Source organism: Mchenga conophoros, linkage group LG3 (assembly GCF_057382185.1).
Source record: "Mchenga conophoros isolate Kocher_MC1m ecotype Shallow Benthic linkage group LG3, M_conophoros_male_GT1.1, whole genome shotgun sequence".
NCBI lineage: Eukaryota > Metazoa > Chordata > Actinopteri > Cichliformes > Cichlidae > Mchenga > Mchenga conophoros.
The window spans coordinates 56249941-56513545 of NC_140528.1; the positions used below are offsets into that span (position 1 = coordinate 56249941).

Below are 263605 nucleotides of genomic sequence, written 5' to 3' on the forward strand. Positions count from 1 at the left end.
ATTTGGTAATTGAGTGTTGTGCAGTGAATTGTGCCTACAGTTTTGCAAAGTGTGTGTTACAAAATTGCAAACTGAGTGCAAAGCAGTTTTTGTGCTTTTAGTTTTGCAAACTCAGTGAGTGGTTTTGCTATAAGTCTGAATAGTTTTAGAAATTGTGCTACAGGAATCACAGTTAGGGTTTAAGCATTCGGAAAAAACTGTAACTCCTCACACCTTTGTAAAAATGGTGTTTTCGTATCAAACAGTACACACAAGCCATCATCTACTAAGCACACAATGCGCCAACTGCACACTGATGGTATGAATACAAAACACATCTGGCTTTTGCTTTCTCTGTGTACAGATGTCAATTTGAGGTCACACCTTTGTCATAGTGTCATGTAAACATACAAGGATCCAAACGTCAAGTATTGGTGTTTATTCACACTCATCAAAACCAAGACAAAGTCAGAACACAAAATAGGAATACCACAAATAAAAGGAAAAAAAAGACAATCAGCCTACATCATGTCATCTTTCTGGGTCCGGCCACAAAATTCCGTCCACATCGCATGCGACATCCTCCAGTCCAAGGCACCGGGGAAAATATCTCCTTGAATGCCGTATCCAGGCCTGACATGATGCCTGGTCAATATCTCCACATGCCTCCTCCATTGCCTGTAAAAGGGCTACCTGTTGATGAGGATGACGGTCGTACACTTTCCAGCGCCAGGCAGAGAAGAACTCCTCGATGGGATTCAAGAATGGAGAGTATGGAGGGAGGTTGAGTGCCATGAAGGATGGATGGTCTGTAAACCAGTTGCGGACCAAAGCAGCTCTATGGAAACTAACATTGTCCCATATGATGACATATCGGGTCTGCTCTGGTCTCTGAACAGTGAGCATGTCATGCAAGGTGTCCAGGAATGCAATAATGTGTGCAGTGTTGTATGGGCCTATGGTTGCATGATGGTGAACAACATCATTTTGGCTTATAGCTGCACACATGGTTATGTTACCACCACGTTGTCCTGGGACATTGATGATGGCACGGTGTCCAATAATGTTCCTGCCACGTCTCCTGGTTTTACTGAGGTTAAAACCGGCCTCATCTACAAAAAGTAGCTCATGTCCCATTGCATCTGCTTCTAGTTCCATCACTCTCTGGACAAGACAAAACAAATGCAACACATCAGGCCCGTGCACAGCACTACAGTATGCACTTCCAAATTCAGAACCAATGACACTAGCTTACCTGCACATAGTCATATCGCAGTTGCTTTACACGTTCTGTGTTTCTCTCGAAAGGAACTCTGTAAATTTGCTTCATTCTTATTCTGTGGCGCGCAAGTACACGACTTAGTGTAGAAATGCTTGCACTGTGTATATTTTGAAAGATGGTGTCATCATCCATTATGCGCTGCTGTATTTCACGCAGTCTTATTGCATTATTGGCAATCACCATGTTCACTATATGGGTCTCTTGCTCTGGAGCGAACATGCTTCCTCTGCCCCCAACATCTGGACGTCTAGCAATTCTGTAAAGTAACAATTTCAGTATTTTTGCATGTATGGTACTGTTGTGTTTCTCATTAGAGTATGGCAGTGCTACAAAGTACTTACCGATTCTCATTTCGAAATGTCCTAATGATGCTTGCCACAGTGTAGCGGCTCAGTTTAGGCTGAACACGTTGGCCAGCTTCCCTCAGGGTCATCCCATGGTTGATGACATGGTCCACTATTGTAGCTCTGATGTCATCAGTTATTCTGTTTCTTACTCTTCTTACCCTTCCTCTTTCCCCTCCTCGTCCTCTTCTTGCTCCTCCACGTCCTCTTCCTCCAACTTCTTCACCTCCACGTCCTCTCCCTCGGCCTCCTCTGATTCTCACTCTTCTCGCTCTTACTGCTCCTTCCATTGTACTCCACATGGACAGCTTACCTGTGGCCTGTTTATAGTGCTTAGGCTGATTGCAAAGTGGACTAATTATCTAAAAAAGTTTCCACATGTGAAAGTGTGCCAGACAGTTGGCAAATTAGTGTTAATGATAGCCATACATGTGTATACTTTTGCTAGGAGTGTGTTGGACATTTGGTAATTGAGTGTTGTGCAGTGAATTGTGCCTACAGTTTTGCAAAGTGTGTGTTACAAAATTGCAAACTGAGTGCAAAGCAGTTTTTGTGCTTTTAGTTTTGCAAACTCTGTGAGTGGTTTTGCTATAAGTCTGAATAGTTTTAGAAATTGTGCTACAGGAATCACAGTTAGGGTTTAGGCATTCGGTAAAAACTGTAATTATTATTTTGTAATTATTTTACATGTAGTTGTTTTTTTTCCTGTGTAATAATATTCAACATTGCTATCAATACATTTTTCAAAAAATGCCTCTCTGTGCAAAATGGGTTTAAGAACATAAACAGCTGTAGGATACTGTTTGTCTGTGATTTGAACAGCCCAGCGCGTGCTCCCAACTAAAGGGAAAACCAATTCTGCAGGGGAGACCTACCTCAGCACTTGTGCAGGTGAAACCAAAGGGAAGATTTGCTTCACCATATGTTCTAGTCTTTGGCTTAGAATGAAGTTGGTTTGGAAACATGTTCAGCGATGCGTCATCTCCTGCTTTGCGTTTTTGTGGGCGCCCCGTGCTAGCAGTGTCCAAACGTTGTTTTTTTTCTCCCTTTTCATACAGCGCCCCCCCCCCCCCCCTGCAATGGCTCTGCGCTCTCCCTAGGTGGCGGGCCCCACACTTTGGGAAGCTCTGTGCTAGATAGTGATCATGATTACCGTCCGCGGGAGCGCGCGCAGCTGCTTAAAGCTGTAGCGTCCAGATTACTTACAGCTACTTCCGTGCAACTGATATAAGACGCGGTAAACTGAACACAGCTTCAACCGTCTGTTTGTTGAAAAATAGTAACGGACTGCATTTCCCTGTTAGTAACGTTGTAACAAAAGAAATAGTAATTAGTTAGATTACTCGTTATTGAAAAAAGCAATGCTGTTATTCCCATCACTGATCACACATGCTGCCCCAGAGGTGCCTATAATGCAGACACTGCGGTCGAGCAAATGTAGCCTAGATGGATCATGAGAACCTCTCCTCTTCCTCCTCCTCTTCAGCACATCTGCCAGCAGCTGCGTCTCCTGCACAATGCCAGCTTTTATGAACGTGCTTTAGTGTTTAGTGTGCATTTTAATAATGTCGACGTTTTCATAGTCACAAATGATAACAATGACCATTCACATATGATTTTAGATTAAAACTTCATTTGATCTGTTTCATTGCATCTATGCCTATATTTGTATATATATTTTCTAAATAAACTGTCTACTTCCTGTCTGAGTGAGGACGTTTGATGTTTTCAAAAAAGTGCCTCCAGTCCACATACAGACCTCCTGTTTGATTTGCTGATTGTAGTGTTATATTTTATGAATCCTTTATTTATCCAGGTAAAAATCTCATTGAGATTCAAATCTCAGTTTCAACAGAGACCATCTGTACTATCATGGGCTTCAGTTTATGTTAAAGGTTCATCTTTTCAAACAGAAGCTTTAAAAAAAAAGACAACAGATTTAACTTACACATCATAGATAGATAGCCCTTTCTTTGTCATGTGCAGTGACAAATATGCAGTGAAATTGGACCCCCTTCCGTTCGTACATTCATTTCACAGACATCATATTAGGGCAGGTCGGAGAGAGGTAGGATGGAAACAATGAAATATGTAATTCATGAGGGAAGACAGGGAGAGAAAAAACGAACTCCAGCCAGACTGAGCTTCTAGAGGAGAACAGTTTGAGAACAAAAAAGGAGCAAAGACACTCTACTTCTTTATATTTTGCTACAAAAAGCTTCATTCTCAGGAAGTCAGCCAAAAACCACTAGCAAATGTTTGCTCATTTTCACTGTTCAATGTGGGGAACACATTTTAGCGCATCCATGCTTGTTCTGACTCAGCGTGTCGCTAAACAGGAAACCTCAAAACCAAAGGAGTCAAACACTTTTTCACACCACTGAACAGTAAGACTGACAAAGAAGCAGCTTCAGTAATCGGAATTCTGATCTCTGCATCAGTCTGAGTCTTCCCGTTGTTACTAACCTCTCTTAACTGTTCCTAATAACATCAGCTAGAAATAAAATCTTTATTTGGAATTGCATTCTGCTGTTTTAAATCTGCTAGATGTGCAGTTAGTGTTGCATCTCTTACAAACTCACATCCAACTCCACATGTTTGACTTGGCAGATTTTTGCCAAATCCAAAGGGAAATAATGTCTCCTCCCAGGATCAAACTGAGGATCTTTTGCTCGTTAGGTGACTGTGAAAACCACTACACTTTCCTCTTATCCACACAGATCAAATGTATACATACACTTAAATCTTTTAGTCGGTGCTGTTGAAGGTTCTACAGTGTCTCTTAACTTGCCAAAGCTAAGACCTCCTTAGTGATCAGGATTGACTAGTAAAGTGAAAATTGTTAGATCTCCAAAGTCAGTTCAGCCTATGAGGCTATCAGGTGTCTACAGACATTTTATTAAAAATTCAAATCTTTAAACACAGTGATGTTGATAAACTCCAGCCTAAACTTAACTGACTACACAGTCAGTGCAGATACAAAGTTGTGTTAACCAAATGTTTTCAACCATAAAGCCACTATTAACATCATCAAACCAGACTAAATCAAATCAAAATCAAATCAAATCACTTTTATTGTCACATCGCATGTGCAGGCACACTGGCACAGCACATGCGAGTGAAATTCTTGTGTGCGAGCCCCACAAGCAACAGAGATGTGCAAACACAACAACACAAACCAGCAAATACAAGAATGGCTACATCTGAAACTAATAAATATATGTACAATATATAATAGTGTATGCATTTCTGGATGTGTATACTAAATATTATCCTACGTGTGTGTGTGTGTGTGTGTGTGTGTGTGTGTGTGTGTGTGTGTGTGTGTATACACATTTTACAAATTAAATAGTAAAAAAAAAATTAATAATAATAATAATAAATAAAATATATAAAATATACAGAGTTGAATATGTGCAAAACAAGTGGCATTTATATACAGTGTGGAGTGCATAGTGTTGAAGTTCCCGTAGTGAAGCTGAGGTGTCTATGACGTGTTCAGCAGTCTGATGGCCTGATGGAAAAAGCTGTCTCTCAGTCTGCTGGTACGGGACCGGATGCTGCAGAACCTCCTTCCTGATGGAAGCAGTCTGAACAGTTTATGGCTGGGGTGACTGGAGTCCTTGATGATCCTCCCCGCTTTCCTCAGGCAGCGCTTCCTGTAGATGTCTTGGAGGGAGGGAAGCTCACCTCCAATTATCCGTTCAGAGCACCGCACTACTCTCTGGAGAGCTTTGCAGTTGTAGGCGGTGCTGTTGCCGTACCAGGTGGTGATGCATCCAGTGAGGATGCTCTCAATGGCACAGTGATAGAAGGTCCTGAGGATGCGGGGGCTCATGCCGAATCTTTTCAATCTCCTGAGAAAGAAGAGGCGCTGCTGCGCCTTCTTCACTGTTTTGTTTGTGTGTACTGACCACGTAAGATCCTCAGCCAGATGTACTCCAAGGAAGTGGAAGCTGCTCACTCTCTCCACAGCAGCGCCGTTGATGGTGATGGGGGTGTGTACTTCTCTGCACCTCCGGAAGTCCACTATCAACTCCTTTGTCTTTGCGATGTTGAGGGTGAGATGGTTGTCTTGACACCAGTGGGTCAGGGCGCTGACCTCCTCCCTGTAAGCCGTCTCATCACCGTTGGTGATAAGACCCACCACTGTAGTGTCGTCCGCAAACTTCACAATGATGTTGGAGTTGTTAGTGGCCGTGCAGTCGTAGGTGTAGAGTGAGTACAGGAGAGGGCTCAGTACACACCCCTGTGGAGCACCAGTGTTCAGTGTGATGGGGGATGAGGTGATGCTGCCCAGTCTGACCACTTGGCGTCTGTCAGACAGGAAGCTAAGGATCCAGCTGCAGAGGGAGCTGCTCAGTCCTAGATCCTGCAGTTTCCTGTCCAGCTTCGAGGGAACGATGGTATTGAATGCTGAGCTGTAATCTACAAACAGCATTCTCACATACGTGTCTCTCTTCTCCAGGTGTGACAGGGCAGTGTGTAGTGTCAGGGCTATGGCATCATCAGTGGACCTGTTGTGGCGGTATGCGAACTGTAGAGGGTCTAGTGAGTCGGGTAGTGCAGAGCAGATGAAGTCCCTGACCAGCTTCTCGAAGCATTTGCTCACGATGGGGGTCAGGGCTACAGGTCGCCAGTCGTTCTGTGCCAGACTATTTGTAGTTTCAAGAAAAAGTAATGATACTTTTACTTTTTCAGATTTTATTTTCTTACAAAAGAAAGATATGTCAGGTCTGACACAGTTACGTTACAAACTGGATTTATTTAAACAAACAAAACTGAAGCTAAGATATTTTTTGTGATTGATTATGAAAGCAATGCCGCTCACAACTCATAAAGATGATGTCAATCTACAGAGAATCAGCTAGTCAGCCACTGATGTCACTGTCAGTCGCACAGATGTGGGAGGTTTTACACACAGTTTGAGTCGCTACGCTTTGAACAGGAAGCATCGAAACTCTTTCTGTTTCGTGACCATTTACAGACAGGTCGTTTCCATTGAAGTAAACAAGAACAAAAAATGAAATTAAAAGAAGTTAAGCTTCATAGCATGTGAGTACGTGTGGTGAAGAGACAACTTACAAACAGCACAACTGTGTCTTAGTCATTGCCGGTAAGCTCTCTCTGCTTCACATGAACACGTGATACCAGGGAGAGCACACTGGTGCTGGCCAAAGAGACACTGCAGCAGATGAACAGTTTCAAGTTCTTAATAAAGAGTCCCCTCATGACTATTAATCCATCTTATTTCTGATTTTGTAAACTGTAAAACATGTCTTGAAGCGATGTTTATTTTACTGACACAGTTATAGTCACACACAAACATCCATTTTTTTACGCAGAGCCATATAGGTTTGGATTAATAATAATTGTAATAATAAACTACTGGTGTTATCTTTGTCTAATATTTAAATGTAGTGATCTGAAACAAGTGACAAACATTTAAAGAAAAATCACAAAGGAGTCAAACACTTTTTCGCACAACTGAACAGTAAGACGGACAAAGAAGCAGCTTCAGTAACCAGAAGAACTGAACGGATCAGATCTGATCTCTGCATCAGTCTGAGTCTTCCAGATGTTACTAACCTCTCTTAACTGTTCCTATATACTGTGAAATAAAGGAGGTCAGGATTCAGAGTGAAGCTCCTAAAGCAAAAAAACGTGTAAAAGTAAAGTGTTTTATGGCTTCTTAACCTCCTAACACCCAAACTCCTCCACAGCATGCATTTTTAATTTCTCTTTGATATTTGGGCTGATTGGGACCTGATGAATGTAAAAACAAAGAATCACCAGATTTTTTTTTTTTTTTTTACCTGATTTTTGTTTCTAAGAAAAATGAGAGCCACATATGAGGATATTCATTTAAAATTTTGATAAAACAGAGGCACTATAATGTCCTCGTAAGCAGATATCAGGCACTTTATCAGGCACAACTCAAAATGTGATGTCCACATATGTGGGCAGGAGGGCCTCGGAGGTTAAGGAAGTGTTCTTGGTTTTTGTTAAGTTACTAACACTGACCAATCATTCAGGTAGCTAATTCCTGCATGGGCAGTGAAATGGTTTAAAACTGTTTCACTGGGTACTTTGTTAGCAGCAGCCTGTCAAAAAAACACTAATTGTTCCAAACAGGGGACTGGCAAGAAACCAAACTAGAAACAGGAGGTACAGACTGTGGTGTGCCAAAATTATATAGCAGCCTCATTTCAGCATGACAAGGATCCCAAACACACAGTCAGTGCAGTAAAACCATACCTGGATAGAAAAACACACACACTATCAGTCATGGATTGGCCTCCCCAGATCCTGGGACTCAACATGTGGGATCATCTAAAGGCAGAAACAAAGACTTTGAATGTCCATCAAGAAGCGTGGAGAACTATTACAAGAAATCTTGTCAAAGAGAGTTCAGACTGTGAAGATTTATAAAGGTGGTTGTGGCGGGACGTGGTCTGTGAGGCGGCTGCAAGTGAGGCGGACGCACCTGAGCGCCATCCGCTATCATGCCTCGCCGGCTTAAAAGTCTGTGCTGGGTACCAATCTCACCTCATACACCAACACTAACAGGCCCTTTGAGCACTCACCCACTCTGTGGTTTCCTGTGGTTTCTCTGAGGGCGGTGCATTGGTTGGCACAAGCAGTCATAACCAGACGCCTCGGCAGATAAATAGAGTCAGCTGCTGTGCGGCTCACTTTGCTGCCACACTGACAAGATGACACGTTTTTCGGTCTCTATGCTCATTCCTCTTCTTTTTATCAGCGGCGTTTCTGGGAAACTGATTCAAGCCGCTGCAGGAGACGATGTAATGTTTCCCCTCACAGAGGAGTGCATGAAAGGAAGAGGCACGCTGAAACGTCGCCTGCAGGACAACAGCCTCCATTCGGTCGGGGATCTCGACGGCAGCTGGAAGCCGGCTCCAGGTTATATTAACAGGTTTTTCCAAAGCAGCGACTCTGTGATACTGACCAGTGCAGATATCAGTGATGAAGGCTATTACGAGTTTGACTGCAACAACAAGAAAGAAGAGAGTGCACAGCTGCAGGTATTCATACCTTCTGATGTTTTTGTACGCGAGGGCGAGGATGCCATCCTCCCGTGCCGCTCCATCACAGCAGGTCAGTGGGTGAAGTCTGTGCGCTGGAGGAGAGATGGAAAGGTGGTGCTGGAGCTGGATGTCGGGTCGGGGAAAACCACATATGGAAAAAGCTTTGATGAAAGCCGGGTCTCAATACCATCAGACTGGGACCAACGAGCAAACCTGTCCCTCATCATAAAGCGAGCCGAGGCGAGAGACGGAGGAGTTTATTACTGTGACATCGACAAAGTGGAGAAACACCGCTCCGCTGTCCGCCTGCACGTCTCCACACCACCAACACCACCGAGCACCACATCACAGCCTACAACCACAGAGAGGGTAAGAACACAGACTGCATTAGTTTTAGACTTCACTGTGAACATTAAAGGTCTACTGAGGTATTCTTCCACACAACCACACAGATAACAGAGCCCAGCTCAACAAGAAATGTATTCTGATGATCGGGGGAGGCCTTTATGGCAGTCATGGGCTTTGATAACTCGGTGGAAGCAGCTCTTTCAGAGCCTCATAGTCAGTGTCATAATGGTCGCAGAAGCTCCATAAAAACCAGAAGCCCCTGTTTTTCCTGTTTGACCGAAATTCTACAATTTTCTGCAATTTTAATGTCACCACATCTGCTGTCCAACCTTCAGTCTCACCACTTGTCGCACCACATAAAGATCTCATCCTTACGTTAAGCTTTACGGTGTAAAATGTTTTATTTTCACTTTAACTGAAAGCATTAAAAGTCAGTTAAAACTGCTCACTAACATTTCTGCTCTGTCTTCTTGTCCTCTGCAGCCATCAGAGTGCTCCGACTGGTCATGGAGCACTTTCTCCATAACAGCAGCTGTATTTGTGATCGTTGCCCTGCTTGTTTGGCTCTGCTGGTTTCTGAAGAACAGGAAATTCAATGTGCACACTCAAGGTTTCAGTGGAGGATCCTCAGAGCAGGAAGAAATAAACTTGAAAAATGTTAGCATCAACAACGGTGATGGACACCTCTGCAACGGCAAAGAGGAGGAGGAGGGGCTGAAGAGGGCAGAGAATCAGACTGTGACCAACAACACATGCTAAAGTCAAACGGGAACCCTGACTTTATAAATGATGAGCTGAAAACGAAAAACAACTCAACCCTTAAAGTGGAGAAGAAGAAGAAGTGAACGTCCAGTCGCTTTCTTTCAAAGCTCCTCGGACAACTTTACAAAATTCTTCATTCTTCAGAACTGTTTTGTTTATTCTGCTTACTTATTTAGTCCCCTTTTATATTAAAATGATTCATTTACAGCGAGCACATGTCCTGTTTGGTTTGTTTATAGAGATTTACAGTCTTCACTCTGTTTACTTTGCTCTTTATAAAAATCTCAGGGAAGCTGCTGTTTGCCAATAAAGTTGAGATAATAACAAACTGACACTCTAACCTGATGAAGATTACAGTCATTATGAGATTTTATTCATTTATTGCACATAGCGAGACATTTTTAAACAACAGCTGCAGGTATTTGTGTAAAATAAAGACAACAAGGAAAAAAAAAGTTCATACCAAAAACATTTGAGTAAATAACAAGTGGGGAGAAAACAATGAAAATCAAAGATACAAAACATCAGCAATATAAAGCTTGTAACAGAGCAAACAGGGTTTTTGTTCTACACGAGGATCTTCATTTATTTTACTGCCTCCACCTTGAGAAAGGCAGGACCTCACTGACGTAGTAGACGATGCCCAGGGAGAGGAGGAAGCTCAGGTCCTCCACAAACTCCTGCCAGGTGTTTGTGAAGTTTATATCTGACTGAGGTTTTGTGAGCCAGCTAATGCAAAGAAAGCTAAGCTATGCTGGACTTGGTTTGTAGTTCAGCATTCGGGGTAGTGGAACCAACTCTACATGTGGAGTGAAGATACTCTGTGAACATGAGAAAATAAGAAATTAAAAGCTGTGCTGATATAATAAGGATCTGCCTGCATGAAACACTCAAGAACAGAATCTCTCACAGTTTCATTTCTCTTTGTTTGCTGGTTACACTGATGTCCTGGATGCTTTACCTTATATGGCCATGTTAGATGGCCATATAAGGTAAAGCATGGCCATATATGCCACACACTAGAGCAGTGTGTGGCAGCAAACACTGTCAGATTCAACTGACTCAGCACATAATGCACTGAGAGATCAATACAGACTCAGTCTATTCTCAGAGTCGTCACAGTGGGACAGAAGTTTCACCTGACCAGAGACATTTTGCTTCCAAAGAGTTTTTATGTTTTTCTTTCTTTGCTTTTCTTTTTTTAACTCTGGGTTCATTTACATGAGCATTTTAAGCTTTTTGATTTAACAAATGCCAAGAAATAAAAGGTAAATCCACAGATTTCAGTTAAATAAAGTAACACACAATCACCACCTTTAATTTATCCTGACCAACTGCGTTCACATGTCATCAAAGTTCCATTTTAATCCCGGTCAGTGTTTGTTATCAGACAGCGGACAGAAAATGTCTGTTAGCTTTGATCATATCACAGTGATTCATGCGAACTCTGTGGCATTCATGAAGCTCCATCCTGATATTCAGATCCACGCATACAAGAAAACCTGAAGAGCAGACTGCAGCTCTCCGTTTCTCAGAGAAAGTCTCAGATTTGGAAGGTGTTGGCATTTTTTGAACAATTATTAATAAGCAAAAACTCCACGTAAACCTTCTCTGATCCCACACACGCCACAGACATCATTCACATGACGGTGTGAACGTTTGAGCAGCACAAGCCAACTAAAAATGACCACTAGCTAAAAAGCTGCCCTGTAATTGCTGTGATTGAGACCAGGCTTTTACTGCAGCTGACTCATTCACTGAGAGGCAGCAAATATTTGAGCATTATTGATGTGAACTGAGACGTGATGCACTGACCAGAGCAGCAGTAAAGACGGTGGCTTAATTTAGCAGAATTACAAATGAAGGGCTATGAAGGGTTTGCACTGTGCAAAGCAGCCGATGAGCCACCTTTAACCCCACATCCACAGCCAGCTCAGGATCACCAAGTCATGCAACATGAATGAGTTTCATGCAGGGAGAAAATGCAAAGTCAAAACAGGAAAGCTTATGAAAACACTTCAACGCCAGCCACCAAGCTGAGTGTTTCACAGACATCTATAGACATTTAATTTAATCTTAATCAACTAATTATTCTCCTTCAATCACTCGCTTATGCTCTGTCACACCTACAACAACAATCCTCCCACCACTCCCATCAGCTTCAACATCATCCACATCATTTGTGTCTGCGGCTGAAGCTCAGAGGACTCGTTCAGTGCAGCAGAGACAGAGCTGCTTATCTTCTACTACCTCAGCTTATCAGCAAACCCACTCAGACAGTCCACTACATTAAATTCAACACATTACACAGTCATTACCCTGCATTTAGAAAGATATAAGCAAAGAAATGAACCCTGGTCTTCCTCTCTTGCATGTCAGTAGTAAGTAGTGCTAAAATGAATATCATTGTTACACAGAGCGTCCACATGTCCACACACAGGCCTGTGATAGTCAAAGTGTCAGTGTGCTGGCAGGTACAGGAGAATCTGTAGGTGGCTCAAATCCCCTGAGGTAAAAGTTTTAGAACAGCTGATCAGCCCTGAAACAACTGAATCACCAGAGCGAACACAATCTATTCCACCTTAAACGCATGAACGCTCTCAGTCACTGTCTATTCTTACCTGCACGCATGACTGAACAGTGATTTTACTTCATCGCCTGTTATTTGTGGAAGCTCTACTGAAACACATCAAACTGAGTTCACAAGCTTTTCAGAACACTTGACCTTTGACCTTGACTTTAAGGTTGTGGTCTGTGATATCAATTTAAAAATCCTGGGTTACGATGTTCTCGAGAACGTCAGTGAGGCCCAGCAGTGATAGTCTGGTGATAAAGTCTGAACCACAGCAGGTTAAAGGCTGTTACACACCAGACGTGCTAATGCATCCACACCATCCTCCAGCCTCCACCTCTGCTGCTGCTCCACCCACACAGCTGAAGACGAGCAGCATCATCGTCTCAGCTGAACACAGCACCTGCAGAGAGGGAGCAGCAGAGTTCTGATGAGTCTTAACAAGCCTCCTGACAGCCTTCATATTAACCAAGAGTTTGACCGTCATCATCATCATCATCATCTGGAGTTAGAGCTGGATCCAGTGCACTGAGCTCAAGGAGGACTTTAACTTGGACCGTGTGGTCAGCTGACCTGAGGTTTCTTTCTGATACACCCTGTACAACATATCAGACAGTAAAAGGATAACACTGGTGTTTTTTTACACAACACTTTCATTTAGACGGGGAGACTAGAAAGTGATCTGCTCTGTAACCTCCTGAGCCTCAGCCAACAACACATTAGCACATGTAACAGGAGCTGCTTTAGTTTTGTAACTGCTTTCACACACAAACAGTTCCAGTGTGGATCATGTGCAGTTGTTGACCAGTAATACTGAAGAGAATCACCCTGTGAATTTAAACATAAAGCAGTTTGCTCCAAATTAGCTCCACAGCAGCACTTGTTTACTCAGCGCTCCCACACAGCCCTCAATAAATGTTAAGACTTGAATCGTTTTGATTTCCACTCCTGAGGGGAAGTGAATGGCTGTGGTTTGAATGGCTGTGGTTTACACTGCTGTGAAGTAACGTGCTCTGCTTTGTGCTGAGAATATACTGTTGCTTTTACAAGCCACACAGTCTCAGAGCAGTGAGCATGAACCAACAGATGGGGCCCAGCAGGAGAACAATGAGCTCAAATTAAATTAATCTGAATCACAGTTTTACAAACTCTGTGTTTTAAATCTAAATGCAATGATTTGGAAATCTCATAAAGTCACAACACAGAGACGGACTCATCTTGGACTCTCTGCTCCCGTGCAGTAAGTGCAGTTAATAAATGTCAGGGAGTCTGTCTGCCTGCTGAGTCAATATGATATCAGTCTGTGATTGACTGGGATCAGTTTGCAATCTATTTCTGATAATCCAGCAATGAATGCTGATAAACTGTCAAAGTCAGTGAGACTGAGCCATTAGCTTACCTTAAAGTTGTTGTAAGATAAGATAAGATAAGATAAGATAACCTTTATTAGTCCCACACGTGGGAAATTTGTTTTGTCACAGCAGGAAGTGGACAGTGCAAAAGTTATGAGGCAAAAATTAGAATACAATAAGAATAAATACAGTACACAACTGTACAGAATAGAATAAAATAAAATACTATATACAGTAGAATAAAATAAAATAAATATACAATAAGATAAAAATAGAATACAGATACAAATACTATATACAACTGAGTAAAAATACAACGATGACAGAAAGGATTATTGCACTTAGTATTATTGCATATGTATGGATGTGTGTGCTTGATCAGTTAAAGTCTTTATTATGGAGTCTGACAGCAGTGGGGAGGAAAGACCTGCGAAATCTCTCCGTCCCACACCGTGGGTGCCGCAGTCTCCCACTGAAGGAGCTGCTCAGTGCTGTCACAGTAGGTCTTTACCCTGCAATATAAAGTGCTTTGCCTACCAAAAATTAAAAATACTCAAATGAACTGTTTGGAGTTAATGGCCTGAAAGGCCTCGGGTTGAGCCAAGTAAAATGATTTGTACAGGCCAGCGAGAGGTGCTGTTGTGCTGTTGTGATTAAACAGGGAGCGTTTCTCCAGCTGCTGACGTGTTTTTAATCTCAAATCCTCTTCCTCACTATAGAATCACGGTGTTAGCGTCACATTCTTTTTTTATTTTTTTGGTCAAAATTTTTTCATTTTATTTTTTTTTATTTTTTTTTTTTTGGGGGGGGGGGGGGGGGGGGGGGGGGGGCACATGAGTTTCTGAATTTGAGCCCGTGGGCTCTTTTCTGACTGTTTCCTCGTGGCTGCGTGCAGCGGGGCTAGGGGAGGGTCTGTGCTGACGGACGTGGGTTACTGACCTGGTAGCCTGTCTGCCCCTGGGTGGGTCCGGGATGGGCGTGAGGTTCTGGGGGCGCTCCGTCTCTGGGCTGGGGCCCTGGTCGGGCCTCGGGGCCTTGGGTCCTGGTTTGTGTGTTGCCGGGGTTGTGGGCGGGTGGGTGCATGGGGGCCCATCCCTGGCGCATGATGCCGCCGGTGTGTCGAGCCACCTGGGGGGCTCTTCAACTGGTGGGGGAGATTGTCACACCTTGCAGGAGCTTTCCTCTCCTCAGGAACTCTCTGCAGGAGGGGGAGATACAGGAGAGGTGGAGGAAGATCTCAGCCTGGGCGTCTATCGTCTCATGTAGTCTGGAAGATGAGTGGATGGGGGGGTGGGTGCAGTTTTCTCTGTGGTGGGGTTGGGTGGACTGTCCCGGGCTCTGTGGGGCCGGGGGGTGCTGCTGCGCTGGGCCCCGATCTGGATGGGCCTGGGCCTCCTTTCCCTGGCGGGTCGCGGAGTATGGGAGTGCCTACTGGGGTCAGCAGGGGAGCTGGCCCCAGGGAGGGGTCACTTGCCCCTCCCTTCCTTCCCTCCCCATCTCCAGCTGCCTCCCTCTTCCCGCTCCACCACAACCACCCACACATGCAGGGCCTTGGAGTAGGGGTATGTCACCAGGGTGAAGAGGAGGCTACCCCCCCCTCTGTCCCCTTCTGGCTGCCTCTGCCTCAATTTTATCCCACAACTTAGACATTCACATTACTCACACTCTCATTACACATACATATAGGATCTTGGGGGTGGGCACGATACACGGAGTCCAAAGTACCATCAGGGTGTACACTCCACCCCTGGCGTCGTTGCCCACCTCTCAATTTTAAATACACGTAGACATTGAGGGCTATCAGGAGGGACCATGCGCTTACCTGCTGCTCTCTGGCAGGTAGCTCCATGTCCTCCTGGGTTTTAAATGCACCTTAGAACACACATGCATCAACACTACAATGAGCGGGTGGAGGGAGGTTTGGAGTCTTCTCTCACCCCCGTTCTCTGCGGCCTGCTGGAGCGGGGGGGCTAGGAGGAGTTGGCCGTCCGACTGCGGTCTGGAGTGTGGGGCCTCCCTGCTGCTGCGGAGTCGGGGCGGTCTGCCTCTCCCCACCGCAGGGAAAAGGGTAACACCACCTGGGTCTGGGTGCAGTTCCCCCCTCCAGGGGCAAGGGTACCTAGACCCGGTTTGTAGAGTACGCTTGGGGAGTGTGATCGTGTATACAGCGTCTCTTTATGTCTGTCTCCACGTTGGTTGAGTGTGGAGTAAGTGCATATGAGAGCATGAGGGTGGGAATGGATGTTTGTGTCTGTGTGTGCCTGTATGTCTGTGTCTATATGTCAGGTTTGGTATCAGACGCCACCTCTCTGGGGACATCTCAGGCCCTCCAAGGTTTAGAGGCCTATCTCCACCCACCACCTCTTCCCCTGCCAGTGGCGGACTCCCTCAGACATCGGTGCGTTGGTGGTTCTTTGTGTCTGGGGGTGGGCGTCCGGGTACACACCGGCTTACTCCTTGGCGGCCGCTTATCGGGGCCTGGAGCCTGGGGCTCGCTCGGGCCACTTCGGAGGTGGGGTGCCCCCGGCCTCTCGGCCTGGGGCTCGGTCACTCAGGCACAGCTGGCTGCCGGCGGAGCTCACGAGTGCGTCACTGCAACTCCCCCTGGCTTCTGCTCCGCGGCTGCTGAGTGAGCCCTCATCTGGGACTCTCCTCAGCTCTTACTGGGACAGTGGCGCGGCTGCCCCTCTGTTGGTCTTCCTTGGTCTCTTGTGTTCTGGGGGCCTCTGGATGTCTGGAGTTTTGATCTCCTCCATACCTGCTTCACACCCTGGAGGACAGGGCTGTGGCTCCCCACACTCCCTAGCAGATCGTTACATGGAGAAACCTTTGGAATACAAGCGCGCTGATCCACACAGGTATGCACACGGGTGTTCACAGACGCGGACTACAGCTTTCTTGGCTGCTGCCTCAAAGCACATTGTGCGCTGTCTATCTTGCGTGCTGCACAATATTGTTTATTATTTAGTATCTACTGATATCTACTGCTAGCTAGTTTATTGTGATGGTGCTTTTTTTTCTTACTATGTTGCTCTTTGTTGTTTGCTTTCTCTTCTGTTTTTTTTCTCCATACAGGTGACCCAGGTGTTTTTTTTTTTTTTTGTTTGTTTGTTTTTCTCTCTTCCCCCCCTTCTCACCGTCTCTTCTCCCCTTTGGTTTTCTTTCTCTCCCTCTCTTTCTTTCATTCTTTCTCCCTGTCCTGTCCCACAGTCATGTCTGTCCCGTTTGTAGCAACTGAAAATAAAATAAATTCATAATTATAATAAAGGTCAATCAAATGGACCAATATGGCAAGGCCATGATGATCCACTTGGTAAAATAAATCCGCTTGGCATCTTTCTTGGCCTTAAGACAACAATTCTGATGGCTATAGATCCAAACGGGACACAAAAAATAAAATAAAATAAAATAAAATAAAATAACCTTTCTGTCAGTGTCATTCATTACTAAAAGTATTCCCCTAAACAATGAAATGAATGCTAGACATGTGCGATACACACATTAAAAACTAAAGCATACACTTTCCACTTTTACTGCAGCACAAAAAACATTAAAAATACTCAAATGAACTGTTTGGAGTTAATGGCCTGAAAGGCCTCGGGTTGAGCCAAGTAAAATGATTTGTACAGGCCAGCGAGAGGTGCTGTTGTGCTGTTGTGATTAAACGGGGAGCGTTTCTCCAGCTGCTGACGTGTTTTTAATCTCAAATCCTCTTCCTCACTATAAAATCACGGTGTTAGCATCACATTCTTTTTTTATTTTTTTGGTCAAAATTTTTTTATTTTATTTTATTTTATTTTATTTTTTCATTTTTTTTGGGGGGGGGGGCACATGACTTTCTGAATTTATAGTGTATTTTCACTTTAATAGTTTTCCCCATGTTAAGTAATAGATAAACAAATTAACACTTCAAGCAAAGAAAAGTTTTTTTTTTAAATGCTATATTCTGATTTCTTATTTTTTGACGCTGGAAAAAAAAAGAAACCTAAAATAAAAAGACGTTTTGGGTGAAATAACATGAGTTACTCTCTTGTAATTGTAATCACTACTATAACTTTTTAATTGTTTATACATTAGTACAGACATGTTCTTTCATTACTGCTGCAGTATTCCTCCATCATGTAACTACAGGAGCTGTACTGCGCACACTGACACTTACTTGGAGGTGAACCTGCTGGATGTGGAGGTCCTGGGCTGGTGTGGTTACACGAGGTCTGCGGTTGTGAGGCCGGTTGGATGTGCTGCCATATTCTCTGAAACGCCTGTGGAGACGGCTTATGGTAGAGAAATGAACATTCAATGCACGGGCGACAGATCTGGTTGACATTCCTGCTGTCAGCATGCCAATTGCACGCTCCCTCATTGCTTGTGGCATCTGTGGCATTTTGCTGTGAGACAAAACTGCACATTCCAGGGTGGCCTTTTGTTGTGGGCAGTCTGAGGTACACCTGTGCACTACTCATGATGTCAGATCAGCATCCTGATGTGGCACACCTGTGAGGTGGGATGGATTATCTCAATATAGCAGATGTGCCCACTACCACACATTTGGACTGATTTGTGACCACTGTTTGGGAGGGATGGTTATATTGTGTATCTGGAATGAATTTTAGGTCTCTACGTCCATCCCATGGAGAATGGGAGCAAAAACAAAAGTGTTGCGTTTATATTTTTGTTCAGTGTATATTCATTTACAGCGAGTACTAATCCTGCCTGTTTCTACAGATTTGCAGTCTTTCCTGTTTTCTTTGCGCTTTGTAAAAAGCTCAGGTTAGCTGCTGTGTGCCAATAAAGTTTTGAGTTGGTAACAAAGTGACGCTCTAACCTGATGCAGATTACAGTCATGATTTTATTCATTTTGCACATTAAATGACTTCAAATGTTTGATGGAATAAACACTGAAAACCTTTAACAAAAGCACATTAAGATAAAATGAATATACAACAAAGTAAGAAGCATTAATCTGCTGCCATAATCCCAGTTAAACCTGAAGCTTCATCTAAACTCAGCCCAGGTGTTTCTCTGCAGTCGGCTCTGTTATCCTGACAAAACTGTTTCCAGCTAGAAAGGCTGCAGGTATTTGTGTGAAATAAAGACAGCGAGGGAAAAATTCACACCAAAGACTTTTGAATAAATAACAAGTGAGGAGAAAACAATGAAAAGATACAAAACATCAGCAATATACAGCTTGTAACAGAGCAAACAGGGATGTAAAGGTGACTTTATCAATGAGTGCTTGTAAAGGTGTTAGGCCACACATGAAGCTGTCGGTGTCTCTGAGTCACCGTCCTCTCTTCTTCGTGCTGACAGCATCACACGATGTTGTTCAGATTCCAATAAAATGATCAGATTTGCACAACAAATAAATAACCAGAGTTTTTGTTCAACATAAAGATCTTCATTTATTTTCCTGCCTCCTCTCCACCCTGAGAAAGGCAGGACTCTGCTGACGTAGTAGGCGAGGCCCAGGGAGAGGAGGGCGATGACCACCATCAGCAGCAGCAGCAGGACCCTCCAGAAGCCATCGTCCTCCACAAACTCCTGCCAGTTGGTCCTGATGCTGGACAGGACGCCCTCAGTGCTCTGCAGGGTCGAGTTCAGTAAGGAGCAGCTCTGCATCACACACACACACACACACACACACACACACACACACACACACACACACACACACACACACACACCATTAACATTAAGACTCAGTTAAACAAGCTGAAAAGATAAATCAGCACTAAGATCATTAAACAAACAACAACAGAGATTATTTCAGTCCTAACTTCCTGAAAACTGCTCAAGGGTCTGAAGTTGTTTGCAGCTGTCATTCCCAGTACAAATCTAAGCACCCGTGCAGTAAGTACAGTTAATAAATGTCAGGGAGTCTGTCTGCCTGCTGAGGCTCAGTGCCCTCCTGCAGAATTGAGCTCCTGAGACCGAGGTCAGTCCACATCTCTCCAAGTGTCACTCAGCCTGTCAACAAGGTGCAGCCAGTCCACAGCTCTCAGTGGGAAACGCTGTGCTGATGGACGTTAATGTTGCCGATCAGCAAAGATCAAAGTCTAGAGGCAGGAATCACCAGACAGCACACGACGGGATCCTATCACCTTACTTCACTCATGATAGTATATTGTTGCATTTTTGAAACATTTTGCGATATTCTGAGTATTGCAAAAAAAACACTGTGATTTATCACTTTGTTTCTGCAAATTATGTCCTCAAAGTTAAACTTTGTCAACATCGGTTTCATCCAGTCAGATCAACTATTTTTGCACCAAAATGAGACGATCAAACACACCGACACTGTCAACAAATCCTGACATAATTGCTGCCACGAGACAGTCAATATGATATCAGTCTGTGATTATTGTAGGTCTTTACTCTGCAAGATAAAGTGCCTTGAAGCAGCTGTTGTTGTGATTTGTTATGAATTAGGAGGCAGGTTTATCAAACTGAGTGCGTCCAGTGCTCCATGGCACTTGTGTTGAGATGATTTAATGTGAGTTTACTCGGCTAACGTGCCTCATGATGGAATCATCATCATATGAGAGAAAACAGGAGGAGCATATATATTTCTGACTGTCAGATTATTCATTGGGAGCATACTGTGATTGATTTTTATGTGTGTTTTATTAAGTTTTGTTTGTTTGTTGGTGTGCATTTGTGCTGAACTGTGCTGTTACACAGAGAGAAGTGTGACCATAATATATCAGCTCTTTGGTAAGAGTAACAATAGCATGACTGAAAGTACATCGCCTGCTGCTGCTGCTGCTGCTGCTGCTGCCTGTCAGATGGGGGGGATCACACTTTGGCAGGAAGTCGTTTTATCCTGTTACTGTATGTGTGCTGAAGAAAAAACAAGTAATGATAGGATGGTGCTGTAGTTAAACATTTCACACTGACAGAGTTGCAGTGATTTAACCCACTTGAGACCAAAGTGGGCTGTTTGTGGCCCTCTCTGCTCTACAGTTTCCCCTCAGCAGGCTTTAACAGACCACTAAATAACTGTGTAAACAGCTGGTGCTGTGGTTAATGTGGTACTTAACCATGAATGAAACTACTTAGAGAAATAAAAACACTACTCAATGGCACCACCCTCCTTTCTCTCTCTCACACACACACACTGAAGAATGTGTTTGAGTGGGGTCTCAATTACAGTCAGCTAGAGTTTTGGCAAATGTCACTTTAAACCCCAAAGCGGTGAGCATCACAGGCGCTGTGAAATTGAAACCAGCAGTGGCTTTCTACCTTTTCTAGTTTTTAATCAACCACAATTCGTCCAACTCTAGGTGATGATGTAACATTTCCGCTCTCACAGAAATGCAATCGACACCTGCAAGACAACATCTGGTCACCTGATCGCCTCTCACTGGAAGGCAGGAGCAGATTATCAGGACCAGCTGATTTAATGCAAAGATCAAGGACGTTAAAAGTCTGAGTGTGACAACAAGAAGGAGGAAGAAAGTACACCAGCTGCACTGAAACAGATTCACTCTTCAACATAAACCTTAAAGGTATTCTCCCACATACACAGTAAACAATTCAAAGTAAAATCACACAGTCCAAGGAGCCTGTGCACAACTGGAAACTGTCAACCGCACACATTCAACTACACACAATGAAGAACACAGCCTTGTTCAACAATAAGACAGAAACCACACAGTGATCACAAATGTGACTAAAACAAGTTAAAGTCTCATTTAAATCATCCAGAGATTATTTCCCTGGGTCTGTGTGGTTGCTGTCAAAGCTCCACCTGCTTTATATTGAATCTGACTGTATCGTCTGTCCTCCACCCAACCACACAGGCCATCATCCTTCCAGCTCTGCTCACCTCCCACTGTCCAGCCCCTTCAGCCCTCTCTGAAGGTGAATCCTGGCTGACCTCACGTCTCTCCACCAGCATCAGAGCATCCATCATGGTTGCTGTAACAGAGAACAAACACAAACCACTTTGTCAAATACAGAGAAACACCTGCAGGCCGACCAGCACAGACAACCACACACATTTAAAGCAGGGTGCTTGGGTCTGAGTAGGACTATGGTAAGTCTCACCACAGTGAAACAGACTGACAACTTTCAAGGAGCTCATTATGAAAACTCAAACCACTAACATACCACAGTCACTTTCTATGAAGAGTGAGCGCAAGATCCCTGTGGCTTCCTCGTGACAGCAACATGAGACTGTAGCAGTGAGGCTAACTCTAACATTAGGGGGAAACCAAAGCTTAGACTGTAAGTGTGCCTTTTGTTTCCTCAGCTCAGACAGCTGGCTGCTGGTGACCAGTTGGTGTGAAGGAAGGATACAGGACAAATCTGAGCTGATCTTACTTCTGTCCACATAAATGTCAGAGTTTTAATGGCATTGTGCTAAGTCTCCACGTCTGTGCTATTAATGGCAGCTTCTTAAAGAGCCTGTCAGGAATACCAAAGCACTCAATTGTCAGGGGTGCTTTGCAACTGGTGACTCAGTGGGCACACAGCCAGCCTCCTTGTCATCACTAATGACCCTGCTAGGATTTCCTGCAGCCTCTCAGCCACACAGAGGGAGTGTGGCTCTCAGCCAACTCCCTCAGTGTGGATATGATATCACCAGGTACACCCGCAACATTTTTTAACATTTTGTTTTTCAACAGCATCAAGACTGACGGAGTGTGTTTGAGATAAGCTCACAAGTGTCACAGATGACACATTTGGCGTTTTTTTGCTGGTTTGTCGGTAGCAGCTCCTGAAACGCAAGACTGCCACACATCTGTTCGACCAACGCCAGTAGATCTGGAGCTAAAATGATAATAATAATAATAAAAACAACAAAACAGTTTACCTGAAGTTATGCAGGAGTATCCGGGATGAATAAAAGACTACTGAGTAACGTCCTCATGTCTGTAGCCGGTTTAACGCACATACTGTGCGGACATTTTAACATTTTCCGCTCTTTGCGGCTCCCCTCTTTTCACCGTCCAACATAAAAACTAGCTAACCGGAGCGCAGCACGTCACTTTCCTTTTCCCTTCCTTTTGCCTTTTTTGACCCGTTTCTACTAATAATCTTTATTACAGTGAATAAACACAATAAACTGCATGCATTTAAAGTAAAACGCAGCTGATTGTCACAGTTAAGTCAAAACATTTATTAGCACATTTAAAAACAGCAAGTATTGACTGTTGACCAAAGAGCTGTAGTCTAAAGAATAACATAACAGTACAATAGAGAAAGTCTCTATATTGTTCATGATTAAAGTCACACAGACGTTTTAAAAAGAAGACATGCTATAATATAGTAATATAGACCGTAATACAGTCATTATTATTATTCTCATTGCGTCTGCGTGTGTTGTAATGTTATGATGAGGCTTCTGTTGCAAAGAAATATCATCATTTCCCTGTCCTCTCCTCTACTACACTGATTAGGTGATGGGCCCCGGCAAAACTACGGTATGAGTAACTCAGGGAGTGGTGAAACCATTCGTGATGACAGGAATGCACACTTCAAAACCTGCTTCGCTAGGCGGTGCTGCCTCTGCTTACGCAACATTCTCCTTATTTAAAAGCGCACGACCTAGGCACTTTACCTCCTCTTTCACAGGATGAAGACTCTGAGCTTCTTGTGCATTCTTCTATTTTTATGCAGCGAGGTTTTCGGAAAGTTGATCCAAGCTCCTTTAGGAGATGACGTTGAGTTTCTGCTGTCAGAGGAGTGCCTGAAGGGACGGGGAACACTGAATCTACGAAGGAATGATGCCAGCACGGAGCTGATCGCCTCCCTGGAAAACGTCTGGAAACCCGGACCACAACATTCACACCGCGTGAATCACAGAGGGCTCTCTCTCATCCTGGACAACGCAGATCTGAACGACGAAGGGCTGTACGAGTTTACCTGCAACGGCAAAGACTTGGAAGCGATCAAGCTGGAAGTATTTGTCCCCTCTGAAGTTGATGTAACCGAGGGCGAGGATGCCACACTCCCGTGCCGCTCCGGCATCGCGGGCCAGTCGGTGAAATCTGTGCGCTGGAGGACAAATGGAAACGCGGTGCTTCAGCTGGATGCTAAAACAGGGGGGATCACATACGGGGAAGACGTTGACACAAGCCGGGTGTCGATATCATCAGAGTGGGACCGACAAGCAGACCTGTCCCTCACCATAAAGGGAGTCCAGCAACAAGATGAAGGAGTTTATTACTGTGACATAGACAAGCCAGAGAGACACCGATCTGCTGTCCGCCTGCGAGTCCACCCTCAACTCCCCACAGCAGCCGGTAGCACACCTCTGCCTACAACCACACCGACGGTAAGTACACCGACCACATTTAAATAGCTGCACACTGAACAGCAAGCTTTGATGGCTCGTTATTGGCGCATCTGAATCTGGCGCCACTCTGCCAGATTTGCAGTCAGCGCTTCGGAGCAGTGGGTCAGTGTTTGAGTGGAGGACAGTGGGGTGATGTCACAGCACGCAGGCTTTCCACCAACACCTGAATTTGATGCCTTGCATAGTAGATAACATAACTGCACAGAAACATGTATTGTGTTTTTGGTTTGTTTAAATTTACGCTGGCTGAAACCTTCGTACAAACCACACTCACTAACATGTCTGGTTCCTGTTTTCTTGTCCTCACAGCCATCAGAGTCCTCTGATAGGACAGGGATCACAGTGATCACATTCCTTGTAACAGCAGCTGTAACATCTGGGATCGTTGGTCCTCTGGCTTTCCTCTTGGGCCGGAAACGGAGGAGAGAAACGAGAGATGAGGAGACCGGAGCCCAACTAAACGGGTGCCATACCACCAATCACGACCAGTCATCAGGAGATCAGCACGTCTCTACAAATGGCTTTAAAATGCCACCTGATGCTCCAGAGGAAATTACCCTACTGCCTAATGATAATAACAACAATGATAATGAATAAAAAAATTAAATAAACATCTTTTTTAAATAAAGGAACTGGTTCTTTTACTTGGAGATGCTCATCAGTGTCTCCATGTCTTCCTATCGTGTCTAAATTCACCGTCTGTGTTTACATGTATCAAGTTACACAGTATCTGCACACCAGTAACTTCAGTAACTTGGACCATAAAGAAAAACAAAACACACAAACACATACACGTTTGTGTTTTATTGATTTATTGGTGTTTTCTGCCAAGAGGAAATAATCCGTTTATAAACCTCTTATAAGATTTAATTTTAGATTATAGGTTGTAGGATGAGGTGGTGATGGAAAACTTCAGCGACCCAGAACGATCACAAGAGGGCAAAAAGCCACAGGAAACGAAAGCTCATCGCATCTGTTCTGAAACATTTAGACTTAATGAGAAAACATTTCAAAGAATCAAATATGGACAAGCATAAGTAAAGTTTGGGATTTTCTTTCTGTAGTATGGTTTCTTGGTAAGCTTGTCCTTGCTAAAGCTGTGAATCTCATTCATTCACTTATTCATATTTTAATAAAAATTCCCAGTAGAAGGAGCACATTATGGCAGGTGGGACTTGTGCTTTCCTCAATTTCCAGAGGAAGTAGAAGCGAGTTTGAGCCTCCTTGGGCAGCGATGTGGTGCTGTGAGACAGGGAGGTCCTCGTTCAAGCTACGAACAGGCAGTAATTTAACAGCTATAAATCAGGAGGAGAAACGATCTCAAACATGAGGTTACAGCCAGCATCTCTGATGGATATAAGAGGTTTTATTTGCTGACAAACTGATTAAATTGTCTAAACTGTAGAAATTAGGGACACACACAAGAATGATTCTTTTCCCTTTGAATGCCTCTGTGGAGAGTTTCCCAGTGTAGCCCAACAAAGACAAAGGTTATTGGAGGCAAATGGTTCAGGAAACACCGAGGCTGTTACACACTGGGAGAAAGTGTCTGGACCTGATCCAGGCTGTTCATGAATCAAAAGCAAATGAACAGACACGCTCGTTTTAATCCTCATTTCCTGAATATGCCTTCAGGAAAGACAAAATAATGCTCATGTTGTAAAATGACCAACACTTTCATGACAGCGCAACCAAATGCAGGACACAGAGGCAGACAAAGTCAAATTAAAAGGCGAGACATTTATTCGCTTTAAATAAAAGTGTGAATCTACACAAAGTTCACCAAAACAGGGTGAATTCAATTAATCACCTGATAAGGATTTCAGATACAGCTAAATAATACATCTACTTTATTTCCATAAAACCCTCCCTGTCATATTTATTTTAAAAAAGGGTTTTTTAAGGTACTTTTCATTAAGAAGTCAGAAACTATTTTCAGTCAGCATTAAGGACCCCAACACAGATCACCACTTTACAGACTTTTTATTACCATGTAAATATACAAAAACACAGCTTTGTGATTCATTTTTGACACTGGTGCTTCTTCTGCCCATGACTGTAGTGAACATCAGGCTCTGGCTGTTCAGTCAGGTCCAATAGAGCAGGGGTGTCAAACTCAAGGCACACTTTAGGTCGCGGGCCAAACAAGATAAACATTTATTGAACACTAAAACAATGTTTTTTTAAACATAAATAGGAATAAAAACAGACAGGAATATTATTCCAGATTAAATAAACTTAAAAAAAGAAACTTTAACTTTAAATGTTTTGTTCTTCATAAAAATATATCCTGTCAAAATTATGCAAGTTAGAAATATGAACATGCTGCCAAAACCCCAGAAAAAATAAATGAAAGCAAACACAAGGTTGGAGCCGCATGTAGACGGAGCTGGGCACTGCTTCAGGAGTGGAACTAATAAACTAATAAACTCTTCGGGCCATTCAGTGTCGTACTTTGCCTGAGTGCATCATTACACTGCAGCTCCATCTGAATCTGCACAGGTGTAGTTCAGCAAAGTGCGCTGACTTGGTTCAACATTACTTGGCAACAGAGAAAGTGAGGCAGGTTGCACTGGTGACAGCTTCACTTGAAATGCCTTCACCGCATCATACATGCCATGTCCATGAACTGACAGGTTTCCTTGCTGAGCTCAAAAACTCTATTGAGAACTTTTATCCCAACTCAGCCAGCGGACCTCTGTATGATGAGGAATGTCGGCAAACTCTGAATCTATTTCCCACATAAAAGACTGAAATTGACGGTGATTTAAACCTTTAGTTCGGATAAAATTTACGGTTTGCGTTACGGCGATCATTATATGCTCCATTTTTAGGACTTTACCACCTTGCGTTTCCTGGTGTGTGATGCAGTGATATGCTGTTAACTCACCGGTACATTTCTCCTCCTGCATCTTTACTCGCATCCTGCTGACTAGTCTGCTTTTTTCACCGCACAGCACCGGCGCTCCATCTGTTGTACGTTTCACGTCAGTTACACTTTGACATATGTTTTAAAAAATGTCTTTTCCTGTCGTTGTCCCGTGCATCGATTTAATGTTCAATATTTCCTCTCCACGGATGAAGATGGCCAGCTGTGCAATGTCCATCATGTCTGTACTTTCATCCACAGCAAGAGCGTATGCAATAAAGTTTTTGCTTCTTTCACACAACTGTGTTCTTAAATCAGTGGCCATCTCACAAACCCGATCAGCAATCGTATTTCTCCTCAGGCTCACATTTGCCAAAATCTGCGTTTTGTCTGGACACAAGACGTTGCACACCTCCATCATGCAGCTCTTCAGAGTGGTAGCGGGCTGATGTGGCTTTCTCCTCTGCTACAATAAAACTTGCTTTCACAACAGCTTGACTTTGTGATTTTGCTCTGGTGAAAAATGTCTGCTGAAATGTCAGATTCTTCTTCATTCTTCTACTTTCTTTATTTTCTGCTCTGCATTTAGGTTTTTCAGCTTATCCTGACGTTTTGTCTCGTCTTAAATTAAATTCCTTATACAGCCACATTAGCTCCACTAATAAGACACACGGGTTTACCAGTAATGTCTGTAAACATATATTCAGTCTCCCGCTGGCGCTGAAAGGCTCTGCTTTCAGAATCAACTTTTCTCTCCACCATTGTGAGCGGCTAGCTTCGCAAAAAGTTTGACTTGATTGACGCGGAAATGTTCCCAGTTAGCCTAGCGTTCAGCAAAGAGGCTGCAGCGCTGCATTATGGGATCTGTAGTTTGTACATTATTAGCACCTCATATCGCCGGGCCATGCATAACAATAATAGTACGTCTATATAAAATGATCTCGCGGGCCGGATATAAATGTACACCGGGGTGGATGTGGCCCGCGGGCCTTGACTTTGACACATGTGCAATAAAGGATATGCTGTGTGAGGGAAGCTCTTCACTGATCTTCCATTTGTAAGAGTAGCTCAGGATCAGCAGCTGTTCTGCTTTGCCTCAGTAAATGCTGTCAACTATCCAACCAACCAGGGTTTACATCATTACAACCGCAGCAGCAGCAGCAGCAGGTACAAATGACCTCTGAGTGCATACAGACTAAACCTGACATTAACATTTCCTCTAACACACTCACCTCTTCAACATCAAGTGACCGCAAAGTGGAAAAGGAGACCAGCTGCAGAGCAGAGTGATGGTGAACACTGGAAAAAAGAAAAATACATTTTATCTGTTTAATTTAATCACCATTCATTCATATTTACACAGGATTTTAGATGTGACATAATATGAGATAAACACTAACAGTGACGGCTGACCTCAGAAAGTCAGACGAGGGACTTTCAATAATCCTGCTGGTCGCCACGGTGACCAATTTATGGCCTCATAAGCCACAGAAGCACAAAGAGGAGGTCAGGACTCAGAGCGAAACTCCTGCAACAAACAAACAAACACGTGTGAATCTCAAGTGTTTGATGGTTTTCAAAGTGAAAACTCAACTGAGGAACGACAATCAGGGCTTGATGCTGTGAAACTGCAAGAATGAAACATGTAAAAACAGATTTGGCACTGCAGGGGCAGCTCACACATCCTACTACCTCACCTGCAGTCAGCCTGAAATCCAGAGCCACACCGCTGTACCTGCCTCTCTCTTCACATGTTGCCTCCGATGAGAATCCTGACACCCCTCCCCGCCCCAACACTTTCACTGATGACCAGGTTCAGAGGCAAATGAGGAGACTCATGATAAGTTAGCAGCGATGCAGGTGGATGCTTCTTTGGTGTCCTGGATTGTTGATTACCTGACAGGAAGACCACAATATGTACGTCTCCCACAGTGTGTGTCTGACAAAATGATCAGCAACACAGGGGACTGTCCTCTCCCCCTTCCTCTTCACCCTTCAGCCACTGCACAGAGACCTGCCATCTTCAGAGGTTTTCTGATGACTCTGCGGTGGTTGGATGCATCAGCAGGGATGATGAGTCAGAGTACCGGGCTGTGGTCGACTCCTTTGTCACGTGGTGTGAGCAGAATCATCTGCAGCTCAACGTGGCAAAGACCAAGGAACTGATCGTGGACTTCAGGAAGACCAGGAAACACTTGACCCCTGTTTCAATCCAGGGGGTCAGTGTTGACATTGTGGAGGACTATAAATACCTTGGAGTACACATTGACAATAAACTGGACTGGGCTAAAAACACCACAGCACTTTACAGGAAAGGCCAGAGTCGTCTCTATTTTTTGAGGCGACTGAGGTCCTTCAACATCTCTCGGACAATGCTCAGAAAATGCTGACCACAACGTGTCTGTTGTGGTCAGTGCGATCCTCTATGCTGTTGCATGCTGGGGGAGTAGAGGGTTGCTGATGGACTCTCTTAAGGTGGTGTCGGAGAGGCGAATGTTGTCCAAGATAAAGACAATGTTGGACAACTCCTCCCACCCACCCCGTGATGTACTGGTTAGCCACAGGAACACATTCAGTGAGTGACTGAGATTACCAAAAACCACCACTGAACGACACAGGAAGTCATTCCTGCCTGTGGCAATTTCCCTGTACAACTCCTCCACCTAACACACTGTTTATTGCAATAGCTACACCCTTTTTACACATTCAGCACAGCTTTGATCTTAATGTGACCGAGTGAGTCATTTGTGAGCACAGCTGTTTAGTTATAGAGTGTGAAGAGAAGTCTTGTGCCACTCCTTGTTTCTTCATATTTTGCTTCAGAGCAGCCAGACTTTGTCATTTTCCAAGTGGTCTTGAGTGATTGCAACATTCACGTCACATCTGTATCTGTATTCCTGGAAAACTATTTATACACTGATAAAACTAAGGGTGGATTCTTTTAGAAGATCCTCAACATGAAACTCCAAACGGTCGCAGCAGATGGCCCCGCCCCTCCCTGAGCCTGGTTCTGCCGGAGGTTTCTTCCTGTTAAAAGGGAGTTTTTCCTTCCCACTGTTGCCAAAGTGCTGCTCATAGGGGGTCATATGATTGTTGGGTTTTTCTCTGTATCTATGAAGCGCCTTGAGGCGACTTATGTTGTGATTTGGCGCTATATAAATAAAATTGAATTGAATTGAATGGAAACCTCACACTTCATATACAGAACGAGAATCACAATTTGAGTGTTTTGCCTCTGTTCCTTCAACAATAGTTCTCTCTCTCTTGCTGAAACAAAGGAAACAAATGCATCCTGAAAAGATGTGCATAAATAAAAACTGTCCAGGAAAGCTCTCAGTGAAAGCCAAACTGTAACAAACAGAAACATGTTCATTAAATGTAAGGACCAATACACTTATACACTTATACTTATACACCAACACTAACACACACTGTGAGTCCCTGAAGTTGAACAAATTAACATCTGCATCAATGTTACACTCCAATCTGAGCCACCAAGCAGCAGGAAAAATAAACAATGGTATATAGTGAGCGTGACACAAAGCATATGAACTATGCATGAGTGTAAAATGAGTGGAGTAACTGGTTAAATATATTTGATGTGCCGGTTATGTGCACACTCACACTCCCTGTCTTCGAGGCAGGCTGGAACCTTAACATGGTTTACACTGTTTTGATTACAGGGATGTGGTTACATGGTGACAGCGCAACGTGAATGCTGTCACTGACTGAAGACAACATGTCCTGCTTCACCCTTTTAAATGAACAGCAACAAAATGCACAGATCATTGAATTCTGCACTCATCAGTGCCAGTGCTGCTTTTGCTGCTGTATTTGTTATATTCTTTATTAAGCACTAAAGTAGGTCAAGTCAAAAGTAATCTGAAGTAGATGTGAAAGAAGTTCAAGGGAGAGTGCACAGAGACTAAAAAAAAGAAAAAACAGAATCAAAGATAAAACACAATCAAGAGTTTGCTGAGGTTTCACGTTTTGTTGAGCCATGTAATGCAAACAAGTGGTACACACTTGAGAACTGAATCTCTATAGTTTCATTCCTCATATCTGGGTATTTTGCAAAGTTTGTTTTCACTGCCTGAGGCAAACATACACTGTGGACAACAACCAGACTGTGATGACACGAGTAAAGAGAAACAAGCAGGCAGTGAAGGTGAACCAAGTGTCAACAAATGCACACTTCGACATCCTGGAATGAGTGGGGCATTTATGAGTACAGCTATACAGTTACACAGTGCTGTGCAAAAGTCCTGAACCACCACTTGTTTCTTCATGTTTTGCTTCAGAAGACCCTGCATTTGTCACTCACTCACTGTGACTAATCAAATATCCCCTCTCGAGTACCCGTCCTTTATGATGCTAAGAAGAGGATCATCCTCAGTTGATCCTCAGGATCAAAAACATGATCATCAGGATCAAAACTCAAATGGGGTTTTGTGTTTACTTGTGCATGAATGAACTGATGCTCCTCAGCAGTTTATGCAAATAAAACCACATTTTAACTGTGTGTGAATGCACAGTATGTGCCAGCACACAACAAAGAGGTAATGCATAAATAGACCGAAGTCACTCAGCTGCACAGCACTTAGTGAATGTTCAAAATGTCACTAAATCTGCCCAATTTTATGTTAATGTGATGTTCAAACTGTGAAGGATTCCTATCCATCTATAGTGTGTCTGTAGTATATGCAAATAACTTTCCCTTCAGTATTCACTCCACTGCAATGACAGAATCGAGCCAATCAACCTGTGTTTCACGTTTCAACTGCACGTTTTGGTTAAAAGTGAAACAAAGAAATGTTGAAAGAGGAAACAGAGAAAGGAAGACGAAACTTCTTAAATGTTGCGCTGTTTGAAATTCTGCAGTAAAATTGCAGCTTTCTAAACCTAAAATAATGTTCTTAATTTTCTGAGATGAAAACTCTGAAAATTTCTCTGTAATTAATGACTCCAGACTAACTGGGTGGGATTTACTACAGAACCGGTGAGTGTAACACAAAGCATATGATCTATGCATGAGTGTAAAATGAGTGGAGTAACAAGTTAACTTTAAATATATTTGATGGTGTCAGTCATGTGCACTGACTCACACTCCTCGTCTTCAAGGCAGGCTGGAACCTGAAGCTTAGTCTAAACTTTACACTGATAACACCCAAACTGTGACAGTGCGTGAGTGAAGAGAAACAAGCAGGCAGGAATGTGAACCAAGCATCAACAAATGAGTTCAAACAAAGAAGTGTGTTCTTAATTTTTTTGAATTAACAACACACTTTATTCAGTATTTGTTCCTATATTGTTGTGAATAATATAACAAAATTTGTTGATATATCCTGATAAAAATAGCGCCCTAAATTTAAATCACAGAGCAATCAATCAATAGGCAAAAAGATGTCGCCTGCTTTACTACCTTTATGATCAATGCTGGATTTTGTATTACACATAAAGAAAAGGGCAGTTCATCAAAAGAGAGAAAGCACAAGATTTCTTACCAGATGTTGATCGTCAGCCTGCTGGACACTCTTAAGTCAGTATCAGAAGAATCCAGCGTACCTGCATTAATGAACAAAGAGGTCAAATGTGAAAAGCTTTCCTAAATACTGCAACTAAAGTCCTCTGTCTAAAACAGAAACTGCTGAGTAATCTCAGCATTGGTCATAGGGAATTTCACATTCAAGTGAGTGAACAGAGACTGAAGCAAAAAGAAGAAGAAGAAAAGGGAAGATGTGAACGCTTATTAGGTTACACAGAAATTCACACACACTCCTTCCAGCATTTATCTCAGAACAAATATAAACATCCAGCCAGCTCTGCCTAAACTGGCTGCCCCTAAAAGACTGCATTACCACCACGAAGGGCAAGTATGTATTTCAGCATGTAGAAACAGACCAATAAGACCTACAGTGGAGTAAACTGTGTACTTGCTTGTGTATCATAAAAACTGTCAAAGGAAGTTTCTGTGTAACCAGGCAGGTTTCAGTCCTTCACACAGACATAACTTGACCTGCTGCCAAATTTGCACTAAAATGATCAGCACTGTTCAAGCAGCAGTTTTACAGTCAGGACGTAGATCTCTGAATCTGGGACTTTGCTGGTAAGGGTTACTGGTTCATTCAGCAATAATATGAGTGCTTGAATGTAACTGAAAGTGGAACAAACTGAGGGCATTAGTCGTCTGGAGTCCACTTTTTAAATTCAGGCCATGGGCATTTTGTTCTGACTGTCACAATAACATCAGTGATGGCCCAACAGTGAGGCCTGGTCTCTCCCTCTCTCTACACTCACTTCCACTGCACTCACAACAATACTGTCAGACAACTGACAGGCTGGCCGTCTGCCAGCTGAAGCTCAGTGGACTCATTCAGTAGCTCAGTGACACTAAACTAACGCTAATCTACTATTGAATGACTGAACCACTCAAAGCTACTTCAGTTACATTGTGATTGTAATTTCCTGTTTAAACACCATCAATACTGATAAAAGACGACTCTCTCTCACACACACACACACACACACACACAGGACCATTAGACTGCTGTATACTGTAAGACATCTCTAACGTTTGTGTTTAAAATATGACAGGAACACAAACAGAAAATTAACTAATGTGATCTTTTGTGCTCTCAGTCACTGTTGTGCTGTTTTAACTGATATTAATGGTGATCATCTATCAGTCGTTTAATAGTTTTTCACTCTGTCTTTACATCTGGATGAAAGTCATATCAGCAGCACATTTAAAAAAAATTTCCTTTGGACATTTTACTCGATGGTGCCAGATTAAGTCTTCATTCAACCACACATCTCCTAACCACACATCTAACCACAGTGAAGCAGCAGCATATATTCCCCTTCATCTGTTACTCTTCACTTGTACACATTTGTTCTCACACTTTGATCATTAAGCACCATCTTGAACTTAACAGTACTGTATTTGATGTTATCATAAAATTCTTTATGCACACATGTCAGTTATGAAAAGCAAAGTCATTGTCGTTCTGCAGCAGCCAGTTTGAACCAAGCTTTAGCTGTCAGACAGATGGCCTCACATTTGACTCTAGAATCGAGGGGGGGAAAAGCACGGCTCAACAAATTCACCTCAGTCCACCACATTTCCCCGAACTGAGAGGAAGTCCTCTTGAGTCATTGCCAGCGACATGTGCAGCAAAAATCTGAGAATGTATGCTTGGTCAAGAAATCTTCATTGTACCCAACATCCTAACTGTTATGGTCCTGTGTCGCTGACTCAGCGTTTTGAGTTTATTACTATTATATTCTAGTTTCTTCTGATTTTGTATCAGTCCTTAAAGTTTTTTTGGTTTTTGTGTCTTGTTATACCTGCCTGCGCGCTCTCCCGGCATTTTGTTCATGTCCTTGAGTGTGTGATTGTAAAACTGTACTTCCTGTTTTACTTTGAAGGTCTGTATCTGTTATTTCTGTGTTTAGCTGTCATCATGTGAATTAGGGTCAGCTGTGCTTCAATGCCTGATTGTGTGTGTATTTATAGTGGGTGTCGGACTGTGCTCTTTGTTGGTTCGTCTGCGTTTGACGGTGTTTTGTTCATCGTTCTGCGTCTCGTGTCATGTTTTCAGGTTTGTCTTTAGTTTTCCCAGTATAGGTTTTGGTAGCTTTTCATTCCTCGTTCCCAGTTTCTGCCACTTTGGTCACTTGTAAAAAAAACACTCACTCACATCACAGCCTTTGCATGTTGCATTTTGGGTCCCTTTCTCCACAAATACCCCAGGGCTTGCCTCGGCAGCTGTGACACTAACAACAGAGGGTTTCCATTATCCCCCAAAAACTGTTTGACTAACTCAGCAAGTTGGAACTGAGTACCGCTCTCTGCAGATACTAGATTTCCTGTCAGAGGCCTCAGTCCGTCCAAATTGGCGAAAACCTCTCCAGCACCATCAGGCTGAGCACAGGAGCTCCTCAGGGCTGTGTTCTCAGCCCACTGTTGTTCACTCTCCTGACACATGACTGCACCGCTCTACACAGCTGTAACCACGTTTGCTGATGACAAAACCGTGGTTGGACTCACCAGCAGCAACGATGAGTCAGTGTACAGAGATGAGGTTCAGCAGCTGGCGTTCTTTTTACAAATCAATATTGTTTATATGGACAGCAAATTTCCCCCCCAAAAAAGTGCACATGTAAAACTGCGGTGTTAAGGGATGCGGTTGAAAAATGTGGGCATGCCTAACTTTTGTGCTGGTGAGCCTAAGAAAAAAGTTAGGTGCACCAGTGCAACTGTGGCAAAAAGATAGCTGAATCACTGTGGTTTACACTGGCTGCCTGCTGGGGCTGTGCTGATGGATGTTAATGTTGCAGATCAGCGAATAAATAAAGTGGGCAACTAGAGGCGGGAATTCCCAGACAGCCCACGATAGGCTCCTATTACAATACTTCCCTCATGATAGTAGATTAATGTGATTTATAAACATTTTGCAACATTCTGAGTATTGCAATAAGACAAAGTGATTTATCACGTTTTCACTGCAAATGATGTCCTCAAAGCTAAACTTTGTGAATATCGTTTTGTTTTTTTTTAAGCAAATAAAAATCTAAAAAGTGTGCAGTGCATTTGTGTTCAGCCCCCTGTACTCTGATACCCCTAATTAAAATCCAGTGCAATCAAGATCCTTCAGAGTCACCGAATTAGATAATAGAGTTGACCTGTGTGTCATTTCGTCTCATTATAAATACATCTGCTCTGTGAAGCCTCAGTGATTTGTTAGATAACATTAGCTAATAAACAGGATCATGAAGACCAAGGAGTCACCAGACAGGGATAAAGTTGTAGAAATATCCCAAGAGCATCTCAAGCAGCACTCCATCATCCAAAAATAGAGAAAGCATGCTACAACTGCAAACCTACCAAGACATGGTCATCCTGGTCAGAGAAGCTTCCAGGAGGCCCATGGTCAGTCTGAAGAAGCTGCAGAAATCCACAGCTCAGGTGGGAGAATCTGTCCACAGGACAACTGTAACTGTAAGAGTGACAAGAAGAAAGCCATTGTTGACAGAAAGACATAAAAAGTGCAGTTTACCATGAGCCATGTAGGAGACGCCGCAAACTTGTGGAAGAAGGTGCTCAAGTCAGACGAGACCGAAGTTGAACGTTGTGCTCTAAATGCAAAGAGCTAGTGTGGCAGAAAACGTTAGCTGAAAAACATGACACATCTCAGCTGGTGTGCAGTGTTTCCTCAAAAAGAAAAAAAAACAGAGTAAACTGAAGAAAGTGGAGAACAAAAGAAAAGAAGAAGTTCTACTGTGATAGTTTTAAGCCATGAATTTGTCGATCCTTCTTCCCCATTTTTTAATATAAGAACTGGTTGTTTGGTGCGCTGAGGTTAATGGAAAGTTGTGTAAATCATGTTTGGATTTTTAAACTAATTTTCCACGCCTAATAACAATAACAACATTATAAATGATTACAGTGAATAAGGCTAACAGACCAGAGCAGAAAGATTTACTGCTGCAGAAGCCTCGAGAAAAATGCGTCAAGCCCAAAGGAGACGAGTCAGCATCACACACAAAGATCTCAGCAGGAGCAGACACAAACCTGGCCTTCCTGAAGGAGGACGAGGGCCTGACTGCTGAGAGTAATTCATAAAGAGAGGGGTGTTCACCCACTACCCGCTGGACACAGAAGTCTGTTGAATGCTGATTGGTTGGGAGTTCACGCAGAGTTCACCAGGAACAGAACTACAAACTGCATATGTGACCCACAGCTGTGAGTGTTAACATGCCTGCTGCATCCTGACCCACAGCAAATGTAACATGAACTACTTTCCACAACACAACACAACACAAGCCACACTTTATTATAAACCTCCCTGAACAACAGACAGCACTTCTTTACACAGTGTTGCCTTCATAGTTGAGTGAAGCCAACACTGTGGACTCGTAGAGCCACTCGTCTACAGCATGAGTCAGAACACTAGCTCTCCCTCTCTAGCTTGATCAGTGAGAAAACAAATGTAATCTGAAAACATGTACTTCCACAAAAAGCTATAAATGAACATCTCATGCTGCTGAGCTGTGACTCACAGAAAACTGAAATTAAAAGTAAGTGGGACTATTTCACCTCATACACCAACACTAACAGGCACTTTGAGCGCTCAGTCACTCCATCATTGTTACTCTTCAATATAAACAATGGAAACGCCGGAAAGATAAATGATGGCAGATTTTACTGCAAGATTCTGCATTTGTCAGAAAGAAACTTGACATGCCGACAGAGTTCTACCTCCAAAACAATAAGAAAGACACAGACTGATCTTATGGGCTGAACACTGCTCTTACTGACACCCTGCTGGCAGACTGCACAGACAGTGTGAGCGCCAGATTCATTTTTTCATTAGTTCAAAGTATACAAAGAAGAAAAAGCAAGAAAATTTCTGATCAAACTAACCCACTGATCAGACTTCGATTAAACATCATCATTAAACATCATCCACAGTTCTCAGGGAGAAAATGAGAAACACTACAGATGTTTGTGGTCTAACAAGTTTCATCACAGCACATGTGACTCAGCACAGGAAAAGACGGCTAAAAATCTTGGCTGACCTGTTCAGTAATGACAATCCTTCCTGTGCATTTCTGGCCACTTTTTCCACCACAGCTTTTGACCTTTTTGTCAATAAATAACAATGATCACCTCATTATAATTAAAAAATAATCACCAGTGAAATATCTGGAGAGAGATTGCTGAAATTCAAATAAAGAAAACTACATGACTCAACTACGTGGCACTACATGACACGTAGTTGAGTCATGTAGACTCAACTACGTGGTGCACCACATAGTGCACTATGTGGTGCACCACGTAGTTGAGTCATGTAGACACAAAGAAATCCAGCAATTCTTGATATTTGCATATTGTCACTTTAGTTTGTTATAAGTTATTGAAAGTCACACTAACGGATTCAAACCAGTTTTAGTTAGATAGAATTAAAAGGTGAATAAAATTGGTTGTTCTGTGTCTGTTTTGATCATGTGTGCGTTGCAGTTAGTTTGGCATTTTTAATAACAAGAAATAATTAGAGTAAATAAATAAATAGCCTGGAAAATAAAGGCTAAGCTCCTGGTTGTGGAATTATTGAGTATTAATAAATAGACATGTTCTTCTAAAGTGTTCTTCTACTCTGAGCACTGCTTTCTAGCTAACATTTGCATATGCATCGAAAAGCAACCTGTATCTAGTATCTTGCCCAAGGATATTTTGCGTGCAGACTGGAGCAGATGTTGGGATTAAACCAGTTGAGCAGACAGAAAGAAAGCTGAAGCCTGACCCTGACCTCCAGCAGGCTCCAGGTACTCGCATCATAACCTGGTCCACTCCCTCAGTAGCTTGCCCTGGCACACACATTTGCCCTCCACCATCTTGACCTCCAGCAGGCCCCAGGGACCAACACCCTACCCTGGTCAAGTCCCCCGGTAGCTTGCTATCTTACAACCACATTCCACCACCTACCCACCATAGACCTTGGCCTCCAGCAGGACCCAGGTATCCACATTTAAGCCCCATCCTACTGACAAAAAAAAAAAACCCTCAGGCCCCTGGTATTCAAGAGAACAGGAGTGGCCTGGGTGGGTAAATCGTAGGAAATGTCACAGTGGCAGCAGGGTTTGGTTTGTGGCTCAGCTGCAGGGGAGGGGTGGTCCAGCGGATTAAGGGGCAGTGCTAAGGGGAGAGACTGGTCAACCCAGCTGTGGCCAGTTGGTTAATCGTGTCTCTCTGGTCTTTAAAAACAGTAGTTTTCAGACCAGGGTGGCGACAGTGGAGAACTGAAAGTGACGGCTTGCGCAGCCAGTTGAATAATAAAAACGCTTTAAAATTATATTGCATTAACTTCTTTCTTATACTGGGGTCAGAAAAATTAAGACTAGTTTCAATAAAACCATAAGATACACTAAAAGTGGATTATAAACAGACTTTTGTTGTCGATGTCGTCGTGCTTATTAGCCGTGCTAAGCTAAACATTGTTCTAGTCCTTCCTCTGGTTCAGTTGAAACACTTAACTAGTGTCTCATTAGCTGGGATGTATTTGAGCGGCATCAATAATCATGGGGACGCCTGAACATCTTCACATTTTCTGGATATTTCTCAAAGGTTTTAGCTAGTTAGCCCAAGTTCAGCTAGTAAGATGTTACCTGAAGTCCAGACGTTGTTTCCAAACTGCGGTGTGTACATAAGCCTGGGTATCAACTCTCTAAGGTCGTTATCTCCCTGACCGCACAGACTGTGGGGACAGTTTGTCATTTTCGACTGTTTCTAGCTCACTTTTCTCTCCCAGTCAAATGAACCTGGTAGCTAACGAGAGCAGTGCCTGCTCAGCAGATCACTTCCTGCTGGAGGCGACGTGCCAAGATCAGTGTTTTATTCCGTTTATTACGCATAAAAACAGCATAAATACACGTATCTGAGGTTAAAGTGTAACAACGCCGGCTGTGTCATGTGCAACAACGCATTTACCCATCTATAATAATAATAACAATAACAACAATAATAACAACAACAATAATAACAACAACAACAACAACAACAACAACAATAATAATAATAATAATAATAATAATAATAATAATAATAATAACAGTTGAGTCATAGGAGTCGCTGTTTCAGACAAGTCAATTGGCCAATTGGGCATCGTGCTCTCATGCGGCTCAGACCGGTTTTCGGACGGTGTAAAACACCGGCGCCACCCACCACCGACTATAAAAAGTCAGCTTGCGCGTGAACGGCGCACATTTTTCCCCCGCGCGCAAGATGAGTGCTACATCAGTCCGCCTCACTTACATTGTTCTTCTTCTTCTTTTTATCGGCCGGGTGTCTGGGAAACTGATCCAGGCCGCTGCAGGAGACGATGTTAAGTTTGCCCTGACAGAGAAGTGCAAGACGGGAAAAGTCACACATCAGCTGATGGATGGCACCGATCAGCTGGTTGCCTTTCTTGACGGTGTCTGGAAGCCGGGACCGGGTTACATTAACCGGGTGGTTTACAGCGCCGACTCTCTGATATTAAAGAGAGCAGATTTCAACGATCACGGCTATTACGCGTTTACCTGCAACTCCAAACAGAGGGGGGAACTGGAAGTGTTGCACGTTTTTCTGCCCTATAAACTTGTCGCACCCCGGGATGAAGGTGCCACCCTGCCGTGTCGCTCCGTTACAGTCGGTCAGGCAGTGAAATCTGTGCGCTGGAGGAGAGACGGAGAGCTGGTGCTGGAGCTGAATCCTCTGTCTAAGCAAATCACCTACGGGGACGGCTATAATGAAAGCCGAGTGTCCATACCATCAGACTGGTACCAGCGAGGAGACCTGTCCCTCACCGTGAAGCGAGCTCAGCTCCGAGACGAGGGAGTGTATTACTGTGACGTGGAGAAGATAGAGAAACACCGCTCTGCTGTCCACCTGCACGTCTCCACACCATCACCACCACCACCGGGCAGCACCTCACAGCCTACAACCACACCGACGGTAAGAATTTAAGTGGTTTCACACGTCACTCTATACCTTAATCGTCCACAGTTTAATCACTGCAGACTGACTGAAAGACTTTAAGTAACGTGGCCATAAAGATTAGTAGGACAGGCCAAAGGCAAGCGGTCCTGTCAGCAAAGAACAGTCAAAATTCAGACGCAGCGGGTCAGCAGGAACATGTGCTTACAGATGTGCAAAGATAGAGGGTTGTGGTCTGTCCACCGAGGACTGACACACAGACTGTATAAAAAGATCTCACCTTTATGTTGAGCTTTACAGTGTAAAATGTTTTATTTTCACTTTAACTGAAAGCATTAAAAGTCAGTTAAAACTGCTCACTAACATTTCTGCTCTGTCTTCTTGTCCTCTGCAGCCATCAGAGTGCTCCGACTGGTCGTGGAGAACATTCTTCATAACAGCAGCTGTATTTGTGATCGTTGCCCTGCTTGTTTGGCTCGGCTGGTTTCTGAGGGACAGGAAATTTAATGTGTGCACTCGAGGAGGAGGAGGCACTGAAGAGGGCAGAGAATCAGACTGTGACCAGCACAGCATGCTAAAGTCAAATGGAAACCCTGACTTTACCCACAACTGATGAGTGAAAAAACAACAACAGCTCATCCCTTTAAGTATTTGAACTCGCCACCTTTATGTCGGCACCACTGTGCAACTCCACTGTCTCAGGTTTAGAAATCCTCCGTTTTCCTTCTGCTGAGGCTGACTGCTGTTACAATGTTTGAGATTGTCTCTATTATTTTGTGTTTGTCTTCCAATCAATGAAGTAATGCCTGTAAATCATCTGCTTACATAATCAATGCATAATTTAGCTTCAAGATGGATGAATGAGATCTCTTCAGTAACAGAATCAGAATCGTGTTTATTGGCCAAGTATATGTGCAGACACATACAGGGAATTTGTATATTGTCCTGCCTGTTTGTACAGATTTAGTCTTTACTGTGTTTACTGTAAAAAACTCAGGGAAGCTGCTGTGTGCCAATAAAGTTTTAAGTGGATAATAAAGTGACCTGATGATGATTACAGTCATTCATGATTTTATTCAATTTGCACATTAAATGACGTCAAATGTTTGATGGAATAAACACTGAAAACCTTTGAACAAAGAACATCAAGATATCCTGACAAAACTGTTTCCAGTGAGAAAGGCTGCAGGTATTTATTTCACATAAATACCTGCAGCCAGCGAGGGAAAAATTCACACCAAAGACATTTGAATAAATAACAAGTGAGAGAAAACAATGAAAAGATACAAAACATCAGCAATATACAGCTTGTAACAGAGCAAACAGGGATGTAAAGGTGACTTTATCAATGAGTGCTTGTAAAGGTGTTAGGCCACACATGAAGCTGTCGGTGTCTCTGAGTCACCGTCCTCTCTTCTTCGTGCTGACAGCATCACATGATGTTGTTCAGATTCCAATAAAATGATCAGATTTGCACAAGAAATAAATACCAGAGTTTTTATTCTACATAAAGATCTTCATTTATTTTCCTGCCTCCTCTCCACCCTGAGAAAGGCAGGACTCTGCTGACGTAGTAGGCAAGGCCCAGGGAGAGGAGGGTGATGACCACCATCAGCAGCAGGACCCTCCAGAAGTCCAGGTCCTCCACAAACTCCTGCCAGTTGGTCCTGATGCTGGACAGGACGCCCTCAGTGCTCTGCAGGGTCGAGTTCAGTAAGGAGCAGCTCTGGATTACACTGTGACACACACACACACACACACACACACACACACACACACACACACCATTAACATTAAGACTCAGTTAAACAAGCTGAAAAGATAAATCAGCACTAAGATCATCAAACAAACAACAACCGAGATTATTTCAGTCCTAACTTCCTGAAAACTGCTCAAGGGTCTGAAGTTGTTTGCAGTAAAGTGTTGCTGGTTTGTGCATGTAAATAAAAAACTGACTTTTTCTCATTAACCATATAAGAGGTGGCGGTGGGTCGTTCCTGTTTATGGGTTTGTTTGTAGTCACTGTTCTCAGTGTTTACACATCAGTGTGTTAGTATTTATCATGCAAAACAACTTGTGTGCACAGATTAAACACACAGCAAATACCACAGCTGACATGAAGAGCACCACAGAGTGACTTAACAGGCTGAGAGGTACACGGAGCCCAAAGTCAAGTTTCATTACGAGGAAGGCGTCTCTGTGATATGGTAACATATGGAAACAGATAATCTGAGTGGGTCATGTGTTCAGAGCTGCAGATGAGTCAACAATGATTTAATAACTTTGTTGTGGACTTTCTCTCACTGCTTCCATACTGATCGTCTGCAGCACTGCTTACTCCTCTTCCTCACTTATCAGCACCACTGCTGTGTTTCTATTGTATTTCTTATATATTCTATTGACCTCTATCAACACTTCCTCTGATATTGTTTTGGACTGAAGTAGGTGTGAAAGGAGGCGTGAAATCACTTTCAGTGTGAGAGCAAACAGAGACTGAAGCATGTCTGTTATATCTGAGCTTTTATGAGCCAGCTAATGCAAAGAAAGCTAAGCTATGCTGGACTTGCTTTGTAGTTCAGTTTTTATGGTGGTAGTACTAACTCTACATGTGGAGTCGAGACACTCTGTGAACATCAGGAAATAAATGAAAAGCTGTGCTGACACAATCAGGATCTGCCTCATGAAACACTCAAGAACTGAATCTCTCACAGTTTTATGGCCGTACAACATGTGTACACACCAGAGCAGTGAGTGGCAGCAAACACTGTCAGATTCAACTGAGCACATAATGCACTGACGGATCAGTACAGACTATCCTCTAACAGATGTCACAGTGAGACAGCACTTTCTATTTCGAAGCTGAGTATTTCACAGACATGTGAAGACATTTTATTTCATTTTATTAAACTAATCATTCTCCTTCAATCACTCACTTCTGCTGTCACACCTACCACAGCAATCCTCCCACCACTCCCAGCTCAGTATCAAATTAATATAATCCTCTACAGTCCAAACTAACCAGATATATTTACTCTTATACCTGACAGCTGTCATTCCCAGTGCAAATCTAAGCACCTTTATCACAGCCACCTCCACCTCAGCCTCCCATCAGCAGATACAGCTCATCTCACAGTTACTGTGTGACACCTGTTATCTCTATCTGAGCTTTAAGGTTTTGTCGCAGCAGCTGATGAAAGGATGATCTCTACACCAACATTAGACAGATGGAGCTGCAGCCTCACACAATCAGCCAGCACTTCAACAATAGTTGGTCAGAGAGGCTGGATTAGGTGCTGACAGACCAATAAATAAAATATTCTGCATTTTGTGTCTGCTTTGCTCCCTCAGGTCCTGTAAATGAATCTGACTGGATAAATCTGAGGGTTTGTGTCTGCGGCTGAAGCTCAGAGGACTCGTTCAGAGCAGCAGAGACAGTAAATCTTAGAGCTGCTTATCTACAGGATGTGCTTCTATTGACTCAGCTTATCAGCAGATATGCTCAGACAGTCCACTACATTAAATTCAACACATTACACAGTCATTACCCTGCATTTAGTAAGATATAAGCACAGAAATGGAAACTGACCTTTCTCTCTTGCGTGTCAGTAGTAAGTAGTGCGAAAATGAATATCATTGTTACACAGAGCGTCCACATGTCCACACACAGGCCTGTGATAGTCAAAGTGTCAGTGTGCTGGCAGGTACAGGAGAATCTGTAGGTGGCTCAAATCCCCTGAGGTAAAAGTTGTAGAACAGCTGAGTGCCTGATGTCATTATGTTATTACTTTTTGTGTTTGGTTTTCTATGGAGCCCCGCAAGGGACATGGGAGAAAAAAAATTAAGATGATTGATGGCGGCAGCTACTTAGTTGTAATATTACTCTTTCTGGGTCACAATAATAACTTTTAAGATATTTTGAGGTGTGAATGTAGTTGTGTAAATGTCAAATATCTGCTCAGTTTACAAGACATCACATATTTGCAAAAGTGCTCTGATGTTTTCGGAGACGTCTGACACCCACTATCTTGAAGCTAACGGCAGGTTGAGACCTGCTACAGCCGGGGGGAACACCGCTCTCCCGGCACATCGTGCCTTGACATCCCGGTTGGCTTCGAGCTGGCGGCCTCCGAAGAATGCGGCTAAAACTTTTGCGAGATCTCGCTCCGTACGTTGGCTCCGTAGTTTTCAGAAGTCTGAGGTTATCCTTGAAAGGCATGGATACAAGAGTGTGCACCTAGACGTGCTCCTGTGGTCACAACAGCCTGCCATGTTGTGGTTAGTTGTAGATGTTTGCTGTGTGCCATAGTTGTGAGCTGTTTGTTTGTTTGTTCGCTTTGTTTGTTTTTCAATTTAAAAATGAAAATAAATCTTGTAAAAAAATTAAAAAAAACACACCTGATCATCCACACCATCCTCCAGCCTCCACCTCTGCTGCTGCTCCACCCACACAGCTGAAGACGAGCAGCATCATCGTCTCAGCTGAATACAGCACCTGCAGAGAGGGAGCAGCAGAGTTATGATGAGTCTTAACAAGCCTCCTGACAGCCTTCATATTAACCAAGAGTTTGACCGTCATCATCATCATCATCATCTGGAGTTAGAGCTGGATCCAGTGCACTGAGCTCCAGGAGGACTTTAACTTGGACCGTGTGGTCAGCTGACCTGAGGTTTCTTTCTGATACACCCTGTACAACATATCAGACAGTAAAAGGATAACACTGGTGTTTTTTTACACAACACTTTCATTTAGACGGGGAGACTAGAAAGTGATCTGCTCTGTAACCTCCTGAGCCTCAGCCAACAACACATTAGCACATGTAACAGGAGCTGCTTTAGTTTTGTAACTGCTTTCACACACAAACAGTTACAGTGTGGATCATGTGCAGTTGTTGACCAGTAATACTGAAGAGAATCACCCTGTTAAAGGAAACATAAAGCAGTTTGCTCCAAATTAGCTCCACAGCAGCACTTGTTTACTCAGCGCTCCCACACAGCCTTCAATAAATGTTAAGACTTGAATCACTTTGGTTTCCACTCCTGAGGTTTGCACTGTTTCCACTGGCTGTTAAGTAACGTGCTCTGCTTTGTGCTGAGAATACACTGTTGCTTCTGCAAACTACACAGTCTGAGAGCAGTGAGCATGAACCAACAGATGGGGCCCAGCAGGAGAACAATGAGCTAAAATTAAATTAATCTGAATCACAGTTTTACAAACTCTGTGTTTTAAATCTAAATGCAATGATTTGGAAATCTCATAAAGTCACAACACAGAGACGGACTCATCTTGGACTCTCTGCTCCCGTGCAGTAAGTACAGTTAATAATTAAACTGAAACCACTAAATCTGTGTAATGTAATTTACCGCAGTCACTTTCTATGAAGAGTGAGCGCAGGATCCCTGTGGCATCCATGTGAAAGCAACATGACACCGTAGCAGTGAGGCTAACTCTAACGCTCGTGGGAAACCAAAGCTTAGACTGTAAGTGTGCCTTTTGTTTCCTCAGCTCAGACAGCTGGCTGCTGGAGGCTTGTGTTCACCATCAGACATATCTGATTAAAAGGAGGCTGATAATTAAGTGCTCTTCATTTCAACATGAGACACGTGGGGCGTAGAAACTTTAGTGCTTCAGAGATTTCAGCTGACGTACTGCACCACAATATTGAGTCCATCACTATCTTTAAAGCTAAAAAAAAAAAGCAGAGAAAAAAAGAAAGTATGGATGATATTGATGTGGGCAGTTACAGCATTAAAAATCTAAATAGTGTAGAGGCAATTCAATTAAGGCTACGTCTACACTAATCCGGATACATTTGAAAACAGCGTTTTTGTCTAAAAACGCTCTGAGTCGTTTTCAATCGTTTCCAAAGAGTTGTTCATCCACACTGAAAACGCTCCTGTACGGCGCATGCGTGAAACGTAGGACGATTCGACCCGTGTCATTTCTTAAACCGGTCATATACACAGCACTCATTTTCAATAAGGTAATTATTAAGGGTGAAAATATACATACAGTGGACAAGCTGCTTACTTTCTAACAGAACTAAGAATTTCACCACCACCAGTCTTTGGGATGATCATCGAGATGAAACCTCAAAGAGTCACTCAGATCACGAATCCTGACTGCGGCTGTTCTGATCCATCTGAGCCTGAAGTGTACAAGATGATCAATATCAGGGTGGAAGCTCAGTGGAACAATCTTCCTTCTGCTACCTGTAACTGTGCTTTAGAGCTGTCCCCAGTGCAAGAATCCCTGAATGTCCAAGATCACCAGTGAACTGATTCAGTAAACAATCACTGCATGAAAATAAATCTGCAGCTTATGACTTTAAACAGTCACCTTTGTATACAAATAACTGCCTGTGTAAACCCTGATGATATTTAAGTACGCAGCTGAAACCCAAATATTCATTAATGATGAGCTCTAAACACTCTGAAGGATCTGAGGAGAAAAACATACAACAAACATAAAGTCACTGACAGAGTGAAACAGTCTGCTGGGTTTGTTTCTTAGCAGGTACAGACTCCAAAGTGCTGTGTCATTTTATCAATGATAAATCCTACCAAACTATCCAACCAATCAGGGTTTACATCATTACAACCGCAGCAGCAGCAGCAGCAGGTACAAATGACCTCTGAGTGCATACAGACTAACCCTGACATGAACATTTCCTCTAACTGTCAGGGTCCCTGTGCCTACCCGGTCGGCTCAGCATGGCTACATGTTTTTACTTTCATTTTTGTTCGTGCTCTCTCCCTTCCTCTCTCTCCCTCCTCCCTCTGCCTGGGCGGAGCTCTCCTGTGGGCTCCTGCCCTTGACCCACGCACCTGGTTGCAATCACGCACCTGTGGCTCATCACGAGAGTGTTCCAGCTCCTTTATAAGACGGCAGCTCTGCGTTTCTCGTCGCTGGACCAACCCCTGTGTTTCCTGAGTGATCGAGTGTGCGAGGAGTGGAGTGTGCCATCGTGTTTTCTGTGGAGTGTGAAGAGGAGCGTGAGGAGTGGACGGAGTGCGTGTGGACTTTCAGCGTCTTTCCCATTTGTGTGTGGACCCTTGGAGCCCGGCTTTCCCCTCACCTTTGTAAATAGATCACCTGCTGTGCTGTAATAAAGACTCTTGTGTTTCCTAAACTTAGAGCCTGCACGTGAGTCTGTTCAGTCCCGTTGTGACACTAACACACTCACCTCTTCAACACTGTGTCACTGCACTGTGGAAAAGGAGACCAGCTGCAGAGCAGAGTGATGGTGAACACTGGAAAAAAGAAAAATACATTTTATTTGTTTAATTTAATCACCATTCATTCATATTTACACAGGATTTTAGATGTGACGTAATATGAGATAAACACTAACAGTGGCGGCTGACCTCAGAAAGTCAGACGGGGGACTTTCAATCATCCTGCTGGTCGCCACGGTGACCAATTTATGGTCCCACGAGCCACAGAAGCACAAAGAGGAGGTCAGGATTCAGAGCGAAACTCCTGCAACACACAAACAAACACGTGTGAATCTCAAGTGTTTGATGGTTTGAAAACCAGTGAAAACTCAACTGAAGAATGACAATCAGGATGCTGTGAAACTGCAAGAGTGAAATATCTAAACCAGCTTAAACCACTGGGATTTTATCGTGGTGGAAGCAAAACGGCAAAAGTAATAGTGAATTCATGACAAAGTTTAAGTGAAGCGAAATGTGAAGCATAGTTTGGATCTTCTTTTGCTCCTGGTTCAATCCATTTTGGTTGGAGAGTGACAAAACCTGCAGCATCAGAATCTGTGATATGTCGGCTTTTCAGCCCCGTGTCTGTGGCGTCGGGTGAGAAAGCCGACAGCTCGCTGATCCTGATGCGTTGGGTCCGCGCTTTGTGTTTACGTCTTTGTGCAGAATCCGTTTACCTGCTCTGGTTTGCTGTTTGAGCTGTTTGGTGATTGCTGAAATTGGTTTCTGGCAAAATACATTTATATTTAAAAATCGATTCAGGATTTAACAAATTGCGCTATTCAAGCTAAAATCGATTTCAATTGGAAAATCAATTATCGAAACCCACCCCCATTTATGAGCACAGCTGTACAGTTCTAATGTGCTTAAGAGAAGTCTTGTCTCAGCCCTTGCTTCTTCATATTTTGCTTTAGAACAGCCAGACTTTGTCATTTTCTAAGTAGTATTAAGTGATATTAATCATTAAAGCACACACACACACACACACACACACACACACACACACACACACACACACGTAACACTTTGTTTTCATTTGTGTATCTGAATCTACATGTCAATAATAAGACAATATTAAAATAGCATTTTTGTATGAATAAGGTCATTCCAGAAGAACTATTAGCCGAAAGCTTCCCACTCCACACCACACTAGTTAACCAGCCAACTGTCAGGCGTTTCTTAAAAAAAAAAAAAAAAAAAACAACACATGGTTGCTCAGAGCCCAGACATCAGCATTTTTTATTTTTTCAAAAGTGATAAATAGGCACCGTTTTTTTTTTTCTTCTAACTTCTAGGAAGTTATCAGTGGAAGGAAAAATGAAAGGGAACAGAAAATATTTGTGAAAAAAAGAAGAAGGAAAAAAAAGGAAGCAAATCCTCACAGAATGAGTGCAGCCAACCATTCATGTCATGTTAAAAATTCCTGAATGAATATTTAAACACAGTTAAATACCTCCCCTAACCACACTCCCTGCAGGTGGCTGGTGGCGTCGGTGCATCAGGGCTCAGGTATGTACTGGCTCACTCCCAAGACTGCTTGGCAGGGCTGCCAAGCAGGCAGCCCTGCCAAGTAGGCAGCTTGGCCTGGCCTGGCGCCCGGGCCAAGCTCAAAGTGGAAAAAGAGAGAAGTATATACCTGACTAATCTAACCCACTGATCACAGATTACGCCTCCCCTGTAACATCTCATCTCTCTGGATGCAAAATAAGCAAAACAACAGATGTTCCAGTTTGGAGAAGAGATATATGATTATTTCAATCATACATTCCTTTTCTTTAGAAGAACTTATTTCTTTTTTTTTAAATTCACCATTTTTTTTAAGTTTATAATTTACAGCTGAAGCCAAAGAGTGACCTGAGGAGGACAACATGCCTTGTGTATCTGGTAGATCACAGCCACACTCAGAAACTGTTCTCACTTTAAAACTAAGTTCAGCTTTTACCCACACTTGTGACCAAAACTAGTGCATATAATGATCAAAACTCTATTAACAATATTAAGTTTATACATTTGTAATAACAGTTCATTCTTGTTATTTCTGCTTGGGTGAAAAATCTGAAAGCAAAGTAGAAAACACTGCACTCAGCCAACGACTAACAACAACCTGTACTTATATCAGCAGCGCTTTATTGCAAATGCTGATTTTTCTTCTTGACACGAACAACATGAACAAACAGACTTTCCCATTTCTCCTTCTTAACGTCTCTAACTGCAAACAGTAACATTAAGTATGGCCCATAACAACACTGCTGTGTGTCACAGTGCAGGCAGAAAAAAGATGAAAACAACACTGTGGCACTTGTTTTTTTTTGTTTGTTTGTTTGTTTGTTTGTTTGTTTTTGTTTTAAGGGCAGTTCGGTCATGATGTAAAAGGAAAAGTGAGACTTAAACCTTTGTTACTTGTCTTTGATGACTTGGCAGGTTACGATGTGCTGTCGTTTTTCATTTTTTCAAAGAATAAACCACACAGAGCTCAAAGCAAGCTTAAGTAACAGTACGGTAATCAATAAGTGTAAGCACCAGGGTAAGCACCAGCTGCATGGATGCCAAAAGTGTGCAGGAAAAACAGAAAACTCCCACGCATTTCTTCTTTCTACAAAGATTCAACCAATGTCTACACTCGCTCACACTAACCTAAAAACAGGATATTGAGATAAAAATACAGACAGGATACTCTGAAGAGCGCAAAGAATAATAAGAAGTCATGAAAGTATCACAAATAATCTGATGTTTTAGAAGAATTTTAACCTGAAATTTCTGAATAATTCACTTCATGTGGATGTTCACACTTTTTTTTTTCCCCATTAAAGGTGAACACTCAGCCTTTCAATTATTTATTTTTGGACACGACAAATGAGCACACAGGAAGGTAGCAGAAGAGAGGGGGGATGCATTCATTTTCACATTCTGTCTCTACAATAACAAAATTCATTAAAGACTTGTTGCCATGCTGGAATCAGGCAAACATACATACATATCTTCCATAAAGCTTTAAATTATACTTAAGTATGTGCAATGACACAATAAGTGGAGAATGTGTTGTAAAGGACCATTGGTTAAAAAAAAAAAAAAAGCTATACTATTGCTATACAAGTATAGCAATAGTATAGCAATAATTTGAAGTGGGTTTATTAAACACACTGCAGTGTGGAGAGAAACATCCCAGCCAAAACACCAGGGTGATCTCTGACATTTGGCCACCGCCCTCACATCTTATACACACACACAGACACTCAAACAAAGAACAATCCACAGCACATCAGATATCCCTTCAGTCCAGCTCATCCTTGAACCTCCCACTCTAAGAAAAGTCTCCTCCCTTGACCAGGGTGCCTGGATGTCTTACAATGGGCCCTCTGTGAAGGTGTAATAAAATGTAATAAACACGGGCCCACTTGTGATTACACTCTACATGCAGGCATACAACTGGTGTCAGGAGTCGTCTTCCAATACTAAAGTGAGAAAGTGATATTACTGTTACTAATATGACACGGTTAAAATATCTGATTAATACATCAGAAAGAAATCTGCAACGACAACCTCACATTTAAAAAAACAATTGCCACAACTATCTGCAATGATCAATATTAGTTCAATAATCACACTTAGAATACAAATATAATTTTTTAAAATGCTTATTACGAATTATCTGTGCATTTACTGAGCACTGAATTATTATTAATATCAATTATGTCTACGCCATCATAATGTCTGTTATCAGCAGCACAGAGGAACCAACCCCATCCAACTGGCATGTCTGCATCGCCATTAGTCTATAATAGCAGACTACACCAGAAACATGAATGACAGCAGCTCATCCAGATCTTATCCATCACAGTTCACAGATTACTTTCTGTAAATCCCCAGATGTGAATGTAAATCCTGAGAAGAAGCGAGTGTTGTGAAAGGCATAAGATCATCAGTCCTTTGGCTGCATCACTGAAGTTAGAAACATTTACAAGCGCAGCTAGTTTATTAGTTTAAAATGAGTGTTTAAACTGGGCTTTATGAGCATTGTGTTAGCAATAACTGCAGGTGCCTAACACATCTGTCGTAGAAGCACCACAAACATTGCAGTAGATACATTGATTCATGCGCATCTCTTATGGATGAGTCAGTTTAAGCCGCCAACAATAGTCAATTGCCACAAATATAACATAATAGCTTTAAAGATATTTGAATTGGCAAAGAAGAACTGGATTCATTAAAGTAACACTGAAAAATAAAGTAGCTTTCAACAAGTAAGTAACTTTTAACGGATGTGCACACACGGCGATGTTCACCAACATGGTGTTCCAGCGGAAATCCTGCACCGACGCCGGTAACGGGACTGCTGACGGCCGACACTCTGTATCACCTGACCGGTTCTTACATGGAGACTTTTCCTTAACTCTGCGCAGGCGAAGAAGGAAGATAAGGGGGGTATTTCTGCTACAGCCAAGATGAAGACGGAGAATAAAGAGAGGGGGATCCATTTATCGTTAGGCTGAAGGTCAAGAAGAGAAGCAGGGATCGCCAGCAGCGGTAAGTAGCCCATCATCTCCTTTTACAGCCGGGTTTCACATTAGAGCAGTATGACGACCAATTACAAAATTACAAAATAAAATAAAATCGATGTCCTCTTGTGATTGAACTCGAAATAGTATTTTCGGGGTTACAATTACAGTCGCACTTTCGAGACAAACCACTAACACGCATCGTGATTACGTGATGAAGGAGAATCACTCTCTCGGACAGTAAACTGATTCCAAAGGACGCTTTCGCCGTCTCGTCCACACGAAGTATTTTGCAGAGCAGCCGTGGAAGATTTTCTGGAAACAGAAGTAATTCGAGTTTCTTCCTCTCAAAATATTATTTTGACTTTAATCTCAAAATCATCAATCGTATATATTTTACTCCTACTACTCCTTATCGCGCTGTCTTAGGTATAATAGGATCATTTTATTATATACACATCAATCGTCAATATTATATTTTTTTTTTATTAATGTGGCCCTAGTACTCCCTCGTATAGGATCATTTGATTATATACATGTCGTTTTATAGTCAGCACCGACGCGTGTGTTAATTGCGATCGTGGTTCTTCAGAACTGCGAAGAAATTGGGAAATCGAGCTTGATGCAAATAATGAAATAAAATTAATAAAATTTGCAAATTCGTCCCGTGAAATTATGTGAAAAATATTTTTAATATTCCCAGGAAAGCTGCGGCTGTGGTGTGTAAAGGCCTTTAGACTGCGGAGGCAAAGCAAGAGAAGAACAGGAGGCACGATATGTACACTGAGGATGCAGGAAAGGCGCTTCATACAAGCTGTGGCACTAAATATTCAATCAATGTCTGCGTAATGAATAATTACTTCAGTAATTCACGATAAATATTCTTCAGTCTACCTGCAGTCCTTCTGTTAACACTGTTATGTAGTCCCGCAGTGCTCTATCATGGAGCCTCCGTCCAAATAAGAATTCAACACAAAAAACGAAATCACATCACGCGTGTTTTAAATTTAAAAAAATAATTTGAATTATTTTTTATCTGGGACACATTTGAGTTAATGTAATTATCCAAAGTTTCAAAGATCACAGTGAGCATTAATATCGCTGAATTCATGTTTTAGGTACAAGTTATGTTCGTGCTGCAGCTTCTTGTTTGAGGCCTGCGTGTGGCCCACGGGAGAAACCTCGGCCTCCTTTCCTCTCTGCAGGAAATCCAATCACTGCTGCAGCTTGAAATAAGTTCATGCAATACAAAATTCTACCCTTATGCATGTATTGCTTCAGTTTAAAGTTCAGGTATATGTAATTTACGTCTACTTCCTATGTTCCTTCTGACATTTTCAAAGCAGGCTCCTTACTTTAGGTTTAACACATTTGACGGGAAGTTATTATTTCATGCCACTGCGCCTATTCAGCCACTCGTATAGTACATAATATACAAGTATGAATTTTATTTCAATAAAAAAGCCTATGAATGTGCAGATTGCAGTTGTTGTTTCCAGACAAACTGCTCCTATACTGTAAATCAGAGGTCCCCAAACTTTTTTGAGCCACGGACCAGTTTAATGTCCGACAATATTGTCACTGAGCGGCCTTTAAGGTGTCGCAGATAAATACAACAAAATAAAATCACACGGCCGAGACAAAAACTGTGGTTTTTCATTCATTCATTCATTCATACATACATACAAACAATACACAAATTCACTGTGTAATTGTGTAACTTTATTAGCAACGTCACGCGGAGATGACAATAAAGTTTACTTTGACTTCAGCAGCGAGCAGGTCCACCGAGGACTCTCGCGCTCACCTTTCGCGTGTAGAATTTCCAAAAAAAAACAACAACAAACAAACATCGGTGTAAATTATAAGTAAATTATAAGTCTGTATCATAATGTCTAGTGTTTTCGTGTTTGTTTTTATTTTCTTTTTCTTTTTCTATGGAAACACTTTCCATCACTTTGCTATTAAAACTTTTACGAGATTGGTGAAAGCATGTGCTCTTTTTTTCCCCTTTTTTTACTTCCTCAAGGAAGTAATCAGTGGTAAGAAAAGAGAAAAAAAGGAAACAAATGGAATCTGAAAAGATCTACTTCCCAAAAAAACTGTCTAGGAAAACTCTGAGTGAAAGCCAAATCTTTGACATACAAACATGCTCATTAAGTGGGTTGTTGGTGGTAGGACCAATTTCACCTTATACACCAGCACTAACTTGGACTTTGAGCCCCTGTTAGTGACCAAATTAACATCTGAGCGCTCAGACTCACTGCAACAATGTTACACTCATATCTCAACCACGAGCAGCAGGAAAAATAAATAATGGCTTATATGTATATATAAATAAACATGTAATACTTATTGTTGCAAGACAAAAAGCATCAGGGTTGGTGAACAATGTGCCAAATTTCTTCATTTTCTATCAAAAATGCTATAGTGTAAACTTGCCTTGCAGTCAGACTTTTTTCCATCCATCCATCCATCCATTCGCTTCCGCTTATCCTTTTCAGGGTCGCGGGGGGCGCTGGAGCCTATCCCAGCTGTCGTAGGGCGAGAGGCGGGGTACACCCTGGACAGTTCGCCAGTCTGTCGCAGGGCCAACACACAGGGACAGACAACCATTCACACTCACATTCATTCACACATTCACACCTAGTGACAATTTGGATTATCCAATTAACCTATCCCCACAAGCTGCATGTCTTTGGACGGTGGGAGGAAGCCGGAGTACCCGGAGGGAACCCACGCAAACACGGGGAGAACATGCAAACTCCACACAGAAAGACCCCGGCCTGATGGTGGAATTGAACTCAGGACCTTCTTGCTGTGCGGCAACAGTGCTAACCACCGTGCCACCGTGCTCTAACCGCCGTGCCACCGACTTTTTTCCAACATTATTTTTATCCAGTATCAGATTTTTATGCAGTCGTCATAGTGTGTGCAACACACTACTGTGATGAGCAACATGACTCTGCAATAAACACTTACAGTAACCTAAAAACAAGACACGGAGATAAGATTAGAGACAGACTAAGGAAGGATACACAGCAGAGTAGGAAGAAGAAGAAATAGTAGTAGTCCTCTAGTGTCACTCTCACATAATCTAATGTTTTTAAAGATTTTTAACCTGGAATTCCTGAATGATTCAGTTCAGTACTAAGGGTGGCATATGCTAGGTTTGTTAGCCTATTAGCCTTACAACAGGCAAAGCAAATAATACTTGTATAGCAATAATACAATGTTACCTGAAGTGCAGGTGTTGCTCTCCAAACTGCAGCATGTACACAAGGCTGCACATTAACTGGGTATTAAAGCATGCCATGCCCAGGCAGAGGAGGGTGATGACCACCAGCAGCAGCAGGACCCTCAGAAGCCCAGGTCCTCCACAAACTCCTGCCTTTTAACTCCTCAGTTAATAATCAAACTGCTCAGAGAAAATCAGCACCACCAGGGAGACGCAGGGCACCGAACTCAAACACAAACAGAGCCATCAGTAAAAATACTGGTGACTGCTCGCCTGCTGGGGGGACAACAATACCCCATCAGCCATAACCAGACCTGGGAACATTAGTTGGAGCTTTAATGCATTAAAGGTTTTGGTTTATTAAGGCTTTGTCACTTAACTGACAGCACATTCACCAGGGAGACCAGGTTTCACTCACACTTTCACTGACCATATGCATCATTTTAACTTCTCTCTGAGAATTCAGATTAATCTCTCACTTTTAAACTTTTATACAGAATGTATTTACAAATTTTATGAACATACATTTTTGGAGTTATGACTGTCTCTGTAAAAACTGTTTTGACTTCATAATTTTAATCAAAATATAGATTAAAACTAGATCATATTCACACCCTGTAAAACATCTGGTACAGCGAGTGTCCTTTAGATTTTATCAACTTCCTGTACAAGATGGTTTGCATGATAACTAGTGCATGTGTTGCAGAACTACAGCATCTCTGAAGATGACAGAGATTTGTCACTCACTCACTGTGACTAATCAAATATCCCCTCTCGAGTACCCGTCCTTTATGACACTAAGAAGAGGATCATCCTCAGTTGATCCTCAGGATAAATAAAGTATTATAAATCAGTCCTGAAGTTGATGTCAGGCTGCTGTTAAGAAACTCTCATCAGTTCATGAGGCAGGCAGCATCAGATAAAAACTCAAATGGGGTTTTGTGTTTACTTGTGCATGAATGAACTGATGCTCCTCAGCAGTTTATGCAAATAAAACCACATTTTAACTGTGTGTGAATGCACAGTATGTGCCAGACCACAACAAAGAGGTAATGCATAAATAGACTGAAGTCACTCAGCTGCACAGCACTTAGTGAATGTTCAAAATGTCACTAAATCTGCCCAATTTCATGTTAATGTGATGTTCAAACTGTGAAGGATTCCTATCCATCAATAGTGTGTCTGTAGTATATGCAAATAACTTTCCCTTCAGTATTCACTCCACTGCAATGACAGAATCGAGCCAATCAACCTGTATTTCACGTTTCAACTGCACGTTTTGGTTAAAAGTGAAACAAAGAAATGTTGAAAGAGGAAACTTCTTAAATGGTGCACGGTCTGAAATTCTGCAGTAAAATTGCAGCTTTCTAAGCCTAAAATGATGTTTTTAATTTTCTGAGATGAAAACTGAAAATTCAAGTGGCTGATTGGATTTCTCTAATTAACAACATCAGATAGACACACTTAGACATTCCAGTCTCTAAAGACTAACTGGGTGGGATTTACTACAGAACCGGTGAGCGTGACACAAAGCATATGAACGATGCATGAGTGTAAAATGAGTGGAGTAACTGGTTAAATATATTTGATGGTGTCAGTCACGTGCACTGGCTCACACTCCTTGTCTTCGAGGCAGGCTGCTATTTGAACCTTAACATATTTGAGACTGTTTTGATTACAGGGATGTGGTTACATGGTGACAGAGCAAAGTGAAATGTCACTGACTGCGATGACAACACTTCCATCTGTGTACTTTCCACCCTTAGATGAATAGTCAGAGTGCACAAATCATTGAACTTCTGCAGCACTCCTCACTTATCTTCCTCCAGTGCAGTTGTTTTGCTTTTGTATTTTTTACATCCTTTACTGATCTCTGTCATTGTTTTCGACTGAAGCAGGTGTTAAAGTACTTTCAGTATGAAAGCAAACACAGACTGGGAGAAAGAAGAAAGTAGGAAATCAACATCGAGACCTCGGAGGTGGTTTCAGGTTTTGTTGGGCCAGTTAATGCAAAGAAGGGACACATACTTAAGAACTGAATCTCTTTAACAGTTTCATTTCTCTTTGTAACACTGTTGTTCTAGGGGATGGTATCGCCTTCATGGCCATATGATACGGATGTTTGTGCATTACATGCAGGCAGCGCCACTGTGTGGCTGCAGACACCGTCAGATTCAGCTGAGAGATCAAAGTGGGCTCGATCTGTTGTTATATACAGAGCTTTCCTGCACATTTACATGACCCTATTAAGCTTTTTGATTTAACAGAAATAAAAGGTAAACACACAGATTTCAGTCAAATAAAGCAGCACTCACTCACTGCCTTTACTGTAAACTACCCCAGCATATTCACATAATCATATCACAGCGATTCATGTAAATTCTAGTGAACAGCTGATTAACATCTATATATGCAGAACAACACATTCAGGAGAACGTGAAGAGCAGACTGCAGTTATTTTGGGGTTTTTTTTTAAACAAATTATTACTAAGCATAAACCCCAAGCGAGCGTCGTTTGACTCCACGTGTTATCTTTCAAAGGAAGTCAGAAGAAATTCACAGTGACTCTCTCGCTTTAGTGCTGGACTTGATAGTTTGATTAAGGCTGTGTCATATTATACCACCCAATATAATAGCAATTTCCTAATGTTGTAAACCTGCTCAACATTTGGCAATAAAACCCTTTGATTCTGATAAACTTCTATGTGATTAAAAAAGTGTCACATCACAATATTAATGATATAGTGACACTGTGCCACATGTTCCTTATCCTGCACAACACGACACAAGTACAGACGCGTGTTGGGACGAGAGCAGCGTGTCGATTTTGTAGCCAAGAAGATGCTGCTACAATAGTGTGAAAGTGGTTTGGTGACAAGAGGTCAGACGCCAACAAAAACACAATACTTTACACATCTGAGTATTTTGCAAAATACTGACATAACTTTGACCTGCCAACAAATTTACATTAAAATGATCAGCATCAGTTTTACAGTCGGGATCACCTCAAAGAAAGAAATCAATGGTTTCTGAATTTGGGTCCTTCCTGGAAATGCTCAGTTCATCGAGAGATAATGTGAGTGTTTGAATGTGACTGAAAGTGGAAAATAGTGAGGGCATTAACTGTCTGAGTACAACATTTGAGTTCAGTTCAAAGGCATTTTGTTCTGACTGTCACAATAACATCAGTGGGGCCTGGTGACAAAGTCTGACTCACTGCTAGTGCTACATTTTAAAATTATGGTATCTAAGCTCACTGTTGCAGCTACTTCAGAGCTTTGTGTTCCACTTGGTAATAAAGACACAGCACTGCTGAATATATTTAAGATAACAGCGATAAGAGTAAGAGTGTTGTCAACAGTGAGAAAGTGAGAGCATGGACCACAATCGTCTGTGGTAAATAATGACTAGACTCAGAACTGATCAGTCAAATAAAAATGACTGTAAATAAAGGAGAACTCTGAGGCTGAAATAACAGGAGTGCTGAGTATCATTGCCCGACACACTCACTGAGGCTCAAGTAATAAAAGTGTGGAATCAAAGGTGACATGAGAAGGACCAACAAACAAGAAACAGAAGACGACGGGTGGAAAACAAGGACCGCGTCAGCCCCACATGACAAACACACTTCTTCAGCATCCATGGGATACTGCCAAGAAATGATACTGCGAGTGCCGACATGCAGCAATGATAGAAAAACTTTTCTAATGAAAGCCGAGAACATTTCAGATGACACGAGGGACAATGGAACTAGTTTAAATTAAAGAGGTTAAAGCCGACTTATTACCCAGCAGACAAGGCTGTGTGTGAGATTCTGTCCTTTAGTGAGGTTAACCTCTGCTGTCTTTCAAATCTGTATGACAACTGGACGACAATGAAGTATTTATTTTGAGGCAGCGCATAAACTACAGGGGAAAACCGCTGACACTGTTGACTCAAAGCTAGGCCGCTCTTTGTGAATATCATACAAGGCAAATTACAAAATACAGTCTGACAGAGTAAGCTTTACTTTTTCTACATGCAGTGACTGCTCACGAAAACCGTTAACCAACAGCCTCGTTTTACAGACATGAGTCATGATTTGAGTGTGCTTTATGGGCCTGAATATCTGAATGAATGACTTCAAACACTCAAAGCTACTTCAGTTACACAAATTAGCATGTGAATGACTCCCTGTGTAAACACCATCAACACTGATAAAAGAAAACACACACTATATTTAACAAGTCACTGAGCTTCACAAAACAAAGTAAGTTCTGCAGCAGCCAGTTTGAGCCAAGCTTTAACCGTCAGACTGATGACCTCACATTTGACTCTCGAATAGTTTGTAATACAGAGCAGTTCATGAATCAGTCGATGACTGCAAGAAGTTTCGTAGTTTGTAGGTGTTTGTGCTGATATGGTGTTTGGTTTTCCTCAAATGGTCCCCTGCATCACGACCATACGTCTCCACACCTGTCCAACAGACACTGTTGCACAAGTCTTGTGGTTTGTTCAGATGTAACTTTGCTAATCTAATAAATCAAGATTTCAAAACACAAAAACATATTGAATGTTTAAACTGAGAAAAATAACCACTTCATATGTGAAATGTAAAGCGAACACGAAGGGCAGACAGCAGTTATTGGGTTTCAGAGAAAGTACTGTGGAGACGACAGACTTGTTTTCACTGCCTGAGGCAAACACACCGCTGAGAGCAACCAGACTGTGACGGCGCGTGAGCAAAGAGAAACAAGCAGGCAGTGAATGTGAACCAAGTGCCAACAAATGCACACTTCAAACAAAGAAGTGTGTTGTTCATTTGTTTGACTATTTATTCAGTATTTATTTCCTATATTGTTTTAAATAATATCACAAATTTATTGAAATATCCTGATAAAACCTTCAGGCTATAACGCCCTCTGCTGAATCTAAATCACTGAGAAATCAATCAGTAGCCAAAAAGACGACGCCTGCTTGACGCCCTTTATGATTGATTTTGTATAGAAATTTCACTGACACAGTTCATCAAAAGAGAGACAGATTTCTTACCAGATGTTGACCGTCAGCCTGCTGGACACTCTTAAGTCAGTATCAGAAGAATCCAGCGTACCTGCATTAATGAACAAAGAGGTCAAATGTGAAAAGCTTTCCTAAATACTGCAACTAAAGTCCTCTGTCTAAAACAGAAACTGCTGAGTAATCTCAGTATTGGTCATAACTCTGAAGTGTGCCGAGCAACATAAGTGTTTGCAGGATTTGGATAAGTGGGAAGGTGTGAATGCTTTATTAGGTTAGATGGAAATTCCCACACACTCTTACATAATCTGATTTTCTCTGAGTTTAGAATTGAAACATTTAATCACTCAGTCAGTAATGAGCAAATATTCCTCTCTTTTCTTGGCTGACAGTTTTGCCATCACATTAGCAAATAATCCTTTCACCCTTGTCAGTGTAGTCGTATTGCAATGCCTTATTAAAAACAGAACATCAATCAAGGAAATAATCTGCACATTAATCTGTGAAAAAAAAAATGGCAGCTGCACCTCAAATAACCCTAAAAAGCCACCAGAAGGTTCTCAGTTATAGCTGAGATACGCCCTCTAGTGGCCATGTGCGTGTGTGCTACCACAGCATGTTTATTCAGTGACTAATCCGAGAGGATTACAATATAGTTGTGTGGGATAAGGCTCAATGAATTAGAAACGACTGTAAAATGTTTAGTGCGCTCTGTAACAAGAAAGAGCAGAAATCATTAGATCTGTGAATGACTGCTGGCATGACAGCAGTTTTACAGTCAGGATCACCCCAGTTAGGTCTCTGAATCTGGGTCTTTGCTGGTAAGGGTTACTGGTTCATTCAGCGATAATATGAGTGCTTGAATGCGGGGCTCGCAAAATCGCTAGCCCGACGTCCTGGAGCTAGCGATTTTTCCAGTCGGGCTACCAAAATCTATCTCTGCCCGTCGGGCTGTCATAGGAAGGAAAAATATATGTCAATGCTTTTGCATTCTTTCAGAAATGTAGCTGGGTAATTATGTCATTGGCATCGGTGAGCCACTGTCAATATGTGACATTTGAATTTGCGCTTGTTTTTTGCTTTCACTTTGCAATCGCGCGAACTGTGTATAGAGAGCGACAGGACTGATCTGTGAGTGATGATAATTTGTGCACCAATTCCTCTGACATAGTCTTATCAGTCGTTAGCTCACTATGCAAACATGACAAGTGAAATCTCCCGCAGCTTAAACATGTGAGAGGTTGATCGCGCAGAGAATCGCTGAGCTTATGTGAGTGCGTGTGTAAAAGCAGCAGGATATATATTTTAGTTCTGCTGAGCCAAATAAGACAGGTCAGGGTGAAGAAGTGACAGCCAAAGAAAAGCTTACCACAAAACGGAGAAGTTATGACAAATCAGACTATAAGGCAAAAAGAAAGTGCAGCTTTATGGTTTCATGGACAAAAGAATTTCCGTGGCTGCAATATGATGAGCTAAATAACCAGGGCTGCACATAAGTGGTCCGCAGGTGCGCATTCGCTGTCAAAATAAAAAACACGCACAAGATAAGAAGTTGCAATGCGTGTTTGCGTACATAAGATTTTCTGGAGGAGGACAGACATTTGTTTAGAACTCTTAAAGATGTCGAAGAAGCTCATTTAAGCAATTACTTTGGTGTTCCTCCACCTCCAAAGAAATGTCAGAAGGAGTCCGAACCACAAAAGAAGCGCGTATTCTCGGAAAAGTGGTTGCAGGAGGTGAGCTGGCTTCAAACAAATGATGAACGCACAGAGATGTGGTGCGGAATGTGCCGTGAAAATCCCACTCTAGCGCACAAAAACAGTATGGACGCAAACGCGCGCTGCAACTTCTTATCTGGTGCGCGTCTTTTATGTTGACAGTGAATGCGCACATGCGGACCACTTATGTGCACGCGTGTAAATAACATAATGTTCTGCCGGGTGTGTTGTTGGTTTTCTCTCGATTTCTGAGTCGACAAGCGCCTTTGTTACTGGGACCAGTCATTTGAAGAAAGGCCCCCATTAGAACCCATGAGAAATGCAAGAAATGCATTATTGCTCAGTCTGCAATATCTTTCCCAGAACAAACACCGATTGCAAATAACATACTAAAAATAAACCTGAAAATCTGTTTAGAACAGCGTACTATGTTGCAAAGAGTGAACTACCACTGGCAAAATCTAGCAGTCTTTGCAAACTTCAAAAAGCAAATGTCCTAGATCTTGGTTCCACTTGCCTCTTACCTGTGATTTCAGTGGAAATTTCAAATTCAGGATCTGACACAGACTGATTCATGTCCTACACAGTTCTTACAAGTTCATAGAAATTTCTGTTCAATTAGAATTAGGGCTGCCACGATTTGTCGACTAGTCACGATTACGTCGACTATCAAAATCGTCGACGACTGATTTAATAGTCGACGTGTCGTTTGAAGCTTTGTAAGATCGCAAAAGACGCAGGAATAATAGCAGGATTTAAGAGTGTAATAACGGACTGAAACAGAAGATGGCAGCACTGCATGTACAGGGATGCCAGCTGCCGTTAAACCCCGAAGAAGAAGAAGCAGCTGTGTCCCAGAATTCATAGCGCGGCCCAGCTTAGTTTCCAACAATGGCGGCAGCTAGTTAGTTTTAATATTACTCTTATTATTCTTTCTGGGTCACAAAATAAACGTTTAACATATTTTCAGGCGAGAATGTAGCTGTGTAAACCTCAAATATCGGCTCAGTTTATCAAGACACCACATATTTTCAAAAGCGCTCCGACGTTTTCGGAGATGTCTGTTACCCACTAGCTCGATAGCTAGCCGGGGGCTAGGTCACTAGCGCCGTGGGAACACCGGACTCCCAGCAAATTGTTTTCAAACCCACCGCCGTCTTTCGCGACTCAGGTTAAATATATATGAGTCACTTAGATAAATTAAAAATGTTGTTGTTTGGCTTTTTTTTTTTTAGTATTTTATTTGTTCCTGAGTAAATCGGTTTGGCTGAGATTAAAGTTATAGTTTTTACACAGCTGAATGAACGTCAAGCAGACAGCTGATTATCAGAAGTGTGAGATGCTCCAGAATATACTCCGGTGTCCTGTTATATTTTAGATAGCAAGGAGTTTATTAAACTTTACCGAAACAATCTGCAAATTTCATTAAAATTGAATAAACTATCATCTTGTCTTTATTTTTAGTTAGCACCTTAAAAGCTTAAAGCTGTAAGCTAATGATAGTTATATAAGAGCAGATGCTGCTGGTGCAATAAGCTGTAGTTTTACGTCCAGTGGATGATGATCTGATTAGTCGACTAATCGCAAAAATAATCGGTGACTAGTCGACTATCAAAATAATCGTTTGTGGCAGCCCTAATTAGAACCAAGTATTTGAGTTGATGATTGTAATTTTTATACAATGTTGTCATTTGTGTTTCAACAATTTTTTGATTAATGTTTTGTTTCCGTTACAATATTATACTTTAATGTATAATATTGTAAAGGAAACAAAACAGGAAACAAAACATCCATCAAAAAATTGCTCTTTTTTATTCGGGCTACTTACATTTATTTTCGGCTACCAAAAACTGAAGAGTTCCTGCCCGAAGGGCTACCAGGGACTTTGAAATTTTGCGAGCCCTGGAATGTAACTGAAACTGGTCTCTGCCACTCTCTACACTCACTTCCACTGCATTCACAGCAAAACTGCCAGACAACTGATCAGTACATCAGACAGAATAAATATCAGGCTGGCCGTCTGCCAGCTGAATCTCAATGGACTCATTCAGAGGCTCAATGACACTAAACTAACGCTAATCTACTATTGAATGACTTGAACCACTCAAAGCTACTTCAGTTACATTGTGCGAGTAATTTCCTGTTTAAACACCATCAACACTGATAAAAGACGACTCTCTCACACACACACACACACACACACACACACACACACTCTCTGCATTCAGTGAAGCAAACAAGTCATTCAGCTTCAGTGACCCGTGAAGCCTCAAGCAGTCACTCGAGACTTCTATGCTGGGGCAAGAATTAATGTGATGTTATCTCTGAGTACTAAAATGTTTGTTTCACATTGAGTTTCACAAGTAAACTTATCGAGACAACAGCGCGAACCACAAATGTGTCCTGAACTTGAGGTTTTGCAGTCAGAATGTTTACCAAAGGAAGCCAGAAAAAGAAAAAGTCTTAATGTGACACAATGTGACAGCTTTTGTGATGTAACACTTGAATTCACTCACACATGGAGGAAACAACCCTAAATATTACTTCTGAATAACATTTCGTTTTAATTGCATAAATGCACAATTTCAGTGTAAAATGATGTCAGTTTTACTTGTATACAGCAGATAAACTTTCCTCTCCTGCTGCCAATTCAGCACTTTATTTATGAAAAAAAGCTTTATAAAATAAAGCTTAATAACAACAACAATAGAAAAATAGGGGGATTTATGAGTATTACTAAATCTGCAAGACCATCAGACTGTGTATACTGTAAGACATCTCTAACATTTGTGTTTGTCTCTATCTTTTGTGTGCTCTCAGTCACTGTTGTGCTATTTTTAACTGATCTTAATGGTGATCATCTATCAGCTGTTTAATAGTTTTTCAGCCTCTCTTTATAACGGGATGAGAGCCATATAACCACATTTAAAATAATTTTTTTGGGCATTTTACTCGATGGTGTCAGATTAAGTCTTCATTCAATCACACATCTAACCCCACTGACGCATCATCATATTCCCCTTCACCTGTACAGATTTGTTCTCTCACTTTGATCATTAAGCACCATCGCAATCCTTAACTCTACCAAAAAACACATACTTTCAGTACTGTATTTGATTTTATCATAAAATTCTTTATCAACACATAGCAGTTGTGAAAACAAAGTCATTGTCGTTCTGCAGCAGCCAGTTTGAACCAACATTTAGCTGTCAGATGGCCTCACATCTGACTCTAGAATAGAGGGGGGAAGAGCCCAGCTCAGGAAATTCACCTTAATTCACCACGCTTCACTAGACTGAAATGAGGTGAATTGAAGCAGGCGGATTTGCTGAGCCGTCAGTTCCTGGAAAACTAGCAACTTTGCTCAGTGTCTTCCATTCGTGAAAAATTGCAATTATTGTTGTCAAACTTTTGTTTCTATCAATCTAGTCATTATGATAATTTTATTATTAATGTATTATCATCAGCTCTACAGCACAGACACAGACGTGAATGAATAAATCTTATAAATCAGGATTTTAGAAAAAAAGAATCAATGTTAAATGTTTAAAGTAAGAAAAGTAAACATTATAAGAAAAATAACAGCTCATTTAAAATTTGGTGCCAGCATCATGTCTTCTCCCCGCTAGGCTCTGGGTGGTTATAAACTGACTCCACGGTTCAGTGTTTTACCAAAGGAGATATCAGCATGTTGTCTGGAGGAGATGGGACTGAACCTTGTGATTCGTAGACGACCTGCTTGACCTGAGGCTCTGATCTTTGAGATCTAGTCACATTCCTTACGAGTATTAATGCTACTCTGCACAGACAAAGGGGGTTTCCATGCGCAAGGTGTAATATCTACGCCATGTATTAAGACAGCTGCTGACAGCTTATACAGCAGCTCGGGGAGAGCAGACTGTCTGCCAGCTGAAGCTCAGTGTATTCACCAAGTGGCTCAGTGAGATAACGTCTTCATTAAAAAACTCGTGCGATGGGATGTTACTCAAGTTCACACGTCTGTGAAGGCAGACAAGTGAATACTTTTTAGGCAGTGTGGTGTATGCTCTTCCGCTGCCACACCCTGCCTTGTCTCGTGTCTTTAGACTCATTTGTACAATGTTGGACAAACACCATTTGTGTATTTTCATGGTCAAAACAAACGTAACTTGAGTTCTGGTCGCACACAGGAGAGAAACCCCCAAAGAAAAAGCCATATTTGTACTCGTCGACGTAGTCTGCGCAGGCTACACCAACTTAGCATGCTATAAGGCCAACATGCTAAGCCTAGTCCTTCCTTTAGAGTTGCCTCGTTTTCCATTAGCTGTACCTTGTCTGAGCAGTTACAATAACCCGGGGGACGTGTCAACAACTTCACACTTGCTGGATATCCATGAGAAACCGTGAACATTGTAGCTAGCGTCAGGGAAGCTAACGAGTTACCTGAACGGCTGGAGTCCTCCTAAATCCAGAGTGAAGAAAAAGATCCTTACTAACTTTCCCATGCCTTTAACTAACTTACTTTACAGACCGATTATATAAATAATTTTTCTATTTGTATTTATCTTTTATTCAGCTTCCTCCGTTACCCTTTATCTTAGTGAGTTGTAAGACGAGAAAGAAAAGAAAGCAGGAAATACACGGGGGAAGCGGGTGTTGCGGCGAGCAGTGTGTAGTGACGTAGTCAGTAGACGTAGACGCAGTCGCCACAGCTGAGAGGTTGTAAACAGACTCAGACGCTAACCAATCAGGATGAGCCTTGGGGCACATAAGACCAATAAGGTGGCAGAATGGGTCCGTTCAGCGGACAGCTGGAGGTACGGTAGAGCCTTGATGGGACGAAACGCTAACCACCGTTATAAAGCGGAGAGCAGGGCATGGTTGAGACGTCTGCTCAGGGTAAGTGTTGACCCGGATGATCAATGAGATACGGTCGGTATTTATAAGAAAAGTGACAGCTGCTGTTCCCCTTTACATTAGTTCAGCAACTAAAGAACGACGAAAGGAGGGAAGAGGACGTGTGGGGAGGCTGTCTGCTCGCCGCTGGATTTTTCTTTTCTTTTTTATATTTCATTCTTCTTGCTACTGGCCAGGGTTGCTTTATATTATGTTTCTATAGCAAATACATTATAATTAACTTCGCAAAGTTTTATTCTCTACTACCTTGGCCCGCCCTGCTCTACCCTGCTTAGAAGGAGTTTTCTCTTCCGAAAGGACCCTTTACGCGTTGAGCTGGATTTAAGTCCCTTCACTACCACTCGGACAGGATGATACGGTTACCATTTTCTGCAGCTGTTCTTCTAGTTTTTATCAGCCAGGTCTTTGGAGACTTGATCCAGGCGAGTGTAGGGGATGATGTTAAGTTTGTACTCTCAGATGAGTGCATGAAGGGACACGGGGCACTGAATCTACACCTGAAGGACCGCAGCATTCAGGTGGTGGCGTCTCTTCATGGTCACTGGGAGCCGGGGCGAGCTTACACTGACCGGGTGACTGTAAGCAGCGATTTTTTAAAACTGACAAGTGTAGATTTAAATGACCAGGGCATGTATGACTTTACATGCAAGAAGAAAGGGAAGCTAGAGCTCACTGATCTGCAAGTATTCCTGCCCTCTGAAGTTGTTGCAGATGAGGGTGAGGATGCTGCACTGCCGTGCCGCTCCATCACAGCAGGTCAGAGGGTGAAGTCTGCGCAGTGGAGGCGAGACGGAGAGGTGGTGCTGGAGCTGAATCCTCCCCAGGTTACTGAGGGGAATGGCTTTGAAAGCCGGGTATCAATATCATCAGACTGGTACCAAAGGGCAGACCTGTCCCTCACCATAAAGCGAGTTCACCTGAGGGATCGAGGCGTTTATTTCTGTGACGTGGACAAGACGGAGCGACACAGCTCAGCTGTGCGCCTGCGAGTTCGAGAGATCGTCCCTGAATCCTTGACCAGCACGCTAAAGCCTACACTGATGGTGAGTACATTGACTCTAAATGTGTGTGTTTTATTTATTTTTACACGTGACTCCAAAGTTACAAAACAGCGTGATTGGTGTTGTTTGTTCGTCTTTCTGCTGCGCATTCGGTTTTAATTTCTACTGGTCACACTTTCACGGCGAAGTGGTTAGATATAGCTTTATATACAAAGCCTTACTGCCTTGAACACAAGTGACTTTCAATTCATTTCAAAGGCGCAGCTTACTTTTCTGACCCAGACTGGGAGTGATGAGGTCAGACCACGTCTTCAGTGCTGACTTGGTGGGCCCTTGTGTGGTCAGCCACAGATCTTTCCATGAAGGGATTTTTTATTTTTATTTATTTTTTGGCAGAGATGCTGACTTATTTTAACTCTTATTCGCTTGACAAAGTAAGATTTGGGGGCAGTCCCAAAAGGATCCAGCAGTATACAGTTTTAGTTTTTTATTAGCCACAGACAGATGTGAATGGGATATCCAGTTAAAACTTACAAACTGCAGCGACCAACATTTCTGTCCTGTCTTCTTGTCCTCGCTGGACATGGACCATGTTCATGTTCTTCTTTACAGCAGCCTTTTGGATCCTCTGATATCTGATGCCTGATAAATTCAGACCGTGTACACACAAGTGTTGGTGGGGAACGATCACAATGTGGAGAAGACACAAATTTGAGATCCATCAGCAGTGGTTATGGAGAACTCTGCAACAGCAAAGAGGAGGAGGAGGCACTGACGAGGGCAGATAATCAGATTTTGATCAACAAACAAACTGAAATCAAACTGCTCTTGAGAATGGGATTTTTATCCTGTTCCAACTTCTTGATAATAGTCAAATAAAATTATAAATACTTTAAAAAATATTCTGCTGTTGCTCATATTTTATAATTGTTAAACCAATTTACTTATTTCTGTTATTTAATATATGTTGATTTCAACATATATTAAATGACAGAACACTGTTCGTGAAACACATTCAGCCTGCAACAGGGTGAGACAGACCAACACGTTCTGAGATAGACGAAGAGGAAGTGAAAGGATGGAGTCCCATGCTGACAGTATGAGTCAAACATAATGTAATATTTCTTACAAGTCTGAGTGTGTCAGAAACCAGTGCAACCATGTTACCCACATTATTAGAGGAAGACAAAATTTCTGTTCCTTTATTTATAGAACTACATCTGTCTTTGATTTTCACAGTCCATCCACAACTCCTTGTTTTTCCGAGTAAACACAAAAACACTGATTTTCAACCCTGTTCAATGAAAGACGGGGATTATAAACATGTTAAAACCATGTCAAATATTGTTAAACAGCATTTTCGTGCCTCACAGAGCACCTAATCTTCAGTTAAAACTAATATATCCTTTGAGTGCAGGACGGTGGAGCAGTCCTGAGGTCAATCCCATCAGTCTTACCTATAGGTGCATATTCATTTTCAAATCTGCACACAGTAGCTGAGTGTCTCTTTGTCGGGGGAAAACTCTGTAAAAAACCCAGGAGAAATAAAGACACAATGAGACAAAGTTACTTTCTTTATCAAACGTGTACACGGGTGAGCTGCTAAGAACAACTCACACCATGCACAGTGGCTTGGTAATTTTTATAGGCACAGAGCACAGAGACAGTGAGAACAGGATAACAAATAATAAACAGATAAAATAAAACAACTCCATATATGGTGCTAGTCTCGTCAGCAGAGAGCTAGGGAAGATAAAACAATCTAAAACAATATGTCCCAGAAACAAGATGTGTTTGCTGGGAAAGTCTAAAAAGATAATTCTAAACTAATCTAACCACAGGCAGAGGGCAGACAAAAGGCATCTTTGTACATTTAAAAGAAGGTAAAGAAACATAGAATCATTTTTCCTGTAACATTCCCTCCTGTTTTAACTTATTTTAAATGTATACAACAATTGTCTGTGAAGGTTATTTATTAAGTATCTTAAGCAATTTTTTAATTTTCAAAATGTCAGCATAGCAGAAATGGAAGTCATCTGGTCTAAAGAATAAAACAAAAGAAAATAATAAAAAGAAAAACATAGTAAATGAAAATCATAGTAAATGAAATAACAAGTGGAATAAACAAGAAAAAATAATAAAACTAAAACTACAAAAAATAAAGGATAAAAACTAAAATGAAAACTTTGTATTCAAAAATGATGAAAACCTAATATGTAAAACTTCAAAAAATACAAGGATGAGAACTTCAAAAAATAAAAGGATGAAAACTTTATATTTAAAATGAAAAACTTTATGTTTAAAACTGAAAACTTCAAAAAATAAAAGGATGAAAACCTGCATAACCTACTAATGTTTTAATCAGTGCGTGATCACTGGACAAGTCATTTTTAATCACCACGTCATTCATTAGCAGTTATTACAAGTTCTCCTCTAACAGAATTGCAACGGGATGCTGGTCTTCTTGAGGCACGGCAACATAAGCAGTCATTGTAGTTGTTATCATCTTTGAAATCATTACTCTTAGGCATGGCAACACACACAACACTAATATGAGCAGTGCTATCATGATGAGACCTAAGAAGGAAAAATGGCTTTGCTACAGCAGCCAGCCATGAACCGCTGAACAGCCAGTCCAGCCAGCCTTGTGCTGTAGCTGCTCCAGGTGTGTGGTCAGTGACATATTTTTGCAGAGCGGTCAAATTCTGCAAAGCTTCATAAATGTCCCCTCCAGTTTCGTATCCATCAGGGATAAAAGTGCAACATGTTTCCCCGATCAGCTTGCAAACTCCTCCTTGTGATGCGGTTAGCAGGTCTAGTGTCAGTCTGTTCTGCAGCACCATCGTTCTGATGGCCTGCTGTTCTCCTGCTAAGGCGGTTCCCAGGGTCCTAGTCAAGTTGATGTGTCGTAGCAGAGCATATCGGTTGATTTCCACGTGATCCCGCACCTCGGCAACTCCAATGCCGGGGATCAAGCTCTGTAAGAATTTCACTCCTCCTCAGATGCGAAACTCTGGTTCCTTTACTGCTTGGTGCCGTCCGTGCACATCCTGTCTGGTAATGAGTCTTTGTTTGTAGTATCATTCGGTAGCTGTAGTTGGAGCGACAGTTGAGGCTCATCAGTGTCGCGTTACTGGCACAGGTTTCGTTGAGTGAACAGTCCATACACTTCCTCTCGTTCCTCGGTGGGCAGAAAGTGTATATGTATTTGCATAGCAGTCAGTTTTATTATTCAAGTAAGCTGTAGTGTTCATAAACTGCCACCAGAAATTAGTGGCATAGCCATGGGGAAACTTGGTGTACTTTCCTTTGTCATACAGTGTCTGCCTTTTCTTCATATAGCGTGACTTATTGTCCCTCACGGAAGCAAAGGTGAGGAGCCCGGCCATGGTCAGGGCCGCTGCAGTTGTTAAGAGCCACCACCTCATGACGACGGGACACACCCTCCTGTCGCGAGTAGACCCCCCGGCCAGGAAAGCTGACCCCTCCACCGGGCGAGATCACAACAAGTGGGCAAGCCTGCCGTCAGCTGTGTTTAGATGGCTTCACTTACTGGCTCTGATGGATGCAAGATGGTCGTTCCGCTATTTTGCAAGCAGTCGGTGTAGTGAGGAGGACTTGGTATGGCCCCTCCCACCTGGGTGTGCTCCAGTTTTTCCTTTGGAGCACCTTGATCAGAACCCAGTCACCGGGCTGTGATCTGCAAGACACTTGATAGACATCATTACATTCTTCGTCATTTACAATCATCTCTTTATTTTCCTACAACTTAGACATACATTTTGCTACTGAAATTGTATCTGCCTTTTTCACTGGGTAGATTTCTGGCCACTTTGAGAATACATCTATAACCACTAGGGTGTATTTTTACCCTTGGCATTCATTTAGCTCAATAAAGTCCATATGGATTGTGTGGTCTCAGGTTTCCCTGAGCATTATATTTTTGACACGTCATGCACGTTCTGACAAATTGTTTTGCTGAGGTTTCAAAATTTACAGTGTAGAATTTACAGTGTAGAAATGAGAGTTGACAATACTGGTCAGTCCCCCCGTTGACAAATGCGTACAGCCATGAGTCACTAATGCCGCCATTTTGTGGAGGAAATTTGGCAACACTGGCTTGCCATAACACATCATTAAGTCGTTTGTCAGAACTGCACCGTGTTTTAGCCATTTTGCCTGCTCTGCTGTGCTTGCTGCTTTTGTTCATTTTTCAACACATCCAGTGGAATCTGATGTGTGTTTACTGCCATCAATGTGATGTTTGTCTTTTGTGCCGCCTATTTTGCTGCTCTGTCAGCAAAATTGTTGCCTGTAGTAATGAAAGAGTCAGTAGGCGTTGTAAGAGGTTGGCATGCTGGTTTGCCAGTTGGTGTAATCATTCCTCTGTTATGCCAAATTTTTTGCAAAATGATGCACAGCAGAGAAAACATACTGGTTGTCTGTATGTATGTTTATTAGTTTGTCTTTGTGTATTTAGCTTTCGCGTATCACAGCTATCAGCTCAGCGCTCTGTGCAGGACATGAAGAAGAAAGTGGTTTTGCTTCTATTATTTTACTATCTGTGGTTACTGCGTAACCTACACAGTTTCGGCCTGTGCTGTAAGGTCAAATGCTGTTCTCCTAGCTTCCACACTTGCTGATCATAAGGTGGATCTGGGCCTGGAGTTTGTTTAAATCTCAGAATGTTGTGATACTCGGTCGGTTTCTGGCACTCAGGTGTAATACCAGAAAAGAATGGCATGACTGCTATCTTAAGTTTTGTCAGAGCGTCTCTACCTAGCAAATTTACTGGACACGACGGGTCATATATGCATTTAATAAAGCACCTGCGGCCACTTGCTGTGTGTACTAGTTCTAAAAGGGCAGTTAATTGTTGTACAGTTGTGTGGCCTGAAGCTGACTTTACAACTAATTTGTCCTCTACTCCTACAATCTCGTGGGAAGTGACCTTCCTCTCCACGGTTCTAGCAGGCGTTGTCTCTATGTTATCTGCTGTTTCTGCATGGCTGTCTGCAGCCTTGGTGTTTGTGACTTTGCTCTCCTCTCTGTTCCTGATAGCCACCTGCGGATTAGTGTTTTAGTCTATTGTCAACAGTCAGCCTTATTTTGAAGTTACAGAAAGCTTCTTCTTTTTTGTTTGTCTTGGTTTGGGAGAATAGATGCAACACTACATTTTCACTTAAGGCAGTTTTGAATAATTTCTAGTTTTTCAAACAATTCATGGATCTCACACATTTCAAACTTTCAAGTTAGGGTTGTTTCCCATTTATACACATATATATATATATATATATATATATATATATATATATATATATATATATTTAACTTTGCATTGCTCACAGCTCATAGCTCACAGCTCTAAACCTAGGCATTTTTCAATCATATGCCTAATCACTATGTGTCACTGTGATTCTCAAGTATTGTCACAAGTTCGTTTAAATAAAGCTTAATAACAACAACAATAGAAAAATAGGGGGATTTATGAGTATTACTAAATCTGCAAGACCATCAGACTGTGTATACTGTAAGACATCTCTAACATTTGTGTTTGTCTCTATCTTTTGTGTGCTCTCAGTCACTGTTGTGCTATTTTTAACTGATCTTAATGGTGATCATCTATCAGCTGTTTAATAGTTTTTCAGCCTCTCTTTATAACGGGATGAGAGCCATATAACCACATTTAAAATAATTTTTTTGGGCATTTTACTCGATGGTGTCAGATTAAGTCTTCATTCAATCACACATCTAACCCCACTGACGCATCATCATATTCCCCTTCACCTGTTACTCTTCACTTGTACAGATTTGTTCTCTCACTTTGATCATTAAGCACCATCGCAATCCTTAACTCTACCAAAAAACACATACTTTCAGTACTGTATTTGATTTTATCATAAAATTCTTTATCAACACATAGCAGTTGTGAAAACAAAGTCATTGTCGTTCTGCAGCAGCCAGTTTGAACCAACATTTAGCTGTCAGATGGCCTCACATCTGACTCTAGAATAGAGGGGGGAAGAGCCCAGCTCAGGAAATTCACCTTAATTCACCACGCTTCACTAGACTGAAATGAGGTGAATTGAAGCAGGCGGATTTGCTGAGCCGTCAGTTCCTGGAAAACTAGCAACTTTGCTCAGTGTCTTCCATTCGTGAAAAATTGCAATTATTGTTGTCAAACTTTTGTTTCTATCAATCTAGTCATTATGATAATTTTATTATTAATGTATTATCATCAGCTCTACAGCACAGACACAGACGTGAATGAATAAATCTTATAAATCAGGATTTTAGAAAAAAAGAATCAATGTTAAATGTTTAAAGTAAGAAAAGTAAACATTTTAAGAAAAATAACAGCTCATTTAAAATTTGGTGCCAGCATCATGTCTTCTCCCCGCTAGGCTCTGGGTGGTTATAAACTGACTCCACGGTTCAGTGTTTTACCAAAATTATGTAAAGCCAGGCTCACCTTCTTTATTAGAATCCATTTTATAAACGTCAAACGCGTGATTCTGCCATTAAACAATACACATGAATACATTTTTAGGCCACAGTGCTTCTTGGATTCATTTTAATATTTTTAAACGTATGTTTACATTTATTTTTTGTTAAATAAGAAGCAGAAATTAGTCCACACCTCTCAGAATCTAATGAAGCAAACCCTCTCGCTCTCCACACAAACATTTTCTGAGGCGGATACAAAGAAGACAAATTGTTCGGTAATTTTTACATCAGCATTTATTTATTTATTACTATTTAACACAAATCACTGCATATTTTTTCTCTTTGTATTTTCCGACAGAATTCGGATTAAATGATGTAATGATTGCTCACATCCACCAAAGTGTTTAAGGTCAAATTAATGATTCACTGGTTGAAAACTGACAAAACACCGTATGATCGTTATGTGTGGTATTATCAACACACAGAAAAGACTACATTGATAACATTATGTCCTATTTCATCACTGACTTGATCGGAAAGTCAGCATGATAATAGTATGTAGAGCTATTTAAATCTGTCTTTTTTCTCTCTTTGGAAAAATAAAAAAAGTTTTCTGTCAGTGTCATTCACTAAACGAATTTCCTTAAAGAATGAAATGAATGCTACACATGTGCGATATACATATTAAAAACCTAAAGCCTACACTTCCACTTTGAATGTACCAAAAACGACTTAAAACAGGTTTAAAACGATCAGATGAGCGGCCACATTGGATTTAGTGGCCTAAAGGGCCTCAGGTTGAGCCAAACGATTTGCACAGGCCTGTGTGCAGCGCTGTAGTATTAGGCTCGGCCTCCTGGCTCTGATTATTAATGATGGCCAATTATTGCTCAAACACGAGAGTCTAGACCCAATTTTTATGTCAATAAATCAACAGTAAATCGTTTTTTTTCGATGGTAAAAACGACAGGTTTATGCGGAATACGTGATTTTTCATGACTGTTGCAGCTCTCTGTTGTATACTAATAAGCTGTTGATCAAAATATAATTTCGGTTATTAAATGGAGAGCGATCTTTACGCGTTCGGACGTTTTTATCTCACGCCGAATGATACTGCCCCCTTCACTTCAGAATCACGGTGTTATTAATTTTTGACTTTTTGATCAAAATTTTATTTTTTTTTAATTCATTTAGACATTTAGAAATCGCGCAAAGTTCAAATTCTGTTAAATAACAATCAGCAGCTTCTTTTTCCTTAAGTACTTAGAATATAGTTTATTTGACACTGCAGTTCCTTCACAGCCCACCAGGGGTCTCGTGAATATAATGTCATAGAACAGTGTAGAACACGAGAACACAACATCAGAATAGAATTGTATGTATGTTACAATATAGCGCGGTATATCATAGCGTGATACTGTAACAGTGGTAGTGTATGTATCCATGGATGATGCCTGACTCTCAGGCGGAGCTGATTTCATAGTTTCACTGAACGAACTGCTAAGACAGTTCAACATTATTATGTCATCAACTGTAATTTTACCTAATCTGAAATGTTAGCAGCTGTAAGACAGCGAAAAAAGAAAGATGTTTGGACAGCATGTTCTAGGGCAGGAGTGTCAAACCTATGGCCGGAGGGCCACAATCGGCCCAGCAGAGACTCTAATCTGGCCCACTGGACAACCTTGGAATATGTGATGTTGGACATGAGATTCTGAATTGATAGTGTATTTTCTCTTTTACAGTTTGCATAAAAGAATCCCCCACTGCCATTCATACTACACTAAAACAATTAAGTAATAGATAAACAATAACACTTAAAACATAGAAAATGTAATTTTTTTGTGGGGGATTTTGTTTTTGTTATATATTCTGATTAAAATAAAAAGACTTTTTTTGTGAAATAACGTGAGTTACTTTCTTGAAATTTAATCACTACCATAACCTTTTGTTTTTATACTAGTGAGCACATCTTTGTACATCACTGCGGCAGTATTTCTACATCATGCAGTAAAACTGCATGAGTCATACTGTTCACACTGACACAAAGGGGAGTTTTTCTGGTTCTGCACCCTTGAGATCAAAGTGGGCCGTACGAGGGCTGTTACCATGAGTCTGACAATATGCCATGGCTGATTTTTCTCATCAGATGACTGAACATGATGACGACTTACATGCAAAGGCCTGGTGAAGCTTATTAAAACTGAATATCCTCTTAGGTGTGACACTGCAAGGCAAAGCATTCAAAGAGCAAAGTGTAAATGTAGAGTAATGTGATATTATTCTGTTATTATATGTTACCTTATAGATGTAACCAAAATAGTTGAATTAGAATACTGCTGTAGATCATATTATACCCTTTAAAATAGAGTGTGTGATCTGTATGTAGTTTAGTTCTCATTATACTTTTGAGTTAACAGAACATATTCACATATTAGTCCATTGGATAAATGTGCATCACTCTGTATCCTTGATCTGCTGGGAATGTGTTACACTGTTTTCTTGACATGCTTAATTGTTGAATCATGAAGAGAAGGTTGTAAGCAGGAGACTCTGTGTCTAAAGACAGGGGAGATAGACAGACCACATTCTACACCCCCACCTTACAGAAAGCAGAGAAACAACTGCCGAGGTCATAACTTAGGCGCTGTAACAGAGAAAAAATGTGATGTTTTGGCTTTTACGACTAGCTGGGGGCCACTAGAGACTATAAAAAGCTGAGCAACCCGTCACCATTTTGAGACATGTGCCTGACCCTCTGGTAGCATCTCTCCCGTCCGGACGTTGTAATGCTCTTATTGTTGAATTGTATGGAAATAAATGATTGTTGATTGAGCATTGATACACCGAGTATTGTCCTTCCTTCAGCCCAAAGATTCAAAGAACTGCGTGTTTTCAACAACTTGGTGCCGTGTGACCCGGATCTTTGGTGTGCTGAGGAGGTGCAGATTTGACCTTTGGTGAGATCGTGAGGCGAGGTGAACAGAGGACCGGTCCAAAAATAAAAAGGTAAGCACAGCCTGTTGTATTATAAATACCAAATGTGCATATTGGGCTTTCCAAATTAATCTGTTCACTGAGTTACACGTATTTTCACAGTAAATTTGTCGGTGTCTGGTTTTTGGCGCAAGATACTAACAACATAAGTTGAGGCTGAATTCCAGTGTGTTAAATAAACTGCTTCTACCGAGAAACTAATAAGACACTACGTTGAGCTAGTTGCAGTAAACTGCTTCTACCGAGAAACTAATAAGATACTACGTTGAGCTAGTTGCAGCCACTTTACCTTCCACATTTAATTTTGTCTAATACTGGCTTCTGTAGCAATAATACATTAGAATTTCTTCTGAAGACGCGGCCATAAGTTCAGTACATTGAAGTCGAGGTTTGAAGTTTGTTTATGATGTCGGTTACGTCCTGGCTCTTGCCGGCTGTGAAATAGAAGTTGATTTAAGGAAAAGCAGATGCTGGCTTCACGGTGCAGTTAAACACTGGCAACGCGAGAGCGAAACACGTCCGTAGGTTTGGTTTATGATACGGCGTGTTCCGGTGATATGCGGCCGTGAAGTGCAGTAGTGGTTGGTGCTAATTTTAGTACATTGAACAGAGGTTTGACGGTGGTTTGTGGCGTCAGTCGAGTTTTTTTTTTAAAGGGCTGCGGTCATAAAACAAAGTAAAATTTTACTTGCCAAGAAGTACATAGAGCAAAACCTGGTTTATGATGTCTGGTATAACTTCGGGGATGCAAGCATCACTTTTATGATGCGACTTTGCTCCGTTGTGGCGGTCATAAGCGCAGAGAAAAGGGTATTTTGGTCTATGGTGCAGTGTGCTTTCAGAAGATCTAATAGTTGAGCTCAGAGGTTTCTGTGTAAAATTCCCGCTGAGGAAAAGTGTTGTGTGTGAGTGTCAAAGCGCGCTCTGGGTGAGAGAGAGTGTGAAGCTGCGAGGCGCGCTCTGGGTGCTGTCTTGTGGGTGAAGCGCGCACTGAGGGAGAGTGTAACTGAGGCGCGCTCTGAGTGTGTTTTGTGTGGAGTGTGAAGCGTGAACACAGTGACAGTGACGGTTAATGTGTTTGATTAGGAGGACATTAGAGCAAATACACATTTTAGGATCAAAGGTTGATGCCTAGTGTACCTGTGGAACATTTGCCCTAGGAGTGGCGACCCTCCTGTCCAGGGACGCTTGGCCAGGACCGGCGGCGTCCGGGTGCCGAGGTGGTGACTTGGGGAGGTGAGGGCCCCCGCATAGCTACGGATATAACACTGGAACGGCCGTGTAATCACGGGTTCACATTTATTTCCGGACTAGAACAAGACACATTTTGCGAACAAACGTTGAGTCTAGATTTAGTAAAGAAATATAAAAAGGTTGAATTCCTCGTTTCAGTGGTTGAAATTGTTGTGTGCCTGTCCCCTGACGAGTGTGAAATTAAAATAAAGAGGGAATTCGGAGCCACATAGAGATAGACGGGCATAATTGGGTGTATTACTCTGTGGTGTAATAAAAATAAAAAGGAGAGATAGTAAGAGGTGTGCAGTGGAGAATTATAGAGGAGTAGAGAGAGGAATGTGTTGGGAGACTGGCGTACAGTTTACGCTGTCAAGGTAGGCGTGTTGCCTGCTTATCGGTTTAAAAGTGATGAAAATGAAATTAAATAAATCTCTTAGTGTGTTAATACAGGAAGCTGCGGACCTGGACCAACTGCCCCCACAAGCACAGCGGCCGAAGAAAAATTATAGGTAATGGAAACCACACCCAGCACGAATCAGCAGCTGTAAAAAGACAGCAGCGAGGAGAGAATTAGAGGAGAAATTAAGAGAAGTTTTAACACATAAAATTGGGGCCAACGGACTTGTGGAGGTTGCAATGACTAAAGGGTGGTCTAACCCCGGAGGTCGAAGAAAGAAGCTGAGAATCACCCAACTGGAAGACACTGGTAGCTGCAGCAATAAAAATAAAGGTTAAAAGCTCCTTAGACAGAGGTTCTAGTCTAAGTACATTTGAAAGGTATAAGGGGGCATTAAAAGGGGAGTGGAAAATTGGAGCACCAAAATAAAGCTGTGGGAAAATGGGGAGTGATGGGAGAGTCATCTGTAACTGCTGTTATGGTTGTAAATCTAACGTTGCTTGCATCTGAACTGCGTGAACACAGAGGTCATCCCCCATATGGTCCACCCGTTAAAGGGGGAGGGCCTCAGGATCAAGAAAACCTGGACCTTGCAACGCTGAAGTGCTTGTTATTAGTGATCTCTTTAATGAGAGATCAAAAGAGGGTATTGTGATATTATTCTGTTATTATATGTTACCTTATAGATGTAACCAAAATAGTTGAATTAGAATACTGCTGTAGATCATATTATACCCTTTAAAATAGAGTGTGTGATCTGTATGTAGTTTAGTTCTCATTATACTTTTGAGTTAACAGAACATATTCACATATTAGTCCATTGGATAAATGTGCATCACTCTGTATCCTTGATCTGCTGGGAATGTGTTACACTGTTTTCTTGACATGCTTAATTGTTGAATCATGAAGAGAAGGTTGTAAGCAGGAGACTCTGTGTCTAAAGATAGGGGAGATAGACAGACCACATTCCACACCCCCACCTTACAGAAAGCAGAGAAACAACTGCCGAGGTCATAACTTAGGCGCTGTAACAGAGAAAAAATGTGATGTTTTGGCTTTTACGACTAGCTGGGGGCCACTAGAGACTATAAAAAGCTGAGCAACCCGTCACCATTTTGAGACATGTGCCTGACCCTCTGGTAGCATCTCTCCCGTCCGGACGTTGTAATGCTCTTATTGTTGAATTGTATGGAAATAAATGATTGTTGATTGAGCATTGATACACCGAGTATTGTCCTTCCTTCAGCCCAAAGATTCAAAGAACTGCGTGTTTTCAACAGTAACCTTATGCAGGTTTATCTGAAGCTTTGCCTTGTTTTGGTTTAGCAAGTCTGAATGTGTTTGGGCAGTGCATGGTTCACTGAAACCGTTATGTGGACTAAACATGACTTCAATTAATAATGGATGTCATATTTGCAAGGCCACCTGGGTTGGCTGGAAGACTGTTTCCTTAGCCTGGCAGGGCGAAGGACACTGTCTCAGCTGAACTATGGACACGCACACACATACACTTACACTGATAAGCACTCACTCATCCCCCTCCCCTTCCAATGCCTTCGATGTTTGTTGCCTCCTGGGGAACACGGGCGGGTCTGGGCCTGTGCTGGAGAGTTGGCGCAGTGTGTTGCCTGGGATTACTCCTCATCCCCTACCCACCCCTGTTGCTGGTCACGTGCTCTATAATGTTGTACTGTGGACATTTATGTGCTTTCTGTGCAGAGGAGTTTTTTTGTTTCCTGTTCTCATGCTGTCCTCCTATAGCCCAGCATGAGTAGAGGTCTCTTTTGTTCCTCTTGTACTTTCCCATTGCAGTGTACATTTCAGTGGTTTTTCTGTAATGCAACCGTTCTCTGACTTGTATCCCCATGTGATGTCTGTGTTGTGTGTGTAAGGTCGGGTTCATTCCACTGCAGGGCAACCTGCCACTGCATATGGTGAATAAAATTTGAACTTGCAGGGCTGTGTGCTATATTCACACTCAAACTAAAACCAGAATGTCAAAACAAAACTACTTCCCTTTAAATCATTTTTACCAAACATGTAGCCTACAGCACTTTACCACATTATGTAACGGAAAAAAGCGGTGACACATTTATGTACTGATATTAGTTGAAGTCAAACACATCACAGCCTGGTTTTAACAGTCTTAGCCTTAATTTGACAGGATATTCTCTTTTCTAACAGGGCACATCCAGGGGAGGGTCTATATGTCACTAAAAAACAGGACAATAAACAGCCATGGGTGAGAGTGTGACATTGTCCATCTTTCTTCCTCAGTGAAACTGTTATTGTTCTGTGTGTCTCAAAGCTCTTCAACAGCAGTGGGTACGGGGTAACTGAACATTTGCAAATGAGTGTGAGCAAAAAGGTGGGTACAAATGACTGTACACTCAATGTGTACAATCACTGAATGAAAGTAAGGCTTATACCTGAAAAAGCTTCCAGTAAGGCTTGATTTGCGGTCTTCCAACAATTTACGGTACAAACAAGAATCTCAAGTGTTTGTTTTTCTTTGTAACATCTTTCTTACCGTCACCCAGATCATTAAAATGCTGAATCATCAAAGATCAGTAACAGCTGAAGGTTTTCCCCCCATTGGTGAGAGCAAGTTCTGTATGTATATTCATTTACAGCGAGTACTAATCCTGCCTGTTTCTACAGATTTGCAGTCTTCACTCTGTTTTCTTTGCGCTTTGTAAAAAGCTCAGGTTAGCTGCTGTGTGCCAATAAAGTTTTGAGTTGGTAACAAAGTGACGCTCTAACCTGATGCAGATTACAGTCATGATTTTATTCATTTTGCACATTAAATGACTTCAAATGTTTGATGGAATAAACACTGAAAACCTTTAACAAAAGCACATTAAGATAAAATGAATATACAACAAAGTAAGAAGCATTAATCTGCTGCCATAATCCCAGTTAAACCTGAAGCTTCATCTAAACTCAGCCCAGGTGTTTCTCTGCAGTCGGCTCTGTTATCCTGACAAAACTGTTTCCAGCCAGAAAGGCTGCAGGTATTTGTGTGAAATAAAGACAGCGAGGGAAAAATTCACACCAAAGACATTTGAATAAATAACAAGTGAGAGAAAACAATGAAAAGATACAAAACATCAGCAATATACAGCTTGTAACAGAGCAAACAGAGATGACATGACAAGTGTGAGGAAGAGGAAATGAGTCTATCAATGAGTCGAGGTGTTAGGCCACACATGAAGTCTCTGAGTCACCGTCCTCTCTCGTTAATCACCTAAAAATATTTATAATATTTTTTAAATTGCGTCGCTTTACTAACAGTATCATATGATGTTGTTAAGACCACAATAAAAAAGGATCAAATGTGGGCAACAAAGAAACAAAACTCTGGGTTTTTGTTCTATACACAAAGCTGAACGCAGACCTTCATTCATTTATTTTACTGCCTCTTCCGCACCCTTCTTCCCAGCCTTTACTCAGTGCACCAGCTCCAGCTGGCTGGTGGAGAAAGGCAGGACCCCACTGACGTAGTAGGCAATGCCCAGGGAGAGGAGGGCGATGACCACCAGCAGCAGCAGGACCCTCCAAAAGCCCAGGTCCTCCACAAACTCCTGCCAGGTGGTCCTGAAGCTGGACAGGACGCCCTCGGTGCTCTGCAGGTTCGGGTTCAGTAAGGAGTGGCTCTCCATCGCACTGAGACACACACACACAGAAGTTTGTTATCGCTCACATGTAACTCTGTTCTTGTTCCTTTTTTCTGTGGTAAAGCTAAGAAAACCCACAATCAGTGTAGGAGCTAAAATGAAGATAGACCCTTCCAGAATCTCATTTTAAGTCTAATTTAAAGCAGGCACAGAACAGTTCTCTGGGTCAGTATTATTGCTCTTAAAGCTGTGTGAAGTCTTGCTTGAAACTCTACCTGCTTTGCAGGAGAGAGCCAATCAGGACAGATCATGCTTTGGCTGCATGATCTGTCCCGATTGGCTCTCCACCCTCTCTCCTTCCAGCTCTGCTCACCTCTCACTGTCAGCCATCTGCATGGTCTCCAGTTTGGAGTGGGCTCCTCTGTTGAAGCCTTTCACCTCCTGCTCCTCCAGCCCCTCCAGCAGACGAATAGCATCCTTGTTGACTCCGCGTCTCTTCGCCAGCACCAGAGGAGTCGATCCGTTGTGGTTACTGCAGTAAGAACAAAAGAAATCTATTATTTCTTTTATCCAACACACGAGTTTTGTATTACAGTGGGGCAAAAAAGTATTTAGTCAGCCACCGATTGTGCAAGTTCCCCCACCTAAAATGATGACAGAGGTCAGTAATTTGCACCAGAGGTACACTTCAACTGTGAGAGACAGAATGTGAAGAGAAAATCCATGAATCCACATGGTAGGATTTGTAAAGAATTTATTCGTAAATCAGGGTGGAAAATAAGTATTTGGTCAATAACAAAAATACAACTCAATACTTTGTAACATAACCTTTGTTGGCAATAACAGAGGTCAAACGTTTACTATAGGTCTTTACCAGGTTTGCACACACAGTAGCTGGTATTTTGGCCCATTCCTCCATGCAGATCTTCTCGAGAGCAGTGATGTTTTGGGGCTGTCGCCGAGCAACACGGACTTTCAACTCCCGCCACAGATTTTCTATGGGGTTGAGGTCTGGAGACTGGCTAGGCCACTCCAGGACTTTCAAATGCTTCTTACGGAGCCACTCCTTTGTTGCCCGGGCGGTGTGTTTTGGATCATTGTCATGTTGGAAGACCCAGCCTCGTCTCATCTTCAAAGTTCTCACTGATGGAAGGAGGTTTTGGCTCAAAATCTCACGATACATGGCCCCATTCATTCTGTCCTTAACACGGATCAGTCGTCCTGTCCCCTTGGCAGAAAAACAGCCCCATAGCATGATGTTTCCACCCCCATGCTTCACAGTAGGTATGGTGTTCTTGGGATGCAACTCAGTATTCTTCTTCCTCCAAACACGACGAGTTGAGTTTATACCAAAAAGTTCTACTTTGGTTTCATCTGACCACATGACATTCTCCCAATCCTCTGCTGTATCATCCATGTGCTCTCTGGCAAACTTCAGACGGGCCTGGACATGCACTGGCTTCAGCAGCGGAACACGTCTGGCACTGCGGGATTTGATTCCCTGCCGTTGTAGTGTGTTACTGATGGTGACCTTTGTTACTTTGGTCCCAGCTCTCTGCAGGTCATTCACCAGGTCCCCCCGTGTGGTTCTGGGATCTTTGCTCACCGTTCTCATGATCATTTTGACCCCACGGGATGAGATCTTGCGTGGAGCCCCAGATCGTGGGAGATTATCAGTGGTCTTGTATGTCTTCCATTTTCTGATGATTGCTCCCACAGTTGATTTTTTCACACCAAGCTGCTTGCCTATTGTAGATTCACTCTTCCCAGTCTGGTGCAGATCTACAATACTTTTCACTGATCGTGGACTTCAGGAAGACCAGGAAACACTTGACCCCTGTTTCAATCCAGGGGGTCAGTGTTGACATTGTGGAGGACTATAAATACCTTGGAGTACACATTGACAATAAACTGGACTGGGCTAAAAACACCACAGCACTTTACAGGAAGGGCCAGAGTCGTCTCTATTTTTTGAGGCGACTGAGGTCCTTCAACATCTGCCAGAAAATGCTGAGGATTTTCTATGAGTCTGTTGTGGCCAGTGCGATCCTCTATGCTGATGCATGCTGGGGGAGCAGGCTGAGGGTCGCAGATGCCAACAGACTTAATAAACTGATCCGTAAGGCCAGTAATGTTGTGGGGATGGAGCTGGACTCCCTCAAGGTGGTGTCGGAGAGGCGGATGCTGTCCAAGATAAAGACAATGTTGGATAACACCTCCCACCCACTCCATGACATGTTGGTCAGCCACAGGAGCTCGTTCAGTGAGAGACTGAGATTACCGAAAAGCACCACTGAACGACACAGGAAATCATTCCTGCCTGTGGCCATCTCCCTGTACAACGCATCCACTTAACACACTGTTTGCTGCTACAGCTACACATGTTTCTTTTCCAAATATTTATTTATAAGTGACTTATGTATGTATGTATGTATGTATGTATGTATGTATATATATGTATATATTGTACTATTCTTAGTTAGTGTATTGTCTGTCTTGTCTTAATGTTGGTTTAAAATGGAGCACTGTAACAAAAAATAATTTCCCCCAGGGATCAATAAAGTATTCCGATTCTGATTCTGATTTTCCTGGTGTCCTTCGAAAGCTCTTTGGTCTTGGCCATGGCGGAGTTTGGAGTCTGACTGTTTGAGGCTGTGGACAGGTGTCTTTTATACAGATGATGAGTTCAAACAGGTGCCATTCATACAGGTAACGAGTGGGGGACAGAAAAGCTTCTTATGGAAGACGTTACAGGTCTGTGAGAGCCAGAGATTTTCCTTGTTTGAGGTGACCAAATACTTATTTTCCACCCTGAGTTACGAATAAATTCTTTACAAATCCTACCATGTGGATTCATGGATTTTTTTTTCACATTCTGTCTCTCACAGTTGAAGTGTACCTCTGGTGCAAATTACTGACCTCTGTCATCATTTTAAGTGGGGGAACTTGCACAATCGGTGGCTGACTAAATACTTTTTTGCCCCACTGTAACTTGAACCAGGAAACCTCCATGATGTGAATATGCTGTTCCACAACTGTGCATACATAACTACAGTCACACATGTAGCCTGCAGATAAAAACAATATGATTAGTCTGCACAGTAGAATTAAAAGCTAATGTTTTAGTTAAGTTCAACTGAAAACTGAAAGCACTGAATCCTTTTTAGTAATCCCAGCAAACAATGAGTCAGATGGCCTTGGTACTGGCTTTGTCGCGGGTATGGGTGATTTACGTAACATCAACTCATAGCAGTAAGTGATGACCTCATTTAGTGAATTAAAACAATTTCACAACTCCCAAATATTCCCTGAAAAACCAGAACGTATCTAAGTGTTTGTGTCATATTTCAGCAGCTTCATCAGGGGCATCTTTCAGACAAGTCTAACAGTCTAAAAAGAGGGTAATCAGTACAGCAGCAGCATGAGGTCATCTCTTGTGTTTGCCATGGGGTGACTGAGATCTGTTAGCTTATCCGTATCCATTCATCTTGTAAGCATTTGAACACACACAGCAAAATGTGTACTATGTCTGACACTTTCAGACACTGGTTTAGATTTACATGCATGAAGAGTTCAGAGACTTCCTGTTGTGTTCATGCTCACGTGATCATTTTTGTGTCTGCTGGGGAGCGATATCACAGTACCAGCAAAAACACAAAGTCTGGTTTATTGCACTCTTCAGTTACAGGATTATTTATCAGAGCTTTAAAGTCTCCCAGAGAAACATCAGATATTCAGCTTTAGTTTGTTCACAACTTACTTGATAACCCAAAAGTTGGTAAAGGTGAAATGCTACTCATGGTGCCCAAGATGATAGTAAATGGTTGTGAAGGTTGAAGACGATCCATACAAAAGAAAAATGTGCGTGATCTAAAGGTTTTAACAATTTTCACATCTGGTGCAACCTTGACTCGATTTTCCCTCAAAATGAAATCAGCTCGAACTCTTATTGGTGTTTACCATCACACACGATTTGAACACAATAGTTTGAAAACTGCAAACAAACAGAACCAAATACTCCTCTCGTCTCCTCTGAGGGGAGCAACAGTGCACTCCCCCCGAGGGGACAGGAAGTCATTCGATTTGCTCTGCTGAGAGGTGAAAGGTGAATTCCACCAGTGGGATTTTAGCAGCAGTTACATAGAAAAGACTTATTTTTTAGTTATATTTCTTTCATTCATGAAATTTACGATACTTTGATTCAAATTCCCCAACTAACTTTATATATTTAAGATGCTCAATAAGCAGTTACAAAGAAAAAACAACCCAAATAACATTAAATGAATACTCTGACAGAATTAACACAAACCTCCGACTGAAGATTCAGAGTACTGCTGTCTGCTCAATTTTAAATTTGTTTCTTTTTGCTTCTTTTCTGTTGTCAGTTCTTTGTGGATTCAGATCATCTCTAGAGCAGCTTTGCTCATTGCAGTTTAATTTGAGTTTAGTGCTTTTTTCATTCATTCAGAAATCTCTAAAGGGCAGATTTAAGTTGTTTAGAGAGGGTATTACAACCCAAACAGTCTCAGTACACCACATGGCTTTTAGCTTCTACCATATCAACATGAATCATGCATGACTACATGATTCTGAATAGTTGATATACATGAAATTAAAAGTGGAGTTAAAATGAGAGAACATTAAGTTGCTCAGGGTGGAAACAGCTCACTGTCATCACCTGAACTCTGAATTCTTACCAGATGTCGATCTTCAGCCCGTTGGACACCAGGAACTGTATCGTATCCACGTGGCCGCACAGGTGCAGCGCCGTATTCCCCTGATAATCCGTTGCCAGCAGATCGGCCCCGAACTTGTGCAAGAGGCGGCATATTTCCACGTTCCCTCTGGCGGCGGCTAGGTGGAGGCCGGTGCGGCCCCGGTTGTCACGGATGTTGGGGTCGCATCCGGTCTCTAGCAGCCTCTTGGCGAAGGGCAGGTCTCCATCGATGCACGACTGCAGCAGAGGCACGCTGGTCTGCGACGAGTCGTTGATGAAGACATAGGACATGTTCGAGTGGGTGTCCGAAAATTCCAGCGTACCTGAGACGGTGAACAAAGAGGCAAAATGTGGAGATGTTTTCTAAATGCTGAACTAAGATGCATACTGAGCTCCCTCTGGAAGCACTCCCACCCCACTCCACTCCACCTGCCTGCATCTGTCTCCCCTGTTAGAAAGAAGGGTGGTGTAAATTGAGCAGCAAGTGTTGAAAGAGGCTCAGTTCTTAAACTTGTTTCCTCACTTTCTCTGATTTCTCTGCTTTTTTAAAGAAAAGAAGTCAAGTTTCAGACTGGAAATACTGCTCCCTCTCCTCGGATTTCCATCACAATCCAAATCATCTTTTTTCTTCTTGCCTCATCTGAGAGTTAAAGTCACTGCACCTCATCTTTCTCTCGTCTAACTGGCATGACAGTTATTTAAAGTGAACCTGATTACTCGGCTGGCCTTTTGAAATTAAGCGTCAGGGATCAATGAGGTTGAGTCCATCTCCCAACTCTTAAGCACATTTATCAAACACATTTAAACTCCCTGTTTTCTGTGTTTGCATCTTTCACCACACTTTTTGATGAATCCTCCTCTCCTGCTTTCTCTTCACCATCTCTGAAACCTGCACTCGAGACTTGCTGAGTGATTTCTCATTTCTCCTTTCTTACATTAGCTCTTTCCCCTCTCTCACTTTCAGACAGCGAGTACTGCCACCTAGTGGCAAAGAATCACATAGCTCATAAGTTTTTTCTTTTTTTTCTTTAATTATGAAAGGTTTTATTCTGCATAGTTTTTACTGGAAGTTTAAAAAAAAAAGAAAACAGCAACAACAGTGTCGTCCAAAATTACAAATTTGTGTATTTTCCTCTTTTTAAAAAAAAAAAATTATTCAAATAAATTAAGATATATTGAAGTCAAGGAGTATAACACCAGCAGTATTTATGGGGTACTTATTTAAATTTCAAGTCAAAGTCTGTGTCTAACAACTATTTACACTCACTGGCCACTTCGTTAGGTACACCTTGCTGCGAGTGCCAGATTAGTTATTTTGAATGTGGTTTTTGTAATGAATTTCTGTGTGTTTTCATTTGTACAGTCAGCCAGTAAGATCACTCTGACTTGGCGCAGTAGGAGTGCAGATTAAAGCCTTTCTCATGGGGTCTACCAGGCACTGTGTGTTTTCTGGGGGGCTGGAAAAAGTAGCAGCAAGAAGTGGTGATTTTGGGACCTCAGGTCATACTAAGTCCACATGTAGTGAATCTCACGTTGGACCGATCAACACTGCTCCAGCACCGTAAGTACACTAGCTAGATGATCTAGTTGATTTGGCTTTGCATCGTTTCTGTTGTTGAACTTCTGACTAGGGCTGGGCTGTATCATACCATTCACGGTAATACCGGTGTAATTTTGGGCAACGATAAGAAAATGAAATATCGCGATAGAATATGGGTAAAATGCGCAGTGAGTTTGTTTACATACGCACATGGCGGCGACGCAGAATGAGAAGAGCGAAAGCGGATCGTTGAATGAAACAGATGAACCAGAATTGGTTTGTAAAAATGCAACTTCACTGGTGTGGAACTGGTTTAGCTTTCGTCCGTCAGACACACAACAAAGCACTATTTTTGGTAGAGCATGCTAGCGGGCTGTTGTTATTACCGTGTTTTTTGGAAAATACGGCACACTTAAAATAAATCCTTTGATTTTTCTGAAAATTGACAGTGCCCCTTATAATCCTGTGTGCCTTATGTATGAACTCTGGTTGTGTTTACTGACCTCGAAACGATTTTATGTACACGGCGCTCGAAAATCTGTCAAATGTTTTAGTGCGACTTTGCTAAGCTACGAACCCCCACAGCTTGATGGATTGTCGGAGCATTACGGCTATCGTAGGCAGGAGCCTCGCGGAGTGATACGTATTGTGCTTCAACATAATATTACTGTATTGTGTGTGTATAACCTTTTTTAAGTTTTGTGGATATTATACATGGTTATGCTGAGGATATGTCGGCCAATTTCCACTGGAAATGCCTTTTGGTTAAACTGTCAGCAAGGAATTTGCATTTGCACTGTAAAATTTTTATATAACTTTAATGCACATAAAAAACAGCTGCTTGTTTAAGTGAAAATACATTGATGGGGTTTTTTGCACTAATAAAGTTGTGGAGTTGTAAAGTATTTTGTCTAGTGTCAATTATATCGTCAGTTATATCGTTATCGCAAATGTTCAAATGTATATCGTGATAAATATTTTTGGCCATATCGCCCTGCTCTACTTCTGACTTCTTTGCTTGTTCACCTTCATGGATTAACTGAAAACCCGAAGTTGAGTATTATTCGTCCAATTAACTAGACTGGAATGGACAAGTTATTCCCAAAACATGGAGTGGACTACCTTCTTTTTTTTCCTTTTTGAATGAGCAGAGTCGACTAATTCTTGACAGGCAGACAAAAGAGCATCATCCTTTGAAGCAGATGGGCTACAGCAGCAGAAGACCAGATTGGATGCAACTCCTGAGGGTACAACTCCCACTGGCTCACCAACTGAACATTTTTAACACCTTGCTGACTCTATGTTAAGTAGAGTTAAAGTAGTTCTGATGGCAGCCAGTGTAAAAATCGGTGAGAAATCAAACAGTGGATCTTGTTGCTGTTCACTTCCAACTTTTTAATTTACCTTTTATACTTTTAAGCATTACAGCTACAGACACATGCTTTAACCAGGTATTAACAGATCAAATCATGGTCCCCACCACTGTGGGTGTTTGCTTTTCTTTTTTAAATCCAACCTCCTGAATGAGTCACACTGGCTCTACTCTGCCTGTATGCTGACCTCACACACACTATTTCAACTTCACACACACCTATGGTCACTTATTGTTACTCAGCACTGTTTATTTATACCTGATGTTTGCCTTTATCACTCTGCCATCAAAGCACAAATTCCTTTGTGCTCTTATGCAAGATTATCTCCACTTGGCCTCTGTCAACAGTAATAACAGTTGATTCAAACATTGACTTTTAGCCCAGGTCAAACACAATTGTTTGGACAACGGGCTCGACCTCAGTCAGAGCAGTAAGTTAAAGAATAGAAAAATACAAATGCTGCTTAGAAAAGGCACAGATTTAACAAGATGCTGGAACCATTCTGGTCCACATTTGCATGATCAGCACCCCTAACCCCATCACACTGTATGGGGTGGCTGTTGCTCAGGCGGTAGACTAGATCATCTACTGACTGGAAGGTTGGCCAGTCTGCGTGTATCCTTGGGCAAGATACCAAGCTGTTCTTCGATGCATCCATTTGAGTATGAATGTGTATGAATGTTAGATAGAAAGCATTTCAAAGCATAGAGCAAGTGCTTGTATGAATGAGGCGTGTTGTATAATGGCTTTGAGTGTCAGTCCAGATTTGTCAGCTGCACATTCATAATGAGAATCTGTCGCTCGACCACATCCCAAAGATGCTTGTTGAACTGGGATATGTTGACTGTGGAGCTCACCAACCATTTGAAGGTTGAACCCTTAATAACGAGACAAGTCAGTATGCAATAAACCTCCTCAGATCTTAAAAAAAGACAACTGGTGTAACCGTGGTAAATCTTGCGTGTATCTCTAGGCCTCTGGGGTTCAAGAAATATGAGTTTTAGTAAAGAAACCTGACACACAAAACATCTTGACGTCTAACCTTCTGAGTATCTGGACCCATCCGTGCACACCGCTCGTTACCACAAGTATCAATGACGCCTGTATCCGAGTATACGTTGTAATTAACAGGATACAACGAGCAGAATACAAAAAGCTCTCGAGAAATCAGCTTTCATGAATGTGTAGTCATTTTTTCTGGCTGTCGACTAACTATTTCACCAAGGAGGACAAATCCAACAGCACTGCATCCTCATCATCACACCTTAATCTTCATCCTGTACGAGAACTCTTTGCATGCAGTGACTTTTGCACACAACCACTAAATAAAACGTTAGGAGCTAGCGTTAGCCTGAGAGCTAACGTTGTGCACATAGCTGAAACGGCTCACAAATGTGCGATTCTCCGACCGTACAAGCACACAGGGCAACAGACTGCACATTCACACTCTCTGACGGCCCTCGGTTATTACACTCACCTGTTAATGGGACCCAAATAAGAAGAAAAAAGTCTCCTCGCTTTTTTGCGAGCTAATGCTGCTAACAATGTTGTTGTTGTGCTACGAGTTCCGCTTCTTCTTCTTCTTTTGAAAAGGTGAACTACCGCCACCTACTGGACTGGAGCGAAGGTTCTATCTATCTATCTATCTATCTATCTATCTATCTATCTATCTATCTATCTATCTATCTATCTATCTATCTATCTATCTATCTATCTATCTATCTATCTGTGTTTTATTATTCCAATTTTAAATAGAAACATATAAAAATTATTAATGTGAATAAAAACTAAGAGGCAGAAACAGAATTTGTGATCTATCTCTTCTGCAATTTTCATTTCTGATATTGTTTTGGCCTTTTCCTTTTTGTAATAGTTGTTCTTAATTATTTTTATTTAATCACTTTCGCGCATCTTACATCATCATGGTCACATGGCATGGTAACTTTGGCCTTTTAATAAATTCTTTGAACTGTTTTCTTTCCAGGGTGTAGTGATTGATTAGAGCACACATCTGTAATGACTAAAAAAAAGGTATTCAGATGCACAAGTTTAATTTTAATTTGGATTTTCTCTAATCCACACATGGTCAAAAGTAGATTCCTCCACTAAGCTTTGGGTTAATGTCCTTTGCTAAGATGCTTTTGGTAAACAACATAAACAACCGCATACTTCCAGCTGGATTGGCCACTGTTCTTGGCAGCATGGCAGAGTTAATTAAAGGTTGTTGGTTTTCTGAGATGGACCATGGAGCCATTGGAAAGGCCTATCCCTTCTGTAAATGTCAGCCTGCTTTATCTATTCTAAAAACAGTTTTGATGTGTGTTTGGAGTCGTTGTCCTATCAGAACACCCAAATGTGCTCATGTTTCAACCGTCTGGCTGTATCTTCTATTTCTCTATTACATCCACTTTGTGAAATGAACCAGTACCACTGGCAGCAACATTTGGTTTTACAGATTTTATATTTAAATTCACTTCACTTCCTCATGTTGAGCTAAAAACAAAAAACATGCATTTGTTAAGTAGTTTTGAGACTTTATTTCAAAGTGTGTGAGCACAGAAACACACGTTACAGGAACAGACATGTTACGTTGCCACTTTTGATTTGTTATGGATCCTCTTTGAGGAAAACTGCATTTCTTTTCTGTCACTCAGGGATCTTAAAGCATGTTTCTCCATTTGGCTCTGAACGAGCGGTGAAGTCCAAACTGGCAATAAAGTGTGCTGTTAGCATCCTAAATCATCAGCGGTGAATATATCTCCCATATAAAAACACAGGCATGTTTTCCTTTCCATAAAATTTAATGTACACATCATTACCTTCCCATTCCCTCACTTCTCAGTAAATAAAACCAGGGGCTAGTGTCACGACTCAATAATTACAAATCTAGATTACAAAAAAAACAATACAGACACAAATGTACTATGTGGCACAGCGTTAAAGTCAGGGCTACCAGCAGAGAGAGACGTGCTAGAGGTCGTAGTGGTTACAAGTCATGCTGTAGCTTCCACTGTCCAAGCACAGATGAACCTGTTTGACTCAGAGGAAAACCAAATTTAATGCAAAAACAGATACAATTTCAAATTTTTTGTGTTTTTGTATTTGTTTTTGCAAAATCTATATTTAAAGGCACAGAATTGTCCTTTTGCCATCTTCTTACCTGTCCGAGGACACAAAAACAAAAGAAAAGAACCGAGTAACAACATCATAGACCTTTGCGCTAACATGATTTGCTGAAAAATACAGTAAGCACTATGTACAGCAATAAGTCATCTATCAGAGAGCGTGTGTTTTGTGTCTTTTTGCAAAATGCAAGCGAATGGCAGCCTTAAAAAGTGTGATATAATCAAAAGAAATACTTGTTTGGTCGCAGCATAGAGAAAACCTGTGAGAGTGGAGGTGGAGATATGTATGCCCCTTTGATGTTCTGAACCATCTGTGTCCACATCAGTGCAATAACAACAGCTCTCTATTGTCATTTCAGCTGTTGCACAGAAATCTGACTTGACCTTTAAAGTCATACTAACGGTAACGTAGCAGCAACCTGAGAGTCCCACTGTGAAATGTACACAGGCTTACGTGAAGCTTACGCTGGGACTTTGACATGTTTAGGAATACTTTAGATTGTTTCTAAGTTCCTTCTGTTCCCCAAACAGATGATGCTTCTCACCTTCTATATGAAAACCAGCACTTAAAGAAATGAAACTTGCTTTGTTTATGTTTTTTTGTTGGAGTCCAATAAAAAAAATACTTCTAGTCTTTTTTTGTTTATGCAAAAAATAATTTGCTAATGAGTTATAGTTTTCCACAGATTTTTTAAATCTTTCCATGAAGCTAAAACTCCTTTAATTCACACGTCCGATTGTAAGGCACCAAAAAATAATCCAAATATCACAAAAACTTAAAAACAAAGGATAGCTTCAACGCCATTTTTACCTCAAGCAAGTCACATGTCTTGGCAAGTTGATTTTCAAACCAATAATGAAGTGGCCGACATCAAATATACTGCAGGTATTGATGCAACACATGAAAAAATCCCCAGTGTGTTTACAGTGGGCACCTTCGTGATGCTAAACTGCCGTAGAATAAAAAGTTTATGAAGAAAACAGGTTTCATCTTCCCAAAGATGGGATTTCAGTGAAGCTTTATATCTGCTTTGCTCAGATCAGCCCAATAAGATAATGCAAACTCGCTTTAAAACCTTAAAATCAACCAGCAATCTGTAATTTTACTCTCATCTCACATTAAGCTCTTATGTACCCACTTCGAACGTGATCAGCCCATTGAAAAGCATTTGTAGGCTTGTCTGTCCCATAGATATGACAGTCAGACGTCAGAGTTGGTGTAGAGACTTTCTGCCTGCTGTCAGTATCTATGGGAGCGACAAGAACCAATAACGACCAACTTCCTGAGCTGATAACCTTTAAATTGGGTACTTAACGTGTGTGCGGGGCAGTTGTTTGCTAAATGGGGGTGGGGGCACTCTCCGAGGTAGCCGAGAATGATTCTCGCTGACATCTGTCACAAGAAAGCTGACACGTAATAAACACATACATAAACAATAGCACCATTATCAGTGATAATCTCGAGAAGATCGCTCACACTGGGACTCTTCTCTTTCCTCCTCCTACCTCCAGCTTCTTCTTCTTTTTTTAAAAGCCGTTCATTCCTACAGGGGATTAAAAAACTCTCAAAATGGGGCCGATGTTGCTCGACTCGATTCTGAAACCATCACAGCACAGGAGAAAGGTCCATTCAGTCAGTCACGTGTTCTTTTTTAAATCCATCTCATCCTCCATCATAAATTCTTGAAATGTTAGTGAATCCCCTCCTGATGTTTCCCCGCCTCACTCCTCCATCTTTCACCTTTGCCTACTACAAGATCTTGCTGCACACTTGGCAGCGGCTGACTCTGGAGCGCTCCTGGCCTCCCTTCAGCGTCTCCTTGGCTGGCGAGAAGGTAAACTCATTTTCTGGATCCACGGTTGTCAGCCAGAAGCTGTATTTATTGGCAAAGTAGTGGCAGGTGCCCCTGGCGCCGTTGCACTCGATGAACGGAGTCGCCCGGAAGTCCTCCAGACAGGAACCAGGAGACACCAAGGACTGACCGCCGCCCTCTGCACCAGCTGCTGTGTGCTGTGTCAGAAATGAAAGGACATTTTTTTTAAATATGACATCTCTGAAGACAATTTGGCAGTATGCAGAACCATGGGGAGAAATAACCTCTTCATCTAATTGCTGGTCTAAATCTGTTTGGTAGAAGCTGCCATTAACTACGTACCATTAGGAAGGAGTATCCTATCCAGAGACTCCTCCAGCCGATAGGACAGTTGGGGATTGTCATATCCTGACTGTGGACCGCCACTGCCTGAGATGGAGCCTCACATACTGAACACCTGTGTTATTCATATAATCAGATGAAAGCTTCATTAATTGTATGCACATGTATATGACAGGCAGCTTGACTAAAGTAACACAGTGTACAATACCTGCTGATGTAAGGTCTTATCTCCTCCTTTTCCACGGGCATCATGGGTATGGATGCGGTCGTGGAGAGCCAGTAGGATTTATCATTGCGGCTAGCGTAGTAGCAAATCTCGCTGGGCGAGCAGTAGAGGAAGGGGATCGTGTTGAACCTGGGGAGACACGACCCCGGCTGACCTGAAGAGACAAAGGGAGGTTTTAAACCTTTAATTGTGCCCCACAAAGACTGCTATAACTAGTATTTATGGTTCATAAGAGCCTGACAGTGTTTTCATACCGAGGTCTTGGTTGTGTGCCTTCTCCTGTCCCTCTACATACAGCAGACTGTAGCCCTCCCACAGTTTGGCCATGCCTTGAGGACACATGGGAACCTGGGAGCTCTGGCTGTGCTTAACCAGAGTGTAGCCGATGCTGTGGCTGCGGCCGACGCTGCCGGGAATGCCGCGAGGGCCAATTGTACCAGGAAACCCTGAAGAAGACGGGGGAAAGAATAAGAACATGCTAGAAGTGATAAGCTATTAAAAAGTCGAAGATAAACAAAAATCCTGACCTTGTGCTCCTGGGGATCCAGGGAAACCAGGAGGTCCGGGATCCCCAAGAGGTCCTTGAAAACCAGGAACTCCAGTCCTGCCCAGTCTACCCGATGGACCAGGGTTCCCCACAGTACCTGCAGCAGGAGAATATTTTACACTGCTTATCATTCATTTTTCATCTTCTCACTTTATTATTGTTTTTTCTCTCTCTGTACATTAAAACATGCCAGATTAGCTGCATATTATTTATATTGATGTTGGGGGAAAGTAGATTTTAAAACTCTATGTTAAAAACATTTGCCTTCTTTCACTTTGTTTGCATTTGAATGGAAGCAAACTAGCTTACCCTAAGCTGAACAAACAGCTCCTGTTTCCTGCAGGATATGAAGGATAACGCTCCTCCAATGCTATCTTATTGTGATGGAGGGATTTGTGTGTCGTAGAAGCTATGTTGTTGGTGGCAATTAACCTCTGGTATGTTCTCCCAAAGCAACTTATTCTGGGTGAAAAGGGTAAACTAAGTTTGAATCACGCAAACCATTTGGATCATTGTTCCTTGGCTGGGCTGGAGCTAAAAAGGCCCCATACTTGAGCCAAGCCTAGAGGAGAACATTGTCAGCAAGTGAATGGTGGTCAGGGTTTAGCCCATGAGGCCACCCTTCCTGTGGACACATTACTTGCAGGAGGAGTCTGATGCAGAGTGGATTAGGCAGTGGTTGAAAGTCTGTGGTTGGTGGTCTGATCCCGAGTTGCTAAAACTGACTTTGGGTACATGAAATGTCACTAGCCTGAGCTAGTGCTTAAGGCCAAGAGATACCGGCTTGATATAGTGGAACTTGCCTCAATGCACAGGTTGGGTTCATAAACAGTTTCATGCAGAGTTGTTGTACTTTGCTCCACTCTGCAGCTGCCCTTGGTGAGAGCTGTTGAGTATACTTGCAATCCCTTGGCTGGGTACATGCACATTGGGAGTTTTCTCTAAAGGACGACAGGGTCGGGGACCTGACTGTCGTTTGCGCTTATGTGTCAAATAATAGTTCAGAGTACACAGCCTTCTTGGGTTCCCTGAGTGGGGTGTGGAAAAATACCCCACTTTGTGACTTCATTGTCCTTCTGGGGGACAATGACAGTGTGACCTTGGGTATAGTGTGACTGGGAGAAACAGTCTGTCTGAACCCGAAAGGTATTCTGTCATTGGACATCTGCTCTAACGACAGCTTACCCTTACTGAGCGCCATCTTCGAATATATGGGAGTCCATTAGTGGACCTGGCACTGGGACTTCCTGGGCCGAAGGTCAATGATCAACTTTGTAATTGCATAATCAGATATGTCAGATATGCCGCTGTATGTTCTGGAGACTCGGGTGAAGAGAGGAGTAGAGCTGTCGTTAGAACGAGCTGGACCAGGTGGCAGGTTGGAATTTTAGACAGGACAGGCACACACAAACAGACAGCGAGGGTGTGCTGGAAACATTCGGCAGAGCCCCGGGTCCCCTTCAAATCCCACCTGGGGCAGTTTATGGCAAAAGGAGACATGGAGAGATGAGAATTAACACCTCAAAGTTCAAGGCCATGGTCCTCAGTTGGAAAAGCGTAGAGTGCCTCTTTGGGGTAGGGGACAAGTAACTTCCCTCTTATATCTCTGGGTCTTGTTCACAAGTGAGGGGAGAGAGCAGCAGGTGGCTGACAGATGGATTCAGGCTGCATCTGCAGTGATGTGAATGCTGCATTGGTCCATCATGATAAAGAGAGAGCTGATTTACTGGTCAATCTACATTCCTACTCTTACTCATGAATAAGGCCTGGTCAAGAGCTCTGGGTAGTGACTGAAAGAATCAGATCGCAGATACGAGAGGTGGAAATGAGCTTTCTCTCAAGAGTTGTTGGGTTCAGCTTTAGAGACAGGATGAGGAGCTCAGCCACTTGGAAGACACTTGGAGAAGTCCCTTATTACTCCTTGACATTGAAAGAAGCCAGTTGAGGTAGTTCAGGCATCTGACTAAGGCCCGTCCCAGGTGCTTCGTAGGTGAGGTGTTCTCAGTGAGGGCCCTGAGGCAGATTGAGGACATGCTGGAGAGATTACGTATGTTGGCTGGCTTGGGAAAACCTTGATGGACTCACCCAAAAGAGCTGGAAGAAATGACTGAGGAGAAGGAAGTCTGGATGTCTCTGTTATAATGGTGCCCCCGTAACTCTGTTCAGGTTAAGTGGATGCAGATACACACTTTGTTTGTGCCTTCAACTCACCTTTACGCCCAGGAAAACCAGACTGACCAGGCTCTCCAGGGTTACCAGGGCTTCCTCTTTCACCAGGGAAACCTGGATCACCTTGTGGATATGGCCCATTTGGCAGTGAAGCTGGAAATATGACTCCAGGCAAACCTTTTGGACCTGGAAACCCTGGAAGGGAAAGGGTGGAGAAAAAGAGGGATGGAGGAAAGATAAAGGGTAGAAGAAAATTAAGAAGAAATTGTGGGGAAAAGAGTGGGGGAAACTAAAGACTTATGCTGTCCTACCTCTAATTCCTGCCATTCCTTTGCTTCCAGGAAAACCAGAGTCACCTCTAAAACCCTGGACACCAGGAATTCCAGCAAAACCACCATCACCCTTTTGTCCTGAATGGCAAATACATAATGTTTCAGTTTATCTTTTTTTAAATTGAAAACATATAGGAGCAAACATAGAAAAGAAGAAGCAGCATTTTTAGTTCATGCCATGTATTTTAGCCATACTCCACCTTTTAAACCAGGTCTGCCAGGGAATGCAGGACCTCCAGGTAATCCTGGTTCACCCTTTGTACCAGGGTTCCCTGGGAAGCCTGGCAGACCAGGGTCACCTCTGTCTCCCTGAGCTGTGCCTGGACCAGGTGGGCCGGGAAGACCTGGAGGACCTTGGACACCTGTAAGAAAGAAAAAAGGAGAGGAAGAGAGAAATTCAATTCAAGGAAGGTTGAATAAATTAACGTTAAAGGGAAAAGAAAGAAAAACTAAGCATAGAAAAGTATAGGAGAATATAAAGGGAAAAAATAAAAAAATGTGAAAAAAGAAGAGAATGGAAAACAAAATCATCCAAGTTGATTAAGGAAATGTATTTACCATACTGTCCATCCAGTCCAGGGAGACCTGCATCTCCTGTAGGTCCAGGAAAGCTTTCTATTGATCTGGGTCCAGGAGGTCCAGGGATACCCGGGCTCCCTTTCAATCCAAAAGGACCTGATATACAGAAAGTAAAAAAATCTATTGCTATATATATTATTGCACATTGAATCTGCACATTTTTGATTTCATTGAAGTCTATTTCACCTGGTTCTCCTCTTTGTCCTTTTTGGCCGGGATACCCTGGAACACCGGGTTGGGAAACACCTCTTTCTCCCTTCAACCCTGGACTACCAGAAAGGCCAGGGCTACCTCCCAGAATTGCACCTAGATTAAAAAACATAAAGTTGTTAAATCTTTCATCTTTGCAAGCCTAAAACAATCAGACGTATGTTGACCCTGATGAAGAGGGCGAAAAGGTTGAGCTTTGCCAAAGCAGTATGCCTCACAGCTTTGAATAATGAACTTTTCTGCAGACACACAAAGGGCCAAAATGCAAAACTGCTCATCTTTCCTCTGTTATCGAGGCTTAACTACTTGATACATTCATCTATTCTTACTGGATCATGCTAAGATTAGCTTTAGCTTTGGATTATCTGGCTTATTGTACATCTCATTTTGGTTTACTGAGTACTGAGTGAGTAGTGAGCTGTGAAATAAAGCAAGAAATATAGAATCAGCTGGTGCGTGAAATGTGATTCTTGCCTGGGTTTCCAGGCAGGCCTTTAGGTCCTGCTAGGCCATTAAGGCCATCCAAACCAGGTGGTCCGGGAAAACCTAAAACAGCAAAAATAAAACAAACAAACAAAACATTAAAAACACTGGAAAGACCATTTTTTTAACCTCATTTGGAAAAATCATTGTAAGATTAGTGTATGAATGTAGTGGATTTTCTTTTTTCCTTTCACCTTTAAACCCACGATTTCCAAGGAATCCAGGCCGACCAGGAAGCCCATCAGGCCCCCTTCCTATTCCTGGCAATCCAGGCTGACCTTTTGGTCCAGGGAAACCAGGAGAGCCTGCAGAGAAGAAAAACGACATCTCAACACTTTCTGTAAATACAAATCTCTACGACGTCATGAAGGAATTACTGCAACAGGACTTTGTTTTCTTAGGAGTTACTCACCCATTATTCCATACCGTCCCTGTTCACCAGGAATCCCCTTCTGTCCGAGGAAACCTGGATTTCCTGAAAATCCATTATTGCCAGGTTCACCAACTTTCCCTTGGTCGCCTGTCGACATATTTAAAATGTTATAAAACTTCTGAAGAAATCAGAGATTGGAGACCAACTCTGATCTCCCAAAAAGCTTGTCCCACAGTACTAAGAATTTCTTCACCTGCACTAAATATATTTATTTTACTAAAAATAAAACATAAAGGAAATGTAAATTCTGATCCATGTCAACAAGTTTGTAAAATATGACAACAACAACACTACAAGTGATGTGATGCTGGATGCTTTTCTTTATTTACAGAGATGTGAAAAGGGAAAGACCATCTCTGAATCGAGGAGGGGGCCTAAGGGTACATCTTTCACCATCTTACAATTCTGTGATTGCAGCCGTTCCCCAACTCTCTGTGAATGGTACTCATGGCCATTGATCAGCATGACAAATAAAGTTTCACCGTAACCGAGTAAGGTGAGTCTTACCTGGGATCCCTGAATCTCCTTGTCGGCCTTTAAGTCCTGGTGCTCCAGGATAACCAAAAGTTTCTCCAGGTAGTCCTAAGAGAAAAAAGCATTTAAGTCAATGGATGTTTGATTTGATTATGAACAGATGTAAAGAAGATGTTTATCACTGATGGTAGACTTCATATGTACTAGTGCTGTGCGATATGAACAAAATCTCATATCCTGATATAACACATTTATCGTCCCGACAACGATATAAATCACAAAAATGTAACATTTTCTGTAAATTCTGTGAATCTCGGGCAACCTGCGTGAAGCTGGGTGTCGTGTACCTTATTTGAGGTATTTTCATTAATGCATACTCCAAAATTTGACGTTTGAGAATACTGTATATTATCATCGCGTCAGTTTATTTTGAAAAGTTGGAACAGGATCTTCGGCTTTATTGTGACACTTTTATGTGGAAAATAAACAAGCGGATGGCGGAGCCACATGCTGCAAACAACAATGCATGAAAACAGTCGCTTGCCCATGCATAGTGCGTTTTTTTTAACCTTCCTGCCTTCTTGGGACCTTTTTTTGCCACTGCTATGTGTTAAATGGCTGCCATTTCCACTGTGTTCAGTGGAATATAACCAAACTTGCCACAGGATAGTTTTTACCTGTCAATGTTAATATTCCAGTGTGAATTCCTTAAATCAGCCTAAAATGGCTGAGCAGCAGAAATCCCCACACCCATCACCCTGGGGACCATTTTCTGCCCATTGACTTCCATTATAAACGCTATTTTTCAACCCCAAATTATCATCATATGATTTTATTTTTTCTTCTTTTCTTGGATGTCAATGAAGACTCAGGGCCTTGAAGTTTTAATTTTTAAATTGCAAAAAAAATGCAAAAAAAATAATGGCAGGTCAAAATGTATGTTGGTGCCAATCTTTGGTCCATCTAAAGGCCTACTTATAATGACAATCACATATTACTTCAACTGGTTTTTTGTGGAAATATTTAGTTTCGTTTTTTGTTTTTTGGGGCTTATAACACAGGGCGCTCATGTAATAACACTGGGATTTGAAGGGTTAAAACAACGAAAATATAATTAAAACTTTACATGAATATTTCAGGGAGAAGTAGTTTTACAAGGTTGGCTAATTTAAAGTGGAATAAAATATGGATATATGGTCTTTTTATGGCGTGGCTGAGAATGGTCCCTAGGGTGATGGGTGTGAGTTTTTTAAAGGATGGCAGGAGGGTTAAATAGAAGAGAACGTGAGAACTATTAGAAATTAATATAGCCACTACAATATTGCCGTAAACAGTTTATTTTGGGACACAACAAAACAAATGATAGTGTAATACAGATGTTCTCATATCATCATCCGATGCATATCGTTATATCCAACAGCACTAATATGTACTCTTACCTTTGGCACCAGGCCGACCAACTTCTCCAGGCCTTCCAGATAAACCTGGAAAGCCATTATTGCCCTAAAAACAAACAAACAAACATCCGAATTTTAATCTCTGCCTGGCAAAATTTGCTACATGTATATGCATCTTTTCTTACTTTTGGTCCCACAGTGCCGGGGAATCCCATAATTCCAGATTCTCCTTTTTGTCCAGAGAAGCCTGGAAGTCCTGTTTCCCCAGAAAGGCCAGGTTCTCCCGGCAGCCCTTTACTCAGATCAGGGAAACCAGGAGCTCCAGGTCGTCCTGGACGACCTGGAGCTCCTGGCTGACCCTTGTCACCTGTTAACCCAGAGAAAGATCAGAGTTTGTAACACAAGGTGATGGATGTTCACAGCAGCAAAAAGCAGTTAAATTCTTCATTAGAGAGCCTACATTTTGCAGAAGTGCGAACAGCTGCAGTTCCTCTAGTGGGAACTTGGGGCTGGCTCTGAAGGTCAGTATCTGGAGACTCCCGTATCAAAGTGCTAAACTTTACAGCATGTTTTCAGCATGTAACAAAATGCTGTTTTAGGGGTTTACTGATAATTTCCCCCTTCTTTAACAGCACAGTACAGATATTTTGTTTGTTTGTTAAGCTGAGAGGTATCCCAACACAGGCAACCGTAGATGCTCTCTGTCTGCGAGGCAGTATTTCCACTAATCTGAGTCACTGCCCCGGCCCTCTTTATTGTGTTGGTCCTCTCAGCTTCATCCACCAATTCAGTGTTGAAGTCCTCATCTATGAAAAAACTTTCTTATTTTACAAAATATGTAACAAATATGAATCTCTTCTCTAAACGATTTAAAATTCACCAGAAGATCCTAATAAAGTCTGCAGTTAATTTATGCCCTTCAGATTATCCGGTGACGTTCTGAAAGAAACAAAGCACCATGTTACCTCTGGGTCCAGTAAAGCCAGAAAGGCCGGTTATTCCAGGGTCTCCGATGTCTCCTTTCTCTACAAGCTCAGCTGAAAAAGGTCTACCAGGAAATCCGGGTGGACCAGGTAATCCTCTGTCACCTGCCAAAGTAAAAACAGAGGAATGTTGGTGCAAAGCCAAAGTTCATGCAACTTGATTGATAAATTCTTGGCCCTGAAAGATAACCAAAATGTTGATGACGTGGTTCCAAAACAGGGGTCCCCATCATGAGAGACGGTTGTTGTGGTGGTTCAACCAAACACAGTCTTTGAAAAACTTCTCATGGTGCCCAAAATTTAGGATGAGCATCTAATGGTGTGAGCCCTGCAGAAACCTACCAACCAATGGGAATGCCTTAGGACAAATGGAATTCAAATGTACAAAACTAAATATCTGGGATGCCATTAAAAGTCTAACTTGTTCATGTGAGATTGTTTGCAGCAAGTGCCCTTTAGATGCTGTTGTGACAGAGCCAAGTATTAGGCGGGAACAAAACAAACAGTGGGGGAATTGTAGCCATGCTTAGCCATGTCACACAGTTTGCCTCATGATAACCTCAAGGAGTAGCATTAGCATTGCTAATTCATTCTTTTATTGGCCCAGGATCAGTACACTTATTCCTGTGGGGGATATTTTACCTTTAGTTCCAAAGAATCCAGGCGACCCAGGGCGTCCATTTGCTCCAGGCACTCCAGGCTGTCCTTTCACTCCGGGAAATCCTGAACTGCCAGGAGGTCCTGCAAATCCAGGGAAGCCCATCATTCCTTGGACGCCTCTGTCACCTGTGGAAATTAGCGTAGTTAGTCACTATTATGATATCTGTAACAAAGCAGAATGGCAGTGACAATGTCAGTAATACTGGACAGGTAACTGAAACATATGAAGCAGAGAAAAAAAGTGAAACGTTTGCCCGTCATTGGTTGGCTCTATTGCGCTAATAAGAATTAAAATGAACTGAGAGGTCGTGCTTCCCTTAGGCAGCATCATTCAAGGGTACAGCACACATTTTCTTTGTTATTCAGATGGCACTCAGGTTTATCTATCCTCGAAGCCTGACGACACAAACCTGCAAAAGTGTGCGTTAAACGGCAGGAATGTCTTACAGACATACAGACTTGATGACCTCTAACTTCTGATGAAACTGAGGTCATTGAACTTGGCCCTAAAAATCATGCAAACATATTGTCTAACCTAATTATCTGGGCTTCTACTAACACTGTGAGATATCTTGGAATTGTTTGACCAGAATTTGCAATTCATTGTTATCAGGCTGTCTTAAAAACTCCGTGAACAATCTTAAAAAAGTAATCTTGTTCACCACCACACCATGATCAGTACATTGCAGCACTGACCGTATTACTGATGTTCGTACAATGGTGATATGAATTCCCCAACCATGCCTTTATAATGTGGGAGTCAACCAGTAGGATCACTCTGTCCATCATCATAGTCAGTAAAGTCATGATCAACATCTAACACGACACCACTAAAAATGACAAATGTGGCCTTGGAAAAAAACAAAAAAACTACTTCTGCAGACCCTTTCTTCCTGGCGTTCCTGGAATTCCATCTATAGTCCCTGGTCCTGGTAAACCGGGGCGTCCCCTTGTTCCTGGTAACCCAGTAGCACCAGGTCGTCCGGGAGTTCCTTTCATCCCAGCAGGCCCTGGGAAACCTGGTTCTCCTCTTTCTCCTTTCCGACCAGGGAAACCTGCCAATAATGGAAGGAGAGACAGTGAGAAAAACAAAACACTGACAACAATCTGACATTCATACAGACACATGGAAAAAGGGCTGCTGGCTAATTATCTGGAAAAGCATGCAGTCTTCGGGTGCTTACCAGATTTTAAAATTACACAAATACAACCTCAAATGAATAACAACACATTTCATAATGTAGTCCAAAAGTCAATAGTAGTTAGCATCACCTTTAGCAACAATAACTTGATAATGTTCTGCATGATTTTATCAGTCACATCATTTTCTAATAATCTTGGCTCAGTATTCTTGACAGCGTTACTTCAGTTCATGAAGGTTTACAGAAATTAATTTATGCACAGCTGAACAGAGCATTTAAGTCATTGGTTCTGTTTCCATGTCTCCCCTGTGTCGATGCTCCATCACGCATGCTAAGTTCTGTCTCCATGTTTATTCATCTGTTTCCCAGTCGTGTCTCTCGCTGCCTTGGTTCCCTGTGTTCAGTTAGTCCATGCTTTAGTGTGTGTGTCTCATGTTTCCTGTTTTATTTTGATAGTCTGTTGTCCTGTCAGTTTTGCTTCCTCCCTGTCTGTTATGTCTGATTAGTTCCAGCTGTGTTTCCCATCATCTCGTTATCCTCCGTGTAATTAGTCTGCTGCCTTTTTTTTCGTTACTTAGTAACGCAGTAACACATTGAGCGTACGGTAAAGTAACAGTAATCTAATTACTTTTTTGTAGTAGTAATCCCTGACTTTTCTCTCTACTTGAAAAAGTAATCGGATTACATCACTTTTAACGCATTACTGCCCATCTCTGCTAATGACCTTTAACATTTAACATGACAACTGAGCCCTGTAGAGTCTGAGACGTACCTCTTGCACATTTTCACTGAGCATTGCAGGACTGATTGAAGGCGAATTTGCTGGTAGGACCGCTCCTACACTTTTTACGCAATGCTTCTTCTTTTTGCTTTTGTTTTTGTTTATTAAATACACAATGCAACATGTTTTGTAGTTCATCTGAGGCTGTGTTTGCCTAATTTTAAGACCTGCTAAGGACCAGACTATCTTTATTATGTTCTTATAGGTACAACCTTAGAATTTAAGAGGCTAATCTTTCTTTTTGACCATAACTGTATCATAATATAATAATATGTATTATTATCTTTTGTATGATGAATACACTTACCTCCAACTATCAGGTTTTAAGCTAGTTTTTCTATCTTTTAACACACATATTAAAGCAGCCTTGCAAACAGCAACAACAATGCCATCACACATTTCTTTACAATACTTCATTGCTGCGATTGGTCTGTAATTGCACCCAGATTGCAGATTTTGTTGCAGAGACATGAAAGCTCAGTGTGGCTAATTTTGATACTCACATTACAGGAGAACCAGCCGATTGGTAATCATACTGTTTCTGAGTGCAATTCCAGACTAGCAAGGTTAAGCCATCTAAAGCACACTAACTGCTACTGTTTACATTCTTAAAAAATGAACCCATTTTCAGCACATCTGTGCTGCAAAGTTGCAGCTTATCACTTTTTGATCAATGCAAGGATGCGCTGAAAATAAGAAGTCCCTTCAAGAGTGTAAAATAAAAAGCTTCTAGCTTTGAGTTAAACAGCATTTGCCCCCAAATCTTCAATTTTCACACAAACCTGTTACAGTTAATTCATCAAACACATCTGGAACTGATTAGACAGAAACACTTAGTTCACAATGAGGTTAGTCGTTTCTGCAAGTAAGAACAGCAAACAGTGGTTTTCACATTTCCTGCGGAAATGCTTTGTTTACAGAACTGTTACAAAATATCCATCTGGTTCAGTCTTTCTGTGGGGTGTGATGATGTCATTTCCTCTAGCATCATAGTTTTATGTACTTTAAAATAGTTATTGATGCAAACACAGTCAAATGGCACGATTATGATGAAGCACCTCATCAAACATAGGCAAAAGTCATCGTCTCTTAGATAATGAGGTAACACTATATTTGGAGGAGGTAAGCTGCTCCACCCCCTCCCAAAAGACAAAAATAAATAAAGAACAAAAAAAAAATTACATAAATAAATTAATATGCCATTCAATTAATCAAAAATAATTTGAAAATAATAAATAATATAGGCGTTAATGTTTTACTTTGCCTCTGTATTCATTCACCTTCATATTAATTACTTTCCTTTACCATCTTTTTTTTCCAGAGACGTGGTGTTACACCCCATACGAGACTCCACGACTGCACTGTGGAGATGGACATTTGTGTGCAGCGCAGATGAGAAATGAAGGCAGCAGTTCAAGTGTTTGTTCTAATACACCAACAGCAAGAGGATGGAGGAAATGCAAGCCAAGGGTGGCGCGGCTGGGAGGGAGGAGAGATGGACAATGGGACGAGGGAAAGAGTGTCTCACCTGGGCAGCCTATAACGAGTGACCCAACACCAACAAAAAAAGGATGGAGGGATGAGAGGATGGATGGAGATGATGATGGTGGTGGTGGTGTTGGGAAAAAAGATGAAAGTGACAAGGAGGAAGAACAGAGACATGGAAAAATACAACAATACAAAAACAAAGAGGGAGAAGACATTCTCGTGGGTGATGCAGTGTTTGATAAACAACACGATTCAAACGGGCAACTGTGATGATGGATGACTGTGAAAGAACGATGAGAACAAAAGAGGAATGAACCAGAGCTGGTGCAGGGATGAGAGGTGAAGGATTTCAGTAGAGATCACAACAAAGTCATATTTCACCTTCTTTTGCAATAATTCACACTAAGAATCTCTCAAAGGTACAAATTCGAGTGTAAAATGTGCAAAAAATATAACAAAACCCCCAAATCATTTCTTTCTCTCACCTGGTGGTCCTCTCAGACCCTTACTACCATCAGGGCCAGGTGGACCAGGAATGCGACCATCTGGGTCACCTGGAAGCCCAGGAAGGCCAGGATTACCAGGAAAACCGTTAACTCCGCGTTCTCCTTTCCGACCAGGAGCACCAGGACGTCCATCAAACCCTTCAAGAACAGACTTTGTTTACAAAGTGTTGCTTGCAGAAGCATTTAAATGCTAAGTCAGCTGGCATTTGTTATTTCAGGACACCCATCGAATACTATGTTTTTATTTGTTTTTATTAAAATAAGTAACTGACTTAAATCCTGCTACCCACCAGGCATTCCAGGTCCTCCAGGTGTTCCCGGCTGGCCCTTGTCTCCAGGAATTCCTGGTAAACCGTTCTGACCAGGAAATCCAGGTGTAGCTCCTAGCACCTCTCCAGGCTGGCCCTTGGCTCCAGGACGGCCTGGGAGACCGTCCTTACCCCTGGGCCCATCAAAACTCTGCCCTGGGATACCTGGAATACCAGGGTCCCCTCTGGGTCCAGTGAAACCTGCAGGGAATGACATCCCGAGCAACGCATTAAAATGCACAATAGTGAAGTTGGAAGCACCCTCTCTATCACTCTCTCTGTGACAGGAAGTTGTAACCAACCAAAGTTAAGGACAGGAAACCGCCAAAGATCAAGGTTAAAGATTAAATATCGATAGACTGAATGTGGGGGAAATTCAGAATTTTTGATTTCAGATGAAGTTCTGCGTGCACTCTGAATGTAAGCAGTTTATGTGAACAGATTTTTTGACAATTTGTCCCAGGTAATCAGTCTGCTATCACAAACAGATTGCATGTAATTACCACTTGATCCTATTTAATCACAAAGTGATAGCAGACTGACTGTCTTTTTGCCATTTTAACGCCATCTTGAAACACCAAGGTTGCTTTGAAGACATCACCTGCCCATGCGCATGGTTGTAGACGTGGCCCCTGCAACGCGAACATTTCAAGATCTCCATGTTTATTGACATGTTTTAAACATGTCATTTTGTTTACGGCACAGCCTCCAGTAACTGCCTAATCATAAATGCAGCACTAGAAGCAAAAGAAAAACCTGTCAGGGGCTGGGTCTGTGACCCGGTGTTTTGGGTTTATTTTGTATTTGTGATTTTATTATGTTAAGATTGAGATAATATTAAGTTCTGGTGTTATTATTTAGTTGGGGTTTAGTTGAGTTTTATTCTAGTTTTTGTTCCATCAATGTCTCCTGATTTACGAGTCGTTTCCTGTCCTCTGTGTAGTCGGTCTCGTCCTCTGTGTTTTCACTTTCATTTATGCCAGTGCATTAGTCTCTCCCTTCTGATCCATGTTCTAATTGTCACCCTTGTGCTGTCGTGTCTATGCTCCATTATGTTTCCTGCTTGATTTTGTAAGTCTTGTTTCCATGTTCAGTGTGTTTAGTTTTGCTTCCCCTGTGGCGTCATGTTTATTTGTTTCAGCTGTGTTTCCCCAGCTGTTTCCACTTCCAGCATTACCCTTCGGTGTGTTTAAGTCGCCCATCTTCCTCTGTTGAGTGTCGGGCTGTTTGGTTGTCTTCATGTCAAAGTTTCCAACTGTCCGGGTTCATGTTCATGCTCATACTCATTTTCATGTTTTGATTATTTCACAGTTACATTTTTGCATGTTCGCATTCAGTTTCATGTCCTTGCCTCGTTCTTCTATTTCTTTTGTATCTTGTGTCTGCTTTTGGGTCCAATTCATAAACACACCAGCTATCCCTGCCATGTAATTGCATTATAAGAAGGCCTAAATCAGAGATTAGAGGATAATTAAATTAATTACACAATTCAATTCACATTACAATAAAAAAAACTTTGAGTTTCATTTGTAATTATTTGACTTTTGCATGTTATGTCTTATTGCAGTCTGGTACAGAGAAACCCCACCACGCAATTTTACCTTCAGGTCCACGCACGCCTCCGGTGCCGGGGTCTCCTCTTTCTCCTTTGGGGCCATCAAACCCTGGACGTCCAGAGGGCCCTTGCAGCCCTGGTTTACCTTTAAGACCTGGCAAAGAGGCACAATCATTCTGATGATTTGTTTCCCCAGTTTGTAAGCAATAGTCACAACAACATTACAAGCAGTAATACAGACAAAGTTGTTTCATAAAATTATTAATGAACATATTCATCTTTGTGGCGGAGGCGTGGCCCCGGGCGCAGCTGCAGGGGAGGAGTGGAGCGGAAGGCTCAACGGGGCGGCGCCGCGAGGCTGGTAAGAACAGCTGATATTGTTTATGGACTAATGATGGTCTCCTCCGCTGTGTTTATAGTGAGACGAGGAGGAGCGGCCAAGGGAGATCAGCTGGGCTCGAGCTGTCAGACGGTGCGACTGAGTCAGCTGTCAAAATACAAATATATCAATAAACGAGGAAGTTGGCTATACCTGCCTGTGTGTGCGTGTGTCTGTGCTGGGTGTACTCTACAAGTGGTGCCGAAACCCAGGAAGAGTGCCGGTGGGGACATGTCCGACCCACAGGCCACGCCACCCGCCCAGCCTCTGCAATTCTTGGCGCAGATGCTGGCGGAGATGGCGACGATGAGCCGGGATCAGGCGGCCGACCAGCGTGCCCACCTGGCCGCGCTGCGGGAGCAGACGGACCGACAGACGCAAGTTCTGGAACGGCTGGTCGGGGCCGCTGCCGCGCCGAAGCCCTTGCCGCTGTCGGTGTCGGTGCCCCGGATGGGGGACGGGGACGACCCACAAGTTTTTTTGGAGACCTTCCGGGCCACGGCGGAGGCTTGCCAATGGCCGCGGGAGGAGTGGGCTCCGCGGCTGCTCCCCCTGCTGTCTGGGGAGGCACAAACAGCGGCCCTGAGTCTGCCTCCGGCGTCGAGGAGCAGCTTCCCGGACGTGAGCCGGGCGGTGGTGGACAGGCTGGGGCTCACCGCCGAAGACCATCGCCGGCGGTTCCGGGCCTGTCGGCTGGCCACAACAGACCGACCATTCGCCTGGGCCCGGCAGCTGCGCGACGCGGCGGTTCGCTGGCTGCAACCGGGAACATCGGAGGGCGAGACGAAGCTGGTGGACAAGGTGGTGCTGGAACAGTTCACGGAGGGATTGCCAGCGGAGACGGCGAGATGGGTCCGGTGCCACCGGCCCGCAAGCCTGGAGGTAGCGGTGACGCTAGCGGAAGACCACCTTGCCGCTGGAGCAGGGGAACCCGGGGACGCCGGACGGAGGCCGAACAAACAGGCCCCAGTGCCGGCCCCGAGACGCCGTGTGCCGGCACCAGGGCAGGCAGAGCGGCTGCCGGCGCTGAGCCCCACTAACCCTTTCGCGGCGTTGGTGCCGTCCAGGGCAGCCGGGCCAAGTGTAGCCGCCCCCGAGCCACGGAGAGCAGCACAGACGCCGGGGCCGGAGTGCTGGAAGTGCGGGCAGCCGGGGCACCTGAGGAGGGATTGTCCGCTTATGGAAGTGGGGCAGGTGTTTCGTGTTGCTGGCGCCCCAGCACCCTCCCCCGGTCCAGGAGGGACATACAGTATTCCGGTAAGGACTCGAGGGGGTATACGCCAGGCGTTGGTGGACACGGGCTGCACGCAGACCCTCGTACACCAAAGCTTGGTTCGCCCCGGGGCATTGCTGGAGGCAGAATGGGTGGAGGTGAGGTGTGTGCATGGTGACGTTCACAGGTATCCCATTGTGCCGCTGTTATTAAAGTATAAGGGCAAAACGCATAGAGTAACGGCGGTGGTTAGCCCGCGCCTGTCGCACCCCCTGATTCTGGGTACCAATTGGCCGGGGTTTCATCAGCTACTGGGGCAGTACGCGGGGGTGCGATCACGACCGGAAGCGGGGTGTAGCGTGTGCGCGGCATTCAGCGGTGACGCGGGGTCGTCCGACACCGACTCCGGGGGGGAGGAGCTGGCGGGTCCCTCACGGGACGTCCCGCCGGCCCCGGAAGTGTCCCCCATGGGCGATTTCCCACTGGAGCAGTCTCGTGACGGCACCCTACGCTCAGCCTTTGACCAAGTGATGGCTATTGATGGTCACGTGGTGCGCCCTGAGGCCGCGCAGACCTACCCGCGTTTCGTCGTATTAAACGACCGATTATATCGAGTGAGTCGTGACACTCAGACAGAGGAAACACACACCCAGTTGTTGGTGCCGCAGGGCCGCCGGGAAACGCTTTTCCAGGCGGCCCACTATAACCCCATGGCAGGGCATATGGGCTATGAGAAAACTCTGGAGCGAATAACGGCCCGATTTTATTGGCCGGGCATCCGAGCGGATGTGCGCCGCTGGTGCGCGTCCTGCCCGGACTGCCAACTTGTTAACCAGCCGGCCATACCGAAGGCGCCGCTGCGCCCTCTCCCCCTCATTGAGGTCCCGTTTGAGCGCATCGGCATGGACCTCATCGGGCCGTTTCACCGGAGTGCACGCGGCTACCGCTTTGTGTTAGTCCTGGTGGATTACGCAACGCGGTACCCGGAAGCAGTTCCGCTGCGCACCATCTCTGCAAAGAGTGTGGCGCAGGCACTGTTTCAGGTCATCTCCCGAGTCGGAATCCCGAAAGAGATACTGACTGACCAGGGCACGTCGTTTATGTCTCGTACACTGCGGGAACTGTACGAATTACTGGGCATTAAATCTATTCGGACCAGCGTCTACCACCCGCAGACTGATGGGCTGGTGGAGCGGCTGAATAAGACTTTAAAGTCCATGATTCGGAAGTTCATTAACGAGGATGAACGCAATTGGGATCACTGGCTAGACCCTCTGTTATTCGCAGTGCGGGAGGTGCCCCAGGCCTCCACGGGATTTTCTCCCTTTGAACTGCTGTTCGGCAGGAGGCCACGTGGGGTGCTCGACCTGATTAAAGAAAGCTGGGAGGACGGTCCGAGCCCCGCCAAAAATGAGATTCAGTACGTGTTGGACCTGAGAGCAAAACTCCACACTTTGGGGAGGTTGTCACGGGAGAATTTGCTCCAGGCTCAGCAGCGTCAGCAACGCCTGTATGACAGAGGGGCTAGACTCAGGCAATTTTCACCGGGAGATAAAGTGCTTGTGTTACTCCCTACCTCCAGCTCGAAGTTGCTCGCCAAGTGGCAAGGACCCTTTGTGGTCACACGGCGAGTCGGGGACGTGGACTATGAGGTCGCTCGGTCGGACAGGGGAGGAGCCACGCAGATTTATCACCTCAATCTCCTCAAACTGTGGCGAGAGGTTGAAACCGCTTCTCTGGTGAGCTTGGTGAAGGAGAGAGATGAGTTGGGGCCGGAGGTGCCAAATTCTATCGTTCCCGCCTCCCTCCCTTGTGATGACCATCTCACACAGGCCCAGAGAGCGGATGTTGTCGCGTTGCAACAGCGTTTTGCGGACGTGTTCTCCCCCCTGCCCGGCTGGACGTCCCTCATCGAGCACCATTTCGTGACGCAGCCTGGCGTGACGGTGCGTTCACGGCCCTACAGGCTCCCGGAGCACAAGCGAAAAATCGTGCAGAGGGAATTGGCGGAAATGCTGAGGATGGGAGTAATAGAAGAGTCGCACAGCGCCTGGTGTAGCCCCATCGTTCTGGTGGCGAAGAAGGATGGGTCTATCCGGTTCTGTGTCGACTATCGCAGGGTGAACGAAGTGTCACGCTTTGATGCCTACCCCATGCCTCGGGTCGACGAGCTCCTGGACCGGTTAGGCACGGCCCGCTTTTTCACGACACTGGACTTAACCAAGGGCTATTGGCAGATTCCCTTGTCTGCCGAGGCCAGGGAGAAAACGGCCTTCTCCACTCCGTACGGTTTGTACCAGTTCGTGACACTTCCGTTCGGCCTGTTCGGGGCCCCGGCCACTTTCCAGCGTCTCATGGACCGGGTACTGCGTCCGCACGCAGCGTATGCTGCCGCCTACCTGGATGACGTGATCATCCACAGCGACACCTGGGCGGAGCATGTGCTGCGGGTGGCCGCGGTCCTGGAGTCCCTGAGGGGGGCGGGGCTCACGGCCAATCCGAAGAAGTGCGCGGTTGGACGGAGGGAGGTGCAGTATCTGGGGTACCACCTGGGGGGCGGGCAGGTGCGTCCACAGGTGGAGAAGACGGCGGCTATCGCATCCTGCCCGCGCCCCAGGACGAAAAAGGAGGTGAGACGGTTCTTGGGGTTGGCGGGTTACTATCGTCGCTTTGTGCCGGGGTTTGCGCAGCTAACCAGCCCCCTGACCGATCTCACTCGAAAGGGTGCCCCGGATCTGGTCCAGTGGACGGGGCCGTGCCAGGCGGCGTTTGTGCAGGCGAAAAAGGCTCTCTGTGGGGAGCCGCTGCTTCACACTCCTAACTTTTCCCTCCCTTTTGTTCTGCAGACTGACGCCTCGGACAGAGGGCTGGGAGCCGTTTTGTCCCAGCAGGTAAGGGGGGCCGACCGCCCTGTCCTATACATCAGCCGGAAGCTGGCAGAGCGCGAGCGCCGGTACAGCACCGTGGAGAAGGAGTGCCTGGCCATCCGGTGGGCGGTCGGCTCCCTGCGCTATTACCTCCTGGGACGCTCATTCACCCTCTGTTCGGACCACGCCCCGCTGCAGTGGCTCCACCGCATGAAGGATGCCAACGCCCGGATCACCCGGTGGTATCTGGCGTTGCAGCCCTTTAAGTTCAAGGTGATCCATAGGCCGGGGGCGCAGATGGCAGTGGCCGATTTCCTCTCTCGCTCGCGGGGGGGGGAGTTGGCTCGGCCGGACGGCTCCCCGGCCTCGAACGGGCGGTGGGGGTGTGTGGCGGAGGCGTGGCCCCGGGCGCAGCTGCAGGGGAGGAGTGGAGCGGAAGGCTCAACGGGGCGGCGCCGCGAGGCTGGTAAGAACAGCTGATATTGTTTATGGACTAATGATGGTCTCCTCCGCTGTGTTTATAGTGAGACGAGGAGGAGCGGCCAAGGGAGATCAGCTGGGCTCGAGCTGTCAGACGGTGCGACTGAGTCAGCTGTCAAAATACAAATATATCAATAAACGAGGAAGTTGGCTATACCTGCCTGTGTGTGCGTGTGTCTGTGCTGGGTGTACTCTACAATCTTATTTCTGTAAACACTGATTGAGAATCTTAATAGATCAACTACAAAACCTAGAGCCACAAAGTAAAATCATGCAATTTGCACCTGTATCTACAAATGAACAATGTGAAAGTGCATGCAAAGAGGACCTATTATGCTTTTCACCATTTCCTGTTGTTCCATTGGTAGATTGGTGCATTAAACATGGGCAACATTTGAAATGTTGAGGTCATCTTGTGTAAAATTAAACTACTACAATTTATTCTTGGATCCGTGATGTCATAGAGAGGGATAGGCAGCCAATCAGAGAACATATGGTGTAAAGGTGTGTGTGTGTGTGTGTGTGTGTGTGTGTGTGTGTGTGTGTGTGTGTGTGTGTGTGTGTGTGTTTGTGCCTAACTGTGATCATCATAGAGTTTAAGGCTTTAAGGCTGTAAAATCACCATAAGACATCTGTTAAATCGTACCTGGTTGTCCAAGGAAACCGGAATCGCCTGGGTCTCCTGCCTCACCCGTAAATACGCAAGCCAGAGTTTGTCCTGGTAGCAGTCATACACAGGTTAGCATTCAGACCTCAAGCACTTGAATACACATTTAGAGTGAACACTTGGACACATAATAGCACATCTACAAATGTATACCTATTTATATATATACACAGTTTTAGAGTTGTGTATTCTTTTCAACTAATCAAATCAGGGCAAAGAGTTGAAGTAGCGCAATGTAGCACAGGTCAAAATCACATGTTAAATACAAACAAAGACTTCAGTATAGTGAAACATCAACTTTAACACCATTGTAGACATATGTGATAATGTATTATTATAAATAACTGCAAGATAAACACAGTGACACAGTAAAATGTTGGATAATTATATTCAGTGAATGTTTTGTTGAGGTGCTGATTGTCTATCGCCTCCACTCACGCCAACAGAGACTTTTTGTGCAGGGAGTTAGAAGCAAATTCTTTATATTAAGAAGATAATGGGAATTAGAAATCCAGTGCAGGTTTTGTGTTTCATTTCATTCATTAATTAAAAGCATTTAGCAGAGGTTTGGCTTGAAAACATGCGCAAGATTTCAGCAGCTTTGATTGGAAGCCGAGCGCGTATAAACAGCCCTGAAGCTCGACAGTCAATCATTGACTGACTGGGCCTGAGTGGAAACCCTGAAGATGCAGGGAGCGAGAAGCTTCCATCGGCCTCGTCATGAACAAATGATTGACAGTTAGCCAGTAGTTTCCAGAGTGCACTATGTTTCCCATGATTAAAGGAGGCTGGGGCTTTTTCTGAAAAGACTTCCCTTATGAAACATTTATAAGCTGTAATAAGACCTCAAACAATAGTCTGGGCTCCCAGACTGTGAAAAATATCTTTGACACAATGCTTTTTGACAGAGCTGCAGAAACACTGGAGTTTCTTAGGTGTTTACCAAGGGTCTACTAATATTACAAGGGCAGAATGATAAAAAGGATAAACATGGGCTATTTAGGAAAATGCAGAACCTGGCAACCCAAAGCTAATGAATGGCTTACATCCAGGCTATCACATCATTAACCCTCTGAGATCTAAGTCATCATCTGTGCCAAACCTAAGCTTAACTATAACCCCAAGCAATCAGAATCATTCTTTCTTTTTATGCCCAAATCTTGGCAATTAGGGAACGAAGACAACAACTTTTGTTTAACCAGATTATAGGCTTAGGTTTGGATTATGATCACAAGTTATTTTGTCTCCCTAAATATACTGAGTAATTTTTCCCTTTTCTATCTTCGAGGTCCTACAGGCTTGACTAAAGCAAAACCCATGGTTATATTTTTAATGGTCATCATTGATACCATGTCTTCTTTTCTCTCTGTTTTAGTTTCATGAATTATGACATTTACAGTTCTTTACACACTATTGCAATAACTTTGGACCCAACTGTTTGTGGGAGGTTTACTGGCCTAAAAAGTTTCTCTAGTTTCTGAAAGTCATATAATTGAAGCATCATTCATTGAATGTGGAATGCTCGTTTTTTGAAACCCATCAGACAGACCAAACAGGTTCCTTCCATTGTAAACAGCAGCAGCATAGTCATCCACCAGCTGCTCGTCTGCCTGCAACTAACTCTAGAGGTTCTGTCAAAGGCTCACTAGCCTGGCTGGTGGATAAAAGAATCAGTTACCCACCCTGTCCCTCCTCGGCGTCATTAAGCCCTTCACAGATGCTTTCACCTGGATAGATACACATGCACAAAGGAGGTCAGAGAGACGAGGGGATGGATGGATGGGGGAGATAAAGACAGGTAGAGAGAGAGAGGGAGAGGCAGAAGGTGGCAGCATACAAAGCCACTTAGGTTGATTTGCATGCCCCAATAAAGCCATTGAGTTGGGTTTTCATCACAACAGGTATCAGCAAATCAGCAATAAGTTCATTCAGTTCAGGCAAAAACAGGTTATTGCCGTCAACATGAGAGGAGAGAGAGGAAGGAGGGGCATCTGTGCGCCAGCGATGCATCCAAACACTTCGTTCTCTCTTAACTCCTGCCAGCGACAATAACCTTCATATTAAAAGCAAAAATTAATCAGTCGTCATGGTATGAAAGCACACATTCATACTAAAGATGAGTGGCCAGCTGCTGCCGAAAGGCTTGTGTCATTTAGTCTCAGGAAGATGCGGGCGTCTGCTGCCGCCATCATTTTATATTCATTGTGGCTGTAGCAAAAAACTGAAAAGTGTAGCTAGAAGCTGACTGTTGATAAGCTAAAAAAAAAAAAGATTTGCAAAGGAAAAAACACACATAAACTATGTTTTGGTTTGGTTATGTAAATTTAGTTTAGCAGCAGATTTTTGGGTAAAAAGCCAGACATGGCAAACATCAAACTTCTCACCTGTTCTGAGACTAAACAAGCACAGTCGTTTTAGCTTAATCAGCAAATACATCATCATCATTAAGCATCAATCATTCCATTAAGGAAGCAGTTTATAGATTGTTGGCTGCAGGTGAAGTGTGTAAGTACATTAATGGAGACCGTTAATCATTTCGTTAATCGTTTGCTGCTGCAGCCGAGGAAACACGGAGAGCAGGAAGCTGCTTTGGAAGAGGAAATCTAACAAGAGCCACAAGCTCTGTCCAAGTCCTGGACAGGCTGCCTCACAGAGGTCTTATAATGATCTAGCATGTGAGGACGATAACTGTTGTGTGCTGAGGATGGACAGTGATGGGATGAGGTGGTGTGGATATCGCCCTGTGGAAGAAGACTGTATGACACACATTCACATATTTTCTGTCATTCTCTGTCTCACGGACACACACTCAAAACACCATTATTTACCTTTCTCTCCAGGTGAACCCGGTATACCTGGAGAACCCGGTATACCTGGTTCTCCAGGGTCTCCACGCAAGCCGGGTGCTCCATCATAGCCAATGCCCGGCTCACCAGGGCCTCCAGGACGTCCCTTAGAACCTGGAAACCCTTGAAATCCTTTTTCTCCCCTTGAGCCGATGCCTGCATCACCCTAGAGAGGAGAGGAGAGAAGAGGAAAGGAAAGGAAAGGAAAGAAGGCAAAGGAAAGGAAAGAAAAGAAAAGAAAAGAAAAGAAAGAAAGGTGAGAAATGGAAGAGGGAATGGAAAATAAGGAAACAGGAAAGAGGATAGGCCATTAAAGGAAAGAGAAAACCAAGAAGAAGGAGAAAAGGGAAGTTAGAGGAAATATAAGAAAAAGAAAGTAAAGAAAGCAAAAAAGGGAAAGCAAAGAAGGTGAGTGGTAGAAAATATGAGTAAAACAAAAGAAGGATAATGAAAAGGTGGGAGAGAGAACAGAAGACAAAAGAAAATAAAAGGAAGGAAAAGAGAAAAAGGAAGGAAAGAGATGATAATATACAAAATAAAAGGGGAAGAACAGAAAGGCACAGAAATTATACAGGAGAAGAAATGAAATAAGGGAATGAGATGAAAAGACAGCAAAGAAGCGAGAGACGAAAAACAAAAGAAGAAGAAAGGGGAAAACACGAAATGAAAGGACAGAAAATATATGAGAGGAAAGAGGAAACAATGATCCTCATTTGGACGTCTTTTTAAAAACGTATTAAATGAAAATCTTTCTGAAGATGAACTAATATGTAAACTGTGTTTCGAAGGACTCACTGGGGGTCCAGGAAATCCAGGGAAGCCAGGCAGCCCGTCTCTTCCAGGATTTCCTGTTTCACCTGTAGGTCCTCTGGGTCCAGGATCTCCTATGACTCCCTTCAACCCCAGATTTAGGGTGGGGTAATATGGAGCCCCCTTCTCTCCCTTACGCCCGGGGAAGCCCCGCTGACCAGGAGGACCCTGCAAAGTTACAGAAATGTGAAACTTCAGAAACTGGTATGCATGCATTTAAATTACTTATCATTATGATTAATACGATGATGATGATGATGATGATTATTATTAATAATTCCCATTCAAGTCATATCAAGGGCAGAGTTTTGCTTACACTAGGTCCTGGACGACCACTGAAGCCTAGTGAACCGGGGTCTCCAAGAAAACCCTTCACCCCAGGCAGGCCAGGACTGCCATTGGTTCCTGGACGTCCAGGTGGTCCATCTAACCCCGAGAAGTCTCCTCCAGAACATCTGCAGTCACCAGGGTCGCCTGCAGGACGGCGGGATTAAGAATTGTAGATTGTCGCACTTTTTCTTCCATTTCCAGTTGTGTTTTAGTTTCCTTGGATACCAATGCTTCGTATTTGTATTTTGCTGCTTGCTTTTCATTTATTACTGTGTGGGTAAACTCCTCACTCACCTCTTCACTTCTCGACAACAATTTTGACTCATTTTGAAATACGCGATGATTTAAATATATTTTTTGCGAGAAACAAATCATTTCATTTCATGAAGTCTGCATATCTGCGTGTACCTCTAAACCCTTTGGCACCAATGTTTCCTGGAAATCCTGTGGGACCAGGCGGCCCGGGGCCTCCAGGGGGAGCAGTTGGTAGACCTTCAGAGTCACCTGCACAAACACACACGCAAAGCTACACCCATTAGAGGTTACACTGACCGCAAAGTAGTTTTAAAAGTCACAAATTGTTACTTTAAGATTTTACACAAACACTTTATACTTGTTTAAGTTTCTTGAACTGATTTATTGCTTCTGCTTTTGAAACCAAGCTTTCAATAACCGGAAAAGGAATTACTCAAGCCAGCAGAGCGGAAGTGCGGCTCGAAGCCACAGTTTAAAATCAGGTTAGTTTGCTTTGTTTGGTTTCCAGATTCGACAAAAGATTTAAGCTTCTGTTGCAAGATGAGAGGCTTATTTTTTGTCATCTTAAAATTTAAAACAACATGAACCCCTTCAGTGATTTTACATCGACCGTCATGGTTAAGAGCTACTCACCAGAAGCAGCATGCACAGCCTGTTGCAGTTCGGAGCCTTACCCCGGCAAAGAAAATACCCAAACACAGTCATCTTCCATGCCAGTGAAATCATCTTTTGTTTTTCCAATGATTTCCTTCCAGTATGTTACACAGACTGTTTCTTCCTGTGTTTCCATGTGTGTGTTTTACAAATAAACAGTCATTAAAGAAATCTTTTGCTAGCAAGCGTTAATGTCCACATGAGATCTGTGAATTACGTTCACAGCAGGCGACACCTTGTCACCAGAGATGAGAGAAGCAGCTTGGATCAGTAGAGAGAGCCTCTCATATCCAAGACTGAAGCTGGCTACACTCTATACTAACAACCGCTCCCTCCACAGCACAGAAGTGATCAAATAAAGCATTGTGGCAGCTAGATGCTGGCTGCGAAAGTTGAGTCTGTGGTTTTGAATTTCACTTTGGCAGCGTGATTGTTGCTGGCGAGTTTCAAAGAAATATGGCTGCCTTTGGGATACCTGTAGGACTGACCTGTATCAGGATAGATGTAGCAGGGCTCAGCGTTTGTGCCTTGAAGGACAGCAAAGTCAGTCAGCTGTTATATTTGAAAGTGTTTCTATGTCTTGTCTTTCACTTCTACCGAGTAGTTGAATTTTATTGTGTTTAAAATGTAAAAACCTATTTTTTATATACTGAAAAATATTTTGCTTCAATCCCCGTAACCCCAACAGTAACAGAAACTGAGCACAAGTTACACAACAGTCAAAGCTCAAACATGTATAAGAAAATTTGGAGGAAATAAAAATAAAGCTGTACTTTCAAATATTCTGTTTCTACTTCTGCTTGCCTGAGAGGGAAGGACCACAGAGCTTTATCTGCTGTTTTTGTGTAAATGTACCTGGAGGGCCTTGAGGTCCAGGAAGGCCACTGGGACCTGGGGGCCCAGGGAGTCCTGGGAAACCTTCAAAACCAGTGGGCCGTAAGCCGGGGTCACCCACTTCTCCTTTGACACCTTTGGGCCCAGGAGGACCTCGAAGACCTGTGTGCACAGACAGCTTCTGTTGTCTAAAGATCATTACTGATGGTGGTTAATCCTCCGTGATCAGTGTGAATTTGTGTGTATTACCTGGACCAAAACGATCAGGTCCTGGTTGGCCGGGAGGTCCTGGAAAGCCTTGAGGTCCCTGGTCACCCCGGGGTCCTGGAAAGCCACGTAAACCCGAGTCCCCTGGAGGTCCTGCAACCAATCACAGAAGAGGTGGTTAAAGGGCCGGTGGTTCACAGGAACACATGTGTAAAAAAAACTCAAGGTGTTACCTTGAATAGCATAACCCCCATTAACAAAAGAGCTAGGTCCTGGGGGTCCGGGGTCTCCCTGGTCTCCCTACAAGATGTACCCAAAAAACAGGTTAGAGCAGAAATATTGATGGTATCATCTCTCTAAACCAACATATAGATAAGTAACCATTTTCAGTTAGCTAACCATAAAACCCAGAGGGTGTATCTGAAAATGTGTCATTGTGGCAGAGTGATATTAACATTTTGTGCTTTCAGTGATGCTCGTTTGCTCTTCTGGCTGTAATGAGCGGTTGTTGAGTTACTGCCTTCTTCTCAGCTCAGAGTAGTCAAGCCGCTCTCCTTTGATATTAACAAGGCATCTTCACCCACCTTGCTTCCTCATTCTTTGCTCTGTTTGAACCTCAGCAGGTCATCTTGACCATGTCAACATGTCCAAATACGACTGCTGCCATATTATCAGCTGATTAGATATATGTTACCAAGAAGTCAAAAGGGTTTAATGAAATGTCCTGTAACTGCTAAGCTAGGATAGTGTCTATAAATGAAGATCCGTGATTAGGCAATTTAATTATTGTTAATGTTTTATATTAAAAAATATCCGCTTTTACAAGTCGTCATTACCTCTGTAACAAGAGTAGTATATGTGACAGATAGAGCAATAAAAATTGCTACCATCAGTGTGAGCACAGTAGCCCCATCTGCTGGTGAAATAGCAGAGAAGCTTTATACAAACTTTGCCCTTTCAGCTGCTGCCTTTATGCCTACGGCGTGTGGATCTGATATATTGTGGTGTTATAAATTCACAGGTTCACTACAAATGATATAAAAGTTCTTTTTAGTAAGAAATGTTGATGTCTCTTTATAATTATTAGGATATAGGAAAACACAGCTGTAAGAAAATACCCGACTTGTACCATACATCTGCTTTAGAGGAACAGTGATTCTACCTTGAATCCTGGGTAGCCCGATGAGCCTGGGGTGCCTGGACGTCCTTTGGGTCCCTGGGTGGAAGAAGAAAAATTAATCTAAATTGAACATACTGTACAGGTTTAAAGTCTAATGGCTATCATGCCGTGCAGCAGGGGTGTCTGTGTTGACAATAATATATATATTTTGTCATGAGTTAGGAAATAAGAGGATGCAGTAACTCCTGAGTTTCCTATAGATATTATGAGGTTATCTGAAGTGTACTTCGAAGTATGTATTGTATTTTTTCTTGGTTTTTGTGGGACTTTTTGGTTGTGAATGCACATGAATATGATTCTTAACATGGAGTAAGGGCAACAAATGTGTTGCTCTTTTTTTCTATGATTTAAGACCATCAACTACATTTTTACATGAAACCCCAATTCACTAAATAAAGGTAAAATTATATTTGATCCATATAGTAGATCCATCTACTACAACAGTAGATGGATCTCCTCTTCTATGTAGGAAAGACCATGTGTCTAATATAAGAGGATAACTGTGGGGATGAAGGCAAAGAAACAATTACTTTCACCTGTAAGCCAGCTGAGTATTTTCTGTGGCTCATAATTAATGTGAGAACTATTACTCTGTGCTTACAGTCTTACAAACCCTACCTGCAGTCCTGGAACACCGGGCGGTCCGTTAAACCCTGGAGCCCCCTGCTTGGCAGAAACACAAACAACACCCACCACAGAAGAAGAGGAAATGGTGAGGTTCCCCTCACAAAGGGAAATAAGGAAGGAATTTCAAACAGTAATGTCACTAAATGCACTTTAACTGAAGCCAAAAAGCGCAGAGTCTTACTCTGCTCCCGGGGTATCCAGGAATGCCCTTTTCTCCATATTCTCCAGGATAGCCAAAGGGTCCCTGTGATTAAGCGACAAAAAGGAAGGTCTCCTGAATCACAATTTCTCCTAAAATGCATCTTGCATGGTGGGCATGAAATAAAAAATAAACAAGCAAACTGTTTGAGTACTTACAGGTAGGCCGGGTATTCCAGGGTATCCTTTAGTTCCCTTTGGACCGGGGTCACCCTTTGAGAGAGGCAACGAGAGAGCAAAGTAAACAACAGCAAAAAATCCATCCTTGTTACGCACTCCATCCCCATTTGTTTTTCATCCATTGCCTTTAATAAATCATGGATCCTGTTCACGTGTGGTTTCTTCTTTGCGCGGTAGAGCTTTAACTGGCATTTTGTGGATGAATTTGTGGAAGTGTTCCTGAGCCCATGGAATGATTTCCACGAGTGAATCATTCCTGTTTTTAATGCCGCGCCGTCTGAGCACCCAGAGATCACAGACAACCAATAGGAATCTTTGGATTCCCCCAGATTCTCCAAATCTTTTGATATTATGCGCTGTAGATGACGACATATTTTAAGTATTAATAATTTGATATTGAAGCACATTATTCTGAAATTATTCGACAATTTGCAAATTGTTGAACCTCTGCCCTGCATTACTTCTGAGAGGCTCTTTTTATATCCAGTCATGTGACTCACCTTTGGCCAGTTAACCATTTTTCTTAACATTACGCATTTTCTCAGCTATTCATAAAATATTTGCAAATCATTGCATTCAGTTCTTATCTAGAGCACATTTAAAGCGTCACAATTTGGGGGATAAGTGGGTTTTGTATTTAATTGTGCTAAAATCAGGATCGTCTGCGACAGTCATAGTTTGCTGGACAGTCAAGTAGACGTACTCCTCTTGTTGAAATGCATGCAGCACTGTTGTGCCTCAAGTCTGTTGCATGTAATTTAATAACAGTGACTGTTAGTGCCTCCCTAATTTACAGTTTTGATGAAGTGGAATTAAAGACGTCATTTTTCCACATCTTTTCCTTCCATTTGTCTCTTATTCACGTAGCCTGAGGTTTATTATTTGACCTTCCAGCTGTGAAACCTTTACTGACTCAGGCATGCAAAAGGTCTTATAAAAGTCTGGAGATCACTGAGGTCTCGGAGCAAGAGCTACCAAAAGAAAGGGTTGTCATTATCGTGACGTATGTGGCGTTTTTCCATCGCTGTGCGGCTGATCTGATTTAATCCTGCTTCAGTCTGAGAAAAACAACACCTTGCTAAGAAAACGGTCTCGTGCAGCTCGTCATTTAACAGCTTAATGTGGCTGCTGCTGTCTGCTTAGACCCTAAAGCACTAACATGGGGTGATTTCACCCACGCGGTGAGTAAATATCACTCAGTGGTATTTCCCAGGGGAATTCATATGCTCAAAAGGTATATAGTCAGCTGGTCACCTTCACCCTTCCAATTTTTTGTTGTTGTTGTTCATCTATCCTACTGTTTTCAGTGATGCAGGGAGTCTGTCACCTCCCTGGAAAAGGATCACATTTCCCAGGAAAAAGTTTCCATTTTTCTTTTATTTTTGTAGATTTTTTTCTCTTTGATACCTTTTTTTGTAGAGGGGAAATAAAAGAAGAGTCCTTTTTGCCGTGCATTTTTCTACTTTAATACGTTTTGAGAAGCATGTTTTAACTGATTTATTATATCAGGGGAAATGTTCCCTGACATTAGCGATAGCGTTACAAAACTAGATGTTAGTGTTGTGAATGCGTTCAATATAAAGCTGCAGCATTAGCATAGTGTTGGTTTTTAACTTTCTGAGTGGCCATAGGCTCAGAAACTATTCTGCTCGCCTCTACAAACAGAAGGTAGATGCATTCGCACAAAGTCTTGGTAAAGGACAGGAAGCTTTTTGCTTGTGTTTATATTGATCAGCCACGCTGGAGCGTGCTTTGGTTGCATGAAGCAAAAACAATATGTGTTGGGCAAATAGAGAGCTCGCTTTTCAAGAAATCTGCTAGATGACCATCGCTGTCATGTGGCAATAATTAAAAATCTACTTTTCCCAGTGACACATGGACATAACAGGAAGTCTTGGTTTGGATGTGTCGGTTACACCAAAGAAAAATGTCCGTTTCTCTCATTCATAAAGCAGTGAACCTGGGAGAAAAGTATGTAAGTAAGTGAAGCATACAAGTTTACCAACACATGATGGTGTCGATCACTTTCAGGCTGTTGCCACCATTAAAATGACTTTTTTATGTTTGAAACTGATTTTTTTGTGACAGTGAAATAAAACGCTAATTATGACTCGTGTTTCCCAACAAACCTGCATTCCTTTGTCTCCTTTGGGAAAACCCACAAACTCCACAACGCCAACACTTAAAGACCATGTTTTTGTACGTCAAAGTTTTGGCTTTCACTCAAAGCTTTCCCAGACAGTTTTTATAGAAGTAGATCTTTTCAGAGTCCATTTGTTTCCTTTGTTTTGGCAAGAGAGAAAAAACTATTGTGGAAGGACCAGAGGCAAATCACTCAAATTGTGATTCATCTTCTGCACATGTGGTGAGGTTTCATATTGATGATCTTCCGAAACAATCCAGCCTCATTTTTATATATTTTATAAATATTTTTCTCAGTAATATAGATATTTTTGACATGATGTTGCCTGCACTCTGAATCAGTGAGGACTGGCTTCTTCATTTTTTTTTCTCTTTTCTTACTACCGATTACATCCTTCAGGAAGGTTTTCAGGTTTCATCAATCTCGCAAAAGTTTTAATAGCAAGGTGACGTAAAGTGTTTCCATAGATAAGTGTTTTGTGTGTAGAGAATAAACAGTGATGTATGAATATCAGTCAAGTTTGCATTTACCAACTGATATGTTGTATCATGCAGTTTTCTAAATCCACAAAAAGAAATAAACCCTAGAGCAGCAGCAGCTGCTATAGCACAGGTCAGCTGATCAGACAGTCCAAATTTAAGTATCCTGGACCCTAATGGGTCATTAATTCCCCATAGTAGCTCCACATGAGGACAAAAATCAATGACAGTTCATTGGGAAGCCCGTCAGCAGTCATACTAGCAGTCTGGTTTGCCAGAGGTAATCCACACATGGGCCAGTTGCAGACACACTGGTAGTCCTGTGCTGGCCCATGTGTGGATTACCTCTCGCAAACCTGATCTGGGCCACCAAAGGGTATGTGGGCCATCTGTAGGTGGCGTGCAGCCACGGGCCAGTTGCAGACACACTGCTGGCCCAGAACAGTTTCAGCTCTGGCCCCATATGTCAGCCTAATATGTACCTTAATCAAGCCATGTAATAACAAGATGTGCCAGAACGTGCAAAACAGTGCAAAAGTAACATGACGAAACTGTTCAGACTGTGAATGGCCTGACTCTTATGTAGCACTTTTCTAGTCTCCTGGATTACTGAAAATGCTCTATAAATTATGCCACATTCACCCAATCATGCTAAACTAAGTGCTTCCTAACTACATTCACACTCTTGACATGCAGACTGGAGGAGTCAGGGAACCACTAACCTTTCCATCAGTAGGTGACCTGCTCTACCTCCTGAGCTACAGCCACACAGTGGTAAACATGAGTAAACCCTCACTAGGTTTGTGTATACTCACAAACCTGTCAAACCTGCAAACATTGGCTACCATAGCAGTACAGTATTGCAACATGGCATTTGGGTCTTCTAACTAAAATAGGAACATAAAACAGTACCATCATTGCCAGACCTGGTGCACATCTGGTTGACATACACCCTGCCATGACACCGGTCAGTCAGAAGTGCCAGATTGATGCCAGATCCAGGCCAGACCTGTTTTTCTATGAGCCTGGCCCACACAAACCAAACCACAATCGTGCCAGATATGGCATGCCATCACACAGACAGTGCCATCTATGCCAGGCCTGGCCCATATCTAGATGACATACGTCTTATCATGCCAGAGGTCAGCCAGCAGTGCCGGCTTGATACCAGATCCAGGCCAGACCTCCTGGCTATGTGGGAAGAAGGGGTCTCAAATTGCAGCCAAGGCCCACTCTCAGCCCACATCACCCCTACTTGCCTGTATATTGGCATGAAGAAATATAACTCAATTTGGCCCTTGAATTTCCTTTTTTGTAGGGGGGATTTGTTTGTTGTTGAGTGCAATGTTAACATAAGTTCTTTAAAAAGCAAAAAATTATTTCATATAAAAGCAATATGAGCAGAGAGCACACAAATGTTGAGGGATTGGCTGTGTTAGTTCAGTGAGAGTTATTTTTAAAGAAAACAATTTTCACTAGCAGTCAAAAAATAATGTGTACACTTATGTCTGCATTTTTATTTGGTTATATGCAAATGAAATGGTAGGGTTCACAAAATGGTGAATTCTTATTTGGAGGGAGGCTCCATGATAGAGCACTGTGGGACTAAATATTAACAGTGTTAACAGAGGGACTGCATGTAGACTGAGGAATATTTATTATGAATTATTATAGTAATAATTAATTACTCAGACTAGAGCAGGGCGATATGACCAAAAATATTCATCATGATATACATTTGAAAATTTGCGATAACGATATAAGAGACGTTAGACAAAATACTTATAAGTCCACAACTTTATTAGTGCAAAAAACCCCAAAGAAACATCAATGTATTTTCACTTAAACAAGCAGCTTTTTTTTATGTGCATTAAACTGTTATTTAACAGTAATTCGCGATACTTCATTTTCTTATCTTTGTCCAACATTATACCGGTATTATCGTGAACGGTATGATATGCCCCAGCCCTAACTCAGACATTCATTGAATAGTTTATTTAATGCAGTATTGTATGTATAAATAGAGATGCCATTGGATAAAATGTAAAATAAACATAGGATTAACGGAATGTATCAGAAATGTCAACTTGAAGATTAAGTGAACGGAATAAAATTGATATTAATATGAATTTCCTTTGCTGCATCCTCATCAGAGATATTGTTTTAGATACTGAAAATATGCAACAGTAATATATTTAACCGGTGGTGGTCACTGACGAGCGCAGGAGCAGGAAGGTCCACGCATCTTTGTTGGGTACTTCCACCAGCATCCAGCTCACAAGGCCGACACTTCAAATCTTCTCCACTTCACTCACTGGAAACAAAACTTCTCCAGCCTGGCATTCCAAATTCCTCCACTGCTGACAGCTACTTGCGTTTCTTGTGTTGGCTGCAGAGAACAGGGAACATAAATGGAAATAACTATCTGAATTTCAAGAGCGGATTCACAACGTCATACACGCTCCATATATGACAATTACCCCAACCACAACCATGGAATTCCACGCTGCTCTTCTTGTTTTCGTCCCCCACCTATCTGGTCATGAGGCCTCAGTCAAAGTCACTCTCATCTGAATTCTACTTCAACTATAAGTTACACTAGTCCATAAACACTCACACTGAGGACACATTACTGTAGTGCAAGCTCAGCTTATGGCACAGTTTAGCAACAATCCAAATTATCTGATAAACCCACCAGGAAAACCAGTCATGGAACAAGAAATGGATGTGTTGAGCATATTGTGCGCTCACAATTAATTGGCCTCCTGTTTGTCTCTTGCTTTGCCTCTGCAATCTAAAAGCCTTTACACACCAGAGCCGTAACTTTCCTGAGAATATGAAAAATATTTTCCACTTAATTTCACAGGACCAATAAACTCAGTGACATGGAAGGACTAAAGTATAGAAAGTTAAATCATTACAACACACACATAAAAAAAAAAAAATCACAAAAAGACAAACACAAAATGTCAGGTCAAATGACCCAGAACCATGACAACTAAGAAAAGGATAAACGCAGAATAAACAAAATTGAATGGATATTAATATTAATGTCTTATAGTAAACTTCATAAAACAAATTCACAAGTTTTTTTTAGATGTAGCTAAACCAGAAATATATTTAACAGGTGACAGTCACTAGTGAGCAGAGGAGCAGGAAGATCCACGCATCTGTGTTTGGTCATTACACTTGTTGCAGTGCATTCAGCCCACAAGGCTGACAATCCAAAGCTCTTCCACCACTGCACACACAAACACACACCTCCATACACCATACGTATTTTTAAAAGGATATAGGGCAGGGGTCCCCAATCCCAGTCCACGAGGGCCGGAGTCTCTGCAGGTTTTAGATGTGTCCTTGATCCATCACAGCTAATTTAAATGGATAAATTACCTCCTCAACATGTCTTAAAGTTCTCCAGAGGCCTGGTAATGAGCTAATCATTTGCTTCAGGTGTGTTGACCCAGGGTGAGAGCTAAAACCTGCAGGGACACCGGTCTATGTATCACTCTAACAATCTGTCATACTGGTCTAATGCCAAACCCAGCTCTAAAAACAGAGGAATGGCTACTTACTGATGCTGGTGGTGAGGTTTCCAATACCGCCTTCACTGCTCGACCTTCAGACTCACCCGATACCCCCTCCATATCTTTCCGTCTTCATCTTGGATGTAGCAGTAATAATCCCCCTGATCTTCTGTCTTAACCTGATGCAGTTCTAAGAAAAAAATTCTACCACGGAACCCAGAGAGTCGGCCATCAGCAGGTCCATTATGGCCGTCTCCGTAATTCTGCTTATACACAACCTTCTTGTCCTTCACCCACCATACAGTCTCCATGGTTGGTAGAATGGGACATGGCATTAGTGCATTTTTTCCTTCCTTCACAGTTACATTAAAGGGACCCAGAACGTTAACGTGGCTTCCTCCAGCAAGGTGGCCTCCGTGCACATCCCAGTGCCGCTCAGACCAGAGCTTTCCCAAAACAGCTTCAGGATCTGTAGACAAAAGGCCAAGACATTTAACAGGTTAGGCAGTTAGCTCGCTAGTTTCCACCTAAACATGACATACCATGTTCTGACTTAGAGATTTTTGAAACTAATTAAAACGTACAGCTCTGCTACCACTTCCAACATAAATGAAGACAGAAAACTAAACAGCAGTGATGATTGCAGGGTTACAGAAGTTGGACTACCTGGTATATAATGTTGTGCTACGTGATTGCTAGTGACCCAGCTATGTTAGCATAACATTAGCACAGTGAAGCTGGAGGATGAACGCCAACTTTTTTCCACTCGATAAAAGTTAACGTGAGGGATTCTGGTGGTCAGGGACAAATGCAATCGCATAGCAGGATCCTATAAACGGGTCAAACTTCAGTCAGGAGAACAACTGAGATTATTCATCCACAATACAAGGTTAGCTATTAATATACTGCAACAACATGGGAACAGAACAGCTGCGAGAGAATTCAACATTAATGAATCAATGTTACGGAAGTGGAGGAAGCGCAGTTTTTGCTTTCCCCATATTTCAAAAGTGCTTCATCTCTTTGCTATGACTGTCGTTGGGCATAATTTGCAGATGATAATGGTTGTAGCCGCTGCGATGCTTTCGACCAATGACTGTATGATGGACGATGCGACACCGCCTCCTCCCATTGTGCAAAAATTAAGCCAAAATATCCTTGTGGAGGCTGCCATCTTGCATTTTTGGAGCCAGAGTCTGCGCAGTAGTGACTTGAGGTGGAGCGACTGTGTAACGCTCCTGCCCACACACCCGCTGGACATGACCGCAAACACGCCCCTCTACACTTTTTACGTAGCCCGGCTGCTCTAGTTTTTTGCTGGTTTACGACTGACGACTCGTTAAATTAAGGTAAACACATCCATGTCACTGTTATTAAAAAAAGAAACACAGTTTATCATCTTATAGTTCTAAAATCACTCTGTTGTTAATTCGTTCGCAAGATTAGCCGCTAGCATACGCACTGTGTTGGAGGCTTGTTGCTAGCTAGTTAGCGATGCTACACACCTGTTACTCTAATAGTCTGTGTTATTGAAGGATTCAGCACTTCTTATGGGTTTTTTTTTAATCCATTTTTAGACAGCGATGAGATCATCTGCACACTCTACAGAGGCCCAGAGTTACTGTTAATATCAAAAACATAATGCTGTCCTTCGAGATTTTAACATTTAAGACTGTGAGTGTAATGGATCTAAAACTGTTTAAATCTTCAGAGCCCTCTACAGCCTGGTAACATGGAAACTTTAAAAACATCAGCAGAAGGTTTCAGTAGTGTAATTTGTTCTTTTCATTTAATAATAGAGTCCATATTATATCAACAGCTACATTCACCCTGGGGAGAAACTAGTGAGGGAGACCATCAGGACCAAGCTGGGTTTCCTGGCTCCAGAGGTTTGGAGAAACTTCTTCCCTTTCTTTCATCACAGCTGTCCTGTGCCAGAAGTTCTGTTGACCCGCTGTAAGAGGCTTCATTTAAGAAACACCAGGAAGACTGAAGCTCATGGCATCGATAAATCAGAATACTTTATTGATCCCTGGGCGAAATTATTTTTTGTTACAGTGCTCCATTATAAACCAACATTAACAAGACAGACAATACGCTAACTAAGAATAGTACTATATATATACATATATATATATATATATACATATATATACATATATATATATATATATATATACATACATACTAGGGGTGCAACGATATTCGTATTGATATTGAACCGTTCGATACAGTGCTTTCGGTTCGGTACGCATATGTATCGAACAATACAACATTTGTAATTTATTTTATCAACTTTCCTTCTGACGATGCTGTCTGTGTTGAGCACTCAGTGAATCTGCGTTCGACTACTCCACCTAGGCTGCACTGTCGAGCGCAGATCCACTGAGTGCTCAACACAGACAGCATCGTCAGAAGGAAGAGCGCAGGGCACCTCCCCCACCCTCATTCAGATCTGGCGTTTGGAATTATTTTGGTTTTCATGTGACGTATGACCCTGAAGGTAAGCGAGTCATGGACTAAAGTAAAACAGTATGTTGGATGTGCCATGCAATGCTCAATTACATGGGTGGGAACTAGTGTGTTAGCGCAGTTAGCTCGTTAACGTGTTGGCCGTCTAGCCCCACGCACGGGGCGATCGGCGGTAGCTCGTTAACGGAGATTTGCCGTGTTGTGGCGTTAAGGTCATTTCAACGAGATTAACCTGAAAGCACTAGTGGGAACACAACGAATATGACTGCACATTTACGCCGACATCATCCTAGTGCAAAGACCAAAACAACAAGCATGCTACTAACTTTAGCCGAGTCATTTAGACAGCTGTTAGCACATGATTCTCCTTATGCTGCTGAGAATATAGCCCAGAAGAAGCGGATAGTATAGCTTTTATTTTGGAAAGAGACATTTCTCTGTAATAAACTCTCTTTTCCAAAGATGAGTGATTCCTCAATCAGATACAGGGCTTGCAATATCGCTAGCCCGACGTCCCGGAGCTAGCGATTTTTTTCAGACGGGCTACCAAAATCTATCTCTTCCCTGCCCGTCGGGCTATTGTAGGAAGGAAAAATATATGTCAATGCTTTTGCATTCTTTCAGAAATGTAGCTGGGTAATTATGTCATTGGGTGAGCCACTGTCAATATGTGACATATTGAAATCGCGTTTGAATTTGCGCTTGTTTTTTGCTTTCACTTTGCAATCGCGAACTGTGTATAGAGAGCGACAGCACTGATCTGTGAGTGATGATAATTTGTGCACCAATTCCTCTGACATCGTCTTATTAATCGTTAGCTTACTATGCAAACATGACAAGTGAAATCTCCCGCAGCTTAAACATGTGAGAGGTTGATCGCGCAGAGAATCGCTGAGCTTATGTGAGTCCGTGTGTAAAAGCAGCAGGATATATATTTGACTACGATGACCTGGATGACTGAGAACCTTCACAGACAGATTTATATTTTAGTTCTGCTGAGCCAAATAAGACAGGTCAGGGTGAAGAAGTGACAGCCAAAGAAAAGCTTACCACAAAACGGAGAAGTTATGACAAATCAGACTATAAGGCAAAAAGAAAGTGCAGCTTTATGGTTTCATGGACAAAATAATTTCTGTGGCTGCAATATGACGAGCTAAATAACCAGGGCTGCACATAAGTGGTCCGCAGGTGCGCATTCGCTATCAAAATAAAAAACACGCACAAGGGTTAGGGTTAAATTTAAAAACTGTACTTTTGAGTTAAAATATATATTTATAATTTTAATAAATGACAAATTAAAAAGGCATGAACATTTCTTTTGTATCGAAAAAATATCGAACCGTGACACCAAAGTATCGAACCGAACCGTGAATTTTGTGTATCGTTGCACCCCTAATACATACATATATATTCCTGCTGTGACAAAACAAATTTCCCACGTGTGGGACTAATAAAGGTTATCTTATCTTATCTTATCTTATATATACACATATATATATATATATACACACACACAGTAACCAGTGTGTTAAGTGGATGCGTTGTACAGGGAGATAGCCACAGGCCATACAAGCTCTTCTCTTACATTTTTTTCAGTATTACAGTACACTACAGTACTTTAATCCATAGTTCCTGATTAATGAGGAGCTACTGAAAAATGATGTTATTGTCTTTACAGATGTGGCAAGAGACTGAAAACTGTCAAAACTGTTATGATGACGTTTCACCCCAATTTAACATCACCGCGGTAGGAATTAGAATCAATCCAGGAGACCCCTTGGACATCAACCAGCATGATCAGAACTATTGAAAACAAAAGAAAGAATCTTTGGAAAAAAAATCATCTGAGGAGAATTAATTTATTTTAGTCTGACCCCAGTCCCTTTGTTAACATGGAGGAGACGGGGTTTATGACCTATACTGCAGCCAGACACCAGGGGGCGATAGAGACGCCTTGGCTTCATTTTTGGGGCGCTGTCGCGTCGTCCATCTTTTATACAGTCATTGCTTTCGACCAAAACGGGCGCAGCTTGATGACATCAACAACATGCGCTATCGCGATAGAGCGGCAGTGGCGTGTTTAGAAAATTTTTGTTGGGGGGGCCAGGTAGGGGCACAGATTTGGAGAAGGGTGGCAGATGTAATTGGCAGATAATGTTAAAAAAAAAATCTACCAACCATTAACCATAATTCAATAACCCTATAAACCTAATAACCGAATGCACTTTTAACTCTTATTAGAATGAGATTTTAACCACTACGGTGCAAAGTTTTTAGATACTGCGTTGATAAAGTACAAGAGATACAATCAGTGCTTTGTCAGTGTTTATTCAGCATTCAAGGACAGCAATATTTGCATAGTATTTTTACTGACATATAGTGCACATATGTTTTGGGCAAAAACATTTTTGAATATTAAAATATGAACATTTTTAGCCAATGCCAATGTAAAACTTTATCTGCCTGTTAAAAAAAGAAGATAATCTTCTCACAAACTGGTGTTTGATTTTGAAACAGGAAAAAAGTGGGGAAACAACTGAAAAGACTAACATTTGAATAAAACCTGAAAGCAAGTAAATACTTTCTATGCTGCCCTATGATAAACTTTGGTAATATTGATAAAGAACAACACTGGCTGATGATGAAATGCAGTCAGCTGGCATGGTAACACTGCCAGTATTAACTTGCAGGGCTGGACTGGGACAAAAAATTGGCTATAAAGCCATAAAGCCTTTGAATGAAAACAAATGCTGTTGTGACAGTGATGTACACTGTCTGCGTGATTTCTTTACATTTTACGTCAGATAAAAACTTTGTTTGCAAGATTCAGATAATTATTTAATAAAAGCTAGATATTTTAAATGAGAATAAGAAAGAAAAGTATTTCTTTGTGGCCCCCTCTCTCTGTTAATGCCCTACCTGGCCCCCTGGCATAACTTTGCTAGACCCACCCCTGCACAGTTACCAGCTGTCAGCTACTTAGAAAAAGATCCTGGTGTTATTTGTCTCTCAGAACCTGTTTCTCCATCACCTGTTCAGATGATTCATGGACATTCAGGACATCTCCTGGTTTCATCTTCATGTTTCCCTCTCACCACATATCCAAACCGATATCATGACCAGCAGCTGTTACAGCTGTGGCTCCAGCAAACATCAGCTGATACTAGAAATTAATATTAAATAAATTCTAACAACAGGTGATCAAGCTTAAACGTGCTGCTGTTGTGACATCTGCTGGTTTCCTGTTTCTGGCGCAAAGTGAGCGATAAATAAACAAGAGAGAAAAGCCGATCAGCTGATCATTGATCAGTTTCATGATTGAAGTAGCAACAGGAGAGGCAGGGGGAGAGAATGAGAGAAGAAGAGGCAGCTGTGCAGCGTAACGACAGAATAAATCCAGCTTTGTGTCTTTTTTTCATTCTAGCTAAAGTTCGGGACAAACTGCGTCTCTTCTCAGCTCAATACAAAACACGTAATAATTTCTCTGAATGAGGGACCATTCCATTTTTTTAAGGAGCTGTTGGTAACTCTACTAACCTTATGACTAAAATAAAGTTCACCATCAGTAACATCATAGCACCCACCCAGCTGTATAGAAACTCCGTCATGCTAGCTAGTACGCAGTATGGATTAATGTAACTGACTGTAAAAAGTCAGCACAACGAAAATAAACTCCACCTAAACTTGGTTTATATCTGACCCAGATAGACTGCAGGTCATAACTTCTTACCTGAAGTTCAGTTCACCTGACACTCGGACCGGCAGCTGCTTCGGGTCTCTCCTCCTGCCTCACTTTCCCTCATCCACCTGTTGCCTCTGTGGAAGCCCCGCCATAGCCACCACCAAAAAACAGTTATTTTTACACATCGGCCAGCATCTGGCCAATCTGCCACCTCTCATTGTTCATGCCATTACAAAATAAATAAATAATTAAGTCATCACCGCAGAAAAATTGTTTTCTGCGGTGCCGTCTTTCGTGATTGGCTCTCCTACCTTTGCTAACGTGATGCTCACTAGTGATGTGCGGATCGATCCTGAAATATCGATTCCTCCGATACCAGTCATTTATGTTCTAGAATCGATTCTCACATTAAAATATTGATATTTTAGTAATTTAGGGTAAATTTGCAGTTTATCATTAACAGGAACACAGTGGAAAGAAACTATAACATTCGGATTGTCTACATTCAAAGGAACTACTTCCTCTTCCGCCTTTCATAGTCATGTGCGAAATACTGGCGTGCGCACTCACAACAATGGCTGAGCGTAATTGGAGTAATGTGCGGACTTATTTTACCTCCACAAACAGCTGAGACGTGGTTTGCGATACATGTGGCAAAAAAGTGAGGTGTTGTGGCCATACTTGCCAACCTTGAGACCTCAGAATTAGGGAGGCTTTCAAAAGGGCTGTTGGGGGGATGATAAATACATTTTACAGTGTTTATTTATCGGATGAAATACGTTAAATGTCACCGTTATTATTGGCCGGCCTGGAAACAGCGGGGGTGTCCAAATTCAGAGGCTGCTTCCACCTGAGGACCCAGCCTTCGTGGTCTAAAGAAAGCCGGGTAGTACGTCACGAGCTCCCTCGGTGGAGTGAAACTCTGTTGTCTGTTCCTTGCTATCTAAAATATAACAGGGTGCTGGCGTAAACTCTCACTTTCTTTAATTAGTTTTCTGTTTGACGTTTATTCAGCTGTGTGAAAACCCCGGAGGAACCCACCCGAGGGATTAATAAAGTTAAATTTAATCTAATCTAATCTAATAACTTCTCAGCCAAACCGATTTACTCACAAACAAATAAAACACTGAAAAAGCAAAACAATAACATTTTTAAGCTATCAAAGTGACTTATATATCATGTTTAACCCGAGTAGTGAAAGACCGCGGGGGTTTGAAGACGATGTGTCGATCGGCTCAGATATTTGAAGTTTACACAGCTACATTCTCACCTGAAAATATGTTAAAGGTTTTTTTGCGACCCAGAAAGAGAAATAAGAGTAATATTAAAACTAAGTAGCTGCTGCCATTGTTGGAAACTGGAATTGGCTGGGCCGCGCTATGAATTCTGGGATATGGTTTTTCAATTTTGTTGTCCGGGTGGAAAATCGGGAGAATGGTGGCTCCGGGATTCTCCCTGATGTTGCCACAAATGTATGGTTATGGCAACATCACTAACCTTGTCAAACACCTTAGAGTAAACCATATCACAGAATATGATGAGCGTATGTTGAGGCGAACTGAAGAGGAGAACAGGGACAGGTGCTGCTAGGGCGAGACACACGTCTCTCACGGAGTCCTTTAGTCCTGCAGGCAGGCAAGGTGTTCAAATAGCGCACAACTTCATTTTTTTTTATTTCTATATGATGAACTCTGCATTATTAAGTGATAAGAACAAGTAATCTGGTTTCCTGTAATCATTATGACGCTATAATTTGAGATACAATTAGGGCTGCCACAAATGATTATTTTGATAGTCGACTAGTCACCGATTATTTATGCGATTAGTCGACTAATCAGATCATCATCCACTGGACGTAAAACTACAGCTTATTGCACCAGCAGCATCTGCTCTTATATAACTATCATTAGCTTACAGCTTGAAGTGTTTGTGCTAACTAAAAATAAAGACAAGATGATAGTTTATTAAATTTTAATGAAATTTGCAGATTGTTTCGGTGAAGTTTAATAAACTCCTTGCTATCTAAAATATAACAGGACACCGGAGTACCAGCATCTCACACTTCTGATAATCAGCTGTCTGCTTGACGTTTATTCAGCTGTGTAAAAACTATAACTTTAATCTCAGACAAACTGATTTACTCAGGAACAAATAAAATACTAAAAAAAAAAAAAGCCAAACAACAACATTTTTAATTTATCTAAGTGACTCATATATATTTAACCTGAGTAGCGAAAGACGGCGGTGGGTTTGAAAACAATTTGCCGGGAGTCCGGTGTTCTCACAGTGCTAGTGACCTAGCCCCCGGCTAGCTATCGAGCTAGTGGGTAACAGATGTCTCCGAAAACGTCGGAGCGCTTTTGAAAACATGTGGTGTCCTGATAAACTGAGCCGATATTTGAGGTTTGCACAGCTACATTCTCGCCTGAAAATATGTTAAAAGTTTATTTTGTGACCCAGAAAGAATAATAAGAGTAATATTAAAACTAACTAGCTGCCGCCATTGTTGGAAACTAAGCTGGGCCACGCTATGAATTCTGGGACACAGCTGCTTCTTCTTCTTCGGGGTTTAACGGCAGCTGGCATCCTTGTACATGCAGTGCTGCCATCTTCTGTTTCAGTCCGTTATTACACTCTTAAATCCTGCTATTATTCCTGCGTCTTTTGTGATCTTACAAAGCTTCAAACGACACGTCGACTATTAAATCAGTCGTCGACGATTTTGATAGTCGACGTAATCGTGACTAGTCGACAAATCGTGGCAGCCCTAGATACAATAAATAAAATACGTTTTTGTACAAAGTTTCGGTATCGGATCAGTATCGTCGATACCACCCTGAATATAACTTGGGATCGGATCGGAAAGGAAATCAGTGGTATCACACATCACAACTGCTCACAGTGCAGAAGCCGATGCTGCATTCACTTACACTCGGATATCTGAGCTTCACTGTGAAAACATAATCGTGCATTTGATATTTGATTAAATTTTATTGTTTTAGCTTTGGGGTGGCACCTGGGGTGGCCAGTCTGGTTGGGGGGGTGGCCTGTGCCCCCCCAGGCCACCCCGCTGGACACACCAGTGTAGAGCGGTATAGTCAAAATCTCTATCTTTGGCCAAATTTATATCGTTTCTATCGTATATCGTTTATATCGCCCACCCCTACGTTCCACCAAAAGAACAGACCCCCCTGGGGACCACTATGTGGCCTGGTACAGGCTCGCCTGCACAGACAGAGGATAAAGTATCAGCTCAAAGTTCTGGCCTGGTGTCATTTTGTTCTAAAACAATCACACAATCTAAAGAGTACCTTTGAATCCTGGAGCTCCATCAGCTCCAAGCCGTCCTGACAAACCGGGGTTACCAGGGAAACCAGGATCTCCCTTAGGCCCAATGGAACCTTTAGGGCCCGGTGCACCCGTTAAACCAGGAGGACCAGGAAGTCCAAGACCAGGTTCACCCTGTCACACATATAACCAAAAAGAGCGTCAGGCACACAGGGAGGGGCGAACAGTACAGTTTAGGACAGAACAAGAGGCATTTAATGAAAGCTATTAATACATAACAAAAACTATGAGCCATAGTCATCACAAAAATGTGTTCAGTTAAATAAGGTTCATGGGGACATGTGTTGCTTAGAGAAAATTACTTAATATAAAAAAAGCTGTCATTTTCAAATTGTAAGGATTATTTTATCCTTGTTATTTTAACCTTCTACAGATAATAATGTTAGGAAAATTGGTATTCACAATTATCCATTAAATATATTAAAACATATATATACACACACCTTTGGTCCAGGAAATCCCAGCTCACCGGGACGTCCATCTATCCCTGGTCTTCCTGGTCCTCCAGGGGCTCCTGGTTGCCCGCCAACACCCGGGAATCCTGGAGGAGGAAAGAAGTGAGTGTGAGATGAAGAAGGTAACAATGACACAAAAAGCAGAGAGTATGTAAGGAAGTACTCAGAAGAAGTTGTTAAAGAGAAGAGAATGTAAATAGAAGTGGACAAAGGAAGACAAAACAGCAGAGGTAGAAAGAGCAAAGGAAGACAGATAGAGAACAGTTTATCGCTATCTTTGCCTTTTGGTCCTGGAGGTCCTGGCAGTCCAATGCCTGGGATTCCGGGTTCACCCTTCGCTCCCGATAAACCGGGAAAACCAGGCTGTCCAGGCTGACCTGGTATACCTAACAAAGGGAAATGACCAAATTAGGCAATCAGGCAGCATGTATGTTACTTTAGATACTGTGAATGGAAAGTATATTATTTTACAACAAAATAGTGACTCGTGTACCTGGTAAACCAGGCTGCCCAGGCTCGCCATCCCGACCTCTTTCTCCTTTGGCCCCTTTCTCTGTCATTGTCTGACCAGGTTCACCCTTAGTTCCTTCATGATGACAAAATGCACAGATAAAAGGTTGGACGCTTTCAGTGAGCAGACAGCAGGAAAATTGGACAAGAAATGGATGTCAAATAGCCTGCGGGAAAAATCTATGTCCATTCTATTTTGCTATGTTTTCTTTAAGGTAACTTAAGTAAAATCATTTTCAAAGTTCAGTATCAAGACCTCTGCAGGAGATTTTAGGCAAGATATGAAATGGCCTGTATTTGTATAGCGCTTTACTAGTCCCTAAGGACCCCAAAGCGCTTTACACATCCAGTCATCCACCCATTCACACACACAATCGCCACCGGGCCCTCTGACCACCACCAGTAGGCAACAGGTGAAGTGTTTTCCCCAAGGACACAACGACCAAGTCTGGCAACCTTCCGATTACAAGGCGACCTCCCAACTCTTGAGCCACGATCGCTGGGGGAAAAAAACTTTTTGATGCAATGAACAGTACATTCCAACACAGGCTATAGCTTGACGATATACTGAGCTTTAAAAATTTATAGCTAGAACCTCAGAGATAAATAATGTGAAAATATAAATTAGATCAACATATAATTTACTTTGCTGTATTGTGAGACACAGCACTGGTCTAATTTGGTAAGGTGCAGTGGGGGAGAAAAGTATTTGATCCTCCTAGAAGTCAAACAGAATTCTGGCTCCTATGGTTGGGTGTGTGCGCATGTGCAAACAGATTATGGTCAATAAATATGATAGAGCTGATCTGAGCTTATTTTGTGTATAAAGCACACCTGTCCACAGAATCTATTTTCCACTCCGACCTTTCCATCACCATGAGCAAAACGAAACGACCATCAAAGGACGAATGGGCTAAAGTGTTATATTAATTATTGGTGATTATTTGGAAATGGAGGAAATCAACCTCAGTCTGGAAAGAAAAGCGTCCAGACGCCTTTCTTTCCAAGCTCCTTAGACTCCTTAGACTCTGTGGAGGGAGCTGAAGGTTCAGGTTACCAAGTGGCAGCCAAGAGAGCTAAAGGATTTTTAATGCATAAAGAGGGTGGACGTGAGATGTGTGCAAACCCACTGACCAACGACAAGAAACATTTTGCAAGTGTTCAAACTAACAAGGATTTGTCCAGCAAGTACTACATCATGTAGTTACAACCTTGTATAGATGAATCTGCGCTTGGAGTAGATGTACTTTTGGAGTAAAATGCACATTTGAAGTTTTCTTCGGTGAATTGTCAGAAAAGGGGGGGGGGGGCTGTTTCTGCTACTCTACACAAAGACATTAAAATGAAAAATCGGGAAATGTCCTAGAAATGTACCAAGGACACAATTTAGACTCAAAATGTATTTACATGAACTTTGAGGGCCTATAATAATCGCTCCCCGGATATGCTACAGCACAACACGTCAGGGGATTTTGTATATTATATTATGAATGACTAACTTGTATTTCATCACAATAGCTCTCATTGAATATCTATCTATATATATAAGGATAAACGTAAAATTATTTTTTTTACCTGGTGCACCAACAGGTCCCGGTCTTCCTGAGACACCCTGGACACCTTTCTCACGAGGTCCTGGATTTCCAAAGCCAGGAAGACCTGGGGGGCCCCTGTCTCCTGGATTATCAGGGAAACCTGGTTCACCGGGGAGGCCTCTTTCTCCCCTCACCAACAAAACCTAAAAGAGGAATTATGGATTTGATCAACTGGTCCCTGAATGCAATTGACACCCTTTTCTCAACGAGAAGTCTATGCTTGGGTGAGCCTGTGTTGAAGATATCTACCTATTCGGAACCATGATAACAGGGTTCTTGCTGATCGGAGCTGGCTTGGCCCTGGCTTATCGAAGAATTAAGAAAGCGGAACCAGCTGTTCAAACCCCCACAAGGCTGCCCGCTGGGATTGAAACGATGGGACGAGACGTGAGTTTCTCAAAATGGGCTCATTGAGTGCAGCACGGAGAAGATCTTGGAGAAGCTTACGGCTGCTGTGAATACTCAGAACAAGACCTCTGAGTGCAGACTGGATTACATCTGGAGGGGCTAGCTCGGAATAACACCTCTGAGCGATAATTGGATCACATCTTGGAGAAGCTCACTGCGGTCGTGAGTTCTCAGAATCGGCTCTTTGAGCACAAGAATGACAACATCACGGAGCGTAAGGTTGATAACATCATGGAGAAGCTCACGGCGTTCCAACGGGAGATTGAGAGACCAGTGTTGGACTGTTAGAACAGCTTTGAAATTCACACGAGTTGTACAGGTACTAAAGTAAAAACCATCATCACTTCATGCGGATACCCCCTCGGTGCCAGCTGTGGTCTCAAGGCTGGAGCCGAACAAAAACTCCCTGATAACGACTGTGTTTAGACTGTTCCTTCCCATTCCATGCAAGGCCACCTGGGTTGGCTGGAAGACTGTTTACTTAGCCTGGCAGGGCAAAGGACGCTGTCTCAGCTGAACTCTGGACACACACACACATAGACATATATACACATGCAGATATACACTCATCCCCCCTTCCCCTCCAAACACCTTCGACGCTTGTTCCCTTCCGATGCTGACGGTGGATCAAGGAGACCAGCGCATATGCTGCAGGCCCGGATGTACTGTCTACATTGGCTGTCTCTCACCCTTTACCCACCCCTGTTGCTTGTCATGTGTTTCTTTGGTGTATTAAGAGTTTTTTTTCATGTGCTATGTGCAGAGGTGTTTTCTTCTGTTCTCAAACTGATCTCCCGGTTGGAGCTCAGTCTGGGGGGAGCTATTTTTTTCTCCTTATCTTTCCTCATGTTGTGCTTTTCCATGTTACACCCCTCTGACCTGTCTTCCCCATGTGATGTTTGTGTAATGTATGTATGGTCGGAGGGTAAGATGGCGCTGGCACGGCTGGCAGCCTTAACCCAATTTCCCTCGGGATGAATAAAGTATGATCAATCAATCAATCAATCAATCAATGAGCCCTGTCACAGTTGCAAATACATTAGTTGGGGTTAGAGGGGTTTGGGTTAATTCAGATAAATAATAAACAGACTGAGTGGAAGTCACTCACAGGAGCTCCTTTAGGCCCTGGAGGCCCAGGCGCCCCGTCCAGACCGGGCAGACCAGGTGGTCCAGGGAAACCAGTGTCACCCTTCTCTCCACTCAAACCATTAACTCTGATGGAATCACCTGGATCTCCCTTCTCTCCATTTAGGCCGGGAGGACCTTGAGCACCAGGAGGACCCTGGAAAGGAAACAAGCAAGATGTCTTGATGCTCGATCATTCAGGTAAGGAAATCCCCCAAAATTGATTCAGTTTACCCAGATGTAGCCTTTGCAGTCGGAAAAACGTAAAACTCTACGTCCAGGTGAACAGAATCAATTTTTTGGGAAAGAAGCAAGAGCCAGGGAAGTCAAACAGAGAAATTAAATCAAAGAATACCAAAGAAATAATGGCGTTTATTATTTTTCTGATGAAAAAAAATCGTGAGCAACACATTAATTATATCAGTTCCACAATGATAATCACCACTTTTGGAAAGGAAAAGTAAGAATACTCACGCTGGGGCCGACAGAGCCAGGTGTTCCTGGAAAACCTCTGTCTCCCTTGAAACCTTGGGCGCCAGGAGGTCCTGATGAAGAAAACAAGAGGGACCATAAAAACATCTGTCCTGAGGTCTACTAAACTTCAGTGTCTTTATTGTCACATTTAATGTCATTACTGAAGGACCACCAAGCAATTTTAATCTGCTACTGTGGATTCAGGAAAGTTTGTTAATATCACCTGATGGAAACAAAACTTTGGGGGAGGGGTCTTACCAGGAAATCCAGGAGGTCCTGGAGGTCCTTGAGGTCCAGGGATGGGATTGACGCTTCCTAGGCAGTTCACACAGGTGTCACCTTTCTCACCTAAAAACACGGTCAGATCATTAATGTCACTTTTTTCTGCAAAGGGCTGCAGGGGGAGACCGTCTTATGCACTTTTTTGGGAGATTGGGTGATATTTCAGCAATCTGACAGGAGTTATTTATTTTGATTCTATCTTAGACATTTCTAAATTATTTTATAGATAAAATCTCATTGCTAAGGGCCACACATTCTCTGGTAGTAAATCAAGCCCCAGCTTCTGAATGTTCAACGGTTTTCCAACAATTCGAACCTGTGTCATTTTTTGACTTTAAAGGAAATAATCAATAATCTGAGAAGCTCAAATTCTTTGCACGACATTATTCCCTCTCTTATCATTAAGGATGCATTGAATACAATCGGGTCTTGTATTTTATTTCTAATGAACTTCTCACTATCATCTGGCCATGTTCCGACTGTCTTTAAACATGCAGTCGTGCAACCTGTTATCAAGAAAAGTACCCTTGATCGTAATATCCTAGCTAATTACAGGCCGATTTCTAAACTTCCTTTTATGTCAAAGGTCTTAGAGAAAACTACAGACTTATTTAGAGAGAAACGGTATAAGTGATAAATTCCAGTCTGGATTTAGACCGCGTCACAGCACTGAAACTGCCCTACTAAAAGTCTTTAATGACCTTCTCCTAATTGCTGACTCTGGGCGCTCTGCGGTCTTAGTACTATTGGATTTGACCTCAGCCTTTGATACGGTCGACCAAAATATGCCTCTGGGACAATTGACTGGCACATTTGGGCCTGTTGCTAACTACCTTACTGATACTGCCAGGAATCTTGGAGTTTTCATGGATAGTTCCTTCAAACTTGACAAACAGGTCTCTACTGTGGTGAAAACTAGCTTTCATCAACTACGCCTAATTTCTAAGGCTAAACCCTACATACCACACAAAGATATGGAGAAACTCATTCATGCTTTCATTACGTCAAGACTGGACTATTGTAACTCACTCTACTTGGGTCTACAATCTTCTCTTCTGCAGCGTCTGCAGCTGGTCCAGAATGCCGCAGCACGTCTCTTGACCGGCACTAGAAAGTTTGACTCTATCACCCCTGTTCTGAAAAATTTACACTGGCTTCCTATCAAATATCGAATTGATTTTAAAATTCTATTGTTTACTTATAAAATTTTAAACAATATGGCACCTGACTACTTAGCTGATCTCCTCTGTCTGTACAGCCCTCAGAGTGCACTAAGATCATCGGACCAACTGCTCTTAGTGCAACCTAGGTCTCGGCTGAAGACCAGAGGAGACCGTGCCTTTGCCGTTGCTGCACCCAGGCTATGGAATACTCTCCCTCTTCATATTCGCGCGTCAGATTCCATTCAGTCTTTTAAATCACGTTTAAAAACGTATTTGTTTGATCTGGCATTTAAGGCGAATTAGGGTAATTTACATCTGGCTCTGTATTTAGATTATGTAATCATCTTATATCTTATATTTTATATATTTGTAATTTATATTTTATTGTGATTTTATCTGTATTGTGATTTTACTGGAAAGCACTTTGGTGTACTTCGGTCTTAAAAATGTGCTATATAAATAAATTTTGATTGATTGATTGATTTTCCCACCTTTCTGTCCTATCTCTCCAGGGAAACCTCTTCCTCCTTGTGCACCAGGAACCCCAGGAAGTCCTGGTATGCAGTCTTGACCTGAGGAAGTGCCTGGAAGTCCACGGGGCCCTGGCGGACCAGGGGATCCAGGAGACCCTGCACGACCTGGGGGGCCTGGCAGAAAGTTTCCTGGAGGGCCAATCTCTCCCTTCTGACCTCGCTCTCCTGGGAAACCTTGAGGTCCAGGAAAACCCCCACTACCGGTTCCTGTGAATCCCGGTTCTCCTGGAGGGCCTGTCAAACCTGGAGGAAGGAGGTTGACGTTTCAGTGTTATTTGGTTTGTTTTTTTGCGAAAGATAATCAAAAAGTAAATCTCAAAAAATGGTCTTATTCAGCCAAAAGCAAAGAAGGGCCATTAACTAATTTACATAATTAATAATTGTATCCCTTTATTTCCTTTTCAGTAACCCTAAATTATTCAATTTATCCCAACCTTTCCCCTAAATGTTAGGGGTGCAACGATACACAAAATTCACGGTTCGGTTCGATACTTTGGTGTCACGGTTCGATATTTTTTCGATACAAAAAAAATGTTCATGCCTTTTTAATTTGTCATTTATTAAAATTATAAATATATATTTTAACTCAAAAGTACAGTTTTTAAATTTAACCCTAACCCTTGTGCGTGTTTTTTATTTTGACAGCGAATGCGCACCTGCGGACCACTTATGTGCAGCCCTGGTTATTTAGCTCGTCATATTGCAGCCACAGAAATTCTTTTGTCCATGAAACCATAAAGCTGCACTTTCTTTTTGCCTTATACTCTGATTTGTCATAACTTCTCCGTTTTGTGGTAAGCTTTTCTTTGGCTGTCACTTCTTCACCCTGACCTGTCTTATTTGGCTCAGCAGAACTAAAATATAAATCTGTCTGTGAAGGTTCTCAGTCATCCAGGTCATCGTAGTCAAATATATATCCTGCTGCTTTTACACACGCACTCACATAAGCTCAGCGATTATCTGCACGATCAACCTCTCACATGTTTAAGCTGCGGGAGATTTCACTTGTCATGTTTGCATAGTAAGCTAACGATTAATAAGACGATGTCAGAGGAATTGGTGCACAAATTATCATCACTCACAGATCAGTGCTGTCGCTCTCTATACACAGTTCGCATGATTGCAAAGTGAAAGCAAAAAACAAGCGCAAATTCAAACGCGATTTCAATATGTCACATATTGACAGTGGCTCACCCAATGACATAATTACCCAGCTACATTTCTGAAAGAATGCAAAAGCATTGACATATATTTTTCCTACAATAGCCCAACGGGCAGGGAAGAGATAGATTTTGGTACCCCGACTGAAAAAAATCGCTAGCCCCGGGACGTCGGGCTAGCGATATTGCGAGCCCTGTATCTGATTGAGGAATCACTCATCTTTGGAAAAGAGAGTTTATTACAGAGAAATGTCTCTTTCCAAAATAAAAGCTATACTATCCGCTTCTACTGGGCTATATTCTCAGCAGCATATTAAACATATCAGGTCTCCATAAGGAGAATCATGTGCTAACAGCTGTCTAAATGACTCTAAAGTTTGTAGCATGCGTGCTTGTTGTTTTTGTCTGCTTCCACTTGTCTTTGCACTAGGATGATGTCAGTGTAAATGTGCAGTCATATTCGTTGTGTTCCCACTAGTGCTTTCAGGTTAATCTCGTTGAAATGACCTTAACGCCACAACACGGCAAATCTCCGTTAACGAGCTACCGCCAATCGCCCCGTGCATGGGGCTAGACGGCCAACACGTTAAGGAGCTAACTGCGCTAACACACTAGTTCCCACCCATGTAATTGAGCATTGCATGGCACATCCAACATACTGTTTTACTTTAGTCCATGACTCGCTTACCTTCAGGGTCATACGCCACATGAAAACCAAAATAATTCCAAACGCCAGATCTGAATGAGGGTGGGGAGGTCCACTTCTGTCTCGCTAGCTTCAGCTTGCCCTGCACTCTTCCTTCTGACCATGCTGTCTGTGTTGAGTGCTCAGTGAATCTGCGTTCGACTACTCCGCCTAGGCTGCACTCTCGAGCCTAGGCGGAGTAGTCGAACGCAGATTCACTGAGCGCTCAACACAGACAGCATCGTCAGAAGGAAAGTTGATAAAATAAATTACAAATGTTGTATTGTTCGATACATATGCGTACCAAACCGAAAGCACTGTATCGAACGGTTCAATATCGATACGAATATCGTTGCACCCCTACTAAATGTATTATTGTATTTTTAATCTGTTATTCTAGACCTACACCAGTGCATTTAGGTTGCACCATCTCATCTATAATGTCTGTTTTGGAACTTAAATTTGGTACCCGGTATAAACTAGCTTTAAAAGTAATGCAAACAATAAGTATGCTTGTTATGTGCCTGTGTGTTTTCAGCTCACCTTGTACTCCTCTGTCTCCTTTGAGTCCAGGTGTTCCAGGTAAGCCAGGTTCACCTTTAGGCCCCACCTGATTCCCTATTGGCCCGCCAATCACCTGATGGGATGTTAAAAAGAATTAAGTAAATTCACAAGACTCACATGGACTAAACTATACAAAACTTTGCAAATATCCTTAAATCTTTTTTTGTAATATAATTTTTAAAATAAAAATATTTTAAAAACTACAACAGAATAAATATAAAATACAACAACAGACTATTGGACCTAAATCAAAGACTATGATAAATATTACCTCCTTATGGAAACTTTCCTCTTTTTAAAACACTTCCTTATTTTAAGCTGTGTTTTTAAAAATGTAAAAAAAAGTCTCATAATTATAGTTTTCTCATGGTTAGCAGGACTAGTGGACTTTGTACACTGAATAGTCATCCTTAATGGTTCATTTTCTATTGGGAGTGGGTAATTCGTATCACACACACACAGTTTAAATGTTTTCCGTATTGCACAGTTGAAAATAGAGTTTCTTTTTGCCGGTAATTAAAAAAAAACAGTGGCTGAAAGCACTGTAAACAACAGTAGACTGGTGCATAACAAGCAAGCAAATAATGCAGAAAATAGAGATTTGAGATGGGAAACTATTCTTGATGTACACAAGTAAGCACAAGCACAAGTAAGAGGGAATTCATGACATGTTTATCAAATGTGAAGCTTATTTTTGATCTTCTTTGCTGCTGGCTCAGTTAATTTGGAGAGTGACAAAACCTGCAGCATCAGAATCTGTGAGATGTCGGCTTTCAGCTCCGACGGCGTGTCATTGGGTGAGAAATAGGGCTGAACGATTATGGAAAATAATCTAATTGCGATTTTTTGCCCCAATATTGCGATTGCGATGCGATATGCGATTATTTTTTAAGGTCTTTGTCTTCTGTATTATTAAACAAAGACAAGCAATACATCATATAGTATGGCCAATACTATATTACATTAATTTTAAACTGTTCTTTCCTGGAAGACAGACCTCTGTTATGATGACATGAGGTGATGCATGAATTGATGACTGACATTTTTATTTAACTTCTTCAATCACAACAGTATATTTGAACATACACAATAGTTTATTTTTAGCTTACAAACATCTGAGCATAAAGTGCTGACAAGGAACCCTGGTGTAAACATTAAAATGAAAGTCAGTACAATGTGCAGATTGCAGAAATATACATAAAAAAAATCAGTGGCTTTACCACACTCAGTTTTTCGACATCTGTGAACTACTAGACAGTCATTCAATTAAAAAATAATATTAAATAAATAAAACTAATAAATAAAAAATACACACATCTTACTGATCTCTGCAGTCAGTAACATTACACATAAAGTGCAAACATAATAGCAATTGTATAAACACACACACAAACACGCCTTTAAAGTTTAAAGGCGTGAAATTGGACGGTCTAGTTCTGATTAGCGTCACCGCTGTCTCGGTGGAGTTTAATAAACTCGGCCGTCTGCTTCTTGCTATCTAAAATATAACCAGACACTGGTGTAAATTCTCGACTGTCTCATACTTCTGTTTAATAAGTTTTCTGTTTGACGTTTAGTCAGCTGTGTGAAAACCAAGGAGGAACCCACCCGGGGGATTAATAAAGTTTTATTTTATCTAATCTAATAACTTTAATCTCAGCCAAACCGATTTACTCACGAACAAACAAAACACTGAAAAAAGCCCAACAATAACATTTTTAGGTTGTCTAAGTGACTTATATATTATGTTTAACCCGAGCAGCGAAACTCCGCGGTGATCTGAAAATGATGTGCCGGGAGTTGTGCCGTTCTCGGCCGCATCAGTAACCCTCGAGCTCCCGGCTAGCTGTCGAGCTGGTGGGTAGCAGACGTCTCCGAAAACGTCGAAGCACTTTTGCAAATATGGGATATCTTGATAAACCGAGCAGATATTTGATGTTTACACAGCTACTTTCTCGCCTGAAAATATGTTAAAAGTTTATTTTGTGACCCTGAAAGATTAGTATGAGTAATTTTAAAACTCAGTAGCGACCGCCATTGCTGGAAACTGGAGTTTGGCTGGGCCACGCTATGAATTCTGGGATATGGTAGTAATTTGGACAGCCTTCGGCGCGTCGCTGTGACGTAATCGGTCTACAAATGCGGCCTCAGGAGGATGCAGCCCATGAATTGTATAATATAATCGCAGTATAATCGCAGCCTTTGCGGTTAGAAAATTGCACTTGATCATGTCGCGATATTATCGCAAATGCGATATATCGTTCAGCCCTAGTGAGAAAGCCGACATCTCACTGATTCTGATGCGTCGGGTCCGCGCTTTGTGTTTACGTCTTTGTGGAATCCGTTTACCTGCTCTCATTTACTGTTTTAGCTGTTTGGTGGTTGTTGAAATGAAAGCTTTAACCTGAGATTCTGAAGTTTCTGGCAAAATACATTTATATTTAAAAATCAATTCAGGATCAACCTAAAATCGATTTTAATTGGAAAATCAATAATTAAAACCCAGCCTTACTGTATAGTAACCATCAAGTATAGGTTGCCATGGAAATATTAAGCGGTCTGCATGTAATTCACTGTGAGTTTTTTTTCTCCCACACGCTGCGAATGCATCACTAACCCCGGAGATTCAGACTCGTCAGACCATTGCCCAAAAGGTGGCAGTGCTACGAATTTATTCCACCAGCTGAAAAGTCATCACTGCAAAATTAAGACCATCTTAAACTCCACATGCAAATGTCTCCTAACACACCAAAGAAAACTTCAAATAAACCAGATGTGATACGAGCTACCAGCTATCAGCAAGACGAACAGAGAAAAACGGCACGATTCCATGTTATTGTTTATCGAACATGAAACAACTGTTTCGGTCCTCTTTTGAATTTTGGTCGTGGTTTGGTTACATCAAGCTGAGTGACCTCATGGATTCTTGTTTGTGTTTAGGCACATTTTGTGAAATTATATAACTGTTCTTTTAATTGTTTTGTCGTTTTCATTGTGTTTAGTGGTTGTAGAGATGGTTTATATGAACTTCAGGTGAAATTCAGAGGTCTCATCCCTTTTGCCCCCAATACTGGGAGCGTTGGGGCTCAAGACATATCATGTATAGTGATACAGCCAAAAAATATTGTGATATTAGATTTTTCCTCATATCGTCCATCCTATTTTCCATTCCACTCCTGTGTCCTGTGATCATGCGTTTGGGTCCTTATCTTGCCTGCCACGCAGCCGACTCTGACAGCTATGCTTTTACTGCACTGACAGTGTGCTTGGGCTCACTAACAATGAATCAGTGGATCAAAGTCTGGTGGCACTTTTCAAAATCAACTACAAATAAGTGAATAAGCCTCAAATGTCCAAGGAAAAATGGTTAATTTCTTTATATTTTTGAAGCAAACTACAAAGAAATGAAGGATGGCTTGGGATATTTGCACAGCATTGTATTTATAAGTAGACAATGAAATGGTGCTAAGAGTTCAAGTGTAAGACAAATATTCCACAAATAATGAAATATAAATTCTCATTCACCTGCCCTGGTGGACCCGGGAATCCACGATCACCTTTTTGTCCCTGAAATGAGAAAGAGTGATATTTACACAGTTCATGGCATTACTGTTTGACTCGTAGAATTCAAAATACTCAGAAGAAACTTACTGTCTCACCATCCCTCCCTGGAAGACCCGGCTGGCCTGTCTCTCCAGGGGCCCCCTGAATGTGACAAAAAGCAATACAAGAATGTTAGGAAAAGGTTATAAGACATTTTAGAAAAGGATTATAAATTGTCCAGTTTGTTGGCAGAACTCACTGGGTATCCTGGAGAACCAGGATCACCATCTTTGCCTGGTTTTCCCTGCAAAAGGGGGGAAAAAACATGGTGATCAGGCTTTGCACCAACGGGGACATCTCCAGAGTTGAATACTGAAGCATTACAAAATTGGCAAAAACTGCACATCCTCCAGTGGCCACTAGGGGCTGACTCCCAAAGGGAGTCAAAAATTCTAAGATTGGCTCCCTTCTTAAAATGTCCAGTTTTACAATAATAAAAATTACATTCATACCTCTGTTAAGTATAAATATTTAACTCATTCACTTGAGTTAGGCCTGTGGTCAGGTTGACATCCCAACACATGCAACTGGAGTCAATAGGTGTCTGCAAGGTCTTGTTCATCATTTTAAAACGTTACACCGGACTTCATGACTGTGTGCACAGTAGAATAATGTGTATGCGTATTCACATCTATGAAGAGCTGTTTGAAGGTTTACCCGGAGTTTTGGGCTTATTGATAAGGTTTCAGTATGTCTTTAAAAGGCTTGGAGAACATGTTCTACGAATACATACTGAACATACAATCTGGTAACAGTCAAATGAACCCTGCGTCATAGATCCCCTTTGGTCTCTTCTTACTGCTTCAACCCAGGAATTCAAGCTCTGCTGTGTCTTAGCAGTCTTGAAGGAATGACATGTACAAACTGAAATAATGGCAAATATGTTTGAGAGTTCCCTCTTTGCAGAAAGTTTCACACAAAAAAGCTGAGAGAAACCCTGTAAAATAGTCAGATTGTTTGAGAAAGTTGGGCAACACCTTTCCTCTTTGCCTAAACCAAATGTCAGAGATGAGGTTCCAGACACTCTTGCACTTGTACACATGTTGAGGGCTTTAGAATTGAGTTTACCTTTGAGCAACAGACATATTTTAGCAACACAGGGGCGATTACGTAAGTTTAGTGAAAGGATTTGCTTGAAATTCCAGAGCTGTACTTACTCGTTTTCCCAGCTCTCCTGGTTCTCCCTTTTCTCCTTTCTGCCCACCATAGGGACCCTACAGTGAGATAAAGAGACATATAAACACCACAGTCACCATCAAGAGCACTAGATACTCCACTTCTTCCAACTTGCAACTTAAATGTTTTGTCTGTTTTCTGGAGGGACTTTTAATGTGTGGAGGTAAATTTGGTTCAGGGGACCAGAGATACTTACAGGAGGTCCCGGTAAACCCGGATCACCTTTAGGGCCAGGAGGTCCTTGGTCACCCTGCAGAATAAAGAGAAAAAATCAGAATCAGTGCAGAACGAGTTTAGAGTTTGAACCAAATCTATTTGGCAAGTCAATTAGTCTACGTTCACACTGCAGGTCTTAATGCTCAATTCAGATTTTTTGATCAAATCCGATTTTTTTGTCTGCTTGTTCACACTTCAACTAAAATGGGACAGCAAACGTGCTCCTGTGTGAACACTCAAAGCGGCCCGCATGCGCAAAAGCAGACGTCACACACAACGCGCTCTTTTCAGACTCAGACCAAACAGTACTGTTTGACTGATGGCCCTTAATATAAATACTTGTTTCGGACTTTACGTTTCCCAATTTTGCTTTAAGTTATAAAGTTATTTTCTTATTTACATTTGGCCTAATAATGATCCTTATTGCTGTTTTAGAGGAGCGGTGCTTCAAAGGATAGTTGCAGATTTCTGTCAGAATCTGCAGATTATACAGTACAAATAAAATGTTCACGTTTCTCCAACATTGTCTTCCCAACAGTTTCACTGACATCTACACTGGATGGCCAGGAAGTGTTCACGATGTCTTCTCCAGAGCTGATAATTGCCGTCTGTCTTGTGTCAGTGACATAAAAGACGGATTTAATGCGACATGACCGTTCAAACAGCAGTCGCTTTCTGAAACATCGGATATGTATCGGATTCAGTACCACATACGAATGTGACCCAGATCGGATTTGAAAATATCGGATTTGTGCCGTTCACACTGTCATACCATGATATGTGTCGCATAGGGTCAAAAAAGTCGGATTTGATGCGCTTTCGCCTGCTGTGTGAACGTAGCCTTAGTCCCTCTCCTCTTTAGTCTGGAGGCTGTGCTTCAGTCCAATTTAAATGAGCTTTGACTTAAAGAAGATGTCAGTGTTTGTGGATAGTGTTAAATATGGTTGCTTCTTTTTCTTTTTTACACAGTAGAGCTTCAACCTGCATTTGCAGCTGGCAAATTGAAATGTGTTCACAGATAGTGATTTCTGCGAGTGTTTCTGTGTTTTTCAGCCTTGACTTTTGCACACAGAGATTTCTCCAGATTCTCTGAATCATTTTAATATTATGTACGGTAGATAATGAGATATTCAAAGCTTTATTCTGAAATAAGCCCACCAGATGTAGTTTCAGATGTATTTTTTTGCATATAAACCCGCCCATCTGTCTGTCTAAGAGGCTCTTTTTATACCACATCATTTTACTGACCTCTTGTCAATCAGTGAGTCCAGTTAGTTGCAAAATGTTACTCCAGCTGTTGCTTTTTAATGCCACTTACTTTTCCAGCCTTTTGTTTCCCCTTCCCATAGTTTTTGCAATGTGTTGCTGCCATCAAATTCAAAATGAACTAATAATTTGTGTCATAATAATGTCTCAGTTTAAACATCTGGTAGGTTGTTTACGCAATTTATTTACATTTTACACAATGCCCGCCTGGTGTTTTTTATTTCTTTACTGAATGAGATGACTAAATATGATTGGCAGGCATAGATACTCTCTGCTGCCATCATGTGGCTGTGATTTATTACTCTGGCGTAAACTGGTTTTTATATATGTTCACACACATTTAATACATTTTTATGAGCAATGATTAGGTACTGCCAAGATGAGGCATTTTGATACAATGTAAAATACATGCATTATGGAAAATATGAATGACCTTTTTCATATATATGGAAAATCTGTTAATAAAGCGAGTGACTGCCACCTGTCAGCAAGAGATACTGAGTTTTAAACTTGGTTTAAACAGCCTACGTTGTAAAATCTCTCTATTTAAAATCTAATTTTAGTCTCGTCAGTCCTCATTTCTGTGGCGAATGGAATACTTCACCACTTTCATGCCTTTAAAATAGTTATACCTTGTCTCCTCTCTGAATTTCAGTCTCAGCCGGCTTTGTCTGCTCCCCAACCTGTCCTGGAGGACCAGGAGGTCCTTGCAAACCTGGGGCACCCTATGGTCACGGCAGGGAAAGAGTGGCAGGTTTAGTAATTCAGTAAAAGCTCTGAGAAGACAAGCTTGAGGCAGAGACTGAACATAACTCTAGTAAAAAAGTGACGATTATGGTACCTTTTCTCCTTTGGGTCCTTGGAAATTCAAACCCATATTCCCCTGTTGAGAAAAAACAGAGGGAGGCTGTCACTTCAGGCTCAGTGGAGTATATTTCATGACCAAGAATAGTTCAAAATGTATTATCATTTTGTCTTTATTTACTAAAGATCAGTTACAAAGTGTCTGATCTCACCTTAGGCCCGGGTGGACCAGGAGCACCTGGACGACCCTGAGAAACAAACCGAGAAACAGTTGGCCTTCAATCTGATGCTATTTGTGCAACTTTGATGAAAAAAGGTTTACGCTGTAGCAGCTTCTCTTTACCTCAAGGCCTCTGGGTCCTGGGGGACCTACCGGACCTTGTATACCTGGAGGTCCAGGTCGGCCCTGTGACATAAAAGGAAAAAGATGTACAGACAATTGGTAAAACATACAGTTTAAAAAACCTAAACATTTTCATCCTTTTGCTTCTGTTTGAGTCTGTGAGCATTTCTGTGAGTGTGTGAGAAATTACAGTCCTAGCTCTAAAAATGCTTCCATAAGCACCAACAAATAATGTCAATAATTATAAATACAGCAGACACCTTGATATGTGATGGCTTTATGTTTATAATATCAGTATTGGTCATATTTCAGCTTATAAATGATCAAAATTAAACAGATTTTCATTTGTCGCATTATTAAACAGACCGGTTTGACACCTAAAGCTCAAGTTGTGTTCATTCATTCATTTTGTTTTGTTTTTTATACACACATCATTCTGACTTACGTATTTGAAAAGTTTTGAATCTGCACGTGAATTTAATTAAATGTGTAAATTAGCTTTGGCAGCACAGTGTTTCTAAAAGGAGAATATTTCACTCACAGGACCTCCTGGCAAACCGGGTAAACCCATTGCTCCTTTCTCTCCGAAACGATTGGCGGAGATAACATCACCTGGGTCTCCCTGCAAAGAAAAGAGAAAGAGATGCTCAGATATACATTTGTCTTCATAAAGGGAAAGAACCTGAGGGGAAAGAAGGAAATGTTGCTTCTGAATATCAAACAATGTCAAAGAGCACCATCTAGTGGACAAATACAGCAAAAACTCAACTTGACATCAGTAAAAAAAAAAAAGTTAAAAGAAAAATGATAGAAATTGATTTTTATAGAAACCTAAAGGAGAGGCAGTAGTAGAGCTTTCACATCTGTGTGTTTCACAGCAAACACTGACAAATAAATTAGCGAAACTCTTATTTGTTTGTTGTTGTGTTGTGTTTTTTGTTTACATGAATAAATAAAAAATAGTGATTTTTTAAAAATTATTTTCCATGGTTTCATTTTCAAAACAGAACTTTTTAAAAAAATGTGTAATGTTTATTTATTTGTAATTGGCTTCCTGGTCCTTTCCTTAGAAGCCCCGTCTTTGGCCTTTTAAACCTGGACGTGGTTTTAAACCTGGACGTGGATGTGTGGTTTGTAAAACCACACATCCACACATGTATTTTTCTACATTTCCCCAGTTGTGAAGGGAATTTATATTTACTCCATTAAGTAAGAGTTAAATTAAGGTCTACCAGCCATAACAAGTTCAAAGCACAGTCAAGTCAACATTTCAAATTAGAGTCTGAGTTGTGTGGTGCTTGTAAAGCTGTGGATATATCAGCCTACAGTGAGATAGAAATCTGTATATTAGTGCAGAAATTGCTGACATATCATGTTTTTAATTCAGAACAATGAATGACAAGAATAACAAAGAAGTAGATTTAAAAGGATCTAAGATCTAAAATGATTATTTTACCTAAATGCAACAATTATTTTCATTGATTGTCATACAAATTATATTATAAATATGAGACAATAGGAAAGTAAGTGACAATCTGGTCTTCTTTTGTTTCTAGCTGGTGGAGGACATAACTTAAAAAATTGAATTCAAACCTTGAAAATTAAGTTATATTTTTTTAATCAATTTTTAACATTAAGAGCATTAGTAACAAAGTCACAAAATGTGTGTGTGCTGATTTTTACCTTTTGTCCTGGCAGACCAGGTGGACCCTGTAAATGAGTAAAATAGAAAAGTTTGTATAAACAAAGCAAAACCAGACAGCAGGGATAGCTCAGTAGCGGCAGGGATAGCTCAGTAGGTAGAGTGGTGGCCCCATGATCGGAAGGTCGGGGGTTCGACTCCACTGAACGGCTACCCTGAGGTACCCCTGAGCAAGGTACCGTCCCTACACACTGCTCCCCGGGCGCTGCACTGGCGGCTGCCCACTGCTTCACTGGGTGAATGGGTTAAATGCAGAGGAACTATTTCCCTATGGGGACTAACACGCACACTTTACAGATCACTGTGATGCTTCATCGTGTAATGACTCACTTGAAGTCCTGGCTGCCCAGGGATTCCTGGACTTCCTGGGAAACCCCTGTCACCCTAAAAAAGGAAAAGGAAAAAAAAATTGAAAGACAGATACGCTGAGTGTCAACATTCTTTTTTGGCTTTAAGAAATTTCTCTTCTACAACTTGCTTTATTGTTCATAGACATCTTTATTAGATACCTTTGTCCCATTGCAACCCGGCACTCCTCTTGGACCTGGAGGACCATCCTGCCCAGGTAGACCCTGATTCACAGGAATTAAAAGAGGAAGTTTAACCATAAATGCTGCATGATTTTAAGTTAGCTAGAATTATCTTAGCTCTTTAAATATCTCACTGGGAGTCCGGGTGTTCCTGGAAATCCTGGTGTTCCTGGAGGTCCCTGATAGAGAGGGGGAAAAAAGAATGTGTCATTTAAAAGTTGAAATGTGAAAAAAAAGAATCAAGTGTTGAGTTTTTTCAGGACCTAGCTGACTGTTAAGGTACAATAAGGTAAAATGGGGGCACCTGCTGGCCAAAGTAGAGCATTACAACCCCAAATTATTCAGTGCTGAGAAAGCACTAAAAAGTCATCCTGTTTATTTAACCGGGGAAGAAAAAAACAGGTGAAATTTACCTACTTAAAAAAAATGTAACTACCTTTTATGTGTGTGTCTGTGTTTTTAAAAAAGCATAAACATCCATAAACTTCAATAAAAAAAAAATCAATAAAATTATGGAGCCATGTCTTATGTTTCTCAGTGTGGCAACGACTCAAAATCCCTATGAAGTCTTTAGGAAAAATGGGGGAATTACTTACTCTAATTCCTTTTGGACCACCTGGTCCTTGAGGTCCATCACTTCCCTGAGAGAAAGAACAAATAAACAAACAAGAAAGCATTAATGATGAGCCTGATCATCTTTGACTCTACACTGTGAGCAGCATCAAAGACCAGTAACAGCCAAGTAATGAATCTACAGTAGTATTACTGTAGAAGTAATGGAAAACTTATTCATGTCCTTTACTTAAGTAAATATCCAAACAGGACTACTGTGAAAAACTAAACGTATAAAAGCTAATGTTCTCATGAAAATGTGCTTAAAGTTAACCATCAGAACCAGATTATACGCTAAAATCGATTCAACACTGCTCAGGATTTGTGTAAAGCTTTAGAAGTAAAAGCACTCAAATCGAGCCTTTACGGGATTACCGCTGCGTGTGAGCAGCGTCAGCGACTGAAGGTTCTTATCACGTCTGATATTATCCTACCTAGCAACCACCTAACAAAAGCCTAAAACTACCTATTTGTAGTGTTTATGGACCTGCAACACCTGAATGCTTTGTGTTACTTCAAATTTACAGTAACATCATATTCATATTAACCAAGCTGAATTATACACAAGTATATTATAACATTATCACGTTACATGGCAACCACCTGGCAGTGGCAAGCCATTAGTTTAACACTTATGCATGTTAAAAAGCATTATATCACTTTCAACAGCGCAAAGACGCCGAAGTCTGTGGGATTTTCTGTTGTATTTGATGCTTTGACAAACAAAAATGTATCTTATACTTATCCAGGGGGATGTGCAGAAAACCTTTTGACTGCAGGAAACATGCTTAATGCAGGAAAACATCATCTATACATGTAATGACATAACTACCTAAATATTTAGCAATTATTCACATTATTGTCCTAATTATTTAGTCAGTTTGTTGACCGACAGTAGCTTATAAAAAAATCATAAAAGTTACCCAGAGCCTTATGTTGGGGTTCTTGTATATGCACTGCCGCCATCCAAAGTCAGAAAATAACCCACGTCTCAAAAATTGATATATTCAGAGTTTCAATTCAAATCAGTTCCTTTTCTCTTCTCGTCTCCTTGCCCTACAAACCCACCTTCTCTCCTCTGGGCCCAATTGGTCCTTCTGGTCCAGGGAATCCTGGGACGCCTGGCTGTCCTGTCAAACCTGGGAAACCCCTTTCACCCTGCAAGCAATGACACAGTCAAACAATCATTTGTTTCATATTTAAAGACCAGATAAGTTTCAGATTTAATTTCAGTCTGGTCATAATAGAAAGGCAGAGTTATTTATAGCCTGTAGCTAGGGCTGCACGATTAATCGTTAGAAAATCGCGATCTCGATTCATACTTATGTGCGATCTCATTTCCAAATGACAACGATTTAAAAAAAAAAAAGACGACGATTGTACCGCATTTTGATTCGGGAAGTACTCTGCATGAAAACAAGCGCTCACTCTTCCTGCTCAACAAATGACAAGGGCGGAGCCTTATACCACGTGATACAGAAGCTGTGCCGTGTGATGCTAAAATTAGCAGGGAAAAAACAACGGAGAGCACGTCAGGGATGACGAGAAAGTGACAGGAGAAAGTCCGTCCCGGTCAACCACCCAAACATCAATAACGGGAACCTTATACAGCGCTTCACTATACCCGTCGAACTCCCGCAGGCACAAAGAAATTACGGAGGCTATCACTTATCACCTGACCAAAGATATGGCTCCCATCAACCCTGTGCAAAACGAGGGATTTAGGAAAATGATCAATACCCTAGACAAACGTTACACAGTGCCGTCCCGCAACTATTTTTCTATTGTTGCACTACCTGCTCTATACACGCAGCGTCGAGCAACAGTGGAGATGGAATTTCAAGCAGTACAACATTTTGCAGCAACGACAAAACATGAGACATTTGTTGTTTTTATGTTTATTTATTGTTTTTATGTTTAGTCTCAACTGTTACGAAGTTGATGTGCAGTTAATAAGTGCAATAAATATTTATACTGGAAAAGAGAATCGTGAGAGAATCGTGATCTCAATTCTAAGCAAAAAAATCGTGATTCTCATTTTATGCAAAATCGTGCAGCCCTACCTGTAGCACATTAAACAACAGATGGTTTAGAGAGATGCATATTTACATTACACGTCTCCAAAAACCACAAAATGCATCAAAATCTGAAAGGTGTGTTTTGTTGTATTAACTAATTATTATGGACCCAGTGATGTAGTGGTCATTAAAATGTGTTTGATTTAGTTAAATGAATGATTATTCATCTAATAAATCATGACACTGCTCTCCCCTCTACATAAGCTTCCTTTATGCGTTAAAAGTATCTGTATTAGAATCTGCAATACAAGCCTGTGTTTACTTGGTTTTGGATCCATACCAAAATCTGCAGTATTGGACTATTATTCATAGAAATGAGAGGAGATTAAAATGTACTGAGAAAGATTGAAAACATATTTCACAACATGAAATCTGCTGTCTTGAGTTCTTGAATGCTTTCTCTTGATTACTGAGGAGTCTTTGCACTTTGAGGTGACAGTCGTTGTAATTTGGCTCTATGTGAATAAAACTGAACTGAGTTGAATTAAACGTGTGAGTGTGTTCTCCAACAGCCGAGGTGTTTCTGCGTAAATGAGGTGAAAACTTTGCCCGTCTTGGTATCTTGTCAAACATCAGCTCCTCCCGTCATCCAGCTCGTACAATCACAGGCAACAAAACACGGTGAAAGCCGGAAATAGAGCCAGGCTGCCTTTTAAAATATGTGTGAGCTTCAACAGCAAAATGTAAGATCCACAGAAACAAAATTCAAAAAAATCACAATTCATATTTCTGCTACTTTACTACATCTCTGTGTGTTATGATTCTGTGACATTATTTATTATTTAAAGACCCGTGTCCGTTATTTTGGCAACAGTGTTTCAGCCTGTGATAAGTCTGACTCAACTTAAATGCAGACTTCACTGTAAGACCGGCACTTGTCTGGTTATAGAGTAATAACAAAAAGAAGAAGATTTCATTAGTCATCCCAAGAAAAACTGTTCCCTGTGTGCGTGTTTTTTTTAAATATGTGTTGCTTTTAATTACGTGTAAGAAATCTATGAGAAATCGGGCCTTTGCTCCCTAACTCTGTGCCCTCAGTCGCAAGTTTCAGGTCAAAGTGAATATGTTCATTAATTGGACGGGAGTATTCAGGGTACACCCACTGGCTGTGGTGTCCAGAGATGGGCAGTAACGTGTTACTTGTAACGCATTACTGTAATCTGATTACTTTTTTCAAGTAACGAGTAAAGTAAGGGATTACTATTGCAAAAACGGTAATTAGATTACCGTTACTTTCCCGTAGTAACGCTGCGTTACTGCGTTACTAAAACCGTGATTTTTTTGCGAGAATGTCTCACGATAGTGACGTAAGCGAGTGCGCCGTTAGTGACAACAGCTGTGTGCAGATCAACAATGGATCACATATCGATTGTGAGAGAGTATGAGCGTGCAGCGTTTAAAGCGTGGAAGTACTGACCTTACTTTGAGTTTGATTCCATAAAAGTGACAAAAACATTAGCGTCCATCGTGCGTGGGAAGAAAACTTCTTTTTACAGCGAAAAAAAATCCTAAACTTCCGAGCAAGCACCGAGTGCGCTACCACGTAATGGGAAACTCACAGAGAAACTCGCGGATTCTTCCACTGACCGCGGCACACCTGCACCAGGGTGAACCTGCGCCTGCCGTACTCCTGCTTTACAGGTGAAAATAGAGCAACAGGACCGCTGAGTCTTTGACTTTATTTATGTTCTGCTGTGTTTTACTTGCATCTATTTGAAAGACTGAGTGTAAACACAAAAAATATTTTATTTCATGTGCTGGAATGTGCAGAAAATAGGTTTAAATGTTAAACAAATTACTTCCAGTCAGAGAATGTTGCATATAATTACATTTTTGCTTGATGCATAAAGTTAAAAGATTAAAACTGATAAAACAAGTTAAAAAAGAGACTTTTCCATTTGATTACATTTTGTATGATGGATTATGTAGAAAAAGTAGAATTGGGCTGAAAGATCTATCGCTTTATCACCTATTCAGGTTGTAAATCGTGTTTTTAAAAAGTAGCTAAGTAACTAAGTAATTAATTACTTTTGAAAATAAGTAATCAGTAAAGTAACGGGATTACTTTTTGGGGGAAGTAATCAGTAATTAGTTACTGATTACTTTTTTCAAGTAACTTGACCAACACTGGTGGTGTCCTCACATTCTCAACACGGTGGTTACTAGTAACACCCCACGTGTGATTGTGTGACACTGTGTTTACCTTTTCTCCTTTCACTCCACTGCAGTCACATTTGGATCCTGCACATCCATGGCAAGCCTGTTTAAAAAAACAAAACAAGAGAAAGACAAATGAGCGTCTTTGGACTTTTACTTAACCAAAAAAAAATCAGCGACATTTCCAACGATGAATAAAACTAGCAATTACATTCCAGTGTTCTGAAAATAGAGGCTCTAAAGTCACTTTTTCCAATTCCATAACAAGCGAAAGATTCCCAGGAACAGACACAAATACTTTGGAGGTTGCATCAGGAAGGGCATCCAGTGTAAGAGTCCACCAAATCAAACGTGTGGAGGAAGCAGGTAAAAGCTAGAAAGCAGCTTTCTGGGTTCTGAAAATGTGTCTGCCACGTCTCCTTTTTGTCCTAATTTCCTGCCAAATCTGCAGCCTCAGCCATGTAAAATCAGTCAAACTCCTTTCCAGAATTGTAAAACCAAACAGTAAATTTAGTAAACTTCAGCAAGTGCTTCAGCATGCCACCGGGGGGCGCTGCATAATTACACTTTGCACATTACAGCACATGTCTTCCCACAGAGGAACAGCAAGGTCAGCGGATTCACCTGCAGGTTTGTTTGCTGATGAGATCGCAGCTGCAAGGTCGGCGAGGCCAAACAGTACTCTAAACTCAAATCAAATAAAGCTTTTATCTCACAAAGAGCACGTTTATCTTCCAAAATATCTCACTTCTTCCCATCCGTTAGACTTTGGATTCACTTTTTGTGAAGGACTAAAGACTGAGAGAGTTAAGAAAAACTAGGAGGGAGGGAGGGATGGATGGATGGATGGATGGATGGGTGGAGTGGGAGTGCCAAGCTCCTGATTAACTTTTCCCATGCCTGTTGACACAGTGAATGCCAGACGGGCATCAACTGCACGCATGCCAGGCAGCCAGGCTGTGAGAAAGATGGAGAGGCAGAGAGCGCACGAGAGAGGACAGACAGGCGGACATTCTTCTGTGTCTGCAAAAACGTTTTCGTGTCCGTCTTTGAGCTGACGCTTTTCACGGTGTTCTCGTTTTACTGACACGGAGGGGACGCAGCAAACTCTGAGTGCATTTCCTGGTTCATCAGTTTATCATTAAGTCTAAGAAATCGGAAAGATTCTGGAATAAAAGGCAGTAAACATGCAAAATTGTCTTATTGTTATTGTTCTTAATTTAAACCTTCTTATTTGAATTTCTTCCCTGTAGGTTTTAGTCTTTGCAAGGAACTGAAGTAATGTCTTAAAAATGCACTGACATTTTGACTCATGTTAGCTGTTTAATAATGCAGATTTTGTGTCATTGTAAACTGATTTCATTCCTGTGATTTAGATTGTTGGCTTAAGAAAAACAGGCAATATGAGGTTGTGATATTTGTAACATTTTTTACTTTAAACTGATAAGGATCAGCTAATGTGTTGCCAACAGGGAAGTCACAGAATGCTATGCAACCCATATTATACTTGGTAGCTTGTTTAATTATCATTTACTGGCCATTACAAATTCAGATACCAAAAGGTTGACAAATAACTAATGCTGGGCGATAATATCGGCCCTGCCAATATATCGATCTGGCTGCAGTGCGATTGCACGGTCTTCCAAAGAGTATCGTGGGCCATGATGATCAGAAAAGCATCTGCCAATATGTGCAATCAAATACAACTGGAAATACAATATTCTAAGATCAAGTACCCACAATTAAGCCAACGTGGAACTGCAGCTCCTCTAATATCCACTCCATATGCGAGTGACTCCTCATAGACTCCAATAAAAACTAAACAGGTTTGATTTTTCTTTTTTTGAACAACTCTTTGATTTATTTTTGTTAAGACTAAAAAACAAGTCTGTTACTGACCCTTTCCCCCCTTTTTTAACTCGACCTTTTTCACTTCCACAAAGTGAAAGGGCCTGGGGTCAAAAATCAAGGCTATAAAATTGAATTTCACAATTAATCTTTGGCACATTAAACCTCACACAGTTTACCGTTTGCATTTCTGTGTACACATTTAAAACAGTGCATACATGTTTACATTACATTTGCCGCTTTCCAGTGTGTGTGTGTGTGTGTGTGTGTGTGTGTGTGTGTGTGTGTGTGTGTGTATAGATAATATGCCCTTGGTTATATAAAAATCAAGACAGTCCTACTATCCTGAGCTGCATGAAGGCCAAAGCAAGGCATTTGCATGATTTTATCTCACAACTGGTGCAAAGTGCTGTCTGGGATCACAGAGGGATCACCAGTAGACACACACACACATGCCTAAATACATCTGTGTGTGTCTCTGTGTACGTGGGGGTGTTTTTACAAGCCTTGAATTGCAAATATGTGCGGCCTCAAGGAGCATGTACAACAAAATGGGTCACGTTCCTCCTTGGACGAGTGCAGCTATCACTTGGACCAAAATTTGCAGTAAATGTACAGTGTTGTGCAAAAGTCTCGAGCCATTCCTAGTAAAGGGAAACGAGGAGAAACGCTGAGGATGGAGGAATTACATGACGACTGGACTGGAAAACATTGGCAACAGGTTTTATAGAGTGATGAATCCAATTATTTGGTTTAAATCATCATCAGTATGTCTAAGAAAGATGACGAGAGAGGAACAACTAGGAGTGTCTACAGATATCTGTAAATCATGGTGACTCCAAACACACTGCCAGTGCAGTTAAAGCATACATGGATTGAAAAACCCTGAACGAAACACTACCAGGCATGGATTGGCCTCCCCAGAGCGCAGGCCTCAACATTACTGAAGCAATGTGAGATTATCCAAAGACAGTTAACATCCAAAGAGCTCTGGATGTCATCAAGAGGTCTGGAGAACTAGAAAAGAAATTACAAGAAAGCTGCTAAAGAGAGTTCAGAGCACTGAAGAGTAAATGTGACCTACCCAAAACCTTTACCTAACAAATATCTGGTTCCTTTTCCGCTATTAAGGAATCTAACAGAAACACTCATCCAAATGAATCACAAGAAGCTATAATTTACCTCAAAGCTAAGCCAAATTTTACACGAAAGCATGAAAGTGTTCCTCCACACTCACATAAATGGAGTCAGTTTACCACTGCTAAACTGTTCCTGTGTGCCACAGCGAGAGCTTCATATTTAACCTGTAACTCCTGCTGCAGACAAAACAAGATCATACCGTCTGTTCTAATATCTGCGAGAATGTGAAACAGAGGGAAGGGACACAAACAGCTGTGCTCTGTTCACGATACTGTAAAACTTTTTTTTCCTTTTGGATTTCAGATGATAAGAGTTTATGATGCAAAGATTAGGGATTAGCAGCTGAGCCTTTTGCACTCATTCACCTGCTTCATGCTTCTGCTCTTTAAGGCCTGTTTTTGTGCACATCTAGGTTTATTTGGTTTACCATATTTTCTGAACGGCCCATTTTTGGCATTTTAAAGGATTTTATTGGTCTTACAGGCATGCCCCGCTGTGCACTGTGAGGCAGTTGTAACACTTTTTGTTGTAGTATCACTCAAACTGATTATGTGCCACTGCAGTACGATTTCCCCACATAAACACTACAAATAATAACAGAAAATGCTCCTTTAATGAGCTAAATTTGACCCTGTGCTCTAATTCAGACACGCTGCCTGCGATTTAGTGGCGTTTGTGTGCGAGTTACGTTTAAACTGTGAGCGCTGAGAGTGGTGCTTAGCAGCGGTTTGGTTCAGATCCCCTAACCTGGCTGAACATGCTCTCGCTTGCTTTTCAGACTTGAGTGATATGATTTTAAGCAAATGTGCAGGCAGGTCACAGCAGGTTCCTATCCTGCCCGTGTTTCTCCTAAATACACCCCAACCCCTTTAAATGGCTTGTAATGAGAGCAGACAGTGAAAAGGCATAAGTGTCACAGCTGTACAGCTACCTGTTGGCATTAAGCCACATTAAAAAGGAGAAAAAGGAAAAAAAAATGTTTAAAAGGAAAAAGCTGAAAATTTAAATAGTTAAAAGTTGAAATGTGAATAGTTGGTTTTGGTATTATATGATTCATTTATTACATTTTATGTGGAGTGAATAAATAAAAGTATATTTACCGTGGCCCCTAGAGACAAAGTACGTACAAACTTCAAAATATGTAAAAACTCCAAAACACGTACAAAAGACAACAGAATGCTGGGCGCAGTGTTGAGCTTTTGTTACCTAGTGGCTACACAAGCCAGCAAGTGCCAACGACCGGATTTGGTGTGTGGTAGTAAATGAAGATTTTTTTGAATTATTTGAATATATATGAGTGCTTGTGTATAAATACACAAACAATACACATATGCTTTCATGCTTTCATTTGTGTAATTTAAGTGATCTAGGTAGCTGTTTTGAAAGCTCAGTTCATGCTAGAAATGTGTTTTGGAGTTTGTAGGTGCTTTGTCTCTAGGGGCCACCGCATATATTTATATATAAACATATATAAATAAAACCACTTTTTTTTACATTAGTAATTCCTTTTGTGCATAATTTTATATTATTGTTAATAATAAATTAATGAAAGCAACAAAACAACCCGAAGAGCCGGTTCGAAGCCGAAAGAGCCGGCTCTTTTTAGTGAGCCGAGCCGAAAGAGCCGGTTCTCTAAAAAGAGCCGGAAATCCCATCACTAGTCTGTGCTGTGATAAACATCTGATATCTCAGTTGTTTTGACCTGAGGGGGTCTGTTTGTCCAGATGAGACAAAGAATGCTGCGCATTCAATGTTGATATGCACAAAGACAAATTCCTGCAGACATATGCAGACAGAAAACAAAAATGCTCCCTTCAAATTTCATTCTGTGTTGCAATATATTGGCAATAAAGGTGGAAAAACATCCGTCTCACCACCTTTCACACAATAACACACGTCTGTTACTGTGGACTGTCTGAAACAAGAGCTAAACATTGCCTAACAGACCAGCCGGAGGAAAAGTCCTCCTACATCAACAGAATAAAAATCCAGATTTAACCTGAAGGGAGGAGGAAAAATAAGTGAGAGAGCGAAATCTTAAATTACAGCCTTCTGTTATTACTACTCTACTACATACCGACTGCTAAACAAAATTAGAGGAGTCAAAGCTAAAAAACAGTTGAACACCTGGAGATTTGTTGGGCTTCACGCCACTTTCATCGTTATACCAGACGAGGAAGTCCTAAGCGCTCGAGTTAAAGGCAGCTTCTTTAAGAAGTTTCACCTCTCGTGTGAAAGGCTTCTGATGGGAAGCCCCAGACATTTAAACTCTAGTGAGGTTATCACCTCAGACATCGCCCTAGGAGTTGCACCCATCTTTTAGTACTGAAGAAGCCTTTTGGATGAGCGGTGAAACATCTTCAGGAGCCTAAAAAAGAAGTCTAGTTAAGACGACCAAGATCTGGAACTGAAAATGCACACAGATACTGCTAGCCTTGAACCTCCCCTAATTTCTTTATCATTTGCTTCTGAGGAGCCAGACTTCCTTGTAGTGGTCTCAAGCAACGGTTCTCCAGGTTGTCTAAAGGTTTTTCACTCGTTTTCACTTGTGCCTGACATTTTCAGTTTGTTAAGCCACTGAACACTCAACTATAAATCATTCAAAGACATAAAAGGGACCAACCTTAAGAGATAATTCAGTGTTGTGTTTACACATACCAGACAAGTTAGCAAAGAACCAACTTTAAATGTTATCTTTAGGCCCTTTGTTATTAGCAGACTGTCACAAAAAAACATTTTTTTCTTTACTTGAATCTATAAAAAAGGCCAAAGATGACATAAAAATAGCATTTTTTGCACCAATTCCACCGATTCCCAAATAACTATTAGCTGAAAACTTGCCATATCTCAGCATGGTGTGCACTGTGTCCTTAAAACAGTGAGAGAAATTTGAGGAAGAGGGGTATACGCATAAATTTTTTTTTTTTTTTTTTTTTTTTTTGGCCTGTCCCGTTTGGCTCTTTTGCCATCAGAATTGTTGTCTAAAGGCAAAGAAAGATGCCCAACGGATTTACTTTACCAAACTGACCATCCCAGCCTTGCCATAATGGTCCATTTGATTCACCTTTTATTGTTTATTTTATTTTCACTTACTGAATACGGGACAGACTTGACTGGGGGAAAGAAGGGGAGAAAGAAAGAGGGAAAGAGAAACAGCTGAGAAGAGGGACGGGGGAGAAGGGCAAAAGACAAAAACCAACAGAACGGGCAGAGAAAAAAAATGCATCTATCGATCACCTGGATCACCTGCTGAGAAAGAAAAAAGAAAGCAAGCAGAAGAGAACAAGAGTAATAGAATAAACAACATCACAATGATATATGGGAATATGACAGTAAATACTAAATGTTAAACATTATTGTGCAGCACATAAGATCAACAGAACACAGTGTGCTTTGAGGTAGGAGCCAAAAAGGGTGTAGTTTGTGGGTGTGATCACCCGTGTGTACACCTGTGAGCATGGACGCGCTTGTTTTTTGTTTTTTTAAAAGGTTCCTTCATGTAATAATCTGCTAGAGGGTGTGGGGGGGGCCACAGCCCCGTCCTCCAGGGCTTGAAGCAGGTGTGGAGGAGATCAAAACTCCAGACATCCAGAGGCCCCCAGAACACAAGAGACCAAGGAAGACCAACAGAGGGGCAGCCGCGCCACTGTCCCAGAAAGAGCTGAGGAGAGTCCCAGATGAGGGCTCACTCAGCAGCCGCGGAGCAGAAGCCAGGGGGAGTTGCAGTGACGCGCCCGTGAGCTCCGCCGGCAGCCAGCTGCGCCTGAGTGACCGAGCCCCAGGCCGAGAGGCCGGGGGCACTCCACCTCCGAAGTGGCCCGAGCGAGCCCCAGGCTCCAGGCCCCGATAAGCGGCCGCCAAGGAGTGAGCCGGTGTGTACCTGGACGCCCATCCCCGGACACAAAGAACCACCAACGCACCGATGTCTGAGGGGGTCCGCCACTGGCAGGGGAAGTGGTGGTAGGGGGAGATAGGCCTCCAAACCTTGGAGGGCCTGAGATGTCCCCAGAGAGGTGGCGCCTGACACCCAACCTGACATATAGACACAGACATACAGGCACACACAGACACAAACATCCATTCCCACCCTCATGCTCTCATATGCACTTACTCCACACTCAACCAACGTGGAGACAGACATAAAGAGACGTTGTACACACGATCACACTCCCCAAGCGTACTCTACAAACCGGGTCTAGGTGCCCCCGCCCCTGGAGGGGGGAACTGCACCCAGACCCAGGTGGTGTTTCCCTTTTCCCTGCGGTGGGGGGAGGCAGACCGCCCCGACTCCGCAGCAGCAGGAAGGCTCCACACTCCAGACCGCAGTCGGACGGCCAACTCCTCCTCCTAGCCCCCCTGCTCCAGCAGGTCGCAGAGAACGGGGGTGAGAGAAGACTCCAAACCTCCCTCCACCCACTCATTGTAGTGTTGATGCATGTGTGTTCTAAGGTGCATTTAAAACCCAGGAGGGCTTGGAGCTACCTGCCAGAGAGCAGCAGGTAAGCGCATGGTCCCTCCTGCTAGCCCTCAATGTCTACGTGTATTTAAAATTGAGAGGTGGGCAACGATGCCAGGGGTGGGGTGTACACCCTGATGGTACTTTGGACTCCGTGTATCGTGCCCACCCCCAAGATCCTATATGTATGTGTAATGAGAGTGTGAGTAATGTGAATGTCTAAGTTGTGGGATAAAATTGAGGCAGAGGCAGCCAGAAGGGGACAGAGGGGGGGGGGGGGGGGTAGCCTCCTCTGCACCCTGGTGACATACCCCTACTCCAAGGCCCTGCATGTGTGGGTGGTTGTGGTGGAGCGGGAAGAGGGAGGCAGCTGGAGATGGGGAGGGAAGGAAGGGAGGGGCAAGTGACCCCTCCCTGGGGCCAGCTCCCCCGCTGACCCCAGTAGGCACCCCCATACTCCGCGACCCGCCAGGGAAAGGGGGCCCAGGCCCATCCAGACCGGGCCCAGTGCAGCAGCGCCGCCCGGCCCCACAGAGCCCGGGACAGTCCACCCAACCCCACCACAGAGAAAACTGCACCCACCCCACCATCCACTCATCTTCCAGACTACATAAGACAATAAACACCCAGGCTGAGATCTTCCTCCAACTCTCCTGTATCTCCCCCTCCTGCAGAGGGAGCTCCTGAGGAGAGGAAAGCTCCTGCAAGATGTGACAATCTCCCCCACCAGTTGAAGAGCCCCCCAGGTGGCTCGACGCACCGGCGGCACCCTGCTCCAGGGCTGGGCCCCCATGCACCCACCCGTATACGCATAAATTAATGAATGCATTACTAAGCAGTGGATCCTGTGATTTTATGCCCTGCCTCTCTGCTATATCACTCAGCGATGTGAAAAATGCTCAGACACAGCAACATGTTGAACATTATCCTGCGACTGCTTACTAAAGGCTTAGCTGCATACCAGCCGGCACACTGAACTGAGATTAACTAAGACAGGCTGTCCTGAGCCTGCTGCCCTAAACTGAATGATTACAACCAAACATTAACCTGAACTAGTCCCAACACGAAGACTATAACAAAGTCTCAACCTTCAAGCAGCTCTTTACAAGGTGTTTCCCCAAACTGTACTAAACTTCTTACAAGTCCAAACACACGCACACTAAAACACAGCAGCCTACATCTCAGTGTAAAGTACAAACAGTACGTGTTTATCAGGATTTTATATGACTCTAGTGTAATACGGGTTAAAAAACACAGATATATTAAAAGAGTGAGATCTTTTGCGTCCAGACTGGATACAAATAATCTGAACTGTGGCGATGCTGTCAGCTAACTCCCCACCACACCAAAGTTTAGCTAAGAAGTAGTATAGTAGGCTTTGAGCTCAAAGGTCTCAATAAAGAGTGAGAAAAACAAATCATGGCTGACTTCAGTTTTTCATTTCTGGACTCTGCTAGAGCAGCTCTGAATGAGTCACAGTTAGAAATAATCCTGTTTTATTTCTATACTGGGCCTCTGTTCAGCCCTGCCATTCACTCTCTGGTTGAAACAGGCCATTTTAGCACCTCAGTCTTTCAGACAACTTTCTTCTGATTTGTTGCCCCTCATAAACAGGTTTAAGCAGCAGGTGGGTGGGTTTCTGTACTCATAGGCAGAGATTTGTGTCTGCAATGACCGCACTGGGGACATCCCCATTCAATGACATCATAAAGAGCCAAAGGCAGAAAAAACTCTTTTAACTCAACTAGGATCACTTTCACAAAGACCAGGTGTCGACAACCCTCAACATCAAAAGAGCCATTTTAGCTCCTCCTACTGTAATTTAATTGAGAGAGGTTAAATTAAAACATACAGTATATTCATTAATAGGTTTATGCTCTTTATTTTATGTAATACAGTGGTCCCTCGTTTATCGCGGTAGTTACGTTCTAAAAAATAACCCGCGATAGGTGAAATCCGCAAAGTAGCTAAAATGGTTTTTTTTTAAATTATTATAGATTTTTTTATGTCTGTAAAACCCCTCACTACACACTTTATACACTTTTCTCAGACAGGTATGAACATTTCCTCACTTTTCTCTCTTGTTTAAACACTAAAAGTTCAAACCTTCGTAGAAAAATATACAGAATAAAACCAAAGGTGCCCGCGGTTGCCTTTGAACTTCAGAGTCACACTGTTAGCGGGTCAATTTGACAAGCTTAACACGTTCTGTACTGTACGGGAGACACGGCACGAGATTGATTGACAATGGTCTACAGCCAATTAGAACGCAGAACACAATGTGTTGTATAAAAAATAAAAAGCTTGCAAAATTGCACAAAAAAAATCTGCGAAACAGGTGAAAGGTGAACCGCTGTATTTAAGTATACCTTACAAACTGTTATGTATATTTAACATGTGAGTCATTATCATTTTCAAATTTCTCTTGATGTTCATACGAGTGCAATGTTACGTTCTCCATCTGCATTGTGTCACATTGAATAGGAAAGCATCACCAGCCTATATTTTTCTGTTATAAATGACCACCTCTGCAGTTCTGCTTTGGTGTCTTTCAGCTAAGTGTTTTAAATTTAAAACTTCCAGCTGTAGTATTTTGACTTTCTTTCTTCTCATCATCCAAATTTCCAGCAGTGAAGTCTAGTATACTCATTTCACAAGATAATTCGATGTAATGTTTATAGCTTTCTCTGCTGTTGCCGAGTGGCATAAAATCCAAGCAGAGCATGTATGCATGCAACCACCTCCTAAAAGAAATTAAAGCTGTAATAACATCACACTACCTCTCACACTGCTCATGAGAGACAAGAGGCGTAATTCTCACAGCCACACAAGGTCCTCGTCAGGACTTTCTAAACAAACCGCAATCATTTCATGCGGGGGCTGAAACAGACGAGTGGGTCTCTTAGATTTTGTCCTTTGCCCTAAAACGGCTCCGTCTGGACGGGTTTATAAAAGATAATAAAGTAACTGTATACTCTGAAATATGTAAAGAAACAGACACACAAAGGCTGCTAGCTCCCCTTTTTTCTCTATGTGGTCGTCAGGGAAGCCCTGTTTCTTCCACAGCAGCATGATGAAAGAAACAGGTGCTCATATTTGGGGAGTGTGGGAGAGAGAGAGAGAGAGAGAGAGAGAGCACTGGAAATAGTGAGGGAGAGAAAAGTAGAAGAAGAGAGAACCAGACACATCCCACGCTACTATTTTTCTATGCAGGCACAAACTCACTAAGCTGTGTGCTCTGTTATACTACAGCACTGTGAATACCTGTGTCTTATCACTCCTTGGCTTTGCTCGCTCTCATGCAGTCCTGTTGTTGTTGTGGCAACTCATGTGAGATAAAAAACAAAACGAGTTGATGGTAAAGTGATGAGTCTCTTTGTTAATCAGCATAACAATATTCTTCTTCTATAGTGAAAATGGCTGTGGACGGCTGCAACGCTTCTTTGTGTTATTGTGGCTCTACAAGCAGGATGTGTGCATCAGGTTAGATTAGGAAAAGGCTGTGAAGAGTTCAGTGCTGCTGTGAATCAAAATCAGTGTCCTGTGTATTGGACTATAATGATCACAGTGTGATCGGTAGTGAGAGTACGGAGAGGTGAAGGTGTGATCTGGAGTGAAGAGGAGTGAAAGTGAGGAGAGGTGAGACAGGACGTGTGAATGAGAAGCAGACGGACGTAACAGTGAAGCTGCGAGGAGCAGAGGCATATACAAGGGTTCACCCAGAGGTGGGCAATATGAGTAACAGCTAATATCACAATATGTTTTTGCTATATCACAATACAATATATATATCACAATATATTTAAATAACATCTAAAACAAATGTTGTTTTAACCATTCAGTGCTTAAAATTGCCCTTTTTTATTTTGCTAACTGCTCACGTCTGCAGCAATAGTTTTACAGCATGTTTTGCAAATTACCGTGTTTTGTTCGACATCCTCCTTGTGAAATCCTTGCTCAGCGCTGTATGCCAGGTAGAACGTTTTTCCGGCTGGGAGGGGGGATTAATGATGCATTCGCAGAGTGTGGGAGAAAAAACCCTCACAGTGAATTACATGCAGACAGCTTAATATTGTCATGGCAAACTTATACTCAATGAAAGCCTAAATAAAGCCATTTTAACCATCGTATGTGGAAAAACTCATGATACAGCGAGTATATTCGATATATCACCCACCCCTAGGTTCAACCATCCAAAGCAACAGTGCAAAAGAGAGGCGAAGAAGAGGGGCAAGCAGGGTAAGGAAGAGTGTAAGGGAAGGTTTAAAAATGTCATGTATGGCTGGAGACGGGGGCGCTGACAAAAAGACTTGAAGCTGAGCTGAAGGCATTAGGATTTTCAAGGGGAGTGACCAGAATGGACAGGATTAGAAATGAGTACATCAGAGGGAAAGCTCAGGTTGATCGTTTTGGAGACAACGTTAGAGAGGCGAGGCTGCAGACCTTACAATTTAAAATGCCTTTTATCTGAAATTGAATTGATTTCAGGAGTGGTTTCAGATGTGCCTAAGGGTCACCCACATTAATCTTCCAATGACCTTCAGCTGTTGCCAGACTGTAGGCTATGCTGATATACTTGTCAGTCTAGTTACAGCCTCTCCTCCTTCCCATTCCACTTCCTGGCCGACCTGGCCCTCCGCCCTCCGAACTGCACTAGCTTTAAAAGACTTCTTTGTCATGACTTGGACACCACCCTGATCCACCAACTTTTCTGGGTCTCCTGACTCCCCTTTTTGCTCAGCCTGGTAATGACTACCCACTCAGCTCCTCAAGCACTGTTAGGATTAAAGACTTTAAGATACTCCCTAATATCTTTCTTGGTCAATAAAACTGCTTTAGTCATGTCCTGGTTTCTTCTCTGCATCTATGTTTAGCCTGTTCTGGACATTCGGTCCCTTCTCTTTGGTGATTTTATGGGTACTGAGCCGCTCACCCACCTCTTTGGGTCCTGCGAGCTAAACAAACTAATATCTGGGTGCTAACTGTCACTGCATCATTGTTACTGTCCATACATACAAGCATAAATAGATAAAACTGATGAACATGTAATAGTTAGGGTTGGTGAAGACTTTAATTTCATTAATTGAGTGCAAAGTTTTACAGCAAAGTTCATCATCAGTGTTGAATGACAACAAAGAAACATGAAAAAGAGAAAGCTGACATGCCAGCAGAGCTGAAAACAAGCTGAGCGCAGTTTAGAGAGGGAAGTTTTTACCTCAGTCTCAAACTTTAAAAGCCCAGTTGACAAAGTAACAATGACAACAAAAGAAACAAGACGTTATGACAGGACGAGATGGCAGTAAAGAGGTGCTTAGTAATATGAGGCCAGTCTGCTCAAGTGAAATGTTTGTTGTGTGCTCAGCTCAGAGCTGAAAGAGTGAAAGGGAAGGGAAAGGTAGAAATCTGATCAAACGAAGCCACTGATCACAGACAGATTAAACTTCACAAGCTTCTATTCTTCTCACAAACAAAATATGCAAAACAAATGAGTGGAGAAACGTGATGTTTTTAACCATACATCTCTCTTTTTTTTTGCCCAGTAACTTCTCTTTATTGGTGCTTTTTAGTTTATTGTTGTTTTGCTTTCCATATGAAACACTTTAACAGATTTTTCTCATGCGTCTTAAAATCGAACTTATTTTTCCCCACTAAGCAGCAGTTCGAGCTTCCTCTGGGCGGCAAAATTCCCTTTTATTCGGAGAAAAGGAGCAACACAGGACAAAGATGATGTCCTTTCAGAAAAGGAGGTCAGCAAAACAAGAAGAAAAGATAAGTAGGGGTCTGAGGGGGACAGCATGTAGGTGGATTTGTCAGGTAGCCCGCTGAATCACAGCCACACACTCCATTCAGACACAGGGGGGAAAAAATCCCACAAGATTCCCACATAAACAGTTTCATCGCAAGTTCTGTTACATATATCTGAAATTTCCATCAGCGCAAAACATAACTGGCTGCCAAAAAAACTAAAAAATCAATAAAACACAAATCCCAGGTCTGAATCATCACCAAAAGGTCATCACATGATCGAAACCTTAATCTCTCCACCAAACCTTCAATCCTCTTAAAAGCACAACCTCCTTCCATTTAAAGAGAGATCTCCTTCCCACTTTAATGTTTTCAGTGATGTTGCTAGGATACTGAGAAGTGCGAACAGATCAAAGAACAGGTATGACTAGACTAGAAGTACAAGATGAAATGGATAAGACACTGAAGCCCTTATGATGGCAGCTTACATCTATAGCAGTAACGTGCATCTCCACGTAGGTACACTCAACTTTAACCTGACTGAAATCTTACAGTAGTGAGAACTGGGAATGCAATGACACCAGAAATTTCGTAGTCTGTACCAATACCAGACCTCAATACCAAAACAAAACATCCACCACCCCTGAGCCCTCATAAGGAAAAGAGGAGGAGAATGGATGGATGCTTTAAAACAATGATGTGGTGGCAGATCGTTTATTTAAAATGTTAATTTTATACTTAGTACCCTATCATGACTGGCAGTATTTCATTGGAAAATAAGGATTTATTTACTTTACACTAACAAATGCAAACTGCAATCATCTGTATTTTTTGTTCAATATAATTTTCGCAAATTTCAGAATCACAACGTATTCTGATCAAGAAATATTGCGATGTAATTTTGAGGCTATATCGCCCACCCCTGCTCTATAGGTAACATTGCTGGTTTTATCCATATGAAATAGTTATAGCATTCATTCAGCTCTCAGTATTAGCTTGTTGTTGGCTGCATTAGGTTACGTCTACATGCATGTATTTTGGTCAATTTAGCTTTTTCTATGCGTTTTTGGACATTCGTCCACACGTAAACGACATTTTGGTTCACTGAAAATTAGGGATGGGTACCGGTATCCGGTGCCATGATGGCACCGGTTCTGACATAAACGGTAGTAACCAGACCGAAAAGCAGCGCACATTTTGGTGCTTTATTTCGGTGCTTTTTTTTCTGAGCAGTGATACACTTCTTGCCAATCATTTTACGTTTCCGAGGATAGTAGGCGGGTCCAGGTACGTACGTTCTTTTAGAGCAGAGCTACAGATTAAAAATGCCCAAGGCGAAGCGGTCAAAAGTCTGGCTGTACTTCACAGCAAAATATGCAAACAAGTCTGCAACAAGTGCTTTAAGCTGATACTGTGATACTGTCAAAGGAGGTAACACCTTGAATCCGATGAAACACCTGGCGACGCATAGCGGGGTTTTTTTTAAAGCTGAGAAATGCGCCGTATTTGATAGCTTGCTGCGAGACCTCACACCGAGCGCATCTACTGCGGGTGGGTTGCCTGTTATCGGACCCGGATTTAGCAACATCCCCCACAAACCCAAAGAGGAGAGTCCTGGCCCCTAGCCCTGCCAGTGTAGCAGAAATGATGAGGATGATGATGGCAGCAGCAGCCGTTCTTCTCTGCGTGAGTAGCTTAATGTTGCTCGTGTGTAATTTACGTTGAGTAGGCTAACCACGTTATTACATTAATGCATGTAAGGTGAGCTAGCAAACATCATCATAGCTACATGCGGCTGTCTTGTTGTTTGATGGCAGATACTCCCTTCACCCTGGCCAAAAAGGCTAAAATGACCAAAGAAAAAGTGGAAAACAGTTAAACATGAGAGGTTTTGGACAAAGTTTGTGTTTTTTCCATTGATTAAGCACTGCTTCCAGCCAAGAGTGATACCATAAATCCCCTATAGCTGCAGAAAAGGCTAACATTGTTATCTTTTTACAAAAAAACAGCTGAACATGAGAGGTTTTTGGACCAATTTTGTGTTCTCCATTCTTTAAGCACCGGTTTGAGCACCGGCACCGTTTCAAAAGTACCGATTTGGCACCGGTATCGGATAAAACCTAAACGATACCCATCCCTACTGAAAATGGAGCGTTACAGACACTCTTGCCAGGGTGGAGATTTTGAAGCACTCAGCTTCAAAGCTGAGCTTTTGATTGGCCAACATTTCTTCACGGTTAAGGTTATATCACCACCTGTTGCTTTGGCATGGTATTGACATTGCTTCAGATCGGTTATTTCGCATTTTCATGTGGATAAATTTTTTTTTTTAAAGAGATGAAAAAAATTCCCATTTTGAAAAGTACTTGTGTACATTAGGCTGCAGCCTTCATGATTACTTGCTGATTTCAGGGTTAGGGTTAGATTCTACTACTACTAACCCTGCTGTTGCAAAAATGACAAAAAGCATTTAAATATCACTTTTATTTCAATATCATGTGTCCTTCTACTGTTGTTGCTCATGCTAGAGCTGCTACTACTGCTACACCTACTGTAATGTAAGTTCAGGTACAACTTCTCCTTCTAAAACTACAACTACTACTGTTCTGGTTGATCTTTTACTGCCAATATAATCAAACCCGCTACTACTGCCACTACAGCCCCTACAAGCCATCAATTGATGGTGCACTTCAAGTAGACACTGATATCATCCACCTGTAACTCCCTGATCAGCCATCCTTTGGGGGTAAAGTCCTTATTTGTGACTTTATCAGCTCTACTATCACCTATCTCTAGTGTGGTTGCTCAGTGAAGTGAGATTTTCTGCTTATAGCTATTTGAAGCCAACAAGAAAACCATCCTCACGTCCTTCCAGTGGCTTCCTGTTCATTTCTGTATGACCTTCAAAAGCCTTTAAAATATCCAAGTCTATCCAAAGTCTGATCCCTGCACACATAACTTCTCACCTCTTAAAGCACCACCAGAAAAAGCTGGTATGATTATTTGGCATTATTAAATTCTGTCTACTAGAGTCATTTACCTTTTGCCAGTTTCCCTGGTTTTGCTCCTAGTATACACTAGGGACGGCTTTTAAGACGTATCATACGTACTTTTTTTATTCTCTGCATTAAATTTTTTTCAAAATGTCAAATAAATGAATACACCTGGTAACACAACATACATCACTGTGGTCTCTACTTCTACTGCTTCTACTACACCAATGTAAGTAAGTAAGTAAGTAAAATTTATTTATATAGCGCTTTTCACAGATAAAAATCACAAAGTGCTTTACAACACAGAAAATGGGAATATAAAACAATATAACAGTAAATAAAACAATGTAAAACAATAAAACTATAAAAACAGCATAAGAAGAAATTAATCAAATGCTTTTCTAAATAAAAATGTCTTCAGCTGTGAGTACACCAAAGATGTCCATGTAAATCTGATGTCCACACTAGCCTGACATTTAAAGACCCATGAAGAGGAGGCAACAGGGAAATGACTGGATGCTGTTTCAGTCTGAATTAGCAGAAAATGAAACTCATGGAAAATCGTGATGCAGACACCCACGTCTGCGACCTGTTTGGGTCTTATTAGTCACAACATATTGCTCTTATCACGTAACAATTTATTTACCAGATGGAAATAAAAACGCAAGCCTTGACTAGCAAATTGTTGAGGAGGTGTTTGAATTCCACAACAAGGAGAATGAAACTGAAAATTGTGGGTTTAGGTGAAGCTTTGCAATTGATGCAAGTGCTCTGCTATTACTACTGCAGATATATTAGAACAGTGTTTCCCAACCATTATGTGCCGCGAGAAAGGATCAGGTGTGCTGTGGAAGATTATTTAGTTCCACCTGATTGGTACTCTTAGGCGATCGGCATGAGTCGCGGGCAGAACAATTGCATTCTCTTCCACTAGAGGGCAGTACAACTACCTGCTCTAATTAAATAGGTTGCAAACTGCCAGTAAAACAGAAGAAGATGAAGAAGAAATGCTATAATAGTCATGCTGTGAGAGGACACAGCGCGTGATAGCAATAGAAAAAAATGTTTTAAAGAAAAAGTAGTAAATCTAGCCCTAGCATCAGTAGTGTTCAGAAGAAAGCAAAAAAGGTATACTGGGGACAAACTGAGCCAATTCCGGTCTACCAGGTCAACAAAATGCTTTTTGTGTCATTTTTGTTTGGTGGTGTGCCATGTAATTTTTCTAACTATGTGCCGTGGCTCCAAAAGATTGGGAAACACTGTATTAGAGTACTACTATTACTATACTATACTACTGGTATCCAGTAGTATAGGGCTACAGCTAAATCTGTCATTGTTGCATCTTTGGCTATTTTCACTTTGGTTTCTACATCAGGTCTGCTTCTTCATGCAAAGAGAATAAATGACAAAGCAGCAAAGGACGGGGGAAGAGAAATGTCTGTACTCAATCCGGGTAATTAGCTTTTTAGCTTTTGGTTTTGCTCCCATTGACCACCTGTTAATCCTAACGGCATCCGAAGGTCATTGACACCACTGTGTAAGTTCTGCCACAAATACACAGAGACTGAAGGATGAGCAGGTTAGCAACAAATTAGAATAATGGAGGTTTGTCAAAGTATGTTTAGGTGACATTACGGTGCCTCGAATAGATTCATAAGAGTAAGAGAAATGTTAATGTTAGATAGAAGTATTGAACACGTAGCATTATATAAGTACCACACCATTTACACTATCTTGATACTAGAATTTCATATCGAATACCATTTTTAATACCACGGGAGTGGAGGGGTAAGGTTGGGGTGGGGTATGACAACAATTTTAGGTAGTGCCAAACAAACAAAACAACGATAAGTATGTGAGGTAGTTCTGTGAGCAAACAGGGTTGATGAAGTTGGCGGCTGCCATTTTTGCCTGGTTGCTGGTAGAATTTTCTTAGCTTCAGAGTTGGAGTTTGACACAAATAATTGTGTTATACTTTTAAATTAGTCTATTATAATGTTACAGAAAGTTTTATTATTAGGCATGACCACTAGCTGCTACCTTAATGATAACTAAACAGAAACTATCTGATAAAGGAGGGGGGGGACAATTCATTTACCCGAGGGGCCACATGAGAAACTGGGGCTGTTGTGGAGGGCCACAACAATAAGCTGAACTCAGTTCTGCTCAGTATTAATTTTATCTCTTTATGAGATTATTGGTGTTGCAATCCAAAACAATCCCAGCTTCTCATGTGCCCCTTGAGTAAATACCCACCCCTTTGATAAATCTACTTCCAACTGGGGTTGCAGCTGTGGATGGATCGAGATTTTTGATTGGCCAAAGATATTATACAAGATGCACATTATGACACAACACCACAACCCCAAACATACAGCCAAAGTCATTAAGAACTATTGTCAGCATAAAGAAGAACAAGAATTACTGGAAGTGACGTTATGGCCCCCACAGAGCCCTGATCTCAGCATCATGGAGTGTGTCTGGGATTACATGAAGAGACAGAAGGATATGAGGAAGCTTATGTCCACAGAAGATCTGTGGTTAGTTCTCCAAGATGTTTGGAGCAACCAGGCGAGAGCCTTTAAAAACTGTGTTCAAGTGTTCCTGGAAGAATTTATGCTGCCTTAAAGGCAAAGGGTGGTCACACCAAATATTGATTTGATTTAGATTTCTCTTTTTGTTCATTCACTGCATTTTGGTGATTGATGAAAATAAATTATTAACACTTCCACTTTTGAAAGCATTCTTTGTTTACAGCATTTTTCTCACCTGCCTAAAACTTTTGGACAGTACTGTGTGCACGCCCACAAGCTTTACAATACTCCAGCATTGTTGAAACCTGACTTCCTGAAATTCTCCAAACTGTTGAGGGTTGTGAACATCAACTGCTTGAGTTGCTAATGAGGGGGAAGGGCTTTCTGACTGCATCACTGCTGTGTGAAGCTGTTTATTGACTAGAGGAGGCAAAGACGGAACTGTTGATGCTGTTGAGTATTAATTCAAATGCTAATTGAATAATAAAATGAATCTTTTGACAAACCTGCAGGGTACACGTATAGTTGATTCTAATATTCAAATATATATCCATCCATGGAAGTCTTTGGAGAGTTGCTCCCTCCACTGCTGCTTGCTTATGGAGCCTTAAGCTAGATAAAAATGGAATTTGCATTCAAGGACAGACACAAAGGTGGAGCAGTGGGAGGCAGATACAGAAGGTGAAAGGAGAAGGAGAAGGTAAACAGGTGAAACGTTTCCACTAATGTGGTGCTGACACACTCAAGAACTGAAGAGTGCCGGTGCCAGAAGCCTAGTACCAAAAAAGGGTTTAATGAAAGTCAGAGCCAGGGGAATTTTGGCAAGAAATTGACCAGGTTCTGTCCATGTTTGATTTTTTTCTGAACGTTACCATTTCTGCTAGTGAGAAGGAGTTCCAAGAGCGAATTTGTTTCGTTGAACTTGCATGATGCGCAGGCTGATTTATGGTGGTTATAAATGTGATTATTATTAGACAGAGGATTGATTGAATGATCAGTACATCTTGCATCTGGAAAATTCCTGCCAAGACTGATTATTGTCATCGTCATCATCATGGCGCTACATGAGGGAACGAGACCGAGTGCAGTGGATGGGGGGAGACCGATTAAAGAAGAGTTGACAAAAGACAGAAGATCCTAGGAAACAAATCGGGGGACAAAAATGAGACCAAACACCAAAGAAGAAGAAGACATCGTGGAAGCTGCAGCTCTGATGTGTTAGCTGATACTCCTCTGCCGATCTCCAAATCTCCGCAATGTCAGGATGTTTTGACTATAACTCTCACCACAAACACACACATACATGCAGACAGATCAGCCCCTGCACAGACTCCACCTGAGATGTGGGTCACGTGTAGGGCGAGCGGGTGTATATAGGTGTGCGCCTCCCTTGCTACGCAAAAAGCATGCATCAAATTAAGTGTGTGTTTCTGGTTTGCACTGCATGACGGGTTCAAAGGAAAACCTCCAGGTATACATTACCGCTGAACCCCCTCACCTGGCTGAATGGAGATTGATATCTGTGAGGATTAATACACACAGAGAGAGAGAGAGAGCAATAAAAATGACTTATGACGCTCTCTCCTTCAAACTTAATGAGAAACTCTCCGCACATACACCAGTCTGTTTGTTTTAAACCTGAAAACAATGTCAGCTTAAGTTACAGGAACATAGCTGCTTTGTCTTTGATTTTAGGGGGTTTTTTATCCCGCAAGTTTGGAAATTTAGACAAAGACATGCCACAAAATATCATTTCTTTCAATCTCTTGTGCTAGCAGTGACATCAGGACAGACTGTCTCCACTAGGGGGACTCAATGAGCGCTTTAATGGAGAAAGGGGAACTTTGATTCCCTAAAGAGTCTTCTTTCACACTAAATTAAAGGAACGCTCCAAAACACACAGCTAATTTACTATTATCTATTGAGACATTAATGACCATTTGTGAAAGTTCAGTGACTTTTTTGTGTATCATTACGCTCAAATGTCATAAAACCGTTAATATAGCAAGTAACTATCTTAATTAAAGTTATACGTTTTTTAGTTCATTTTCTCTTTTTTCCACCCTTTTAACAGTTTACTTCAAGGTTCTTGATAAACTTTCATGGCCTTGGTGAAATATTGCAGTAAACTTAATCTCTGTCATACCGAGACAACTTCCAAGCAAAGCAGGGAAGAGGTCAAACCATAGTTTTGACATATTACAGCTGAAGGAGAGGAAAGAGCTTCTATCTGTTGATTTATTCTTCATCTCTAATCACTTTATAAACTCTGAGCAGACAACTCTCAACTCTCAAATGCTGATTTTTTAGTCTTAGGCCTGATCCTGTGCTGTTTTTGTTATTTCACAGGATGCTCATACTCTGTTCAGTGTTCCAGTTGCCATCAAAACACTGAATCTAATCCATAAAATCTTCAAACACACAAATGTCTCCTGCATAATTTGAAAAACATGAAAAACCCCACTCATACCACGAATAGCTGTGTTAGAGGACTTACAGAACGGCAAACAGACCTGATTGGCAGACCTGATTGGACACGCCTGGTGCGTGCAGCCACGACTCATTAATAATTAATGACGAGGGAATATTCATGGAATATATTACATGTGGAGCCTGAGTGAGAGACACTTGCACTGATTTGGTGATGCATCGGCATCCCGACATGTTAGAGATCTACAGCTGAGGATGAGGAGGCACTAGTTTAAACAGATGTGGAGGGCGAAGAGAGGAAAAGTGCGAGCGCGCTCATACACTTCCCCACCTGTGTTGCTGTTTCTGAATCATCTCTCAAATGCAAAGACTAATCAGCTGCACTAAATATGGGTTTCATTTCTCTACACTTCAGTGTGAGTCTGAAAGCAGCTTCTGTCAACTTAAAGCACACCTGCACACACCTGGAGAGAAAAACGCACAGTTCCCTCTTTCAGGACACCAAAACAAAATTACGCACAAAAGACTGAACAGCAGCCCCGCTGTTCGAGGTTCAATCCGAACACAAGCGGGCTCTTAAGGGAAGCATCGGCGCGCCGCTTTCCCTCCACACGCCGAGTTTAGAATCCGTCCGAGTTCTTGACGCGAGAATAGGAACAAAATACAGACACAGGGCGGAAAAAAAATAACCGCAGGTACGCGAAACGCGAAGATGCGCACGAAGGGGGCAGGACAGAAACTTCGTCCGATCTCCCACCAAGAAAATCTGCAGGTCCTGCGAAGGTGATCCTAGCAGTCAAAAAGCCATGAAAGCTGAGCGCGGAGGTGTATCATTGGTGTAATTACATGGTTTTTATTTGCAAGTAAAACGGAAACGGCAACCGGGATCATTATTATTAGAGCAGAAGCACTTGTTATAAAGCAGACTCTCTATTTTAGAAACTTTACTCGCTCGCTGAGGGAGCCGGTGGGTCTCTGCAGGTTCTCCTGCAGCGGGGGAAAAATCAGTGCAAGGAACTGGAAGCGTACTTACCGCAGAGTCGGATCGCTGCACCCCGGCGAACAGGACTAGTAGCAGAGTCGCACCGAGCTGTCGCAGGCACTTTGAGTCTTTACTCATCTTTTGGGGAGAATAAAACAAAGATCCGCCTGCGTTAGCACTGTACTTTGGGGCTCTTTATACGCGTGTCATAGCCCTGCTCCCCCCACGCACACTGTGGAAAAGAAATAAAGAAACTCGTTCTTCTTCTCGGCGTGTCGGCGGTTGTTGCGCTTGCAGAGACTCCCAGTGGTCCTGGCTCTGGCACCGTGGGTCTCTGCAGTTCCCTCTCTCTCACTTTTTCTGAACTCGTAAACCTGCCCACCGGATCTACTTTCCACAAGCGGTGCGCAGTGATATCAGGGATGTGCACCTTCCCCAAGACAGATAATTAATTAAAAATAAATTTGGGGTGATTTGCGAAACAAGATCTGGTCGTAAGTGTGAGCCACGAAGGTCCAAATGCCCAAAAGTGTATCGCGTGTTAAAGTATGCTGTAAATAATCATTATGTTTGAACCTCGCGGATGGATATTCTTTCTCCTGACTCCAGACCACCGCTCGAGGCTGTGAGTTTGACTTTAAACCTTTTCTTTTCTTTTCCTTAGGCCCCGGCACGTTACATTCCTGCCACTTTATTACAGGTCACTTTCTCCTGACGGAGGAAAGCTGCTAGTAGAATAGTACAGAATAAAACCTCCGTCCTATAAAAACGTACCTGTTGTCTCGTTTCACACGCGCCTTCCTCTAAATGTGGTGTGAAGCATAAAGACTGTTGCATGAACTTATATGAACACATGCTGCTGAAGTTACTGTGTGATCAAACTGTATGTGCACACACTGGGACTGATAAGCACACATAATCACAGTAAGCAACCATCTCAGCATCCAACCTTTGCAATATTACACTATCTATGTTACAATCACTGGAGTGAAAGAAACCAGAATCAAGACCTGCAGTGGAATAATTTAAAGGTGCACTTTTTGGGAGGATTTTATTGTGAATTTTTAAAGCATCACAGTTGAAGTGATTCTTGCATTTTTGTATTATTTAAAAGTCATCTAATCACAAGTTGGACTTAACATGTTCTCATCTTAAAACATGAAATACGTTGTGTAACTTTCTAAAAACTTTGAAAGCTCTACTGGGTTTATGGTTAGGATTGAAATTGGGACAGTAGAAAATAAACATATGAATAAAAACTATATAGCAAGTCCAAAACTGAAGAGGACCTAGTTAGGATCCTGTGGTGCTAAACAAGCTGCAGAAAAGTCTATGCCAGAAACACAAGACACAAAAATTTAAGATAATGCACTGTAATAAAGGATTTTATAGCCCCTCTAGGGAGAACACGGTGTTGCAAAGCTTAAAGAGTACTCTGCTTAATTCAAGACGTTTTATGCATTAGCAGAGATCAGGGCAAAGTACACGTGATCCCTAACACTGATCTGCGGTTAAAGTTTTTAAATGTATCATAAGGAGGGTGTTTGGGTGAATGGTATGAAAACACAGTTATGAATTTTAAGATCCATCATGTTGATTCTTTGGGGACTAATTTTGCATAAAGTGTCCTAAGGTCATTTTAAACTTCAGTAACCACCTGAGCGCTAACAACGGTGGGGTTTTGTTTTTATGTGGAATAAAAGTCTTTGTAGTCTCTGAAAGAACTTCTGTATGTTGTTGCTTTTTCACTGATTAAAACCTGGACTGCAGACTTGCTTTACACCGCTGTGCCTCCTTTGCTGGTCCGAACCGTACTTGGTATGTGGGGGTACCTCGGTGGCAGTCAGAGGCATGGAGGCATGTGCTGGCCCCTCCTCTTCGCTGAGGCTGCTGAGTTGAAGCGCACCAGTACGAAGTGCGCAGCAGCGACTGCACCGCTGAAACTTGGGTGAGTTGGACAAGCTCTGATTTTTATGAAAGAAATCGCCAACAAAACGTGTGATTTCAACGCTGGCTGGCTGTTAATGCTTGGAGCTTTATGTGTTAAAATCGGGGTCAGTAGGACTGCTTCTCTCCCTCTCTCTCTGTCTCCGGGTAGATGACAGGGGTTTTTGGAGCCGTCGATGAGCGCGTTTGAAGCGGTGCCTTTTTGGTGAAGATAAGGGGATCGAGCTCTACCTGTGGTCCCCGCCTTCCGCCAGTCGGATCAATATGAAAGTCCTGTAAGGGTTTATTTTTTGATTTCTTTTTAAAACGGCTCTGTAAACGTATTTCTGCAAAGTTAATTTTCGGCTTTGCAGGCTGCCTCTGCCGCTGCTGTACCTGTCGACTAATAAGTTCGGAGGGAAATAACTAAAAGACTTATTTTTGTTTTGCAGGATTTGTGTGATCGCGCTGACCTTCGCGGCGAGGTCTGCACTCGGAGTAAGTCCCTTTCGTTTACTGTGACACTTCCTCAGGTGGAGAGGATCCCCGCTTGGTTTATTTAGCGCAGATGAAACTCTTAAACACCCGATTTAGATGGAGCTGTGTTTCGTGAAAGAGCAGCTGAGCTGTGACCAAAATGGGGAGCTTGGTGTCTCGTTAAAAACAAGTGCGATAGCTGCTTGACTTACAGTGTTACAAAGTTACTGTCATACATCGCCGACACGCAGGTCATCCATGCTGTGCATGGCCTCTGCCTGAGGCATATGGTGATACTTTTATACATTTCTATTACATTTTCTCTAAAAAACTGTATTTATTAAATAGAGTCAGTCTTTCAGTGCTATTTGTTATTGTCATTTAAAGTAAATAACATTTGCAGACGAGCTTGTTGCACCGTTTGTGCCAGACACTGCACGGTATGTGGGTCCCTTTTTTAAGCTTTGAGCTGGAGTCCACATTTTTGCATCGAAAAAAAAACCCCCAGTTCATATTTGAGTGGGCCCGCTCGCAGTTATTTGCAATTCAAAGCCCGCCCCGCTGATGAATATTAAGAATTAGGAGGATATCACTAAGTTTCCAAGCCACACCTTTCTGCTCACTTGATGAGGTTCTGCAGAGGGGATTGAAAATAGTGGAGGGCTTTGGTACTTCAGGCCCACTTTGTTTCTGTTTATTAATCATTTCAGTTGCACTTTATAATAAGGTTCGCAAAATAGGGTGCAATTCCTCTAGAGGAGAATGGAAAATTATATTCAAGATTCAAAGATTCAAAGTGTTTATTGTCACGTGTCACAAGAGAAAAGGCTTTTCTTTGTGCAATGAAATTCTTTCTTTGCTGTCCACCAACAGATGCCGGTTAATGTATACAATAGAAATATAACATATAAATACAAATAGTACAAATAAATAGCTGAAGTGCATTTTATCTGAAACTGCAGTGTGTGTGTGTGTGGGGGGGGGGGGGGGGGGTATTTTCTAATCTTTTAACCTTGCCTTTTTACATTTACTTATGCATTAAATTTCTGTGCATCATTAATGCTTTACTATTCAGTTGTCCTCTTATATTAAATATAAAAATGTGATGAGGACAGCTCTCTCTCTTTTCTGCTTACAAGAAAAATTAAACAGCAAAAACTGCAGGCTTTGGGCCCAAGTGATCTTATAACACATCGTTCCACGCCCTGTCAAACATCCATGGTGCACACCTATTTAATGCATAATAAAAGTGTAAAAAAAAACAAACCCAAGGTTAATCCACTACATGGTATGGCCCGCACCCCTAAAACTACAGCATACCTACAACGTACGATGTAAAGGTTTTTTTGTTACTCTACTAAGTTATGCACTATTTAAAATTTGATTTGTATCTCCTGTAAAATACCTAAAGTTACAAACGTCTTAAAAATACTTCTAGTATAATTATTTTTGTGTTCAGTATTGTGCAGTATTTAGGACTGCATCTCTACTGCGTTCGTTTACTGTTTTAAAATTAGATTATGGTGTGCACTTATCCATACAGTGATGTTTATCTGGTGTGTGGTGGAAATGTTGTGGGGGCTAAAAGTTCAAAGACAGGTGAAGAGCTTATAGACGTCAAAATAGCTGTTTCGTTGTTGTCCTCTTGCTACAGAAAGGAACACATACTGTACCAAACAGGATTAACAGCAAAATAAAACAACACAATGCTGCTTTAAATATCAAGATATGTAAACATTTAACAATCAGTGTATCTCTATGATTTATCAGCAGTTTTACAGATGTGTTTTGCATTTTTGTAACACATGAAGTGATATCAACACAGATAAAAACCATAATAACCTTCCAGTTGCATCATATTGCTTAAACAACTAGATATTAAACATTTAGAACTTCTTATAAATGGAGGAAATGTGGGAAGAAGTGGTATCCTTCATAAGGTGAGATAATTTTCTTATCTCACAGCTGCATAAACCTGTTAAAAACCAGTTGGAAATCCTTGGAAATTCGTTGGTCTAAAGCTGGATACAGGGCTGTATGTCCTACAGGAGTAAATGAGAAGTTGGGGTCTTGCATTCCTTAATTCCATCTTCTTGACATTGGTGGAAAAGCAAACAATCAAATGAACAGAAGTGGAAATGATAGTTTACTCAGGTTCACACCAGTCATCTGTAAAGAAGCTGATTAAGTTGTGAATGAAGCGCCGAAACCATTACAATAAAAATTAGAATAAGAAAGAGCAGCGGCGTTGTTTGATGATGTCAGAGGTCAAAATTGGTCTTTTCTCTGGGGAAGCCATTGAAAATACAGCACATAGTCTCCACAACTGACAAAATATCAGATCATTGTGTAGATATCGCTGGGCAGGAGCATTTAAAATGTGTTTGACTTTGTCATGCTGGAGAGGATCAGGCTGGCCTCTAAAGGTTTGCTCACTGTCTTTAGTAGAAGGACGAAGTAAAAAAGGAAAAAAGTGCTATAACGCAGTAATTACATGCAGTTTGATCTTGAGCTCTCCCAGCTGAGGGAGTCGCGGGAAATGCCGCTCAGGTTGTGCTTCAGCAAAGACCGACTGACATTAAAGTGATTCAGCGGCAGAAAGCCTCCTGTATCCCAACAGGAATCAGCTGATGGAGCTGCACTGACTTTGAATTGACTCCTCCACCCACTTCCCGCCTCCCTGTTGTTTTGTGTTGTGTATGTGTGTGTGTGTGAGTTGGTGACTGAGTGAGTGACAGATGACTTCATTGGGTGGTCTTGCCTTTCATAACCATGGTAGCTAAGTCTACCGCTGTGGTAGTGCGTGCTAAAGTTTGTTTTGGGATGAATTAAAATATGAAGTTCATTCCTGTCTCTGCACCACTGAGTGCAGGAAGGTGTTTGTCAGGTGATGTCAGCGTCATCAGATAAAAGCAAACACTTGTTTATCTCTCAATGGCACAGAGCGAGAAGATAGCCCAAGTTTAGGGTGAATGCATTACTTGCAGAAGCCCAACTCTTAGTTATTTGGAATCTTATCTGGGCATATGTAGTACTAGTATAAGTTAGCATGTTGTAGTTGTATAATATAGTAGCAGTAGATATTCTGAAAGGAAAAATAACAAGTGCAAAGGATTTGATGCAACACAAGATTCGCATCAAGGTAGAATACAAACAAGGCTACAGCTTCTGTGTGATCCTACTCACCATATAGTGAGTTGGCCATTTTGAAGTGCTGTCCAAACTTTTAGCAAGTGTTGCTTTAACCTATAGTGCACTTAAAGGTGTCGTTAACTTGGTATAGTATTTATGACAAAAGTTCATGTCGGCATTCATTTACTTATCTGACTTATCACTGTGTGTCTGCAATGATAAAACCAACAGTGCCAAGAAAATGAATCCTGTCTGAAATTTTAAATATTTTGCAAATGAAGTCATGAGTGAATTATTTCAGGCACGGCCGATGTTAACCATAATTATGCTTTAGCCACCTAAAGTTAAACTTAAGGGGGATTTTAGCTGTTGTCACACATTCTGACATGTTTTTGAGGCACACTCAGCTCGAGGCTTCAAAAGGACACTTCACTAACCAATGGGTGATTGGTCACGGTGTCTACACCTGTCCGTTATGCTGTCAGTCAAAAGAAGTACGTCTGGTAGCGGCTTGAGTTGTAACATTGGTTTTGGTTTGCTAGCTTATGTAGTTTAAGTAGACTGGTTGGTGTATTTATAAATTATTTTACCACTTAGTGAACACATAGAGAGAGAAGGACCTTCTGTTGGAGCTTCTGCATGGTTTCTGGTTTGTAAGAACTGACGCTACTGTTGGCACAAGGGAAACATCCCACAGGAGAGAGGAAGAATGGTGAGGAGAGGGGAGGCGTTATGATGGGACTGAAAGCAGGGAGTCCAGAAAAACTAGAGCAAGTGATTTGGAAATCATCGAGAAATCAACTCTTTAGATTTGTTTTGACCCAGCTGAGCACATTTGTATGGACCACTGAGTCTCAGCCTGCTGACAGATGAGATGATGAAACTCTTAGGTGTTGTTAAATTTACAATTTTATGTATTTATTCTGGCATAAAGAACATTTTTGACTTTGGTGATCTGAGTCATGCTTGAAAGAAAACGTTTTACTTACTGAAGAATTCTGAGTAAAAGCATTTTTGGGTCGTGAAGTTTTTTTTCTGAATTTTGAGAAAAGTCAGAAGTCTGACTCCTCATTGTTCTTACTGTCCTCCAGAATTTTTATTTAAATTTCAGAATTCTGGACGAAAACTTGAAAATTACAGTGTTTTCTCTCAGAATTACGACTTTTGTTTCTAAATTTTTAACTTAAATCATATTCCGATTCAAACTCAGAATTCAGATTTTTTCTCTCATCATTCTCAAACAAAAACCCAACGCCGACACCCACACACGAAAAATTAAACAACGTTTTTGTCATTTGGTCGAATCCAGTTCCATAGGTTCCAATTTATAATGTCGATAAGTTAGGATTTGTTAATAACTTTTGTGAGTTCTGGTTGCAGTTGCAGAAGTATAAGGTTTGTGCTCATGAAATGATCTGGAATAACAGGAAAATGCACTGACTTCTGTCAAATAAACCCAAAGAATCTTTGCCTGCCACTCGACCACTCACTCTTACATCTACGAGTACTCAGTGTCGCCGTATTATTTAGTCTAATCAGATAGTTTGCCCTATTTTATCAGATATTTACTTTCCATATTTCATAATTAATTTTAATCTGATTACCAGCTGATGCAGAAAATAGCCACCTCCTCTACCCTCCCTCCCTCCCCCCTTGAATTCCTGCAGTGCTTGGCAGGACTTGTTTCCCGCTCCCTGCAGGTGCTAGAGTGGAACATTCCAGAGACGCTGAGTGAAGGGACCAATCACTGCTTGATTTGTGGGTTCTAGACCCTACACAACACAACAGTCCTCCCCCCCACCTCCTTTTTTCTTTCCCTCCTGCCCTCCTCCTCGCCTTTCTTCACCCAATCATTACCCCCCTCCACACCCAGTTTTCCTATCACTTTTTGCCCTCTCTGTTTCCATAAGTCAAGCAATCCATTACCAGTTGATTTGTGGTGTGAATAGTAGTTCCCCACAGCCTTTGCCTTTTTTCATTCTTTCTTTAAAAAAAGCTAAAGTGTGATTGATTACTAAAGTAGTGCTCTCCTGTTTAATCATTATTTAGATGCATTTAGGTTGTTCAGTTTATCAAAACAGTTATTATGATAATTGGCGGATAAATTTAGTCAATTTCAAATTAAAAGTATGAAGATTCTTCTGAGTTTTTGGCTCTTGCTCAAATAAAGGAGATACAACATTTTTCTCAGAGAAATGTAAATGGCAATTTTTCACCATTTTCTTATACTTTAGGATCAAGCAATTAATTGATTAATGAGTCATCTGTTTGGGTTAACAGGAGTTATGGCTATATGTTACAGAAACGTCCACACTTTCTTCCCTGATAATTTATTCAGTTAGAAGGTTTTAAAAATGTGCCTTCAGGGCTTAAGCAAGAATTTTTTTGTCGAGTTCAATGTCACGGTGAGGTCATACTGTATAATTCTCACTTTTCAAGGACCTGTTGTATAACCTATGTGAATTATGTAAGAAAGAGGACAGGGTGCAGATTATGACAGATTTTCCTCATACAGTAAATTCTTAAATCAGCCTTATGTCGACAGATCATAATTAAGGGGAACCTGTTAAAAACGTTGCTGTATTTAAGACAGAAAACAAAGATGGTGGCATACAGCCATACTGGGAAAATGTAGTGAAATGAAAGCTGTTCGATCTAATTAAAATGATTTAGGACTTTTCCTCAGGTTGAAATACTTCAGGGGTTGCATATGGGTTTTAGTTTATACGTGCCACAAGTGGCAGTGGGAACGATCGAGACCATAGTGTAGTTTCCTCATGGGAAGAAGGCTTGGGACAGGATGAGATTAGTCAAGTTTATGAAAAAGTTCTGCGCCCCTGACTCTGGGTCACTCAGACAGATAGGTTGATAATCTGACACTCCTCTCTCTCTGGAGCCGACCGTCATTCCGTCCTGGTTATTTTGAACTGAGAGCAGCAATTACACAAAGGGTGGTCTTGGTAACCATTAAAATAGTACTTCCTTAAGTTCGTGTGTTTATTGGATCTAAATAATCTACATGCCTGATCCTTTCAGCGCCTGTCACTTGTTGTCTCCTGATGGATGCTATTTCAGTGCATCACCTGGACCCTGTTCTGTGAATATGGTGTCAATAATCCAAACTAATGTACTGTTTTTGTTTGCTTTGGGTTGATTTTTTTGCGTCACATGTTTTAGATCATTTTTCAATTCTATTTGGGGTTTTGAGATGACCTGGAAGCAGAAACTGGGCTTGTGCTGAACAAGTATACGCTTGTGACAGATTGTAATACGGCTGCACAGTACTTAGTTTAAGCCTGATAATTCACCTTAAACCTTCTTCGATCAAGAGAATACTAAAAAGACACCATGACAGATGAGTGTCTTCATCGAATCAGAGATCTTTGACTGAAGCTTTGAAGCTTGAAGGGTTTTTTTATCCAGACACTACAGATTTAATCTCAGTCTGGCTGTGTGTGACACTGAAATAACTTCTATTTAAATATGAAAAAAGACTGGAATATGCTCAATAAAATGGCAATAGCACCAAACTCAATGAGGTAGGTGGATAATGATGTGGGTACTCATTTCCAATCTTGTCCATTCTGGATAACACTGACAAAAAGCTTTGCATCTTTAACTCTGCCACCTCCATCTCAGCCTCCTGTCTGTGTCAATGCCACTGCTATGACGTAAATCACAGCAACTATCACTAACATCTTGCAAGCCTTCCTTTTCACTGTTTCCCCTAAACTGATAAATATTGACATGATAGCATGAAATTCTAGTTTTGTGTAGCGTTAGTGAGGGCCAGCCAATCAGAATGAAGTTTTCTTGTTAAGCTGGAAGACTTCTCTCTGTGATGAGGTTTCAAGTCCTTTTTAATGTTTGAAAGAATCCAAATGAAGTAAGACAGATAAAAAAAGGGCAGCTAAATAATGTGAGCTCCTGCGGGATCCATAGAAATATGAAGTTGCTGAAAGGGCAGTTACATTAAACGGGACACACATCCACACACCCTATATATGCACATTAGGCCTGTAGATGGGTATTTAGACCAGGAAGCTAAGCTGATAATTGTCTGCACAGCATGCCAGTACAATGTGTCGCATACCTCTCTGTTGGTGTGCAGGAACACACACACCAGTGCTACAAAACATTTATTGCACCCGTCTCTCTGGACACCTATTGTTGTCTATCCATGGAGGGTTGCAAACGTCATACTTTGATAAAGCATAAACCCTTAGAACTCAAGAACAAAGAGATAAAAGAGTGGGATAAACAACCAAAATGTTGTTCTTTGTCGCTACTGGACACAGTATAACAGTGACACAGTGTCCATGTTTCGCTGTGTGGCAGGCAGGATGAGGACCCAAACGCAGGGCTTGGAACACGGAAAATTATACTTAAAATAGCAGCTTCTTTTCTGGGAAAACTCAACACTGAATACAGGAAAAAACTAAACTAGAAAATTAGGGAACTAAACTGGGAAAGAGGTGATTTGCTCACAAAAAGTGTTACCGTAAAAGCAAACCTCTCTCACAGAAGGCTTGTTTCTGAAGTTTCTGAAGTTGTCTCTAATCTTAAATCACATGATTCCTCATGGTCATGGCCTTCAAAGGTGTTTTTACAGTTATGTCCTTTTGTCACCCACATGTACTGAAGGAACCTTGGATTTAAATTTGGTATATACATTCTTAGCCTGTCTTTTATCTTCCTTTTGAACTTGACATAGAACCAAAGCAGCTATGTATTATTGAGACTCATGATTTGTCTCAGCCAGCTGTAGAGGTTAGATTGGAGTCATGTATGGAAAAGCACCAAAGGGTGTGTTGCACAATAACTAAGAAAAAGTCATTTTTTTAACCTTTGCAATAGAAGTTTCATTTTTGAGTCATTGGTTTTTCTCTTTGCTCTCTCTCTTTGTGAAGAGCAGGGTGAACATGAGAAAAGTCACGTTTAATACAGAATCCAGAAATGAGAGTACTAAGGCATTCATCTCCAATGTGACATGCTTATTGAGGGTCACAAATTTAACCTCACCTAGCTAATCTCATTAGTTTAACTAATGCTCTTCTGATGCAGATTGTATATTTAAGCTGTTGTAGGCTGTTCACAGTCCCATTTCAACCCCAGTATATTGAAAGGCATAGAGGCACAGAACTGAGCCATACCACTGAACGTGATCACCACTCCAGATGGAAAATATTTTGTTTTTGACTAATTAGATTTTTTTCCTTCTGTATGTTAAATAAAATTAGAGAATTCTTTTCTTTGATAAAGCATCGGTCCAACTCTGATCTAATGCTCTTTAATTCCCTTTTAGCCTCAAGCTGCTTCTCAGAGGATTCCTTGTTAGTTGTCATAGATGATAATCTAATGTTCATTCAGAGCTGCCACTTGTCTGCCAGTGTTTGTTTGAATACCCACATCCCTCTGGGATGCAGTCTAACACTTCCAAGCCGGTATGATAGATTGCAATTGACAGGTTGAATGGTTTGCAAACTGCCTGTCAGCCAACATGCAGCTGAGTGATAGATTGCGATCAGACAGCAGGGATTGTTGAATTCCCGTCAGGAAGGTGTGCCTGTTTGACCAGTGGTGCAAGAAGAGCTGGAAGTGATGGAGGGTTTGGGAAGGTGGAGCAACTGCCTCCACTGTTTTGTCACTGTCTAGATGTCTGTTCTTCTTTCCCTAACTTTATACATGCTGTAAGCTTTTGCTTTTAAAAAAAAAAGCGTAAAGTGTGCGTGTTAGTGGCAGCCACCAGTGCAGCGCCCAGGGAGCAGTGTGTAGGGACGGTCCTTGCTCAGGGGTACCTCAGGGTAGCCATTCAGTGGAGTCGAACCCCCGACCTTCCGATCATGGGGCCACCACTCTACCTACTGAGCTATCCCTGCCCATGGATTACTTGGTGTACACCATGGTAAACTAATTTAACTAGCTTGGACTCGTCAAATACACAGCTTTGACTTTATGTGCTGCCAGGCCCATTGCCACAGGTGTATAAAATCAAGTTCCTGTCCATGCAATCAACCTTTACAAACATTTGCAAAAGAAAAGTTAAATAAATATAAATAAAGTTAAATGTGGACCTGAAATAGGATGCCACCATTACACAGAGTAAGCCTTCTGCCAAGTCAAATTTCTTCCTTCCCCATAGCAACTTAGCCATGAAGCACACAGTGGTGCATGCCAACACTCTGCTGACTTATTAAATGCAAAGTCCCAAACTTCCTCTGGCATTAGCGTCAACACAACAGCTGTGCGCCGGAGTCTTCATGGATAAGCAGCTCTTAGGTGTAGGTAGGTGTAATATATAGGTGACCCAGTGCCTTTATGCATACTGTGTAGCTTGGTTGCCCAGAGAGATACTTGTGAATTTGTGGTGAAAATTTTTTTTTAAGTAAATGAACTGGTTCTTATATAACACTTTTCTACTCTACCTGAGCGCTCTATACAACATGCTCTATTCACTCTTTCACACTAGCACTTTTTTCTTTGCTTTTCTTTTCTTAAGTGCTTTCAATCTAAAATTCACACATCGGGATAGTATGCCCATCATATTTGGCATGGAGGCTGGAGCAGCAAGGGACTGAGCCCTTTTCCACTAGTACCTACTCGGCTGGACTTTGCTTTGGTCGTTTTTTCCATTACAATCGAGTACCGTGTGATGTGCACAGGGTTGTCATAGCAATGTGGCAATATAAATGCCACAGCAAAGGAGGATGTTGAGGTGATGGGATACCTGCTCTTCGTTTTATGGCTTTTTGTCAGATTGGGACACCGTGGTGTTGTTTTTTGTTGTGTGTGGCCATTTCCCTCATTGTCGGGTTTCAAAAAGGGCTCATCAAGTGACACCACTAACTACCCAGTCAGTTGAAGCCTCTGATCGCCTCAGATCGCTTGGATCCCTGAGCGAGTAGGTACTAAAAAAGCATCTGGTACCAGGTATTACTGTACCACCAAATGGAAGACTTGTAAATCCAAGTTGAGGGTGCTGGTTTGTGAGCACCCTTGGCTTTGTGTGTGAGCAGGCAATTTCCTGTCCAAAACCCCCAAAATAATATAAAAAAAAAAATGAGTCGAGCCCTGCCAAGTCGACCAGAGTAGGTACTGGTGGAAAGAGCGGATAGAGGACTTGCCTTACCCCTTAGCCAATGTGAGGAAAAAGTTCTTGTCTGTTGCGACCAAAGATCCAGTTCATTTACTTTAAACTATCTGAAGGGAAGCCTAGCCATTTTAGTTTCATCCCACACGTCCTACTCCCAAAGTAATAATGCACAACTTCATGATTAACTTTACTATTAACTAACTTTAATATTAAATTGGAAGTTGTGTGTTATGTAAAAATATTTAAACCACTTCTTATCAGGCTGGAAAGATGTTTATTTTTATTTGTAGATTGTATTGTTTTCTTTTCGGTCCCAGCTGTTTCCACTTGGCAAAGCCACAAGTCAGACTCTTGGCCAGGTAGAAACCCCAGAGATGAATGTCACGTGGCAATAATAGTATTAAAGATGGTGTTAAAGATGGACAGCAATTAAATCAGTAACGAAAAACACACATTTTTCAAATATTTCTCTAAATTAATCTTCTCTGCCACCCAAACCTTTCCCCTCTCTCTCCTTGCTTCCTTCTGCTGCATGTTCCCTTCATTCCTAGAAACCTGATTTGTGATTAAAATTCTGTACAGGATTAGCCTCCAGATACATAAAGACAGGCTTCAACAGGAATTTCTATACATTGTGTTGCCTTTAGCTACACTTTGACATGTGTAACACACAATCTCACACAAACAAATAGAAGTTGTAACTTGTCAATACCTTTCACTCGGCACTGTCACCCACAGGTTTATACAAGTCCTACAACACCACAAAGAGAGATTGCAATCACCTTGCAATCTACCTTTTCCTCACATACTCTTTTTTTCTCCACCTTTCCTTCCATTTGCTTCTATTTTGTTGTATATTAAGGTTATGATTTTGAAAACTGCCATGCTTTATTGCTAGGTTTGACTACAGATGTACTGATTTATGCTCAGGTGTACAACAGAGCGAGCACGAGCAGCAGAGTTTCATTATGTACGATTTATGATCTAGGAACATGTCAGTAACAGGTTGAGTGGGTAGCATGCTCCTGCTTGGTCACCGTGTGCATGTGTGGCTGCACGTGTGAATTCTGCAGTCATCTATGAACACCCTTGAAATGTGCCGTCTCGTGCAAGTGCAGATGCTAAATATTATAGTTTAAGGGTGCACTTTTAGTGCCAGTTTAAAAATTTCACTTGATTTAATTTAATTTCATCTGCTCAAGAAAAAGTGAAAGAGAGATTATTTCTTTAAAGGGACACATAGTCCTTGTTTCAGTTCTAATTTGCATTATGAAGCAAAATCAAAAGATTTTGTGACTCTAACCTTTATATCCAACTGCCCCTTCATTTTCTTCAGGGTCATGGGGCTGTCAGAGAGTAAGATGCATCCATGACAGCTCCCCTATGAGATGCGTGCATGTCTTTGGACTGTGGGAGGAAACTTGACTACCAGAGAAAATATTTTATCATCAGATTTGGCTCCTTGTCAGATTTAACAAACTGCGGTTCTTTTAGGAGTCAAGTGGGAGATCCGGGCAAAACAGGAAAAGACAAGAAGTAGTTGAAATCACTTTATTCAATCAGGAAACTATTTAAATGACCTATGGAAAGCACTGGTAACTAAAGTGAGAAAGCATAGACATGAACCTGGAAGAAATGGCAAATCGGCAGTACAGGAGAAGGATGTTAGACAGGGCAGAGTTTCCAGAGAAAGTGCGTCCACAGTAGCATGATGCAATCCACTTCTTACTTTGTTGTATATTAATGTGCTTTTGTTAAAGGTTTTCAGTACAGTATTTATTGCATCAAACATTTGAAGACATTTAATGTGCAAAATGAATAAAATCACTTAAATTAATAATAATAAGTGCAATAAAAAGGTTCTGAAGAACGAAGAGTGACTGGACCTTCATGTCTCATCCAAGAGGCTTCTTCTAAACTTTAAGGTTTTAGTTGTTTCTTTATTTTTTTGCCCATCCTTTTTAACCTCCCAGGACCCAGCGTCCACATATGTGGACATCACATTTTGGGTTGTGTAGACCAAAATGCTAAATTTTGCTCTACAAGGGCCTGATATCCACTTATGAGGACATTATACTGCCACATTGAAATTTAAAAAGAATATCCTCATATGTGGATGTCATCTTTCTCAGAAACAAAAATCAGATAAAAAAAAAATCTCGTAATTATTTTTTTTCACATTCATCAGGATCCAATGAGCCCAAATACCAAAGAGAAATTGAAAATGCATGCCATGAACAAGTTCTTAGGAGGATAAAGTCAGGGTTCCCATTTAACTTTAGCATGTTTTGTTGGTCAAAGTCTGATTCTCTGTCTTCTTCAGCCCCGCCTCCTCTTTGGCGTTGCAGAGATATCCATCACCGTTCCTGACATTTTTCAGCATGACATTTTTCTGATGTCTGCAGAGAACAAGAAGACAGAACATAAATATTAGTCATTGCAGTTTTAACCGTCTTTTAATGCTTTCAGTGAAAGTGAAAATCAAAGATTTTACACTGTACAGCTCAACATGAAGACGAGATCTTTAAATACAGTCTCGGTGTCTGTCATGGTCCTGGGTCATTTTGAACCAGCATTCTTAGCTTTCCTGTGGTTTTGGATTTTGTTACTTCTTTATGTTCCTAGGATTGTTCGGTTTAGTTTATTTGGATTCCCTCTGCCCTCTGTCTCCTTGTGTCTGTGCTTATATTGTGGTGTTAGTTCTGGTGCCATGTTCCCACTCCTTGTGTTCCCTGTTCTCCTCATCCCTTCATGTATTTCTTCATGTTCCCTCTCTCTCTCTCCCCAGGCTGTCTCTGTGTACTTCCTGTGTTACTTTTAAGGTCCACATCTTGGTGTCAGCGTTTTCAGTTTTGTGTCCTCCCCATCCTGTCAAGGGTAATTGTCCTCAGCTTTGTTCCCCGTGTGCTTCAGCTTCCCTCATTACCTGTGTATTTATGTCAGTCTCCCTCTGTCCCATGTCGCATCGTCCCTCAGTGTTGTGTGTGCTTGCCTGTGTTCCTCTGTGAGGTTAGCTTAGCCCAGTTTAGTTTTGTATCTCCATGAATAAAAAGCCTTCTTTTACTTTACTCTTTTACTCCCCGTGTCTCGTGAGTCGTGCGTTTTGGTCCCCCCCTGTCTGCACACAGCCATTTCCTGACAGTTTCAGTCCATTTAAAGTCTTTCACTCAGTCTACAGTGATACTCGTTTAAACTGTGAACTCTGAATGTGGAAGAATACCTGAGTAAACAATTAAGTTTTACAATGAAGTGTAAAACTATTTAAATGTGGTTAGTGTACTTACCGTCGGTGTGGTTGTAGGCTGTGAGGTGCTGCCCGGTGGTGGTGGTGATGGTGTGGAGACGTGCAGGTGGACAGCAGAGCGGTGTCTCTCTGTCTTCTCCACGTCACAGTAATACACTCCGTCGTCTCGGAGCTGAGCTCGCTTCACGGTGAGGGACAGGTCTCCTCGCTGGTTCCAGTCCGATGGTATGGACACTGGCCTTTCATCATAGCCGTCCCCGTAGGTGATTTGCTTAGACCGAGGATTGAGCTCCAGCACCAGCTCTCCGTCTCTCCTCCAGCGCACAGATTTCACAGCCTGTCCAACTGTAACGGAGTGACATGGCAGCGTGGCATCCTCTCCCCGGAGTGCGACAACTTTATAGGGTAGAAAAACGTGCAACTCTTCCAGCTCCCCCCTCTGTTTGTAGTTGCAGGTAAACGGGTAATAGCCGTGATCGTTGAAATCTGCTCTCTTTAATATCAGAGAGTCGGAGCTGTGAGCCATGTGGTGCCACCCATCAACTGGTGGCGGAGTGTACATTTTCCCGTCTTACACTCTTCTATGAGGTGAAATCTAACATTGTCTCCTATAGTGGCCTGGATCAGTTTACCAGACACCCAGCTGATAAAAAGAAAAAGAAGTAGTAGAAGGAGATGCATTCTGAGAGCGGAGCATCTACCTATCAGCTGGCTTTTTATTGTCACAGTGGATGGTGCAGAGGAGGAGAAGTACGTAGTGGAAGAGAGGAGGAGTCCAGTGGTCAGGCAGGCGAGCAATTAGTATGTAATGTCAGGAAATACTGAGATAATGGGCTGATGGGCTGGCGAAGACTGGTCCTTTTCATTTGGAGGATGTGTCAGAAATTAAAGAGCGGGACCACGGCTCCAATCATTTCCCTTAGATGCTATAAAGAAATTCACTGTATAAAAGGAGTAGTGAGATGTGTGTCTGTCCGTGTGTCTGTGTGCAAGCATGTATTTCACAAGCTTTTGAGGATTATGCCAACAGATGGAAAGCTTTATTAAGACACCAAATTTCTTAAATCTTTTATTTCTTTCTGCATTTCTTTCTGTAGGAGCTGATTAGTCACATAACAAAAACCTCTCTCCAGCTAGACTGTGACATCTGTCTTTGGTGAATTTTTGTAGGAAGCCAAGTGATATTTCGCTGCAGTGTTAAGGTGTGTCCGATTTACACAAGCAGCTCACAATCTCTTTTGGATGACCTGTTTTGTGTGGGTGGCACTTCTCACACATTGTTGAGGAAACCTGTGAGAATGCAGTTAATGCGTTTTGTGGACTCTCCTGAAATCTATTCATGTCCAAACGGACAAAAATATTCACAGCTACATGGAACCCAAGTGTTCATGGCAAGCCTCGCTTTTTTGCCAACATGCCAACCCAACACATTTTTGCTTTGCGAGAGAGACTCATCTGTCTCCAAAGCTAAACACACACCCACCCATTTTGCTGGTGGTCTTTGTAACTCCATCATTTTAAAAATGTTGCCAGTAGTAGTTAATCTCCATCTTTTCTTAAGTGTTAAAGTAGCGAAGTCGGAGGTCATGTTTAACTTCTGTATAGGTTACAATCCATTCCTAATGAAGGCACATCTTAAAAGCTAGAGAGAGAAATTTCTGCAGAAATTTGCTGACAGATAGTTCTCATCTGTGCTCAATCAAAAGAGCACCACAAGATTGGCATGTTTTCCAAAAGGTGTCCAAATACTAGGAGGGGACTCATTCGACTCCATGACAGCAGCCTGTGTGCATGCCTTTCCCTTATGTGCTGCTGTCTCTTTCCGTTCTGGCTTGTTGGATGTACAGACAGTGTACAGAAAACCAAACAAGATGAACCGATCAACTAAAAGTCTCAAACTGCATTTAAGGCTGATGGTTGATTTTGAACGAAGGGAAGAAATTGAATCGCAATCCATCAAACAGTATTCAGCACAAATATCAGCTTGATGCTAGTAAAGGAAAAACCACAGGGTCTCGAGAACTTGAAAGAAAGAGGCGACTTGACTTCTTTACATTTTTGAAGATTTTTCACCTTTCATGCAAGAGGTTTCTTCAGAAAAAACAGGGGATATCAAGGGAATAAAAACGGGGAAAAACTCTCATATGTAACTCTTACCTGGAATCATTATTTCGTCAACTGGAAATATTGGAAATACTAAAGCCAAGGAGCTGGCTGGATAGATCATGCGGGAGTGAGCACACACAACATCACTTTCTTTAAATTTGCCCCTAACCTAATTGAACAACACCGACTTTCTCCTGCGGTCCCGGGTGTAATGTCTGGAAAGGTTTAGGGGGAAGTTAAATGTGATTCAAATCTGATAAAAGTGTCTGGTGCAGTCCAGCTTGTGTATAAATACATAGTAGAGATGGTGGTACTGCTAGATCAACCCATCCAATAGCTGTGGAGACATTTTCCTAAAAGATAAAAATGACAGCTTTATGGTGGTCGTTGAAGAAAAGGGGAGAAAGCAAGGAGGATTCAGCCTTGGTGCACATTGACTGATTGCACCCTTCTAATATTTGTTAGGATATTTGACAGATGGTACAGAAGTTTGTGGTTCTCAAGAGGGAAGCTCTTCCTTTTACTGATAAGTGATGGAAACATGCACTGTAGCGCTGTGGAGTCCTTTCTCTGGCCTTGAAGAACAAGATGATCAGTCGCATGAACATTTGATGGTTAACTGCACATTACCATTACCCCATTTGTAGACGTATGTACATACAAACATTCAAACACACATGCAAGCCTTTCTTTTTCACATACACCTCTGTAACTGGCTTTGCTATGGACCCACAGGATTACAAGTCGGATGACCAAACCTTTGGTCTGTCACTCAGACTCGAGCAGTAGATCCTAACCTTTGTGGCTTGTAACCCCTTCTAATAAAGAAACTGCCAGCTCTTATCACTGATTATGGCCTCCTCAGAACATGCCTAAGAGCTGTTGTTCAGTCTCCAGCTGGATCATATGACTATATTTTAGAGGCACGGTGGTTCAATGCTTGCATTTGCACATACAGCCAAATTGATAATCACCGCTTAACTTACCATTCATATCTGGGGGAGGAAGTTGGGATGCTCAGGACTCCATGCGGTAATTAGAAACATGGTGATAAGAAATTGTTAGAATATCAGTACAAACTATAAAAACATGTTTTTCTTTCAAGCTATCTTCTCATTAGCTTGACATAAAACTTGACATGAACTTGAAGTGTAGCCAGGTTAGAGACAGCTGCCAGGACTTTAAAACTACAGTTGACCCTTAGTTTTAAAGTCCTGGCAGCTGCCTCTAATCTGGCTGTACAAATCTCAATCTGTGTTGGTCTGCAGAAGATAATGGATGTGGTTTGTGTTTACATTTCTGGCAGAGTGACATTTTTATTGGAATACACATATTCATAGTTTAACCTAAATTTAACGGTTGAATTCAGACATTGATTCTTCATCCCTAATAATTTTTTCACCCTAGGTTAATATTGAGCAAATTCTGAAATCATGACTTAATATTCCATAATTTCCATTATTTGTGAATGTTTGTATTGTGGGGCTTGCACGTGTTTGGGCATGAGTTAAATGCATGGAAATTATTGATGAGATAACAAAAAACATGCTGTGTAATTGCAGTGATGGGTTTCCCACCAGCAAGATTAATGACTTCTAGATAACACACACTAACAAACACACACATACATGCACATGCAATCTGTCACCCATCTTCTTTTCCTTGTGGGTGGCCTTGGTGTATTCACCTCGGGAGCCTAGCTGTTAAGAGATCAAATATACACGCACATTCACACTCTCAGATACACACCTTTACTTGTACACTTTTGTAAATCACTCAAATACTTGCTTTATTTTGTCCCTGCATGTGAGTCGGGCAACCTCAACCTTGAACAAAAAAGAATTAGCAAATTCATCTAGAAAATAGCTTGTAGTTACATTTGAGGTTTAGTTGGGGTTTAGTTTAGTTTAGTTAGGGTGCTACATTTGGTCCATGCTTTGGATTGGTATACAAATTTGAACCATGACCTACTTACAGGAGTGTTTCAGATTCATGAAGCAAGGCCTACAAGCCTCTTTAGAAGGGGGTGGACTTAAAAAAAATGCAAAGATTTAAAGCAACCTGACACCTGACAAGTCACAGGTTCTCATCTATGGCTACAATGCCACAAGCTGCAACCCAATGTTAAGCTAACGTATACGTGAAACCCAACCTGTCTTGCTAATACATTTACTGATGTGTTAAGCTAATGTTGAAGCTAAGCTAATAAACATGTGCAATTTGAGCTTCTTGTGTCCGTTTAGCTTTTAGAAGATTTGGAGTACAAAAAGGAGATGAGAGGAATACCTGAAAGATTAGAGTCTCTGTTTTCCTTAGACTTTGGGTTACACAAAGCCAGTCTTTTTTTTAATTAGGCACACTTAATATTGAATTTCAATAAATCCATCTTGGATGAAGATGATAAGATGCAGTTGGGGCAGACTATAGTTTATAATGCTGTTGAACTTTATTGGATAAAATATTTTGTTTTAAAATTTAAAACATTACATTTAGGTGTCTAAAAATCAGAATGCATTATTTTACGTCATAGATTAGACAAACACAAATGTATCAATAAAAGTTTACAGGGGATAAATTTCTAGAGAATATATGACATACAGCCACAAATTTATCTGCATGCTAGTTCTGATTCTAACATTAAAACCACTGTCAGGTGGCCGCATTCAGACCAAGAGCACTTGGCAGCAGCCTCCTCCAACAGGACAGTGCAACCTGCCACAATAGCTTAATAAACATGTCATTGATCATTGACAAGTTATTGATCCAGCTTTCAAACCATCCATGTCCAAAAGCTGACTTGATAACCTAAATTTATGTTTTTTTGCAACTAAAAGTAAATACAAAATTGCCTAAAAGATGATTAATGAACATCATTGGGATTGCTAGGTCTGGATTGTTCCTTCCACTGGGCCCTACATTTTTACTTGTAACTTCCCCCTCCCACACAAACGAATGAAAAGGCTGAAAAATTATAGTCATCCCCATCTTTTTAACGCTTGTTTGTGTCGTAGCCTTCTTAATGTCCTGTGATAAAAGGGAGAGGTGTATTAGAAATGCCATGCTCTTATCAAACTAAATCCATTAGCTCTCAGCTTTAAACACCTGCCCCGCCCTGATCTCATTTACCTCTGTTTTTTTTAAAAAAAGGACTATTTAAGTGGAGCAGTGTCCTCCCTCTTGAGCCAGAAGTATGCCTCTGACCTACAAAGTCACCAGGTTTTTAATTGTCTCCACAGGGGCCCCTTAAGCCCTTCACATGAAGCAGAGTGGTGCCTGGGGCCCATTCTGTTTAAAACCTCAAAGGGTACCACCTTAACTGTATGTGTGTGTGCGTGCGTGGGCATGAAAAACAATGTGTTGGATGTGTGTGTGTGGTCTGCTATCAAATAGAAATCAGCAACAGGTTAAAGTCTGCTAAAGAGGTAGCTAGAAACTCATCGGTCCCATACATGAGTGTGTGTCTGTGGGTGGGTTAAGACCCCCTGCAGAGTAGACCGGTGGAGAAGATGAGCAGTGCATTGTGATGTGCTGTTTTTACCGTAGCTAAGGAGAGAATAGCATTACCATCCAAAAGGCCTTCTGTTGTGCTTGGAGAACCTTTAAGTGCTGCTCTGTTTCGAGCTACTTTTAGTGTGTGTGTGTGTGTGTGTGTGTGTGTGTGTGTGTGTGTGTGTGTGTGTGTGTGTGTGTTCGTGCGTTACCTAATTTTTATTTAGATCATTGAAAGTTGTCTAAAACATAAAAAGGTTGTTTATTAATCCAACTTAAACTCAGTTTTTAGGTCATTAGTGTGTTTTAGTCTTTACAAGTATACAGCTTATATATAGCTTGTATGGGAGAATCACAGTGGTCCAGTGGTTAGCACTGTTCCCTCATAGGAAGAGAGTCCTGGGTTTGAATCCACTGGCCAACTTCCTGTGTGGAGTTTGCATGATCTCCCACTGATAATCTCCCTCGATCTGGGGCTCCACGCAAGATCTCATCCCGTGGGGTCAAAATGATCATGAGAACGGTGAGCAAAGATCCCAGAACCACACGGGGGGACCTGGTGAATGACCTGCAGAGAGCTGGGACCAAAGTAACAAAGGTCACCATCAGTAACACACTACAACGGCAGGGAATCAAATCCCGCAGTGCCAGACGTGTTCCGCTGCTGAAGCCAGTGCATGTCCAGGCCCGTCTGAAGTTTGCCAGAGAGCACATGGATGATACAGCAGAGGATTGGGAGAATGTCATGTGGTCAGATGAAACCAATGTAGAACTTTTTGGTATAAACTCAACTCGTCGTGTTTGGAGGAAGAAGAATACTGAGTTGCATCCCAAGAACACAAAAAAACATATAAAATGAGCTGTAGATCAACATTGTGTCAGGGCTGCTCGCTGTCTTTATTCTGCAAAGGTCATGGACTGATTCACAGACACATACTTGCAGAACTAATAAAAAAGGTACATTGCTTGTGTGCGTGCATGTGTGTGTGTGTGTTTGCATTCATTGGCGAACGGGTCAATAGCTTCACATCAGGACAATTTATTGACTCTTTTGCATCACTATGAAAGCCATAAATTACCGGAGTGATGCTGATCAGCTTCCCAGCCTCCTTTATTTCCCCCTCTGTCCGTCACTCTTTCCTCCCCCGCTGTCCATCTGTAACCCCCCAGCCCCGCCTCTATCTTTCTTTCTTCATGAGTCTGTGTGGAGGCTCATTCAGAGGGCACTGGGGCAGAAGGCTCTGACAGGAGGATGAAAGAGACAAAATTAAAGTGACCAGCAAGCAACGGGGAGGAGGCAGCAGAGGAATTTCACATCAGAGCGTAATAATGTTGTGTTGTAGCTGTGTATAACGCTCACAGCAAATATCTGTTTTTTTTATGAATAAGTTACTTAATAAAAACCAAAAAACCTCTCACAGCTAATTTTCACGTTGTCACTGTATTCATTCCTAAAGCAGCTCCAAACATGATCTGTTGGCGAGTGCTTAAATGAAAACACACTACTGAATTCTTTGTTCTTGCAGTGAAAAAAGCCATGTAGTGACAAGTTTAAATTCCCGTTTCTCACAGCCCAAAGAGATGATAAACTTTGTCCACCCCCAGGTGTTCAGTTCACCGTGACATATATGAAGAAAAGCAAAAATTTGCCTCCTTGCCAACAGTTTTTTTTTCAGTTCCCCAGGCAAAGATATCCAATAATGCCCAACCGCCGTTCCTTTATCCTTCATTCCTCACTACATTCCTCTCCACAACTATGTCTTCTAACTTTTAGGCCTGCAGGCCGTGCAGATGTATCGATGTGCCGAACACATATAACATTTAAAAACACGAAACTGACCTGGTCACAGAGCTTCCAGGATGTGTGTGTGTGCATGTGTGGTGGTGTGTGTGTGTGTTCACAGACCTGCACATGTCCTATCACCTGTTGCAGGTAATTAAGATAATTTCAGCAGATGTCTTCAATTGGAGTGTAATTACAGAGGTATTTCTAGATAAAGACAGACTTTGTGTGTGTGTGTGTTCATGTGTTGCAGAGGTGTTGTTTATCCCATATGTGTTCATGAACACATGAAAGTGATGTGTTAGCTGTGGGCTAAAATACCAGCATGCACACATTAGGTTCAGTAATACTGTATTTAGTTTAGTGCATGATTTTTATGAATGATATTCTTAAAGATACACACGTAAAATCATCAGATTTTCTTGCTAACAGAGAACTCAGAGGAGTTTTTAATATGTATTTCTTTGCTGTTGAAGCTCAGGAGTTTCTTATTTTTCACATTTTCTTAAAAATGGTGCTTCATTGGATGTGGTGCATTACGTATGTATATATAAATATGTCCATGGCATGACCAGTGATATTGGGACTCATTTGTTATGTCAAGCTACTGCCATTTAATGTTGCTAAATCTGGGTTGTTATAATATTAAAGAGCTGTCTGTCACTTTCAGATGAAATTTATCCAAAAAAAAACTTCCTCCTCTTCTTTTAGCTCTTCTCAGTTTAGTTCATGGTGTCAGTTGCTAGTTTCAAGTTTTCTTCAACAGTGTTTATTTTGTATATTAAGCCTCCTGTTGTTGTAAAATAAGCAGTGATTTCACAGAATTTCACCAATGTGTGAGCATACAGTGTTCTCAGTTTCCCGGTCAGCTCAACCTTTTGCTCGTGTCATATGGGTTCAGTTAACCAACGCAACCCAAATCATCAAGCGGAGACCTCACAACAGTAGTCCACAAACCAGTGGGTGGACTATGAGCCGTCTTTTATATACTGAATGATTTCAACAGGATAATAAAAAAAAAATCCTCATAAGCAGGAAATAACTGCACCAATTTGTCCCCCAAAAAGCAGAACTCTTTGGTCCTGGGTCAGTTTTGTTGTCAGACTTTCTTCCTTTCAGGAGCTTGTTTTGAAAGTACAAGCTGCTCCATAAAACATGACCAAAACGACATTTAGAGCATGTTCTGAACATCTAATGGGCTTGGAAAGAAAAGCAACAGGACTTTTTTCAGCTGTCTAGACGCTTAAAGAAGTCATGGCCTGGTTGACCGAGAACCTACACGTCCTGTTCTGGATATTTTTTCCACTGTATTTTAACTCATCACTGAACTTTTTTTCACTTGATTATTAGGTTTAGGCATCAGGAATTCCTGAGTTAGATTCAAGGCAATTTTGTGGCTTTGACACATGATCCCCGAACACTGAAAAAATGATGCCTACCCACTGCGCTTAAACTTGTTCTTCATGAGCATCCTTGTGTGGGAGATAGAATTTTGTACCACTCCTGTCATAATACAGCAGTGTTTTGTGACCCGGACATGAGAGCAGGACAGCTTGACATACACTCAACAAAAATATAAACGCAACACCTTTGTTACTGCTCCCATTCCCCATGGGATGGACGTAGAGACCTAAAATTCATTCCAGATACACAATATAACCATCCCTCCCAAACAGTGGTCACAAATCAGTCCAAATGTGTGGTAGTGGGCACATCTGCCATATTGAGATAATCCATCCCACCTCACAGGTGTGCCACATCAGGATGCTGATCTGACATCATGAGTAGTGCACAGGTGTACCTCAGACTGCCCACAACAAAAGGCCACCCTGGAATGTGCAGTTTTTTGCGCTATTGGGGGTCTGGGGACCCAGAACCGGTCAGTATCTGGTGTGACCACCATTTGCCTCATGCAGTGCAACACATCGTCGCATGGAGTCTATCAGATTGTCAATTGTGGCCTGTGGAATGTTGGTCCACTCCACTTCAATGGCTGTGCGAGGTTGTTGGATATTCGTGGGAACTGGTACACGCTGTCGTATACGCCGGTCAAGCACATCCCGAACATGCTCAATGGGTGACATGTCCGGTGAGTATGCTGGCCATGCAAGAACTGGGACATTCTCAGCTGCCATCTGCCCTGAACAATGTGAATCATGATTCATCCGTGAAGCGCACACCTCTCCAATGTGCCAGACGCCATCGAATGTGAGCATTTGCCCACACAAGTCTGTTACGGTGACGAGCTGGAGTCAGGTCAAGACCCCGATGAGGACGACGGGCATGCAGTTGAGCGTCCCTGAGACGGTTTCTGACAGTTTGTGCAGAAATTGTTTGGTTGTGCAAACCAATTGTTCCAGCAGCTGTCTGGGTGGCTGGTCTCAGACGATCTTGGAGGTGAACCTGCTGGATGTGGAGGTCCTGGGCTGGTGTGGTTACACGAGGTCTGCGGTTGTGAGGCCGGTTGGATGTGCTGCCATATTCTCTGAAACGCCTGTGGAGACGGCTTATGGTTGAGAAATGAACATTCAATGCACGGGCGACAGATCTGGTTGACATTCCTGCTGTCAGCATGCCAATTGCACGCTCCCTCATTGCTTGTGGCATCTGTGGCATTTTGCTGTGAGACAAAACTGCACATTCCAGGGTGGCCTTTTGTTGTGGGCAGTCTGAGGTACACCTGTGCACTACTCATGATGTCAGATCAGCATCCTGATGTGGCACACCTGTGAGGTGGGATGGATTATCTCAATATAGCAGATGTGCTACCACTACCACACATTTGGACTGATTTGTGACCACTGTTTGGGAGGGATGGTTATATTGTGTATCTGGAATGAATTTTAGGTCTCTACGTCCATCCCATGGGGAATGGGAGCAGTAACAAAGGTGTTGCGTTTATATTTTTGTTGAGTGTATTAGGGCACGCAGAGAACAAATGTAAATAAAAGCAGAGTCCGTAATAAATGCAAGAAATTAGCTGGTGACTCCAAAGTGCTTCTGCATAAGTGTTTATTTCTCTGTGCACATTCATTGCGTGAATGCATGGCAGCACATGGTTAAAGAACCTTAACATACTGGGACAATAAACAGATAAGGACAAGCTCATGCATTTCCAACCTAAAATATGCACGCACATTTACACACTTTGGTGACATTGTTGAGTTGCAATGGTGTAGAACTGTGCATAGGGGCATTGGGGGCAAACAGAGTCAGGCAGCTTCTCTGTCAAATGCGGGCATGTCCATTCAGCGCTCCCATCTGTGATGATTTGGAATGAACTGCACTGAGGTCGAGAAGAGTGCCATCAAATATCACCTTGTGTTTGTTTTAAGGGCCCGTCTGCATTTCCATGATTGGGCCAGTTGGGTTTTCAGTAATCCAAAACCTTGCCAAGTGGACGTGTCATTTCTTGGTGTGATTTTTTTCTCCTATTAGTATTATCATTATTATTATTTTTTGTTATTAATGGTTTTATATTATTATTAGTCAGCAGGTGCTATTTTATAAATGAAGTTGGCTCGACTTGATTTGAGTTGCCAAGATGAACGCCAAGGAGAGGTGTTCTGCAGACGTTGCCTGACCCAAAGTTAGCACACATGTACGTAAGCCGTGACAGAACGATGCCTATGAGTGGATACAAGGAGCAAACTGGGTGAAAGGTTTGAACAGGCAGGAAATTTTAAAGACGTGTGCTTTACATTCCTACTTTGATAGACAAACATGTGAATTACAGGCAGTTGCAGACGGGAAATTTACTGTAAACATTTCTTAAGTCCCCCTTTTTATACCAGTGTATGTCTAAAACAAACACACAATACATCTGCACAAAAACCTAGTCCAGGTGAGCATCCAGACAGGATGTGACCCTCCTCGTCTGTCCACGCTCCCTCTTGACCCCTGCGGTGTTTGGCTTCGAATCAGGATGCTAGCGTGCATGAAAAATTCAAATGAGCAACTCATTCAGAGGAACCCCTCCCGTTAATAATATCTTGTCAATTTCTGTTCACTCAGATTTTCAGTCTTCTGGGAACAAGCAAACACCCACTGCAGCGGAGATCAAAAACAAAAGACTCTTAGTGCCAAAGTAGACTTTCTCAAAAATTGTTGGCAGGACAAAAGGTCACATGGTGCTTGTATGGTCTTGTGTCGAGTCATTTTCTTAACTGTTATTCTGGGTTGTTGTTTGTGACTGATAAAGGATAGTCAGGCAGCCTGTTTTTACTTCAGCTGCACTAAAGGCCTGTCATCAACTGTGTAATTGAGGGAATGTTTGAAAATACTACAAAATAGACAGGTGCTATTAACATTTCCAAAGCCCAAGGCGATGCTTCCAACATACTTTCTACAGAGCATGAAATTCTCACAGTTGACCGGTCGTTTGTGTTGGGCACATCGACATGTTATTTACAACTAAAGATGCTCCAAGGAGTTCATTCCTTTGCGGGAAACATTTGCTTGTTTAATACATTTAAACTGAGAACGTATTGGAAAATGTTGAGAAATGTGACATCTCTCCAAACTATTAAGCCCACTGATCATGACCACCCGCCACTGCAGTTGAGAACACGACATTCCTGATCTCTCCGATTCACGTCACTGGAGACCCACTTCTCCCGTGCCCTTGTTCCCCGTTCCTCCTGAGGTCCTTCCTCTACTTCATGGTCAGGGAGTTGGAAGAAAGGATGAACTATAAACTCAAAGGAGGGATTCAGTTTGTCTGGTGATAACTGAGTTTTTGAGTTTTCTAAAATAATGTAGCGGCTACATAAGGGTCATCATAACGTTAGTGCAGGTGGGGAAGAGACTGTCTGGTTGTCTGTTCATAATCATAGTCATCCTTATTTAAAGAAAAGAAAAACAAAGACAGGTGCATTAAATCCTTCATTTCAATAACCGGATCTCTAGTTCTCACTTTGTAAGGCCTGACTAGACGTCTCTTACACGGAAACAACATTGGCATCTGCGCGTCTAGGATTCCCTCTTTGTCGTTTTGACCTGGGGGCGATACCGCCAGGGTTTCAGCCATGTTTGCCGGCAATCTGTGTGATTAGGTTCAAAAGGAAAGCAGATCTGAAGAGAGACCTTTTGCTACATACCTGATACAAGCCCCCCCACCACCATCACACACACTCGACTGCACACACCCTTTCTGCACACTCGTATGGTGATGAAGGACAGCTATGTCTGTCTCTTGTCACATCCTGTCGCTCTTGAGAAGATAAAGAAGACATGCAAAGTACACACACACAGACACACACTCAGTCTGTACTTGGCAGCCAGAGAGGTGAGATTGACATCTTGACTTTGGTGTCATGGATGGCTGGTTTTATGTACGACATAGCTCTATATAATAGACATTGTAACACGGTAATTGAACAGTTTATTAATTATCATTTCAAGCTGACAGCTATAAACTTATTTTGAGGTTTCCAAAAATGTTGTAGTGCATTAATTCATCAACACCCTCCTCTGTTTTTTTCCTCCCTAACTTCCCCATCAGTGTTTATGGGCTGCTTTATGGTCCCATTAGTTTCTCCACTGGTTGAAGTGCCTCCCTTATACACCATATTTGCCCGAGTCATCACAACCCTGACATAACTTTAGTTCTGTCCATGTTCAGACAGGATAATATCGAGCTGAGGCGATAAAGTGGTTGATAAAAAAGCAGAAAGATTATTGTGTCTGGGCCCTTGATGATCACGTAGATCATTTATTTAAACACAGTGTAGGAGTGGAGTACCTGAGGGGTGCAGACTTACACACCTGGTTTGGAGTTGCTCTTCACTTCCTGGGTCACATCAGCCGTCACCTTGAAGTGCTTCAGGGGAAGAAACATCTGGTCGAGAGTCTGATGATTCAATGGTTTTGGGTTTGGGATTTAGAAAAGAAGCTAGGGCCAGTGTGCTGGCATTAGGAAGTTTCCTACAGCAACTTTTAGCTAATAACCTGATTAACCTTACACTTGCCTCCATTTTTTCATTTTTTAAAAAGTATTTTCAAATTGCTATTTTTCCAGCTAAGCAGAGCTCCACCCACAGCACAAACATCAACTTATTTAAATCTATGAGAACCTGGACATATGGAGATTTGTGGGTTGGAAATGAGGTTAAAGGGAAACCACTAGTCTAGGAAATTTGCGTAACACTGACACTTTTATGAGTCTTTTGTGGATTGTCAGGATGAAATACAAGTCCAAGCATTCTGGTTTGCTAGTTTCTTAAAGTTTTTTGAGCTTTTGTAAAGTCTATTCGAAGTCTATTAGAACCAAGATTACAGACCTTCAAACCAAAACATCAGTTCTGTTGTTGCTTCTTTTCATGCATAGTTATTTGCCATTAGTTTGCCAATAACTTTATACATTGGAACGAATTAATTTGCCTCTGATTACAAGTCCACCCAATTCCTTCTACATATAATTGTACCTGTTGATATTTCTGCTAAATTGAGAAGTTGTTGACTTATTTGCATTTGTACATAACAGCAATGCTAGGCTAATAGCCTACAGCCTTTTCTTTCTTTCTTCAGTGTAGACTTGCAGTGCAAAAGTAAGACAGGTGCTTTGCGACAGCTAGATTTCATGCTGTATCGGCTTGTGTGTATATCCAAATATGCTCTGAATGCTTGCAAAACCAATGTCACTAATATTACTCAAAATATGTAAAATATCATGATATAATTTAGCTGTTTAAAAAAAGGACATGAAAAGGCTGGCAGATATTTGCTGTTTGATGCACACCGACAGTGAAATCAGATATCATATCGCTCATCAGATAGAGGGATTCCTTGAGTGCTGTGTCTTGATCTAAGACACGTAACCAACAAAAACAAATGAAGGAGCTGTGTTAGACTTTGGTGTTAAAAGACTTTCTAAGCAGGAGAATTTGTGTGATTATTACAGGGAGTGCAGAATTATTAGGCAAGTTGTATTTTTGAGGAATAATTTTATTATTGAACAACAACCATGTTCTCAATGAACCCAAAAAACTCATTAATATCAAAGCTGAATGTTTTTGGAAGTAGTTTTTAGTTTGTTTTTAGTTTTAGCTATTTTAGGGGGATATTTGTGTGTGCAGGTGACTATTACTGTGCATAATTATTAGGCAACTTAACAAAAAACAAATATATACCCATTTCCATCCATCCATTCGCTTCCGCTTATCCTTTTCAGGGTAGCGGGGGGCGCTGGAGCCTATCCCAGCTGTCATAGGGCGAGAGGCGGGGTACACCCTGGACAGGTCGCCAGTCTGTCGCAGGGCTAACACATAGGGACAAACAACCATTCACACTCACATTCACTCGCACATTCACACCTAGTGGCAATTTGGATTATTCAATTAACCTATCCCCACAAGCTGCATGTCTTTGGACGGTGGGAGGAAGCCGGAGTACCCGGAGAGAACCCACGCAAACACGGGGAGAACATGCAAACTCCACACAGAAAGACCCCGGCCTGATGGTGGAATTGAACTCAGGACCTTCTTGCTGTGCGGCAACAGTGCTAACCACCGTGCCACCGTGCTGCCCCATTTCAATTATTTATTTTTACCAGTGAAACCAGTATAACATCTCCACATTCACAAATATACATTTCTGACATTCAAAAACAAAACAAAAACAAATCAGCGACCAATATAGCCACCTTTCTTTGCAAGGACACTCAAAAGCCTGCCATCCATGGATTCTGTCAGTGTTTTGATCTGTTCACCATCAACATTGCGTGCAGCAGCAACCACAGTCTCCCAGACACTGTTCAGAGAGGTGTACTGTTTTCCCTCCTTGTAAATCTCACATTTGATGATGGACCACAGGTTCTCAATGGGGTTCAGATCAGGTGAACAAGGAGGCCATGTCATTAGTTTTTCTTCTTTTATACCCTTTCTTGCCAGCCACGCTGTGGAGTACTTGGATGCGTGTGATGGAGCATTGTCCTGCATGAAAATCATGTTTTTCTTGAAGGATGCAGACTTCTTCCTGTACCACTGCTTGAAGAAGGTGTCTTCCAGAAACTGGCAGTAGGACTGGGAGTTGAGCTTGACTCCATCCTCAACCCGAAAAGGCCCCACAAGCTCATGTTTGATGATACCAGCCCAAACCAGTACTCCACCTCCACCTTGCTGGCGTCTGAGTCGGACTGGAGCTCTCTGCCCTTTACCAATCCAGCCACGAGCCCATCCATCTGGCCCATCAAGACTCACTCTCATTTCATCAGTCCATAAAACCTTAGAAAAACCAGTCTTGAGATATTTCTTGGCCCAGTCTTGACATTTCAGCTTGTGTGTCTTGTTCAGTGGTGGTCGTCTTTCAGCCTTTCTTACCTTGGCCATGTCTCCGAGTATTGCACACCTTGTGCTTTTGGGCACTCCAGTGATGTTGCAGCTCTGAAATATGGCCAAACTGGTGGCAAGTGGCATCTTGGCAGCTGCACGCTTGACTTTTCTCAGTTGATGGGCAGTTATTTTGCGCCTTGGTTTTTCCACACGCTTCTTGCGACCCTGTTGACTATTTTGAATGAAACGCTTGATTGTTCGATGATCACGCTTCAGAAGCTTTGCAATTTTGAGACTGCTGCATCCCTCTGCAAGATATCTCACTATTTTTGACTTTTCTGAGCCTGTCAAGTCCTTCTTTTGACCCATTTTGCCAAAGGAAAGGACGTTGCCCAATAATTATGCACACCTGATATAGGGTGTTGATGTCATTAGACCACACCCCTTCTCATTACAGAGATGCACATCACCTAATATGCTTAATTGGTAGTAGGCTTTCGAGCCTATACAGCTTGGAGTAAGACAACATGCATGAAGAGGATGATGTGGACAAAATACTCATTTGCCTAATAATTCTGCACTCCCTGTAGACTGCTGTTGGATATGTGTCAGGCTCAGAAACTCATCTATATTTAGATGTAAGATGTTTGCTCAATAATCTCTGAATACTCTGGCACAGTTTCCGCTGTAACAACACAATGTTGTTCTTGAGTTTGATGTTTTGCAAAGAATGAAAATAGCTTTCTAAGAGTAAGGAAATGAGGCTTTAAAAGGGAAGAATTCACTTTTAGATTTTTGTAGGAACCACACCAAAAAACCTTCAAAGCTCATATCTGGCAGGCCTATAACTGTGTCTCTGATCTTTTTAGATCCCTCGTGATCTTTATCCTCAGATCCAAACTGACTCCTAATCTACAGTGAACAGTTGAAGTGGAACGTGTGAAGGTCAAAATAAAGCGGGATTTTCCCAAAGTAGTGTTTATCAGCATCTTAAAAAGACATACAGTGTCTGACACCTGCTGCTGGGTTAGATGTACTTTGTTGGTCTGGCAGTTGGAGCAACATGTCACATTGCCAGGCTTGTGTGGTGTCGTCCTCCTGCTGCTTGTCTTCATATCATTTTGGACCAAGTTTGCTATGGTTGGTATCAGTTGTGGGATGTGATTTCATTAGAAGGTAAAGACCCTCACAGCGACACAGATGTGATCTGTAGTAAGCATAAGCATAAACGACTTTGTGGAAGGTCAGTTCATCATCCCGTGAATGGACTTGTTCTCCTCTGTGGCCTCGGTGTGGGTAGAGCACCAACATCATTCAGCTCTCCACCATCACCAGCTGTGGTTCAAGACTCAAGACAGCCGAATGACCCTACAATCAAGTTACCCAATACAATGTTGTTGCGAATGACTTAACTACCTGCAAGTCTACCTCGACACAGATAGCTTCAGTGGTGCAGACATGCCCAGCTATTGCAGGGCAGTCTCCATAAAAAATAGCAGCCTTCTTTTGCAGTGTGGCATACAGCAGCTGCAAGCTTCTGTGTGTGTCAATCTCCGATCTACCTTGGTTACTGGATGTACAACTGGTGTACCAACTGCTCCAAACTGGCACGGCTTTCCGAAACACTTTGGCCTACTTCAAGAGCTGGTATTATGCTGTGTTATTAAAATGAATGCTTTTAGGAGATAGCTACTACAGATAGATACTCCATACTGCCTGAATAGACACCTGACCAGACTGTCCATAAATTAAACACTAGAGGGGAAGGGTCAAACATAACTGGTTAGCAGCGACTGAACTCTTAAGATAAGAGCCAAGGGATTTTCTAATAGCACTCTTGGTTAAATGATAAGATAAAAAAACTCAACTTGAAAAATAGATCTGGGTGACCATCCCACCCAGTTGCAGTCTCTTTGTGGCTCTTTTTGAACCTGCTTCTGTCTGAGGTTTCTTCCTGTTAAAAGTGGGGTTTTCCTTCCCACTGTCACCAAGTACTTCCTCATAGGGGGAAGTCTGATTGTTGAGGTAACAATTGGGAAATGATCTGGAAATTAACTTATTTTCTTAAACTTCTTGGATTATTCTGATAACAAATATGCTCCGACCGTCACAGCAGAACATGGCAGTGAGTCTACAAAGACATAAGTGATTCTCCCCCAAACCTGAAGACACTGACCTGGAATAATGAAGGCATTCTGTTTCTTTTCTGGTCCTTTGCTTTTTCTTCACCGTCATCTTTCATCAGTAATGCCACAGAGCAAGGAGCCTGTCTCTGTAATTATAACAGTTGCATTTGTAAATCTGTTAACAACAGCTAATTACAGATTCAGGAAGAATTTAACTTTTAAAACAATGTTCGGTGGGTCACATTTGTATGCCGAGCTTGTCATGTAGACATTAAAAATCTGGCTTCAATTCTTTGTAGTGACCCCAGACATATAATGCATTAGGAGCTGATTTGGTCCCGACAGCACATGCTCTTCACATGGATACTGCAGCGTGAGTCTTGGTATGTGGCGCGATGTTTAGTGGGACATTTGGGCTCTGCTTGCATTGCTGTGCACCTAGATACAAAACTAGGAGGCATGGTAAATCTTGGGCATGTAAAGGAAAACCAGACGGCTTGAGTACATTTATTCTTGCATTCAAACATGCATTCTTTAACCCTCAACATGGACTTACCGGCTTTAAGAATCCATGTATTTATTTTCACAGACAGCAAGTCTTATTGAAGGAAATTGCTTTAGTTCTGTCATTTGCCTTTTGTTGCGTGCAGGCAGTCATTGCTCGCATAAGAAAGTATCAAACACTTGTTTTGCTTCAACATGCCAAACCTAACAACCCGTCGGTAAAAAAAAAATTCTGCCCCCAGGTCCAAACTAGGCTAGGATTATTATTATCATCTCTGTCTACGGTATCCAGATTTAGGTTATTTTTTTAATAATAAAAATATGTCAACACTGCTTTGCCTTCAGCAATCACTGACATTTCTCTGTTGTCGCCATCTTCTCGCTGTGCACGATGCTGTTGATTTTACTCCAGCCATGCAAGCTAAAACATGCATGCAAAAATCAGTGTCTGCATTTCTTTCTTTTTTCATGTTGCTGAGATTAAACAGACACATGACCTGACTTTGTTTTATCTTGTACAAAGTCACTTCGAAGTGGCAGTGCTTCCTGTGAGCATAATCCACTGATGTGTAAAGAATCTTTAGCAATCAAAACATCAAATAATATTACCAATCTGAGTTTGTTTTAGGATGCTGACATGTATTTGTGGGTGAGATGTTTGTGTTTTGCGAGAGTTTGGATGAATTTGGAAGTTGAATACAGAAATCAGAAAAGCAAAGAAGAGTTTTGCACTGAAACAAGAAATTTAAAACGTTTTTTGTGCCAACATTAGGGACGATAAAGAGTTTATTTCAATGTAAGTCACTGTAGAACACGGGTGGACAAAACCTTTTTGATGTGGCTCACAACAGCTGTTTTATGATGAATATCTTAAGAGTTTATCTTAAAAAAATATGTACAGAAAGCTGATTGGATGCATAGAGTTGTTTCACTTTGAACTGAGACATGCAAAGAAGTTTGTTGCAGCTTCATTTCAAAATATGATGTGTGAAAAACCTTTTAGAAAGGAATGATTTTGCTCTTGAATCAGGAACACAAAGAAATATTACCTCTGGGCAAAAGATGGAAAGTCGTCCAGTTTGGACAAGTTTGTTTCCAAAATACAATGTGCAAGTAGAGTTTTGTCCTGAAATAGGACAGGTGAAGGGAAAACTTTGAGTGAGTCATGAGTGTCTCAGTTCCCAACCACAAACTTCTCACCTATGAGGGGTGAGCACAGCAGTGACAGATGTTTGTTTAAGCCGGCCTTTCTTTGCGTTAGTTAGCTGGTCCATCACTTCCTCTTCCCTCTTATCAGTCTCACCACAGGAAGGAGCTGTTAATACCACCCTGCACCGTGTCACCTATGCTTCTTTACTTTCATCATTGCTAACCACAACCGCAGCTTCCGATGAGATTTACCTGTAGAGCTGCTTCCCGCCCAGAAGCACACATAAATACATACATCGCCCGAGGACCCCCAACACCAAAGACAGGCATTTTAACTCTCTTTCTCATTACTTTGAGGCTTCTCGTGTGTGTGTATGTGTGGGTGTCTACAACTTTGTGATTCTGTCGAGTGGAAAGTAGAGAAAAAAAAGCTAATTTCAGCTCCTCCTCTAACTGTCCATCATGTGAAACCTGCTGCTTTCTACTTTCTAGTTTTCATGCCTCACATGTGCAGGGCAATTTAACATTGTCAAAACAATTCAATTAGAATAAAAATTGATGTAAAGTGGAGAAAATGTGAAATTGGCAATACACTGGGCGGAATTCAGTATCAACTTAAAAGATTTAAGGATACTTGTGATTTTGAGTGGCTTTGTTAGGTAGATAGTAAAAGGAAGACATGTTGAGGGAACAGCTAATTTTCCAACCTTAAGACAAAGAAGCAATGTAAAAAATAAAAAAAAAGAAAAGAAAAGAAAGAAAAGCCAAACAAATACAGGGTGGGCCATTTATATGGATACACCGTAATAACATGGGAATGGTTGGTGATATTAAAATCCTGTGAGGGGCGGATCGAAATTGTGTTGATATCTGGTGAACGCAGTAACTGGGTCATTGCAGCAGATTTCAGTTTTCTTGCGTCCACATTTTGGCAAATCCAACACTGAAGCAGTTTCACGAAACTTAGCAAGCAGTTTGCTAACTGTAGCATGGGAGATGGGTGGTCTCGTAGGGTGTCTTGCATTGAAATCTGCTGCAATGACCCGGTTACTGGGTTCACCAGATATCAACACAATTTCGATCCACTCCTCACGTGTTAACCTCTTCGACATGTCAATGGCTGTGAAAAAAGATAAACTTGTAAATAACTCATGAAAGAATAAAGTTACGTTGAAACCAAGCACACCATTGTTTTTCTTGTGACATTACCAATAAGCTTGATGTGTCACATGGCCCTCTTCCTATTGAAAAAACAAAAGTTGTATCCAAGATGGCCGACTTCTAAATGGCCACCATGGTCACCACCCATCTTGAGGAGTTTGTCCCCTCACATATACTAATGTGCCACAAACAGGACTTTAATATCACCAACCATTCCCATTTTATTACGGTGTATCCATATAAATGGCCCACCCTGTATATGCAGTCCTGTGAAAAATGACAGTACACCACCAGTTTAACAGGTTGTAGAACTGCCTCCTGAACCAATAACTTATCAATCTCTTTCATATTGTTGTGGAGCAGTTTTGGTCCACCCTTCTTTACAGCATTGCTTCAGTTCATTGAGGTTTGCCGGCGTTATGCGCCGCTCTCTTTCAATCATATTGAGGTCTAGACTTTGACTGGGCCAGTGTGACACCTCGATTCTTTTCTATTTAAGCCCTTCTGTTGTAGATTTGTTGGATCATTGTGCTGTTGCATGTTTGGTCTTTAGCTGTCAGACAGCCTCAAATTAAGCTCTAGAATAATTTGGCATACAGAGGAGTTTGCGGTCAACTCGATGGCTACAAGGTGCTCAGGTCCTATGGCTGCACGACAAGCCTAGGTCATCATGCCTCCACCATCGTGCTTGACAGTTGCTGTGAGGTGTTTGTGCTGATGTGCTGTGTTTGGTTTTCTTCAAAGGTGGTGCTGTGCATTACGACCAGACATCTCCACTTTGTTCTCTGTCTGACGTTCATTGATCCAGAAGTCTTGTTGTTTGTTCGGATGCAGCTTTGCAAACCTAAACCATGTTTTCTGAAAACTCTTCAAACAAGCCAAAATGAGCCATACTCATTCAGTCATTTTGTACCATCATGAACTTCAACATTTATACCATGCTAAATGAGGCCTGAGATGCAGCTCTTGGGTTTTTAGATGGATATCTAAATAGATGTATATGCCATATGGTTGGTGGTCATATAAAACCAAGCTTAAATTCACCAAATGTTGAGCAGGAATGTAAATATAATATGTTATTATTAAAAACTGTTTGTATCTTTCTGGTTTGTCCTTGGGCTACACAAGTACAGTTCCCTCCTCCTGCCTCCTCTCCATCTGTCCCATTCATGCTTCATGCTGCATTTTACTGCTTTCCATCAAAGTTTGTTTCCAAAATACAATGTGCAAGTAGAGTTTTGTCCTGAAATAGGACAGGTGAAGGGAAAACTTTGAGTGAGTCATGAGTGTCTCAGTTCCCAACCACAAACTTCTCACCTATGAGGGGTGAGCACAGCAGTGACAGATGTTTGTTTAAGCCGGCCTTTCTTTGCGTTAGTTAGCTGGTCCATCACTTCCTCTTCCCTCTTATCAGTCTCACCACAGGAAGGAGCTGTTAATACCACCCTGCACCGTGTCACCTATGCTTCTTTACTTTCATCATTGCTAACCACAACCGCAGCTTCCGATGAGATTTACCTGTAGAGCTGCTTCCCGCCCAGAAGCACACATAAATACATACATCGCCCGAGGACCCCCAACACCAAAGACAGGCATTTTAACTCTCTTTCTCATTACTTTGAGGCTTCTCGTGTGTGTGTATGTGTGGGTGTCTACAACTTTGTGATTCTGTCGAGTGGAAAGTAGAGAAAAAAAAGCTAATTTCAGCTCCTCCTCTAACTGTCCATCATGTGAAACCTGCTGCTTTCTACTTTCTAGTTTTCATGCCTCACATGTGCAGGGCAATTTAACATTGTCAAAACAATTCAATTAGAATAAAAATTGATGTAAAGTGGAGAAAATGTGAAATTGGCAATACACTGGGCGGAATTCAGTATCAACTTAAAAGATTTAAGGATACTTGTGATTTTGAGTGGCTTTGTTAGGTAGATAGTAAAAGGAAGACATGTTGAGGGAACAGCTAATTTTCCAACCTTAAGACAAAGAAGCAATGTAAAAAAAAAAAAGAAAAGAAAAGAAAAGAAAGAAAAGCCAAACAAATACAGGGTGGGCCATTTATATGGATACACCGTAATAACATGGGAATGGTTGGTGATATTAAAATCCTGTGAGGGGCGGATCGAAATTGTGTTGATATCTGGTGAACGCAGTAACTGGGTCATTGCAGCAGATTTCAGTTTTCTTGCGTCCACATTTTGGCAAATCCAACACTGAAGCAGTTTCACGAAACTTAGCTAGCAGTTTGCTAACTGTAGCATGGGAGATGGGTGGTCTCGTAGGGTGTCTTGCATTGAAATCTGCTGCAATGACCCGGTTACTGGGTTCACCAGATATCAACACAATTTCGATCCACTCCTCACGTGTTAACCTCTTCGACATGTCAATGGCTGTGAAAAAAGATAAACTTGTAAATAACTCATGAAAGAATAAAGTTACGTTGAAACCAAGCACACCATTGTTTTTCTTGTGACATTACCAATAAGTTTGATGTGTCACATGGCCCTCTTCCTATTGAAAAAACAAAAGTTGTATCCAAGATGGCCGACTTCTAAATGGCCACCATGGTCACCACCCATCTTGAGGAGTTTGTCCCCTCACATATACTAATGTGCCACAAACAGGACTTTAATATCACCAACCATTCCCATTTTATTACGGTGTATCCATATAAATGGCCCACCCTGTATATGCAGTCCTGTGAAAAATGACAGTACACCACCAGTTTAACAGGTTGTAGAACTGCCTCCTGAACCAATAACTTATCAATCTCTTTCATATTGTTGTGGAGCAGTTTTGGTCCACCCTTCTTTACAGCATTGCTTCAGTTCATTGAGGTTTGCCGGCGTTATGCGCCGCTCTCTTTCAATCATATTGAGGTCTAGACTTTGACTGGGCCAGTGTGACACCTCGATTCTTTTCTATTTAAGCCCTTCTGTTGTAGATTTATTGGATCATTGTGCTGTTGCATGTTTGGTCTTTAGCTGTCAGACAGCCTCAAATCCAGCTCTAGAATAATTTGGCATACAGAGGAGTTTGCGGTCAACTCGATGGCTACAAGGTGCTCAGGTCCTATGGCTGCACGACAAGCCTAGGTCATCATGCCTCCACCATCGTGCTTGACAGTTGCTGTGAGGTGTTTGTGCTGATGTGCTGTGTTTGGTTTTCTTCAAAGGTGGTGCTGTGCATTACGACCAGACATCTCCACTTTGTTCTCTGTCTGACGTTCATTGATCCAGAAGTCTTGTTGTTTGTTCGGATGCAGCTTTGCAAACCTAAACCATGTTTTCTGAAAACTCTTCAAACAAGCCAAAATGAGCCATACTCATTCAGTCATTTTGTACCATCATGAACTTCAACATTTATACCATGCTAAATGAGGCCTGAGATGCAGCTCTTGGGTTTTTAGATGGATATCTAAATAGATGTATATGCCATATGGTTGGTGGTCATATAAAACCAAGCTTAAATTCACCAAATGTTGAGCAGGAATGTAAATATAATATGTTATTATTAAAAACTGTTTGTATCTTTCTGGTTTGTCCTTGGGCTACACAAGTACAGTTCCCTCCTCCTGCCTCCTCTCCATCTGTCCCATTCATGCTTCATGCTGCATTTTACTGCTTTCCATCAAAGTCTAATGGGCTGTAGGTAACTTTTGCTTTCCCACCAACCCTGGCCTCTCCTCTTTCTACTTGTTTTACACACACACACACACACACACACACACACACACACACATTCACAGCTATAGGGTGAAGGAGAAACAAGGAGTGTCAGAGTGATATTTTAACCCTTCCATCTCGCTTCAGGATTAGCTGATGGAGGAGGTGGTATGGGTGTGTATACCATAGCTTCATTCTTCCTGTAGGCAAAATGTGCCTGCATTTATTTTAGTGTTTTCTAAAGAGTCCCACACAGACCTTCCCATGTGTTCATTCTTTCTTATTTTCAGTCTTTAACGGTGAGTTTTCTTTTTCAAAAAGATTCATTTATGTAACTGAAAAGAACCCCACTGTATCTCTTTATATCCACCTGAAATACAGTATGTTGAGCTTCGTTTACACACAATATCATGTACAGTTTCGTCCTTTTAAAGACATAAATGGAAATGATTTTGTAATTATATATGCTTTCTTCCTGACAATAACATCAGAAGGTCATTTCAAGCTACACAGGTAAAACTGGTATGCTACTAGCTTAGCTGGGCATAAAAGTCTAAAATCTGATGCTAGCAGACATTTGGTTTGCTTTTGGTTGTAGAAGGAGTAAAGCTGCACGCTATTTAGTGAAGTTTAAAGATTTGGATGTGTGGTTTTTGTTTGGAAATGAGCCATGCTTATTGTTTTGCTCCTCTTCCAGGTTTTATGCTAGGCTAGGCTAACCACTTAGTGGCTACAGATGCAATTCATTTACATATTCTCTGATTTGGTGACATTTATAGTTTTATCATTATTATTATTAGAACAGGTTACTCTAATTGAAATCAAAAGGAACACAAATTACTATTGGATGTCTATTTAGGCACTGAACCCCTAAAGAAGAGGCATTTTCTAGGCGAAGCGTAAGAAAGTCAGATGGAGAGGAATATCAAGGACAAGGGTTTCTTTTTTTCTTTTAGAGCATCGGTCAAATTAAAATGCTGAATGAAACCAGCTTGATTCTCTCTACAGCATTTCTATCAAGCCCTGACCCTGACTCCCAGGAATGCTGTACCATTTATGGACATTTCTCCAAATCAGCCATGAAACTTGTTTTGTATAATTGCTGGCGAATGGATATGTACAAAGTAGAAACCTCAAAAAGTTTGTACACAGTGTGCCACATTCACTTTCCCATTTAAGGGCATTTTCACAGTGCTTTAGGCATGTTAACCCTACACCTCTCATCACATCAGGGGATTCACTGGAGCCTTGATAGGAGAGCTCATAGGACAGAAGTTTGTAGAAATGTATATACAGCAGCTGCAAAATCATATTCTTATTAAAAGGCAGCTTTAACTACATTTAATTGTCTGTTCTGAATTATTTTAGATTGAAAGCGCCAATGTGAGACGGATTTATTGAGAGATGGTAACCTAAGCCACTAAAACACGATCATCTGGGCAGTAGAAAATGCAGACATGCTTCATTATTACAGCTTTTTTAATGCAAGCGAGAAAGCACACTGTAAGATATCACACAGACCTAGAGACTGGTTGGTAACTCACTGCAACCATTGGTATCTATGAAAAAATATGTAATGCTTAAATGGTGATTACATATTTTTGGCAGTTTTGTTATTTTAGGCTGCTACACTAAAAACCTCCCTATGATTGCTTTGGTTGCTAGCAGATTGCAGCAGTCATCTGGAGTTTGCATGCAAGACACTGACTTTGCAGAGTACTAGTGAAAATGAGTAAATGAGACTAAAAACAGAAATGGTAAACCTTCACCTTAAAAGTAAAAGTTGTTAGGCTGTAACCCACACTATTTAAAAAGTCACAGCTTTTACTTTGAAGGTGAATGGTCTCCGTTTCTGGATTGTGCCTCACTTTTTCACAAGTTTTACAGTTTCACTACTGCATGCAATCGAGATCCAATATTTTTATCTTTTAGTTTTTTTAGATTGTGTCCTATCAATTAAAGTTAAATCCTTGACCCTGACTTTTTGAAGGAAGCGAGTGGAAGGCAAAGGTAAAGACCTTCCATTCTGAAATCATATAATATGAACATCATTACTCAGCACCTTAAACTGTCTCCACCCATGTATTCAGGTTATAACAGTACCTACACCTTGCACCCTGCAGCCAAGTAACTTAGTCACGAGTGATGTTTAACTGACTAAATCTGCTGGTGTTGGTTAGCCAGAAGGATAAAAGTGAAATCAAAAGTGACTGAAGTATTCATGTGGTGTTGCTGCAAGCTCTCCAGGTGTTTGTTTGGGGGTCAGTGAGTTGGATTTCCCCCCTTTTGATACACTTGTCTTACTTATCCCTCGTCACATCGCCCCCTTTGGACAAAATAGGAATTTATACTGTCAGCTGGTCATTTTGGTAAACAGCGAAGCTGGCAGAGATTCAGTGTTTTGCCTGATAACGTTCAACACAAACCCCTTTTTCCTTTCTGGTGCTCACACGAATGGTGAAGGATGATGAATCTGAGTGTATTTTTTTCCTAATGTAGCTTTTGTGGTTCAGTGTGTCTGACTGCACAGTAGCCAGACTGCGGTGACTGTGAAATACCTGCTTTCATTCATGTGGATAAAAGTGTTTGCACAGTCAGTCATCTTCAATCAGCAAAAGCCAGACTACATGAGAAGTATACACAGCTGATGGACGAACTGGCTAAATGAGTCAGCAGAGGGAATTTTTGTCTGCGGGCTTCACCGTCTCGTACATCCCAAATTTGAACTGATTAAATAGTTTCAAAGGCAAAGAAAGAATCCTTAATGATAGCTTGGGACGTGCCTGGTGGGATAGGTGGACTTCAGTCACAACTAAAAGTTAATCAGGCTTGTGGTTGCCTTTGTTTTGCCAACAAGACTTGACTCACTCAAGAATGAAATAAAGTGAGATCAGAGGAAATTAAAGGATAGATGGAGCAGTTGGAAGACGGAGGAGAAACATTAGATATGTTTTAGAAGAATTTCTGAAGAATTAGGTGAAGGAGGTTCTATTTGATGCTGCTTTAAAGTCTGTTTTTGGAATTATGCTTCTCAAATTTAATAGACCGATATAAGAGGGGAACCAATCCTCCAGCTAGACGAGACATCTAGACACTGCCTCAAGTAATTTACAATGTGTACAACATGAAACTCAAAGTTATGAAATCCACCACCCCCTCTGGCACTTCGACATTACATAAAAAACAACAATACTTTTGATTTTGGCAACTTAGCCTCACCAAAGATGGTCTGAAAAGAATAAGTTGGCAAAGAATGAGTTATGAACATGAAACATGGCATTTTGAAGTTTCAACATTAGCATTTTGGCCTCCATCATGTTGGTTTTACTGAGCCAGAAATGACTATATTTGGTAGAGAGTGTGAAGTTTGAAGTCAGCAGGTGAGAGCTCGGTTATACACAGACAGGGATAGTTGGCGATCCAATGAGTCTGCTTGAAGTCAGCCCGTTGGAAATAAAATTCTCCACAGACAAGTCTTCATGGTCACAAAAAAGTGGATATGGTGGACATTTGTATGGATTCTCCTACTCAACATCAGATGACTAAAGTTAGTTTGCACAGCCATGTGCAGAATCACGAAGAGGGAGAGTCTAATAATGGCCTAAGATCTTAGTCACACCACATCAACCACCGGTCACTGCGGAAAACTGCTTGTGGTTGCTGGATAGGAAATTGATTACTACAGACCCAAGCATGGCCTAGTATACGTCAACTGTAGGTCACTAAAAAAGTGTGTATATCTTGGTGACTGGTTGCCCGAGGTTGCTGGCAGTTGCTAGGTGAAACTTGTATAAAGGATATGCAGGGATGCATATGCTTTGTAATTGGTTTGGTTACAAGCAGCTACCCAAAGTTTGCATGGAAGATCACTGCAAACACTTGCCAACTGCTCCGCTGAGCAGCAGTGAAACTGCAAATGTTGGCAAATTCCATGCAAACTATGGGTGATCTGAGCAATCTGCTAGCAGCTGAAGCAATTGCAAGCATTTTGCTGAAGCGCCCTCTTTGTGGTCGATTTCACCTAATGATGATCAGAAACCTCTAGCAACCACTTGCCAGCTGGTTGGGGAATACATATTTACCTCTGGTAACTCTACATTACCAAGGCAGCGAGGAAACAGACTGATAAAAATCCTAGAAAAGCAATTATTAATCGTCAGAAGGCACTAAATGGATAAACATGGCAGAGAGGAGTTCAGTGATGGTTTGTTGCTTTTCTGTTCCGGAGGTTATCACAAATTGTTTAGAAAATACAGACAGTAGCTACCTAGTAGTAGTGACGTATGGCCTACTTTGATGGATAAAAGAGAGGCAGAGCATGTTCTGTGCCTCAGTGCCAGAGCCGTGTTTACTTGCAGCCTAGAATTAAACAGTACACACACACACACAAAGAGAGAGAGATTAGTGTAAGTATAGATCCATGTTCATTACATGAATACACACCCTGAAATACATCAGTCCATGCAGCGATACATACCTGCTAGCTGTCGTGCTTTTGATTACACACTCATAAAAACACACTGATGAGAAATGAGGGCCTGAATTACAACCAGCCATCTATTCACACCTCCCTGACAAGAAGGGGGGGTAGAACTCACATATCTCTCCAAACATCCGCTGCTAAAAATAGGTCCATTTGTCAGCGTTTTATATATAGTGGGAAAATACAGTGAGGTGATTTTAACGCAGTCATATCAACCCGCTAAATCTAAAGCTAAATCTACAAGGTTATCATCATATAATTCTAAAAATCAATGTCAGATTTGCAGAAGTACATAAAATTATAAATGAACTAATGTTTATTGAACATAAAATACATGCTTTGGTCATTTTGGTGTCATCTTAGTTTCATCTGTTGCTCTCTTAGGTGCTATTTTGTTGAGTTGTATTAAACAGTTCAACAAGATGTTAACCCTCTTAGGCTCAAATTAAGTTTTTGTTGCTAATGCACAAAAGGTTGTTAGCTTTTAACTGTTGCAAATCTGCAACGCCTACCTTGAGAGGGTTAAGCTGCCCTGTGGGCCAAAAATGCCACTATGAAGCGACTGTGGTGGACATGAGGATCATCCTAAGTGATCTGTCCAAGACCTTCATCCTGTCACAGCCTCTGCCTTATAAAGACACATACTCACACCTTTCTTTCTTTCTTTCTACTAAATGATCTTACAAGATTGTGGCAGATTATATTCCCTGCTGTCACAGTGTGACCGGCTACACCCCTGATTTTGTGATGGTCTGATAAGAGAAAAATACTTAATAACCCAGCACAGCGCCCGAGGATCCACAGCCCACATCCCTGTGAGCGGTGTTGGAGGGACACATTGTTTAGCTCCTGTCTGCGTGTCCATTCTCGCCCCAGTTAATTTTGTTCTTAAAAAAACATCCTGCTTTAATTGTGCTTATAGAGGGAGGGGAAAAAAGACAAAAGAAAACAGCAGGGCAGCACGTGAGACAGAGAGCCAGCAAGGCCATACAGGTAGAGTGCTAATCCTGTCTAATAGCAACGCTTCTACTTATCATGGCAGTAACAGAGAGAGAGGGATACATGCGTGTGTGTGTGTGTGTGTGTGTGCAGCCAGTGGTGAAAACGTTAATCGAGTACTGCGCAGTGTTGTTTACTTTACTGCTGGTGTGCACTTCACAATAAAAAGCTTTACACAAGTCTAAATGCCTCTCCTAGATTAAACTATCCAGCAGTTATAGCATTATATGCTAATGCAAAATTATATGCTCCGATAAGATATATAATACTTAAGCCCCGTTTGCACAGGGCTGGTATTATTACAGCAGCTCGAGTGAACCTGACACATCCCCATCTTGTAAATTCAACAATCACTGAATCAACATCTCAGTGATTTTGCTCACTTTTCCCCCTTCTTAAAATTTTCTTGTGTTTTTCTTTTTCTTTTACTGTGCACAAGAGTCACCAAGGCTATATCAGCATTTATAAATGAAAGCCTGAAAGCGTTTTGGGACACAGTGTAGGAAAACAATTACCTACATTTTTTTGTTTGTTTGTTTGTTTTTTTCAAATAAACAATATATTGCACAAAAAGGGAAAAGGTCTGCTTGCTGATAGCATGCATATCTTTGCCATTCCTATTCCTACCCTGTATCTATCCATCCACCCGTTCATCTATCTATCCATCCAGCCAGCCATGTCTCTTATCTGGGTCCAGGTTACCAGGCAGCACTATAAGCAAAGTCCTATACTGTATTTCAACCAAGGGGAAACACCGAGGCATTCCCAAGGTGGTTGAGAGACATAATCTTTCCATCATGTCCTGGATCTACCCTGGGGCACCCTCATTTAGTTAATTTATGCTACAGTACTGCAGGCATCTGCCTACAGAGAGCCTACGGAGAGGTGGCTTAACCCACTGCAAATGTGCTCCCTTGCAGTCCTGCAAACTTTCAAGTGGACGATGCTCGATGCAGATGACCATTGCATTGTTTAAGTGCTGAAAAGTTTACGAGTTGACAAGAACAGGGAAGGGAGTGACAGTTGTCACCACTGGCCGGCTGGTTGACTGACCAACAACAGCACGAGCAAGAATGCCCCACACACCGATTACTCCACACTTCTTTTGGATGCTGTCCCCATCTGACAACAGAAGCTGTCTGTAGGCAGACTGACAGCTTGATGCTGCCCACAAACTGCCTGTCCTCCATCCCAGAGGAGTCCTAGTCAGATACCTCAACTGGCTCTGATCACCTGCCGAATGATGTAGCTGTACTGTCTGGCGCATTTTCAGATACATAAATAACAATAAAATAAATGTCAAATTGCATGCACTGTATTTGAGCTGTCAGTGAGACAGATGTTTTGTTTTGTTTTTTTTGCTTCATGCTGGTATCTGAGGTGTTTCAGTTTATACCTGACGCTCGTCTTCATGATGCAGATGTCAGGAGTGAATGCTCACCTGCGTGTAGGGTTTCATATTTGGAAGGTTTCCAAACTCAATGCAACATGATTGATGATGTGGACATCGTGGAGATTTAAATGTCAAATGTTTCCGTGACAGTGGAAGAGTTGTCTCCACCCTACCCCACCACTCCTCCTCCTCCTCCTCCTCCTCCACAGTTCTATGAAAATATTTTCTCCCTGCAAGCTTCATATTTTTATGGCTCAGTTGCTCACGTTAAATGTTGCTGCCTGTCTTTTCTCTATTATGTCATTAAGGTGACTGTGGTAGGCAGGGTATTTTCAGGACATTTGTCAGATAAAATATCCCACCCAGTTTCTCGCTGACTTGATTTTTTTGGAGGACTTTCTGTCGGTCATCCTCAAGGAAATGGAGAGACGTGGCAGTTTGTAGGAGCTTAGTTTACTTTTGACTGAATCAAGCAAACCACAGCTGCATTCAGAGGTTAACATTAAATTGTTTCACAACATTAACACAGTCCTAACAGGATTACTGATTGAGAAATGAAAAGGGGGGAGTATCCCCATTATGATGATTATGTTGTTTAGATGAAATCAGTAAAGGAAAAGCTCCTGATTATACTAAAAGTCAACTGTTTGTTAAAGAACCATATCTGTGGGATTTCTGTAGGTTTTAACCCTTTAGCACCAAACTGCATGTGCTCTGCTTTTTTCTTTGTTGTTTTCTGTTAATTTTATGGTAGCAAAGACCAGCAAATTAAAAAAAATGGTGCAAAAAGCACACAAAACATAAAAGTTGTTGGAAAACTAAAGCTGACAAAAGACAATGGCAGTGATTTGGGGGAGACAATAATGTGTAGAGCTGAAAAACCTACAATCTGCAGAAGCTGCACGTGAAGAATCTATCAACATATTTTTGAGTTAAAATGTTAAAAACGGCACAGAAAAAAATCTAATAGATAATTTAGGGAAATAGATGGATTCATAAATGCATCATTAGCATAACTTTTTCATTCTTCTATAATTTCACATATTAGATGAAAATGAATAATTACACGTTTGCTTTCGTGGTTTGGAAAAATCTGGCACTTTTAAAACATCCTGAATGGGTGAGCGTGCTCACGTCAGAGTAAAACGTCTTCTCCCTCGTTTGGAGGTTAAGCGGTTTACTTTATTTGCAGCAGATGTCCGGTTTCGATCCGTCATAGTGTCACCATAGCTGGACTGGCCATCGGGCATACCAGGCATTTGCCCGGTGGGCCGCTGGCGATTTTTGGTTTTTATGGGCCGATCGATTTTTTTTTTTTTTTTTTTTTTTTTGGAAGGGTATAAATAATGAAAGGTGTTGGATTGGCCAATTGGTCATGATCGACTCTGGGCTGGACCAATTACAGCCGAGGAGGTCGGATGCACCCGCCCACTTGTTTAGCAACGAACTAAAGAAAAGAGGAGAACAAAAAAAAGGAAAGGAGGTGCAGAAAAAATTAGGGCCAAAAAGAAACAAGCCCTTCAGGCAGACGCTGCCAAATGTGTAAAAATAACTGAATTGTTTGGCGGTAGCTATGGCATAGCTTCCACAGATTTAGCATCATCAGCAAGTGGTGGAGGCCAGCAGGTGGATAAGGGAAAGGGGAGGCAAGAGGAGGAGAGACCCGAGGCGGCCGCCAGGTGTTGTGCCAAAAAGTGATTGTCTGCCAGAAACTGATTGCCGTTCGCGGGAGCGCGCGCAGCTGCTTAAAGCTGCAGCGCCCGGATTACTTGCGTTGCCAGCTACTTCCGTGCAACTGATATAACGTGGTGGGGGGGGGACCCAAACACATTTATGCCTTTGTTATTAGGCAAAGGTATGCATTTATGGAGCTTTAACGTTTCTTGTAACCGAATTATGACAGCAGCAGCAGATATTGTCGGTGTGACTCATTGCGTTGTTTACTCATTGCGTTGCTGTGTTTGATTGTTGCCATATTTTTATCAAGGTGTTTGAAGTGGTGCTCTTGCAGCAGCGTGTTCAGTGTCATACTTTTATACCCCACAGTTCCACTAAAAGGAGGGAGAGGATGTCTCGCCCACTTTGGATAAACACCTGAAAGTTTGATCTGGAACAGCTATCGCATATCTCATGCATTTCCCAGAATTTCTCTCTAATTTGTCACCTTTTTATTTCTTCAGGGTGGCAAGTTTGATGAACCATGTGACGGCTTGGACTGCAGCAGAGGGTGCAGGTGCTTTCCAGAGAAAGGAAGCAGGGTGAGTATTTCACAAGTTTTCAACTGTGTACTCTCCTCTGGAGTTTGGGGAAATGCTTTCCATTTCATGTCCTCTTCACTTGTTTAAGTCCAATAACAACACCTGAGAAACTTATCGCTTGGTTTTTAGGGATGTTTGAAAGTCTTCAACTTGGTAGCAAAGTCTGTGTTGAACCCAGTTTCTCAGATAGTTGATGGATCTAAGAAGTTCTTAGTTCAGCTAAACTCTTATTAGTAGATATTTAAAATTTTATTATTAAAAACCTGCAACAAAGTAGTTTTAAAGTTGCTCATGTACATGTACATTTCTCTGTACTTTCCTTCTAGAGAAAGATGTATGTCTTTCTAAAATCGGTGGAATACGAACACATCAAAGTATCATCAGAAATTATAAGATGCCTAAGACAGCTCAGACTGTGTTAAAGAATAAAGGTGGTCACACCAAATATTGTCTTTCAAGCTTGTTAAAATTGTAGAGCCTGTGTTTTTTCCCTTTTCTCTACTGCATTTCTATATGTTTATGCATCCAAAATGAGGGCTGGCTGCAGACTCTGGCACAGTTTTGCAAAAAGAAAAAAACAACTTCAAGTTTCACAGTTGTTCACTCGATGTTAGGAACTATTAAACACTCCTTTATTCATCTAGAGTCATCGTCGTTATCTTACTTAATCTTAATTTTGTTATCTGGCAGCTTTACAGTCACACAGAGGAGTTTATTGTACTGATAACTGCACTGATCCTCTTTGAGGTTTCAGTTAATTATGGTTTTTACTCTGAGGAAACAAGTACATTACCTTCATTTAATTAAGGAATAATTACCTCGAGGCTTCAGTTCCAGGCCTTATCTCTCTCCATCGTACAGCTACATACATTAACACCCAGAAACATTATCGCTATTTGACACGTATCAAAGCGACGCCTGTATCAGACTGTGTAATGCAAGCTCCGACAGTTCTCATCAATAGCTGTAAATGTGGTTTCTCCAGAAGACGAATCAACTAGTAAACACAAAACAGCATGTGGCTCCGGGCGAGGAACTTATTTTCTCATCACCGCTACCATGAAATTAACAATAACATCCAAACAAAGGCTGGCAGAATATGATGGAATCAGCTCACTGATTAGTGGTGATGACACATACGCACAGTATATATCACCCGTCATCTGTTTGCACTTCAGTATCGAGCAAAAGAGCGGCTGACTCCTCTGATTTATGGCTGGAATTTAAGAGGAAACTTTTAAATGTCAGTGTGATCCTGCTGGTCTCTAATAAATTACTGTACGAGGTTTTAAAACAGCTTCAGCATCATCGGGCCAGACGGGCGAGTGCTGCAAACAAACACAAACTCTCTAAAACAACAGAAGGTGGCGATATTAATGCTTCCAATACAAACTGCTGCTTTATTAGCAAGATTTAAAAATGAGTAAATCACAGTTGCTACAGCAATAAAACATCAGCCATAGTTTTAAATGTTGCTTTTGAGTCAGAATCGACCGAGTGCCGGCGTTAAAAAAAAAACAGTACACAAAGAGAGCGAACTCATAAGATTAATGTAAGAAATGGGAGCCTGTTACATATATATTTCTGAGAGTTCTCATTTTATGAAACAGGGAATATTTAAATGAAGAGCACAAACTGATTTACTCATGTTTGCGACAGTTTTCTGCCAATTGTTTTTTTTTGGGGTTTTTTTGTGGTTAACATTGAAATGAACTGCTTAGAAAACAGCAGAACCACGCCTATGAGCGCTGTTTGAGGATTACACACTATTTTACCCTGCTTTTTAAATCTTACACTCTTGTCACTGCTCTTTGAGCTTTACTTTGTTCCAAATCAGTAACTGAAAGTGCACTAGAACGAAGTGAAAGTGTCATTCTTTTAAACTTTTTTTTATTCCTCAGAAAAATCCTATTTATCCTTGGATTTTTCCCTCTCGGGCTACAAACTGGGTTGTTGATGGGTGAGGCCACCGGTATTACCCTTTAAATGAAGCATGAAAAAAACAGTCGATCTATCCATCCAAAAATCCATAAATCCATCCATCCATCCTCTTCTGCAGAGGTCGTCTCCAGGTACTCTTGCTTCCTCCCACAGCCCAAAGACATAGATGTAGTCGTGTTGGGTTAATCGGTGAGTCTAAATTGTCCACAGGTGTGAGTGTGAGTGCAAATCAGTGAGCATAATCCAAATATTAAATAGTGAAACGCAGCAAAAATCCTTTTAGTATAAATAAACAGGATTTGGTTGTTGCTGCTTATCTAAAATAGCCCTGTTTTTCTTATGTAAATCAGTGAATCGTGCTCTTCAATAAAACAGCAAATTATTATTAGATCATTTCCAAAATTAAATCCCTGCTTAGACGTCCTGACTAAAGCCAGACTAACTGTGAGCTCGGTCTCTTTCAGCCTTTATCCAAACAGCAATTACTGTCTGACACAGCAGCCCTACACTTACTGCCTGCTAACTGTACACCACTTTAGGTAAATAACATGGTGACGAGTGTCGCCTTACCCGTAGGTAAATGTAGGTAAATGATACAGCTCAGGTAATGCCACCTACCTCTGCTCAGCCCCTCTGATAAGCCTAAATGACACAGCCGCTGTGTCTTTAACTGTTACTGTTGGGAGCCGTTTGAGCGGGAAGGTGCTCATTTGTCTCTTTTCAGTTTTACTTTTGTAGTTAGAGCTCAGAGAGCTCAGGCATGCTCCCGATAACGGCCGTTAACGGACGCCCGACTGGGTTCTGTCAGCTGAAGCGTTGAACACAAAGCGAGGTTTAAAGGAGACTCGAGTTATGCCACAAAGGAAAGTTTTTAAATCTCTGTTTCTAAACTTAAAGCAAACCAGTGCTCACAGACCTAAACATTAGCTGTTTGCTTTCAAGGTTGTTTCTCTATAAAGGAATTAAGGGAGCATATTTATGTTTTTGCCTTCAGTGAATGTTATTTATGTATGTACATGTATACAGTGTCTAACAAATGATTAGACCACTAACTAAACGCAATGTTTATGTGACAGCTGCCCTAAATTAACTGTACTAGTAATCGATTTTGAATGTTTCTGTAATGGTTAATCGAGGAATATGTGCAACATCCACAATTAAAATTGTGTTTTTAATGTAAAATATAATTATTATTATTGTAGCCACGAATTGTTTAAATTCAATTAAAGCACAAAAAGTTTGGGAGCCATTGGGTTAGAAATGACAGATGAATTCCTTCAGGTTTCATTAATGGTCCAGAAAAATAAAAACAACAAAAAATACTGTTGAATGTTGAAAGTCAAGTACAACAGAAAAATAGATAAACTGGATTACTTAATTATTGGTGATCAGTAAGTTGTTTTTAAAGTTCACATTAGACCAATAAAATATAAAGAAATGAGGGCTGGCTCAAGACTTTTGCACAGAACTGTGACTCAGTTTTGAGTTTAAGTACACTCCCGCCTCAGTGGGACTCTAAAAACAGTATCCCAGCATCGATCGTCGTCACGCTCATACATGATGTAAACATTCAGACAAGTAAAAAGATATTCAATATTTCACAGATCATTATCTTTAATTGGGTTTTAAGATCTTTCCTGATATTAAAGACGAGTGGAAGTTCTGCTATCTTGCATCTGCAGCCTCGCAGGCCCCCCTAAATCCTCCTGAAGACATCTCTAATGCTCTTTACCTTGTAAATCCCACTTTAATGGCTTCTCCCCGAGTTCCTGTCACAGCCCTGCCTCTCCAGACACACAGCAGTGAGATGTTTCTACAGTCTGTCAAATATCTTCCTCTGATTTCCTCTTGATAAGTTTGCTTTGGACGAGAAACAGTCAGCCGGCGCTGTCAGGATTTCAGCCGGACGTGAATTGCGTTTATCATCCCGGAGCTGTTTCTGCTGGAAACTTTGTCAGCTTTTATTAACATAGTAAAAAAATGGATGTGCTGATATGAATCAAAGATAGCTGAGGGTAACTGACAACGTTTAAATGTTGTCGCGTATGTTTTGTGCAGATGTGCTCTTGAACCCTTAAGGGGAACTTTTATGTTTTTCTTAAATTTCCTATCTGCACACAAGGACGTCTAAGAACCGGAACAAATGAGGGGGTTTATCAGGAGTTCATCTCACAAAGAAAAAGCAGCACTCTCTATTTATCAGATACTTTGATAGTGGAGAAAAAGCACAACATACCACGAACCATCACTCTTCCATGCATCGATCTCTTATCAGTTGCTCTTTAAGCTGCCTTAGTTTGCCCACAGCTGCTGCACATCAGCACGCTGCATCTGATGTAGTGTTAGCTTACAGCACCTCATTGAATCCACATACATCCCACCTACACCATAGCGGCATAGTGATGTCCACGTTTGCAATGTTACTGCTGGTGTCGCTACATTGATCCGCCTTCACGAGCAGAGCTGAGCTGTTTATGTTGGACTGGAGTTAATAACTCTTGGTCAGTTACTTAAAAAAGAAAAAGATTTCGGAAGAGACTAGACGTGCGGTAATAGACACATCGGCCGATCGACCACCAGAGGAGGATATTTTATTTGAAGCCAACATGAGAAGAATCATGGGAAAACATTTAAAGAGACATCAAAAACACATTTACATGTAAATACATATCAGTCACCAAGCTTAATTGTTTCCAGCGTAGAAGGAGCCTGGGAGGTACTTCATACCTTCTTTGTATTACCTCCCCCTGCTGATACTGTAACTTGAGCATGCATGTCCGTTTCACGCTTTGGAGAGGCAAAGCTTGACATCTACACGGTGGTGGACCAGCATCTATTACACGCTGTGCCGTGATACTGGGTTGGACTGAGTTGCATTTGTGCAAACTAGATACAATTCATTACAATACAGTTATACTTGTGCTAATAAATGGACTGTAAACATACCGTACAGTGTTTATATTACTAACAAGCAGAAACATGACAGCGGTTAAATTACATCCTCTAACCCATTGTATTTTAAAGTGTGACATATGTGACACAGCATATGAAAACCAGGCCAAAAGGACAAGTTTTCAGTTTCATTACATTTTTTTATGATTCCTAAAACTTTGAAATTAACACGAGAAAATGGAAAAGTTGCCAGCATCACCTTATAACTGAGAGGTTTGCTAGATGAGGTTTTATTTGCATTTTATCTATGAGAAACTATTCAAAAAACTACAGTTTGAACACAGATATGCAGACAGTGATTAGAAACACCAGAGCGCAGCACTACTGCAATTCTTTGGTGGTTTTTTGCTGTGCTGTGGCACATGTTGGGAGTTGAATATAGAGACCAGTAGAATCTCTTATAATATATGTGAAGCTACAGCTAAGAAGAGCTGGTGGAAATGAGGGAAATGCATAGGTTTAGCGTGGCTCTGTTCAGTGGTAGCATAAGTGCTCAAAGTGGTGAAACAGATGAAGTAGAGCAATCTTTTTTTAAATTTTCCTTAGCTTGTTATTGTTGAGTTTCTTTTATGTTTTCACCTGTTGTTCAGTAGAGGTGAAACTGCTTATTTTTGATTAAGTGTAACTATCTTCTTGACTAAGTAAGCCCCACTTAAATGTAGTCTGCAGTGTGGGAAGTTCCAGATTTGCAGCAGCAAATTATTATTAAAACGCCGACTGTTATTATATTTGGGATTCAGTCACCCAAGTGCTAATCATGTTACCTAGCTACATGTAAGTTTGGCCAAGTTTTGATGGCTTTAGAGCCATGGCATCTAAACTATGACAACATGAATGGCTTCTTATTTTACACAAACGATGAAGACTAAATGATCGAACTGCTTTAATATGAGGTTATTATTCCTGCACTTTCCCCAATTTCTCCCTCCAAACATCCAGAAAGACAAAAACTTTACACTGACTTTATTAATAAAATTAGTTTGGTTATCCCTTTTTTCTTTCTGTAAGTCTTTGGAAGTTCCCCTCATTCAGTAAATCACTCGTTTTAGAACGTGTGATGTACAGCGTCTCATTAAAAAAATGTGTTGGGTGTATATCAGTCGTTGACCTTTTAAATATTTGTGATACTTGCATTTGTTGTTCGTGTTTTCCCATGACAATTTTTTTGGCTCATACCTACCCACATCTGTGCGAACAGCACTTGAGGGCACTTTACCTGGAACGGTGGGCAGAGCCAGCATGCCTGGGCGTAAAAATATCAATAGAATAATCATCAGCAAATAAATGTGGCATGTAGCAGACATCTGGTAATAAAGAAAAACAAGTACAAAAAAACCAACCAAATATGTCTTCCCTGTCAGCTTCGCAAACTTAGAAAGGATAAAGAGGCTTTTATATGTGGCATTACATAACACACTGATGTTTTAGTTTTTAGTTTCATTAGATTTGCGCGACGGCTTCAGTTTTTCTTCCACTTAAAAAGTCCTGAGGCTCTGAGAGGATACAGAGCAGAAGTGTTTGAAATCTTGTGTTCACATGTTTCCGTGATGTTTTTTGTTCGGTGGATTTAACATGGATCTATTAAGTCCAAAAACATCCTCTCCAACTGGGTGAACCTCGAGGGTCAAAGGGCAGCCCTGGGGACGACAGGATGGTTTGGTTGGGCTTTTCAAATTAAAGAAAGATCAGAAAGCATGTGTTTTATTTAATTTTGTCAGGCCTTTATCTGTGCTGATCAGAAACAGAGACAGAGGGGAAAAGACTTCCTGATTTTGCCGAGGGTCCAGAGGGGTCAGCTCAACATTTTCTGTGTCGTGCTGGAGTGAAGCTCTTCACACTGTCAGCTGCAATATGTGAGTGGCTCACTCAAGAGAAAGACTGCAGAGGCTGATGCTATTGAAGGCGTCTCACTGGTGCTACAGTCAGGTCCAGCCACCTCCTACCTGCAGCCGGGTGATTGGGTTATTTAGCTTAAATGAGGAGTCTTGCAAAGAGACTGATGCTCAGAAGTGATGCAGCACAAGCTGAGATATTCATTCTTGCATCAGCATGACAGCATGAGATGAGGTGACTTTACTAACATACACCTAAAGCTAAACAAACTTATCATTCTTTGAGGTTTCATACCCACAACAGGGAATCAATAAATAAAAAGACATAAATATTTAAAATGACAGACGAGGTTCTGGTAGCTCATTGCCCAGACTGTCCAGTTTTTTAACTGTAACTGTTTTAAAAAAACGACATTTCTATAGTAGAAAGAGAAAACCATGAAAAACATTTCAGTTTAATTGTTTATTGCTTAATTACTCTGTGTAGTATGAATGGTTTCAAGCAAGAAGCTTGAAGACACTTTGTATATAGTTTATTTTATGTAATATTAAATTCTGAACTGTAAATGTAGTCTATTTCAAGGAAGCAAGTTTTTATTCAGTATTTCCATAAATCCTTATTTTTATGGATTTACTACGACTAGTGAGAACACACATGAGGTTTAAGGCCTGGACAATTTTGAGAAGATTCGACTCCCACATACCGACAGACTGTTAGTAACTGACATATGAAACCGCCTCGCGTTTGACACGATCTAACCTAATGAGGTGAGACCTCAGCATTGACTCAAGTACATATGTGTTTGACTTGTGCCATAATCATGCTGGTTAGTTCGGTCTTGGTCTTTAAGTGAATTGGTTGTACATGTAGCAACTATTGCATAGTGTTAGAGGTTCTCAAGAAGTACCTTCCCAGTGCAGATGCTCCTATTTTGGATATTTTCCTGTGAGCATCTTGTAAATGTTACTAACGGTAGTGTAAGCTGATCGTAAGGGCTGCACACTTGCTTGATAAGCCCTTCAATTGATGGCCTAGAACTGGGTCAAATATATCACACCTCATAGGCCAGATTTTATTTTTACAAACCAATAACTGTGATGTATGAGAGTATATATTTATAGGATCACCCCCTACCAACACATCCGTTTTTTGTTTTATGTTTTTTTTGTTTTTTTTGTTTGTTTTGTTTTGTTTGTTGGTTTTGTTTGTTTTCTTATTTCGGATTATGTGATTGTTTCAATTGCTTCTATAGTTGTAAATATTCTTTCTTTATGACTTGGATGTAAATTAAAATACTATTTTGGTATCTCAGGCAGATAACCTAAGCAAGAAGTATGCTTACATGATGTACATACTGTGAATGCCTGTTTTTGAAACCTTAATAAAAAAATATAAATCAATTGATGGCCTAGAAAAGGTTGACAGATACGTTATTGTTTCTCAATCGTTATCCTTTTATCTGCGGTTATTAACAGCTGATTCCAGTTATCAGTTTTAAGGATGGGCATGGTGCAACTTTAAATGATGGATGTATTTGTTTTTTTATGCTGTTGGCTTGCCAAGGCTGGCAAAGGTGCTTATTTGAAGCCTCTAACATGCACATTTTTTTTCTTCAAGTTGGTTCAAATGAATTTGTCTTTCAGTGTCTGTCAGTCCTGACAGACTGCGCCAAATTTGAAACTCTGTTCTCATGGAGACAGACAACAAAAAGGGGGCAGGGATAAAGGATGAATGTAGAGGAAGGTAGAGCGTCTACCTCGGCTAAAGTGAGATGAAGGCAGAGGGATAGTAGATGTGTGTCACGGTAGGATGAATCCCCTATGAGGCCGCTCGATGAAAGGCTCCCTGAGGCCTTTACCTTCAGAAAAGATAAGGACACACTGCTCAGACTGTTTGTTCGTAATCCCTAAACAAAGGAGGAGGAATTGGCAGAGAAATAACAGTTTCAAAATGGATTAAGTTTTCTGTCACTGCCACAGAGAGATGGTGTCATCAGAGGTTAAAAAAGAAAGGGTAACGACAGTGGTGTTGATTTTGTTTCAAACCACTGGAAAAGGAAAGAGAAGTAAAATACTTGAGAGAGTGTGCACTGAAGTTCACTCTTTGATAAAGAGAGGATACAAAGATACTATCATTACATGATAGTATCATTGGATACATATACTTCTTAGTCCCAAAAAGTTACATTTTTTTTCTAGTTTTTAAGACATTAAACTTTCATTTTATATGTCTAATACTAGCTGCAATCCTATTTATTTAACTCAAACAAAATTAAAGAATTAAACTGAATAAAAAATAAGTGTTGAGTAAAAGATCCAGAGGCCAGATCTCTGTAGTTTATCCTCACTGCTCCCTTTTCTGTACAAAGTAGGAATTAAATACCTGGGCGATCTAAGTCTAAGCACACAAACACACTCAAACAAAGGTCAACACGTGCAGGAATGTGCAAACCTGATTATTACTGATTTTATAGGCTCTTGTGATTTAAAGTGATGACAGCAAAGTTGTTTTATGACAATTCCACATAAATGCAAACTGTCATTTATGACATTTTATTCTCAGAGCTGCCGTGCCCTTCTTGTTAAGCATAAACTCAGTGAGACCCTGTTAAACATGCAGAAGCTCATCAATTTAAAGGGCAAGACGAAATATGTCACCCAGAAATACAGAACATGCAATTATGTCTGAGCATGTGTGTGGTATTTCTTAATCCGCTCGCACTGCGTGTCTCATACATTGAGTACTGCTTTAAAATAAGCACGATTAAAAGCAAATATGTTGCTCTTGCTGCTTTGATTTAGACCTCGCTGACTCCTCGCTGCACTTTGGGTGGGCGTCAGATGGTATCGCATGGGAGTAGAGGGGCCTCTGCTGTTGTTTCTCCTCTTAGGGCTCTTGTTTTGAAGGAGCAGAGAGGAGATACGTGGAGGAGATATGTCCCACACTGCTGATGGAGACACACACAGATACGCTCTAATATAGAAAATATGCACATTAGCAGAGAGCTCTGCAGGAATCTCAATCCCAGCCTAACTAAACACAGCTGGATGAAGCTCGTCTTCGCACAAGGATGCACCTCAGCTTTTTGTCATGCACACTTTTAATCTGAGGCAAGCCGAACAATTCAAAAGCTTAACCAAACAAAGAACAGCAAACGGCCTATGGACGAACACGCTCGACCACCGACGCATCACACCTACTAGAGCAGTGGCAACCCACGTCACGAAAACTATGATGAAATGTACTGACACTAGTCAACGATTCAAAACGAGATGAAAATGTGACATTTAATTAGAACTAATGAATTAATTGTACAGAAAGGCAGTTTGGAACTGATCCAATCAGAAGTGATCTCTTTGTGCAGTAAGGGTAGATGCTGCTGAGAAACAGGGAGGGAGGGGAGGAAGCTCCTGCGCTCCCTGGAAGAGCAGCGTAGACATATGGACATATTATGTGTTTGAAGTTAAGGAAAATAAGGTTTTTTATAATCCATGTGGAGACGTGTGACAGGCTTGACTGGATTTGAGTTGTTTGCTTTTATCTCCAAGTGTAAAACATTCTCGTTCCCTTCTTCTGCAACTTTCTGGTATGTTGTAAGGAAAGAAGGAATCTAAACCATGAGGACTCACTTAATTCCTCAACTTCTTATTCACATAATTAAGAGCCTCTGTAAAGGGGAATTGAAAATTCCTTCAAAGTAAAAGTCTGGCTGTTTCTAGCGTTTTGGATCATTCGATATGACCAAGTGGACAGCGCTGAGGCCAGATTTGGAGTGATGTCTTGTTTTGATCAAGCTTTAGACTTGTTTGGCATCCCAAACAGAGCGGAAAAAAGTGCATTCTTGGATATCTCAGCCGTCATTAGAGCAGATATGATTTGGATGAGGTGGTTGGACCTTTAGGTTGGTCTGTAATCCAGACTTTCAGAAGCTTTAGTGACAGTTTCTATGACACAATTCAGCAAAAATGTTATGAAACCAGATTCAAAGAACAGAAGTGAATACTAGATTACTTCTATAGGCGCAATGTTTGCATCTGAAGTCAGCACGTTTAAAAAAAAAAAAAAAAAAAAAAATCTCACTTATCCTACTTTAAGGGACCTCAGCTCAAAAGTTTTTGCCTTCTCTTAAATTCAGTTCAATTCAATTAAAGTTCATTTATGTAGCACCACATCACAACAAAAGTCACCTCAAGGCACTTTATATTGTAAGGTAAAAAGCCTACAGTAATAGAGAGAAAATCCCAACATTAAGACAACTCCCTTTGAGCAAGGGCACCTGGTGTTTCAGTTTTCAGTTTTCAGTTTTATTTGTCATATGCAAGTTAGCACAGGGTCAACATTGCAATGAAATGTGTTTGACAAGCAGCAGTCACTCAGCAGCATGGTACAGTAGGAGAAAATATAATAAAATAAAAATAAAATAATAAAGAAAATAGAAAAATAGTAAGGAGCAAAATATTAGAGAGACATGGTAAAAGAGAAAAGATGACTAAATATATATGTATCTATAAATATAAATATATGTACACTAGTGATTAAATAAGAAAATCTTGAAAACAAATATGACGGGAGGGCAGATGGGATATTGCACAGGAATGAACAGCAGAAAATTACAGTATTGCACTTTTAAATATAAATATCAATGACAATAAAGTGGAGTGACCAGTGCAGATGACAGTGGCATGACGCACAAACAGAGACAATTGAAAGGTACAAATGTATTGTGCATGATACAAATTCAAACGTGGTGCAGATGTGTGTCACAAGTTGATCTGGCTGTAGGCTGTGGCACTTGGTCAGAGGTGGCGCTGGTTGACTCGAGTCCATGTTAGTGCACAAAGTAAACTGCTCGCTGTAGTTGTGAAGCAAAAACGCTGAATTCGGAGAAACAAACCGTGCGAGGGGAACGATAACGACGACAAGAGTCTCCCGATCGTTTACTCTTGCTGTCCTGTGAACAACATCGGCGTGGTGTTACGGTAATTGTTTGCTGTTTTCGCGATCGCGTCGCGCATGAGGATATCACCAGGTTAACTCGCCACATTTTTTAACATTTTGTTGTTCAACAGCATCAAGACTGACGGAGTGTGTTTGAGATAACCTCACAAGTGTCACAGGTGACACATTTGCCGTTTTTTTTTTGCTGGTTTGTCGGTAGCAGCTCCTGAAACGCAAGTCTGCCACACATCTGTTCGACTAACGCCAGTAGATCTAAACGCCAGTAGATCTAAACGCCAGTAGATCTAAACGCCAGTAGATCTAAACGCCAGTAGATCTAAACGCCAGTAGATCTAAACGCCAGTAGATCTGGAACACCGGCTACTGTGGAGTAGGGGTTGGTTTTTATAATCGATTTATCGATTAAAATCGATTCTGGCTTGGTTAACGTAAAATCGATTCATTAAAATCCTGAATCGATTTTTTAATATAAATTTATTTTGCCCGAAATGCCAGAATCTCTGGTGAAATCTCACAAAATTTCAACAACCACCAAACAGCTAAGACAGTAAATGAGAGCAGGAACACGGATTCTGCACATAGACTTAAACACACGGCGCTACCTGCGGATCAGAATCAGTTAGATGTTGCCTTTCTCACAGTCGGGGCTGAAAGCCGACAGCTCGCTGACTCTGATCTGTCGGCGCTTTGTGTTCACACCCTTTATGTGCTGATTCTAAATCTGTTAGTTTGATGTCTCTCCAAACAATATTGACCGAACCAGCAGCAAAACAAGATCCAAACTACGCTTTACTTAAACATCGTCATGTCATCGTCATCGTCATGCACTCTGACTTTTACTGTTTTGCTTCGACCACATGCACAGCTCTCTCTCTCTCTCTCTCTCTCTCCCCCCCCCCCCCCCTCTCTCTTCAAGAACAGTTTCCTGTCTAAAAATCTGTTTTTTGCATTATTGGCATGCTTGCTACGCACAAGTCTACCGTTGTTTACTGCGCTGTGGGCCGACGTTTTTTTTTCTTCTCGTTTTATATACTTCCGAAAAGAAAACCTAATTTCTGCTGTTCAATACTGAACAAATGTAAACTTTTTAAAATTATGCAAAATGCAAAACGCTTAGCCGTGTCTCTAATAAAACCGCTGTAACTCCAGAGGCAATGTTCATGTGTTGATTAATGGTTTTCTTTCGTTTTTGATGTACTGCAGAACATTTTTATAAAATCCCAGGCCAGGAAATTCGCCTTCATGTTTTTCTGTGTTTTATCTTCAGCTACTTTGACACAAAGGCATCTGCTGTGATGCTCACACCTTTGATAAAGTCTTGCGTGTGTCAGCTTCCTTTTTATAGATACAAAAATATGTAAATGTACTGATCTGAATTATAATATTTCTGACTGTCAAACTTTCCCAGATTCAAATCGAATCGAATTAAATCGAATCGTGGATCGAATCGATTCTGGACCTTGTGAATCGGAATTGAATCGATTCTAGAAATCAGTGAGCCCTACTGTGGAGGCCCACAGTGGCTGCAGCCTGTCTGCTCGTCGCCTGCTCTCTCTGCCGCATCAGTCACATGACTACCATGTCATGTGATTCCAATTAAAGTGGGGCAGGCGTGGCCAGCGCCCCCTTGGCTCTCATCATTGTCCTTAAATGACTCTAATAGGGAGTGTCAAAGATCGTACGAGGCAATGGCGTGTCCAGCGGGGTGGCCTGGGGGGGCACAGGCCACCCCCCCAACCAGACTGGCCACCCCAGGTGCCACCCCAAAGGCAAAACAATAAAATTCAATCAAATATCAAATGTCCGATTATGTTTTCACGGTGACGCTCAGATATCCGAGTGTAAGTGAATGCAGCATCGGCTTCTGCGCTATGTGCATCATGTTAGCAAAGGTAGGAGAGCCAAGCGCAAAAGATGGCACCGCAGGAAACAATTTTTCGGTGAAAGAAAATGAGGACAGAATAAATGTCCCGGTAAGTAATATTAAGTTTGTTGAGTTTAGTAAACTTCGGTAAAATTAGAATACCAAGGAAAAAATAACACTTAAAGAATTATTGCAGCCGTGGAATATTTCAGACAGTATGCTACTGAGGGCAGCTAACATAAGAGTTATGAGTTATAAGATGTAATCTAAGTCGTAACATTGCTGTATGGAGCTGCAGATTTGGTTGCAGGTTAACATAGCTGGACTGGCCATCGGGCATACCGGGCATATCCCCAGTGACTTATTTTTTATTTTTGTTTGTAATGGCATGAACAATGAGAGGTGGTGGATTGGCCAGATGCAGGTCGATGTGTAGAAATAACTCCGTTGTTTGGTGGTGGCTATGATGGGGCTTCCACAGAGGCCAGCAGGTGGATGAGGGAAGGGGAGGCAGGAGGAGAGCCCCGAGGCAGCCGCCAGTCCGAGTGTCAGGTGAACTGAACTTCAGGTAAGAAGTTATGACCTGCAGTCTATCTGGGTCAGATATAAACTAAGTTTAGGTGGAGTTTATTTTCATTGTGCTGACTTTTTACTGTCAGTTGCAATAACTCATACTGCGTTCTAGCCAGTTTGACGGAGTTTTTATACAGCTGGGTGGGTGCTATGATGTTACTGATAGTGAACTTTATTTTATTCATAAGGTTAGTAGAGTTGCCAACGGCTCCTTAAAAAAATGGAATGGTCCCTCATTCAGAGAAAATATTACACGTTTCGTATTGAGCTGAGAAGAGACGCAGTTTGTCCCGAACTTTAGCTAGAATGGAAAAAGACACAAAGCTGGAGTTATTCTGTGTTTACGCTGCACAGCTGCCTCTTCTTCTCTCATTCTCTCCCCCTGCCTCTCCTGTTGCTACTTCAGTCATGAAACTGATCAATGATCAGCTGATCGTCTCTCTTGTTTATTTATCGCCCACTTTGCACCAGAAACAGGAAACCAGCAGATGTTGCGCTAAACAACAGCAGCACGTTTAAGCTTGATCAGCTGTTGTTAGAATGTATTTAATATTAATTTCTAGTATCAGCTGATGTTTGCTGGAGCCACAGCTGTAAAGCTGCTGGTCATGATGTCGGTTTAGATATGTGGTGAGAGGGAAACATGAAGATGAAACCAGGAGATGTCCTTACTGAATCATCAGAGCTGAACAGGTGATGGAGAAACAGGTTTACCTTTTAGGTGACATGAATGAGTTGAAGGGAAGTTTTGAACTGTTTCTGAGAGACAAATAACACCAGGATCCTTTTTTATGTAGCTGACAGCTGGTAACTGTGCAGGGGCGGGTCTAGCAAAGTTTTGCCAGGGGGCCAGGTAGGGCATTAACAGGGAAAGGCACAAAGAAATACTTTTCTTTCTTATTCTCATTTAAAATACCTAGCTTTTATTAACCCTTTAGAGCCGATCGGAGCGGGAACGCTCTGTTTTGCGTAACTATTTTTAAATCCCGGTAGCACTGCAACCACGTAAGCTAGCGCAAAAATTTTTTTTGCATATGAAACCGGAGGAGTTGTACTTACATATTGTGCCATCAGCTTGTCCTAGGTCACGGTTTCCTTCCACATAAAGCTTTGCAAAAACTGCATAAAAAGCGCTTGCAGGAACAAAAACATAATATTCCAGAAACAAGCTTTGCCGGTCCGATCAGCTGTTCAAAACACTTCCTACGTTGGAATAGACGTCAGCGCGAACTTTTGCATTTCCGCCATTACCTGGCCGAAACCGGAAGTGACGTCATTTTCGCGGAAATGTAGTCTTTTTTGCGATCAGGGCCTCAGGGCCTATACTGCTCTTTTTAAAAGTTATCTTTGACTTTATGACTTTCTGTGTCGTTTCTGGGATGCTTAGGACTCATATTGCACTGCTGGAAATAGTTTATTTTGATGCATATGCTGCTTTTTTGCAAATTTGCAGTATAATATTTATTTTCGTTTTTCCTGCAGTGTATAAAAATTGGTGTATTTCAAAAATAAAACTATGAAGACACTCAAAATAAATTTCCTGTGGTGGGAAACTATTTTGTGCAACTTTTTTGTATTTACAGTTTTGAGGGATAAGCCTCTTAAATTTCTCTAACTACAAATATATGTTAAAAAATCAAAAACGATTTTCAATTTTTTTGTAGTTTATTGCACTTTTTTGCAATTTATGTAATTACTATGCACTTAATGAATACATATTATTAAAATCTGGGCTATAATGGTTGTATTGATGTATAGCAACTTGAAATGCTCCCAAAAATGGCTCCACAGCATGTAAAAATATAATATAAGCTCTGGCGGACTTGGTTCTATGGTAGGTCTTAAAGGGTTAAATAATTATCTAAATCTTACAACCAAAGTTTTTATCTGACGTAAAATGTATAGAAATCATACATATACCAACAAGACAGTGTACATCACTGTCACAACAGGGTTTGTTTTCAGTCAAAGGCTTTATGGCTTTAATACCTGGTGGGTCGGCCTGTAGTGAAAATGCCCAATTTTTTTGTCCCAGTCCAGCCCTGCAGGTTATACTGGCAGTGTCACCATGCCAGCTGACTGTATTTCATCATCAGCCAGTGCTGTTCTTTATCAATATTACCAAAGTTTACCATAAGGCAGCATAGAAAGTATTTACTTGCTTTCAGGTTTTATTCAAATGTTAGTCTTTTCAGTTGTTTCTCCACTTTTTTCCTGTTTCAAAATCAAACACCAGTTTGTGAGAAGATTATCTTCTTTTTTTTAACAGGCAGATAAAGTTTTACATTGGAACTGGCTAATTTGTCAATTGTTTGTTACAAATGTTCGTATTTTAATATTAAAAAATGTTTTTGCCCAAAACATATGTGCAGTATATGTCAGTAAAAATACTATGCAAATATTGCTGTCCTTGAATGCTGAGTAAACACTGACAAAGCACTGATTGTATCTCTTGTACTTTATCAACGCAGTATCTGAAAACTTTGCACCGTAGTGGTTAAAATCTCATTCTAATAAGAGTTAAAAGCGCATTTGGTTATTAGGTTTATAGGGTTATTGAATTATGGTTAAGGGTTGGTAGAATTTTTTTTTTAAACATTATCTGCCAATTACATCTGCCACCCTTCTCCAAATCTGTGCCCCTACCTGGCCCCCCCAACAAAAATTTTCTAGACACGCCACTGGTACGAGGGGCGGTGTGGGTGAGGGACTCATGAAAGACCGTTCTGATCTGTGTTCAGTGTGACACAGAGATGTTAACCCTGCTGCTCAACGTCGTCTTCATTGTCTCTCCTTATTTGTGTGCAGATGTCCAGCCTGTTTTAGGAAGTTCCTTCAGGTTTCGACAAAACTGTAAGACCGACGAAGAAGGAAAACTGCTCCGGGCTGAGCCCCATGGGGAGGTGGAGGTGGCTGTTCACCAGCGCGGTGTGTGGACACCCGCCCGGGGCTACCAAAACCGGATCCTTCAAAGCTCTTCCATTTTTTTCAGGCGCATATTTTACAATGACAGTGGCTTTTATTTATTAAGATGCGACAGCTGGGAGATGCGCATCCAGGTTACAGTTCTGGTTCCCTTTAATGTCACCGTGAAAGAAGGAGAAAATGCGACACTGCCGTGCCGTATTCCGTCAACTACCGACAACAAGTGTCTCTCTGTACGATGGGAAATAAAAAAGCAGGTTGTGTTTGGGTGGAATTCCTGCACAGACAAAGGTAACGGGACTGCTGATGGAAGATACTTTTCCTTAAACCTGCGACACGTGAGGAAGGAACATCAAGGATATTATTTCTGTCATAAACAAAATGAAGACGGAGAGAAATACGGGGATCCATCTGTCGTGAGGCTGAAGGTCGAGGAGAAAGACCAGGATCGCACATCAGCGGTAAGTAAGCTATCCTCTTTTTTTATAGCCGGGTTCAATATTAGATCAGTATGACAGAGTATTAGGACCACATCAAAAAATAAATGAAAAATCTGTCTCTTTCGCGATTAAACTCGAAATCATTCCCTAATTTAGACTTTATTCTCCGAATCAACAGTATGTGTTTTTCTTAATACAGCCCTGATACTCCCTCGTATCCCGCTGTATGTCTGAGCTAAGATCATTTTTTAAATTTACTTTAGGGTGACCAACCGTCCTCTTTTCCCTCGGGGGATTTTCGATATTGATAAAAAATGTTCTGTATTCCGACAGAGGACCCATGTGTGTTTCATGTCATCCCCGATCTGCTGCGATCACAGACGGGACAGACAGCGCGCAGCAACGCGCCTAAAGATCCCAAAGCGCAAGTGCATCTTTCAGACGAACTGCAAAAGAAATTGCCCTCGTACCGACACACTACTGGTAATAATTCTTATGCAGATGAGGCATTATTTCTGTACCATTATTTAATTCCAGAGGCTTTTAAGTTATTTTTTTTGCACTTGTTGACTTGTAAAAGCCTGTATGACATATTTTATTTCACAATTCATTAACCGCACGGAGAAGGCATAGTTTAAATATGTTTCTTTAAGCAAGTTCTTCAAAAACTGGTTATCCGCGTGGGGTTACCAGATAATCAGGATCCTGTTTATCTGATCCTGTTTATTCCTGTTCTCTGCCCCCGACACAGAAAATCCGGCAGGAGAATCGACGAAAAACGCGAGCAGCCACGAGCAGAGGAGGAACTGCGAGCCTGGAAAATTGATCTTTCCAGTCAGTGCAGTGGATGAGATTTGGATTCCGGGTCTTGAGATCCTGCGCTCACCAGCGGCTGTCACCGGTTTAATATGTTTCTGGTAGCTGCATATTTTCAGCGTCTAAAAAATATCTCTGAATGTGTTTGAGGATGCAGGAAATTCATATTAATATAAATTTTATTCCGTTCATTTAATCTTGAAGTTTGCATTTCTGAAAAATTCCGTCAATCCCGTTATTTATTTAACATTTTATCCAACTGGTATTTGTATTTATACAGACTATGTCAGTATCAGTGAATGTCTATTCAATGAATGTCTGAGTAAATAATTAAAAATAAATATTCTTTACTCGACATGCAGTCCTTCTGTTAACACTTGTATTTAGTCCCGCAGTGCTCTGTCATGTCAATTCAACGCGAAAAACGAAATCACATCAACATTTAAACGTTTTTAAATCACGAAAATTATTCGATTTTTTTTCCTGGGACACACTTGAGTTAATATTATTTTCCAAAGTCTAAGATTATGGTGAGTACTAATATCGCCGAATTAATGTTTTATGTACAAGTTGTTATGTTTGTGTTGCGGATGATTTTAGGTTACATTAGAAGATGAATATAAAAATTAATTTAGACTTAATTTTTTTCCAGATGCAGAATCAGTGCAGCGTCTTGTTTGAGGCCTGCGTGTGGCCCACGGGAGAAAGCTTGGCCTCCTTTCCTCTCTGCAGGAAATCCAATCACTGCTGCAGCTCGAAATTAGTTCATGTAATACAGAATTCTACCCTTACTGTACTTCAAGGGAGTAGATTTGGTTTTGGCATTGGTGGGGGCGGATTATTCAACCACCGAACCCTGCCCAGTTTCTCCCCCCCACCTTTTGTCTTTGCTTCTTGATTTAAAAAAAAAAAAAATGAGAAATATATTTGCCTACATATGCTATTCTACATGCTTTTAAACTCGTTAAAATTACAATTCATATTTGTATATGTGAATTATATAATGTTGAATTACTTAAGTATTTTAGGCTTTAGTTTACTTCAGCCATATTCCATATAAATCAGTTATCATACAAAGATAAAAATAGATTCATGACAATAAAAGAATATGACTTTAAGGACTTAACATCATTACTTCAGTTATAGTACACCAACATCTGTTATATTTTGGCACTAAGGGAACACTGAATGAACTGGTGGTTTTTTGTCCATAAAACTACTCATCTAAGATTACCACAAAGTAAAAGATCTCTCAGCAAAATTATGCAACATTTTAGGCACTATTGCCCCGATCAAATCAGTGAGCTGGGAGTTTTTATTCTAAACATGAACTACTGGTGTCCCACACAACAACTCAATGTCCACTATGTGAAGGAGCCAAACACATGCCTGCTCCTCTCGTTAACTGAGATAAACTGCTGGCATATTGGTTTTACATCTATACCAGGGGTCGCCAATCTCAGTCCACGAGGGCCGGAGTCCCTGCAGGTTTTAGATGTCCTTGATTCATCACAGCTAATTTAAATGGAGAAATTACCTCCTCAACATGTCTTAAAGTTCTCCAGAGGCCTGGTAATGAACTAATCATTTGCTTCAGGTGTGTTGACCCAGGGTGAGATCTAAAACCTGCAGGGACACTATACTATTTTTTATATATATATATATATATATATATATATATATATATATATATATATATATATATATATAATATTGTGGGATTATAATATTATTTTATGCCATGTTAGACCCCTGATTAAAGATTGTGAATTATTATGTAGTTTTAGTTTGCATTATTCTCCTGAATTAGAAGAAGGTGATAACTATTACATTTGTTAAACTGATTTGCATTATATTAGACTGCTGATTGATTGTGAATGAATGATATTGTTTTATGATGCATTATACTGCTGAGTTATAAGAAATACTGTTTGCAGAAAGTCATCGCCTTATTTGTCTGATTAGAAGAGAACAGAACATGCTGGAGTTTTCTGCCCCATCTCAGCAGGAGCAGATAAACAGGGAGCCAAGGTCGTAGCTTAGGCGCTGTGTGAGAGAAGGCATGTGAATGTTTAGGCTTTTATGATTAGGTGGGGGCACCAGAGGCTATAAGAGTTTGATCAATGCTCCACCATTTTGAGATCTGATGCTGTCTGCGTACGGTGTCCATCTCCCACGCGTGTGATCATTAAAATCATCGTTTGACTCAACCCGGCCGGACCAGTGTTGTTATTGTGGTTTTTCCTCTTGTATCCATCCCCAATATTTGAATCCGTAACAGTTTGGGGGCTCGTCCTGTGGTATTGGGGTGGAAGTTGGAGGTTTGGACGGTCCGAGGTTGTTGAACGGACAGGCACAAGCCAGTGGTCTGACGTGAGTGGGCATAAGCCGGCTTATACAAAGGTAAGGCACTACCTGTTGAATTATTTCCAAAGTGTGCCAAATTGGACATGATAAAATTAAAGTCTACTCACTGAAATTACTGGTAGAGGGTCTGTTTTGATTTTGATGAAAAAATCTCATGAGAGTATTTAAAGCAGTTAGAGGCTGCTAAGAAATTGAGTTAGAGGCTCAAGTAGTTTGATAGGGAATTGGTCATTTTGTGAGTTAGAGGCTCCATTGACCACTAGGTTGCACCTGCCTCAGTCATACCCTTGTTTTGGGGGGTTGACTGTTGTTTTAAGGTGTTGTAAATTATTATAGGACTGCAGTTAGAGTCTGCTAAGAGGCGCAGTGCTCAGAGGTAACGCTTGCCAAGGCCGGGGACGCCTAGGCCTTGTCCTCTTTGAGGGATAGTCAATTGGTCACTGTGGAGCTTGGGGCACTCCAGAATAACTAGTGGTTTCACCACTTTACCGTTTAGAACGGTATCTGCGCTTTTTCGGACACTGTTAAATTGAGTTAGGGACTTTAGAGATTAGGCCAGATACAGTTAGAGTCTGATACTGGTTAATTGATTACAAAAAAGTTGGACTTTCTTCGGTTGGACCCATTAACTTAAATTTGTCAAAATTGTGTAGGCACTAAATCTGTCAGGCCTTGCAGTGATTGTAAATATAAGACGTCTTTGTAATATAAAATAACAGAGATTTGTGTGAGACTGTGTGTGACGTGCAGCTGCAGCGCTGCGAGCTATTTTTAGATGGTGTGTGAACATGCAAATGAGGTGAAGCGCACAGAGGACTTTTGCTTCCTGTTTAGCGTGTTTTTGAGTTTTATAATTATGATTTGCAAACAATGATACATGCCTGTAAATAAGACGCTGATTTTGCTGATTATAATATTACAAATAAGGTTTTGAATGACTACGCTGAATGTTTGATGTTTGGCTGGGTTTTGATATAGAAGAGACAAATCGTGCATGATCTAGACCAGCATTTCAGTCGGCAGGGTGAGATTGAGTGATAAATACAGCTGTGATTTGTTTCAGTTTTGTGGTGCGAAGCAGGATTTATAAGATTTTTTTTTTAAGTGGTTCTTGTTTCAGTTCAATAATATAAGCGGTTACATCTGATTTACTGTTGGTTTTATCATAATATAGGGTGTGATCAAGCACGAATTTCAGCACTAGAGGTGGTGTAGTAATTTCATTTTACTTAGATAAAAGGCATGCTTATTTCAGGGTCGTGCCGAATTGAAATTTCACCTATAGGGGATCTTCTCTACATGAATTGCATTTGTCACAGTGAATACGAATAGATGATTAAATACAATGAATTTTCTTGAAGTTGTGTGTTTCTAGGGATAATTATTACTGGTTTTATACATTCATATTGAGGACGGAGGATTGTGGCGGAGAGTGTGGAGAGAGGACGTGAAGACGGCTTTGCAGCTGCTGGAGTGAGTAGCTGTGTGTGTGACAGGAACTCTGCATGCCCATAAAAGGCAACTGCCTGACTGTGTGAAGTATGCACCGAGAGAGAGAGTAAAATCTAGGCAGATGAAGTGAATGGATGTTTTCAGAAAAGAAATAGTAAGTGAATGTTTTAGTGTGTTAATACAGGTGGATTTCTCTCAACCTGGAAACCTGAGTACAGCGGCAAAAGGGTTAACAGAATTGGGACGACAGACAGGCCAAGCTTTGGCTCAAAAGTTTACAGCTTGACCCCAGCTTTGTCCCCACCCGGAAAAGAAGCTTAAAGGACATCTTCTCCTCCAGTTATCGGTTACCATCACTGGAAATTTTCAGGCAAGTTTTTGGCTGAATTGTTATTGGCACCATGTGTCCCTGAATCTCACAAGCAGGCTCTAACTCCTGGCTGAAGACATGGAATGCTGTTATTTAAGGTGGGAAATCAATATTTGGGAAACCAAATAAAGACACACACACAACCAAAGAAATACACGAGAAAGGCACGTGTTAGAGAAATGCCTCATTTGAGAAAAAAAGTTAAAATAACCCACCTACAAACGCACACACACGCAATGGAAAACAGCTTACATTCATGAACATGTGAATATTTTCCAGCAAGGTCAAAGCAGCGAAATTTAACATACACCTGTTGTTGAATGATAAAGTTTATCCACTACTAACAAATAAACTCTCTGGGTTGCAGGACAACAACTTAACTTAAAAAAAAAAAGACACTGGTCTGACCAACCAGTGAAGACACAACAAATTTAGTGGTTAGAAGATTCAAATTGTGACATGTTTTCTGCTGATTGATTAATACAAGTGATTACTGAGTGAAAGAAAAGTCCATTTTTGGGCTTTTAAACAAGATCTTAAGAATTTTAACATGTACATGTGTTGTCCTGTCAACTTGGTGGGTCATGAGTTGATTATATGGTGAGAAAAAACAAAAAAAAGGGGGAGAGAAGGCTGACACAGGGCCTGGTCCCGTTGTTTCTCCCCTCTCTGAATAACAGCCAACACAACATCATTTTCCTGTTCGTCCGTTTTTGTTTTGTTTTTGTTTTGTTTTTTCTCTTTATGCTTGATTACAGGCTGCTTTGTCGGCCCGGAAAGCCGAGGCTGACCTGGACTCCTGCTCTCCCCCTCTACCATCTTTGCTCTCTCCTCTACTATCTTTGATGTGACCCTGACCAAATGCTACAGCAGCTGGATCCACAACAACAACCTGCAAATGTCAACAGCGCTGCAGGAAAACGATCTCATGCAGTGGAGACGGAGAGCGTTAAATCCAAGGCCCGTTTCACTACACGGGGGAGATTTCCAGACAGCTTCAGCTGACAGAGCTGTGACGAGACGCCCATTAAGCCCGGAGGAAAAGTGAGGCCGAGCAAAAGAATGCTGACCTTAACAACTCTGCATTAAAACTGTGCAGGACAGTGACAGACCAAATGGTCAGAATGGACAAAAGCACAAGAAGAAAATAAGCTGAAGGCACAGGTGTCGGGGCTCGGCCAGGAGTTGACCTCTGAGAAGAGCCAAACAGCAGAGCTGCAGAAGGCCATGGGAGCAAAGCAAGGGAAACATCAATGGACTTCAATCTGACTTGTACGGAAAAGACTGAGGTTTCTGCCCTCAGTAAGAGCTCAAGACATCAGAGCAGAAACTGAGCATGGCTCAGGAGGAGCTGGCTGATAATCGAACCCATCAGTCAGGCTTGGAGTCCCAGACACAGGACTTGAAATCAGGCTGGAGCAGGAGGTCACCAGACGGGACAAGAAGCTCCAACAGCAGCAACCCTGAAGGAGCTACAGAAGCAAAAGGGTCAAGTTAAGGAGGAGCGGAACAAGGAGAAGATGCAGGACACTGGAGAAAAGGACTGCCTCAATTGGGGCCAGAACCAGTATGGACAGAACTTTGAGCAGCAGCACCAATGGATGCAAACAGACTGAAATGGAGGAGGGCAGGACCCCAGGGCACGCTTCAGGCCGTGGTTTACCCAGAACACCAGAACAGGAAAGTGATGAACACAAACACACAAAAACACACCTCCACATACACTGACTCAGAATGAAGAGAAGCACACATATGAACACGTATGCACTCGTTGATTGAGTGAGAAATGATCCACACACACACACATTGCACACGCTTGTGCAATGAAGAGTGATACACACACACGCTGATGCAATGAAGAATGCTTTACTAACAAATGCTGCACACAAACATCCAAATACAGAATCTGTTACAACAACAAGAAGCCATTGATTGTTTATTGATTAAATGCAGTTCATGTCACCCAGAGGGCACTTGTGTAGATTTAGGGGACAAGGTCTAAGGCAGTTTGGTTATGAAAACAATGTCTGTGCGTGATGTCTGTTTATGGCTTAAGGCCTCCACTGAATTGTTTACTGTGCTTCACACGGCCTGATAAGGAGCAGTGGTACAGAGTAAAAATGATGAATTAACGGTGTGAGCCTTATTTCGGAGCGCCACATTGTTGTGAGTGAGATTTAATTGAAGGAGGAACACACTGAAAAAAAAAAAGGGGCCAGCCCTTGGATTTACGTAAGCATCTCGCGTATATTTGACACAATTGCCTCAGGCTTTAAAGATCTGTACGAAATTCTGGTTTCCAGTGTGAGAGAAAAAGCCATACAGTTATTAGAGCTAGGTTAATTGATGATTCTAAATTATCCATGAATGTAAGTGTAAATGGCTGTTTGTTTCTATCTGATAGACTGGTCAGCTGTCCGGGGTGTACCCTGCCTGGTAACCTATCACTTCAGGGTTATTTCCCGGCCCTGCTGTAGCCAGGATAAAGATAGGAGGGTGGTAGTTGTTGTAGACCCCTTCAATTTTTATGGTAACCATGATCTAGACTTTGTTGAACCGCATGCAATATGAAGACAACATGTAGTATTTAAGTGACCAAGTAGTATTTGGATAAAAGTTACTGAATAGTGTTGAAATAAACTGACAGAATTGGGAAGGATTAAAATATTCCAGGAGCTCAACTTACTCCATCTGAACATGTTTCAATCGTGTTTTATGAACACAAAATGCACAGGTTTACTGAATATGAAAAGGTTGTGTTGATTTAACTCGGTTGTTTAAGTTTCTGCCAAAGCAAAACATTTGTGTGCAACCAGTGTCCACTATTGAATCAAGTAAATCCAACATGTTTTTGTCAGTGCAAAAAGGAGTTACGGTACCTGTATTCCTGCACAATATTGTCCCGGGAGGGAGAAAAACTTTCTGGTGAAGTTTTGGTTGATTTTTGGGTTTTGCTTGACACTAGGTTGATTTTTATCAGTGAGGTTTGGATTGTTTTCTTTCTCTAAGAGAGAGAAAGATGGTTTTATGCTTGGACATGTTTGCAATGGGCCCCAGTATTTGTTATTATATGAGTATTTTATTGTTTACGTTTGTTTTTGCTTTCGTTACAGTGCACTGAAATAAGAACATCAGAGAGGTGTGATCCACCGGTAGTGATATTTTGGTATTTTGTGAGTTCCTGATTTAACAAATCAGCTCTTTAATCCAGGCCTGAGAGATTGAACTTTAAAGCGCTATAAAATATTCTTACTGGAAACAGTCGCAAAGTGTTTTTCTCCATGATTATAATGGGCTTGGGAGAAATTCACTTATATGGGACATTGATCACATGAGAAGTCCTGAGCCTAAAAGGATTGCAGCAAGTCAATCCAGTCCAAAAAACAAGGAACTGTTTTCCTTTAAAATGATGACGTCATCTTGCTGGTGATGGAGGCTCGTATAGGTTGCGCGTGAGACTCCATTATCAGCAACTTCTGGTATGAATGTGTGTGGATGTATGCATGTGACTGGACTGTGATGGACTGACGACTAAAACTGACTTGATACTGAGACAAAAACGGTACCGACTTTAGGATTAGTAAATGTCCACAAACAATTCACCCAGCCTGTAAAAGAAGGGTGGATGTTTTGTCTTGCTTTGTTTTGTTTTTGCAAGAACAGAAGGATGACAGAGACTAAAGGGGGAGGCTGTAACGTCACATGAGTGTGAACTGCAGACTTAACCCTTTGGTTGCTAATTTTGAGTTACTGATGTTTGCATTAAGAAAATTGTGTTTTAGTAGCCGTGTTTCGATTAATGTACCACATTATATCGTTGGGAATGTTAAATGCTAAAGTGAAGAAAAGGTTTGATTTCACTCATGACTGAACATGTTATTATTAACCATAGCAGGCCACTGTAAAGAGTCAATTAACTTTTATAGAGGTAAAAAAAAAGCCAAAAAAAAAAAAAAGCCAAAAAACCCTCTATTGAGGTCTATGAATAACAGGGGAATGATAGACTTGTCACACTCAAAATGGAGATATGTAATGATAAACACTGGTCCCCGTCTTTTAGGTGCTTTCTTGAAATAGTCAGCAATTTAAAAGTAGGATAGAACCGACAGGGGCATGTGCTGAGAGGTGGTGCTGCACAAGAACAAGAGCAAAATAAAGAAAAATTATTGTGTTTAGCTTTGATAAATTCAAATTAAAATGTACCATTCCACTCAGATGATCAATATGAAATTCAATATATGCTAATTTTGTATGAAGTACATGACTGATAACTGTTCTGTCCTGAGCTTTTGTTTTTACAGCACCCACTTGACCACACCAACAGTTTCTCGCCACCAAAAAGGGGGTACTTGAAAAGAATAGGGAGGAATATCATCAAAACTGGGAAAGGTAAGCCCCGAAGGGGGTGATAACACCAAAACTTTCACTTGTGGTCAAATTCTTAAAATTTGACCCCAAACATGAAAAATTCTTCAAACATTTAGAGACAGAGCGGAGTTCTAGATAAATATAATGTGCCAAACCACATGCGGATAGAGAGTTGGAATCGATAAGATGGTGAAATAACACGCAGTAAAATGTTGATCATGTTGTTTATGTTTATTCCAGTGTGCAGAGCAAGGTTTTTATTATTAACGACAACAAATGAAATAACGAAAACTAGAAGTGAAAAAACATTTTCGTTAACAGAAATAAAATAAAAACAAAAAAGGAAAACTAACTAAAACTGTAATGAATGTTCACAAAACTAACTAAAATTAACTGAATTTATAGCAAAAATGTGTTTAGTTTTCATTGATGTGTGCGTGTCATACGATAGTCAAGGGTGAAAATGAAGTTTAGTTTACAGATTTTTTTCTTGCTGTCTAATTATGCCAGCAGGTGGCAGTACGTTAGTCGAGTCGTCTGTGTTGCTGCTCCGTTCACGTGCAGAATCATGTCAGGAAAAGTCGGGAGAAAGCGCCAGAGTCCAATTTGGGATTACTTTGAATATGACTGTGTTTTGGATAAAGCAAGTGTCTTGTAGTGGAAGGAGACAAATTATGAGGGACACTTCTAAGGGGAAAAATCCCACAAACCTTAAAGTGCACTTGAAAAGCTCACCCAAGAAGGCTAACCTAGCTTACCTTGAGAAGGTAAGGGAGCACACTCAACCCTCATCCCCAGAAAACAGAAGCTAACCCCAGGCAAGGCAGCGTGATGCATCCCGAGACAACAGGACGGGGATATCTACATAACCGTGTGAGTCAATTGCCTTCAAAAAGTTTATCAATTCACTTGAACCAAAATTACGAACACCCGGTGCTGCAAGAGTTAATAGTCTCAATACCCAAGGATAAGCAGAGGAGCATGACTGGTATGATGAAACTGGGATTTTGTTGCACTTAATTATTGCAAACACAACTGAAACTATAACTAAAACTAAACTGAAACTAAGGATTTTCAAAAAAAATAAAAACTAGACTAAACTAGCAAACAATTGGTAAAAACTAATTACAACTGACATAAAATTGAAAATCTGAAGTCGAAACTAAATTAAAAAAAAAAAAAAAACGAATGATGCAGAGATTGGCTAATCTGACCAGGAAATGTTATAAAATGGATTGCCGGAACAGTCAGCGTTAAAGTCACCTTTGACAGTCCAGACTAAGATGGCGTTGAACATCTTCAGGGCGGAAAAGGGTTGGTGTGACCAAGGTGTGGTTTGGCTTGTTGTATGTATATTTCAAGATGATACAGCTCTGGATGAACCAGTTACCAGGGCATGGAGGAGGACAGACTCAATAAATGAGGAGAAGGAATTTCCTGGGATTGGAGATCCTCTGGGTGAGTGGTTGACTGAAAGCATGTAAAAAATAAAAGTTATCTGTTATTGATTGGTAATAGATTGATAATTGGCCACATTTAGAGCTGTATTGACTTGTTGTGGACGTAGTCTACTTCATGTTTAAGCACTCTAATTAACAGATTGAAAATAGTGACATTAAAGGAAGAATATGCAGCGCCACCCTGTCAGATGCCAGTGATGGTGGGGCTCAGTGACAAATCAGGTGAGCTGGATTCATGGCTGAATCAAAACATAGATTCCCCTGCTGTGGTCAGTAAGAGCAAAACAAGGGGAAATAGAATTAAAAGAGGCATTTATAAACGTTTATGTGTGAAGTTTATAAACGGGATAAAAGGGGGTGTTTTACTGTTATTTTAGCATCAGCATTATTGTTACATTAGAATCATATAACAAGCACACATGGGAATGTGTCAAAAAAGGGGGGGAAGTTGAGTTTTAACATCAAACAAGGGTTATATGAACATTTTTATGACTTGATTTGTGTTTTAATAACTTAGGTATAGGGATGGGTATCGTTTAGGTTTTATCCGATACCGGTGCCAAATCGGTACTTTTGAAACGGTGCCGGTGCTTAAACGGTGCTCGAACCGGTGCTTAAAGAATGGAGAACACAAAATTGGTCCAAAAACCTCTCATGTTCAGCTGTTTTTTTTTTTTTGTAAAAAGATAACAATGTTAGCCTTTTCTGCAGCTATGGGGCATATATGGTATCACTCTTGGCTGGAAGCAGTGCTTAAACAATGGAAAAAACACAAACTTTGTCCAAAAACCTCTCATGTTTAGCCGTTTCCCTCTTTTTCTTTGGTCATTTTAGCCTTTTTGGCCAGGGTGAAGGGAGTATCTGCCATCAAACAAGAAGACAGCCGCATGTAGCTATGATGATGTTTGCTAGTTCACCTTACATGCATTAATGTAATAACCAGTGTTGGGAAGGTTACTTTTAAAATGTATTCCATTACAGAATACAGAATACATGCCCCAAAATGTATTCTGTAACGTATTCCGTTACATTACTCAATGACAGTAACGTATTCTGAATACTTTGGATTACTTAATATATTATCATGCTTTTTACAACAACATGAATGTACTATTGCTGTGTGATTTATTACTATTACTGAAGGTCCGCGACTCCGAACTGTAAAGGGACCTCTGACTAATACGGCGGGGTCCCTGTCGGCTCGTAGCTGAAAAATAGCTTTACTTTGTTGTGTGTGTCAACTTTTCTTGCGAGAGACAGAGAGAGGCGTTGAAAGGCTGCTCCAACGGAACTTATTGTTTTCGGA

General features: G+C 41.7%; 7 protein-coding genes, 2 long non-coding RNA genes and 1 pseudogene across 14 annotated transcripts; 5 read left to right on the forward strand and 5 right to left on the reverse strand.

The window, feature by feature from the left end:
• Positions 1-8342: 8342 nt before the first annotated feature.
• LOC146579606 (uncharacterized) lies at positions 8343-9761 on the forward strand. The gene is made up of 2 exons (XM_085267983.1): positions 8343-9023; positions 9486-9761. The coding sequence occupies exons 1-2, from the start codon at positions 8343-8345 to the stop codon at positions 9759-9761; spliced, it is 957 nt and encodes a 318-aa protein (XP_085124109.1).
• A 13487-nt stretch (positions 9762-23248) lies between these two features.
• On the forward strand, positions 23249-24598 carry LOC146579607 (uncharacterized). Its single transcript, XM_085263807.1, has 2 exons — positions 23249-23970; positions 24301-24598. Exons 1-2 carry the CDS (start codon positions 23269-23271, stop codon positions 24586-24588), a joined length of 990 nt encoding a protein of 329 aa, XP_085119933.1. The 5' UTR covers positions 23249-23268; the 3' UTR covers positions 24589-24598.
• Positions 24588-39246, reverse strand: LOC146579608 (uncharacterized). 2 transcript variants are annotated; one of them, XR_014890630.1, is made up of 5 exons: positions 39029-39246; positions 35748-35859; positions 32365-32425; positions 28274-28388; positions 24588-28159 (listed from the first exon to the last, which is right to left on the reverse strand). It is a non-coding gene; the product is annotated as an uncharacterized LOC146579608 (long non-coding RNA). The 2 variants fall into 2 exon arrangements; XR_014890631.1 differs by having other exon boundaries at positions 28261-28388.
• A 398-nt stretch (positions 39247-39644) lies between these two features.
• On the forward strand, positions 39645-41400 carry LOC146579609 (uncharacterized). Its single transcript, XM_085263815.1, has 2 exons — positions 39645-40355; positions 40732-41400. Exons 1-2 carry the CDS (start codon positions 39645-39647, stop codon positions 40948-40950), a joined length of 930 nt encoding a protein of 309 aa, XP_085119941.1. The 3' UTR covers positions 40951-41400.
• Positions 41401-41820: 420 nt separating this feature from the next.
• Positions 41821-66639, reverse strand: LOC146579610 (uncharacterized). 4 transcript variants are annotated; one of them, XR_014890628.1, is made up of 7 exons: positions 66425-66639; positions 60318-60378; positions 47703-47817; positions 47522-47588; positions 47181-47309; positions 44733-44829; positions 41821-42073 (listed from the first exon to the last, which is right to left on the reverse strand). It is a non-coding gene; the product is annotated as an uncharacterized LOC146579610 (long non-coding RNA). The 4 variants fall into 4 exon arrangements; XR_014890629.1 differs by having other exon boundaries at positions 47690-47817; XR_014890626.1 differs by lacking the exon at positions 47181-47309.
• Positions 66640-66795: 156 nt separating this feature from the next.
• LOC146579611 (neural cell adhesion molecule L1.1-like) lies at positions 66796-80196 on the forward strand. 2 transcript variants are annotated; one of them, XM_085263855.1, is made up of 3 exons: positions 66796-66880; positions 66962-67941; positions 68512-68767. In XM_085263855.1, exons 2-3 carry the CDS (start codon positions 67249-67251, stop codon positions 68536-68538), a joined length of 720 nt encoding a protein of 239 aa, XP_085119981.1. In that variant the 5' UTR covers positions 66796-66880; positions 66962-67248; the 3' UTR covers positions 68539-68767. The 2 variants fall into 2 exon arrangements, with proteins under 2 accessions (XP_085119981.1, XP_085119975.1); XM_085263849.1 differs by lacking the exon at positions 68512-68767 and adding an exon at positions 79017-80196 and having other exon boundaries at positions 66832-67941.
• A 1547-nt stretch (positions 80197-81743) lies between these two features.
• LOC146579612 (ankyrin repeat domain-containing protein 46) lies at positions 81744-91835 on the reverse strand. The gene is made up of 4 exons (XM_085263866.1): positions 91701-91835; positions 87291-87633; positions 82967-83125; positions 81744-82642 (listed from the first exon to the last, which is right to left on the reverse strand). Exons 2-4 carry the CDS (start codon positions 87599-87601, stop codon positions 82426-82428), a joined length of 687 nt encoding a protein of 228 aa, XP_085119992.1. The 5' UTR covers positions 87602-87633; positions 91701-91835; the 3' UTR covers positions 81744-82425.
• A 1170-nt stretch (positions 91836-93005) lies between these two features.
• On the reverse strand, positions 93006-185060 carry LOC146579613 (uncharacterized). Its single transcript, XM_085267984.1, has 64 exons — positions 184776-185060; positions 162643-162699; positions 159430-159519; positions 158346-158390; positions 157884-157928; positions 157729-157791; positions 157550-157603; positions 157201-157227; positions 156059-156139; positions 155518-155580; positions 155387-155422; positions 155212-155253; positions 155003-155095; positions 153085-153138; positions 152870-152926; positions 151912-151956; positions 151761-151814; positions 151635-151676; positions 148089-148182; positions 145659-145943; positions 143981-144070; positions 143723-143793; positions 143232-143405; positions 141696-141858; positions 140104-140196; positions 139892-139996; positions 139599-139696; positions 139119-139269; positions 129738-130122; positions 123484-123537; positions 123308-123370; positions 122482-122535; positions 121553-121619; positions 121362-121472; positions 121134-121274; positions 120754-120805; positions 119778-119873; positions 119356-119513; positions 119025-119207; positions 118212-118395; positions 117066-117110; positions 115363-115434; positions 109824-109931; positions 108205-108423; positions 107894-108052; positions 104882-105052; positions 103980-104123; positions 103320-103442; positions 102540-102721; positions 102397-102460; positions 100991-101065; positions 100463-100570; positions 100245-100355; positions 100042-100113; positions 99544-99663; positions 99337-99453; positions 98979-99140; positions 98758-98856; positions 98489-98641; positions 96258-96374; positions 95985-96176; positions 95713-95884; positions 95505-95619; positions 93006-95359 (listed from the first exon to the last, which is right to left on the reverse strand). The coding sequence occupies exons 1-64, from the start codon at positions 184860-184862 to the stop codon at positions 95099-95101; spliced, it is 7068 nt and encodes a 2355-aa protein (XP_085124110.1). The 5' UTR covers positions 184863-185060; the 3' UTR covers positions 93006-95098.
• Positions 185061-199709: 14649 nt separating this feature from the next.
• LOC146579614 (uncharacterized) lies at positions 199710-213813 on the reverse strand (annotated as a pseudogene).
• A 37041-nt stretch (positions 213814-250854) lies between these two features.
• Positions 250855-252711, forward strand: LOC146579615 (uncharacterized). Its single transcript, XM_085267985.1, has 3 exons — positions 250855-251487; positions 251800-251949; positions 252218-252711. Exons 1-3 carry the CDS (start codon positions 250855-250857, stop codon positions 252290-252292), a joined length of 858 nt encoding a protein of 285 aa, XP_085124111.1. The 3' UTR covers positions 252293-252711.
• Positions 252712-263605: the final 10894 nt, after the last annotated feature.

What these genes read in the sequence shown, in the direction of transcription:
- LOC146579606 (XM_085267983.1), top strand. Translation starts at nt 8,343, where the DNA reads ATGCTCATTCCTCTTCTTTTTATCAGCGGCGTTTCTGGGAAACTGATT. An exon ending in AGCCTACAACCACAGAGAGG is followed by an intron (nt 9,024 to 9,485) that starts GTAAGAACACAG and finishes TGTCCTCTGCAG; the next exon opens with CCATCAGAGTGCTCCGACTG.
- LOC146579615 (XM_085267985.1), top strand. Translation starts at nt 250,855, where the DNA reads ATGTTAACCCTGCTGCTCAACGTCGTCTTCATTGTCTCTCCTTATTTG. An exon ending in ACCAGGATCGCACATCAGCG is followed by an intron (nt 251,488 to 251,799) that starts GTAAGTAAGCTA and finishes GTATTCCGACAG; the next exon opens with AGGACCCATGTGTGTTTCAT. An exon ending in CTCGTACCGACACACTACTG is followed by an intron (nt 251,950 to 252,217) that starts GTAATAATTCTT and finishes CCCCCGACACAG; the next exon opens with AAAATCCGGCAGGAGAATCG.
- LOC146579613 (XM_085267984.1), bottom strand. Translation starts at nt 184,862, where the DNA reads ATGAGTAAAGACTCAAAGTGCCTGCGACAGCTCGGTGCGACTCTGCTA. An exon ending in GGGACGGTATGGAATAATGG is followed by an intron (nt 100,356 to 100,462) that starts GTGAGTAACTCC and finishes TCTTCTCTGCAG; the next exon opens with GCTCTCCTGGTTTCCCTGGA. An exon ending in GGCACACAACCAAGACCTCG is followed by an intron (nt 95,885 to 95,984) that starts GTATGAAAACAC and finishes TTGTCTCTTCAG; the next exon opens with GTCAGCCGGGGTCGTGTCTC.
- LOC146579611 (XM_085263849.1), top strand. Translation starts at nt 67,249, where the DNA reads ATGATACGGTTACCATTTTCTGCAGCTGTTCTTCTAGTTTTTATCAGC. An exon ending in CGCTAAAGCCTACACTGATG is followed by an intron (nt 67,942 to 79,016) that starts GTGAGTACATTG and finishes TAAATCTCTTAG; the next exon opens with TGTGTTAATACAGGAAGCTG.
- LOC146579607 (XM_085263807.1), top strand. Translation starts at nt 23,269, where the DNA reads ATGAAGACTCTGAGCTTCTTGTGCATTCTTCTATTTTTATGCAGCGAG. An exon ending in TGCCTACAACCACACCGACG is followed by an intron (nt 23,971 to 24,300) that starts GTAAGTACACCG and finishes TTGTCCTCACAG; the next exon opens with CCATCAGAGTCCTCTGATAG.
- LOC146579609 (XM_085263815.1), top strand. Translation starts at nt 39,645, where the DNA reads ATGAGTGCTACATCAGTCCGCCTCACTTACATTGTTCTTCTTCTTCTT. An exon ending in AGCCTACAACCACACCGACG is followed by an intron (nt 40,356 to 40,731) that starts GTAAGAATTTAA and finishes TGTCCTCTGCAG; the next exon opens with CCATCAGAGTGCTCCGACTG.
- LOC146579612 (XM_085263866.1), bottom strand. Translation starts at nt 87,601, where the DNA reads ATGTCCTATGTCTTCATCAACGACTCGTCGCAGACCAGCGTGCCTCTG. An exon ending in GGGCTGAAGATCGACATCTG is followed by an intron (nt 83,126 to 87,290) that starts GTAAGAATTCAG and finishes TTCTTACTGCAG; the next exon opens with TAACCACAACGGATCGACTC. An exon ending in CAGATGGCTGACAGTGAGAG is followed by an intron (nt 82,643 to 82,966) that starts GTGAGCAGAGCT and finishes TGTGTGTCTCAG; the next exon opens with TGCGATGGAGAGCCACTCCT.